General features: G+C 37.7%; 1 protein-coding gene across 2 annotated transcripts; it reads left to right on the top strand.

Annotated features, from left to right (window-relative positions):
- The first annotated feature begins 16,249 nt into the window (after window positions 1–16,249).
- LOC150095819 (uncharacterized) lies at window positions 16,250–194,996 on the top strand. 2 transcript variants are annotated; one of them, XM_090409107.1, is made up of 37 exons: window positions 16,250–17,251; window positions 37,126–37,267; window positions 41,759–41,902; window positions 47,969–48,089; window positions 51,082–51,236; window positions 57,226–57,324; window positions 66,363–66,494; window positions 73,512–73,577; window positions 77,811–77,891; window positions 81,959–82,128; window positions 89,458–89,537; window positions 91,666–91,796; window positions 96,138–96,341; window positions 103,799–103,872; window positions 104,080–104,181; window positions 105,867–106,037; window positions 106,324–106,464; window positions 109,424–109,499; window positions 110,267–110,790; window positions 114,633–114,774; window positions 131,954–132,085; window positions 140,228–140,348; window positions 142,714–142,868; window positions 144,791–144,904; window positions 160,634–160,768; window positions 164,714–164,779; window positions 165,120–165,197; window positions 171,253–171,419; window positions 172,599–172,684; window positions 174,896–175,029; window positions 175,215–175,421; window positions 177,609–177,682; window positions 181,920–182,021; window positions 187,362–187,532; window positions 188,007–188,147; window positions 189,263–189,344; window positions 194,443–194,996. In XM_090409107.1, the coding sequence occupies exons 1-37, from the start codon at window positions 16,485–16,487 to the stop codon at window positions 194,593–194,595; spliced, it is 5,640 nt and encodes a 1,879-aa protein (XP_090265233.1). In that variant the 5' UTR covers window positions 16,250–16,484; the 3' UTR covers window positions 194,596–194,996. The 2 variants fall into 2 exon arrangements, with proteins under 2 accessions (XP_090265233.1, XP_090265232.1); XM_090409106.1 differs by having other exon boundaries at window positions 109,418–109,499.
- Window positions 194,997–214,471: the final 19,475 nt, after the last annotated feature.

The raw sequence follows: 214,471 nt of genomic DNA, 5'->3' as shown, positions 1-214,471 counted from the left end.
AATCATCACCCATAATTCCATACGTGAACAAAACAAACAATGTGACATCACACATACAGATGGTCCCCAGAAAAATTACAAACAATCCAAACGCATGACGTCACACACACGATGACGTCATCATCTGAACAACCAATCACACCACGACTCCTTATCTTGATTTTGATCTGGTCAGAAGTCCCATCCATACTATTTTAGTGTAGGGAAATTAAAAACAGAAGTCATAGAAAATAACAGAATTGTTGTTTTGTGAATAAAGTACAAATGAAGTGAAAAGTGACAATTTTGTTACTATATCTGTAGACACCTTCACCATACTAGAAGAAAACAGTCGTAACAAATTCTGACAGCACGACTGTTATAATTTCATTATTTTACAGGGAGACAGTATATATTTTAACTCATCACATTACTAAAACTCTTAAAAAGTTTGCTACATAAAATAAAAGGGTATTGTACTGTGTGCAGAAAGCAAAAATACAAATTTTGGGGAGTGAGAAAACAGGATAAAATATACTGAAAACATTTATGCTCTTTTCAAAAATAAAGAGAAGGTACATTTCTCTTTTCTTTTCACACAACTGTAGATGATAAAAGCTAAAATCAAGTGACTTGAGTGCGAGTCCAAACTTATTTCACAACTTTACCACCCATACATTCTAGTGATGGGGAAATTAAAAACAGAAACCAAAGCAAATAACAGAATTGTAGTTTTGTGAATACAGTACAAATGAACTGAAAAGTGACAATTTTTTTCCTATATCTGTAGAAAAAAATTCTACCAGACTAGAAGAAAACACTTGTACCAAATTCTAACAGCACGAGTGTTAGAATTTGGTTATTTTACAGAGAGACAGCTGATCTTTTAACCCATCTCGTTACTAAAACTTCTCAATTCCACAAATATAAATTTTGGGGAGTGAGAAGAAATAGAAAACGTTTATGCTGCTTTCAAAAATAAAGAGAAGGTATATTTTTCTTTTCTTTTCACACAACTGTAGATGATAAAAGTTAACATCAAGTGACTTGAGTGCAGATTCCTTATCTTATCTTGATCTTGTTCAAAGTGCCCTATCAATCACAACACGATTCCTTATTGCCAACTATCATCCAAAATTCCATATGCGAACAAAACAAAAAAAATGACATAGCACACACGCAGATGGTCCCCAGAAAAATTCCAAACATTTCGATCCCAGGACGTCACGATTACTTATCTTATCTTAATCTTGATCAGAGTGGCCGGTATAGTACTGGACTCGAGCATACCTTCGCATTACTTTCTCTTCATTGTGGTGTTTGGTTTATCGCAGAGCAAAGGAAAGTCTCTTCCAATGCAGGTTTCATGCAACCTGTCGGCATCATCTTCCTTTTTCATTTTATGTCTTTAGCATGACTGCCAACCGTTTTGTTGATATTTGGCTTCATCTAAGGTTCCCTGATCCTCCCTGTTTTAAGAAGAGACTGATTATTCTCATAGATTCTTTCATTTTGATGAGAATAATCAGGTGTTTTATTCTTCTTAAAACAGGGTGGTGTAAAACTCGATGTAACTTGGAAATACCAAAGAGCGTTACATGGAATTTTACAGAGGTCAAGTTTCATGAGATTGTTACAAAAATAACTGTTGTATGGCTGTCTATATTTTATGCTAAATATTAATGTAAATAACCCTCTGGGAATTGACTGTACTTACTGCTCTAACAAAAATTTCTAGAATGTAAAAAACAAAGGCAATCCTTTGCCACCGGAACTTTGTATAATAGCTCTATGTAAGGCATAAGAAAGTTGTTTACGATTTAAGTGCATGAGAAAGTTGTTTGTGAGCTCTGCATATAAACACCTTCAAAGGTTAGTGTCAAAGAGATTGTCAAGTTTCAGACAAGTTTTTCGCTGCCTGACAAGATAGCATTAAAGGAGTGTACAGAGGAGAAGAGAGAATAGGTTGGTCTTAACAGAAGATCAAGGAGTCGTGCTGAATTCTTCAGGGGTTACAACGCTTCATGCAAGTTCACGGAGAACGTGAAATAAAAAGGGACTGAGCCGAACATCGTGGTTGGTAGAGAAACAGGGAGTTAGCAGTTAGAGTTATTAGAGTCGGCAGTTTAAGGCAAAAATATCGGAAGTTAGAGGTAGAAGTTCCAGAAGTAGGATCCAGAGGACCGGATGTTAGGGCAAGCTCATGCCAGAGGAAAAAAGAATTGGAGTGATGAGAGAACAGTCGATGTAAATACCCGAGGCAGTGTCGGTCGGATGTCTTTTGCTGCGGGAGGTCAACCAAAGCCAAAAGCCACAGAGCGATCTTCAAGTAGTGGGAAAATTGCAGTCAAAATATCCCAATGAGACACCTCCTGAAGCAAGACTATCCAGACGGAAGCCTAAGGCCTGAGATGAAAGGAAACGCATAGACTTTAGTGCAGGACCTTTGAATGAGTGTGCGACACAGAGCCTCTTTAAGTTTTTTCCATCTTTTGTTGTACTGTATATTCCTTTTATAATCTAGGAGATACATTATAGACGCACTGATAAGAAATAGCAAAAAGAAGTGTCTATAGGAGAGTCCACTGATTTGCTCTTAATTGTAATATAATTTGTAAGATAACTTGGCATAGCTAGCTAACCTCTTTTAGAGTAAATTAGTTTCAATAATTTGATTTAATAAGCAGAGAAGTAATTGAGCAATTATATTGAATAGTCATTTGGTATTGAAAAGGGAAAGTTTGTTTCTTTATGCTAAAAGTCTAATGGATAGATAGAAAGAGAGAGTAACCTCCCTATAGTTTAATTAATGTATTTGTTATTAATGTAAATAAATGTGTTTTAATTATATGTCAATAGAGTGCTGCCTGATGTTTTATTTTACAAAGCACTGTTCCTAAAGAAAGTCTGATCTGTGAGCGGGAAACAACTAAGGCTTTAAAAGTGTAGTTTAAGTACTTCAGAACCACGACTGTTTATGAAACTTTATTCAATGAATATATGCTAGTAAGAAAGAGAGAGAGAGATCCACTGGACGTATTATGAGTCTTATGCCGATATAAAAATACTGGTGGTGCAGTCTTAAGAAATAAATTTTCCAGTGTTCATAGGCACACGACTAGTAAATACGAAAGGTGGATAAACATAGTACACAACAGAATAAGAAATGGTAATAAGAATAATTAAGAAAGATTACGAAAGCAAAAGCCACTGCTAATTATAATAACGAGTTAATACCCCTCCCCCCCGTCTACAAAATAGCATTAGACATCATTCGTTACAGAGGATCAGGGAAATATTTCGCTGTCTACGATCAGTGCTAACATTTACTTGCAGCAACTATTCAAATAAATGGTTTGCTGCAAGTTACGTAGAAACACAACAGGTTTCAAAAATATTTTCTCCCTTGATTTTTTAAGGATCTTTGCATTCTTTTATCGTATTACCGCGCAAATTCTCATTAAATTAAAGTCATAAAAACTCTTCTTTCCAAGCTAAGCCACGCGACATTAAAAAATGAAAACGCAGCTTTATCTTTGTTGTTGTGCTTTCACTGCGCAATGTGACGATTGAATCCCAGCATTTTGTACAAAAATAAAGTCATAAGATAATCATGGACATTGGAAATATAACGTGATTCTAAATACTATTAGATTTGATAATTTTTTATGCGTTTTAAATTTTACACATCGTCGCTATTTTGACCGAATTAAGCACCCTGTTTTATTATAACTGTCTTCGAATTTCTGGCTTCGATGTGGCACAGAAATAATCCTTAAAGAAATGCTTATCGTTCCATTTTGCCTGTGAATAACTTGCATGCTGATGGTGGTTTAATTGTTAATTGCAGCACTGGAAGAAATAAATTCCTCATCGTTACTAATACGAGTGACATTAATACTCATCGTGACTCATCCTTACTAATACGAGTGGCGTTGGTATAGTTGCGGTCAGCTGGTGGAAACAGAGTTGTAGAGCAGGTGCCATCCCTCGATGAGTCTATGGACTCCCTGGAAGTGTCAAATAATAATAATAATAATAATAATAATAATAATAATAATAATAATAATAATTAAGGCAGGGAACTGTTTGGCTTTTTAATTGGATATTCTTTAATTGTTGCAAAACATTATTCAAATGAATTCAGTTTATTAAACAAAAGGAGGTGTTTTCGCAATAACACTCTGCTGTTCATAAGATTTGTAACCAACACTCTGGCTGAAAAAAAAACACGAACCAAATTGATCTTTTTTGCAGAGTTTTGGTGCAGCAGTTAATCACATAATCTTGGGAATGTTTCACGTAATGGAATGCTTGACTTTATCTGTTATGAAGACAACAATAATTTCCTTATTCTATTGTAGGTTTTCCTTGTTGTTTCTTTTCTTCCCACTAACTATCTGTTCACCACGTGCTTAATTGACTGCCACCAAAGAGAGAGAGAGAAAGAGAGAGACACACACAATATCCTTGTATACGTCATCGCAGCTATTGCAAAAACTTGTCTTTTCATATTTAATCTGGTTTCTCGGAAAGCATTTTCCTCACTCCTGTGAGGCTTATTATTTGTTTGAGATTAAGTCAATGTTGATGGTTTGGAATAAAGCCGGTTTTTGGACCAACAACATGCACTGTTCTACCACTACGGGGCTCGCGAAGTTGTTTTTCGAGAGTAGGTTAGCAAATTTTCTGATAAATGAAACACACACACACACACACAGAGAAAGAGAGAGAGAGAGAGAGAGAGAGATTCGCACTATAATTTTGAAGGACGTTTTGCTTGCAACAACATCTGCAATTCCCGTACTATCTTTTTTTTTTTTTTTTAATTTTGCATCGTCTTTCAAGTCCAAGGTTAATTTCGAAGTGAATATTCAGCCTGAAGCAAAATTCTTAATTTAATACGACTCCATGAAAGGAGAAGTGCTTTATGGTGCTGATTCAAAGAAGAAGAAATAGAAAGGCAAAGAATAGCAAATTCATTACGACGAAGAACTCTGTCGTAAAACACAATAGCGTAATGGTTTCCAAGCACTGCGCTGTGAAGCGGCGTTGTTCACGTATTGATGCGGAATCTTGAAAGCTCTGGGGAGGCAACGCAACATTTCAAGGGATCGTACAAACATCTACGTGCTGCTTGGAATAGGGATAATACAACCGATGTAGTCGAGGATCGTCAGTATTCATTCATTCATTCTGTAATGGGCGTTTCTCATTGCAGGTATGAATATCCGAATTTCATTTTTGGATTAAACTATATAAAATGTACAAATTAATGTTTATGTAAATAATAATCTTAATAAGTAATTAATGTGAAACTTCGGAGAATTAAAACTATCGATTTTGCATTACTTCAGTTACCTGAAAATTTTGCGTGGGTTGTGTGGTTAGAATTCAGAACTCCGTTCAAGTTTCGAAAACCTCACAAAGCTGAAATTCACACCAGCGATTCCTGGTGGTCTTTATTGTTATTACTTATCTTTCTAACAGGAGACATTAATCCACCCAGAGAAGCGAGAAAGAGGAAGAGAGAAAGAGCATTTTTTTTTCTTTTTGTAGGATATTTGGAATTTCGAAATAAAGTAGTCCGAAATGGATTTGTAGTTTCTTCCCCTCATCCCCCTCATAACCTTCGTGTTTCAAAAAACTAGCGTTTGGCTCGTCGATGCCTGATTCTGATGCCTGAAAAGACAACTCTCTCAGCACCCAGCAGTATCACAAGAAGTGAGCATTTTCAAATAACTCAGAAAAATCTTCACAACCTCAAAAACCCGAAAATGTTTTTGCTGAAGGCGAGTTAGCCGATTTCATACGGAGGTGGGCGGGTTTCCCTCGAATTTTTCTTCCCTCAAACTAGTTAGAACAGCGCCCACACTTTACAGACACAAGCCTTATAACCTTCGTTATTTTGAGTGTAATTCAAAGAGCACCCTTAAAGATGTTTCAAACTGAAGCAGATGAAACACAGAAGACGAAAGGAGCAGAACAATTGTCAAAACACTTTCTTTTTATTAGGCGCTTTTAAAGGAACCTTCCTGTTTACTAATACAGAAGTAAAATTTAAAATGTATTCGTATATTCTAAAGCGTATTTCGAAATATAAATACAAAAAATAGTACTATGAAAGATTCTTTATAAAATGCAAAAACGCAATCTAAGATAACGAATAGAACGAAACAAAATCGCGGGAGTTGTTTACAGTAAGGGATGGTCGCGCGAGGTATTAATTTCTGTTGTAATTTAATCAAACTTGTGCGAGCTGTTATGAATTTTACAGGATGGAATCCTCGCGCGAACTACGTTGCTCCGACTGCAAATTCATCTCCTTACAACATCTCCATGCACGCTGACAATTAAATCCACAATTAATCCACTTAGAAGAGGAGAGCATTGAACAGGTGATTTGCAAAGTGACTTCCACATCTCCGCCCTTCACAGAGGAAATAAGTCGGATTGCGTGTCCCAGCACGCACTGAAGATTATCAAAGTTAATGAATTTCGTCGTAATAGTTCGGGTTTCAGCAACTGAGTCAAGTCGTGAATTGAAATTATTTGAGTTGCTTCTCAAAGAAGGGCGCTGATTCTGTCAGCAATTCAAAGAATAGCGTTTTATTTATCTCTCTCTCTCTCTTGGCCAAAATATTTAGATATTTTTCCAACACTTACGGAAGAATGACTTAATCCACCCCTCATAAACATACGGTGATATGTAAATTTACTATCCACACACGAAAGCAATTGTTAAGACACAAAAAACTAATTGTTCCTAAGAATAGCAATGGGAAATTTGGAATGCGACTATCAAACAATTCCAAATTGTAAACTCACGATCAGCCACCAAGAAATAAATAAAGAAATTTGTGCTGAATGCAAGCATTATTTAAAATGCAATATCTATAAATAAAGGCAAGAATATAAAAAGGAGACAAAATGAGAAATTATATCTGCCAATGAAAATACACTCTTCCTTATAGAAACAAATTCACAAGCAATATAAGTTCTGTCCCAAAAAAGTATAATATCAGCAAATGTTCACAGCCGGAACAGTTTGATAAAATATGCGGAGGAAACGAGGATGGGCAGAAAAAGCAAAGAGCGGTGGAAAAGATCTGATATTCTTCCACCACTACGGTTAGGCTTAGTTGTTTATCCGATGTTCAAGCACCACTCGTAAAATTATCATCATACACCGGACATCGCCGTGTAGCTCCCCCAAGTTGGACGGATGCTACGAGTGCCTGAAAGGTATCGTTGAGGCATGTTGAAGATGCTTCGGTAACAATAAGGAGTCTTCGGGTTCCTCAATGTAGAAACATGTTGCGCATTCACATTTCAGTTGTTTTAAGACGTTTTCAGTCTAGTTACGATCGGCATGACCAGGAAAGAAAACTGTTTGCAAGGCAGATACCCTCGAATCATTGACAAATAAATCCCGATCGATGTTTAGATATATTTATCACCCTGAAAGAAAGGAGCAATGGTGTTCGGAACAGAAATTAAATATCGAGGATGCACGTGATCTAAAATAGCGTTTATGTTATGTACTTTAACACTTAAATTTGTCGGCGCCTCAGAAATTGAAGCATCACTGGAGCGAATGATTCAGCTTGATTTACTTACAGAACTATTTTTCCAACCCTCAACGCTCAATGAAGTCATCTTTGTCTCCACTTTTCTTTGCTTCATTTTCAATTCGTTCTTTAACTCGAGTGTCACCTCCGAGGATAGTCGCCGTGCTTCTCTCTTTTATAGTTCCGGTTCCTTGGTTTTCCAACAGATCACGTTTCTGCGGTGAACATTAATGGGGAATAGATATGACAAGTTATTTGTCGTATTCTTGAATTCCTTCTGAATTTTCTATTTTTAGTAAATTTATTTTATAATAAGAAAGACTGTTTCGGTTATCTTATTTTTTTCTTGGTCCAACGTTCCATCTCAAGTGATCAGACTTCTCAGTTGAAGCGGCCTCTGAAAAGTATGTTGAGGTTTTATTCATCCCTTCAATTATCTTTCTAGACGTTTATTTTTAGACCAAATTTGTCAGAGTCCTCTGTCAGTGATGAAATACACCTGGCAAATCGTCTGAATTCCTAGTGATCACTACCATGACGTATATCTTAGATTATGGTGAGAGCACACATTCTTGTCGTTATCCTCTCTCTCTCTCTCTCTCTCTCTCTCTCTCTCTCTCTCCCTCTCTCTCTCTCTCCACTGTGAGAGAATGTTGTTTAATTTTTATTGTACATTGTTCATTCCCATGTATGTATGCTTTTTTATTCATTATCTTTAATTCATTTGAATCCGGATCCAATGTATTCTGAGATCCATATAAGTTTATCGTGAGAATGCGAGTCAAATTTTCAAGTCTGTTAAGCAAGAGAAGACTTCTTTTGTACGTCAGAATGTCGGGCGAAAGATGGACTGCAGTCCATTTTTCTCCCATCATTCTGACGTTTATTTTGCTTCGCTTATCTTTGCATTTCTGAATGCTTTTTTAAGTGCATTCCTTTTGCACTTCTGACTCCATGTGTTATTCAGCCATTATTTTTTTTTTAAAATCAGATTTTGGAATTCTTAGAATAATTATTTCTATCTTTTAAATACCTCCAAATAATAAAGCGGCCACACACAATTTGGCCGTTTTTTTGGAGACACCCACTTAATATCGTGCTCTAACACCATGAGGCTTAAGAACAGTTAACGAATCCCAAAAGATCAATTTTCCACGATGTTCAAAAGGCCATTCACAGGAATCTTACCCCAAACAGACATGATAAATTCCAGCTGTTCCATACGGTTTGCTGGTTGTGGGTGTTCCTGTCAAGGACTTCTCGTTAGACAGCATCGCAAAGATGCGAATAGGATTGATATCCGTTAACTGAAGAGGAGGGAAAATACATTAATGCGAAGTCGTGCTTCAAGCAGTGAATAGTTCAAGCAGAATGCGCTCTTTTATTGGACGACATCTGCTCACACATGCTCGCTGAGACGCTTTATCCTGTTGGAAGAGTTCATCAATTCATCTTCTTCTTGCTCGGTTTCCTCATGTCTGAGGAATCGTGACCCGAGCCCCAATGTCTTCCCATTTCTTTCTGCCTTTTGTTGCAGCAGTGGCCAACTCCAAAGTAAGTCCGGTATATTTTTAATCTTGTCCAAAACCATCTTGGTGTTGGACGTCCTCTTTTTCTTTGTCCTTCCACTTTTCCCTGGACTATAAGTTTTTCCAAGTTATAATTTTCGCCTCTTCAAATATGACCGAAATATTTGAGAATTTTTTCTTTACGATGCCACATGGCTGCCTCTTGATTTTCAGTTTACTTATAATTTCATTAGACGTTTTGTCCATCCAGGAGACTCAACATCCTTCTCCAGCAACACATCTCGAAGCTATCGTGTCCATATTTGTTTTGCTGAGTGTCCAAGATTCAGCACCCCCACATGAAAATCGAAAACACCAAGCTGTCTTGATTTAGTGGTGAAAGAAATGTTTCTGTCTTTCCATATTTTCTGCAATTGGACCATTCTTAACCTCTCCATGGTAATTCTTCTTTTAATTGCTGGTTGACATCCACTCTTGATGCTTATTAGAGCTCCAAGGTAAATGAATTCATTCACCTTCTCGAAGTCAACGTTGTGGGCGAAATTGTCGTTTCGTCTATGGCATGTATTTTGTTTTATCGCGATTAATTCTTAAACCATATTTCAGGCTTTCTTATTCAACTCTTTTAATGAGGGACTCCAGTTCTCCATTGCTGCTGGCAATAAGAACAGTATCGTCAGAATACCTAAGATTATTTAACTTTTTGTCCTCAACTGAGAACATGAATTCATTACGTGAGCATGAAGAAACTGCTCGGTCTGCAACTTGATAGTGAGGCAGATTGGACTGTTCGAACACTTCCCATCAAAGGACTTAAGGGAAGTCAGTGAAATACATCCCAAGCATCTTCACTGCCATTTCTTTAAATCATTTTTGGACGAAGTATTATGGATACACGTCTTGTTATTGTCGTTGGCACACCGTTATCATTCCTTCCTCAAGAAATAACAGAAATCGGATTCACTATTACAGTCCCCAATGCCGATATTCTTTTGCCCACTTCGCTTTTCCTTGAACAGACAGGTGTACGATCCGCAAAATTCGTTTGCTAGCATTGCAAAGAAAAGGCGGGGGGAGGGGGGGCTGAGGTGAGCGAAGAAATAAACAACTTGGCTTTTCTTTCACTTGGTTACGATAAGGTTTTTAATCCCGTTTTTAAAGTTTGCTATGTTTGTTATTATTTGCTTTCGCTAGCCAGTCTTTGGCTTCATAAGAAAACCAATTTTCCCAAAAGAAACGCCGCCTTCCGAATGAGACTTATTAAATCACCTTAAGCAGGTGTATAAAGGTAACTCGGATGGGATTGAAATCCGGATCTTCCACTCGTTTGCTATGCTCTCGCAAGCGATACACGAATGTTGAATTACAGAGATCAATTTTTTTTGTGTTATTTGATATTTCGTGGTTGAATAAGGCAGCAATAAACGTTCAACTTGTATTAATAATTATCAATAGAACTTATCCTGCGAAATGTCTCATTTTGTCCTCATTTTGTGTTTTCCCAACTTACCTAATGACAATACAATAATACCTTTAACACTAATGGCAAAAAAAAAATCCCTGGTCTCCTCGTTACTGGTTGACGTTTGCGCTTTACATTCATTTTGTTATACTGAGATTTGTATATTTTGACAAAGGTTTACAAAAGTCTTGAAACAGGACCTGTTATTTTGCTACACCTTTCGAGTTACATGATACGTTCCCCGTAGTCATAGTAACCGCGATTTATGCAGCATGTATTCTTCACAGGTCCGAAACGCACATGCTAGAAACGGGCTATAGGCTCTCATCCCGTAGACGTGCCTCGAAGAATGTACGGCCACCCCCTTATTAGTATAAAGAGGTGGTTCGCTGTGTGTGTGTGTGAGAGAGAGAGAGAGAGAGAGAGGTGGGTGACGGCATCCTAAAGCTCATTTTTCTCCGTGGTTTTAAGGATAACAAAAGCTGGACCCGAGAGTGGGAATTTGTGATCTGAATATTACTTTTGCAGAGCAGCTCACGTTTCGCTTTTATTCCGAGTCACAATTTTTAACCCCTTTGTGCGTGTGTAATGGAAACAAGTTATAAATTCTTTCTATCGTTTCATCGATTGGAATAAAACTTCTCGTGAAATAAAAGCTATTTAGTAAGTTGTAATTCAGAGAAATAAACGTAGATAATTTCTCTTCTTCCTTCTCACACTTTAGACGAGTGTAAAATCCGTTTAATAGGTTAATTATTCAAATTGAAATGAGAAAGAATGCAATTTCTTGAGGTTTTTCCGATGCCTGTTGTTCAATGACGCGTTGTAAATAATAAACAAACAAAACACCATCAAGGATCCAAGTTGACATCTAATTGCACATTAAAAACAAAAACACGTTCTGGCACAAGGTGTATATGTCAGCTCTGCCCCACTAATAAAATCCTTGTATTTCACGGTTGCTTCTGACCTTCAGTGCGATGTGGATTGATAAGCCAGTTTGCCGGAGGAGAGCACCGAAGCCCATCGTTCCTGAACGACATTTCTTTGAATATGTCGAGACAGCGAGAAGATCGAAACTGGGATTCGTATCTTTTCTGTCTTGTAGTCATCGGCAATCCCAGATTTATAATTTATATCGTAGGGAATTACGCGAAGGGAATGAGGGGGGGGAGAAACTGAAGCTTTAGAGTTTCCTGGAAATTTCAAAAGGATGATGAAATAACTTTCTTACAGTATTGATATTTCGTTATTTAAATTTTCTACCCTGAGAAAATCAGGAAATTTTTATTCGGTGTAAACAGTGATTGGTACATGCGACACCTTCAGCCAATTCTCGTCACTTCAAGGCGTCGCAGAAATGATATTTCGTTGCTGCACTTCATAAGACTACCGAATGAATAAAGGTTGAGAGTGTTGATGCCGAGTAATTCCTTATAATAATACACCAACAAGAAGCACAATTCATGCATAAAGTGCAGCGCAACATTTGACGCGAATTTAATGGAATGAATTTTATTTCTCTGTCGCATTCGTTCAGTTAATTTGATGAAGGAACTTCTGTTCATGAATTATTGAAGAAATTTACGGCACTCACCAAAAATGATATTTTATGGAAAGTTTGCAATTATATCTTCTGAATGCCGCCGGTCTCCACTTCAGATGAAAACATCTCGAGTGGGAGTAATGGCGATTGCATTCGATTTGGAAACACTAAAGTAGGCAGACTACTGCGCACCAAGGAAGTTAAATGGGAAAGAGAGAAAGTTTTATTCCTACTCAGGACTTCAATTTCATTTCCAACCCAGACTATTTTTTCTGTTGCGCCACAAAATCGAAAATGGAAATAAGCAATCCGAAAATGTTGAGGTTACCGTAAAAATATTGCATTACGTGTGACTGCTGATAATAGTTTGCAAAACACTTGAATTTCTCTTTGGTTTGTCAGACATTTTGCAAATGGTTGTGTTTTTCTGTTATTTACGGAAAAGCGAACAGATCCAATGCGGATGCGGTTAATTGTATATCGCCAGTGGACTTCCTTCAGTTTCAAAATTTGATCATTTTGGGTAAAATGTGAAGTTAATTGGGGGGGGGGGGATCAATACCACCTCTCATCTTCCGTTCTTCTTCGACCAATGAAGACATTTTACAATTCCTGAATATGAAACCAATTAACTAAGCAAATATAAACAAAATTGATTAGAACATCTGAATCGAATGGACAATAGCAGACTCCAAAAATACCATACGGATATAAAATAAATGAAAAGAGATATCCCAACATAAGAGGCTTCTACTCAAATAAACGTGTTGAGAGTAGAAACTCCAATTATTTAGGATTTAACCCATGGTGGGGGAGGGGTTGAAATCAGAAGCTAATCTCCAAAATGATTGTTTACATTGTTAAGGCCAATTTAAAGAATCCTTTAGAGATGTCCTCTGGGTTTAGACCACAGTTACATCCAAGGAACCTCTAAAAAAGGTGTTCTTCGTATGAGCAATAATTTAGCTACGCGAGTGTTATCAACCTCAATTCCACCAGTAAAGGCGCCCATTATATGAACTCTTACACGCTTCATAGCGCTCAGAATGGAGTTCGTAGTCCTCACTGTTGCAGCATTCAATAGAGAGCCTTTACCTAAGGAACGCTGTGCAACAAACATAAACACTTCATTCGCCACCAAAGCCAGTCTCTGCAGTGGTATATGCGGGGCCCAATTGGGATTATTTTGATGGGCCCACATTTAAGATAATTGGGTATCAGGAAAATATTAAACAATATTAAAAATTAAATAATTCGTTTAATTTTTTATATTAATTTTTATAGAAATTTATAGAAATTAAAATTTTAATTTCTATTAATGTATTCAGTTTTTAAAAAAGTTACAAAGACATCTCTGCTTCTTAAGTAAAAGTTTTTAAAATTTTATGAAATTTTAAAGTTCTTGTTTCTTACTCGACTGGGTCCAGCTGGTTATCAGTTCGTTGGATACCCAATGGCGGCTAAAACGCATATAATCTTCTAAATAAACTAATTTTTGTGTGTGTAAACCATTATTCCTTCCAGTGATTTTTATTTATGAGTAAGATGTTCGAGGAATTCCTCAAGCATCTTACTCAGACTGGATCTCCTCATCTAGGAAGAAACAGCCATCATCATCAGCGCTAGATGGCTGCTAGTTCATAAGCGGTGACGCCATCTTCTTGTTGGCAGGATGACAGAATTCTGATTTTCTACTTTCCTACTACATTACTACTTTCCGAAGGAGAGGAGTAGACATGAACCTGAGAGAGAGAGAGAGAGAGAGAGAGAGAAAGAAAAGTTGCTGGCAAATGTTCCAACTCACCATTATCTGACGCAGCTTCACTGCGTAATTTAAAACGACTCACGAGCACCGACTTTAACAGGATCTTGAAATGTCGAACTGCATCTTCTCCCAAACTTGGAACTCAGTTGGTTGGGATCATTCGTGATGTCATTTTCTCATAAAAGGCTTTTTGCATTCGCATTTACAATTCCAAGCTGACAATTCGGTCAGTCAACTTCGCTTGTCTCTTTGATGATGTCATTTGTTGAAATTTCGAACTTGTTCATCGAAACCAGTAACGAACCGGTAAGGTTGGTGTATGTGTGTGGGTGGGTGGATGGTGTGGGGAAACAGAATGGATGAGAGCGTGACCTTTTTTTTAAAGAAGGACGGGATCGAGAAAATTGGAAAAATCAATATAAGTAGTTAATTCCATATATTTGTTATTTTGAAATGTCTTTTATGGTTTTAATTTTTTTTTCACATCTTGCCAATAAAAACTGGATACAATTACTACATACATAACGTATATTGTATATGAATCATTCATCTAAATTAATATTCAGTTTGAGAAGACTCGCTAATTGTTATTTTATGTGAAATTTTGTTTCCGTAAATAAGAGTTCCGAACGCACAGAATTTTATAGACTGCGTTAATATTTGCGAATGCATCATATATTATTTTCTAAGTCACTTTCGATTGCTAACAGCTTTTTTAATACACTTTTGTAATAATGGAGAGACCATTTGCGGAGAGTTTCAATATAAAGTGCTAGAAAGCCCCCCCCCCCCTGACCAGTGGAAAAGGCTTACTGGCTGATGCACTAAGGTCTGTTTAGCTCGCATCAAATAACATTCACACTCGGAGTTGTGCGAGTGTCAAGAATTAGAAACCTCGCGATATCCAAATAAATACGATCCAGTCGTCGTTGATCTTTGGAACGCACAGAGTTGCTGCTGTCCTCGTGAGGAACTTGTACTGTGAACTGGATTTGAGACGTGCTCAAATACTCTGCGCTAGCATGCCGGCAATCACGTGCTTCCAGAAAAATCAGTTGTTGCTTTCAGCTTTTCATTAATCCTTTTTTGTTGTCCTTCAGATGACACAACTGACGCTGTCTTTAATGCACCGAATTCACTTTACTGGATTGCAAATTCAAAAGATTCTAGATTGTAAGCAATACATCGACTTGGAACAAAATATTTTGAAATAAATGCAAAAAAAAAACACAAAGAAAAACATTGTAGGCTACACATGTGCGTATGATCCTAAACATTTACTGTCTTTTTATTTAATTTTTGAAACTTTTTTAACGATTTGGAACTGAAAATTTTATTGCGCTTGAAAAAAAAATTCGAGTATAAAGTCAAGTGATTCTCCTGGTGCTCCACTGAACCGGTTTCTCTTAATTTTACAGACCAGAGCATCTATATTCCTGCCAAATGTATATAATGTTAATAATGTGTTGATTATTTTATTTTGAATTTTTTATTATTATTTGCAGTTCTTGAAAGTCGCCTTCATCACTTTTTCTACTTCCTTCTCTCGTATGTGAATTGTCTGTTTGTTGCATCACCGATTCTCTGAATAATTAACATCATTCTCACAAAATAGCAGCAGCAATCGAACTAACGCACGCACGTGAAGTGTGTGAATCAGTTTGCACCTGCCTTGAAACAATAAGTATGGTATTTGCAGAAACAACAGGATCATATTAATTAAAACGTTTCTCTACATATCATAATACAAACCGTCCTTCGAGATTATCTGGAAAAAAATCTGAATCCTGATTGAAATCAATTTATTACACGCATGGAACTGCGTTCCATTGATTGATGAATTGAGTGTTGATTTCGCCCAGAAATAACTGAAAGAAGGCCATGCTTAATGAAAAAGATTAAAATCGGTGTAATTAGGTAGTCGTTGCAGGTAAATATCACACGAGACCCATCAGAACCACAAATGATCCGAGGCTATCTCGAACACTTCATAAATTGAGAGCAAAACCACTTTCGGAAAGCTTTAACTGACCTTCTTCATTGGGGCAGTTCGGCGTATCCTTCGCGAGAACCTGATTATCCCACTCTGCTCATTCGGGCTGATTGTTATTCCGAGTCAGGCTCGTTGAGTAAGAGCCTAATCTACTTTGACGTCATAAAATCGTTTTTATAAGGAAATAAAAGAAAAAAAATTGCGTTTATTGGTTTGCTATTCCGTTAACGTTATCTGATTGCTGCTACTTTGCCCAAGTCTTCGCGAACCCCGCTCCGTCCGTACTGGAGGCAACGACAGCCTTGCTGCTCCCACCTTGTTTCGGAGCTCTCTCAGGTAAACGACGCATGACAGGTAACCGGTACCGCACAACTTCTCAACTCGTGCATGCTGCTGACCGGAAGCGGTCCACGTTTTCCGCAAAAGGAGCCGCGGTGACTTGCCGTCATGTGCCGCGTGTTTTGCGCTCGCTAGGGAAAGAGAACGGTGCAGTTCACTTTCCTTTGCTTCTCTTCTTTTTGTGTGCCGCAGTAGATTCTTTTGTTTGTGGAAAACTGGCCTCGACACGTGCTGCAGGCCGGTTTTGGTTTCCGCACGCTCTCCAAGCTGCTGCTGCATTGTGTGGGTCAGGCCGCTGATATGCCCAACATGTTGGAACGCAAGTCGAATGCTCTCTTTTCGGTTGTTATTATCCTCCTGATGGCGATATGCGTTGGTCTGCTGGTGGCGGTAATGAAGGGGACGATGAAGCAGGAACTGGCGATCGCAGAAAATGCGGAAGGCAATTCTCTCTCAGACTTTCCTACGGCTATGCCAGAGGCAGCGCCGAATACCAGCTTCGATCACCCAAAACTGTGGCACAACAGGACGGACAACAGGACGTATTACCACGTCAACGACACCCCTAATAGCAATCATGCGAACAACAGCCGAATTGCAACTAGCACTGATCGGAGGACCCACGCTAAGTATGTCGACAATAATACGACCGCCACCACCATCCCCGCACCTGTCCAGATAGCGGCATGGGAGAACCGGCGTCTTCCCTCGTACATCATTCCGATTCACTACGACGTTGTCCTGCACCCCAACCTCACCACCGCTCTGTTTCGAGGACTGGTTAACATTTCTGTCACTTTAACCGAGCCCACGGACTTTTTCCTAGTTCACGCGGTCGCTCTGAACATCACACAAAGTAAGGTTGTCCGAAAGCGGGATGACTCAGAGGTCATTATCCGAGATGCGTTTGCCTACGCTCCCAACGAGTTCTGGGTGGTGTTGACGGAAACAGAGCTATCGACAAAAGACACGTATGTGCTGTGCTTTGAATTTGAGGGTGTTTTCATGGAAAATGCTGTTGGATTGTATCGAAGTGCTTCTGTGAATCGGATTACGAACCACACAAGGTGAGTTGCCTTCGATAAGTTGCGCTTGCAATCTTAGAAAACATTCTGAGTATCCCTCCTTGTTTTAAACTAATAAGTTTATCCCGTTGTATATAATGATTATGCATTTTATTGCTTAGTAATCGGTAAACTAGTAAAATTATTTGTAAGCTTCCTATAATAGTACAAAATGTTTAACAATCATCTGTGTAACTAAGAGCAACAGCTCTTAGATGAAGATTATTATTGCTGATTATTGTAGTTTTATTTTTTTAATACAGAAAGAAAATAATCCACATTTTTGATTTTCATTGGTTAAAAGTGAGTCCAGTCATTAAAAGTTTTGATGTTCAAAAAAAAAAAAAAAAAAAAAAGGTGGGGGGAGGGTAAATGAGGTCAAGCAAAAGTAATGTTAAGGTTCACCACACTCCCCCTCTGTTGTTGCGAAATACTTGGCGTTCTCAGAATGTTGACATTGATCTCATTATTTGAAGGTCAAGGTAATGAGTCCCATTTCTGCTGCCATTTATTCATGTTTTAATGTCCCGTCTGTTTTTCTTTTTTCTGGTATCCACCTTCTGCGCCATGGCATTTTTAAATGGTAAAATTAGCAATAATAGCACCAGCAGACGTTCATGCAAATATCATTTCATCAGCGCCCTCTGCTAGACATTTTTTTTTAAATTTAACGAATAAAATTTTTGTGACTTTAATCATCTGGTTCAGTGAAGAAACCGAGACAAGTTTATAATAACTAACATAAATTTAGATTTTTTTTTTTTTTCCACAGGAAGGCATTCAAAGGATGGTTTTATTTTTGTTAACATCCGCTTACTTTGCATGAACACGACATGCTTATTCTTTTTCCGGTTATTACGTTTCTTTATTGAAAGTTACTTTTTTTTTGTCATTCAACCCCCCCCCCCCTCCAGACTAGCAACAGAACTGTGAAATATTAATATTGCATTTCTTAGTGACGTAAGTTAGCCTCAAACGAACATAGCGTCGCGAATGACTACTTTAGTAGTCATTCGAGCGAAACCTATTGTTGCCATGGGTGCATTACGCCACATCCATCAGCTATCTCCATTTTTTTTTTATTCATTACTATATGATTATTCTCAAGGGAAATACATCTAAATCGTATTTTGATTATTGCGTAGTAATATTACTTGTACCGCATATTAATTATTACATATATTTTTACAGATTTGGAAAATGAAATAGCTAGAAACCCAATATTTAATAAAAAATAAATTAAATTAAAATAATAACCGATTAAATAAGCCTAAAACTACTTAAGATGCGTGTATATTAATTCAAACGTTCTTCGTCGATTCTCTTAAAAGCATTCGTTGTGTAATCGCTCATTTCGTTTTTATGAAATGAGCGATTACACAAATTGCGCTCGTTTGAGGGAGAAAAACCGCGTGAGGTAGTCGCCATTTGATGTGTTTCGGTGTCTTATTAGGCAGCCGTCTGACCTTTATTACCGATAATGGATTACATGCATTTTTACGGAAAAAAGAGGTGTAGCGTTGCGCGTGTGCTTCAAGTGCACCGGGATTTAAAACGTATCGGGACACAAAGGGAAATTCACACGAATGAATACATTTGCAATCTTGATATTTCGTAGGGACTTGAACCATCAGCGTAATCAGTAATCAACCTCCCTATTCACACGTTTGGATGGAAATGCTTGGCGATTCCTCTTTTAATGCAGCATGACAGTAAAGATGGTTCCATAATTTCTCAGAAGTCCTTCCTCTTTTCCTCACAAGGATTCATTTAGATTACGATCGGGCTCGTCCATCTGCACGACGCTTTTTCTGTTGTTATGCACGCAAAAGTTCATTTGTTCGGTCTCTCCAGCAGACCTTTCAGACCAGCTAAGCAATAACTAAAAACACAGAAAAGTATAAAAAATAATAAAAGCATAAAAAAAACTTATCCGCACTACAGGCTTACAACCTTTCGTGGGTGGCAGACATAAAACAAATGAAGATTCCATGGACTAAACTAAGACCCTGAAGCATTGGCGCACCCAGGGAGGGGACCAAGGCCCCCCCCCCAAAAAAAGACTAGAAAAATTCCCCAAAATCTTTTCCTAATTAAAATTCTTTTTTTTTTTATATATTTTTTTATTTATGTTGCGTCGTGTCTTCTATTTCTATACTACTTATAAATTAGCGGTCACATAAGGTGGGAATACCCTCTGGCTCTCGGGAATCACGGCCGATGCGAACGCAAGGCGGCGAACGAAGTAGTGCTCGGGCGATACTTTGTTTGCCCGAGCCGGAGAGATCACGAGTATCATGTATTGGTGATCACTACAGATGCTCAATCATAGGTCGTATGCAATGCGTAGTGTGTATTCTCAAATCGTCTACTCAACTCGCCCCCCCCCCTTAAGATTAAATCTTGAGTGCGCTACTGCCCTGAAGGAAGAATGTGTTCATTTTGTCGATTAGCTTATAAGCACTTATGAATAAATTACCACTGAAATAATTATTAAAAAAATAGATGAATTAATAGTAAAACTTTTGATACGATAAAGTCAAAGGTGTGCTATTCTCAGTTTTTTTTTTTTTTTAATATTTTTCCCTCTTCAGTCTGAGCGGTTAGCTTAGTGGCTGTGCGCTTCCCCTGGGGAAGGAGTGTCCTAGGTTAGATTCCCGTCGGTGACGTGAGGAGCTGAAGGATTTTCCTCATCCGTAGCCAAGTTAGCCGGTCTTGGGCGTGGACAGCAGGGTCAGCCCTACACCAGGGCGTAGGTCTGACCACCTTATCCTCTGAACGGTTTGAAGTCCGATGATAAACCCTCGACACCGCAAGGTAAATTAAGGTAAAAAGGAAGATGAGATGAGATGAGCGATTTTCCCCTCTTCAAACGTACTTTGTTTCGTTTTCTTTCTTAGAAGACTTTTCTCTCTCTCACACACACTGGTACGTCTGACTTGATCAGAGACATTTACAAATTTCGTGGCACTCGTCGTCCACTTCTCTTGGTGGGAAGACTTCCCGATGTTTTACTGCAGTGCAAACTGACCGTCCAACATGCCATTCGCGTGCTTCTCAATAAATAGTGAACATTTCTGGAGTAATTTAAAGTCGTGCAGGGCGATGTCCATAGGGATGATTCTGCAGGGATCCGAGTTGTAAAATTATTTTTATGGAACCATCTAAAGTGTCAGAATTCAATCAGTGTGAGTCGAATTGAGAGGGCGGCTTAATTGTAGAAAGTCATAAAATGAAATCCTGTTAACTTACTAATCCGACTTTTTTTACAATTAAATCCAATCATTTTTCACATAAATTGCCGTTTTTCATCTTCTTTACTGTGAAGTTATTTTCCCCTATAATAGTGCAATGCTTTAATGACATTTACTATCATTTAATTATTTTCTAACTTTAGACCCATTTACCAATCAACTTCAATTTACTTTTTTCCGACATATAATGAAGGAGGAAGAAGAAATTTTGTCAAAAGCAACCGATTCGCTTTCCTAAACAGATTGAGGCATTCTCTTTGGAAACTCTGCAGAGCATTTTGTTGTCTGCTAACCAAAAGCTTAAACTTCCGGATTGGCGCACTCTTCGATAGCCGGAAGAATAAAACGTTCCCATCATCTCTAAAAGCCGGGGTTCGTATTCTGTCAGGGCACGATGAATATTTATTGGTTAGGCTCAGGTCACTGTGTTCACCGGTTGATCAATACACCCACTTAATAGTTACAATAATTCGCGTGCATGCCTTACTTTCAAACACGTCACCAACACTGGGAGGAGGAGCAAACACGGGCCCAAAGCTCGAGGGCTTTTGTCTACTTCAAACGCGGACTTTTTATCTCTCAACATAGGAAACACTGGCCTCGTAGCCTCACATGCTTTGGTCCAAAACAACCAACTCAACAAACATACTCTGCAGCTTACGTTTGGGACAAAGAACACTTTACATTTGTGAAATGTGGAGCGGTGGATGTGTTCGTCAAGGGTTCCCCTCAATACGGAGGGTTCATTTTCCACCAGAATCCATCTTGTTCTATGTAATGTCTTCTATATCATTGTGATCGGACTGCAAACTGTTTATGAAATTGACTCTCTCTAACTCCGTTTTCTTTCAGACCACGCGTTTAGAGCTCAACCATAGTGTCACCTTTGATCTCTCGTCTGTGTATAGCACCGTTCAATAGTCACTCGAGAGTTATCACTGAGATCTGCACTTTGTTCATTTGTACTCAAAACACAACTAAAATGCCACGAGCAAGAAGAGTTCGCTGACTACTGCTCGTGCAGTTTTGCGTACAAACGAACAAGATGCTCGGAAGCATCGTTCATACCCATGTATCCAGAACTCACTTTGTAAGGGCCATCCGCGATCGAGATTAAGGAACAGTCGAATGTCTGAAGCACTTCTGATATTTTGCAAATAAAAGCGAAATCATTCGTCCAATAATTTAGATATTCGAACTTAAGTGAAATGTTGAGTGAAATAATGAACGAAAGAGAAATCATTTGTGCTTAAGGACGAAAACTAATAAATTCATCATCACTAAATAATCTCGCATAAACTAAATCCCGTTATAAGAATTCTCTCATTAAAACAAGGGCACGCATTTAATCCCTAAATGACTCAAGGTCGTGATTATCTTAAAGAGGATCGGACTGCTCCACGAGTGTCTCGTTTATAAATAAAACAGACACCGAAGAATGACGTTTTCGTTTCTTTCCCGTGAACAGTGAATTGCGTTTGTGTAAATTGTGCTAGTGGAGACTGTCGCATCAAAGATCGGTTACAGAATGAGCAAGGAAACTTTAGTTTATTTATTTATTTATTTTTTTAACCTTCAGAACTTCTTTTCTATTATTTATGACTTGTAACACGAAGCTTTCTTAAATTTTAAAAATGGCTCCGAAGAGAAGAAGAGTAAAATAATCTTGCGAAAATTTTCTTACAGACGAGTTTAAAGTTATTCACGAGTTTGTCGTATCCCCGGTACGACCCGATGGTTAATATATAATCGGGACAAGCCGCTGATAGCTAATTGACGAAATATTCCTTTGTGAGTAGTGAGCAATGTCGTAATAAAGACTGGAAATATCCCGCAGTTAACCCACTTAATGCAAACTGGTTTCAGTGGAAGAGAAATCGCTCTTATAATGGCGAGGAGGAAAAGAAAAAAAGAAAAAATATCCCGCTAAAGCCAGAGGGAAGGTATTTTCGATATTAAATGCAATTTATCGGTTACAACCACACACAGAAAAGCCGCACCTTTCAAAATTCCAAGTTTTCTTTCAATGCGACAAGAAGTAAACCTCTTTCTTCACGCTTTCTTAAAAAGTCCCTTTTTTATCCGCTTCCCACGCAACGGATCGTGTTCTCATTCGGATTTTTCAACCACACTCCGGGTCCGGTATCAAGAATATTTGCGTTTTTAAGGGATTTTTAAATAAAAACGGTGCGTATTTATTTAATTACCGAAACAAAATTACACTCCTTCAATTGCATTGAATGATGCAATTATTATGAAGAAATAGGTCTGCCTTTAAAAGTGCAGAATAAACATCCACAAAAGCGGTCTGTTGCGTCGCAAGATGTGGGACCATTGTACGGAACTCTGGGAACTCTGGGAACTACATCTGTTTGTTATCCAGTTTGCCTGTTTTGGTACATGACAAACCCGAATTTCCGGGCTGGATCAACACTTCTACCACCGCACGAGATCGGCTAACTCAGCTTCAGTTGAAAAGCTCTTATAAAGGTCGTCCCAAAAGACATCGTGGCGTTGTCATACCCACTAAGCTGTGGAGCTTCCCATCTGCGAGAGCGCAAGAAGTGGAGATAGCCACATGCTCATCTTAAAAATTGTGCAGGCAGGCCGTTCCTTTTACACTGATAACCACCCAAAACGATGCTCTTTTATCTTTTCATTTTGTAAGCAAAAAAAAAAAAAACTTGTAGTTTCGGAATAATTCCAAAACCACGTGGATATTAAAAAACAGTTCTGGGATCCAATGGAATTGATAAAAAAGCTAATAGCTATATTAAAAGATGCTTATCAGAATGCAGTTGCAGCAGTTAGAATAGGTGACGATTTGGGGAAATGGTTTAAAACAAGCAGAGGTACTAGACAGGGAGACCCAATATCACCAAGCATATTCATCGCACATTTAGAAAGAGCAATGGACAAACCGAAGGAAGATGCCAAAGGAATATCTGTACACGGAATGAGAATTAACAATCTGAGATTTGCAGATGACATTGTTTTTATTGAAGAAGACGAACTACAAAAAACATTGAAACTGTTAAATGAGGAAGGGAAGAGATTTGGACTTGTTATGAACTTGGAAAAAACAAAGACAATGGTATTTGGTGAGAAGAACATAAAGCAAAAGATACAAGTGGATGGAACTGATATAGAAAATGTAGAACAATTCACATGTTTGGGAAGTGAACTGACATATGACTTGAACTCTAAAAAAGAAATAAAGATCAGGATTGCAAAGGGAAGAACAAATCTCAAGGCCATGGATAACATCTGGAAAAGTAAAGTGATCAGTCTGTAAACAAAACTAATAGCACTGGAAACATGCATCTTCAACGGTGTACTGTACGGATCTGAAACGTGGGTAATAAATAAAGAATCAAGAAAAAGAATTCTGTCATTTGAAAGAACTTGTTACAGGACGATTCTAAGAATAGGATGGGTACAGAAAATCACCAATGAAGAGCTCTATCAGAAGATACAACCAAAACAGAATCTAATGCATAAGATTATAAAACGGAAGCTGCAATTATTTGGACACATCTGTAGAATGAGTGAGGACCGGAAGATAAAGACATTTATGTTTGGTATTTTGGATGGTTTAAACAGAAGAGGTAGACCATACAGAGAATGGATAGACGATATAGAAGACTGGTGTGGAATGGGTGTACAAAAACTGCGACACTGTGCACTGGACAAAGAAAAGTGAAAGAAGATAGTGAAACAGGCATCAGACATCAAGGCAGTGAGCCCGTGATTCGTGATGATCCCTCGAAGAAGTCGAAGAATTCCTCACGCTGGGAAGCTCCGCTCGATCTTCATTACGGGTCTTCCACACGCATATGCATAGCCACATATACACAAATACGCAAACACAACGGCTCTATCCACTATCTACACAGCGTCCTCTACCTTCCACCAGTAGTATTTTGTGCGTATGTTCTCTGGTCGAATCATGTATGCAAAATAAAAAATTAAAATTTTCAGGAGAAAAAACCGTTCCTATTAGTTTTGCCGTGTAAAGATTCCGCTCGTCACGACGAGAATCGAGTCTTATCTTTTCCAACCGAAAGACGCAATATCTTGTCGTTCTTCCAGTTGCACCATGGAGTCGCTATTCTGGGGAGCATATTAGCATAGCTGTAAGCATCTCTTAAAGATGATAACAGTTATCTGCGCTCCCTTTTTTGAGAAACAACTATTGAATCCCGAGGAAAGTTAAAGCATTGTGGTGTTGTGTGTATAACAAAATTAATGGGTTCTTATAAATCTCTGTATTTCAATTCCATTGGAATTTTCAATATTGGAAATAAATATTCTGTTCCTACAGAAAGAGTGACAACTGAAAAACATGGCAATATGTTGGGGACTGAAGGGTTGCAAAATTCTTTGCACAAAAATCAGAAGGACGAGTAATTTGCGAAACCGGAAGTAAAGCTGCAGATGATGTGCACATTCACTCTTTCGTCAGTCTCATATCAGTGAAAAATGCAGCGCTCCCTACTTGATATTATCAGGACGAATTGTGCAAATTATCTTCTTGTGTCATCTGAGAACAAACTGTGATGGACGCAGCTACCATGCGCGAACAAAATTAACTATATTGTTCGTTACCATTATTCACTGACATGATGATGCCGTACCTTCGACGTTTTCATGGGAACAATAGGCGATGTTTATATCCCCTAAGCGAGTTGCTGTAGCTCAGTGGTAAGATGCTAGTCACTGTTTCCCGACCATTCTGCTTTCGAGTTCCTAAACAAATTAGGGTTTTATGACTGTGGCGGATCAAAAAATTTCAAACATACATGAGTCCAGTGAAATGTCGAATTCTTAACGGAAAAAGAAGAACGAAATAGAAGATATTATCGCAATTCGCGAGCCGAAGCTTTAGTTTATAGTTTATTTCTCAACTGCGTCACACAACTGCGACCCTGTTGTTCCTTGCAAATGAAATAAGTCACAGGCAAAAAATGGAAAGGATCCCGTCCTCGTTTTATGACACACGGTTGACATTTACTTTCCTCAACCTTTGCCATTCGCTCAACTTCTCCGTGTGATACTTTAATGTGCATTTCGTAATATGGCGCAGCAGTGCCTGGCCTTTACTAGTCACAGATCTGGAACACGGCATTTGTTCCGCATCGAGAACATTTACTAAGCAGGAGCGGCACATAAATGGCTGCTCAGAAGTGCGGTTTCGCTGCAGCCGGGTCTAATTTATGGGGGAACTGTATTTCTGGGCAAGGTTGAAAACGAAGGTTTGCGTGCCATCCCGTAAATACAAAGAGAGCTTGATTTTATTCATAATGATCGAGACGATATTGCTAATGATTTAAAGAAGGATGATGATAATGAATATGTGGGTCACGTGCATTAATAATAAATGCATAAACGTGAAAAATATAAATGTAGTGAATATTAGTTAAACATTCCGTCGCAAAATCGGTTTAAATGATTAAAATAAAAACGAAGAAAGTCTTCGATCGTATTGCTGCCCTTGCCCTTGACTCAAGTTTCGGAAAATGAAATGAGGTGGACTCGGTTGACCCAAAGTCTGTGGATCAACATCCGCCTGCAGCACGCAACACCGCCAACCTACGCGCACCTTCCTGTCTGCATGATTCTACGCGTAATGAATTATCCCTCTGTGGGTGTCATCGTAAAAAGTTGGCATCTCTTTTGAGAAATTTCCTTTTTCATTCTTTCTCTCTCTCTCTCTCTCTCTCTCTGCAATTTCACGTGTAGCAAACGTGTTGTATAAGAAGTTATTCTAGTATGCTTTTGGTACATCCCAACCTGCAGATTCATGGCATATTTTAATCTTTTTCATAATATTATCCCCTGTTTTTTTAGATAATTAACCAATCCACCCATTGCTTGACTCGATACAACACGCAAACGTTAAATTTCGGCACACGACACATTTATTATGGTTGTGAGGTGTTTTCTTTCTCTTCCTCGACATGGTCATATTGCAGTGCATAGTTTTTATTATACTATTTACAGGAAATAACCGAATGCAAAATAAGAATAATTAAAACCCAAATAGTTATACTTTCCAGGTACGCTGAATGTTTCGCCTGAAGGCACTCGGAATGGGCTTGTAAATTACATCGAGTTAAGTGCAGCTCGTGACGGCGTATCCGCTTAGTTAAAGACTTCAGTCATGATACCAGTATCACAAGAGCGCTGGCAGATCGTTTCGAAAAGTGTGTTTTCTTTGGCGTCTGGAAGAACAATATAATTAAGTCATTCAGCGAAGCACTCGCTGTTTTGTTTATTATATTATTTCTCGATACTTTGTATAAGTATACAGTTTGTAGCGCAGTTAAGTTTAATTATCAAGCTTCCAGTCCGCACGTGCGCACATACACACACACACGCACATTTTCATTTAAATAATGTTTTCAATTAAGTTAAATTAACCTGAAATAAAGCATTAATGTAAAATTAAAATAAATTCAAATAAAAATAGGCTAAAATAATATTATTTTACTATCTGGGGTAACGAACAGTCTCGCTCTCGTCACAGCGGGGTTGACACTTACACTACACATCCTTTATTCCGCCACTCTCTCCGCTAGTTCCATTCAAAACTACGGAAATATGCGAAGTCATCATTGGGCTCAACTAGTTAGGCTTTGTTTCCCGATGAACAAACCCTACTGAATTTCGCACAATTATATATAATAAATATATATTATTATATTGGGGCACGTGTGGGTTGGTGGGTGTGCTTTAACTCAGTTCGTATCCCATTTAGGTCGCGAATATTTTTTTCTTAACTGAAGGTGAGTTAGCCGGCCTCATAAGTAGATAGAATGTTTGTTTTTTTTTTCCCCCTTCCGGGAATTGCTAGTTTTTCATCGCGCAAAGCAGACAAACCGACTCGAAAAACACACGCAGAGTGCAAACATAAACGCTGTTCTCTTTAGCTTACTTTTCTTCGGTAGTAAATCGAAAACAATAAATAAAGAAATAAATAAACAAATCAAAACAAGAAATTGGCTCCGAAGGCTTTCTCTCGTTTTGTGGGTCCACATCTGAAATCACTTCTTTGCAAGCAGTTAGTCCTTTGGTCATGGGTGTAGTGCGATGACATAGTTCACTTCGTGTAGGGCGGCCATTCCCGAACATGATGGTGATAAGTGAGAGGGAGCTCACTTGGGGTTTCTAAAAGAGATTTCTGTTGCTTTATACGTATTATTCATAAACGTTAACTGATATTCCAGTATTACTTTATAATTCAGTACGTCAAAAAAAGATAATTTATATCTCCAGTTTCTGATGTATTTCTCAAAATGCGCATGCCCTTACTACGATTTGCTTAGTTCGTTCGTCCGTCCGTTCGTACTCAGATTATTCCTGGACTCTCGCTTGTTCTGTTTCCCAAAATTAGGCATCGCAAAACAAGTCAAGGGTCTGGCTTAAATTGTAATAATGATCGGCGTCTCGCCGCTGCCACAACAACAACAACAAAAAAAAAACGAAACGAAACGAAATGTGTTTTTTTAATCATCATTAGGAAGATAAAATTATGACTCTCATTTCATAACTTGTTATGTAATATTCTCCGTAAAGAATACTACAAGAACTCAAATTTAAAGGCATCTCAGTTACATTAGGTTTATAAATCCTGCGAAACAAGTCATGATTTTTCAAAAAGGTGATACCAAAATGGCCCAATTTATTACAGATCAGTTTAAAATCCTGATCGGTACTAATTAGACGTAGATGTGGAACAGCTGTCTCGAAATGAAAAAAAAAATCGGTTAAATCTGAAATATATAATCCAGACTAGTATAATCAAAGTGTACTGCGCCGACTTCATTTGTTGCATCTTCACATCCTTTTGTACACCTAATTACTTATTAAATTTTCAGTCATATATCTAAAGCTAAGTTAAGCATCCCTCAACTATTAGACAGTGAGAGGGAAAACCCTCGACCATTTAAATACATTAAGATATCCTAAGTAAACACACAATTTAATTGTGTCAATTCATAATACTGGGTCTCTCTCTCTCCCTCCCTCCCCTCTATAATAAGCATATATATATATAGAGAGAGAGGGGGTAATTATTTTATTCATTTTATTTTATTCCATGGGGCAGCAAAAACGTGGTACCATGCCCCAAGCAGGTCATTACTGTAGCAGATTACAGTTTTATCTTATTATTTTTTTGGATTTTTAGTGCCGTTCTACTCTTTTACGATCTGTCGTTTTTTATTCGTGTGCTAGTAGGAGGTTAAGAAGATAGAAAAAACGTATAGACGTTTCCGTTTGAATAGCTGGTAGTTGTAGTCCATTGGGGGCAGGGGAGGATGAGAAATATGGAAGTAATGAACAAGAAGGAGAAGGAATGAGCAAGTTCGGATTGCATTGTTAACGGATGCTGCTCCTGTGTTTTTCTGCTTACAGGAAAGTGGAAGAACTTTGGAAGTAGAACTGAAAAACGATGGAATGTATAGAAAGGTCGACTGCTGAACAAACGGCTACGAGAAAGTGATTGGAATGAACCTATGAAAGGAGGTAATAAAGCGGATTCCCACCTGCCCCTTTGAACGGTATCAAAAAGTGAGAAAATTTCTTGATACTGTAAATCTCACTACCCGAAATGCGAGATCGGTATTTTAAGGGAGAATCTGGAATTTGTGCAGAGTTAGCAGTTGTAAAATAAGAAATAACACGAACACAGAGATCACCACTAGAAGATTTTTTCATTGTAATAAGAATGGTAAATAAGATGGAAACATCTTAGAGTCGTTTTTACGTAAAATAAGAAAGTAGGAATTTTAATTTTATTTGTAGAAAAATATGAAACAAGAAAAGACAAAACGATGCATTGCAATACTACACCCCATGCCATTACAAGGACGTGCCGGGTCCTATCTTGAACAGCTTAACTATTTTGAAATGAACTGGGAAATTCCAACTTTCCAACAAGAATCCTGCTCAACTTGCTCATTTCAACAGTAACCGTTGTCTCATCACGCTGGAAACCAACTAATAAGGAAAATACGCGTGTGATGAGCAGAGTCAAATTTACCACAGCTCTTCTCTGAAATACAATTTTAAGCGACGCATCTTCCCTCGAATTTCCAGTCTTTAAATATCCTGTTTGGTTTTACATTATTCTGTTTTAGGGACATTTTCGAGTTGGGGTCACGGCAGGGATATAAATAGCTTATGTTTTTTAAGATTTTTTTTTTAGTAAATTTTCGCAAATTTTCGCTCCAGGAATAGAAATCCGTATTATATTTTCCGTGGGATTTTACGGAGATTTAATACTCGCCAACTAAGCTTCTAATTCCGCTGTTATTACGCAAACTGCGTAGCACGAACATCTGCAAGAATATGAGAAGTATTTCTTCTTTCTTGCTATCACTGATGCAATGCTAATGTGAGCATTGAGGGGGGGGGGAGGCTTTTGTAATATTCAATACTTTTTCATTTTCGATACACTAAAGTATTTAACAGATATTTAGAACTCAATTAATCATTATGTCATTTATTATTGGCAAACGAGGAATATATTTAAAAAAACGAACAATTTCTAAGAACTGGACGGCAACAGAATAGCTCTGACAGTCATGCATGTAAAGTTTTAGCTTTGATTTTTCTTATGTTATTTGAGACAGCCAACTTCGCAAGTTCTTCGTGTTTATTTCAACTAATTTAATGAATTTATTCCGCTAATAGTTTTTCTTTTAGCTGATCTTAGCCTTTCGGAGTTTGAATGAAAAACATCCAGATTGTAAGGTGAGTGTAGCTGCTTACGCACCACTGCGAAGCCACCAAGGGAAGCATTCCTTGTTTTTGCATTACGCAGCTGCAAATGTCTCCGCATTAGTATCACTAAGTACACATGCAAAGAATCCTTTCGCCTGTTAATTCCGAATGAAGTCACGTGATTGTGCCTTACTCTCATGAGATGTGAGATTTGCTTATGATAATAAATTTTAGGTTCTAGAAAAATTTAACCCTCGGATAAGAATGCGATGAGAAAAGCATTGTAATGACGACTCTTCAATTTCTCTTCATTCGTAAGTAGTTAAGATCACGAAGTACGTTTGAATTCTCAGAGACTGAAATGTTATTCAAGACAATCGTCTCTCCTTGATCGTTGAAATTTTGATTCCAAGAAGTTCCAGGAGCTTCTCCAATTCGTGTTATCGACTCCCTGCTATCGAGTGATCTCCTTGACATTCTTAAGATAGTAAACATCACAAGTCTTTGTGTCATGACGTCTTAATAAAATGATAAAATGCGTGGAAACACCTTTATGACAATGTTTCTATCAGACACAAACACCAATCCCTGGAATAACATTTACATAAACCTCTAAAATGAAATCAGTGCCAATTTGGATTCGTCTTTGCCCGTTTGTTCTTCTCATTTGCTTCGATAAAAGACGGAAGTGTGTGGAGACAAAAACATCTGCCTCGTATCATCGCTACTTCTGACATTTGCCTCGCCTTCTGTTTCAGAGAACTGTTCTGCTGTTTTCGTATTCACAATATGTTACTGACGTCAACAGTTTATTGATGCAATCGGACAGCGGCAGCTGCAGCTTCATTGAACCGGATGCAAAATGCAAGCAGTTACGAAGGAACTCTTCAGTCCTTCTCTTTTGTCGTCGTTATTCATTAGGGATGTTCCTTGACGGTCGAAGTTTTCCATTAAGCATGCTCTAACCGGTCAAATTCAGGATTTCCGAGGGAGGACGTGTTGTCAAAAGACGGCATGCTTGGCGTCAGATTCAAAATGATAACCTTTGGGTCATTGCATGCAGCGTATAATGCAATCTTCATTGGAATTCTTACTTCGATTTCCCTTATGTTGAGAAAGTGTTTAGTTTGAAAGTCACCTACTCGCCAATGCAATGAAGCTATTTTAACCTTTTTTTTCCTTTTTCAAAAAAGACAGGAATACGCTCGTGTATTAAGTTACTTTCGCACTGTAATACGACAAGTTAGAAAAACAACGAATTAATAAAATAAACGTCGCATAGATCGATGACAGTAGCTAATAGGCTATGAAAACGATAACTATTTCCCCTTATCATGTACAAATTTTTATCAAGATATTCAGAATATCGCAAACTCTTTTTCTATATTCAAATAAACTTAAAATAATATTTTGTTCTATCTGTTTTTAGTACATTCGAGGCAAAAGAATTATTTAGACTTAACGGTAAGTAAAATCGACGTTCGGTGGCGTGATTATCGAAATGGAGTTTCACAAGGATGTGTTAACAGGAGAATTGCTTTGTCTTTAAGCACATAATCATCATCATCATCACGAACCATGGGGTCCCTGCCCGTTGATGTCTGATGCCTGTTTCACTATCTTCTTTCACTTTTCTTTGTCCAGTGCACAGTGTCGCAGTTTTTGTACACCCATTCCACACCAGTCTTCTATATCGTCTATCCATTCTCTGTATGGTCTACCTCTTCTGTTTAAACCATCCAAAATACCAAACATAAATGTCTTTATCTTCCGGTCCTCACTCATTCTACAGATGTGTCCAAATAATTGCAGCTTCCGTTTTATAATCTTATGCATTAGATTCTGTTTTGGTTGTATCTTCTGATAGAGCTCTTCATTGGTGATTTTCTGTACCCATCCTATTCTTAGAATCGTCCTGTAACAAGTTCTTTCAAATGCCAAAATTCTTTTTCTTGATTCTTTATTTATTACCCACGTTTCAGATCCGTACAGTACACCGCTGAAGATGAATGTTTCCAGTGCTCTTAGTTTCGTTTGCAGACGGATCACTTTACTTTTCTAGATATTATCCATGGCCTTGAGATTTGTTCTTCCCTTTGCAATCCTGATATTTATTTCTTTTTTAGAGTTCAAGTCATATGTCAGTTCACTTCCCAAACATGTGAATTGTTCTACATTTTCTATATCAGTTCCATCCACTTGTATCTTTTGCTTTATGTTCTTCTCACCAAATACCATTGTCTTTGTTTTTTCCAAGTTCATAACAAGTCCAAATCTCTCCCCTTCCTCATTTAACAGTTTCAATGTTTTTTGTAGTTCGTCTTCTTCAATAAAAACAATGTCATCTGCAAATCTCAGATTGTTAATTCTCATTCCGTGTACAGATATTCCTTGCATCTTCCTTCGGTTTGTCCATTGCTCTTTCTAAATGTGCGATGAATATGCTTAGTGATATTGGGTTCTCCCTGTCTAGTACCTCTGCTTGTTTTAAACCATTTCGCCAAATCGTCACCTATTCTAACTGCTGCAACTGCATTCTGATAAGCATCTTTTAATATAGCTATTAGCATTTTTATCAATTCCATAGGATTCCAGAACTGTTAATGTCACTTTCTGATCAACACTGTCAAATGCTTTCTGAAAATCAACAAAGCAATATATATGTTTTTGTTTTTTCTCCTAGCTTTCTCTGCTATTAACCTCATTGTCAAAACCTGTCGAATTGTAGTTCTATCCTTTCTAAATCCTGCTTGCTCGTCTGCAAGGTATGCTTCCAACTGTGTTCTCAATCTTTCTGTCAAATTCATCATAATCACTTTACCAAGGTGACTTATCAAGGCAATTGTTCTATAATTTTTACATTCTAGCTTATTTTCTTTCTTGTATAATGTTACTAATATTGATTTCAAACACTCCTCTGGCATTTTCCCTTTTTTCCATATCGCATTACATAGTTGGTGCATTTCTGTAACCATACTTTCACCACCATATTTAATCATTTTTCCAGTAATGTTATCGTTATTTTCTTGTTGTGTTTTAGCTATCCTATTACTTTTTCTACCTCTCCTCTTAAAATGTCCATATCGTGTTCATTACCTGGTGGTGATATCTGCTTCAATTCTTCAGTCAGTTTCCCAGTGCTATCTGAATCTAGTTTTTCTTCATATAACTCACAACAGTATCTTGTCCACCGCTCTACAAGTTTTCTTTATTCATCAATACTTTTCCTTTTTCATCTTTAATTGTGGTCTGTTTTGGTTTCCACTTTCTATTAATGGTTCTAATAATTTTGTATACCTCCCTTGTTTTATGCTCTCCATAGTACTGTTCTATATTGTTGCATTGGGCTTCTAGCCATTTCATCTTATCCATTCTGACTGCTTTTTTCTCCTCATTACACTTTCTTCTATATTGCTCTTCTATTTGTTCTGATGTATCCCTTCTTATCTTCAACATTCTTTTCTCCTGTACTAACTTCAGTGTTTCTTGTGTAACCCATTTCTTCTTGATTTTCTCTTCTTCTGGTACTGTTTCTTCAACTGCATCTTCTATCGCCTTCATTACTCTTTTCACTCTTAAATTCGAGTTTTTTTCTTTCTGCACACTTTTAAGTGTCTCTTCTAACACTGTTCTGTACCTTCTTCCTATTTCTGCTTCACTTATTCGTGCTGTATCTCTTCTATTCTGATGTTGGGGTTGATATTTCTTTTTTAATTTCAACTTGATGTTTGCAATCACTAAACTATGGTCCGAGTCTATATCCGCTCTTTGAAAAGTTCGACATTGCTGTACTGATGTTATCCATCTTCTTTTAATCATAATCATATCAATCATGTTTTTGGTTTTCCCATCATTTGATCGCCACGCCCATTTTCTACACTCCTTTTGTTGGAATCTTGTGTTACAGATCATCATCTCGTGGTCCACAGCAAATTCTAACAATTTTTCAACTCGTTCATTTCTTTCTCCGAAACCATATTTTCCCATAACTCTTTCCCAACCATCATTATCTATTCCATCTTTGGAATTCCAATCTCCTTCAATGATTAGCACATCTTGTTTTGGTATTGTTTCTATTGTCTCTGTCAGATCTTTGTAGAATAAGTCAATCTCCTCATCTGTGCTGTTAGATGTTGGTGCATAATCTGGACTATTGATATGTTGAATGGTTTTGCCTGAAATCTTGCCACTATGATTTGTTCATTGACCGATTTGTAGCCTAACAGTGTCTCTCGAGCTCCTTTGCTAAGAAGGAAGCCAACTCTTGCTTCGTGCATGGTGTCATGTCCTGACCATATTACTTCGCATCCATTGATCTCTCCAGATGATGTCCATCTCATCTCTGCCAATTCTAATATATCCCACTCATATCTCTTCATTTTCTCACGAAGTAGTTCTAATTTTCCTGACATCCAGAGTGTCCGCACATTCCACGTTCCTACTAATAACAGTTCTGTTAATTTCAGTTTCTGTTTCTTTTCGGTATCCCACTTTTCGATCCAACCCAGATCGCTCGCTTGGTATCGCGGGCCTTGTTTATCCGGGCGACGCCCGAGCAGGCATGTTGTCGCTGTTGATTGTATAGGCATCAGATAACAATCGTGTTTTTTCTTTACGGTCAGAGCATCGACACTCATCTTACTGACCCTCCTCCTTTATCCAGGCTTGGGACTGGCATGATACCCCTAAGGATCCCATGGCGGAGTTAAGCACATCGCCTCTGATTAATTTGGTCTCCTTTCAGTTTCTCATTTTGGTAACCTGAATTTGTCAATTGGAAGCCTGCATTCGACAATTTTTCGATCTTTAAGTAAGAGGATTTAAATCTATTAATCTGAGTTTATCATTTTTCTTTCATTTTAATTGCATTAAATAATTCGCCGTTTTACAGTTATATGGTAGACAGACGCACACAAACAAAGAAAGAGAGAGATAACAACACTATTGTAAATGTATATTCAAGATGCAAATTTTGAAAGGTAACTTTTTTGTTTTTTTGATAGTCTGTTTGGGTGTTTGGGTGTTTGGGTGTTTGTTGCGTTTCACTTAAAGCATCGCAGGAAGTTTTCTATGTAGGAAGATAAAAGATGGAGTGAGATCTCTTTTGCACAGTTCAGTGGTGTGATTCTGAAGAAATCTTTAAATAATATTTTTAGCCTATGGACAGACGAAGGCATTTTCTGTTCTCACAATTAAAAGACTGGAGGCTTTCTAGAGGTGAAGACGATTTGAAATCATGAATAAGACTTTTTATTCCACCTCTTTTCGAGGAACTTGAGAATGCGCATATGCTGACCCAAGGAGAATCTCAGGTTAGTGGGGCGTGGTTTAGGGTATTGCGAAATACAGAATTTTCACTTGTCTTTTTGGGGGGAGATAGTAAAAATCTTCGAGCTAAGAGAGATAATGAAATTTATAAACGAATCACAGCCACTAAACATCTGAACAAAATCTAGAGAAAATATTAAGAAAATTCCAGTATTAGCGGAAAAGCCATCAGCTTTTTTTCAGCAGATTTTTAAGGCTGTACCACTTCTTTATCGAGAATTATTAGATATAAAGGAAAATATTTCTGTCGAGTGGTAAAACTACAAAAAGTGTGAAACATTTTCAAAGCACTTGATTATGCTTTATGTAAGCGGCGGAAATATCAACCATTTGGCTTCTTGGATGGCTTTTACTGTATAAATTCGTCTCGTCCTTTCATCTGAGCTAAGGACAGTGACTAAACATTGATTCTCCTTCAAGCAAGTGTCTACTCTGCCCTTGGACCTACAACACTTGTCGGACGACATTCAGTTAATCAGGGCACAGCATTTTCTTTCTCCCTTCTGATTTTTTTAAGCAGGAAATGGGTGAGCGCTCATGCGGGCTACATTTAAACCATTCCTTCAAAAACAAACTAACGGCGGAGACAACAGAATGAGCAATTCTAGTGTGAAAGGAGGAATTTAAGAAAACAAATCTGGCAATAAGCGATCGACGGAGATTTTTCTAAATTGTAAGAGTGGCAAATAAATAGGTTAAAATGCCGAAGTAATTCGCCATCGTGATCTTATTTAACCTTGAGTATCGTGCACTGCTCGCAGAGAGAAACTGCGGATTGGAGTTTTGTTGTTTTTTTCTGAAAACGTCTCAAGGATAAATAAGCAAAGTCTGAATTGTATCGACTTACAGAACACGCATGCTTGATCGAGAACTGAATGGCCTGTGGCCGAACTCTCCGCTCTCTCTCACTCACGCATGAGTTCACTTATAATGACAACAAAGGAAAGCTTCAAAATAGAATTCATTTTCGAATTAAATACCGTTTTAAGGAATGGAAGTCAACAGGCCGGTGGACCATTTAAGAACTGTCGCGATAAAGCGAACCTCTTTAAAATTAGGTCTTGTTTAGTACAGCTTAGCTTATTTCAAGATTTGGTTTCCAAGAAATCCTGAAACAGGTTTCCTTCTTAGGACCAAGAGAGCGCATGCGTATTTAGGATTTTATGTGACCATAATATTTCTCTAATGAATAAAAGCGCTAGCACTGAAAAACATTAACAAAAATATAAAGAAAAGTCTAACCGAAGCGAATTGGTGACCCAGGTAATAAAGAAAGAGAAATGGGGTCATTCAAAATGAAGAGCGAACACCGTACAAATAGCCAATCGTGAATCAATATCGCTGCGGAACTACTCCTCACATTTCGCTGTCGACTTCGTTTGGAAAAATTCCTGTCGTGTTCTAACACTTGTCGATTGCAGTTCTTAAATAAAACATTCGTCAGCCACTCCCCCCGTTCGGCCGATTCAATATTATTGACGATCGTCATAAAAAATTGTCGGGATTGTTCGTTCTTTCTTCGCGATACCCTCATTATGCTTCTGATACCTTTTCTTTATCAAACAGGTACACAGCGTCGACCAACTTCCAACCTACTTTCGCCCGAAGGACGCTTCCTTGTTTCGATGAACCCGGCTTGAAATCCAGTTTTAAACTCTCTCTTATTCACGAGCCTAAATATGTTGCCCTGTCCATTATGCCTGTTGAGGTAAGTACCTTTCGTATAAATGTGTGTCATTGGACCGACGGTTGCACTGATTACAAATAGACGCATTAATAGCAGTAAGCAAAATTACTTCAGGGAAAAGAAAGTTCTGCTAGGGATTATCCTTGGAAATAGTCAGCGACAGGGTGTGGAATGTAAATTTATTATGCAACCAAGTTGTTTATCTTTCATTAAATACAGTCTAAATTTAGAAATCATATTATAATAATTGTACTTTTGTACCTGTTAAGACTATAATGAGCTATTTATGTAGAGGCATTATGATAGATACCGAAAAATAGGTTTCTTGTAGGCTGATAGTGTTTTGAATTTATTCCTCTGTCAACGAAGTTGTCTCTTCATAATGCATAACACATAGAGAATATGTATTATGAGAGAATATGTAATAGTGTTATGGTTGTGGAGATGCTTCTTCCTTGAAGTACGAACACATGGTGCAATCTCCAGAAAAAAGGAATACGAAAAGTTATTTTGACAGTTATACGTGTTGTCTACGCTATGATTCTACCCTGGAAACAAATCCGATGTTATCAACATATAATCGTTCACACATATTACTTTTATAGCTATCACACACATTTACCACAGGATGTCAAAAATATCCTGGACACTCCATGCCAAATGAAATCCATTACTAACACAGACTACCGATTTGGGACAAACGCCGCCTTATAAAATTCTAGACGACTGCCTACAGGACGCATTTCAGATGATTAATGATGGAGAAGTTCGTGACCTGAATGACTTCGAATAGAGTTGGCATTTGGAGCAAGACTGCCTAAGAGCACAACAGAAACCGGAGTCTTGATAGGATGACCGTTTACAGAAGCAACTTGGGATTACAGTCTGATAAGCAGAGCTCACCGGGAAACGTAGGATATGTAACTAGAAACAATGCTCGATGTGAGCCGTAAACAAAGAATCGACAGGATCGAAAAGTGCCATAACTTGTCAAACGATTGCTCTGTTCATCTACAGATGAAGTATATGTAATCTACAGTGTCCCCGATGGAATCTAACAGCGAACAACCAGTAAAGGAGATACCCCAAGAAGAAAAAAGTTAGTTTTAAGGTGGGCGAAGAAATAGGAGAATCGGAAGCTAGAATGAATCCTAGTTATTTCGTGGGGAAAGAAAGAACCAGAGAATGGAGACAGCATAACGAAGCCATGAACTCCATCGTGCTTGGTCACACAGATGCAAAGTGATAGTGGAGTGATGGTTTGGAGCATGTTTTCCTGGCATTTCTGGAGCACCTCAGTGGGACAAGAGCGGATGATGCGATCTATCTGAACATCACGCTAATTAACCACACCCTTCCACGTGAACCACTTACAGTGTATTAGATGGACATTTTCAAGCTAGTAACAAGCATAGTGCGGAGCTGTGTCGTCCAGGAACAGTTATAAATACCTGGGAGGGAATTTTCTTTTATGGATTGATGTCCTCAGTCATCACATATTAATACGATTGAGCATTTTTTTATGTGGAGGAATGAAATGTGTTGTAACAGGATTCAGAGAATATTATGGAGCTGCAGGAATTCATCCGCATGGGATAAGATGCATACGGTCTGTTTACTAAACTTTAAGACGATCCCCTGATATTCGAGGTTGTCATAAAGGCCTACGATGGTTCGACACCCCATTAAGGTGAGTTTCTCTAATACATTATCTCTTAGTGTGTGCATCCGTGCATGCTTTATATTATGTAACGCGCCAATATATTAATGAATATGAAATTTCCGTGTGTTAAGGCTTAAGTGCCAGAGAAACTCATGTTAAAAATATAATGGAGTAAAGCAGCACAGAGAAAATATTAAAATATTATTTAATTCTTCCAATATTGCGTCTCAGTCATTGAGACATTGTCACGGAGTACAATATGAGATTTGCAACAAACATAGGCACAAGGCAACACAAAATTAAATGAAAAACTTGGGAAAAACTAACTAGGTGGGATGCCCTCTGTGGGTACATGTTTGTGGCTTACGATGTAAACTGGGATCTCGAAATACTGTATTAGTATTTCCCATATTTTAGGAAGTTTAATGCAATCATATTTATTTAAGTATATATACACAACGTTGACAAAAGTATTTCGACACCTTATGTTCTATGCAAATTTCCGATTCTACCACATGCAAATATTCAGGAAGTGTCTGCAAGTCTGGTAATAAAAAGTGAGATGTGCTGCATGTTTTGCACTGCACTCGATGTCAAGATGCCACGTTCAGCTGAACTGACAGACTTCCAATGTGGGGCGGTAGTTGGGTGTCATATAACTAGTCTTTCTGTCCGTGACGCTGCAATCCGTCTCAGTATACCGAAATCCGCCGTTGCTTGGGCCACCACCACAACAGGAAAATGCCCTCGGAGGCTACCGACAATCACTGACTGCGATGAACGATCTCTATCTCGGAATGTTCTAGCATCCCCCCACGTCATCAGCGGCAGACCTCGCAGTCAATCTGGAAAACTCTGCAGGGACATCTGTCAGAACTACATCTGGCCGCAGAGAGTTGTATACCTTAGGCTACCACGGCAAAGCTGCTGAGATCAAGCCACACTCACCACCAAACGATGTTGCGATCAAGCTGCACTCACCATCAAACAATGTTTGGACTGGTGTCTTTCGTCGTTCCTGGACCGCAGATGATTTGAAAAGCGTTCTGTGAAGCGACGATTCACGCTTCCAAATGTTTCACTCTGTTGGTTGTGTTTGTTGGATCTGGAGATTACACGGGGAGAGTTTCTGGCTGGACTGCATCATTCCAACTGTCAAGTTTGATGGAAGCCGGGCTTGGTTCATTGGTGGAGGTGGTACAAAACCATGACGACTGATGACTATCTCGATATCCTAAACAACTTCATGCTTCCGATGCTGTGGAAGCACATGTGCTTCAGCAGTGACCCTTGCATGTTTCAGCAACAATGCTCCATGTCCCACTGTAAAAACCTGTCCGAGACTGGTTTCTACAAAACAACGTAGAAGTGTTGGCTGGCCGATTCCACAACTCAACCACATCGAACATTTCTAGGACGAATTCGAACGCGGAATTCGCTCCTCGCCAAGGTGACCGTCATCAGCATCAGCAATGGGGTAGCTTTGCGCTGGGAATGGAAGAAGATTCCTGTAGAAATTGGTTGGAAGCATGCCTCGAAGAGTAGTTGCAATCATTCAGGCCAAAGATGGTCTCACTCGGTATTTATTATATATATATATATATATATATATAATAGTTTGAAGTTTAAACAGGCTGTAAAACGCACGAAAGTGTTGACAAAGATACGGACAGACGTAAACGGCTTTGAGTTATGCATACACTTGAATGATAAATCTTGATAAATGATAAATCGCGATAAAGGTTCCTTAAGTTGTAAACGTGATTAGAATCTTTTTTTTTTTAAGAGGGCTCGTCTGTATCAGGTGTGTGTGCTATGGAAGTTCCGTATCGTAGAGCACATTAATTATAGCATCTTGGAATATTGGCATTTTTCGGTTATCTTCGGTACACTACCCACTCGGGCAACCAGGATAGAAACTGCAATGGCATTGAACCATGTCCTTTTCACAGCGTTTGATGTAATAGCATTGAGGGGTGCCTGAGAATCACGAAGTTTCCCAGTCCTTCTACTGAAGATGTTTCTACTCCTCCTATTTACAGCAATTGAACTTCTTTAACGAATCCCATCTTTTTTAACATATTACCTTCAATGGGATGTTTGAGGACAAGTAATTTGGCTTTTTGTAAACGTATTGGTAACGACAAGGGAGTTAAGCCTGCAGTCCAACTCTATGTTATATCTGTGTTGTATGGCTGGTTTGTTGGTTAATTTGAAGGAAATACAAACGGAATTTTGTGTCACTTGAGTGCTACAGAAGCGCTACATCAAGCCATAATTTAAGTAATAATAATATAAGTATATTTTCTATTCCCAATTAAACAACATATTTTGTTTTAAAAAAGTGTCAGAAATCAAACTACAATCCTTAAAAATAAATTCATGCTTATAATAAACCCAAAGAAACAAGAAACCGAGAATGTGTTTTTGTTGTGTGGGTGGAAAATATCTTCGAGAATAGGAAGCGAACAACGTTTCGAAGCGACGAACTCTATTGAAGGTGTGTTCTTCTGGCCTGTTTTTTTTTTGGGGGGGGGGGGGGTTGATTTCACTTGAAATCAAAGGGGGTTTTGATTTCACTTGAAAACGATCATGGACGGATTTAAACCAATTGCTGCACTTGACAGTTGGCACAATGAAAGCTGACACGATGTTCGACGAATTCGAGGTGGAGTTGAATGGACAGAACAAAGAGTGGCAGTTTTAAATTGCCGCATTCAATTATTTCCACTGCTTAGTGATACTTTTTTAAAATTATGTTTGCACTTTTAAAGAAATGTCTCTAAATATTATTTGATCTTCGTATTGGCTTAATAAATCTAAACTAAATATTTCCTCTGTCTGTTTAGGAGACGAGAAAGGTCGAAAACTCAGAGGCGACCCGTTTGTTAATAACCACGTTTGCAGAATCGATGCCGATTGCGCCTTCTTTCATTGGATTCGTCATCTGCGATTTCAATTACACGAGTACCAAGTCTTCGAAAGGAACGGAGGTAAACATTATAATTAGATTCGCTAGAAACGATACTTATTTACCTTCCAGGTTGACAGAACTTGAACTGCCGTGAAGGAAACCTTCATCGAAGTTTTTAACAAGCGAAAAACTAACACCGAAGGAAGCTTATAGAGAGATCCAAAGTGAATTTGCAAAACGAAGCATTCGAAGGAAGAGCGAGCAGAAGTTAAGACAGATTTTGAAGTGAATAATTGAAATCAATCCTATTAACGTAACGTAATCCTATTAATCGCACTCCTTATCACAGCATTTGACGTAATAGCATTGAGGGGGTGCCTGAGAATCACGAAGTTTCCCAGTTCTTCCACTGAAGATGCTTCTACTCCTCCTTGAAAGAGGTACTCATAAAAGGAATGACGTTTAAAGTGGATAAATTAAAGGTTTCGATCTTTTCAGATCAAACGAAGGCAACGTTTCGTAATCTTTTAAATCGACACACTTTAAAATTACTCTTAAAGAGTTGTTTAAACGGGGATCAAAATATTAGCTCTTATTTCCTTGAGCGCTTTGTTGCAATGTTTCCGGTTTTCACAAAGCGAGGTCTACTTTCGGCCAATAAAATTCATTCAAACTGGATAAGCATTCTAATCTCATCTCATCTCAGTGGTGTCAATGCAATTTAACGTAACTGAACATTCGTTATTGTTCATCCACCGCTATAAACCCACTTTTGTGATCTGCACCACACTAAGCATCAATCTACAATATTCTGGGGATACTCTTTTATCCCCAGAAATGCTCTTAGTATCTTATATCACTTTTTGTATTCTTGTTTACCTGATTTTCAAAAGATAAAAAGGATATTTTGTATTCCTCATGCTTGAATTGACATGCAACAGTGCAGTACAATATCCAAATGATATAATAACGAAAGACATAAAATGCACTTTCGACATCGAACATTAATCTCATCTTCCTTATACCTCTTTTACCTTGCGGTGTCGAGGGTTTATTAATCATCGCACCTCAAACTGTTCACAGGATAAGGTGGTCAGCCCTACCCCAGGTGTATCCTATGTCTGTAGTGTTGAGTTCTCAAGGTCGGTTTGCCTGCTTTGCGGGATGAAAAACCCCAGGATAAACCAGGGAAAAACCCTATTGTCCACGCCCAAGACCGGCTAACTTGCCTATGGCTGAGGAAGATCCTTCAGCTCTTCACGTCACCGACGGGAATCGAACCTAGGACACTCCTTCCCCAGGCATATGGTTGCGAAGCGCACAGCCACTAGGCTAACCGCGAGGACTCGAACGTTAATTAAACAGACAAATTACTTATGCGAAAATTATAAATGCTTGCAGAATGTCCAAATAGGTTTTACGATATTCGGTGTTTTCCAATTAAAGCTCTTGAATAATTGTAAAGATCTTTTTGTATAAATGCGAGGCAAGAATCCCATTGTGAACGCAATAAATCGGTACGCAGAATCAGTGGCGCACTCAATATTTAATTTGGGGGAGGGGATTTGAGTAGACGATTTACGAATAGACACTGCGCATTGCATCCGACCTATGACTGAGGATCTGCAGTGACCGCCAATACATGATACCCGTGTTCTCCTCTGGCCCGGCTCGTGCAAAAGAAGTAACTCTCGGTCCGCCACAGCACTATCTCGCTCGCCTTGCGTTTACAACGGCCGTGATTCACGAGGGCTATAGGGTATTCCCACCTGACGTAACCGCTAATTTATAAGTAGTAGAAATAGAAGACACGACACAACATAAATAAAAAAAGAAAATTAACTCCTTAACCTACAAAGACGTCTGTGACACGTCTTTTGTTTATTGCACCAAAATTGATTTTGAATTTTGGTTTCACATATAAATACAACCGAATAGAGACGCTAGACAATCTTGTGCCTATTTCCTTTCAGCCGAGAAAAGTTGCCAACGGTGTATCGGCTATTTTGTTTGCGTTTGCACAAATTCATCGTTATTTGAAAAATAACGATGAATTTGATCCAGCAAATCACCCTCGCCCAAAAAATTGGCAGAAAAACGACCGCTTTCTGATTTTTAATTGATACGTTAAGGGGAAAAGAGATTTGGAAAATTTTCTACTGTTTTTTTTTATTTTTTCCTATTTTTTTTGGGGGGGGCTCCTGGGGTTCCGGTCCCGCCCCCCTGGATGCACCAATGCACAGAAACAGGCCTAATATCTCTTGAATTTTTTAGATTATCACGTGCAAACATAGGTTATTATTATCTCACTTATACAGTCAGGAAGTGAATGTTTAATTGAAGTACTGCGAACATTGAAATGTAATGTTATTAAGAGTTATTATACATGACTCCTTAAAAATTGCAACTTCACTTTTATAGTCCTCATCTACTCCATGACGTCAGTTTTTTTTCTTCCTTAAAACGATAATGATCATCAAAGATGGCTGAAGTTTCAGCTAAAACTGTTCCAAATATATTTTATTGAAACATCACTGTGTTCTTATTTGTTTCAAGTTCCTTGTACAGTTTAAAATATCGAGAAAGTGGAATTATATAAATATTCTTCAAAGGCTGCATAATGAAATATAATTGCGTACTTTCCAAATAGAAACAAAAGTTTCTGCTCATGAAAATACATAAATAAAATCAACGAGGCTTGTCATTTGCATTTTATATACAGTTCTTATTTATTCCTTAACTGGCAAACTACTGGAATTTTCCCATAAATGAAAGATTAGTTCCTGGTGTCTTCCGCATATTGTTCGGTGTAGATTAGTTCGTCATTTCTGCAAACCTTATTCTGTATTTCAGTTAGCATGCAGTATTTCAGCAACCTTTAATATACGAATTTATTACCAGAGCTTTATGATCCTAATCATCAAGTTAACGGTGAACTCTCGCATCAGAAAGTGTTAGATGGGGGAATGCCAAACTCATAACAACATCAAGACCAAGCGGTCTCGACATGCTGAAAGCAAGCTAATGAAACGCGATAACAACGAACATAAATATTAATAGACTTGGGTGTCCTCTCTCTCAATAGTCTCAATTTGCAAGCAATATATGCAAAGAAGTGCCAATCTTCATAAAAATTATACTGTATTAAATTCTATACTGTTCGTTTGTTCCCCCCCCCCACCAATTATGTTAATCGGTTTGAATTTTCCGGCGTGCAATTAAATTTAGATTAATTTGGAGTTTGGTCGGTTTCATGCTGTGTCTGCTTTCGATGCACAGGAGGTGCAATTAAAAGCGACGATGCTCCTGTTTGCTTGCTTTTTCTTACATTATCTTATTTTATTAATAAGACACGTGAAGCATATTAGAAGTGAAGACATATTTTGCATTTTTAGAAATCATCGCTTCAGAAAATTCGTTAATAACAAGTAGATATTTTAATTTGAAATCCAGCTGATTGGCAGTTAGAGGTTTGTGTTGTCTCTGAACGAGACAATAAGCAGTCAACTTACGCTCTCTCAGTTTGCCTTTTCACCATCGAATTAATTCGAGTTTGTGAGGGGATGCGCTCCTGTTTCAATCCTGCCGTTCACCACGTTTTCTGCGCTTGTATTAAAGGGCTCTTATTGGTTGCACGTGAACACAAAATACAAATGCTCATTTTCCACTGCGCAAATATTTTTTTATTCATCCTATTCAATCTTCATTACCACCCCGTGTTTGGACACTGGGATTTCACGTTAAGTTCGGTTTCTCGGTGCACTTCCGGCAACACAAAACCCACCAATGAGCATTCTGACAGCATTCATTCGTGATGTCATTCGGGTCAAAGGTAGCCACAGGGGAAAAGAAAACAAAAACAAAGATGTTGCATGCAAATATTAATATGTTGCCTAAGCAGTCGCTCGTGACACGGACTCAAGGACACGTGATTCATCTTCATCTCTCTCCTTTTAAGATGTCATTGCGTATATGCTGCTTGCACTGATGCACGCTTATCCCATCTCACGGAAAATGTATTGCTACGCATCTCTGAAGAAAAAATCCCAACACACAGGAACAATATTTTTATTCATCTTCCGCATTATTGCAAAAGTACCCCCCCCACACACACACACAGTGAGTATTGAGCAGAAACGTGTCATGAGCCAGAATGAACGTGTACATCGTCTAACATTTTAGGACCTTTTCTTCCACAAATTTTGCTTTAGTATTCTAACATCTTTTTTCATTCGCAAGTAAAGAATGCGACTGCAATAATATCCTATGCTTTAAATGTGACCTCTTTAAGAACTGTTTTTCTCTCTTTCCCTCCTTTGCCCACTCTTTACAAGACGTCAAAAAATACCCGCTTTTCCTATTCCGTGTGGCAATACAAATAAGAAAAATACGCCAACACATTTCCCTTTAAAAATATAAATAAATTAATCCTGTCTTTTATATCGTCTTGAATAAACCGATTTTCCTGGTATATCAGCAGTTATCCGGTGAAATTCGGAACACTGCTTGCATGTTTAATGGTTTTAAGATCGAGATCGTTGCACTATGTTAAGATGCCGTGTGTATAATCTGACACATTCAAAAATCTGAAAAATAAAACCTAACCTCTTCGACCTCTTTTATTATGTGAATCAGTCATTCCAGACATTCCATTCATTGTCACCGCAGGGTGTCTCGCTTTCCCGAATCCTTATCCCTAAGAGTGCGTGAGCGTGACGCCATTTAATAATGCAAATGGAGTGACAATTATAGAGTCACATATCAACAAAGGTAAGCGGGCTTAGAAAAACTTCGCTGGCTTACTGCACCGCATCTTAATAAAGTTATTCCGTTTCTATTTAAATCTGTCCTCATCACAAATCTAGGGGCACAAGAAAACGATATCAAAACGTACTTCAGCAGCTCAAGACACCTTGACCCCACCAACCCTTTTCCTGCAAACACTCCGCAAAACAAGTTTGCTTCGGGTATTGTTATAGCGACTAATTGCTACGTTACAAACTTACAAGGTTGTACAGTCCAGCATAAAATCGCGTTGCAAATATGAGATCTGGCCATGTTTTGCTGCTCAAGCTCTAACAGTACGGACAGTTTGGGCAAAACTCGAATCTGATGTAGAAATGTTTATTCGGGTTCTTCGCAAACTGGAAATGCGGATATTACACAAAAGTTGTATCAAATCCTGTAACTGGGAGATTATTAAATTTAAAATAAAAGTATTATGAGATAAAATAATCAGCTTTTAATAAAGAAATATTCGCTATTAACCACCTTACCGGCTATTATGGATCAAATACGCATCCTCATACGCTTCGTATCCATCATATATTTCAATGTAATATCAACGGTATTACAATTTTAATATGCACTTCGCATCCACGGTAACTTGGACGTATATATACGTCCTGGCCGGTAGCGTGATTTTTAACGTATATTTAATTATTAACAGTTCTTGTTATCCGAGAGTGCTCACTTTCCAAATATTGGTATCACAATCGAAATCATTAATTTCTCCCAATCAGGCGTGAGTTCAGATGGAAGTCGTAAATGCGTGATCGTAAACGAAGCCTTAGACAAACATCGAAAGAGAGCACATGTTTCTTTTTATATTACAATTAATCCAAGCCACTTCGGGCCTCCAGTACATGGGGAGGTGGTCTGGCACCGGGCAATGAAATCCTCTGAACTCCTAACACACGCTCACCAACGCGTTGTCAGACGGTGATATTTAAACCTAAGGACGAACACTTTTTTCCGAACATTACAACCCCAAATTCAGACGAATCAGCTTTTGGAAACTTGTATAACTGAAGTAACCGTATGGTTTTACAGGTGGGAATTACTGATAACGAAGGGGAAGGAGTTCAACATTAATGACGGTAGAAATAAATATTTCGTCCATGAGTTGGCTATTTAACTCAATATGCAGAGTACCAACCGAACTTAATGTATGATGTCTTCAAGTGAAAAAATATTATAGAAAAATGTTTTTGTCTATACGAAACAATTTTGACGACTTTCTTTTATTTTAATCTTCTTCACTTAATGCAATCATAAAAAGTTGAACATTCTCTACAATAATTTCTCATTGTGATGTTCAAATTTTTAATTCCTTTCTAATCTCAAACGTTTGTTTAAATTCCAGGTCCGTGTTTATACAAGCACAGAGCAATTGCACAAGACAAAATACGCGCTTCAGACGTCTGAAAAATTGTTGGAATTCCTTGAACAATATTTGAACGTTTCTTCCGGCATGACCAAAGTAGGTAAGTAAATTGCGCTTTGAGTTATCGCCAGTTCATTTATAATTTCAAACTGAATTCTTAGATTTTCGGGCTACAGTGGTAATATTTCAAAATGTGCACAATTAATTAGAAAATTATGGCATTTATCAAATTGCAAAAGATAAATTGACATCCAGGTCTTGTGCACTGTTACATGTGGTAGAGCGCTGGCAGTTTATCCTTTACAAACTACACACAACGGAAGAAAAAAAAATATAAACATGGACGTATAAGGAGCTAACCCCTTTTAAACCTACCCTCGGAGCCCAATTTAGGATAAAGTTAATCTTAGCCGTACACGGAAATATTTCCCGAAAATCCAAGATCATTATAAACTGCTGGTATTTATCGAGCAAGCATTCGAGACGAAAACCTTTGGACCATTAACCCCATTTAGATTGTTTAGCTATTGAATAAAAAGGGACATATTTATATCACTATTGCTGTTACAGTAAATTATTCTTGTTATTTATCGTCAATCTTCTCCCAGAAGTCAATAAATTCGTCTAAGGGAGCGGAGGCTTAATTCTGAGAAATAAAACCCCTTTTCTGTACAAGCCTAAACATGCTGCTGCTGCAAAGAGATGTTCAAATTGGTGCGTTTTGTGTTTCTGAAAAATAAACCAAAGCTCCCTCCCACTTGAAGTTGTTTCTATCATTACTGCGATACGACAAAAATGTACGCGTGGCACATGAACTCTACCCGCTCCACGCACACACACATTACTTTATGTACTGTAAATGGAAGACTGTATGTAGGCCTCCAATAAATGGGAGGTGGTCTGGCACCGGGCGATGAAATCCTCTGAACTCCTAACAAGCTCGTGTGTGTTTTTGAGGCTATTTACGTGAATATTCAAGCTTAGTTATTGCTAAGTGCAAATATGCAAACGATTATTTAGTGATTGTACACCTGCTGAGAGCAACAGAAAGCTTGTGTGATCTTCATGGCATGTCACCCCCAACAGAATAAACTTAACAGATTATTATTTAAAAAATGTCATTACGATCAAACCTGTCTAGTATATCTGCTGTATTAAAATAGAAATTATCGAAACTCACTTAGTTTCAAAAAGTATTCACCCTTCCTATTCTAAAGTGCTGAACCAATCCGTTATTCTTATAATGCACACTGAACACAGTGAAATCCTCAAGGAGGGTTGATCTTCCGTGTTAATCTAAGCAGGCACCTGAGCAGGTCAACAGGATTGGAAGAAATTCGGAATACACGAGACGCTTCTAAACTTGCTTAAGAGAAGTCAAAAACTGAGTCTGTCAGAAAGAAATTCAGTCCAATCGGATTAAAATAAAGTGGGGCGGTTGGGGGAGGGGACAGGATTTGCTGCAGTCTCTTATTCCGAAGGAGCTAATGCAATCTCGTCATTCAACAGTTGACGAGTAAATCCGGAATTTGGTTGTCCTTACATTGTTTAAGGTTTCCCGACAGTTCCCACACAGGGGAACTAAACTGGAGAAGGGGTTGCAAACGAACGAGAAGAGAGGGAAATGCAGTAACTGCCCTACATATTGCATCCTTGAACCGATTTAAACCAGTTATTTATCAACTCATTGATCTACTTCATCCAAACAATAAATTAAAAAAAATCTCCGATGTTAGAAAATCATGCAAAGGGGATTCGATGCAGTTTAGAAGTGGCTACTTGGGAGGCATTGTTGCTTTGATCGTTGAGAATGTAAATCCCCCCCGCTCCGGCTCTGAAATTCGCGCAACAGCATCATAACACGGACAACAAAGCAATGATTTCACTGATTACTGAAATCGATGAAAATAAAATCATCACTTTTAAATTGCAACCAACTTTCAACTTCCTAGAACTTGTCCTCTTTCTAACAAATGCGTTTCATTATTCTTATTCGATCCCTCTTTTCCGCAAGGTCAATGTCAGTTGAATGTCACAAGTCTGGAACTGCTGTTCTGACTACGAATGCGACATTAAAGGGAAGAAACGGTGTTGTGCTGCGCGGGATTGTTCTAATTCCCCGTCAGGCTCGGCCTTTCGATCACGAGCATTCGCTTTCAAAAAGTGAAAGTAGCTTCATCAATTACACATTCATCAACGTGTTATTGACGAAAGCTCTTCGTGTTTTATTTTCGTGAGCAATTAGTGGCGGGGATGCTTTCTACAGAATAGCAAAAAAATTAAAGAAACCGAGCTCTTCGCCCGCTACCTCCCACATGCTAAATTTGCTCCGCTCTCGTGTCCCTTTTATGGATAATTTTCTAATCCTTTCGCTCTGCAAAGAGAAATGTGAAACAACTCCTAAAATAACTGGTTAAGAACATCGCTTCTCGACAAGGTTTCTGTTACTGGTGGGCATCACAAAGGAATTATGTTTCTAGCGACGAAACAGAGAGGGCAAGGCGATGCCTCTTCGCCTGACAATAGATCACGATACTGTTGTTTGCGATCGGAACTTGTTTATCAGACATGTATGGTGGATAGAAACCAATTTGCATAATGAATGGTAGTATTGCTAACCTGCAAAGCTTCCGCGAGTAATTAGACTTTTTTAGCTCATAAGTATTAATCCTTCCTCCCACATCCATCGTTGCTTGAGTAATTCTTCTCAACACACCCACGTGTTTCAGTATGTGGCGGCGAGAGTTTTATTCCCTTGTTTATACAAGGAGTAGCAGCTAACCAAGTCGCTTATCGTGCCAATTTTGCATGATGCATTCTGAACAGAAGAATGCTTCAAGAGAGAATTTAAAAGAAGTTATCACGAACTGCGTGGCGTCTACAATAAAATTAAATTTTCAATTGAAGACATGGCAAGTTTGATGCAAGAATGTTTGTGTGCGATGTGGCTTGAAGATGAAGCCTTTACTTAATCTGTATGATGAATAAAATTAGTCTGGTGCTTGGATTTCATGAAGCCTTTGATATCTCAATCACTCACCTTTTAACAACGACTATGTATATATATATTTTTTTTTTTCGTATTTTTCCAGATATTATAGCAGCTCCCAATTTCGAGGCAGCAGCATTAGGACACTGGGGTCTGCTGATCCTTGCAGAGAATTTCGTTCTATTCGATGAATCCGAGTCTAGTCAGCAGAATCAGCAGAGCATTGCGGAGCTGTTAGCTCACGAATTAGCAAATGCGGTAAGATGAATTATATCGCTTTCTCTCATTACTAGTACTTTTGCATTAATTCTTTACTATTTTAATAGAAATTCCACTCACAAAAGCTTAATAAACTCTATGCTCGTATTGCAGACGGACAATGGGAGGACTGATGAGAGAATATAAATGCTCTTCTTGAATTATTCGGGGTTGCACTTTGAGAAACAAAGTTCAGTGAATATCAACAGAAGCAGCAGGGAATTATGAATAGGAAGAAGCGTTAGCGGGGTGAGACGGATTCAATGTTGGATCGAAAACTGATGGTGCTGGCTGTTGCTCGAAATTTTTCTGGAGAGTGAAAGAACTATAAATATGAGCTGACATGAACAGCGTCCAGAACAATCGAAAGAAAATTTCTCAAATTACAGACATAACATGCATACGGGAACTCTGCATCGGGAATTGGGCTAGAAAATTTACGTCACCGACTACTTGGTAAGAAATTAAAATACTCCAAAAATAAAAAAAAAACGGTTTAGAAAACACCTTCAGAAAGTAACGATATGGTTTCTGGCTAACAAAACCGCATGGTTGGCCCGAAACATGCCGGTGATGGTGGGAGTAGCGTAATCTTGGCGTGGAGATTGCTCTCATGGACCGATTCATACATGGGAATTGCCCTCCATAGTGGCAATTTGGTGTGATGGATTTTTGACTCTTCCAACAAGACTGCGCCCTGGTCACCAAGGGCTCATTTTACAAGCATGGTACGAAGAACATATTCAAGCGTTGCGTGTGCTCCCTGGCTGCCTAACAATCCTGATTTGAATCCCATCGGACATTTGTGGGATTATGCTGAACGCAGCATCCGCCGGTCGACTACAGGGTCTCGTTTAGTCGCTGACTTCCAGGACGTTATTCTGTCTGGTTGGTCCAGAATTCTTCCCCGCAACTTCCCTGGTCAAACGGAGTCAATGCCAAGACAGATGCAAACGGTAATCTGACCAAAGGAGGCCCAGCACGCTACTACATCGGTGTCAATAATGTTTTGGCTCATGAGTTTGTTTCTAAGTGGACCTCAGAATGGGTGCTGTTCCCTTAGAACTCGTACATTCTTCCCAGTGGCTCTCATTTTATTAATATTCACAACGGACACTTGCTAAAATATTTAAACATTAATAATTTTATCATTGCAAGTTACCATGAAATGCACTCGCAGCAGAATTGTGTTGGTGTTTGCTGATTTCCAGAGTCAGTTCGCAGAATGCACAGTTTTTAATTACAGCCTTTTATTGCTTGACGTTTCCCTTGTTTTATTTCTTCGCAGTTGGAGTAAACAGAGACCTACCACTTAGCACACAATGGTATCCGAGATATTTGACAAGATAATTTATACATTTTGAACATTAACAGAACCGGTTCTGTAAAGCTACTGCGCATGCTAAACTTGCATCGTAATACCGGTCGTTTTTACGTGTGCCAAGCACGCTACATGACAGTTTCTTTTCATTACTTACTGCGGTGAGAAGAATAACTGGGACGCTTTTAACGCTCATAACAATCCAATGAGTGGCGATTCTTCAAATCTTCAACTTGTTTAATTAGCTGCATCCATACACACGCGCGATATTCATTTCCACGCTTGTTCCTCGTTCGTATAAGTGCATTTCAATGCACAGCCATGATTTGTTTTCCTGCATTTTCGACTGCAGTTTCCTTAAGTGACCAACATGCGGGTGAGAAGCGCTTTGTGTGTCAGCGTGAGAATGGTTGCCGCACTGTTTTAAATAAAAAACTGCGTTCTTTATGTCGTAATAAAATAGTCTGCATGCAGGAAGGGAGATTTGAAATGAACATTAGTGTTAAGGCGTTTCCTTATTAACTCAGTTTTTATTATTTTTTATTTTTTTTTCTGTTATCTTCATTACGACAAGGACTAAGAATCTATTAAAATTTCTTGACCTCCCCCAAACATATACTTGGAAATATTAAGCGATAATAAAACTTTGCATCTAAGAAAGTTTTTTTGCTTGTTTAGCCATCTAATATTTATTTGTTAGGAGTGAAGGCAGTTTCGTTACGTGAATCGAGAAATGGAAATTTTACTAAGGCTACACCATAATAGTTAAATGCAGCGCCTTCTTAGCCGTCACGTGGACAACGCGATATTTGCACTCGGATCTTAGACGGAATTCGAACCTAGGCTCGAATCCCGTCTAGGAGAGTACCCATTTAACTTTTAATAAGACATGTGTTCTTTACTGCGCTCAAAACGGGGATGTCATTCTACAAAACGTAGCAACACGACTCTCTGCATCCTGTGCTTTATGGTCTCGCACTAAGGTGACGATGTTTAGGGTTATGGACGGAAATTAGTTATTTCCTCGGAATCCTTTTTGTGACACCATAATCGAAATTTAGTGTTGGTTAGATTTTAAGGGATTCTGCCAGCGTTTTTAAGATGTACTCAAATATTTACTTCATTCATGGTATCTTTTCTCTAGAGACCATTAATTTCAATACGATCAGGCTTATTAAGTAAGGCTTTTGCAACAGATTAAAAGAAATCGGTTTCGTCATCGGAAGAGAAAATTCCTCCCCTCAGCTAAAATGTACTGATTAACTGTCCACCCAGCAGTACAGTGTACAGATCGGAGCGCCATCACCTATATTATGTAGTTCAATGACAACGAAGCCGACAAGACAAAATTTCTTGACAGTGTGACCTTGGGCGAGTTTGTCTGTTCACAGAGGATAAAGCGAATCTTTTTTCTGACTAAACTCCTTGGCAACTTTGTCTGGAATCAATAAACAATCTCCTTGATATCGTTAAAGAAAAGCAGCAAAATTATGGAACAGATTTCTTCCCGCAGCGAAGAACATTTCTTTTTCTTTGATGCTGCATCATCATCATAGTAATCACGTTCATCTCCCGTACATGACAACCTTCACACTTAAAGTCTGTCAAGCGTGTTGATACTTATACACAGCGGTAGAATCCTGGATGTAGTTATGATGACTGGCATGTCTACTTACTAGATCGGGAATTATCCTTCTGACAAGGCCAAGTGTCAGAATGACGATATCATAAATCGCATGTGTGCGTGTGTGTGTGGAGGTGGGAGGAAATGGAAGGGATCTTTAGTTTCATTCCGCAGCCTATTACATCAAGGAAACTGATTTATTGTCAGTCGACAACGGTCATTTCGAATATGAAGACGCATATTAATAATTCCCTTGTTGAATGGGAATTATTAATTCCCAGTTTTAACCTTACTTTGCAGTTGTGCACGCAAATCTCAGAACTGGAATCGCATTCATTCTCCAGCGATCTCGGTGGTCCAGTCCAATGGTCACCTGTTTCAGTTTACCTTACTTGCAGAATCGCATCTTATGAATTATTTTATGTGTTCTCATTCTGCAACAGAAGAGGCATCTTAAATCGGCTGAGAGACGGCGTGTTCTGTTAATTCTTTAGAGAAGGAAGACATTCATCAGACTAATTCCAAGGCATTCTCACAAAGGAAAAATACGCATTGCGATGCTCGTGATATAATGCCGCGTTATTAGTCACGCTAGCATCTTTTGTCCTTTCCAAATAAATTATATTTCCCCCCGAAAACGTTATTTCATATTTTAGAGGACAAATTTCATGATCAGAAAGTCACGCAAAGCAATAAAGTCACAACACGGTGGTGACGTATTCCAAATGCGGTCTGAGGTCAATTGGCGAAGATGAATGCGGTTCATTCTGAAGAATTCCACAAAGAAATGATTGTTTTCTTATGGTCGAAAGAATTACCGAATGAACGACTACAGAAATCAATACTTTGAATGGGGATTGTTGATTATAAAGAATTCCATAACTTTTCTTTATTTATAAAGTATTATTTTTTATCGATGGAATCAGTATCGAAAATTTGAAAAAAAATGCTAATGTACAACACTCGTCTTTTTCAACCAATTCAACCGCAAGTGTTTCCTAAAATAAACTGCATTCATTGAAATATAAATTTTAAAAGAAATGTTTAAGGAAACTATCAAAATATTTGACACTCAGGTGGAAATTTTTTTCTGATTGAAATTGAAGAAGTTAACAAACGCCCAAATTTCACTGCTTTAAGAGCGCTCGCATGAACTTCGTCAGCGCTTATTGCAGAATTTGACCAACTTGCATTCTGGTCATGTTCAGTTCGGAGAAATTGGACTGTCAACACGCCCGAAAAAGAAGTCAACACTTACGGTGCGAATGCCCGCATTAATGTGCTTAACTATTTTCACCTTCTGTCTATTCGGCAGAGCACAGTCACAAGGAAAATATAACGCGCAACGTCAATGACTTCCCCCCACATTTCCGGCGAATAATTTCTTTTCAAGAAACAGCTAATCACTTAATTCACGACTTATTTTCATGACGATGACAAATCCTTAAGACGGCAGCTTTCATTTTCGCAATCAGCATCTGTTATGATAAGAGCGACACATTACGGACTGTAGAATGCTCAACAGAGCAAAGAATGCCGATCTAATTCCGTTTTTCATGGCGCGTATTAACTTAATCGAGTGCAATTTTGTACACAAACAAACGCACTCGACTAGCGAAAAGCAATCATCCGAGAAAGATCGGTGACTAATCTGAAACGCACAAGCGGTGCATGTTTTTACAAACCAGAGCACCTCATAATGACACCTAGCCTTTATTTCTTTTTTTTTTCCAAATATTATATACACCCCAATTGCTTACATTCTACCAGAACTTTTAAGGGCCTCCAGTAAGCAGAGTGGTTCTCTGACACAAGAAATGAAGTCATTTGTCACCTAAAGATGCACATTCATTCTACGATGAGTTTCTAGCCGCAGTCTGTTGGCTCCGCAAGCGCCTTTTCATCATCTTTCGTTTAATTGCTTTCAATTCCAAGATGCAGAAATAAGCTGTTTTCTTTTCCTTTTCCGATGCAAATACTTTTATATCTGCCAATCAACTTACGACCATGATCTTAACAACAAGTTCTCGTATGCGTTAAGAAAGCCTTTCAGTTGTGTAATTCCAAATAAATCCACGTGTTCTGACAGACTATATGAAAAATCGCTTTTCTGCTGAAACATTTCCAGCGCGTAAGCGTGACACGGCAGACAAAGAAGTTGTCGTCATTCGTTCTTAACAAAGGAGAAAATGAACACCTTAATCAAAATTGCAGCAACAAACTCCTTCTCCAAGTTATTAGGAAAACATTTCAATGCATTCCCTCCAATTGTGTCATTAGTAACGGACAAGGGACCGGTTGATGAAGAGGTGCTCTTGATTATACCCGGGCTTGTTCACAATCTTCCACGCCGAAATTTGTTGCAAAACAGAAAAAGAAGAAATTGAAATTAGTCGAATTTGATTAATTTCATTCCCTTAACAAGGCGGGCTGCATAATTGTGTTTGGACCGTAAATAAATCTTCCAAAACAGTGATGAATTGTTGTGGTCTCCAACATCTTTTATTTTGCGGTTTAGAAATAAGAAGAAACGATGAATCTTCATTCATATTGTAATTGAGACTCTAACAAAAGTAAACCCGTTCCTCTGCAAAGGTGAGTTCCATGACTTGCTTTTAAATGAAGCCGCTTGTCTTCATTGATACGCACAGAGTTTATTCACTCAATGCATGAACGGTTTCAGAGAATCGAGACCTCCCAGTTAGATAAATATGTTTATTGTATTATAATGTAGCAGAAAACTCCATTATTGGAGACAAGCCAGTTTGTCTCCAGCAGGCTTTAAACTCTTAGGAAAGAAAGCATTTATTGCGCACATCTTGTGAAATATTCTCTCATTGGAACCTTTCTGATGACATCAGTAAAAGATGTTTGAATGAATAAATGAAATAGAAATAGAATCTTTTCCACCATCAAGGTTAATTTTAATACAGGAATGTCACCCACCCACTGTTTCCTAAAGAAAGTGCGTACGTTAAAAACAATTTTAAGTTTCTATTGATATATTTTATTTATTATTCTTAAGTTCTTGTTCTTCTTCGTAGGCTATTCTGGGGTCGCAGAAGTACCACTGGCTTCTCGAGGGATTAACAACGCACATGCAGTATGAGGGAGTCGCATCTGTTGAACCTCGCTGGAACGTGGTAAGTGCAGTCAGTCACGGAATTTAGCGAATTCATTAAAGGCTGTGAAATCGCACTCTTTTTTAGTGAATTAATAAAAGCAAATATTTCTCAAACAAAATTTGCCGGGGAAAATCAAATACAGTAATCATAAAACTCAGCGGTACTCAGTTGTTACCCAAATGAAAATCACGTTCTTCTTCTTATTATTATTGTGTGACACCTTCAGAGAGTCCAAAGACTCATCGAGGAAGGGCTCTCTCTCCACCACTCAATCTACCAACTACAACGAACCACAACTATATCAACGCCATTTACTGCTCACCACCACCACTATTATTTTCACAGACAATCACAAACATCCATGCCCAAGGCGGGATTCGAACCCGCAGCCTTTTGGCTGCAGAGCGGAAACGCTAACCAGTCGACCAACCAGACCGGAATTCGTTCTCATTACGAAATATTGCGAGAGAAGTACCCTTGTAACGTTTATTGCAATTCCAATGTCCCTCAATGGGACAATATTATAGATTAAACTTTTTTTTTCAATTATGACTCATTTTCGGCATTTACGAATTATCCCACCGTTTTTGTTGTTGTTTATCGCGACAGTGTGTTGTCAGAATTCAAAGTAAACAAATGTAGACCCCGAATGTCAAAAATGCACCTTTGAGAAGCAAGTGCTACGTTACAATTTGTTTTATTCACATTTACCAACTTACTAGGATGAAACTGTATTTTTTTTAAATTATCAGCTATCTTTTTGTACTTTTTTTTTCATGTGGTTCTGCAGCCAACATGTGTGAGTTGGCCATGGATAATTTATTCTAAGAAAACCCCTCCTAGTTGCCGACATCCTTGACCTAAATCTTTATGAGCTCTCAATGTTGGATAAAAGGGTTTCTCTCTCTCTCTCTCTCTCTCTCTCCGTCTGTGTGTGAGGGGGGGGGGGAAGCTACTAGAAAGCACTTCATTTGGAACACATGGTGAAGTAACCGATCCGCTTCTTCAGAACCGGAAAAGAAATTTATGCCGTACTGAAAGTTTTGTTGAAAAGCAACGTACTATTTATAAATAGATTTTCCGATTTGACTTTTTACGTGCCTCTTGCGTGCTATAATTACACAGGGAGAATTCGAAGAGTTTGATAAGCAGTAGAGGAATTACAGCTTGAATGATATGTAGGACGGATTAAACCGGAACGCATGGTTTCGTAAGATTACAGATTACCATCACCACTCCTCATTTGCATTTACACTTCGCTTGTTAATGTGTCAAACCGGCTTTCTCGAATTGGGTACTTTGCGGATATCCATAAATTTCAGGTTGCCAGGATTAAGAAAAGAAAGCTCGATGTAGATAAAATAAGATAACAATCCTAACAATAACGGCATGGATAGGGGCCCCAGAGATCAGCGGCTCTGCTCAAGAACTGGTGTTTCGAACTCCGCGGGGATCTGGGCGAGAGTGGCGTTTAGGTGACAGATGGTGTTTACCGAATCTACTGCGACACCACCATCCTTCTATCACAGGAACTTGAAAAAGAAGCACGTCGGGTTTCTTGATAGGGTTTCCGGAGTATCTAGCCCTTCGCTCACCCACTGTACTAGAGAACGATTTACAGCCCTTCATGGGTAGGATTAGTATTAAAAAAAACAAAAAACATTTTGTGTTCAAGGAAACAAGTTTCTTTAGATGGGGATTTTCTTAAATCTGTCGACTATTCAAACCGTTTTAATGCAAATGAGAAAATGCGAGTTAATAAAAGTTTATTAGGGAGGAACATTACAGAGGAGTGTGAAGAAAGTTCACCATCCTCTACGGAAGCCTGAAAATGCAGTGGCAAGATGCAGCGAAAACAGCGATATGTTGTCCCACATTTGGCGACTGCAATTTAAAGAATTTAAAAAAACATTTCTTGTCGAATAAGACAGCATTTCCTCCTCCTACTGCCCATATACTGTGAAGTGTGTCACTTTCTCAACCCGATCAGTGGATTGCTCAAAAGTGCATCGTTAAAAGCCGTGTTCGCGTTCTTCCCGATGTCCGGTGCTATTGATGAGCTCTGCGAAAGATGATTCATTCACTTGTACACGGGAAGAAATCGCTTACCATTAGTAGATATACTGAGCCACCCAAGCTGCTCACATTGAACTCTTTCAAGTAAGTTTTCTGTTTCACTGTTTGGTAACACGAATGTTTGAACATTTAATGATAATTTGTGAAAACATTGCGAAATCAAAGCAATTGTAAAGGGGGTCAGAATGATTGATTCGTGAGTTTATTTGATGCGCAAACACTGAGGTGCGCAATCCTTTATTTCGCTGTATATCCGATTTTTAATCGTGTTTCTTGTTCATCTACAATCCGTTATTGAAAGAACGGCAGAACAATGATCTTTATTCGTTTGTACAGAAGCTTCACGAAGAAGATCAGTACAGAAGATTTCCTTCTAGAAAAAGCCTCATCCTTACCAAATGAGGTCTGCAGGAAGTCAAATGTCTTTTAAAATCGCAAACAAGCCGTTAATTTTCAAAAGTCTAAAATAAAACAAACACTGTTTTTGAGATGCTGACCTTACGTGCTAGAAGCCGACGCTGCAAAATCTTGTAAGCCGTTCTTGTAATTGAAAGAAACCGCCATCGTTTAACCATAAGAAATGATGTATTGGCAAGTAAAACCCGAACGAAGTAATTCGCATGGAGGACGCCAAAGTCACGTTCCGTGAATGAGCATACAAAATGAATTTTTATAGGATGATGACAAAGGAAGGTTGCGATTGGCAAACGATGTTTATTTATCGGAGATTTGTTGCAGCACTCTTGGGCTAATACTTAATCTCCGAGATACGTTCGCAACAGCAATGCGATGGCCTGAATAAGAGTTAATCGCATGCAAATCAGTGAAAACACTTCGGCAGTTGAGAATGGCAGCGAATTTCAAATAGACTGATATCGGGCGCAATTTTTCGCGCGTGCTTCAATTTATTAATTCATTGCCTCTTGCTTTTGGATTTATTTAGAGATCGTTTCTTCATAAATAAACATCAATCTCCCCCCCCGCCGGCTTTTTGTTTGTTTTATTTCTACATTCACCGCTGTGCGTTGTGATCGCAATGAGTACCCCTTCTGTTCCACCCTGGATACGCAGGCGTCGGAATAAATAGCCAAGAACCTTCCTTTCGAGTAGGATATTTGTCACCTTCAGGAATGGCCTCGAGGTTTCTAACAGAGCAGTTAATTCCAGTCAGACATTCAGAGGACTTAAAAAAAATAAAGCAAAACTACGGTTCAGAATGGCTAAAATCGCAACTTCATTAAGTTCAGTTCACTAGATGTCTTTTTTCGCCTCCAAAGTAAACCAATAGAAAGGAGAAAATAAACCTAATTAAATGATAAAAGTACGCCGGATATAAAGAGAATAATTCAGCGCATAGTCAGGGAATTTTTATAAAAGATTGCGTTTGAATAACTTAAAAGATATTAATTACATCGCAAAAAACAACTGTCGTTCCACTTCATAGTTGACGATAACCACTGGTTCGGTTGCATTGCGTATCTCACTTACATATTAAAGTGTTTCTCGCTTTAGGAAGCTTCCACTGCTCTGCGAAAACACGGTTATTTTTTAGTACATTTTTAATACATAAAGTGTTTGTATTGTCGTCTTGTCCTTTGAAGAGTCCTAGATCCCTCCGTGTGCTCCCCGCACTGCCCTGGCCATGTCTATGATTCTGCTTGTTCAGGATTAAGATCCATTTCTTGCAATTGCTGGACAGGCAAAGATGTGAGTGGGTGTCAGTTCAGTACTGGGGCAGTTGACTCTTCATTAGAAAATTGGATGCCGTTGCCACGTTAGTCACCTTGAAATCGGACCCTACGAAATTTGGTCAAGAGCTTCAAGGGTCCGGGGGAGGGGGACGAGGAGGTGTGGTCGGACTTATCTCAACCGACCTTTGTATTGTATTGCCAGTTATTCTCATGCGAATGCCAAATCATTCAACTTTCAGTTTGCTGCGAAACGATTATCGCCATTCAATAATGGCGTGTTAAACACCAGATGTCACTGGTGATCAACATCATACATTGAAGTAAATAAAAAAGCATTCTTTTATAATCCAAATGAAATTAAATATGATCCAAATGTGAAGGATATTACGGATCCATCCATATTTTATAGCCAAAGATCGAAAAAAACTTAAAGATTTGGAAATTTACAAAACACTGGATTTACCAGTTTGTCCTGAAACTCCGATGCCGAAAGTTTTCTTCCCATCAGCTCTTGGGAACTTTCTTTCTATGTTTATATGAGGGGGTTCAAAACATCCGTCGCTTTAATGTCATCCAAATTGATTTGCCGCAAAAGAACAATCTTTTTTTTTTTTCATCAGACAGTAAATTTCCAGGAGCTTATTATTTTTTTCATTATACTTTTAGAAATAAAAATCTACTTTAAACTTACGCAAATTGTCCGCATTTAGACTATCGACGCGAATTTTGAATTTATTGACACTTTGTTTAAATTACATTCGGAGATTTTGGTAACAATTCTCCAGACAGTTGAACAAAAATGTAATACAAGAGCCAGATTGGCAAACAAGAACTTTAAGCCAATTAGTTTCAAATCTAACAACAAATGAATGACCGGAAGTCCTCGCATATCACTTAATACTAACTGCATTATTAGCTGTATTAATAAGTACCGTAAATACTAACAAATGTGCGATCTCTTCAGAAGAACTGGGTTTACGAACGGCGTAGCGACATTTCTCAAGCCAATGATGGAATTCCAAAGGCTCAGAACAAAACATTGGAATCGCTTGGGGTATCGAATTTATACGAAAGTTATACTACAATAAATTTAGTTTAATCCTTTATCCAAGTGGGAGCAAACAAGGTTTGCGCCTGAAAGTATCTTCAGGACTGGGGTAAGGTGGTGCAACACCAGGCGACTCCTTGCAAAGGTGGTGCAAGATACTATCAGTCCTCTCTCAGTATTTCCCATAATGCAAAACACATCTCCTTGCGGATATGTCTAATGTTATGCATTAAGGGGGAGGGCACTACCCAGACTAGTTTGTTTGGAACAAAATGTTCCCGAAATAGCACATCGTCTAACGCATTTATATTTTTATCGCTCAAACACAAACTCGCTAACGTATTCCATCGTGCACTAATGTATACACTGAGTTTGCTCTTCGCCGCCTATTAGCTAGCGCACTGTTTTTCCTTCAGAACAGCCTCGTCTCATAAGGGCATAAATTCCGCTTGGTGGCGTAAACGCCACCCAGACACGCTGCCTTATGCGGATGAGGCCAAATAACGCCTCAGACTCGAGGCTTCTGCATAAACCCTTTCTCTGAAATTTCGTTTTGAGATCCGGTGGGCGACTTAAGAATACTCCTCGTTAAGTCACTTACGTGTTCCTGAACTTCTCTCAGTGACCTGAGCATCATTGCACCGGGATAATCTGCTATGACGCGGCGCGTTATCCTCTTATAAGCTGCTATCACCAGATGGATAAACTGAGCACGGGGTAGGCGGTGGCATTCGACTTTCTTCTGCAAATATCAGAAGGGTGCTGTATCAGGATTACGGTGTGCTGAAATCCGACACTAATTGGTCCACTGATGCAATCGCCTCACCCTTGCGTTAAATCGCGATTCGTGTAAGGACACAGGAACACCGCGTAACTCTGCCGACTAACATTTTAAAAACTTTTTAACTTTTAAACAAACTGTGTTTCTGTAGCTAACTTGAACACGAACGGATTTTCCCATATTACGAGATGAGATTTTTCAGGACGTCTTTTATTTCAATGCTAATGAGCGAAGCACACCTCCTTACGAAGCCCAGACAGCGAGACATCTTTTAACCCAACCACGTAAGGACACCACTACCATTTTCGTAGAAAGTTGGGTGGCCGGAAAGAGCTTGCCGACAGCCCCTCTCGGCTGAATGAATGAATGCGATAGAAAGAGACTGCGCTGTTGCAGGGTCGGGTCTTCTCTAATACAGCGGACATTTTCTGGAATGAGGGCGGACTAGAGGCGGATTCGAGTTCACTTCTTCGTGAAAAATGTTGGCGAAAGATTATAATTTTATTTTCGCGGATAATTAATGATGACGAACGTAATTTTATCGGCGCACAAGTCTTACGTAAACATTGGTCATTAATCTTCGAACAACCTATTATCATCGCAGACTATTGTGACGTAACTGCCACGCCGGATGCGACACGACGAGGATTAATAATTCCCGCAAATAACAAGAAAAGTTAAATAAGATGAACCGATTATGTTAATGAAGCGAATGTTCGTGCCGCGAAGCTCATCGCAATGCGAATTACTCGGACATGTTCTCGCAAAGCATTAACCTTGTGTCCGCCTGGAATTAGGGCAACCGAGAGACAAACATTGCGAAAGTTACGTCACTAAATGCAATGTTACGGCACTGGAGAATAAAGTTAGTATGCCGATACAAAGGGACTTCGTTGTGACCGAGCGAAACAACTTTTTCTTTCAACTGGCCTCAACATTTAAATAAAATGACGCCGATGGTATCGCAGCTGGCGGGGAAGGCGTAACGCGACTGGCAATGAGTTTTGTCAGTGTATCGCAATAGTGTGATAAAATAATAATAAAAAAGATATTTGAAATAATCTGCGCAATCGTTCTTCCGTTACGACATACATTTTAAGTGAATTTGCTTATTTCGTAGGTGAACGGCTTTCGTTATATTCTTCGCTCCTCCTCCTTTATTCTTTCAGGTTTCCGCTAAATAATCGCTTCTTAATTTCTAACATGAAAGCACCGCCATGTATTTGCAGAAAATTTTCATTTAGTGCTGCCGAGTTCTTTGGATTGAAAAGGAAAATATTCACAGGAGAAATTCCAACTAGACTGTTTGAACTGATTGGAATTTGGACTCAGTGAAATTGTGCTATGGCAACTACTGGGTTGGCTTTGGGGGGGGGGGGTGATTTTTTGGAGGAAACCCTTCTACTCCAGGAAAAACATGCGAGAAAGATTGTTCAGAGGGGTCTGTGTGTGTGTGTGTGTGTGTGTGTGTGTGTGTGTGTGTGTGTGTGTGTGTGTGTGTGTGTGTGTGTGTGTGTGTGTGAGAGAGAGAGAGAGAGAGAGAGAGAGAGAGAGAGAGAGAACGAAAGAGGATTGCGAATGGATGTTGACCAGCTTCTGTGCTTTCACACAATTACAGGTGAATGGATGACAGCGAGTTGGGTGGAAGAGCCCTTCGGAAACAACTGTGAAGCGAAACAGAATGCGCTGACTGCAGAGGCTATGAGAAAGGAGTCAGCAAATCGGCCTTTCTAAGGAGTGTCATGGAGCATTTTTTAGAGTTTTTGCAGCATCGCCATAAATGTGAGAAGAGAATTCTCGAGTTTTCCACAGAAACGGACGCCAAATGCTTTGGGAAGATCATGGATTTGTATCAGGAAAGGATAGGAGTTTAAGTCAATCCGATAAAAGAAATCTGCTCTTGTCCACAGAGCGAGTATTAATCAAGGTAAGGGGAAGTGAACGGGATCTCTTTCTTGAGAATTAAGAAGGAACTGTTCTTTGGTAGTATTAAGGTGACGAACCTTTCAGTTGCAATGCCGCATGCAAGTCTGTTAAAAGAAAGGATGATTTGCTTTATAATTTTATTTAATAGTTTGCGATTAAGCCTTTTTCACCCACTTTCTTCTTCAATAATTACAATTTAGCCACCCATTACGAGTTCACTTTCAAATGAAACAGGAGCTGCCCTGAAGAAGTACTCGAAGGACTTCTAAGACGAGAACCATCTGCTCAAAAGAGTTGTCAGCTCAGTCATTGGTTCCTTTAATTCAAGAAGACGAATATATGTAATGTCGTTTAAATTGTGCACCTCATGCAGAACTTTTCTTAAATCATTTCGCGAGCGCCTACAGGGCAAACACTGATTTTCTCACATGGCAATAAAATAATAAGAGGTTTGTTAAAGAACTGCAACGGATCTCTTGCAGTTTAGCACTGCTTTAAGTTTCGCAATAAAAATAAAAAAAAAGCGGAATGTTCATTTTTGTGTGTTTATTTATCACGTGACAAGTAAGAGAAGCAAATGAAGTAGTATTTACAGGCGCTCTTCATTGGATGGGATCGCAGTTTTGCAAACGGTTCGTTGATTTGCACGTGTAACACTTCGAGAAAATTCCTGTTGCATTAATAAGATCGCGAAAATATTCCATTTTTATTTTAAAATAAGAAAGTCATTTTGATTAATACAATAAGAAAGGGAGGAATCACACAAGGTGGAACAGTTTCTAAGAGGAGGGGGGAAGCTGTTTACTTAAAAATGTCCTAAAAGCTGTTTCGTTCTTCTCTTTGCTTCTTTCTCATCACTCAGATTCCTGCTTGATCGGAGGCTTTCAGTTAAGGTGTTTCGAATTATGGCCCTAAAAACTATTCTACGATTCCAGTGTCTGTGAACTGCGCGAGTTCTTCCGGCCGATTAAGCTGTTTAGCGAGTGAAAAACAAACCCCTCCATTTAAGATCGATTAACTCGCCTTCAGCTGAAAATCCCTTATAAAGGTTTACCGCATCCTATTGCGGGTTCGAACCCACTTTTTTCCAACCAGACGATCGATGGAAATCTTGATGCAGCTCTGCTACACATTCAATTTTTGCCGTCTTTCCTAGCGATCGCTACACATTAGACTCAGATTTTTTTCACTACGTTGCAATTTTATTGATAAAAGCACTATCAACGTTAAGACATCGTCCTAATCCAGAACATCTTTATAACCCAAACGCGAGTATAATAAGCGCGATAATGTGATATGACAGCGAAATTCTAAATGAATTTCATTGGAGGCGAAGCATCGAAGCGTAATTCACGGAAATGTTTGAATTCTGTGTGTTTGTTGGTTAATTTGTTTTGTGGTTGAAAATTTAATAAATAAAAAATAAATATAAATAAAAAAACCAACCCCTGATTTTGCATCTGAATAATTTTAGACTTCGCTTACCAAGTTTATACCGACTTATACGATTCTAATATTATTTCAATTTTCTTAGCTAGATCAGTTCATTCCGAACACCCTCCAACCCGTTCTCCACGTGGATGCTGCAATGAGTTCCCATCCTCTCGAGCGGGCAACATGCGACAAATTTCCAGACGACTCTTTTCATACTTTTGACCAGAACAAGGTAAGATTTTGATCAATATGTTTTGCTTTCCGTTTATCACACGATCTTGCTCATCTGTACTGTTCAACGCATAATCATGGACGTTCGAAAATTCTCAGAACATTTATAGATTTATTTTATTAATAATCGAAATCGGTTCTCGTGCAGTTTCTCTGAAAGCGACGAGGTCAACTTCAAAACCGATTTCACGCGAAACACCAAGTTATAATCTCACTGTGTTGCTCGCGTGACTTCATGTGCGAAGCGCTACCTATTTGTCACGAGCGAAAAGTATCGTTTTAAAAGCATTCTTTATGCTACTGTTGATTTTACGTGAAATGCAGTTATCGTAAAAGCGTGAATTTCTTTCCCAGGAGTGCCAATTATCGTCATGATTTTAAATGCACATATTAGAATACTTTACTTCAAATTAAATACATTGACCGTATTATTATCGTGTAAAGTACAATAATATGCGCGAGTATTCTGTGGTTTCTAGTACGAATAAATATTTTTGTTTGATATTTAATGCAAGACAGTCAATGCCTTATTACATTAATGAAGCGAGGGAGTTACGTTTTCTTTTCAAAGCGCACATTATCTGTGTTTGGTCAGGTTAAGTGGCGTCATTTAGTAGGGAACTTGGCCATTACTGCGTTAAATGGGTTGGGGCATTCACGTGCTTCCAATGCATCCAATTTGCTATTCGTGCGTGCATCGGATCGGGAAGCAACAGTGAAAACTTTGGCGCAAATTAAAGTCCTCGCTTACTTCATTATCAGATCGAGAATATTTCCCCCTTTTCGAATTTTTTTACTGTAGAAAATGTATGTAGTGGGGGGGGGGGCATATCCAAAAATAATTTTGAACTCTTCTGCATTAAAGAATTTGATGACAAAACCGGTGGCAATGAATACCTGTCCTTCTCGTTTCAAATCATCTGAGTTAGTCGATCTGAGGCTGCGCATTCAAGTGGATGCGCGTTCTTCTCTGATATTTTGCTCATTCGCAAAGTGTGGCCATCGCACTTGTAGAATTCACGGCTTGGTTTTATTTGCTTCCAATCACGTTTCGGTTGAATTTATAATAAAAAAAAAGTCTGAATATTTAATGCATGCGGATTGCATCTGTCCAGAACAGCAATCTGACCAAATAAGCGCCCGCGCAGAGACAGCGTTAATCTCGTAGCAAAAACACGCACGAAATATTTCATTCTCAGATGAGAAAAAAGCCTTCCTTGCCGCGGTGTGAACATCGTTAACGAAGGACACCTCTCTTTAGGACGCATAGAAGCAATTTTATTTTCCAAAATAAATGACGCAGTCACTTTCCGCAACACCGAAAGGCTGATTAAATTGAAGGACTTTGCAGCAAGAAATAATCTTGAACCTCGTTAATTCACCCGCTATCTCTAAATCTGCACGGATCGGTCACATTTCGATTCTGACAAAACCAATGTCAGCGCAAAGATTCGGGTTGCAGCTGTCCTACTTTACACTTGACGTGTTTTTTGTATGTAGGGCGGACGAAGACATTGAAAGTTAATTGAGGTTCTGATATCAGCGTGTGTCATTGAAACGACGAGGTATGGGAAGCAATTTTAGTTCTCTGTATTTAATAAAGAATGAAAATCTCACCAGGAACACCTCAGGAAATGTTCGCCGGGATCATTATGAAAGCCATCAGGAGTGCATTAACCTAAATGGATTGCCACGTGACAGACGTCTACCATTCACGCCGGCACTAATTATCGGTGAAGAAAAACACGGGATTTTTTTTTGGGGGGGGGGGGCGTAACTAAATCTACTACGGACATGGCTCCGCAGCACTTATCCTTCCAAGAATATCTCGATATTTGTTCCAGCTGACCCTTTTAATGGAGCCATTCTAGAAAGAGAGAAAGAAGAAACAGACAGAATCGATGCTTCCAGTGAGATCTCTTTTACGTGGCCATTTTCCTAGCATTACGATAACCGTTTCTTGAAGCTTTAAGCCACGTAAAAATTGATTTTTTTGTAGTCCATTTACGTGGTTTACATTTTCGTTAGGCAGGCACTCACTGCCGGATGTTAAGGTAGAACAATCATCCGTAATCCTCACTGCCGCAGAGGAGGCAAGAGTTCAAAAAAGAAAGAAGTCCATTCGCGGATTTTGACTGAAATCTCCAACGAGAATTTACCGTCGCCAGGAGAGATGCAGATGTGGTTTCTTAAAAGTTTATTAAGCATACTGTCGCTTAACCTTCCCCCATTCGGAAGGACAAATTGAAGTTTTCGATAACTTACGTTTCGCATTCAAACAGACGTCGAACGAAGGGATGTTTCAATCATAGATTATTCGTCCGTAACATCAAACCTTTTAAACAATTCATTCCGAGTAAATATTTGCGCCTAAGATGACTGCTTCGCAACTTCCCACATTAAATTACAATCTGTTCTGTACTTGGCAATATCCTACGGTTGAAACGTATCCTTGCAATGAATTCAGAACGGCTAATGTACCGTAATAATCTGAACCGTGACTACACGGTCCAGATTATCACCGTACATTAGCCGTTCGTTCGTATGCAGCTGTATTTGAAAGCAGGTGTGGAACAAGCAATCCCAAAACGAAACACTACAGAATCGTCTGCTCCCAAAAATCTATAATTGCCTGTCCTACTTATTATTGTTATTAATAAAGAAGCCAACATAACGTGTACGAAACCTGATCAGGGAGCACTCGAACTTCTATAAGAAGAATGATTCAGAAATAAGTGGCGTTCCTTCGAAAAAGTTCTGCATTCGAACCAATATTCATTTTTTCATGTTGTTAGAATGCGGTCAAAGCAACTGTGCCTTCACCACCAAAGTTTTAACGTCTTAATTCTATTAAGTGTGTGTGCTCTCTCACTGGCCGCTTGTCTGTTTAGCCAGATGTAATGCCGGTAGTTTTCGGGAAGAAATCCTTCTCCCCTCCGTAAACATAGACGGATGGCTAGCTTACTCTCCTTGAGAAGATCTTGATAAAGAAGATCTGTCACGTTGTACATGGGATTTGAACCGAGAGTTTCAGTGACATATGTGCGGGTCTTTATCGTGGTAATGCATGCATATTTACATATTTGTTTATTTTTTGTCTCATGTTTCGCTAAAGCCATTCTCCAAACTGGTCTGTTTTGCTGAAAGCATTAACGTGTGTAATATTACATATTTTTGGCACTAGCGGGCTGTTCTTGGGTTACACACGTTTCCTCTTACATGATTTCAGGTTATATTTTATCTGAAAAAAAAGTTTAAATATATACATTTTGGAGTTATTTCATTAGACCGATGTGTGTGTCCGAACATTTAACTCTGAAATACAGCAGAAAAAAATGGACAAACACCGCCTATTTCATAAGAGAAAGCTGCTTGACGAAAATTCATAAATAAGAAGTTATTCTGTGGGTATTTCCACCGAGGCTGCTCCGCTGAACTGGCGACCCCCATTTCTCCTTTCGCCCCTAATCATGTAAGAACTCGCGTACCTGCTGCATTCCTGCATCTCCAAACTCAACAAACTAACTCTCGTCCTCTTCTTTCATTCCGTATTCTTCCGTTCTCTGGAACAGTTCATCCCTACACCTTTCTTCGTAATAAATACAACCCCTAACTCTTCAAAAACACAATAACAAATTACTTTCCTCTCTCTCTCTGTTTGTTTTCACACACAGAGCACCATCGTATTGTAAGTCTTGAGAGCTCCCCCTACGTTGGGGTTGATATCAAATAAAAAAAAGTTTTGTTGCGTGTCTATTTCGAAATATTTGCAATTCTTTCGTAATAGCTCCCTTCTTAGAAATACAATTGAGGCAGAGTTTTAATTTAAAAATCCTGAAGATTATCTTCAGAAATATTTTATAGACTTTATTTAATTTTCATCGTTATGTTAACAGGGAACCTAACTTCAAAGGTGCATTATCTCCACCACTCCTCGATCAAAACACGTGAGGGAATAAAACTGTTTATAATTGGCTCATTTCGTTCTCATGATGTACTCAAAACTCGCACATTTCCTTCACTTTAACCCAGTTGAATATTCATGAGAAATTTAATATGGAAAACATCGTATCGGAATCCGGGCGACACAAGCAGCAACACGGCCTGCAGAATCGACAACACAAGTTCGCCCAAATGCCCGAGAATACATCGGCGCGGTTGGATGACGAGGTTCCCTACAAGCTCATATTACACACGTCTCATGAAGGAGATAATTAAGACATGCAGCCTTATAAGATGGTCGCTAAACTTTCTTTTGACACACAGTTATGAACGATGCTCCTAATCAACCGTTAGCTGCGCGTCGCCACGTTTTTAAATTTCATATTTTGAAACCGTGAAAGGGAAAGCGCGCTTCGTATTAACGAGCGTCCTTCTCTGAATGAGAATGAAGTTCAAACATTCCAAGGTCAGTTATTGGATGCCGATCAGGTTTTGCTTTGGCGCAATCGAGCAACGAACTGAAAAATGAAAGGGAATGCGTCGTTGCTCGTGACAAATTATGATCGATTCCGACTTTTGCTCTTCTTCGCATACTGGAGACACTTCGGCTATTAATTCAACGTTTTCTTCAATTCAAAGGACAACTGGGAAAAGAATTGGCTAACATTTTGAAATTCTCAAAGTTCTAACCGAAACGAGTGTGGAAATTATTATTAATAAGATTTGTACAGAGTCAAATCGCTTCCAAGTAGAAGCTATCCGATATCGGACAGGTCTGTTGGAGTCATTGAAGATTAATGATTAGCATGAAAGATTATCTGCATTTAGTACAGAAAGAAAGAAAGAAATAGTTGACGTTTGTAGCAGTGGGAGGTAAAGTTTGTGACGTTTGTAGCCGAGAAGGAATAACACAAAGCAGGAAGTTTTTTTGTTTTTTTTCCATTATACTGAGCAAATCTAAGCGATTTAAAATATCTCACTTCCCCATGGATGATTGCTAACTGCTGCTTCTTGCATCACTCAAGGCGCCTTTCTCTTCTCTGCACTCATTCTCAGCATCCCTACTTGCGGAATCTGCTGCAGGTGGCTTGAACCATTCCGTGTTTATTCTCCAAAGCAGCGTATCCGACTGTATCGTGCCTACGATGCTATTATCAAAGTGCCTTCCTTGGGTAGGACTGATATGAAACGATTCAAACTAAGTTATTAAAAATTTCTGACTTTTTCAAACCATCCTCTTATAACTTCAGCCTTTTCTCTACATCTAACAAATTCTTTTATCTCTAAGAATCCGAAATGTATCTCGTTAATAGCGCCAAATACTGCACAGTTCCTTCTTCAGAATAATTACGGGCTGAGACAACAGGCGTGCAGTTTTTCTTCTTCCATTCAATAAGTGAATAAATGAAGAAGCTACTGAAGAAATTAAAAGCAATCGAGATGCCATGAGAAAAAAAAAAAACGCGCAGTAACCTCTAGTCACTCTCCTCAATACACGCGCATGCATCTTCTCGTTACGGAAGCTCGCACTATTAGAAATCATCTAAAATCCATCAATATTCGGGGGTCCGACAATAATGCCCTTCTTTGTGAACCTAAGAAGTGAATCGCAGCCATCCACCCCACCCCCTTTCCCCCTGACCTACTTATTCCACACTGTTATCGAAATTATTAAAAACCCCGAAAAGCTCTTTCACTAGAACTCATTCGCACTTTAAATGCATTCGAGTTCAGTGCATTATCGTAAAGTAGGAATCTTCCAAATCGTTGCTGCCCGATATCCCACATCTCTTCTGCAAACGGTTTCTCCTTTCATCCCCTGGCTCAGCCTGTCCGTCCAAGAAACGAACTTCCATATTTACTGAGAAAGGCTCCATTTGGAGATCCATTTTTATGCTGATCGAACTTCTACGCCATTCCTATTGCGTGCCAATTCCCTCGCCAGCATACGTCCCATCAACTTTTTTTACCTTTGAGCCGTTTTGTTTCTTGCGCACGCACGCACACACACACACCGAGTCCCTACAAGCACGAGTCACATCGACTCCAGAAAGTCCAAATTACTTTGTATCTTCTGCTGCGCTGTTTAGATTGAAGGAACCGTTTCATTTCCAGCTGGTAGGGAAACCATTTTGGAAAGATCTTTCCCATTAAAGCAAACTGAAATAAGCAACTTTAACACCTTTGCGAGATACTAAATTACACGAAAATTCTCTGTCCAGATTATTTCCGTCTTGTGCGTGACGGATAACGCAGTCGTAGAAGCGACAAGATTAAAATAATTATCTCGTTTTTATCAAAACGATTCTGTGAATTTTAGTAGAAGTTCGAATAAAATTTCCAAGTCGGAGCGGTTTTGAATATGCAGACAGAATGCTTCCAATGAACTCGCTTGTAGGGGCGCTCAAACGATGCCTTTTAAAGAAGGAGAAAAGGAAGGATGATGCGCAGGTGTAGTTTGACATCACTAACGGAACCTTCCTGTTTGTAGTTCGCTGATGTCCACCTGTGCAGTTGTGTATAATCGATGAACCTGCTGTCACGAGACATCAATTCAAAAGTCCTAATTTCGGAAATGCTGTGTGCGTGGGTCATCAGTCAAAATATTGTTTTGTTTCGTTAGCGAATTAGGATGAAGGCGAGAACACTCATGGGTGAGTTCCAGTAGGATGGTTTTATAGTCCATTTGTTTTTATTTATTTATTTTTGAATGCCATCGTTTAATCCAGTGAATGTTTTACTTGTTTTTTACTTTATTTTTATATTGGCAGCTGAAAGGTGAAACATAAAACTAAAATATAAGTTTGGATATCACATAGTTTAATAATATTTTCATATTGTAGCCGTAAAAAAGTTTAATACCGTTCGGTTACTTATGCGAAACGATTGCTTTATTAGAAAGTCCTTTCACAGTCGAAGCGCAAATACTGAAAATATTTTTAGTATTCGGAGAAATTGAATTCTTGAACTGGATTGATTTAGAATTCGGAGAGACCAAAGAACAAAAGTCTGAATATATTCAAATCTTAGGAATCCCGAAACGATATGAATTAAAGAAATGAATTTTCTCCAACAGGGCGCTTCGCTTTTGAGGATGCTGCAATTCTTTGATGGAGATAACAACCTCAGAAGAGGAATATCGGTAAGAATGTTATTACTTTGTCTTGTTTAAGGTATTTTCTCCTAGTTTCATTGATTTCGTGAAAAGAAATTTAATTGGTGCAAATATCGCGCAACTGTGTAAATTCGACGAGATATTTTCTTTTACTTAGTTTTACTAGCTTTAAGTACTTTCGGATAGCTTCAATTAAAGGAATTCATTAAAACGGGTAGGAATAAAGCGCCACACGTTAATTAGAACGGCTCCGCGCTTCTCATCTCACGTGTGTTCAACTGAAAGGCTGAATTTGTATTTTAAGTGAGTTACTTCTTATTTTCTGAATCAGCTCATTTTCCGAGTAAGAAAATATTTTCAGATGTTTCGGAATCATCGGATAAAACTGGAAGAATTCTACGAAGCTTTCTTCTTTTTCTGAACACGAGGTGGTTCCACATACTAAACCACCGTGTGTTCAGAAAAAGTGGTTCAGTAGACTAAACCTGAACGCTCGGATTCCAAACCTTAATTCACTACCTGAAGACGAACACAAACGGAAACATTTTGCCGCAGTGTTATCCCCTGTGAGAAGCCTTGTTCAGTGAATAAACTCTAAACGGGTGGCTCTGGTCAAGCTCTCAAATTTGAAGGAAATAAATATTAAGTATTTTTTGACGATGAATTCGTCCTCATGAAAAGGATATAAAGTTAAAATAGCACAGTACTTCTCCATGTATAATTAACATACAGGTGATAATCTAAAGTTAGGGTCGCAATTAGACTCTTTGTATTTATTTTTTATAATTCTAGAAAAATATTCTTCCATTTTGATTACTCAAAATACTCACATTATCGGTTGACTCACATTATGGGAGAGAGAGTAAAAACAATAATTTACAACCTGCACGTGATAGCGTACTCTGTGTATTTCAATCTTATTCTAAAAGCGAAGTTTAATTTAGTTATATTTTTCGAAGCGAATTCCATCCACAAAAGGTTGCAAACCCACTCATGAATTAGCAACGTGGTTGGGCTAGGAGTCAGATGATCCGGAAAAATTGCACGGAAATTTTTCAAGCCACTTCAGAACTTAGTAAGGAAAGTTGTGGTTTCACACCGGGTAAAGAAAATCAACGTAAAATTGATTGTAGTCTATCTATTAGATATTGGCTAACAGATGTTGTATCTGTTTATAATATCTATTAAGTGTAGATACTGTAAGCAGATAAATGAAATTTTTATTTTAAGCAAGAAAAATAATAAAAATAATAACAACAAACCAGAACCCTCAAAATGTGAATCTCAGTTCCATGAAGGCTAGCAGGAGGCTCTGTGTGTGTGTGTGTGTGTGTGTGTGTGTGTGTGTGTGTGTGTGTGTGTGTGTGTGTGTGTGTGTGTGTGTGTGTGTGTGTGTGTGTGTGTGTGTGTGAAGAACAAGAATAAGTGGAGCGGGTCAGAAGAATTAGAGAAATACTAAACACCAACATAATCAGTGTTACTAAGACAAAAAAGGGGCAATATTTTAATAGTAATTATAAATGCTATATTCAGAAAATAAGAAAGGAGTACCTATGGTTAATTGTTTAACATTAAATTTCTTGAAATGCAACCAGCTTAAAGTGGGATGACTCGGTAAGTTTCGAAATGAGAAATGGAACAAAGAGTTCCGTGTGTCAGTTGGGAAGAAGTGCAGGAATTTTATAAACAGCAGCTGATGCATGGTGGAAAATCGGGAATATATCAGAGAAACCTAAAAATAGTAAAATAGGAAATAATTCCAGGCAAATGGAAATATTTTGGGAAAAATTAGAGCACACGCTAATGATAATGTTCCAACATAAATATGTACATAAATTCACATGCGGGGAATAAACAAAACAAAACAAAAAAAAAAAAAACCCGTCCTACTATGCCATCACTGATGGCTGTCATTCTGGCTCAGCATATAACAGTCAACAGAGATTTAAGAGAAAAAGCGATTGTCATTAATTTTGACAAGGAAAATGAATTTCACATAAACAACAATATATAAATAAATAAATATATATATATATATATATATATATATATATATATTACAAAGAATCAAAGTGGAGCAGTTTTCAGAGGTGAATTGTAGACTCGAATGAGCAATTATTACAAAAGAAATGATAAAGAATAATATATATATAAGCAAAAGTTACTGGACTACGTAAATATGTAGAACATCAAATATGAAGGTGATTATGAAAGAATAGAAATGGAGGAAAGAGTATCCGTAAAAGAAATAGAGATTATTAAAGTGACATAAAATTACAGATATTCGGAAAGTCGGGAGTAATTGTATTGAAAGTTTATTGAATGAGATTATAACAGTCATGAAAGTAAGATGGAAGAAGTCAGTCGCGAGTGAATTGCAATATTGAGTGAAGCCAGGAATAACGCCTCTGAAACGTAAAAAGGTAGGCAGACGACTCTATGTTTCACTAGAAATGCTCAGATACAGAAGAATAGAGTTCTTTTATTATTCAGATAGCCTGCATAAAGATCAAATAGCGAAGGTCTTGCTAAAAACGGGGTAAATAAAACTGAGACTTTCAGAGGAATTTCCCTACTGAGTGTTACAGGTAAGATTCACGCCCGCGTATTTGAGAATACTTTTTACTTTAAGACAAATAAGAGAAAATAATAAGATTAGTCGTTAATAATTGCCGATGCAGATAAAAGGGTACGAGATGTACTGAGAAAATCTTCAAAACCCACAATTGTATGGTGTGAGTGAGTGAGAGCTACGCACGAGTAGCCTATATTTCAGTTCTAACTCAGTAGTTAAAACTGAAGGAGGCACAAAAAAGATGGCTTCATGTTAAATCAAGTGTAAGACAAAGTTTTACACTGTCTTCCCTCTTATCTCCTCTTAATAAATAAATAATCCTGTAGAAGTCTTTCTTTGCTGTAACAAATTTGTTATGAAAAATCAGCAATATGAAGATAGAAACTATGAAAATAGACAGAACATAAAAAACCTGCATTCTCAACGTGGAACCAACCTTCATTTTCGACAATTAAGAAATGGACTGCCGAGTTGAAACGTGGCCGTACAAGCCTTGAAGATGATCCACGTGAAGGGCATCCAAAAAGTGTAACACCACCAGAAATCAAGAAACCATTTCAGCTATTTAGGTACAGTTTTTAGTGAAGACGGCAAATTAAATTTGGAAATAGATAACCGAATAAATGAAACTGGTATGGTGGGGAGCCAGTTGAATGAAGTGATATGCAGTAAGAATAAGAAAGAAATCAGCCAAAACAAACTGGCAGCACAGAAGACGGAGTGCAAGAGAATGTTAACATATGGAGATGTGGTAAAACATTTGATCGAAGACTAGAAGCTGCAAATATGAGAATTCGGAGGAAACACAGGAGAGCGAAAATATGGCATCCAATTAAGAATGGAGAGGGTAAAGGAACTTGGCATCGTTAGCATTCAAAACGTGTGAGCAGAGCTGATCTAAGGTGGCTTGAACATAACAGAAGAAAAAAGATCAGAAAACAATATTTTATGACGGAGTCGCAGAAAAAAAGACTCCTCGGTGTCCTTTTTTCTGCCACCCACTTTGCTCCTCTAAGGAGCTAATTGTATCGCTCCACGTAGACCAACACTCGGATGGCTTCATGCAATTAGTAGCGCCTTAGAAGGCCGAAACATAAGGCACGACGGTATTTTTGGACCTGGCGAAGTAACAGTGGAAGAAAAAAGAATTACGTAGTACTTTCATACCTTTGAGGCTTCATAGGAAGAAATGATGATGAAACTCAGGAAGTGGCTGGAAAAAGGCGCTAAGGAATGCTGCTGCTAATCGGCTACCAGCATCGAACTTATAAATTATTTCTTGTGAGGAAGGGTTAACCAGATTTCATAGCTCAATGGAGAGGAACTCATTCAGGGTGTAATAATGTTGACCTGCATGAAATCGAAACGTTCATTTTTATGCTCATTTATAGGTAATGCAGAAAATTATAACACATTTCCAGCTTCCTCAAATGAAATTCTTTTATAAGTAGTGAAATACACTGAATATTGTGAATAATTTCTAACGAAAATCTCGTATGGCGTCGATAAAAGGGCGCTACAGTAGCACGTCGTTAGATGATGATGTGTAAATAATAATACGCAAATACACGCCGTATGAATATGTGAATCTAATTTTATTGTTGTGACATTTCGGCTATATTCTTAAGTTTTTCTTAATATTCGTTTGTAAACACCAATGAAAATTCTAAAAAATATTTTTCCAGGAATTTCTCCAAGGATACAACTGGGAAAACACGAAGGCAACGAACTTGTGGGAAGCAGTGCCAAACATCGTATACAGCACGGTAAGAAGGAGAGATACGATTAGCGAATTTCGACTTATAAGAAATCATTGCCTTTTTTACACGCATATATTGGTTTAATACTACATTTTAAACATTACTAAATATGCGCAACTGACGTAAATAAAGAATTTTTATTTTCGTCAGTTGCTCAAACGAAATTAGTCAGTGCAGCGTTTTTCACTTTTGTTTTTAGCAGTGCGGGGTAAGCTTGGAATCTCAGTGTTCGATGCACGATCGTCACTAAATGGAATCATTTTAATGTTAGTATGTAACAGGTTTATGCACATTATTTTCGAAGGAAGCAACAGCAACCTTTGATTTTTATCTGCCATTATTAACGAAAATGGAATGAAATGAAATTATTCGTAGCGAAACACATCGATATCGCGAACGACGACGTGTTTCGCCACGAAAACTGCGTCAGAGTTAATTAAGCAGCGTGAGGTCGCAAAATCCATTGTATGAAGAAATATGGCGTCGTATGTATACGTGGGTATTGCTCATAACAGAAAACCGTCTTATGAGCTGATCGCTGCAAGGTTGGTAGGGGGGGGGGGGGAGGTGGGACTGTCATGAATTTCAAAGGCTGGCTTTTATCAAGAATTTAACTGGCTAGATCGCAGAGCCCTACTCGTCCTTCGTTCTTTGCATGCCAATGAATGTTGAATATATATTTGATTCAGTTATTCTTATACATAAATAAATGCATCCTTTTTGGACTTTCCTTAATAAATCTATTCCTGAATAAATATATAATGCAATGTTTAACATATCATAAAACGTATAAGAAATAAATCAATACATTCCTGTTGTCCTAACGTAAATGAGAGGAATGCATTTATTTTCAGCAGATGTTTAGATTTTCATTTCTGATTTTAATGGTTTCTAGACTAATAAAAAGCCGATGGAGGAAGTTGTATTGAAAGGTGGTACACAGGGATATTGAAGGCTACCGTGATTCTATCATGTGTGTTAATCACATGTCAATCCCCCCCCCCCCAAAAAAAAAGAAGTGCAAAAAAATGCGAGGAGGGAAAGCGAATTGACTAATACAACTGTAATCGAGTTATGCTTATTTCTTCGACCTGACCTCTACAAACACCAAGAAAGGAGCGGTGGTGTAATCCCGCCATATAAGATTATACATCGTAAATTAATTCGCCTGACTCCGTTAGTCAGTTGGAAAAAGCCGAAAAGGCTTCTGATTTCAATCCGCGTAACTTAAACAGCCTTGCGCTGAACGAGCTTCAGTAAATACTTCCGTAAGCACTCCATTCCCATAAAAATGGGATGTCAATAAATATCAATAAAGCATGAAAATATGCAGTTTTTAGAGCTGCAATTTACTGCCGTTTGAGCATCGCCTTATTTAAGTTTATTTGTCGCTCAATTTCATTGATGACGCACACAGTAATTTTCAAGTTCAAAAACCACTGAAATTTCATTTTAGTGGATACCGAGAATACATCTTCTTACCGTTCCTTTAATAGATTGAAGCTACACAATTAGAGAAGTTTTCTTTTGTAAACACTACTTTGTAAAATACAATTAAAGGCAGAGCAAGTGCGCTCGCCTCCATGAATCAACGCAACTCATCGCCATCCCAGCTGTGAAACGTCACGCAATGCGCGCATATTCGAATAGCTCATCGGAGAAGAAAACGTGATGTGAAGTGGAAAACAGGATGGCAGTCTGAAAGAGTCTACATAAAAATCGAACTTCCCGAATATTGTTTTAAAAGACTAAATCAAACTTTTATCAGTTTCACTTCTGTTCAATGAAAGGAAGCTATTTCTATTCAGTAAACAGACTATTAAGATGACGTAACTCAAAGTGGAAACACTTTTATTGTGTAAGCAAACTCACTGGAGAGAAAAAGGAAAAATACCTTCTCAAACACAGCGGTGCTCACGTGGCATTTTGCAGATTTTAAGGCCTACAACTATAGTGCAGGCGAGAAGGAAATAGTATCTTGAGATAGAACTCCGCATAGTTTGTTAAATGAAGGAGCTTCCAGACCACAACAAAGTTTAATTCGATAACTTTCCAAAGGAGAGAAAATTTTTATAAGACTTTCACACTGAAAATCTCTTGAGACAAGTCGTTTTTCGATTTTTTCATCCTAAAAAAAGATAGAAAAGAAGGAAAAGAACAAAAACACGCTTGGGATTTCTTTTTTACTTCATGTAAATTTGAAATGCTACTGAGACTGATTGAAAAACAGCCCCAAATGGTGTTGATAATTACTTTAGATGAAGTAGTCTCATTTAGAGGTTTTAGTGGGTTGGGTTATGTTTATATTTTTCTATGGGGCTCCGGCCCCTGACGCCTACGCCCCCCCCCCCCCCCCGAGTTCGGGACTGGTAGGCCAGTTCTCCTTGAATTCCGATGACTCGAATTTTGAAGACTCGACACTCAGGGTCGCCTTGAGTTTCAAAACGTTTCAAATAACTTGACAAAAACGTTACAGCCTACATCACATCCGTTTCCAATTTGAGCTTATCATTTTATAGTATAGAGTAGATTTAGGAAAATCGCAGTTGTAAAACTCTCGAGAAGTTTAACAGAATGCTCTTTTTCTCTGTCAGATCTTAGCCCTCACCTCTCCAAAGATTAATAAAGCTGTGGGGGGGGGGGGCACAGTATATCTCAATGTTTTTTTTTTTAAGTTACGTAAATAGATAATATATGAATGCGCATAATTAGACAATTATTATTTTATCTTATTTTACTTTATCTTAAAAATATCTAAACTAAGGCAAACGTTAGAAGAAAAAGATCACTCAGTACGGACTTTAGTTAGTTGCATTTAATATTTTGGTATTACTCATTTTTCTTTAGCAAAGACAAACTCTCGATTTTCCGAGATCCCTAAGGAAAAGGGAGTTTTTCACTCTCTTTTATATCAGCTGAATATTATTTTGGTGATCAAAACAGTGCATTTAAAAAAAAATACAAGAAACGCTCATAATAAATTTCCAATTAATTTAAACCCTCCTTGTAATTTTTCATTTTTTGGAGTAAGTTCTAACGTAACCATTTTTGTAATGCAGTAACATTAACTGGGATGGGGCGACGCCTTCATGCCATCTGCACGTCGTGTACGATAAGAATTTTGAGAACCATATTTAAACTGCTGTCAATAAAAAAAACACAATTAAAATAGATAAAAATATTCTTGACAATCTAAGATTCTCTCATTTAAAGACCATCTTAACTAATAAAAAACATTGAAGGCAGAATATGGCACATAATTTTACTAAAAATGTATAAATGCGCGTAGCATAAAATTAAATGTCCGCGCGGTTAGCCTAGTGGCTGTGCGCTTCGCAACCATATGACTGGGGAAGGAATGTCCCCAGGTTCGATTGCCGTCGAAGACGTGAGGAATTTGAGGATCTTCCTCAGCCATATCCAAGTTAGCCGGTCTTGGGCACGGGCAATAGGGTTTTTTCCGCCAGTTTATCTGGCGTTTTTTATCCCGCAAACCGGCCCCGTGAACATACACGGATCTACAGCCATAAATACTTAACCCCCATGAGAGGGGTTAAGTATTTATGGCTGTAGATCCGTTCCTATTGGGGAGAGGCTGAACTCTCCCCAATAGGAACGGGGAAGAAAAGGGAGGACTCTCCATACGAATAAAAAAATACACTAAAATTAAATAATTGAATGAGCTTATTAAATTATATTAACATATTACTGTATTCGAGGGGCTCCCTTGGGGCAAGAAGTTCTGATGCTCCACTTCGCAGGTGAACTGAACCTGTTCACCGGAGCAGAGTGACTCAAGTGGAAACAAGTGATTCGTTGCAGTGTCCGAATCGTATTTGAATCTTGATTTGGAAGACAGAGCAAGAACGCTCTAAAATTTATGAACTTAATCTAAATGGCACGTAGAAAGACAGAATGAATGAAATGCTATGAAAAGGTTTGGACGGGAGGGGGGGAAGGTGAAGTAAAAAAAAAACTTAACCTTTATTGAAAATTCTAAACTTATATAGGAAATATTTGTGGACAATAAATAATTTAAAAAGAACTTATATTTGTGAACATTATTCTTACAGACAGGAAAATCCATTTCGCAAATTATGGACAAGTGGACTCATCAGGCTGGCTTCCCGCTCATTACAATAAGGAGAGATCTCGACAACTGCTCGAAGGTGATCGTCAAACAGGAAAGATTTTTACGTGGTCTTGACAGGCTGAAAAAGCTCTCCGATCACACCAGAAACGCGTAAGTTTCGAAAAACTACCAAAATGCAGTCGTTATTAGTGTCGTTAAAAAGTTGGCAAAATACAACCAAATGAATGCGAATCTTCTTTTTTGTTTCTTAGAAATTTGTTTTCTTAATAACTGACAGGGTGACCTCTCCGATTATGCTCCGAATTCCATGGAGAAATAAAGTAATAATGATGATGATGATGAATGCTATCATTTGTCATCTCTTGTTGAGCTCCCAGCACATGCCGCAATAAATAACAAGAAACGTTGCATTCGATAATAAAAATGCCTTTCGTGCTATACCTAACCTTGCTGGGATGTTAGTTCGCGGAAAACCTTTCCAATGGAACTTCTTCGAGTGTTTCTAGCACCCCCCCCCCCCCCCGCTTCCGTCCAGTACACAGGACGGTGATTGCACTTTAGTTGAATAGTCAAATAAAAGTCATTTGCTGGTATTCTGATTTCTGGAATTTCCAATAATGCAATAATATCATTTCAGTGGGCAGCTGAGTGGCTGCAGTACATTAACGAAACAGGCTCATTTTTAATACGCCGATCCCGCTGAATGTTACGAAGGAGAATAGATTCAACTAAAACTCTGAACTCTTCTTAGGATTCCACCTACGAAAGGTCAACCTCTATTTATTCAGGAGTACTATATGCTGAGTGGTGTTAGATAATTGAGAACTCTGTACTAAAGATTTTTGTGGGTTTTTCCAAGCTACTTTCTGATCTAGTAAGCAAAAGTGGTCTCACATTGCATGGTTGTGATGCTGAGTACTTCACTCTTAACATCTACGTCTCTTAGACAATCCTAAAATTCTCACTCACTCAATTAATTACACCTAACATTGGTGTGTTGATTACGCTGCAATTATGCGCAAAGCATATAAAAACATTTTTCCTGCATGTTTGTCTTCATGTGTTTATAAAATAATATTTAGTTTCGGATCGGCTTTTATTACGAAAAGAACTAGAAGACTAACAGAAAGAATGAATAGAAGACACGAGGAAAATTAAAAGCGGATCATATTTTCATTTACTGTTCACAGTTCCTTTTTTGCATATGTATTTCGAATGATTTAAACAGACCTTGACCAATAAGCGGCATTAAGTTTGTTGATACCAAAAACGCAACTCGGGAACCTCCAATCAATCGATTTTCTAATCAATCTAAGAGCAATCTCATAACACATTAACGCATCCATGAAACTGCGAGTTAGTGGGTTGGTCTGTCCAGTGTCATCGGAACGCCAAAGGCAATGAAATTACTTCATATGATTTCATTAAGCAGTTGTTAATGCGTCACCACAGTCGCATGCTGCACAGACGTGAAGTGCAAATGCGATACAATAACATAAACGATTGCTAACGTCGTATCGGGAAAGGTTTGGAGTCGACATAAATTAGCTCAGGGAAATAAATCAACATCGATTTATTAGCAGCTCTGTTGCATGCTGTGTTAGTTCATAATTGTTGGAGTAGCCGAGTGGGATTTGGGTCGCTCGGAAACCAAACAGTTGGCAACCGAGCCTAAGGGGAACCCACCAGGCTCGGATGCGATAGCGAGGAGATGCATCGCTATGTGCGTAATTATCGTGCGCACATTCTCTATTCTGTGATTGCTTGTTAATAAGCTAAAGTTGCGACTCCTGTTAAACACGGCGTCAAATAAAAAGAAATGGAAATACAGAAAAGAAAGGTGATGCTTGAAATATGAACGGAATGAGAGATTTCCACTTTCTGATGAAGTCCGCAAAACTTCGTTCTTTATCCAACGCATCGCTTTTCACTGCTACCTTAAAATGTGTCTGAGGGAAAGATGGTGAATAAGCACTAAATATAGTTTCCCATCAGAACAACTGAGACAAACAGAAGTTTAATGCTTTAAAATCTGGAAGTCAACAGACTACGTCAGAAGAGGGTCGTTCAAATCATTCAAAGGAAGACGAAAATAACTTTAGCGGAGGTGAGTTTCAGCTTTGACGAATCCCCAGATATTCATGGCACGTATCATTCCCCAAATTAAAAAAGAATACCTTAATGAGTCACCATTAGTGGCGTTTTTTCTTAATACTTTCGCCGATCTCACTTCGAAGATTGTTGACTTTCCAGAAACCCCTAAAGGCGTTGAAGTAAAAGACCCAACGGGCGAAACTCAGACGAATGCTCCAAATAGCAGAACATAGGACAGTTCCAGCGTCATCGGAAAACACAACGGAACAAAATAATGTTATGATCTCGAGTTGGTTTGTGATTTTTTTCCTCGTTTTTTTCTGATTTATTAAATATGCAATTCTTAGTGAAAATGTAGCACAGAATGTCGTCGTGCAGTACGACATGCAGTTCACAGCAATCTTGGTTGATGACACTCAGTTGGAGCTCTTGAACTTCTCAAGATATGCGTCTCACCTACTCAGAAATCCCTGAAACATAAAATAAAATTTTAGTTCGTGCCTCAAATGACAAGACAGCTACCCGAAGTCTAACGCGGTGTTTTCATTTCTGGTAAGGCGTGTCCATTACCAAATGAAAGACGTGCGTAACGAGCTCAAAAAGAATGAAAGAAAAATAGAAACCAATATCAAATTAAGTAACGACAGAATGTGCGTTAAGATGTCAGAGATCAGCATGAACAATCTGTGTTTAGAATTATGTAAGACGTTTTCTGGTTTCGGAAGTTATGAAAAGTACGAAAAACACAGTTATTCGGACCGTAATGTCAAGAAAAGCAATACGTAAGGAAAGTAACCTTTAAACTTCCTCATAATTTGCATAAAACGTTCATATAATACGATAGCAAGATTGGTGACCTGGTGGCGATATTATCTTCCACCTTTTTGTTTTTTTAAAATAAATTGTTCCAACACTCACGTTGGCCGAGGTCAGTCTGTATCCGCAACGTTTATTATGAGTCTGACAAGGCACAATGACATAGCGCACCGAACGTCAATAAGGGGCCTATTCCATGGCTCGTTTATTTACTTGTGAGGAGAACAACGTATGCAAGTTGAGGTGCAGTACTCTCCGTTTAGATAATTGACAGCTGAAATATTTTCTATAACGAGTGGATGAATCGTGTGGTCCTTTGAAGGAACCTGGTGGTCCCTGATAAGATTTTTTTTTATTTCAAAGCCGTCTGCTGCTGAATTTGTCAGTTCTTGCCGCCTTAATTACGCTGGTTATCTTAGTCAAGCTAAAGGCTAATGAGGAACTGCTGAACAGTTGAAAGTTAAATTTATTTTGCCTAATAATAAATTTATTTAGTGAAGTTTTATGAAAACAGATTTAGCATTGAACTCTTAGCATACGCGACCACTAGCAACACAAGTAGTCACGTGTGTCTAAATATTGAACGGTAAAATTATAATCTGTTGACAAAGAATCTACTTCCACACAATTGCGTACAGATTTTTTTTATATTCATAAGAATCCATTATGCATATGAATGTGAATAATTGATTCTTATTATCAAGCTAATAATGATGTCAGAAAGACACATTTTGGACTGGATGTGCGGTCGCCTTTTTTCTTTTATTTATTTTTTGCAACTACCTGAAGAGGAACCAGCCGATTACTAATATGGGCAAACGGCTGGCCCGTCTTTATTTTAGCATATGGTAAGCCGAAATCACGGCGGAAGTTCAGCCAGAGTGCTATAAAGAGCTGCAATTGCTCGCACTATAACAGGTAACATCGCAATTTGATAGATGACGAACGCCACCGTTTGGTGCCCTTCTAATCAGTTGTTCCGCATTAAAGACGTTGAAAATATGGCCTTATGATGAAGCTATTATTCCTCTGCATAACATAAAGTGCAGTTTGTTGTGAGAGCCGCTTAACATAAATCAGGTGTCCGAAGCAGACACTTTTCTGTCGCGAGAGTTCCTCCCACCCCACTTGTTCTTAACTGAACAACAGGGCTACACGCGATCTTTGAAGAATTGCGAACACGATTGGCTCTAAAGTACTGAATTAAAGGCTGGCTTTCGAATTGCCGGAGAGTGACCGAATGCGGTCCGAAACGTGCGAGAGTTGAAATTAACAAAACGATTATTTGGTTCAAACCCCACTAAAAATAAAAGTGCTGTAGAGAACCATGCGGTCAACGTTTCCTCCCTCAGTTATATGAGGGAAGATTATCACAAAAGAATCGGCCAATCCAGCTTTTAAAAGTACTTATCGTTTGATAAGCCGCAGGTGTCTATGAGTAGGTCAATTATTCAAATTTGACCCTACGTTTATTTCTGGAAATCTTAACCACGCATCGCAGAAGGTCCACAGCTTACAATGGTACACCAATGTTGTACAGGGGAAAGTGAATCGAGAATAAAATAGTGTTATGCCTGCAGTAGTATGACTGTGGCATTCAACCAAGTAATAAAAAATTATCTTCCACCTGTTTTTTTTTTATTTTTTTAACAAAGATTTTAGTAATGCAAATTAAAATGTCACGTCTTTTGATGCATTTTTACTTGTGATCGTCCAGGGGAACGTTTTCATAATAAGAAGCAATTATAAGAAATTCTCTGAATCTGTAATTCGAAAGTTGTGCTTATCAAAGCTGCATTTTTATCCCGCACTGCTCCTTGCCCTTTCCGTGATACACTCACAGTGTAAAGATGCTTTCCTCCGTCCAAACTATTCGTTGCTTGTCACGATTTGCGAAGTAGCAGCAGAAATACACGCACTTGCACGCACGAGTAAGTTGGATGATTCCAACACAATACTGTAGTGCAAGGTTTCTCAAGCTGTATTCCGCGGAACAATAGTGTTCCGCGGAAGGTGAATACGTCTTCCGCGAGAAGTTCTGGAATTTGTCAGTTTAGTTTTCTAAGCATTTTTCATGAATAAATATTTATAGTGGAAATATTCTGAGGAGAATAATATTCGTGAATATGTCGAAAAGCTCAGACCCAGAAAGCCTAATAATATCCGCATGTCGTTAACTTTCACACATCGAAACCTTTCAACATTTGGGAAAGGGAATACCGCTGTTTATAACGGGTTATAAAAATTGCCTGCAAGCCGATTACAACAATAGGTGCCATATCCTCTGTTCTCAAAACTGAAGGAAATGGCATCTGTGTAGCAAATGTCAGTGACCAATCAGCAAGGGAGTATAAAGAAAATTTTTCCACTGAAATTTAAGATCTTATAAATAACCAATTATCAATTAATAATTATCAATTGATAATTAATTAATAATTAATAAAAACAGCTAAATTGCCAATTAATTATTAATTAATATATTACAAAATAACCAAGGTGTTCCGTGAAAATTTCAGGATTTGTGAAGTGTTCTGTCGTAGAAAAAGTTTAAGAAACCTGCTGTAGTGCATGTTGTTTGTCCCTGACCATCCAACTCTCTAGATATCGTAATGTATGCTGTTTGTCTCCAATGCGCGAGGTCAGAGATCGACAGTTCCGAAGTAAATACCAAAAATAATACTTAACGAAAAACAAACGAATAAAATAGAAATGTTATTTTATTATTAATTTAAGCAACGAATAAAATAGAAAAGTTATTTTATTATTAATTTAAGCAACGAATAAAATAGAAATGTTATTTTATTATTAATTTAAGCAACGAATAAAATAGAAATGTTATTTTATTATTAATTTAAGCAACGAATAAAATAGAAATGTTATTTTATTATTAATTTAAGCAACGAATAAAATAGAAATGTTATTTTATTATTAATTTAAGCAATCCAATTTACTTATTTAACTGCACTACTTTTAGCACAGAACACTCGCTATCAAGAACGATGGTCTGGTGTGGCACTCGCTGTAATCAGAGACCTAACTATGAACGGCACTGTTTACCGGACTGCAGGCTTCGGGTAGGGAAGCTTTGACAGAAGTGTGGGATCTCTGCTAGTGCTGAACAAGAACCCACCACCCACACGAAGCATAAGCCGCTGTCTGTTCTTCGTCTTCTGCAAAGCATTAATAAAGCCGTTACGCTTCGGATATTAAGCAGTTAATTACTAAATAATTCAATTTATTTAGTCATTTATTTTCCATTTTTATGTGTGCAATTATGTATTAATTATTAGCAATCGCTTTAGCATCGCTCTGTCATATTATGCTAGTGCTTTATGGTTAGTGTATGCGATTCCATTGCTCAGCAATCTTTCACATTTCGGAGAAAATCGTCTACTTATCCCCGATCAGCAGGTGCTTTTGCACTTTTGTGTGTTTCGCGACAGTTAGCTGTGCCAACAATCTCTTGCTCTCGCCTGTCAAATATGTGGACCGCATACGTCTCGTGAACATCTGTCTTCAGTTTAAAAAGTTTAATTTAATTCTAAACCAGAAAAGGTTATATAAAAAAACAAGGTGTTTTGTTTGTTTTTGATATTCTAGACATTCGACTGAGTAGAATGCCGTCAGTAGCATGAAAGAACCCGTCGAAATTGAAATATTTGCCTGAAAGCGAACATCAGAAAACCAGAATGGGCGGCAAATTTTCGAATGCATCACACTGACATGCATCATTAACCCCACCCCTGTTCTACACAGGGTGGGAGGTATTATACCTGGAATGGCACTCGCGATTCCAACCAAATGAGCAGTGCGGATATACTTTCGCTCACTTGTAAGCATCACAACTTTACAATAATCCGATTTTCCTGATATATCTTCCTTAATCACCCCGTCATGCTCACTAATAATTATTTGGGCATCCAGCTGTAGTGGGACCATCTTCAAATGTCAAGCCCGAGAAGTATTACGCATCAGACGAGCTGCAAACTCATTTTTGTTACTTGTAGAGCGCAGACTCTAGAGATGCGTGACCCCAAGCAACCATTTGTCCTAAGTCAGGGCGTTATCGAACTCGTTCTTGTTCGGCTTTGAGAGAATCCTGTAGTTGATAATGATCTTGGCTGATCTGAAAGTCATAAGATATCACTTTCTTAAGATAAAAAGTAAATCTCATAATTGCATACTGTTTAGATATGCACGTGCAGCATTATTAACTCTTAAAGAAGGTGCTTATGTTTAGATGGTTGGGAAGGCGATTAGGAGCCCCTCGTGTAAAATTTGTCCCACGGTAGTTTGCCAAAAATTTATTTAATTTTTAGGTTATTTAAAAAGAATATAAATTTTAACAAAAGTTGCGATTAAAATATTTTAGCTTTTTCATAAATATATAACAGTTTATTTATAAATATAAAAAGATGAGTTGGAAATTATTCCACTTTTTAAAAATTACCCATTCATAAAATTAAATGAAATTTATTTTGTAACTCACTCACATATTTATTATGTTGGAATAGCATTAGTTTGTGATTGCTGTAAACATCTTTTAATGAGAATCCCGAACAATTTCAGTGTCTCGTGGAGCGCACCTTTAAGTTATTTGACCTCAGCCGGAGAGTTTGGAATCGAGTGGATTCACGGCAACGATGAACGTAAGTAACGAAGGAGGAGGTTTGTATAGCAAAATTCATTAAAGGGGTGTTGGCTTTGGCTGGATTAATATATTTTGAAAGACGTTGTGCTTTATGCTTATGACATAAAGCACAACGATTAATAAACCAAATAAACAATTTCCACTTTTTTACTAAATACACTACGTTCAAATAAATATTGGAACATCCAGAATGAAATACGCGGATGTACGCATTCCTGTCGCTACTGCTGCACGAGACAAATACACACTGTGTTTGTCCTATGCCGAGTCAAGCGTATATCTATCAGGCGATGGTGCCTGGAGAAGTACTTAGTAACTCCGAAAGGATTGTTACCGTATAATACAACGCTCTTAGTGAAAGGAAATGTGAATAATCACCTCGGTCAAGAAATGCACAGGAAGACTTGGAAGCCACTGGTGATGGACCAAGCGGTGCTCTGAAGAGTGGTATGGGAATGTTGCAGACAGATCGGTAAACGATCAACCAAGAATTTAGATGGCCTCCAACGATTCAGGTTAGCAGTAGGAACAAGATGCTCTGGTTTACACGGAAGAACAGATGCCATGTCTATTACGGCAATCAACAGTGAATAACACGCTGGTTTTTTTAAGAGCACTGTGACTGGTCAGTACAGCCTTTACGAAAGTAAAAGCTATAAGAGATCTTATGACCTGACTCCGTGATATGACCAGGCTCCTCAAATCACTTTGCGCTCTTTTCCGACTGACTGGGTAATTGCGGATGTGACGATCTGCAGAATGCCTTACGACCGATTGTATCTTCCTAACTGCAAGTTTGGTGCTTTGTTTAATGGTCCTCATCGGTGCTGCTTGTAATTGATTATACCTCATGGAAAGGCAATGCATTACTTCTCAATATTGTAGTACTTCCTACATCGCAGTTTTATAGAACACACTTGTGTTATCGTTCAACAGAACAACGCACCATGTCGTGATACAGGTGGGGTGCTGGTTGTAACAAGATTTGAGGGAAAATTACGTGCAGTTATGTCTCAACTCAGAAGTCGTCTTCTAGGAAGAAACCAATAAAAAATCTAAACTCATTCCGAATACGCAACTCGTATCGTCACAGACTGGTGAAGAACATGATTAGGAGCAAAGCAGTAAGAGACACGCGCTGTCAAGATATACTTCATTTATATTTCTTTGACCTGCAGCGTTGTCCCGATGCTTATTTCAACGCAGCGTATTGAGCACTCATGGGAGTATCACAAAGAGAATTTTAAATGATCCTTTGAATTTTCTTGTTAAAATCGGAATACAAGGTCTGTTCAGAAAATATCCAAATGATTGACAGGATTCAGAGTTTAGTTTCTAATCAAAAGTGGGTTCAACAACGCCTTTATCCGTCATTTTTCTGACTACTTCGTAAAAGTTTGTTGATTCACTTTGGCGTCATAAAATTCAGGAGAAAGCTCTTCTGAATTTTGTGACGCCAAAGTCCAAAATGGTGCACGAGTTAAGAGGCTCTCAACTTTCCTCCAACGCAATACTACACGTAAATCAGCCAAATGACGTATTCAATTAATACCTATAATTCACTGGCCTCTTGGCTTTGTGCAATTTAGCCAATTCCAATGACAATTTAAAAATAAAAACAATATTGAACATGTTGCTCCGTACCCTCAAACATTGCAAAAATCACCAACAAACAAAGCACGTTCATCTGTCTTGGTTTCCTCAGTAAACGACGTTACGCAGACTTATGGGTTAAATCATCCAAACCTCATCAAGATCTTCTGCAGTGTCATCATGATCAGCGCGTTTTTAAAATCGAAAGACACATCCAAAACGGATAATTTTTGAACAGACTCTGTATTCTATAATAGTGAAGCCCAGCCCTTTTTTTTAAACTCGAGACGTAAACTGGTTTGGCAATAATATCCTAACGATTTACCTGAGCATATTGGAGGAGGACTAATCGCTTGAATCGATAAAAACAGTTTGAGAATCTGATCATTAAAACAAAAAGAAAAAGCGGATTTCCTCTTTTTATTCCATTACAGTAAGCACATTGAAAAATTATTCTAGAATAAATCTATATATAATACTCTTCCTGTTAGTAAGAAATCTCGTTATACACGTGAATTTAATTCTGGTTACAGAAGAGATCGCAGTCCCGATATCCCGTTCGGACTGGATAAAGTTTAATGTTAATCAGACTGGATACTACTCAGTGAACTACGACCCTCAGGATTGGAACAGAATGATTGAAATCCTGATCAACAACCACCAGGTATGTTTATCTCTCTATGTATTAAGAAAACATGAGAAGAACTTAAGTATTCTTAAAGGCAACAGTTAAAATAAAACTTGTTTGTAAGAAAGTTTAAATACATAAAATATTTTCTCGTGTTTCCAAGTTTCATATGAGTTATTTTTTCATCGAAATACTGAAACATCCTCGATCGAAAACCCAGATCGAAATATTTACTTTTTAGTAAAGTGCAAATTTGTATGTCTGACAGTATCTGCTTCGCATACCTTCCACACACACACACAGGACAGATTTCATGGAAATTAGCCTCCATACTTGAAGCAGAACTCTCTTCACTGTGCAGAGATTTTGGCCTCCAGAGACAATTTTTCACCCGAGGTTTTACTTCTTTCCAGAAGACTTGAATATTATTACGATCGATCTCTGAGGTGTCTAAAAACTCCGTTATAGACACCTTCTTTTTCTCTCGAACCAAGTCACATTGAATTTGGTATATCGACAAGGGGTTAGAGGAAGTATGGCAGTTTACGAATGAATTCCAACACTACAGCGTTAGTGAGAATGTGTAAATGCAATTTACGGCACGACATCAATAGAAACCAGCGAATCAGTTTTAACAACAAATATTCTAAACCACTCCTTTACAGTTCCACCACAGTGGTGTACACCTTTAGGAAATGCAGTTTTGCTCGAAAAGTTCGTCGTACTGCTGTCAGATCCAAGTTCTTTGATCCGATGAACCCAAATTATAATGACATTTATCTCTCCAACATCTGTTTCTAACCATGCAGTGTCCCGTATAAACACTGCTGCAATCTCGGCCAAACAAACCCAAGAGACGGTGGGCAATGGCTCATTCAAGGATATCACCAAAGGAATAACGAGCAGGATGTTGCACTGCATGCAACATCCTGCTCGTTATTCTCATATTGGCACTCAATCCTACACATGCTTGAATTCCGGAGGGGGGATATTCCCCAGCTATTCTTGCAAATCCTGTTGACAACGAATGCGACAGTCTTCAGGTAAATTTCTCTGTCAGGACCAGGTTCCCCACTGGCATTCCTTCCATTGTTCCATGTTACGCACAAACGGAATGTGACACTCAACAGAGGGTACCATTCGTAGTGGGTAAGCCCCTCTTCTCCTCAGAAGCCATTTCCTTCACACTGAGAGTGGTGCTTACTTACTTCTCTCTCTTTCTTGCGTATATTCGTAGCATGGTGTTTGAATCATTTGCAAAATGTTCACTTTCGCTGAGCTGTTTCAGTAGCTTTGGCAATTACAGTCTTAATGTTATATAAAATTTCCGACCGTTGCGTATTCTAATTTGACTGTAATTTGACAAAACTAATGAAACAGCTCAGCAAACGTGTAGGTCATGCAAATGATTCAGAGAACGTTCTAGGAATATTCGCAAGAAAGACAGAAGTCATCGAAATGAACTTTTCAGTTTTGGATTCCAAAACAGAATTATTTTTCATCGTTGTTTTTTTTCCTCCAAGTTTTTCTTTATCCATGAACAACACAGGTACGCTCTAACTTGCTTCTTAAAAAGAAACAACCCCTTTACCTGTTTTCACAGTGTCTCCCTTCCATCAATGATTCGAGCGGCGTGTTGCAGGCTGTCCAGAATATAGAAGCCTTCCTCTCCTGTGTTTCTGAGATTGAAACAATTTCTTTACAATTGCTCCTGGCTGCACATCAACGTCCCTGCGAGTACCTCCTAGGGTTGTTAGGCCAAGGAGACTTCTGTCTCCCGTTTTCTTCACTTGTATCATTGACAGTTATCCTTCATCTCTTCCAAGCTATTCTGTTCACACAACCGGTGTTTAGTACTCCAACTGGGTTCTGGAGGAGTGGAGACCCCATGCTGTTTTGCATGTGACAACAGCGTTGCTTTCCAAACAACTCCAGGATCATTTTCTCTTCACTTCGGAATGCGTTATGTAATCATCATTACCCCCGATGTTCATTCTTAATTAATTTCTTCTTTCTAGATTAGCATAGGTTAGTCGAAAACAAAGTTTGTTTCATAACTGTCGTGGATGGATGCAGCTGCTCTCTCATCAGTCCATTCTTGGTTGTCTTCCTCACTATGTGCTATTTGCATTGTTCCTTATCACTGTAAACGATGTTGATTTTTTGATTCCTTCATTGTAACGATTATTACAATGAAGGAATTACATGTCTGTTCGGATTACACTTTCTTTCTCCATTTCAGAATTATGTCCTACTGGGCTTCATGTATTAAAGATTACTAGCACCCATCCTGAGGTATTTGATGGACCGACACCGATTACAAGTGTATTGGCTAAACAAAGGAAATTTTGACAAACCTGCATTACAATAACTTCCCTCTCGACATCAGTAAATCAAAGGTGGGACTGACTGTCCTCCTGCCTGATTTGAATACACAGTTTAAATGAAGATGAGAATTACTGCTCTACTGACTCAAACTTGCACGAGTCGGGTAAGAACTTGCAGAGCAGACTGTCAGAATACAGAACTTTAGCTGATGCTTGGCGGTGTTGTTAGCGCATACACAGGGAGTACTTGTCAGAAGAAACAATTCAAACAGTGAAGGTTAAAGAATAGCAGTGTAACCCCTCCCCTGTCAGACTAAAATCAGATTGAGGAAGCTTGATCACGGAGAGAGGAGATGAACTGGTTGTTATCAGGATAGCAGTTGTGAGTGTTGGGTAACCACTACTCTCTCCTGCTCTGCTGAAAATCAAGAGTGCGTATTTTTACTTCAGACAGAATACCCATCGTACCAAAATTTACCTCAGAAACTATAATTTAGAGTTGCAGAAGAGGTGAATTTAAACGAATGCAAAAGGGCGGCTTTATCTTCCGAAAATGCACTAATTACAGAAGATTACCACAGGAACGTAACTCGTGCATCCATCAGTTATGTAACTATATATTTCTTACTTATTATGTACGAATTTAGATTTCTGTCTTCGTTGAGGTTTTTTTTTTCAGGTAAATATATCGTTATTAATTATTTATTTCATTCCCTGTTCCATGTAGATAATAATTCTTCCAGAAATCTTCGACATGAGTATTATACGCACCCTTTAAACATTCCGTAGTAACTCAAAATGGCTTTTGCAATTTGCTTTAAGTGGTAGACGAATTTCTTTATCCTAAAGGCATAAACTACCAAGAAACTGCTTGAGTTCCATGTTTGGTTTCTAAGGTTTCAAAATAGGAACACATTTGTTCATGGCTCGTTTCATGTCTCGAAGTGCACAAAACTGTCTAAAGAAGCAAATGCCATCGTATAATTCTGTAAGCGTAATTTGGAACGTCGTCATGATCCATCATTAGTGCCTTATGATAATAAGGTTTTAATTCATAAGTTATGAACAAGAAATTAAGCAGTTATAGATTGGAATTACATCTGCGGAATCTAAAGTAGTGTATCGTATCTGTCAGTTGTGTGTGTGTGTGTTCTCCGACAGGATTGCATATTGTAAAGGACGAAGACGTTACATCAGTCGTATGAGACAGACTAAAAAGTGCTGCGATCAAAGTTTTTGCTCCTAGACAGGATTCAAACCTGTCTTCTTTTACAACAGAAAAGAAAGCTCTACTAGGTTCCAGCAGCAGTAGTGGGGAATTGGTTCACTGGTATTACGAAGAGGGAACAAAATCTTCGAAGAAAGTATATTATTTTCTGTTAGTGGAGTGCATTCGCCCGCCGCTTACCCCTATTTTAGAAGATGAAAAAAAAACCCTCTCAGCCACTTGGGAGAGCGACTAACTGAAATTTAGCTGATGTGCCTTATGACGGTTCTGCGCACCAGGTGTTTGAAGAGCAAATGCCGAATAGCCTACAGAATTACCGAGTCAGAAAGATAAAACAGCGGATGCTCCTAAGTTTTTGTGGATTCTGTAGGATTTATCAAATTTCAAAATATAAGTTAAACCGCAATAATACATTTATTATTACCTAATTAAAATAGAAAAAAAGTGTTTTTAATACTCAGTACGCTGTTCATTATTAGAAGCACAGTTGACACAGGATTCGCAGTCCTCGCATTCTGGATGACAAGCCAAAGCATCGATCAGATGGCTTCGCAACCGCTTTAACACGATGTTACCCTGCTATAATTCTCATTAATCGTAATGGGAAATTATAATTAGTGAAATGAGCGGAATTCACATCCGTTCATGTGAAGCCCAATTATTTCTGTGTGTTCTCAAGTTTTAAGTGTGTGGAGATTATCCGCCAAGGAGTAGCGTAAGTCAATAAAAATGAGGTTGGTTCATTGCGCGTTCTTTCTCACAGTTCGATCAGTTTTATCCGGAACAGAATAATGAGATTATTTTTTTTATCTATTTATTTAGCTACTAAGTCCAGCCGACAGATCTAATTTGCTATACGACGCTTTCCACTTGGCTGCGGCTGGCTACATAGATTACGACATCCCACTCAGCATCACTCTCTACTTGAAGAACGAGCGGGATCTTCTCCCTTGGAAAACTGCATTTCGAGCTCTTGCGTTTTTGAGCAGACTTCTGGAATTCACCGAAGCAAACCCGTTAATTAGAGTAGGTGGAACCATTTGCATTTTGAATATTACTTTTCTACTTTAAAACAATATTTTTTATGATAATTTTTGTGTTTGAGATCATCGATTGAATCCTTTTGTCTGCCTCGATGCTGATCAAATCTCCGATGTCTAAAATAAACGGAATTAAAGTAATTGGCTTGACATAAAAGGAACAAATAAGATTGCTGATCAAAGTGGTGCTCCGAAGGAAACCATCTTATTAAATCTAATACTGTAATTGATTTGTGATAGAAGAAATGCCGGAATGTGTGTCGCATCTGTTAGGATTATTATTAAAGTGAAAAACGTCTCTGCGAAACTTTTAATTGATGAGATTGTTTTTCAGTAATGACAGACCAGCATTACAATGGTGTTGGGCAGAAAGCATATGCCAGATATCGCTTTTTAATACTCACCAAATAATACTCTAACCATTCTTAAAAACCGATTCGATGCTGTTTGGTAAGGCTGCACCTTCTCAAACTCATTAAATGGCTAAACCTACAGCTTCTGATCGCGAATGTTAAATAAAGTACTGCAACTTTCTCACGTTCTACTTTAATCATCAGTTGGCCGAGTGGATAAAGTCTCTGATTTCCTACCAAGAGGTTATCGCTTCGAATCTTATCGCGAAATGTCTGTGAAAGGTGGTAAACGATTTTTATCGTACGGTGCGAGGTAACCCCCACTCTGCTTATTGGAAGTGGCCTAAAGTGGGTTCCGATGAAGTGCTACGTTACATTGTTAATTAAGTTTAGTTAAACCACGGATGCCATCGAGTATCTTTAGGTGGGCTACATTTAAATAATACGATAGTTTATCGTATTTACATAGAATGTGAGCTTAACAACCCTTTTTGGATGAGTTTTATATTAAAAACAACCGCAGTTTTATAATTTTTTCATTGCATCATAAGAGAAATGTTTGAAGCACACTTCATCCAAATATATTAAATAATGAATAGGAAAATGAACAACTTTACACGGCGTTTTTGAACACAGATGTTCCGCTACATGAATAAATAATACACGCAAAAATCAGAGTTTAAAATTCACCTTGTTATTGGAATATGTTCACTGTTTTTTGAGAATCATCGAAAACATAAAATAACCAACTCTTTCGCTTACGGACTTCCAATGGGGTAGCAGTAAACGTCACAGATCCATCAATCCGTTCAATTCTCGTCCGCTCTTAAACGTTTTGAGACCCTTAATTAGTAGCTTTTAGACAATTTAATGCAGTCTATGTTTGCCATTCCTCTGTTGCGTCCCTCTAAGGATAAGTATTTTCTCTCTGCAGAACTGTGTGTTCACTGAGATGGTTTGCCTGTTTGAGGGACGAAAACGCCGATTTTCCAAGAGAGAGAGAGAGAGAGAGAGAGAGAGCCCTCCCGTTAGTTAGGAGGATTGATAAATATGCTCACTCATGTGATGTTACATCATAATCTCGACTTGGACGGACGGATGGTTGAATGGACAGCATCTCGTTCAGCCTTATGAATTTAAACCACTGCTTGATGGGATTCAGGTGGCAGAACTTTTATCACTGATGAGAGGGACTAACTTACTTTTTTCTACTTTTATATTTACGCCAATGTTTTTAGTTAGTGTAGCCGTCTGTTTTAGATATTACAAAAGAAGTGGATATTATTAATACTCAAGAATCTAGAAGAATTAGAAGAATACTCAAGAATTAGTTTAAGAAAGAGAAGAATATAATATCTTCACTTAAACGGAATAAGAAATGAAAGATAAGGCAGAGAGAAGTGTTTATTATTATTATTATTATTATTATCATCATCATCTGAGACCTCCAGGGAGTCAAGGGCTCATCGAGGGAGGCTGTAAATTACCCAACCCAGCTATCATGCCTTCCCTTAAATTCATTTACACTACATGCACTCACTTCCCCTAAGGGCAAATTATTCCACTCACTCACTGCTCTCTGAGAAAAACCTAGCTCTTAAGCTCTTACCCCTTTCTTGACTGAGAACAACCTTAACTTCCATGGGTGCCCCCGTGTTCTTTCCCCGCCTTCCATATGACGAAAAATTTCATCATTTGAAATGCTATAACACCCATTCAAAAGTTTATAGACCTCTGTCATATCACCCCCGCTTTCTCCTGTTAACCAGAGTCTGCAATTTATATCAAAAAAAAAAGACAAGAAGACCCAGCGGGGGACAGAGATTCAGCCAAGTTCATGCAGTTTGTTCTGGGAATTATGAAACGTAAGATGGGATCTAATCAGAATGCTGACAAACAACAAACCACTTTAAAAGAAAACGTTTGCAAAACCTGAAGCGCGTTGGATTTTATGTGATTCTCGCACATCCACTTCAAAGGGATGTGCGTACCAAATATTCATTGCTCCAAAATATGCCACATACGCTATTTAATTTTAGAAAATATTAATTTGTTATTACACGAAAGAAAGTATCGCTTGCTTTTCTAGATCTTTTAATGCAATTATTAAGATACCCCGGGAAGTATCTCGAACAGCATCAAGGTTAAGATTTCATCTAAGGCATCTTCTTTTCCATTTTGAAGAATTTAATCGTTTCCATCAACTGCAGTCGAAAGTTGAATTTCTTTTGAAACTTGGAAGTACGAGGACGTGTTTGTCATAAGGCACTTCTGAATATGAGACTTCTCCAACTTCCGGTAGCAATTATGTTGCGCAACCGTCACGGATATCTGTTTGCGTGTTCTACCCGATGGCTGTGCGTCTTCTATTTACATTCATCAGTACATTTTCATCAGTACATTCAAAGAGTAAAAGGGAGTCGTCTTTTAATCCAAATGTAGCAACGAATTACATTTCTCCGTGAATGCACTGATGCTTTCTATCAAGGGCATCTCTTCGCTGACGAAATTCGGTGCGGAGACGTCACGCGAAATATCATTAACCTTTTTGATTTCAGCATTTCCTTGAAATAATGAAAAAATCTTAAAAATAAAGCAAAGAAAAAGGTTCAATTTTCAAGCAATCAAAAAGTAGGGGGGGATTTTTATGTGGAAAAATTTCACTTTCGTAAGAACTCTTCTCTTTAGGGCGAGCAAAATACCATTAATTTCACATTAGTCACTCTGAAGGGTGGTGGGGTGGGAGAGGGTATGTCAATATTCTTCGACTTCAAGAGAGCTCCGTATTAGCTTCTGCAAAACGAGCAGTTAAATTACTGAAGGGAGAAGTAAAATCTAGAAAATTCTTTCTAAATATCCTCCCGGTTCGTTAAAACGCTTTTCTGAATTTGAGCTATTTGTGACACGTTTCTTTCTAATTCCCGTAATGCAGAACTTAATCTATAATTAAGGACATTCTCAGGGAGATAAATCCGCACTGATAACCTTTGCCCTAATGAGAGAACAATTTTCATATACGAAGATCAAAATGGGGTATAATCATATTTTACTATCATCTGGATTTAAGATAACTGCAGCAAATTAATAATATAATGTGCACTATATTTAGAGAATAGGCAGCTGCTTATTCTTTAAATATAGTGCACATTTATAGTGACTTTGAATATCTCTTTTCAGTTAAGTATTGCATTATTTAAAAATGTATATAATAATTTAATTAAATATAGCCTTTCAAGTGAATATTATTCCCAAATAACGTGTGGTAATTATACTTCTAGAAGAGAACAAAAAAGGACTAAAAACTGTTTATTTTTACATGATCTTAAATCCAGCAGTGAAGTAAAATCGCCAGTAGGAAATCTTGATGTAACTTTCTTCAGTTATGACGACAATAAATGCACTGTTCACTATTTTGCTACTTGTAGATGCGTAACATGACTTCTAAATAACCTTCCACTATGCCCGCTTTTGTATTTTGTTATCCACAGCGAGAACTCAGTAAAAGTCTGGACAGGCCTGAAAGAGAGTTTTGCCATTATGTTAACGATATGTGTGTGTGTACGAGGGGTTTCCGAAAAGTAAAAGCAACACTTTTTTCTTCTTAATAATGGCGAAAGGAAATGAGATAAAACACGATGCACAAGTAGACCCGTTAGCAACGTTCAAAAACACCGCCTTTGCAGTGTGGCGCTAATGTTGCCTCACAGCTAATTCCAGTTGTAGGATGGCGCCACCGTGCGAGTGTGGTCCAAAATAGTCTTCTGTGAAGTTATTCTTTTTTGCAAACACAAGGGGCTTCCCCAAGTGACATTCATCGTGAACTGTTCTTGTGTATGGCGAAAGGGTGATGCCAAAGAAGCAGGCGTGTTTTGGTGCAATGAATTTAAGACTGGCTGTGATGACATTTAAGATCGGTATTGAGCTGACATACCTCATCGAGCAAGACAGAAGATCATATTTCGCGCATGAAGGAAATCGTTCTTGAAGATCGGAGGGTGAAACTACACAAGTGGCGAACTTGAGTAAGTCCACCGTTTGGGAAATTGTTCACGAGGTCCTTGGCTTGGTGTGCCTCCGCCAGGTGCCCCGACAATTGTCAGAGGAGCACAAGGCAACACACATAGGAATGTGTCTGGAGAATTTGTTACGATACAGGTGAGGAAATTCTCACTCGCCTAGTTACAAGAGGCGAAACGTGAGTTCATCACTTTACCTCGGAGAGCAAGCAAGACTCCATGACTTGAAAACATCCACAATCTCATGTGCGCAAGAAATTCAAAACTCTTCTCACTAGTCGTATTTCTGCACCATGCGGTGGTGATACGAGGAAAGAAAAAAGAACTCGGCGACTGACTGTACCAGCTACCTCGTAGCTGGAATCTCGAGCTACGAGGTTTCAGCATTTTGAAGTCTTCAAAAATTCTAAAAAACCCTTTAGTTGTGGATTGTTTTTAAGAGATAATACAGGAACAAGCGTAGACTGTTTTGTTGAATCGGAAAAGTTAACAGGAATGGTCTGAAGGCTTCTATTGAGACACCAAAGAGAAAAGTCAGGCAGAGGGAGATCATTAAGTCTGAAAAAGAAGACTTTTCATTGGAGAACGGTCTGAACAAAAGGAGAAGATAAAAAGCGATTCGCTTGATGCCAAACAAAAGAAAATTGGTGAAGAAAGGAAATGATCTCAATCAGAAGCCAAGGCTCGCTTTTCTCTACGAGCAGCTGTAAGGTTGCTTCAAGAGATTCGCCATAAATCACAGCGGCTCTACTGATTGGATACTTCAAAGTGCTGATAAAACCGGGGTCGGTGAGTTCCGAGATTAGATTCTACGATTGAATCAATCCGGCTGGAAGCAGAAAAGTGACAAAATTTGTTTCAAACATGTGACGGATGAAAGACGATCGGGCAGACTGCATGCTTTCTTGAACTTGCCGAAACAATAATCGTGGCTCAAGAGGAAAATCTTCTCGTCCAGTTTTGAAAGAGAAAGAGCCCTCTTTTTTATAGGGAGGGAGGGAGGTTTCTATTATCCAACCTTCCACTAACACTGTTAATTAGTAACACGAATGCGATGTTACCCGACGAGTGGCAAACCTTTCGTCGTGGGTGATTCTCAAAGGGAATTCGTGTGGCCGCGCTCATCAACTTTTGCTTGTACAATGAGACACGCTGAGATTTAGAGTGCGTGAACTCACACTGTGTGTGTGTGCGTGAGCGCGCTGCGAACTAACTATTTGCGGTGCGGCAACATTTAGTGTGCGCAACGAAATATAAATGAACACGGGAACAGAATTCCTTGTCAGAAATTGGATTTTATCAAACTTTAATCGCAAAGAAGTTGCAGGTGGTGTATTACTTTGGCGTTTGCAGTTGTCGCTTCGTTCTTCCGTTTCTGACACTGCGATTCAGTTGAATAAAATTAAGTACTTAATGTAACGAACATTCGTTCCGGTCGTCACCAGAATCATCTTTGATTTTCAACATCGCTGATGTTCACTAGCAACATGCACAGTAAGAGAAAGCCAGAACTCTTTATCAACCCTTCACAGACTTCACACCTATTCGTGATATAAGTTATTGATTCGAACAGAGAAATACGTCACTAGGTTATGCATTCGATTGCGGGGGAAAAAGATGATATGATGAAGAATGTGTATATATCAAGGAGCTGAAGGATCTTCCTCAGCCATAGCCAAGTTAGCCGGTCTTGGGAGTGGACAATAGGGTTTTTTCCCTGGTTTATCCTGGGGTTTTTCATCTCAAGCAAACCGGCCTTGAGAATACCACACTACAGGACATAGGATACACCGGGGCGTAGGGCTGACCACCTTATCCTGTGAACGGTTTGAGGTCCGATGATTAATAAACCCTCGACACCGCAAGGTAAAAGAGGGGAATAGGAAGATGGGATGAGATATAATGCTCTTCAAACTGGCTCTTTTTAAACTGACGGAAAACTCCGCTTGCAGTTAACTTTGCACATCGTCGTGTCTCGTTAATTAATGATTGCCAGTCAATGTACACAGAATTTCCTGCGTATATCAGCAAACAGCCTTTTGTCAAATGCCACGAAGTGCTGCTGCTGTAAAGGAAGGCATTTTGCAAGGCATTTTATTCGGAGCGATGTACAGTGGGCTCCCATTTAGCAGAGAGACTGTGTTTCTGGGGGTCTCTTTGTCCTTTAGCAGAGTGAAATGTTGAATAGCTCTTTAATCTTAGACATGTTTCTTTCTCCTGCTCTTTTCTTTAAAATCTTATAGCATTGACTCCAAATCTATCAGTGCTCTCACTAGAAGATGAGAATACTCTACGCACACCAAGCAATATTTGAAATCTGTCTATCAGATAAATGACGTCATCCATAGTATTCTTCCGTGGAAGGAGACCACGTGGCTAATTTCGGTGTCATTACACTCAATAACGAACAGAACACAGTGGAAATGTAATGAATTAAGTTGATGCGATATTTTTTCCAAACAGTCGTGAAAAAAAGACAAAACTTTCCATTATAGCCAAAAAGTACAACTCTATGGCTCGAGAGACATGATCACATTGTTTAAGACTAAAATAAGTGAGCAGCTGTAAATATTTAGGATTAGTTTTTACTTAAAAAAAATAAAATCTAAAATAAAAGATAAAACAAATGAAGACGTTTACAAATATAAAAACAAATCCAGGAAACACAGCGCTCCGATGGTTAGGATTTGTTTACAGAATGGAAAATGAGAGATAAGCATCAAGAACGCTTGGCCAAAAGACCAGGAAGACCACAGTAAACGGGAGAAAACACACACACACACACACACACACAGAGAGAGAGAGAGAGAGAGAGAAAATGGAAAGAAGGGACGGACGTGCTCTTTGTAGTATCTCTACACCGTCAATCAGAATAGGATCGACTAAGTAAATAAGTAGAATAGTGTAACGCATGCCTTATTTCAACATTCTCAATCAAGTTCCACATTTTTTTTTTTTTTTTTTGCACAGACAAATAAACAAACGGATATAAGATATTTTATAATTCTCGCTAAGACATATTTTATGTCTATGATTATTACTTGTATTAATCTATGTTATCGTTTATTCTACAGAATTATATCCGAGAACTCACAGCTCCAATATATCAAGAACAGGGATGGCTGCAACCAGAAGGACATGTCGACAAGTAGGTAAATTTGAATTTAACGAACGGGAATTAGAAAATGTTAATTTAAGAAGCCTCTAATGAGAAGCGTTGTGGCATAAGGTGCAGAATTACAGTAGTTATTGATATTCATTTTAACATACACGGTGTAGGAGGGAGGTAGAGAATTTTATAATAACAAATGAAGTTCATTTCTGTTTGCCCAAATTGTGTATTCTTTTCTTTCAGACTTTTGCAGGGCACAATCTTGGATCTCGCGTGCCAAAGTGGCAACACGGACTGCCTGGACGAGGCAGTGAAGCTACTGGAAGAGTGGATGTACGAAGAAACGTAAGCCTTTCTCTATTCCCATTTGATTCGTATGAATGACTAGCTGAATGCATAACAAAATGCCCACAACACCACTTGAAGCTGCAATGGAAGGAAGAAGTGGAATAAAAACGTCGAAATTTGCGTCTTGTCTTGAAACATTCCGCACGAAAAATTGTAATTTGACGTTAAAATGACCGAAAATTAATTTGATTTATTCATTTCGTCTGTACATCAACCCCGTTTGTCGGTGCATTATCACTTAAATTTAATTAAACGCTTGTATGCAATGCTTTTGAGTTTTGTTTTTCAGAAATTAAAAGCAAAATATACATTAAACAACTGGAATATGTTGATTACACAAAACCAGTGTATAGAACTGACGCTAAAAACGAACGAAAATAATAGAAAACCGTAGTATAAAGTACACATGCAATGAATTTCTGAACGAGCAGAACTCTTTAAAAGTTTCGTTCATTAATTTTTAATTACAGAATCAAAAGAATTACAGAATTCAGTGGGAATATTTCATCCGGTCAGTTTTTATCGAATTTATTGAAACTTCCTCTTATTAGAAGAATATTCATAATAAAAATGCTGTCTGTTCATAACGAACATGAATCCTGGGTTTTATGCTCCCAGGATTTAGGGTCGTCTTATCCAGAGGATTAGAGACATTTAGTTTGGTTAGATTTACGGCCGAAGCAACTCAGGCTACGCTCTTCCAGTATGTGCTAATGATGATGTGTTCCAATGCCAGTTTTCTTGTTCTGAGGGAAGAAGAACTCGAGTTTCCAGGAGAAAAAAACCCTCTGCTATGAGATCGGCTAATTATTTACTAAGCGACTGAAAAAGGCGGGCCTGATTGTCCGAGTGGACAGCAAACCCGCTCTCCAACCAACAAGTGGTGGGTTCGAATCCCACCTGGGACCTGGATGAGTCTAAAAGCCTGCTCTAGATGAGCTTGACAGCGCTTTGAATTTATATGGCTTGTCTTGTTTAAATAGCACTAAAACTGCCTTCTTTAAATTGTATCCTGCCTCTTTCAAGTATACTTTTCGCTGATCTCTTTTAGTTTGAGAGTCTCCGTAGTTCAGCCGGAAAGAACTAAGTTCGAACTACTTCTGGATTATTTGGTTGTTTGGAATCAAAGCGGAGGCAGGTTACGTTATAAGGTCACTTTATTATATACAATTGCGTGTGTTCTTCTGTGCAGTTAGCCTGTTTGCGGGACAAAAGAAACTCAAATTTCTATATGAGACAGGCTAATTCTCCATTTTCATTTGAAAGGTGCTTTGCATTATAGAGAGAATTCAAATCCAAGTCTATCCAACCGAACGGAATCGTCAATGCCGTCTAGGATGTGAAGAATCCTTAGGATGTTTCACTTACAAGTGAATTCGCAGGTCTCATATTCGGATGAGAGAGTTTTTCGTCCAGAAAGGCGAGCTGACTGGCCAGAAGAGGAGACACGCGATTAACAAACTCCGGTCTCATAGCCTTAGATGTTAATTAAAAATAATCCCCAGGTCATGAAAAATTCTAATCTCATATGAAATATTAATATGAGGTTAGAATTTCTAATGATCTGATGCAAATTTTTTATTTTTATTTTTTCAAATTTTCAAAACTTGAAAACACTTTATTAAAAATTTATAAAACTTTTTCACGGAGAAAACAATATTTGTCTTTTGCAAATGTTTTAGAATTCCCGTCAGCATAAGAGACCTAGTGTACCGATACGGCATGGCTCAGAGCGGAAAGGAGCACCACTGGACCCAAATGTGGAACCGATATCAGCTGGAAGAATCGGCTCAGGAAAGAGAGCGACTGCTGGTCGGACTTGCACACGTGAAAGAGCCCTGGCTGCTGAACAGGTTGGTCCCAACAACCTCACGATCGACTCATCGTCGCATTAAATTAATGTTAACGTCAATTGCTCTTAATGAGTAAGCAATAAAAGGCGACTTCTAATTTGAAGAACTTTTCCCCCCCTAAAATACACGATGTTAATTAAGCCTCACTTTTCTAAGATACTATTCTTTAAAATTACAGGATCTTAATAGTTTTCTTTTACACACACACACTTTATTATTGTTGTGATAGTAAATATCACTGACAAAGACATGCGGGTAAGGTATTTTCTTTTCTGTTCCGAGCAAGGCTCCTTGAATACAGCGTGGACGAAGCGAAGATTCAAAGATCTGATGCGCCGTTGGTGTTCCTTTCGTTAGTGGAAAATCCCGTCGGGAGATCGCAGCTGTGGACTTTCCTCCGACACAAGTGGCCTCTGCTGGTAAACAGGTAAAATCATCCTCTAGATTTACAGAAACCAATTTCTCTTCAATGTTAACGAAAGTAACATCAGAGAACTTACATTAATTATGTTGAATTGAATAAATGTTAAACTACGCATTACGATTGAGGGTTCAACTTTGTTGTCAGCAACCTCCGGATTATAATTAAAAGAAATTATATCATGCAAGAAACCCAACGCCATCTAATGGTGAAGTGATGTTCTGTCACTCATTATAGAATGTAACCTTACCAGGTTAACTCTAATACTAAAATGGAACTTCCCGTCATTCCCACGTACTTTTATTATTATTATTATTATTATTATTATTAAGAGATACCTCCAGAAAGTCAACGACTCATCTAGGAAGGCCACATACTACACGCACCAGCTCTCATACTTATTCTTGAATTCATTCACACTGCTTGCACTCACAGCATCCAATGGTAATCCATTCCAATCACGTACCACCCTCTGAGAGAAAAATCTAGGCCCTCATCCCTTCTTAGCAGCATTCATTCTCAGCTTCCAAGGATGCCCTCTCGTCCTTTCTCCACCCTCCATAAAATTAAAAATTCAATCAACCAAAATCCTGTATGACCCTTTCAAAAGTTTGTAAGTCTCAATCATATCTCCCCTCTTTCTCCTGTCTGCTAGTGTCTGCACTCTACAAATTCTCAATCTGTCTTCACAATCAGTATTCCACAATCCTGATATCATTTTAACACTCTCCTTTGCTCTCTCTCTCTCTCTCTCTCTCTCTCCACTTTATCAGAATCACAACGGAAACCAGAAGACCGCACCTGTGTGCAATAGTCCAAGTGAGGACTTATCAAGGCCTAGTAAAGAGAAAAAATGACATCCTTATCTTCACGTGTCAAGGTTCGTTTCACCATTGCAATTATTCTCTCAGTTGTATTTATAATTTTTGCTATGTGACTCTTGAACTGTAACTTCCTATCTACTAACATACCGTGATCCCTAGTCTCATCAGTTTCTTCTAGCATAATCCCACCAATATAATACGACATTGGATATATATTCACGCCAAAGTGCATGACTTTACATTTACTGACATTGAACGGACATCAATTTTCCAATACCAACAATTCGAGCCTATTCAAATCATTCTGCAAGTACTGCATATCAGCAGCATTCCTGATTACTCAGCCTATCTTTGATTCATCAGCAAATAGTTCTACGTCGTATGTCAAATCCTTCGCAATATCATTAATGTACAGATTGAATAACAGTGGACCAATCATTGATCCTTGAATGTTATAGATTCACATCCTCCATATACCACTTTTTGATATTCGTCAGTCAGCCGTCCTCTTATCCATGCTGATATTCTATAACCCAAATCCATATTCTCCAATTTATGCACTAGATTACCATGCTGTATTCTGTGAAAAGCCTGAGCAAAATCCAAGTATTTATTCTCCTTGTCTAGTTCTATGGTAACATTATTATAGAATGTGAGCAAGGTGCTAATAAATGGCTTTCCCCTTAGGAACCCCACTTGCCATGGAAAAACTCTTCACGAGTCGTATTTCTGGACCATGGGGTGGTGATACGAGGAAAGAAAAAAAAAAAAAACTCGGCGACTGACTGTACCAGTGGTTCTGGAATCTCGAGCTACGAGGTTTCTGTATTTTGAAGTCTTCGAAAATTCTAAAAAAAACCCTTCAGTTGAGGAATGTTTTTAAGAGAAAATACAGAAACAAGTCCGAAATTACGAGTTGCAGGTAAACTGCAAAACTTTTATTTAATAATGTGCGTCTCAGCCGGCAAGCGCAGAGGGCTTCGTTCTTGGGTTACGTGCGTTATTGTATCGTCGTGTTTCACTCGTTCAGCTGTTTTCTTCTCCAACCGGATTTTAAGGAAGAAGCAAAGACTCTTCGTAAATTTTGCTTATTTTTTGTTGTTGGTACAACCGTTTCAAGGACGCCCAGAAGCACAATACCGGAAGACACCACAAAACTACGCGAGGTGATCCTTGCTGATTATTTGCGAGATCGTAGGGCTGTTGTACGGAACCGTTCAACGCGTTTTGTCGGATTGAGCATGAGACGCAGCATTCATGCAAAATGCCGTCCACGCGTTGTTCCTGGCTACCAAACACAGAACCGTCGTTCTCCATCCCTCCTCTTCGTCTGACTTTCCGAGATGAAATTCCAGCTGAAAGGACTTCGTTTTGACGATTAGAGATTCAGGCAGAATCGCATCAGATGCTCAACACAGTGGCACTCGAGGAATTCCAGGGGCGATCGAAAACCCGCTGAGATATCACCGTGCATGCCGAAGGGGACCGCTGCCAAGGAGACGGGTAGAAACAAGGAGTTAGGGGACTTTTGTTTAATGGTCAAGTTCCCCGAACTTTTGAGTGCATCTTTTCAACAAGTTTCTTATTCCATTTTATTTATTTATTTTTTCGTTACATTTTTGAAGTCGAGTGTGGCTTTAGTGATAAAACTTGTATTTATAAAAACAACGTGTTGAAACACTTTGGACAAGGATGACACGTGGCTGGAACGTGGGTGTTTTATTACACACACAACTCGAACATGACACTTTTTAAAGTTTCTGAGTAAACGTCAAAATTCAGTTTTGTGTGTGTGAGGGGGGGGGGAGGATTGCAGAAGTTACACTGCGTGATGATATACAATAGCGGATGGAACCATTAATCTGATAATCAGCAGTGATTTATTGCAAAGAAATTTTACGACCTTTGAGATCACAGTATTTGAATATTCTGTTTACGATAAATACAACTTTTAAGTAATAAATAATAATAATGTAATAAATGCGAGGAGCATGAACATTATAAACATTCAGACACACATTTAAGCCGCTGGACATTCTTAAAATGAAGTATCACCAATCTATTTAAAGAGACTTGAATTTTTTTTTTTAAACAGACAATTTCTTTAATGTTAAGTAATTGTTTTTTCTTGAAAGGTTCAGAACTAGGAAGAGATTTCTGGACGACCTTCTCCTGGTACTCAGCACCTATTTCACCAACAGCTTTCAGCTCCACGAGGTAATTTTTATAATCGACAATAACTTATTCCTCCTGATTCGGTTTCATTGTTAATAATCTTATTTGACATTAGAAAGACCTTTTCAAGTTAACTCTCTCTCTCTCTCTCTGTGTGTGTGTGTGTGTGTGTGTGTGCGCGCGCACATCAGCGCAGTTAGCAGAAATATAACCATTTCTGCAGAAGCAGTGTCTTCGTACAGACTTTACAGAGAGCGTCATAAATTATTAATCTTTTGATCGTTTGAGATGGATTAATTAAATTAAATCTTTTGTTTTACCACAAACTTATTTCTGTCTAAAATTTCCCGAGCCACCCTCTCTTTTCTAGTACCGTTAAGATTATTTTTTCAAGTGTTTGTATCTTTTAGCAGAAATCTTCCTTTAAACTGCCGTTTTTATTTCACGTTCTTACTCCTGTTATAGCGCACCCAAATAAGTTACGATCCCATTGAGTTGTGTTTGTACGATAATTGTTAGATCTACGAGACTTCTCGTCACGTCAAATTTTAAATATTAAAACACCAATCAGGATGCTTTGAAAAAAAAAACTCAGCTGTTTAACTTTTTATAATTTATTTTATAATTTTGCATTATACATTCTAATGCTATTCATTGTGTCTTTCCATTAATACAGTTAATTAGTTCAGCTACTCAAAGTTTATGGTAGTTATCTGTTTGATTTATGTTCGTTTACAATTTCTTTCATCACTTTCTTGTACCTAATTGTGGCATTAAAAGAACTCTAAAAATTATTTCTGCAATTCTAGATGGAAGAATTTTATCGACGATACCACGAAGATGTCGTCAATATATCTAAGCGGTCTATTGAAACTGTTGCCGATAATATTCACTGGATGGAAAGCTATAAATCGACTATTCACAACTGGTTTACCGTAGAGGGATTCAAACAATGGCTAAACACGCGCCTACCCACACACGTGGAGCCTCTTCATTATGATCTTCTGCTGCATCCCAACATCAACAATAGCACCTTTATCGGTCAGGTGATGATTACTGCGATTGTTAGAGAGGAAACAGACAGCCTGATACTGCACGCCAGCGAGTTAGACATCACGCATCTGGAAATTAGGGAAATACGGGAGGACGAGTTTCTGCAACACAGGAGAATATTCGCTTACTACCCTCATGAATATCTAGTAATTCAGTTGGAAGACACGATTGCTTCTGATACGGAGCTGAAGTTGCGTTTGGATTTCACTGGAACCCTCTCGGACTCATTAACTGGACTGTACAAGACTTTTTATTTCGATGAAGGAAGTCGGGAGAAAAGGTGAGTGGGATGGTCAACAATAGCTTATTTCGGTTAGAGATGAATATGTATCAGTCAAAACTGTATGCAATGTGCATTTTTTAGAGGAATTCTTAAGGACTACACTGTAGCATATAATTGCACGGAATACACACCTAAATTGATAACTTAAAAGAAAACTGTCTTTCAATCACTCTGTTGTATTTGCTGACTGGATTACTGTCCAGAAGAAGTTAAATATGATTATTCAAAGATGCGCGCGCGCTATCTAGACGCAGTCGGAATGAGAAAGCCTCATCGGAATAAAATTAATATAAATTAGCTGAAATATGCGGTATGGAGGTATTCATCAATGTCTTCAAAAAGCATTATTTTATTACTATTATTCTTTTGTCTGTTAACCTCCGTTATAAAAGTCATCGGACGTTTATAACGGGGTTAAAAGACAGGCCCAGAGAATTTCTGGTCCTGTCTTTTAACCTGTAATTTAGTTTCACTGCTGATGAGGGAAACGACCTTTGATCTGACTGCAGCCGGTAGAGAGACACCACCACCAGCATTTGTGAGAAGTGTCTTATCCAATCACTGGAAGATTGAAACAGAAGTTGTTGATTTTGCGAGAGTGGATGAATCTCAAAAGAGAGTCATCTTCAGCAGAAAACAGTTTTTTCAACTTTCATCATTCAATCGGAAGAAACAGTCCGCACAGCTCAGTAGGTTCCGATGATACTTTTCAAGAAGGTGAGTTGGCCTGTCTCGTAAGGAGCTTCCTGGCGTTTTTCTCCTTCCTGAAGTTCGGATTTTTCATCCCTCAAAACAGGCAAACCCGACAGGACAGGATGACACACGACAAGGAATAAACCCAAAGATGCTTGAAAGGTTAGGAGTGTTTAAGGGCCTACCAAAATCATAGGAAGAACAGAAGAAAACAGCCTGGTGTAAAGCTCTTGATCTTAAGATCACAACGTTAAGTTTAAAGAGTCGTTCCTTATTTAAAAGGAAGAGAAAATTAAGAAAACGTTCGGTTGGAAGACGCCATTTGATGTGTTTGGTTTAGAAGACTGACTTATTTTTAAAGCTCGTGAGCTGATTTATTATTTATTCAATAGTTAGTAGATTTCCTGAGATTCCCAAATATTTTCCGCAAGGCACTTCTAATTGGTGCGTCACACATTCCTTATCCCCCTTCTCAGCGATCCCATTTTCGTATGACGATGTGCCTTGACCACCATTAACTACGTCACGACGTATCAGCACATTCGCAAAGTTTTTCTCTCTTCTTTTCCAGAACTGTAATGAATTTCAGAAGCCACAAACTTCATTATTTAAATCGAAAGGGGTGAAGAAAACGCCTCAGAGGAGCTTTTACAAGTAGGAGGTATTCTCGACAAGTATATGCGAGTCTACAGGGAATCGATAGGAGCAGATTCCAAATTAATCTCATTGAGAATGCGCCCTCTTGAAGGAGCACCTACATAGTGCAGCCATGAGGACCACGCGAAGTTCACCCTTTTGTTTGAGACCCCTCTGTTAGAATCCGCCACAGATGCGACATCTTCCTAGGGGATTTTCACAGTACAGCGAGTTTGCATATGGAGTTGGCAAGGTTTTAATCTCGCAAATCGGGCAGAAAGTACACGTGGTTTATAAACGAATTTACTGAGGTTATTTGGCCTTCTTTGCTTCTTTCGCATTTACAACGAAACCCTCGAGTAGCGATTATCCTGTTTATTGAAAACAATCGGGTTAGATCCTCCCGCCGCTCTCAATCCTATAAGAGGTGAAACACGTATTTACAGAGACGGTAGGATTTTCATCTTTCAGAAAGTCGCTGGAACCAAAATATGTAAGAAAATTCCGACCACCCTTCTATCCTCCTTTAAGACACGCTTTCAATGAGACGAACGTGCTGCACATTGATCGACTCGAGTCTCTTTTTTAAGATTATGTTGCCATGCAAATCCATCGATTAATGGCTTCAAAATCCATCTCCACATTACAAACGCGGGTGGGCAACCGGGGAGCCTGCAGCTAGAGACCAAACACGGAACTTCCTGAAGCTACTTCAGGCCTCCAATAAGGGAGAAGGGCCTCGCACTTGCTGAGGAAATTCGTCGGCCACGTAAAACACATTCACAAACATTCATTCTCACGGCGGGATTAGAAACTGCGATCTGTTGGCGGGAGAGCGTGGCGCTAAGCACTCTTCATTCTATCGGCCAGTGAGGTCGATCAAATGAAGGGGAAATGATTACCGTCGAAGCTGTGGAGGCGGTATTATTATGTGAGTAAATTGAGTGTATTCTTTGCGTGGCTGCTTCGTTTCTTTTGCGATATGAAAAACCCGCCACCTCCTTATGAGACCGGCTATCTAACCTTCAGTGACAAAGTCGTTAGACTTTGTCACTGAAGATTCTTCACATTCTAGACGGAATTAGAACTCAGGCAGTCAATCAAAGGGCATCGTCGAGTTTCGGAGGCTGTATATAATAGAACAAACCCGTTCAAATGGTCCTTGTCACCCATACGAAAAAGTCTTCCCTAATTGTTCCACTTCTGTCAACCTCAATAGAAAACTTTTCCTACGGCTGAAAAGTCCGCGGCTTTTTGAAAGAATGCGAAATGGTTTGGGCAGATTTATCTCCTTTCTATTTGAGTAATGTTCCGTTTGATTAGTATCATTTGTAAATGTAATAAAATGTATTTAGTTGAGTTTGTAATAACCATTTTTGTTCTAGTTTAGCCAAATTAAATCGTCAACTATCGTAATCATTTTAATAATTCCATTTTTTCTGGTTAAAGCGATGTCCTTTTACATGAGTATAAGCATCTGTGACACGTTCGCTATGGCGAAACACCTTCGAGCTTTTAAAACTCTCGGCGGATTAAGGTGCAAACAATCATGTGACTCATTTGGAACACAGCGAATTAAGCGAAAGGATATTTCTGAAGTTATTCAGTTGTGAAATTACTTAGGACAAGATCTCTCTTGCGTTATTAGAACGTTAAAATCTCCTTGGAGAAGCGAATACGGATGTGCTGATCTTAATCGACTAATACTGACCTGAAAATCCATACTGACATCAAATAATAAACGAACAGTATCTCTCTCTCTCTCTCTCTCTCTCTCTCTCTCTCTATATATATATATATATATATATATATATATATATATATATATATATATAATTGGTATATAGATATATAGATAATGCAACAATTACGCTTCAAAATTTTCAATTCGTTTACGTCTCAGCTGTTTCCAAATGATCCTTGACCCCCTCTCATACTTCCTGGGCGTTACCTTTCACTCACGTTCACTCAATGAAAATAAGCACTGAAGAAGGCAGATGCGAAATGAAGAAATTCCGTTGTGAACGAAAGAAGAAAAAAGTGCGAGCTGCCAGCCAAAGATTTTTTCCAATTTTTTAAAATTTAAGTTAAACAAGATAATCTCGCGAAAAGGGTCAAGTTTTTTATGGTGCTCTCACCCACGAAAGAAAGCAAACTTGTAACGTCGTTGGCGGACTCGAATTATCTAACCGGAGTTAAATCCCTGCTCCAGAAAGGGGATTTGTGTTCTCTTGATGTTGATTAATGGGAGTTCTGTCTACTCGGCGATCAGCAGGCTGGCAATTGTTTGCATTGTGGCATCCATTCGGTATTTAACAACCTCCTGCAAAAAATTATTTTTTTTGATTATAGTTTACACGGCAATGTGCTCAGCTATATGTTTTGATTATTGTAAACAAAGTTAGCTCTATCGATATTTTTCTTAAATATAATCCGTAACCTGAAGTTAATCTGTGGCTTAGCAGAACTACAAAATGTGATTTTTTTTTAATCCCTTTGTTGCTCGATAGGTATCTCGTGGCGACCCAGTTTCAGCCTACGTATGCCAGACGAGTATTTCCGTGTTTCGATGAGCCCAGCTTCAAAGCAACCTTCACCATCACAGTGGTACACGAACCGCAGTTTGTCGTCTTGTCCAACATGCCTGAGGAGGTGAGTTCCGTTCTCTCTTTTTCTCTTCTGCACTGCGCCGCACCTGTCGCACTGGTTTTCCCGAAATGAGGATCAGATTTCTCACGAGCAATACATCATGTTTCATCCCACGAGCCTTTCTTCCGCGGCACTGAATTATGCAATCCCCGACAGAAAGTAGTTCATACGCGAATTGAGAGCTTTGCGTTTATTCGAAATCGTCAGCAGGGTTTATTTCGATCACGTTCAGCATGTCACAGTTTTATAAATAAAGACGCCCCTTACTATTTTAATCCCATCCCTCTGATTATGAGATGCTCGTTTCAAGGGTTTAAAATTTTCTTTCCATTTATAAGAGGAGGGTTATTAACGACTCCTGACAAAGGAAAATGATGTATGTGAATGCAACTCTTAGTGACACTGCTAGGCAAAAAAAAAAATCTGTCAACTTTGAATAAGTGCTAGGAAATGAGTAACGCACGAGTTTGAGAAGTGGACTAGCTAAGTTAGATTAAAGAATTATCAAGGAAAGTGAAGAGTAAATGCCCTAAAATACATACGTTTTAAGAAATAAGAGAAACTTAGCTCTAAAAATCTAAATGACATCAGCGATATTTTATGTCTGATTATCGTTCAGAACAATCTGCAAAGTTTTTTTACATAACACCTTTATGGACTACCGGGACTCATCACGGATCCCTCTTTACACTATACGATCTTCTGTCTACTAAACACAAGTTTTCGGCTTTAAAAATCTCTTTACCGTGGTTATTCGGGAATTTTCGTCATTAAAAGCGCTTCGGAAGGATTATGTTCAAACGTGTTGACCTGCACATAGGAAGGGTAAAGCTTGTCGTGACACAAAAATTAACTTCGAAAACTAAGCATGTGGCGCGGCACATCATGTTCATGGCGTTTGAATTTTATTTCTATTAGCTGAATGCGTTCTTCTGCCGGTTTTCCTATTTTGAGAAAGAAAATCCGTACTTTGTACCTTGCTTCATATCAAACAATTTATGAACTGACTGAAAATAACAGAAATCCTCTAGACACTAATTAGAATCGAAATTCCTCTACGGATGTACCACCACGGAAGTTACAAGTAGGCTGTGCAGGTAACTTGGTAACCCCTCTGTTGAAGTGACCCTACTCTTGGGTATCCGCGTTGAATATTTGAAAGCAATCTACAAAGGCCATCAAGGCCAGCGAAACTTTAAAATGCATCGTAAGAAAGAACAAAACACGCTCGTCAACGGAGTCGCGCCTTTCAAGTTTACAACTGTAGCGAAGGCCCAAAATGCTTTTCCCGCATATGAAAACTCGAACCATTTCGATCAAGGTTCGTAACGTTCCAAGAGCTAATGTTATTAAAAGACAGCGAAGGTAGAATTCCAGTAATGACTGATTGCTACTATTTCCTGTCCAGCAAACATGACAAATGTTTTCTATTCACTTCTACTCGATTTTTGTTTGTTTATTTATTTTTTCCTCCTTCCATCTCATTACTGCCATTCTTTCGCTTTCATCCATCTTATTTTCTGGCTTTCATTGCTCCTCGCTTGATAGCCTTAATTGTTTCGGCTGTAATTCCAATCAACCCCCTTGCTTCTTCCCCCCATCTCCTTTTGGTGTTATCCATTCTGCTGTCCGTCTGTCGTCATTCCGTCTGTGCACGTGACCACCCCAACTCCGTTTCCTATTTTATATTATTTTTTAACACATATTGCTTAACTGCGTTGGTTTGGTTCTTGATCCACGTGTCCGATCGCGCTTCGTTTCATGAAACATAAAATTTATGCTTCATATGTTGTAGTCTGTCGTTTCAGCTATTTTTTTTTACTCGCAGGTTTTAGTCGATATGAAGTAACGGCGTTTACAAAAGGGATTCAATGTACACTCATCAGATTTTTTCTTTAAATGTATCTCTTTATTTACAGATTTACCACCATAATTATTATTTTATTTACTTCTGTTGACATTCTATGACCTGTGCTCAATATGCATATTTTTGTACGTCTTCTGGGTTATACTTTTATTGCCTTATTAAACGTCAGTTTTGTTTGGAAACCTGCGTTTAACATTTCTTAGTTCCTCTAGATTCTTATTAATTGCACTTCAGTCATCTGCATGTCTTAAATTATTTAAATGTTCGCATCGTATTTTTACTGTTATGCTGTTCGGAATGTTTGAAGATTGCTTTCAAAGATACTGTGAAGAATTCTGGAGAGAGAGGCGCACAGACATGTATTCATCCCGTATTTTTGTTCCTTTAGATGTTTGCTGTTGTTGTATTTCTTTATCTCCAATACCTAATTATATATTTATGAATATTGTGTCGCGACTTCTCGTATTTCGTTTCTTCATTTGTTTTCAAGCTAATGAAATGTCGAGTGAGTATTTTTGATTCCTCATAGTTCCGGATTTCATTTAATCGGACTGTTTCTTTCTTTCTTTCTTTCTTTCTTTCTTTCTTTAGTGCTGTGCAGTTATTCGTAGGATTCTTTGTTTGGATCGCGCTGTGCTTTCGTTTCATCAGCACTTTTCTTGCTTTCTTAAAAGAGTTATAATTCTTTCTTTCTATTGTAGTTTTGAATGATTTCGTGTTACACAAACAAACAGGCGATTTGCTTTGCTAATTTTTTTCCTCTCATTTCGTATTGTCCGTTGTTTTATTTTTATGCTGTTTTTTCTCATCTCATCGAATGAAATATTTCATTTCCTAACTGATGAGACAATTTTAATTCATTGTGGAATTTTTTCCCTTTTTGTTGTTTTAATTTTCGCACATTTTTGCTAGTATATTAATTTTGCCTTTTCTTTATTTGCATTTATATTTACGATGTTTTCGCAGTGTTGATCCGTTCTAATTGCAATCGTTTTTATTAATTCGATGTCAATAACTGTTTTCCATCTATCTGTTAGTAAAAATCACTTATTTACTTCTCCTTTTCCTTGCTTCGATTTCTAGAAAAAATGTAGTCATTATTCTCATGCCACTAGAGCAGAAAACTGTACCTCTCTCTCTCTCTCTCTCTCTCTCTCTCTCTCCTTAACTTGGCATTAAACTTATTTACAATGATGTCAAAGGAGTTTTAAATTATGTCAATAATTTAATTCTTGTCTCCCTCGAAGTCTTCCTGTGCTGTTTTCTAGACGCATAAATGTCTCTTTATTTAGTTATTTTCATTATTAAAGGAGGCGCCACTCTCGGTGATTTACATCTGAATAAAATATAAACCCGGATTTTTTTTGTTTTATTAAATCCAACAATTCTCAAACCTCTTAATTCATCTTACTGTACGAGAATCTCTTTAGGCACCTTGTGCACCTTGCACCTGCATATTCAATTTTTTTCGCGTTCCTTTCCCAGTCCTCCCTCGGCATTGTCTCTGCTCCTACCGTTGTAGTAGAACTGATGTCATTCGTTTTTTTTTTTACTTTTATCTTTCATCCTGTCGCCATACTTTGTCACTCTTGCGAGTTGACAAACATGATGGAATTTCCTTCATCATAAGTTGCAGTTACGCATCAATCCTCGGTGGCCCATCCCTTTGTAGCAGATCGCTCTATTTGCAGGTGCGGTTGACGTTTCACATGAGAGGCTTTTGCATTACTCATTGGCAACTCGTTAATAACCTAATGAGCTGCTGATCGATGTTGATTGATTGTTTTGAGACGCTAACGGAATGAACGCTAGCGTGATCAGAAAAGTGGTGAAAATTTGTTTGATGTTTGTGAACTCGTATTTTCCATTTAATCAACCGTTTTCTGACCTGAGCTTTATATATTTCATAACTCCTCTCACTCTTATTCTCATGATATTCTTTCCACATCTTCTTCTTCTTATGGATTTCTTGCTTAATAAGGCTGCATATCCATTTCACTCCCAACCTATTTACTCTTCGAACATTAGGGATACATTCAGATACCCCCTCATTTAAGCACTTTTTCAAAGATTCCCATGCATTGCTGACATTTTTCCCATCCGGTAACTGATACCATGGGACCAAAGATAGTGTTCTCCTATGCTGATCATAATTTCCAGCTTTGTACTTCAGAATGTAACCTGTTTTAATCGGAGCATCAACGCAATTAGATATTTTCCAAGAAAGCACAGCATGATGATCGTTTTCACCGATTGGTGGTAAAATAGCCATATTCTTAACAGAGACCCCTTCTGGCGCTGGCATTTCTTCGTCCTCTGCAACTCAGCCGCCAGGGCTGTAGCAACACTTCACCATATATTTTAATTCTGTTAACCTACACTTCACACCAGATAGACTGAAACTCATCGCAACATGGGACATTGTTACCATCATTGTTTCCTTGTGTTTCTACCCTAACTGGACTGAAGTCATCTAATATCATTAGTAGCACTCCTCCTTCTCCTCTCCTATCTCTTCTGTCATTCCTAAAAATAGTACATCCGTTACGCTCAATCCCACTTACCATGTTTGATTCTGATAGCAGGTTTCACTAATGCCAGCAATTTTAGGCCACATCGTATTAAATAAATCAACGAACTAACCACTTTATTTCTAATGCTCCTGGCACCTAGCCTATTATAATTAGATAATCTATTTGATCTTATTCTAGAATTTTCTCTTTTCCCTCCTCAGACATGCTTAAAAGGTCCAAACCTAAAGCAAATTTTTCCACCCCTTCGCCACATACATAACCATGTTCGAAGACATTCATATCTTTATGACGTTTGCATACCATAGCTGAACTTTCACACGTTTTTACCATTCCTCCCTTCATTCTTTAGGTTCCCTGTCTCTCTACATTAGGTCTCATACCAAGTAATTTCTCCAGGCTTCTGATCAGGCTTCTGATGCCAAATGAATTCAAGTTCAGGTCACTCTTATACAAGTATTTTCTGCCATCATATACACTCCGCACATCCAAAACCTCTCGCAACCCTACACAGCCTGCGCGTGAAATTATTTGCTATCATTGTCCTCCTTAACTCGGGACAGTCATATCTGGGTAGTAATCCAACAATTTTTACTCTCTCACATTTCTTTCTCGCTTCTTCCAACAGACCTTTCATATCTTCTCTCATACTATGTTTGTCGCTACTTAAATTATTAGTACCTCCCAGCACTGTCATTTCTTTTACATTTCTTTTTTGGTTTTCAATTACTTTTGTCATATTTTTAATTTTCGTTCCCGGGAAACTAGAAGTGGTGACTCCCTCGGCAAGCGTTAATTTTAAAATCCAGTCACTATACCATACCATATCACCATGCTTAGATTTTACCTGACTTACCTTGTTGTTATTAATATTTTGATTACCAGGTTCAGTACTTTCCTGCCTGTTCTTGTTCTAATCCTGTTTCTTATCTGTCTAAATTTAGTCAAAGGTTTTTCCACCTTTTCCAATTCCCTGGTCGATTTTCTAATAATTTCTTTTAATCAAGATATTTCTAATGTTACTTATCCTCATCACTGCAGCAGTGCTTTTGTTCATCAGGATGAACGCTCTCCTCGGTAGTAAGAACTTGTGCTTTAGACACTGCCTTGTTGCGACGAGTTTTTAGCGCCATTCTTAAGAGTAGTAAAAACTAATAATATTTCTGCACTTATGTTATAATTATATTCCTAAGATATATTATATCTTGGAACGTTTCGATTAAAAACAATAATGTATTTGGAAATTTAAAAAAAATTACTTTTCTTCCGGATCGTTGTTATCTCTTTCGCACTGAAAGCTACCTTCTGCAAAATTTCGGCTTTCTGGTTCAAGGAGAAAATGATTCAGTCACTTTGCGGCATGCCCACACACACGTGTGCCTTCGACTAGTGGCTTGGCATTTAATTCATGAGCGAATGCAAATTAAAGCAGGTTGAATACATCCGGTAGTTGAGTGCGAAGACAGAAAGGATGATGAGTTTTCTATAATTAATCTTCTTAATAGTGCTCGCAAGTCAGAAGAAACAGTTCGTTAAGATTTCGTATCTGTAAGCATGAATTTTAAGGTGTCAAGAACGTCTGTCTATAATCACAGATCCAAGATTGCTGTCATTACAGCTGCGACAGACGTTACACACACGTTGGCCACTTCGTCACTCTGTTAGCTTCTGGACTGCGCAGTGAAGAGTATTGAATCTGCATCACATCCGTACAGATTTTGCCGCAAAATTTGCACACAGTACTCCGCGCTATCTAATTTGACCAGTGATTATATATTGGGGTGGGATGTGAAAACGCATCAAAAATATGCCTCTTTTCTAATTGTATTGGACAACACTTCATTTAAATTACTACGAAATAAAACACACAAGTTGATCATGGTACACCAGAAATCAGATTAATTCATTTTTAAGTGAAATACAAACCGGTTTGCCAATGTGAATCGGTCTTTTCTGCCATTTTCCTACATACCGAAATGAAAACTGGCTCACAGATCTTTTTAAGTAAAGTGAAGACCTTCCACGTGGAGAGAGAAAAGTGGGAGACATCATATCGTAACGAAATGCTTGTTTATTGATTATATTTTACAAGCTTCTTTCCTAAGAAAAATTCATGTATAAGTTTGTGAAAGATTAAAAGGCAATCTTATAAGTTATCGTAATATATGTAAATGGCATTAATAACCTTGAAATAACCGGTGGGAATGGAAAGATGCGGGAGAACGAAGACTTGTTTGTGGGAATAGCTTAAAATAACGATTCTCTGCTAAAACTCAACAATAAGGTCATTTTGACGTAGTATTAAAAACTAGATTACACGTTACGTTCAACGAGATATTCCAGTAGTTTGTGAGTAGCATTTCTACGGTCTCACATTCGAAACGACTTCTAACATTAACAATAGATGTAGGGGATTCGCTTTATGTATTGTCAAAAGATCAGCTTCAGTCTTCATGCGATGAATAAGATTGCCATCGTCTTCATTCCTGCTTTAGTACGATTATGGACCAGTCATTTGTCCAAAATTGGTCTTCTTGCTAAATATTTTATTCATTCAGTTCGCTTAAGAAAAAATCAATACTGAAAATAGTATTAACAGATATAAACTGGGAGATGATTAGGACAGAATTTTCCACTGGTCCTAGATTACGGTAGAGGACTAATTCTATGTGGGCTATAACTACAGCAGTAACTCACATTAAGGCTAAATTTCGTTAATTAAAAGTCGAAATTAAACGCTATGTGCATTGTTTTACCGTAAGTAGCTGGATTTAGTTGAACCCACTGACCAGCGGGCGAGAGCTAATCCAATCCAGTAAAAGTGTACCTCCTGAAATCCTGTATTTGTAACACCTACGTGATCAAAGATCGCCGTTTGTATCTGCCTGCCGAGGTTTGGATCAGCCAATATCGTCCAAAACATTAAGCTAGAATTCTACGATTGTAGCTTAATTACAGGAAAGTAGTAGTCTAGAACATGGAAGTGTTTTATTATGTTTAGACTTACTTCAATTAGATTATTAATATGCTTAAATTACACTAAAACTGTTTTTTTTTTAATTCTTTAAAATAAACGAATAATGTCACTATCTGTGCGAGTTTATTGCCCTGTCGCGGCTTGTTTATTTTTTTAAGAACGAAAAACCATGTGAAGTGCTAATAATTAAAAAAAATAAATAAATAAAATCATTTGACGGAATTCATTTGCGAGGGATGGTTTCAAAATGTACTCCGGTTATTTTATAAAATCTATGGGGCACTTACGCCTTTCTCAACAGCCTGCCAAAGTCATAAAAGATCTTTGATTAAGCAGAGATGAGGAAGTTGTATTATTCAGTAGTTTAAATTCCTCGGACGGATTGAAGGGGTCGTCTGTGATTGGAATCAAATTCCATAACCGCGAAGGTTATGAATTCGGATACGAATTGGAAAGGATGCGACGTCGCAGAGGCAGTATCGTAATTTGTTATTTATATGCAACTGAAATACTTGTGCTTGTCTGATCTCGCAGTCAAAACTGCACGTGAACAGCTAGTCTGCGTATGTGATGCGGGAACGTGAAACAGACAGCTTATAAATATAAATACCGCAGAAGTGGATATCGTCATACCTCCCTTCCTCTTCGCTAAGTGGAGAAAATCGCATTCAGAGTTACGGCTGTTCGTATTTCTTAAAGATATTTTTATTCCTGTTGAGATAAATCGCTACCTCGTTGTTATCCACGGTTAGTACGAGAATCATAAAGACCATCAAGATTACGAAAGGCCAACAACGCCTTTAAAAGAAAGACGTCGTTTCTTAGGAGTAAGTCATGCGATCGAAAATTTTGTTCGACTACTGCAATGAACACGGATGCTTGCCATTGGCTTTTAGGTTGAATTTCATCGCACCGCTTGAGAACACCTCCACTCTTTGGAGCCTTGAAGTGCAAAGGCTCCTTGCTGCTTCGCTTCAAATCTCTATAGCAAAGTTATTCATTTCACGCATAATATTTAATTATTACCAGTTCGTAACATTTTCATCTCCGAAAGGTTATAGTTACAATATAGCACGTATACGTTTGTCCTGTTTGAGGCACCCTTTGTTGTTTCTTAATAACAACCCCACAACCCAGAGGTTACTGAACTGATAACACAGAAGCGTCTTGTACGGATAAAAGAGAAAGAAGCACTTGAGAGAATGAAAGATGATGAGAGAAAACTGGTTCAGTAAGTTTAAATCCGAGTTGTGTTGACCATCAGGTGCTAATAGTTTTAGAGGTTTGAAAGCGAAGGAATGATGGTGGCCAATTAGGCTGAATAGCACCACAATAATCTCTAACGAAGATAGATTACGAAAGAACAGGCTTTCATGGAAAACCGGTAAGTTTACGAGGGAGGACGGGGGTGGGATGATCATTAAACCTTGTCCCTTTCTGGTAAGTTTCAAAAATTTTAGGAAGATTTTTGAATCATCATCACCCCAAATTTGAGAGCAGGATTTTAAAGTTCAGCGAATTTGAGGGAAAAGGACAGCGTTTTTGAAGGCGAAAATGACAACGGATGCGAATGTATTTTAGAGGCGTAAGAAACGTTCGATCAGCTTATGTCTGAAACACATCATGAAAGCCTTAGAGAACGCTAATGCTGGAGAAATCTGAAAAGACAAAGCCGTTTCACCCTCCTTATAGTGAACCATAAGAAAGGAAACTGGCGATCTTTTGCAAAAGGTAGGAGGCGATACTTTGTAGTGAGCCTGCCTGAGTTGACCAAATACTCTCGAAATGTCAAAGGGCAATCACATTTGAAGCCTGGTTGGTTGAGTAGACAGCGTATCTGTTCTCCAATTAATAGACTGTTGGTTCATATCCCACTGTGGCATCGATATTCTGGGAATATCTTTACGAAGGTAGGCGAATTTTATTGCTTAGTACGAGACTACTAACCTGATAATTGGAGGCCTGAAGTGATTTGAAAATAGTTCCAATTTTGATCATAAAAAAGAAGATTTTATATTATATAACTCCTAGTTCACCCACAGTAGTAGTATTAAATGTGTCCTTCTGTAGAAAAGTGGATAACGTTGGCTAAGCGATCTGCTGTGGAGCGAAAGTAGTGGATCCTTATTGGTTATCAGTAACTAATTTCTGGGTCTCCGAGAAGCGAAGGAGTTGGAATTAATGACCTTCTCTGTTGTTTTCGAGAGTACTGAAGCGAGAGCAAGCAATAGTTTGATGCTAACTTTTATCTCTCTTTTTTTAGAAAGAGGGATAAAAGCCTGACTCCCGATCTGTGCTGTTTAGAGAAGACAGATGAGTATTATACAGAAGACCTAAAGTGGATGGAATTAATTCTGGAGCACAAACTTTGACCACAATCTTGGGGGAGGGGGGAGTTCCAAAGACGAAACTTGTTGTCAAGCTGTTTACTATTCTAACAAAATATCACAGTAAGTAGGCAGTGAGCTGCTCTTGGTATTACAGGGATAATTTGATTTTTTTTTTTTTTTTCATTCAGGAAAGTCGAGTTTTTCGTTTCGCAAATGAGCCACACGGCTGCAGATGATGCTTAACGAACACAAATCAGGCTCATCGCCTCTCCCTCGATTAATTCCAAACAATCCAAAGTAACTCGACAGGTTTCCAAAGCTCTAAACACGCTCGTTTCAGGTATTTTATTAACAAGCGTAGCAATCGAGCATCCCACGGATGGTCTGCACCGATTGCTCTGGTGAACGTATGTCGCTCTAAAACTTTTCCTAGAAAGTGAGGACACGAACTCTTTGAACTTCTGGTCAATCGTTTTCAATATTATTTGAAACCGTTATTTGGGGTTCTTAATTCTCTTGATCTTAGTTTTTTGGGTATGTCTATACGTTTTGGGCCTGACGTTTCCTTAGAATATGCTTCACCCCCTCCCCCTTGATTTTCAGAGGTGCTTTTTTTTTTTTTTTTTTTTTACTAGTTTCATTTTTGTAACGTAGAATAGCTTCCAGACAGTGGCGAATTCTCCATGTTTGCTATGCTTTCTGATCAAGCTCATTAATTGACAAAGAAGTAATATTTATTTGTTAATAAATGCACGCATTTATAAGCATTCCATTTAGGCTTTTATTTTTGTAGGCAGAAGACGTTTTAAGTTTGCGCGGCAATAATTGAGTTTTGCGTCGTGTATCGAAGGCCGACGCTAGTCAAGCTGCCTTGGCTTGCTCGGTTGTGGGAGCATCCAGGTCCTCGCTTCAGCACTGTGATTTCATGAGCGCGCATAGTCATTTCCGCTCACTCCACCTCATCTCACCCTGTTGCTTAAACACGGGCCATACGCAGTCAAAGTAGCTCTAGCCAGTGAGCTTCAGCCTGCCTTTACAAGTGCGCGTGTTGCTTGGGAAAATTAAGTTACAACCAGCTTTTTATGACGATGTTATTGACCAGTTCATAAAGAAGAACCGGAGGGTAGAATTTGGATTCAAGTTGCTAAATTGAAAAAGATAGAATATCACTTGTAAAATAAATGTATTTGTATGATTAAATGTACATAAATTTCTAAATACAGGTAACCCTCGTATAACGCGGTACTTATACAACGCGGTTTCGATAAAAACATGTTTTGCAAATTGTAGTACCCTTTATCTTTTCATATGTTTTTCACCGCGCGACTTAAAAATCAAATTTTATCTTCGTTAAATTTGTGTCTGCCTGTATCCTGCATGTAATTATAAGTAGCGAATTTATATTAGGGGAAATACCCTTTAGCACGCATGTAAATCAATTGATTACCTTACAAAATGTTTATTGTTGAAAATTGTCCTCGTTTCTGCCAGGAAAGCGTATTAAAAATCATAAGTGTGTTCATCTCAAGCTGAGCACTTTATTTTCTTGTGAGTTACATACAATATGTAATTCTGCTTTTTTGTGTAAAAATTATTTTTATAGTAATGGCCACAAACTGCAACGAAAGGGGAAAACCAACATTGAAAACAAAATTAATTTATCTCGAAGAAAAATATTCAAAATCTTGGATCGGTTGAAAAATGGAGAAAAACCAGGAGTTTGTGCAGGAACTTTGAATTTAAATGAATCAACAATTCGAACAATCAAACAAAATGAACATAAAATTCGAGGAAGTGTTTATTACTCGATCAACGATAAGTGCAAAGCGCGTTGCTCGTGTACGCGATATTCTAATGAAAAAATGGAGAAATCACTAATGATTTGGATAGAAGATTGCACTCAAAAGAAAATTCCTTTGGATGGAAATGTTATTAAACTAAACGCGCTCAAAGTTTATAAACATTTATAGTGCAGACCAGGTGTTCAACGGATGAATCCTGGTTGTATTGGAAAAAATGCCAAAACGCACCTATATTTCGAAAAATGAAAGATCAGCTCCTGGATTCAAAGTTTCCAAAGATAGAATTACTCTACTGTTTTGTAGTAATGCGTCAGGTGATTACATGACAAAACCAGTGTTTATTAACCGATCCTCAAATCCTCGTGCTATGAAAGATTAAAATATGCGCTTTATTTTATTTTGTCTAACACATTTATGCATTCTGTGCAATGAAGTTTAAGTACAATTTGTAATTTTTATACTTTTATAAAATGTATTTGTTTCATAGTTTATATGTTTTCTTAACTTGCGTTAATTACCTGAATTAAATAAAAATATATTTTTGTTGGATATATCATTGTTGTTTATATAATTTAAAAAAAAACGATTTCGGAACATAACCCTACTTTTTCTATGTGATCTGGGTCTCGCATAACGCGCTTTATATAACGCGGCATTTCTGCGGAACCTAACATCCGCGTTATACGAGGGTTACCTGTACATATTTTTAAATGGTCAGTAATTCATTATTCCGCTAATCAGACTTCAATCTCACCTCTCACTCGCTGAATGATAACAAGAGCAAGCGTGAATTTCAAGACCAGCATTCACTCTTGCTTCGAGAATATAGTTTGTATGTCCAAATAGAGATGGTGCATTAACATCAAAATTACCGGAATATTTTTAAGCATCCAAACTTAACCAGACGTAATCAAATACTGTGGTACGATATTTTACGTGATTCCCACAAAAGGTTATGCACCCAGTGGATTAGTACTGTGGATTGGCCATGGCACTGTGCAGTTTTCATGCTGTTATTCATTCTTTATTTAATCCGAAAACTGCACCCGTGAGATCAAAATCAAAGTAATTCAAGATATTTCAGGACTGTAGTAAGGTGGATGGTTTTACGGGCAATAAAATTCGAACCCTAACTAAAGCCATTCACAAAACGCCCATGCAAACATGGAATTCGAATCGGGGTCGTACTGTTTGGAGAGAGGAGTAAGCTACCTATTCGGCTGTCCAGGCCAGAATACACTTCTCAAATGGACTTAAATTTTTACAAAGATGGCTTCCCTTAATTTGTCATTTCCAAAAATTAAAATTTAAAATTAAAATGCATACATATTAAAAATTTTTGAGACAGAACAATTATTCGACGCTGCTCGGGTATCCAGATATAAATTATGCCCATCTATAATTTTTAAAATAAATAAATAAAACCAAAATAGCTACGGAGAAAACCTCAACTTCCCCTGAGGATCAAGCTGCAAAGTCGCAAATTTCCTATCTCCATTCATAAAAAGATTCGACCAAACGCTAAAACCAGAAAAATGAGTCGAGTTACAGTTGATTTTCGCAACTCTTTAAAAAAAGTAAACATTTTGATTATTAGGCACTAAAAAGCAGAATTTTATAATATTAACATAATATTTCTAAATAACTTTCATCTGTAATTGATAAAATGCCATCTTTCCATATTTGGTAATATTTCTTTTCAACATCTCAGTGGCGACTTTCGCTCTACTACTTCAAATGTTCTTCCGAGTCCAAGGATGGTTTTCAGTAGGAAGAGGGAGAAACGCGTGTTGTTTCAATGCGCTGAACAGCGAGCACACTCGTAATATTTACATAAAGCACGATGTCCACAGAACAAGAAGTACTGAAAAGGACTAACGCGTGACAATGAGAAATACTGTGAATGACAACATGGGGTTCAAAATATGTTATATCCGGTGAACAAGAGCAGTGCGAGCTCCGTATGCAGCTGGGATTGGATGATCAAATCGCGTGAACTCGTTTCTGTGGCTGTTGTGGATGGTCCGTGTTTCGAGTATGTGTGGCTGCTTCATCTGCACTTGCGTTAGTCCCTTTCTTTTTGGGGCCCACTTTTCACGTACATTTTGCCGTTTATAGATCCCTCATACAAAATAAATAAATAAATAAATAATGAATTTAAGAGTATTCAGGGAATGACCACGACGTGTAATGCGAATATTTTCTAGCTAATCGCTTATTTGAAAGGTGATCACACAACGGTTTCAGACGCAATTTTTTCTTTTTCCAAGATTACCTGACTTGCAAGACATTTATTACCTGATAACAAGACAACATGACTGCCTCGAAACGTTCTTTTCGACTTATTAGAATGGGATGGCACCCATCTTGGAGTAAGTGAAAAATTATCTTAAGAACGGGTGACGATAAATACTGGGTTCGAAAAATATTTGTACTTAAAGCTTTCTTTTGCGGATTCCTTGTTGACTTTCTTAAAGAAGGCAGATGTTGGACTTCCATTTTCCTAAGTGGTATTTCGAAGTTATTTCAAGTTGATTTTTATACTGTATCTGTATATACTATTTTCGTACTATATTATGCATCATTATATGCTATTTTTCACGAATGTGTTCATCAAAACGATGGTGGGTCAAGAAGATGGCGTCTCCGCTCTGCAGGTTGTAAGTTTTCGGATCTTGCTGCAGTTATAATTTTTAGCGAATGGCTTCGGCGGAACAAAACGTTTGTCACCTGGAAACCACCACCAGCACTTATTAAAGCATAAAGTGGCGTGAAAAACGTCTGTATTCTCTCCAGCAAGGTTTAGATTATCCAGTCGTTAGCCTTTTTATCGTTTGATTGTAAGTGGAAAAATATGCTCAGTAACTGCCCTTTTTTTGCAATGGTGGCTAACGTATTGCTACTGAACGACATTTACATCACACACACCACAAACATTTATATTTTTTTCGATAGCTTCACCGGATAGCTAGAAAATTAAATTCTGGGTGGGGGAGGGTGCGCGAAAAGAAAAATCAGAAGATAGTTAACTTTTAAAATACACCCTATATAAAAAAAAATGAATGAAACCTACAAAACTAAGCGCGAAATAAAGCCTGACCAAAGTACAATTTCTGCAGTAGTACTTTCACAACGTCTAGTCGATCCTCTCCGACCAATAAAAGCTAAAAAAAAATGCTTGAATAAACGAAAACGAAACTCCCAGAACGCATCTTTCCAGTTTATGTCAATTAAATGGCGCATAAACTGTGGGGGGGGGGGTATAGAAAACGCAATAGTGAGTGGGACGTCACCATTGTGTTTAATAAACATGTGTGTGGCGTTCACACGTGTCATGTCTTCGGCTTTTAAATCAATTTTATGGAAGGACGCGGATTCTTCTCTCGCCCGTTTGTATAAATTTAAACCTCAGCCTCAGTGCTCGCAGAACAACGCATGACGATGGTTGCCCCTAAAACAGTACAAAAACTGCGGCACAGTAAAATATTTATAGATCTATCTTTATTTATTACGATTTTAAATGTGTAATTATTAAATATTAACACGAAGTTTATTATTATCACCATCGTCGTCACTATTAAAATTATTATTATTATTACTTAACAGAAGAGAGAAGTTGGCATTTCTTAGGTTCAAGTGAGAACTGTCTTCCCGTCATAGCAGGTAACGTAGGGAAAAACGGACCCCCATTAAAAATTTAGCTACATTTCTATTAAAGATCAGTGGAAGAAAGAGGAAAAGGCATTCAAGAAAGCTAATAAAAAGTAAGTTTTAGACTGAAAACGAAACGCTTGGCATTTCACGATGCACGTCAGACTATGTTCAACAGAATTAAACAGAGTGGCGCAAATTGCAAATTATGTTTTCCGCAACCCCGCATTCAAAGTTGTGTTCCTTTAAAAACTAGAACGCTTACAAATAAGGAAGCGATCGAAAACAAACCATAAAAAAATGCCATCGCATTCTTACGGTGACGTCATTGATTATCATGACAATTGAATCCGGAGCTGTTTTGGACTTTGAATGCACTTTGAGGCAGTTTATTTATTCACATTTTGAATGTTATGCACACAAGGAAGAAACAACTATAATAGAAGTTAATAGCGATTTAAGAAAAGCGTCTTAACAGCTAACAGAACATCCAGCAAAATATTTACTGTGCCCACACTTGAATATAATCACAGAGAGAGGGGGGGGGGATTAGCACAGATAATATAGAATTTACAGAAATGTTACTAAAGTTAGAAAAGAAATCCCAAACAGCATCAGAAATATGAAAACAGTTCAAAACATCTTGAAGAAACTTCGCCGAAAATGATCAAATAAGGTTACATAAAACACAAAAATGGATCCCAAAACTGAAAATAAGCAAGAAGTAAAGCGTAATAGAGGATAAAACACTTCATAATATGGAAATTTTTATGGGAACGACTCAAACCCTTAATAAATTTGGATTAGGTTGACATTAAACCACTGAGTTAGAAGTGCTGAAGAAGATGGAATATTAGAAAGCAACTTAAAGTCGGAGGGTCATAAGGTCATACTGGATATATTCAATGGTATTTAACTACAAAAACAGAAACAAAAATTCCACTGCAGTGGCATAAATCCATGATTATCCAATGATTGTATACAAAGGACAGCAGAGAGGATACCAATAACTGCAGACAAATCACTTGATTATCTCGAAAGTACAAAATTTTATTTATTTCAAATAGAATCATAAGATTTTTGGATGATCCGTAGCATATGACCAAGCAGGCTTCACTGCATACTTCTCTAATCAAGTAATAGAAAATATTTCTATGTGACTCTCGCCCAAAAACGATTGTAAGCCAAAGTACATGACTCCATGAGTGGGATAAGGACTTTTATTGACATTTTTGGTATTTTTAATTAATCCTTAAACCTTTCTCTAGAGACAGAACTTGGAAATTTTCAAAACAACGTCAGTTCTCCAGTAAGCTGGGAGGGAGTTCCACATCGAGTCTTACCCCCTCCCCCTGATCACAAACATCCATGCCCTTGGCGGGTTTCGAACCTGCAGCCTCTTGTTTAGAGAGTGGATACGCTAATCAGTTGGGCAACCAGGCCGCACATAATACTCATAATTGGGTTTTCTTTCTGCAAAACAGGCAAACTGGCCGGAGAACACACGCCAATTAACGAAAATAAAAAACGTGTAATGCGTAGAATAAGATAAAAGCAGTACAATAGATCTCGTAATGTCAAGTAGCGTATGAGGGCCTCATCGAGATGTAATAAGAATTTCATTACTCAGTGAGAGGGTTCTACACATTTTCGTATTTCAATAAAGTCTGTCAAGCTGTAGGAGGAATGCATGCGTATACGACGAACAAGTCGAACCCGTTAGGTCCTTATTTATTCTGTTCGACTGGTCTCATAACGGAATTAAACGAATAAACAATTAAACGGAAGCTCCGACAACATGAAAACGACTTTCTTCCAAAAACGAGAATTTTTAATGGTAATCTCACACCGAAAGTTAAAGCCTCTCGTGAGTGTGCGATGGACCAAAAGTTCAGGAGCAGAAAAAAAATGTCTAACATTACGCACTTTTATACACATTGAATGACTTGAACTAGGAATTTAGAAAAGCGATTATTTTAAATTTATGCCTTCTTTTTTTCTTCATTTCTTTTCCAACGTTACAGGGAACAGATCAAAGAGAAGACGGATTACTGGAAACAAAATTTCGACGTTCTGCACCGATGGCAACGTACATGTTGGGGGTTACTCTCTGCGAATTTGAGTACAAAGGAGCGTACACAGAAGGTGGGACCAGAGTAAGTAATTCCTTCATTTTTGCATTAATATATCTCGACGCTAGTAGTAGGATAGGCGCATCGGACCAGATCCAGATCAAGATAAAATAAGGAATTGTGACGTGATTGGTTATTCATTTGATGACGTCATTGTGTATGTGACGTCATGGGTTTGGAATGTTAGGAATTTCCCTGGGGGCATATGTGTCAATGGCTTCAGTTTTTGTGTTTTGGTTCGCGTATGGAATTATGGGTGATGGTAGAGATAAGGATTCGTGTCGTGATTAGAGGGACACTTCTGACCAGATCAAGATAAGATAAGGAATCGTGGCGTGGGTGTGCGTTGTTTTCAGATGTAAATAAGTGACGTCATTTATTGTTGTCAATAAGTGACATAATTTGTTAGTTGTAAATAAGTGACATTATTGTTTTGAATGGAAAAGGGAGATATATTGGAGATAAGAAATCGTGTCGTGATTCGTGGGACACTTCTGACCAGATTAAGATCAAGATAAGATAAGGAATCGTGACGTGGATGTGTTGTTATCAGATGAATATAAGTGATCATTTGTTAGTTGTAAATAAGTAAAATAGGGGTATGGTGAATGGAGGGAAGTGAATATACTTGTAAATAGTATTTCAGCAAAATAAAATCTGCATTTGTAAACTTAAATGAACAAAGGTGTGTGTGCTTTTGTTGTTGTGTTATTCCACAGTGAATTTTTTACTCAGTTATTCTGATCAGAAATCGATATTTAAATCCACCACTTTATACCTTAATGCAATTCTGTTTATTTATTGTAAAAAAAATCACTACTCTGAAATTAATGCCAGGAATGGGGGAAAGTGTTGAAAACTGATATCCATGTAATTGATTATTTTAGAAATCGTCTAATGCTACCTATTGACATTGTTTGAGTTATCTGAAAACATTTCGTTCACATAATCGAAAATCCGAACTGTTAGAATTTGGTGGTTTTACAGAGAGACAGCAGATAATTTAACCCAAAAACGTGACTTAAACTCTTAAAGTTTGGTATAGAAAAAATGTTTGTACTCTCCATATAACAGAAATACAAATTTTACCTTTCCCCAAAGTAAGATAAAAACACACCAACAGTATATATCCAACAGCATGTGAAAACATGTCGTTGAGTCGTGCGCAAAAGGTTCATTTTTGAAGGAACAGTCAGGGTAGGGCATAGTAAGGGTAAAAAGTACTATAAGAAAAAACCATAAGTCGAGTGACTCTGGACTTATGGTAGTCGTTCATCCACTTCAGCTGCTATATTGTGTTGTGGTGTTTTGTGTTCGATAATGTGAAAATAATGGGTGAGCCACAAATTTCTTTGAAAGGTTCTTGGTGAAAGATTCTTTGTGAAAGATTCTAATTGTTTAGAATTTTGTAACAGAAAGTTAACATAAAATATAAGATCAGAGCTAATAATCAGTGAAATAATAATAATAATAATAATTAAATAACTATTTATTTGTGGTGCCATATAAAGTAATCTAAGAAGAAGAGTGAAGGAAAACGAATATGAAAAATCGACAGTGGGTGAAAAATACGAATTTTCAGTTCTCGTTGGTATAACTGATGGTCAATTTCCTTTTAATAAGACTTCAAATTTATTTCCTAAAGAAATTTGTATTTCTGATGGAATTATTATAAGATATGCATTGACAAAATCACTTTGTACTTGGAAAGAATTACCTGAAAGAGTTAAAAAAACAGAATTCTTGGTTAATAAAATATAACCATCAGCTGAAGTGGGAAATTGGTTCACTATCTCTGGACAAACTAAGAAATTGGATGATAGAATTAGCATGGAAATATCAAATATTACTCACCAAAGGAAGAGAAAAATCAAAAACATTAACAAGGTTGTTAGAGAGACCTGCCCTTGATTTAATTGAAATTGGATACCCGAAACGTGAAAACATAAGGTGTACTTTTAAATGCTTTTGGAAACAGAGTGAATGTTTGTGTGCTTTTAATAATTCTCAGAAGTATATGTATTGGTTTCAAAAATATAAAAATGTGACCGTTAATTTTACTGCAGTAAAAAATTCCCAACGATCACAAACGAAGAAACTTTCAGATGAGAGGCACATTGTCAAAAACCACATGATGGCAATTCTGCAACCATGGGAAGAACTTTTGAACAACAGCACAAAATTAACAATAAGCAGATTAAGGTCCAAAAAATAAGATGGTATTTTTCACTTTATTTATTTTCTGTTATGTTACATTCAGTAAATACATTGTAAATAAAATTTTCACTCAAGTATAATGTGTAAATTAGAATGAACAAATTGGGTGTTGTTGATGTGTTATACAAATTTAAGTAAGACCATTTTTTTTGTGAAATTTCATGCCACAAACTAACCAGAGACTTTTTTTTTTGAAAATCCACTCAGTGAATTAAAAGTCTTATTTTTTCATGCAAGCCCTCAAATATTTCAAGAAACTGTCAACTCTTGGAAGCAAAAGGAATAATCAGGTATTAAATTAACAGCCAGAATTTTAGTGCAGAAGATTTCACCTGAAAAGTCACACTTTTGTTATTATAGCTGTAGATACCTCCGACAGAGTAGAAAAACAGTCGTACTGAAAGTATGACTGTTAGAATTTCGTTATTTTACAGAGAGAGACATTAGATATTTTAAACCAACACGTTACTAAAACTCTTAAAAATATTGATTGAAAAGGTATCGTAGTGTGTAGATAACAGCAAGTCAATCAACATGCATATAATCAAATAACACTCATCATTGGAAGAGAAAAAAAACATTAATGAACTTAATAGCCAGATCCGTTCTTCATTTAAATGATACCAAATGATGAAAACAATATTTGCATGAATTTCAAACCTTAGAAAAAGCTGATGAATTTCTTTTTTGCTGTGATCATAAATATTTATTTGAGGGTAAACGTTTTTTTCTTTCTTTCTTTCTGATATAATTTTAATTTGAAATAAGAATAAATAATTATTTATTTGTATTCGAAAGAATATCTAATATAATAATTGTGGTAAAATATATATATAAATATCCGTACTGTTAAATAAATGCCAGGCTGAGAGGACAACAGTCAACTGGGACTAACGGAAATGAGTTTTACATATTTGAACTATGTAAAAACCATTTCAACTTGTTTTGAAATGTCACATGGTGAATAATCACGTGAATTACATGCAAGCACCAGTGGCAAATCATACACTATCAGTGCAAATGTTAAATCAGAAGAATAAAAATAAAAAAATAAAATACTGTCTTTTTCACTTTATTTAATTTCTGTATGTTAGATTCAGTAAATACAATTTGTTAATAATATTACAGTCAAATAAAAGGTAACAGAAATTAACAAAGTATATATATTACAGAGCTAATATTCATTTGAAATAAATTCCAGTTTCCTAGCTACACAAAACGTAACCAAACAAACAATCCATCTACTTGAAAACAATAAGTGTATAAAATCCTTAATCAGGAATGAATAAGTTTAGGATATGTGTCATCACAATCATGTGAATGCTAATCTCTTAGTCATGTATAAGTGTTTGAGATACAACCAAACATTGGAAAATGATACCTTTTGAACAATACCGTAACTCATATATTACAGGATGTGATTAATACAAACATATTAAGCTACAGTGCCATAGTCTTTTTTGTGCTGTGAATGTATGTTAGCACCAGTAACCTATAATGAAAAAGTCAACTGCATTTTCAGACTTGTTTGTGTTCTGTGCTGTGATTTTAATATATGTTAAATTGTGATTTTTAATATATGTTAAAAATCAACGATTTGGAATATTCAGAGAACCTAGATAGTACCAAGATGTTCCCATTCTGGAAAGAAATGTAAGTTAATTTTTTAACTTAAACATAAACAATTGATAATTGTAATTTCAGTAATCATTGCTCGTATGTTTTGGTAAGTGTAATTCTAATACTGAATAGTTTTTTTTATTTTTCATAGGAATAATCATAGGGTATATATTAGAGTATCAACATGGATACATTAGCGACTTTTCATGTCTAATGTGTCTGTGTGTCTGTGTTTGAGGGACACCAGCATATAATTAAATTATTCAGAAAAGCCTAATCAATGCCGCCATCACGACTCTACTCTAAGAATTCCCACCCATTAACAGGAAAGAAATACCCCAAAATGTATTGGAAAATTAGTACTGCAATCTATAGACATCCAAAGACGAAACTTGATGATAATGACGGATGTGTGTCACTCTAGGAAAATTTCACGATATCTTATCTCAAAAACATCGCCCACAATTCCATGGGCAAACCATAACACTATGTGATATCACAGAGAGACATATGTTCCCCAGAAATTTCCAAACACATAACCTCACGATTGCTTATCTCTAAAATTCACCCACAAAATCCAATGCGAACCCAGCACACCACGTGATGTCCCTTACAGAAGGGGGGGGGGGCCGAGCGAAATTCAAAACATTCCAAAATTTATCTTATCACTATCCATCACCCATAAAGCCATACACAAACCATTTACTTATCTACAACTCATAACAATACACATCCAAGACATTGACGTCGCTTCCCCCCATTCACCATACCCCTATTTTGTTCATAGTGTCCCACCAATCACGAAACGAATACTTATCCACTAATATATCTCCCTTTTCCATTCAAAACAATAACGTCACTTATTTACAACTAACAAATGATCACTTATATTCATCTGATAACAACACATCCACGTCACGATTCCTTATCTTATCTTGATCTTGATCTGGTCAGAAGTGTCCCACGAATCACGACACGATTTCTTATCTCTAATATATCTCCCTTTTCCATTCAAAACAATAATGTCACTTATTTACAACTAACAAATTATGTCACTTATTGACAACTAACAAATTATGTCACTTATTGACAACAACAAATGACGTCACTTATTTACATCTGAAAACAACACACACCCACGCCACGATTCCTTATCTTATCTTGATCTGGTCAGAAGTGTCCCTCTAATCACGACACAAATCCTTATCTCTACCATCACCCATAATTCCATACGCGAACCAAAACACAAAAACTGAAGCCATTGGCACATATACTCCAGAGAAATTCCTAACATTCCAAACCCATGACGTCACATACACAATGACGTCACCAAATGAATAACCAATCACGTCACGATTCCTTATTTTATCTTGATCTTGAACTGGTCAGAAGTGACTACACTACTACTGACGCTTAACACCAGTCGTTAATATTCCAGCTAGAAACTGACGTTACTTCTTTCCTGATAGGGAGTAACCTCTGTTAGTGCACAGTCGTGTGACGACGCTCTAGTCTAGTTCTCCGTGTTTATTTTAACTCGTGATTTCTCTTTTCATTATTGCGACAACTTTCAGACCAGGAAGTCTTTGGTGAACGTTCACGGAGGAATGAAATGGACAGAGGAATGTCGACGAAGACCAGTTGAAGAAAATGCGAAACAGGATTACTGTATCGAGCGCGAGATTTACTTATTTTTATCTTATAATTACTTAGGTATGGGTTCAAATCCCATCGACGACGCGAAGAACCTTTATCGGGATTTTTCAATTGAAAGTCGGTCTCATGTGGAGTTGGAAGGATTTATTCTCTCGGAAGCTTCGCTTTTCTTCCTGAAGAACATGAAACCCGAGCGAAAAGTACACGCCGTTTATGCACACGAGAACGTATGGGAATAAGCAACCGACTTATTCCTTCAGATCTGGTTTCAGAAGCCTTCAATGTCGACGCATAAAACAGGAAGGAAAGAAGCGGATAGAAGGTTTAATAAAATTATTTCATCAGCTATTGAAGGTTTATAATAACTGAAAAATCATCGAGCATTAAAATATATTTAATATTATTACACGAAGTTAAACTGTGTAACTCTGACTCCTGAACTGACAAGGGAGTTATGTGTCGTGATCCGTGTGATTCATCCAATTTCAATTGTTTTGTTGTATGTGTGCGTGCATATTTTCTCAGGAGAACGAAAGATCAATCTCTTCTTTTTTTTCTTGTAAGAATTGGTTATTTTCTAAAATAAAGAGTCAAAAGGCTTCACTTCGGCGATGTAAAAATTATAAAAATCAAGTAGGTATTAAATGCAGCATTATTTCAAAACCGAATACAGAAACTATGAAAGTTTCGTATGAAATTTGACCGGAGAGTTTACGGGAATACACCCGCCAGCATTTACGAGTTGCCCTAGCCGGACCCGGTCATTTCCTTATTAAGTTTGTTTCCAAATTTTTGCTGTTCATACTTTCAAAATGATGCGAAAAAAAAATAACCGAACGTCAAAAATATTTAAATATTCAAAAACGATTTCCACACTTTACGAGTAGTGGAGTTGCTTGAAATGATCAGTGTGCTGTTCCGGTTGACGCTGCCTTTCGCCTCTCCCTTTTCGGGACTTGCGCATCCAAAAGCAGACAAAGAACGTTCGCATAATATTTAAGGAAAAGTATTCTGCGTCTCCTTGTGCTACGAACTGCACCCATTTTCCTCTACTTTGTGCCATTGTTTGCGCAGGGTTTTTCTACTAAGACTTTCAAGGTCAAGGTTGAACGGTGCTTCTCTTATTGCATAGTTCACAGCGGGATTCCGTAGCAGAATTCTTTGTTTAATCGGTTTAGCGGAATGTCTGATAGCACTATTTTGAAAGATAATGCAACTTCAGGATCGTGCCTGAATCAACAGTATTACACAGGGCACCGAGTTTGTCGATGTAACTGCTTTAACAACGCTCAAGGGGAAAAAAAAAAAAAAACGCTGTTCCCAATGAAGTGTGCGAATACGTGTTTCTCCCGTAGTCAAATATTAAGGGTAAAATTAAATTCCTCCATTAATAGGAAATTAATTTAATACTGCAATAAGTGCAATGCAATGCAGTCAAACCCACATTCAAAGTTGTGTTCCTTTAAAAACTAGAACGCTTCCAAATAAAGAAGAGATCGAAAACAAACCATAAAAACAATGCGATCGCATTCTTGTACGTGACGTCATTGATTATCATGACAACTGAATCCGGTAATTTAGACAGCGGATACGCTAATCAGTTGGGCAACCAGGCCGGCACATAATACTTATAATTGGGTTTTCTTTCCGCAAAACGGGCAAACCGGCCGGAGAACACACACCAACTGACGATTAAATAAAAACGTGTAATAATGCGTAGAATAAGATAAAAGCAGTACAATAGATCTCGCAATGTCAAGTAGGGTATAAGGACCTCATAGGTGGCGTGTTTATCTTGTGTCAATTGACAAGCATTTCACAATCAATTTACAGCAGTGTAATGACTCCGGGGTTCATACTTTCCACGTGTCGACTCTAGGCATTTAAAACAAACGTGGGTGAACCAGGAAAGTATAAAACGGAATGGAAAGAACACTCATAAATGATTCACGAATGTAATTAGTCGGTCCTGACTAAGGGTCATTTCGTGCTAACTTCAACTGACAGTCTTGTTGCAAATGACATCGTCGCCTTGGCAGATGATGCGTTCTTCATGCGACTAACTCCTTTCTTCCTTCACTTGCCCACGCACGGCGCTCTCTGCCATTGATCTTTGCGCCGCTCGTGTGAAGGACTCATTTCCGAGAAACTGTCGTTTAACCATTATTATTAATAACTGCGCTATTAACCACACCCGCTTTATCTTTTGTGCGAAGTTTGAATCGTCAGAATTGACATCAGATGGGTTATTCGCATCATGTGACAGAACTGCTCAACGCGATTGATTTTTTAGAGAAAATTTCGTTTTTCCATTTTATCTGAGCGGCGGTCTCGGTTTCGAAGTGCTAATAATAAGCATTGGCCGCAGTTTCTTTCTTTCCACTCGATCACAATTACTTGTCATAAGCGATGTAAGAAGATGAAATTCCGCACTCACCAATTCACTTCCCTTGAGCAAACTCCTAAAGCTGCTCACAAATAAAAATACATTAATACAAAAAAAAGTTTTAGTTTTATCTTATATGAAGTTTATTCTACTTTCCAAAAAAAGTAAAACATAAAATAACACGTTGCGTGGCTATTACACGCTTATTTTCTGTTGTGTGCGTGATTTTAGCTTTATCTGCGTGATAAAGATGCTTGCTGACTAAAATAACTTTTCTCCTCCCTCAGTTTCGAGTGTACGGACCTTCTGACAGCATGAACTACACTCAGTATGCACTGGATGTGGGGATGAAGGTTCTGACATTCTACGAGAAGTATTTTGACATCAGGTATCCTCTACCGAAACAGGGTAAGTGGCTGTCATTTCTTTTATGCGTTAGTTATACAGACGGTAGCCAATCAGAGTTTTTTTTTCCTAACTGAGATGTGATTTATTGTTTCTTGTATTACTAAGATATAGTGCAGTGGGGGGGGGGGAGGGAAGGCGGAGAGGGAGATGCACTAGTCAAGTTAAGCCAAGTAGTAGTAGACTTAACAAATTTAAAATATGTTTTCAACCGAAACTGTGTTTGGCTTGCTGTAGCTCAGCTGTGGAATTGTGATCTGCTTCCAACTGAATTCAAAACAGATTTCGAAAATTCTCCCACTTTTCAACTGTGAAATATTTATTCAGCTGTTGGGAAAATCAACAGTTGGACAGGAATCCTTTGAATAGGTGAAATGGAAAAGAAGATCGCGTAACCAAATAGAGGCTTTTCACAAGCTTCTAAATAGTAGCATCTGTTGATCACTAAATGGAACGATTTGTAGTTTCCGTCCCCCCCCACCCCCGACTAACGAATGAATTTGCTATTCCTCCCTTCTCCCTGAAGAGCTGGGACCAAACAATGAAAAGTAATAGAATCACGTGGTCACAATACTCGGAAATTTCTTTCTGAATCCACTGAGCGAGATTTTTTCTGGCGCCTTTTGATGCGACGATTTCTTTTCATCTGAGACAGAACAGAAAACCTACTACTTTACATAAGAGTGTTTTCTTTAGGGCTGCCGGGAGGCGAGATGCTTCCTTCTGTACGTTTCCAATTAAGCGAGAATCGCATTTCGTCTTATTTTTGGATATAAACAGTTTTTTATCCGCTATGGAGGAAGCCTCATTTTATTAAAACGCGAATTCGCTCGCCTCACTAAAGAACTCGGAGATAGCGGGCTGTAACTTACAGAAGCGCGAAAGAAAACAAAAAAAAAAATGAAAAAACGTGTTGCTTTCTTGATTGCAAGCCAGGAAAAGTTTCAGGGGACGTAATTCGGTCCAAGAAGATATGATGGGAGGAAACAAAAGGGGAGAAAGGTCTGAATTAATGTTTGCGTTTCTTTGGACCACCTTTCTGTTGTCACGTGATACGCAGCCATTTCTTTGTGTTCCTTTCACGCGACCTTTTGCTGGATCGGAAAAAGCGTCCACGCGCGAACTGCATAACCTCTTGAAAGCAAATTTATTTTTCTAATTATCTTTCGGTAATTTTAAATAACCAATAAACGATTTATATCATTTATACCCCATAAATGATATAAATCGGAATTTCCGATAGAAATGATTGGAATTTGCTTTTTTCTTAAAATCATGAAATGAAGGAGGTTTTGCTGCCTCGGGGGAAAAAAAAACTTTTTTATTCTGGAGGAATTTCATTTCCTGAAGTTTCTTTGCAACCGTGGATGCCTTTTGCTTTAACTGTTTGTTTAATAACATTGAACTGTGCTAAATAGTTGAATTAAGAAACTAATTAAGCAATTTAATTAATTTCAGAGTTCCCAATATCTCCTCAGACTCCCTATTTGGGGGGAGGGGAGAAATGAGCGAATTTAACACTAACACTGCATCCAAGAAGACTTTGTTTGGATCATTTATCACATTTAGTGATGATCCTTCAGCTCATCATGATAATAAGCCGTTCCAAAAAAAAAAAAAAAAATCTAAAGATTCGTTTAGTCGCCACACTCGATCAACTCACTGGCAATGGAACCACCGATAGGATAATATATTCCTATAATACATACAAAACCTACATTCCCGGATTCCCCATAGTAAAGCATGAGAAACATGCTAATCAGTCCGCTACCCGATCTAGCAGTGTGAGGTTCGCACGCAAGTAAACGTCAGAGAGCTCAGCTGAACTAGCGCGTGCACACAAGTTAATCGCTTCACAAATTTGGGTTGATTAAATGTAGCCCCCCCCCCTACACACACACAAGATTATAAACCTACAGTACGCCGCGAGTGGGATAAGGACTTTTTTATGTTGTTTTTATTAATCTTCTTACATGTTCAAGAAACCCTGCTCTAGCAGCCACACGCGGAACTCTTTCAAGCTACTTGGAGTATACTCGTAGGTCGATGATCGTAGGCCAGGAGATGGAATTCATCTCCTCTCTACGAGACGATCAGGAACATCCTACGGCACGATTCGAACCGCCGCCTGTTGGTTGGAGAGTGGATCAACGTGGCCAGCGAGGCCGTTTTATTTACTTGCCAACAGAAACATCTTTGCGAGTTTACAATGGGGACGGGGCAAATGCACGGAGACGAAAGCTCTCCAGTTGGTGCAAGAAACAATACCCTTATATCCCTTAGGGAATATTCAAATTGGGACATTCATGAGCAGTTAGTTACATGAATATTGTCAAGTAACCGATGTTTTTCTCATCTTCTTCTTCAGACATGGTTGCCGTCCCTGACCTGCCTGCAGCTTCCTTGGAGAACTGGGGAATAACAACTTACAGAGATTCGTATCTCCTGTACGACAGCACGGAATGCAGCTCATCGGATAGGTTGAGAACCGCCTCCATTATTGCTCATCAGTTATCCCATATGGTAAGATATCGCGCCATCTACCGGTTGTAATGTAAAACGCTCAGCCTTTTTTATCTCGTATTTTTTCTCGTATTCCTTTTTTACTTTCTCTTCGAATGGCGAATGATTTTAATTCTACAAGTTTTGGCTCCGATCTCATGTTTTATTATTTAAACAAACATTTGCCATTTTAATGTTGCTTTTATTTAATTTTTCATTTATTTATTTTAATTAAAGGTAGTTAAATTATTTAATTTAAATATTTATAATCTATTACTTTTCGTTGTTTTTATTAATTTTATATCGCATCTATTGTATTGTTTGCTGCTCAGATATATTTTGCTACTCTGATTTATTTTAGGACATAATTTATATATTCGGGACCCTCCCCCTTCTTTTCTGAAATCGATTCGAACAATTTACGTTTCATATTAATTATTTAGAAGATGTGTGTTTTGAGATCGGTGTTATTAAGAAACCAAGCACAGAAGAATGCTTCTATTCCTTCCTCAGAATCAAAACGAACCGCTTTTGTATGTTTTTATTCCGAGAGAGGTGGGGGAGAACACCATAAAAGACGCTCCCAAAATACACAACTTCAATAAAAATCGTAGAACTGTAGTTTCTTCTCTTGATCTGTTATTTTATCTTTGTCTTTTCTTTTCCACTCTTCTACACACACACACACACACACACACACACACACACACACACACACACACACACACACACACAGAATTGAAAGACTTAGTGCCCTCATTTATTTGCCCTCAAATTCATTAAATCTCGAGGCCACTCCTAAACGAAAGCAGGCTATATAGCCATAACAAAATAATAGTTTATTTAGAGGAGTAACGCGCGAATTTCCCAGAAATAATACCTATATTAAATCTCGAGATCTCTTTAATAGAATCGAAGTAAATGGTACTATTCAACGTGTCTATAATGATTATTAGCATTATCCACCATGTCAACCGCATGTTATTTTCAATTTAATTAAAAAATGAACAAAATTATGCTCGTAACAGGCCTTTCTTTAAGTTATGACGCTTTTCGTTCAAAAACGAAAACACACAAGAAAAACAAGCAGAAGCTCAGAAGAACATCCTTCATGTTCAGATCCAAAATTCATTTCAAAATCGAATTTGCTTTATTGCTTAGACATTGTAAAATAATATGCATAGATATTTAACTTGTTTTATATCACCCCACACAGGAGAAGTCCCAAGCCCTATGAGGCGACACAGAAATTAACAATTAATAATTTTAAAACTATCCCAACTTGGTTTTTAATCGCTTGTGGTGTGTTTTATTTCGTGTACACCCTCGTCTTCCTACTTCAAATTTTTTATTCTTGTTCCCAACTACAATTTACCCCGTTTCCACTCATTAATCTAAAACACAATCGAAAAAGACCCTTGATATTCGGAAGTGAGCCTCAATGCCTAGTCTGTCCATTCCTACCTCAAATTTAAAGCTAAAATATTCTGTTTGTTGTGATCAAATCAGTTGGAGAAGTTACACTAGGGGATTTGTACTATACGATATAAGTAGTACATAGACGGGAGGAATAACACAAAGAATATAACAGGAAGCTAACCGCTCTGGGGTAACACCAATTTCGAAACACACTTCGCTGCAGTTACTCTCCTTTCTTCTCTTCGCTATTGTCAAAGAACCCCACAGTTTGCTTCAGTTTCCCTTGAGGCTGTTGGTCAAAAGCGACTCGAACAATACTAAAAGAAAGTAAATTGCATCCGAAGGTAGACAAATAAAACACTCGAATCCGCAGTTTCATAACTTGTCAACATCCCCGAAACATCGGTGGAAAATTTCATTTTTTGTGTTCTGAAAATTTTTCTGAAGCAGCAGCAACATTATATGCGTTGCGAAAAACAAGAACATGCGTGTGGGTCTCATCATAGATGTTTCTTTATTTTTAGTGGGGTGGCAACCTCGTTACAATGAAATGGTGGGACGACGCCTGGCTCAATGAGGGCTTCTCCACTTTCATAGAATACAAAGGATTGGAAGCAATGGAGCCAACGTGGGATGCGGTAAGTGAAATAACTCTTTTCCCAATCTATTCCCTGAAACTCTATTGTTAAAATGCAAACGTCTCATCTTTCTCTTAACCATGAATTTAGAATATTTGTGCTATTTTAGAAAAACAGAAACTAGATATAAACTATAAGGCAACTTACCTTAAAAGTTGCTCTATAGTTAAGAAATTGGCTAAGAAAAACTCTATAGTTAAAAAACTGGCTAAGAAATTAAAACCTTTATCTTGTGTAATTGTAGTTAATTTTGGTTGTGAATCCAAGGGATATTTTATCACGAATTAAACAGCAATAAAAAGTATAGCCCTGTAAAAATGCCGATTTTGCATCCACACCGCACAGGCGGGCCCGGGTTCTTTTCCCTCCAGGAAACTCGGAGTTTTTCAGCCCGTAAACTCAAGAAAATCAATCGAAGAACTCTCTCAGCTTCAGACAATTATGTATAGTGTTAGAGAGTACAGGATGGCGACAGTTGTCTGTCATACTCTCCTCCCGGATGCCAATTAAAATCACAAATTCTCTTGGGCCAGGTATTCTGTGACTCGCTAAGGGTGTCTACTACTGTGAATGGCTGTCTACTAGTTAGGGCCAAATGGCCTCGCCTAATCGCTTCGGGGATAAAAGACAGTACAGGATTTCTATTTTTATTATTGCTTGTAGCTGTGGTGAGTCTCAAGACGGTCACTTGCGAATGAATGAAGCATTGTTTAAACATGTCTGAACCTTTCTTGCACGAACGAACGAACACAAATATCATTCTGTTAGAGTTCTCACCCGCATACTTTTCGTTTTCTTTAATTTATTGTCATCAGGTTGTCAAATAAGCGCAGACTAGTGTTGAGTGTGAGACTACTTTTTTATTTTATCAGATCCACGCACACGAATGATCACAATACATTACATGCACATTCCTTCTTCCCTCCTCCACTCTTGCCTACATCCGGCAGGATGTAGGCAAGAGTGGAGGAGGGAAGAAGGAATCTGAATCTGTTGATATGTTTCTTGAGCTGCTGAATGTGTGAGGAAGACAGAGTGAACTAGGCTGTTCCGAAGAACAGAAGTAGATGGAATGAAAGAGTAGGGAGCGAAGCTGGTTTGGTAAGTTTGAAGCCGAACAGAAAATTGATGTTCACCAGCAGGTGCTATTGAATTTACAGTTTACGGATAAACATGATGAATGAATGATGATGGTCGATTTCAATGTTTCAGCGGAACACTCTCCGTCAGAAGAACTGTAGAAAAGATATAAAACTTTCACAAGCTTGCTTAAGCAGAATACAACATACCTCAATCGATAAGGACATTCCTAGCATTAGTTCGAGTGTAAAACAGGGAAGACCAACGTACAACTTGAGCTCCTGATTATTCGAATGAATGGTTTCGGGGGAATCTATAAACATTTCGGATATCAATTGCTTGAAGGAGGCAAAAGATCGCTTAACAGACTCCTGTGGAAACAAATATTTGATCGTCCCAACTTTATCAGCCATACGACCAGCGCTTCACTCTCTCTACTGTAATGTGAAGTTATCCGCTCCACTGATACTGCAGGACTGATGAATCGTGCATTTTCTGTCCGGTGTTGCTAGAAATTCATCGCCAGGGTTTATGAGGTCATCAATAAGTTTCGTCTGACTGCGCAGGAGGAACGTTGAATGATTGTGTTAGAAAATTGAATTTATTTAAGCAGAACACTTTCGTGCAATGTTAGGATATTGCAGTAATGGAACTAATTTGCTCTATAAAAGAAATAGAAAATCTTAAACATCCATATTTTGAGCAGCCAAAGGATATTTTTATTGCTATGACGAGGCCTTTTGTGAGAAACGAATGAAATTCACGAGTAGAAAGTTTGAAGCTTGTGGACACTTTCAAAACAAGCTTAAAAAGCAGTAACGAGAAGCCTTCCGGACTTCTCCCACACTCAGTAAGTTTAAAGGAAACGTTTGAAAATAAATTCAATAAGTTGCCGACCTGGTTGGCCAAGTGGTTAACACATCGGCTCTTCAATCTGCGGTTCGAATCCCGCCTTGGGCATGGATGTTTGTGAACGTCTTCAGGTGGGAGATGAATTTCATCTCCCGGTGTGAGACCACCGCCCTGCTTATTGGAGACCTGAAGTGGCTTGAAAAAGTACCACGCTTGGTCTCTAGAGCAGGGTAATAAAATATTACTAAATAAAATATTTCTAAATAAAACATACAAAAAAATATATATATATTTATTTATTTATTTATAAAGAAGTTTCGGCTTGTAACAGCTAGTTTCGGCTTGTAACAGCCTTAATCAGGTGACATTATAAAAAGAAAGAAAAAAGAAAAAAAAACACTAAAACACTGAAGCTTAAATAAACTATGAACATCATAGAGAGTCTCTATAGATAATTGAAACTAAATCGTTGTGGTTGTATTTAAAGCTGTTCTTTCGTTTGTTGCATTGTTGGGGAAGTGCGTGCTAGTAGCATCTCATGAACGCCAGTACATGATTACAGCTGAATCTGGGTTCAGAATCTGGGAGATTGTAGCTCAAGTTATTATTTAGATGAACAGGATTGAAGATGATTTCTCTAGATTCCAATTTTTCTCTCTAGTTCATCATTGCAACGGAAGATGTTAGTAGATTTTTCCCAGCAGACTTTGTGACTTTGGTTATCATCATTAAGATTAGCCGAGAAAAGGATATGACTTGATAATGCACTCGCTCGCTGTCTCTTATAAGTAATGTCCCTCATGTGTTCTTCCATACGCAATTCGACAGATTTGTCTGTCTGCTCAAAATAAGGAATATACACCAGGGTATTTGAGTTGATGATGACAAGGTTTTGGGTGGCTTATTAAGAAACGGATCTTTGGAAGTGGAGTGAACAAGGTTCTGATATTGTATTTTCTTAGAACTTTTGCTAATTTATGTGAAACTGTACTTATGTAAGGAATAGATATATTGCCTTTGAATCTATTTGTTTCTTCTGAGTGATGTCTAGGAGGATTAAGAAGGAATTTTCAATGATTCTCTTGGAATATCCATTAACTTCGAAAGAAGTTTTCAGATGGTTTATTTCTGTAAGAAGTTCATCCAGAAGAGAACGGGCTCTATGTCCCAAGGTGGAAATTATTCCAAGCTTATGAGAAGGGAAGTGATGGGACCGACTATATAGATATATGTTGGTATGTGTGGGCTTTCTATATATAGATATTTTGAGTTTACCAGAAGAGCGATTCAGTTTGACATCAAGAAAAGGCAAGGAATTATCCGTTTCAAGCTCGGCAGTAAATTTAATACTTTGATGTCGGCTATTGAGATTGTCGAGGAAAACCATTAGGGAATCATCTTCATGGCTCCAAATAATGAAGACATCATCTACATAGCGTTTCCAAACTTTAGGTGTTAAAATAAAGGAAGAGATAGCCTTGGTTTCAAAATCCTCTAAGTAAATATTTGCGAGTACAGGGGATAAAGGATTACCCATAGCCAGTCCATGATTTGGTTTGTAAATATTATCTTGAAATTTGAAGTAACCGGACGTGATGCAATGTGTAAGCAAGGCTAACATTTTTTTGGATAACTTGTCCTTGAGTAATGTTAGGACTTCATCTGTTGGGACATTAGTGAGCAAAGAAGTTATGTCCAAGCTAGGCATTATGTCATCTTCATTAACTGTAATATCCTTGATGTATGTAACAAATTCTGTAGTGTTCTTGATAAAGGATGGTGACTTGCCTGAAAAACGTTTTAGGTATTTGGCAAGTTTTTTGAAAGGTTGTACGTCGGAGAATTGATACCTTCTACAATGGGGCGTAATGGGGGTGTTCTCTTTATGGATTTTAGGAACACCATATATGCGAGGAATTAACTGATGAAGAGAGCGTAGAGATAAGCGAACGTTTCGGGATAATTCAGTTGTTGTTTTTAACAAGTTGTTTGTATGATTTTGAAGCTCACGAGTTGGATCTCTTTCGAGTATTGAGTAGGTATCATTATGTAGTAATTCAAGCATTTTATTCTGATAATCTTCAGAGTTGAGGATGACTGTTGCATTGCCTTTATCTGCAGGAAGGATAATTATATCTCTGTTGTTTTTTAAACTTTTAATAGCTTTGCGTTCTGTTGAAGTAATGTTATCGGCAGGTGGTTTTGAGTTATTGATAATAAAGATTGATTCAATACGTAGAAGTTTTGCATCTTGTGGAGGAAGAAAATAAGTAGCTTTTTCTATTTTTGTATTTTACCTCCCAGATTGTCATTCAGCTGTAATCATGTACTGGCGTTCATGAGATGCTACTAGCACGCACTTTCCCAACAATACAACAAACGAAAGAACAGCTCTAAATACAAAACGATTTAGTATCAATTATGTATAGAGACTCTCTATGATGTTCATAGTTTATTTAAGCTTCACTGTTTTAGTGTTTTTTTCTTTTTTCTTTCTTTTATAATATCACCTGATGAAGGTTGTTACAAGCCGAAACTAGTCGTGTTTTTATATTAAAACCTTTTTACTTAAATCACGGTTCTACTCATTCACTTCTTTATAAAAATATTTTTGTTAATCGAGTTAATGATCATTCTTTCATATATATATAAAACAAAAAATCCTTAACCCGGGTATGGGTTAAGAACCTATAGTACGAATGTACTATAGGTTCACAAATAAACCTTTCATGAGTGGGAGTGACATAATAAATGGAAGTAATAAGACACAAGAGTGGAAGCTTGACAATAAATGGGATGATTTAAATATCATTGCTTTAATGCTGTGCGTGCAAAAATGGGTTTTTATGCGAATTCCAACATGTTATAAGCGGATTAATATTTTAGAAGATAACGCAAAACTTTGCCTTAGCATTAATTAGTGTTTAGAACCAGAAACCGTGAGCTTACGGCTAAATAACCAACGTCAGACCAACAACAAGTAGGGTGGGTGTCTTTCACTAGATGATGAAATTCATCTGGTATCTTAAAAAAAAATTACGAAACATTGCTTGATAACAGCAAAACAATAACAGAAGATTATCGCTAGGAAATCTGGTCTTCTCGAAAATATTTTACACCCGAAAGAGAGAACGTAAAACAGGCTTGAGTCGATTCTAAGGAAATATTTTTTCTTCCTCATTTCATAATTAAAGTGGATCTCGTGTAAAACTGGATTTAAACTTTTTTTTTATCAACATGGTCCTTCTTTCTTCTATTTAATTAGCTGAAATATATTTAAACATTTCAGAAGAAAAACTTAGAATAAATTTGTTGGACACCAAATTGACGAATTATTAAAATATGAGTTCCTAAAGAGACGCACTAAAACAGAACTTAAAACCTGAAAAATCATTTCAAAGAGTTCAGAGGTCACAAAATAGGTTGAAATTATGCAGAACGAGTTGATCAAGATATTACACAAACGTTGGAAGGTCGACATGTGTCTGACGATTCGCGCTTCCTTTCATTCTCTCCTGAGTTTTCTTCCTTGATAATCTTGGTACAGCGAGCGACGAATGAGAGCGGGGGGGGGGGGGAGTTCCACCTGGACATCGCAGCGATGAAGCAACGACATCAAAGAAAATAGAATGCTTGTTATGACGGATTAGTGATGCTATTCAAAGAGAGGGAGAGAACGAGAGAGAGAGAGATGTTTTTATAAGAGGAAAGAAAATGCTTGTAACATTTTTAAAAATTCACATGGATTTCAATGCGTTTTACGCATATTTTATCATTTGCCGCATTTAAGTAAAATATACAGACTTGAATTTTGCTGGTTTGTATCCATTTTACAAAATAGATTTTTTTCTTAATTATAGTTACTTTTTTATTTATCATTGAATAATAAATAATACTTAATTAAGTTTTAGAATAAAAGATAAACTCCATATAGTCTTTAAAGGGCTTTTCTATATTCTGCATTCTTTAAAAGAATACACAGAACCGACCTGCACTTTTGCTGTAATGTTGAGTCATCACCTTATTGTGGTGCGCCCGTTAGTAGATATCGCCTTGGACACTGAACGAATGAGGATGAACTGGCAGTTTGGGATTTAGTCAATCAAATTGTATTCTGCATTGAGCTTAAATCAAAATACTATGCTGGTACAGCAAGATGAAATACCGTGCTAGCTGGGACATCACCAGGCCAGCGCCGTTTTCGTTACAGAACTAAGGCGAACATCAGCGGCTGGAACATACTTAAAACTCGATGTCAGCAGAGTTCAAGTTAGTCACACGAAAAAAAAAAAGTATCATCGGAAATGACGTCGAACTAGCACGAGAACTATAGGAGTACTAAGTCTACATAATTGCTAACCGAAATAAAGAAGACAAAAACAGGCGCGATTCTTCTAAATAACAAATATGAGATGCTACATTTCCGTAATAACGATGATAAGGATAGCAAGGAGTAGCTAAAGTCTTCAAAACCAAACATGTCTGATTGATATTGCCTTGAATGACAGGCAGGGCAACTTGGGGAAACAACCAAAAATGGAGAATTGAATTCATTTGCGCATCTGCCCTCACAGAAGGTTCTTCTAAGGAAACATTTTGAGTAATCAGAGATGGCTGTTGACATAAAGAAAAAGAAACAGAAAAAGCTGATTTTTGTTGGAGATCTAATCAGAGAAATTGGAAACGAATACCAGATATATAGAAATGTTTTGGAAAAATCGGAGGCAACAGTGAAGCTAATAATAATGGTAAGCACAAGATGCATTTCTATTAAGACACGGACTAGTTGTTACTAACACAATGTTCCAACATAGAGATGTTCACAAAAATACGTGGAGAGAAGAGAAGAAAAAAACTAGTCTCACTAACGATATCATTGGGGATAGCAATATCTTTATGCCAGGTCGGGCCACACGAGTACACAGAGGATTTAAAATAGGAAGCGATCAGCATTGATTATTAAAAAAAAAAAAAACGAATCAGAGGAGAGCTGTAAACTACTCTTCTTCTTCACGCATTCGATGTAGTATCTGTTGCGACCAAGACCTCATCTTCTTTAATAGTATCTTTTAATCTTTTTCTAGGTCTTCCTGTTCTTCTCTTATTCTTTGGTTTCCGACTATAGACTTGTTTTATTATTTTATCTTCACTTCTTTCCACGTGTTCAACCATTTTATTCTTCGTGTTGCTACCCAATTGTTTATTGCTTGTATTTCACACAGTTTTCTTATATCTGTATTTTTTATTTTATCTAATCTCGTTTTATTTACTATTTTTATTCAATTTCACCTGTGTTTCATATTTGTCTTGTTTTCCCAGTGTCTGGTCTTGTTTCCTGCATTTATGTCATAATAGGCCTGATTACTGCTTTATAAATTCTGGTTTTCTTCTCTACTCTAAGACGTTTATTTTTCCATATTGTTTCGTTCAAGCATTCAGATATTCTTGAAGCTTTTGCGACTTGTTCTCTGACTTCTAGACGTGGCCTTCCTTCCCAGTTCAGCTGTATACCGAAATAGTTGTAATTCGTTTTTTGTTCAATAATAGTACCTTCGAATTCTGATTTGCATCTTTGTGGTTCTTGTGATATTGTCATACATTTTGTTTTAGTTTCTGATATCTTCATATTATACAATTTTGCTGCTTTATTAAATGTATGTAGTAATATTTGTACGTGAGTTTCATTTTCTGCAATTAATGTTACACCATCTGCACAACATATAGTTCTTATTATTCTATTGTTTATTTTCGCTCCTGTATTTTATTAACTTTTTGTATTATTTCATCCGTTATTATATTGAATATTGTTGGACTTAAAGAGTCTCCTTTTCTGATGCCATTACTAATTTGTGTCTCTTATTTTTCCTTGTGTTTTTATTACACAGCTATTATTATCATATATTTCTTTAATTATTTGTATTATGTTATCTGCTGCTGTGAAATGCTTTTCCCAGGTCTATAAAGCATATAAATAGTTTCTTATCGTATTCTGTTGTTTTCTCTATCAATTGTCTGATTACGAGTATTGCACCTGTACATCTTCTCTGAAACCTTGTTGTTCATCTAACAGATTACTTTCCTTTGTTATTTTATTATTTAGGATTCTTGTTCGTACTTTTAATGAGGTATTTAATAAATTTATCCCTCTATAATTTTCTGGGCTTTTAATCTCCTTTTTTAAATATTGGTATTGTTATACTTTTTCTTCCATTCTACCGGTATGTTTTTTGTATTTATTATTTCATTGTACAATTATTTAACCTCTGAACTATAATTTCTTTACTATTTTTAATAATTCATTATCGATGTTATCTAGACCTGGTGATTTCCTATTTTTCAATTGCATTTTCAATTTCTCTTATTTCAATTTGCGTTTCTGTTGTATTTATTTCTTCTTCTTGGTCTGTTTGTTTACCTAGTTCTACTTTGGTTTCAGCTGTTTGGTTCTAAAGGTTTCTAAAATAATTTTCTAATTCCTCTATTTCTACTTTTAATACTGAGATGTATTCTACTTCTTCCTTCTTTTGTGTATTAAGAAATCTCCACATTTGTTTCTGTTTACCATGGAAATCATGTTCAAGTTCTTTTGTGCATGATTCCCAAAATTGATTTTTGCTTTCTATTTTCCTTTGATGAACTTTATTTCTCATTTCTTTATATTCTTTTGTCTGTTGTTTTCATTTGTAGATATTTTTGATATTTTTCTTTCTTTTGTTAATATTTTATGTCTTCATTAAACCACGGAGTCCATCTTCTTGATTTTGCTATTCTTTTTTTTTACCCCAAATACTTCTGTTGCTATTTCAGTTAAATTGGTTTTAAAATTTTTCCAGTTATCTTCTACATGTTTATTGTCCGCTGCTTAATGGGTTATCTTGAAACTTTAGTTTTAATCTCTTGTCGTATAATGTTTTTATGCTTCCTTCTTTTAATAATTCCACTTTAAATTTTATTTCGGCATTGTGTTGGTTTTCTTTAGGTTTTATTTTCACTCATCTCTTGCAAAGTCTTAGTTTACATATGAACAGATTATGATCACGTCCAATTATTTCTGCTGATGCTAACGCTCTAACATCTATTATTTCTGATGGGTGTATTACTTTGTTACATATAATATAGTCTGTTATTGATTCCTGACCTCTTGTGTTTTCAAAAGTTATTTTATGCTGTTTTCTTATGCTGATAAAACTTATTATTTGCACAGAATTGTATCAATGTTTTTCCATTATTGTTTCTTCATTAAATCTTTGCATGATTCCATTTATTGGTATATTCGCTATTCTTGCATTTAAGTTTCCCATTATAATTAAATTTTCATTTGGTTTTATTTCTTGTATTATTTGTTGTAAGTTCTCATAAAAAGCTTCTGTTTTTTCTTTTCTTCCTTCTTCTGGGGCATATACTGTGATTATATTTATTTTACCTCTATCCGTTTTTATAGTGTTAACATATTAATATTCTTTCATTTATATATTTATATTATTCTATATTTTCATTTAACTCTTTACGTATTACTATCCCTACTCCGGCTTCAGCTCTGTTTTGCTTTAGCTTTTTTACTCCACTGTAAACTTAAATATACAAATATCATTCAAGAAAAAAAAAAGTTTAATAAGACGAACCAAACCTTGGAACTCATTGGCAGACTCTGACCGAGCCAATGAAGTACAAGGAAGCGTTGTCTGAGTGCAAGTCAGATATCAAAGAACTGAGTGTTGGGCTCAGAAAATAAATAGTCGTGGAAAAGAAGAAAATGTATTGGAAGTTCTTATCCAGTAAAAAGTCACAGCACATTGTGACTAAACAAAAGTCAGAGGAAGTGTTTAGAAAAAATATAGAATGTGAATATAAGAAAGGTAGCAAAAAGTTCTAGACTCAACTGAAAAAAAAAATAGATATCGGGAAAGAGCAATGAAAAAAGAATCGGAGATAACAAAAGACTGAAATGGCATAAAAACGGAAGATATGGATATCTGGAATTATTACTTTGAATGATTGATGAATGCTACAAAAAAGTGACAGCAGAGAGGTAGAAATGTTCAAGAAGAATGCAATCAGGAGCACATTCAATACCTGAGATTAAAAAAAAAAAGCCATAAAAACTAGAAATATGGAAAGAAAACTGGAGTAGATGATATTCGAACAGAAGTGTTCAAATATGGAAGCATAAAAGCTTTGCAGCGGAAACACTGCATATTCAGAAGGCCAAATTCCGGATGATTGGAGCAGAGCTCTCATAGTTCGCATCCCTACTAAGTGTTCGAATTGAGATTTATGCAAGCATACTTGAGAAGAGGCTAAGAAAAATTGTCGAAATAAAACTTGGAGAAGAACATGCAAAATAGAAGTCTGAGGATCCGATTTTCAGTTTCAGATTTCTCAATAAATTGTTCAGAAATCATGGGAATGCAACAAAGATCTGTATTAAAGGGTGCGATGATAAAATGTGTTCAAAACGGCCACGCTTATATGGTGTAAACTGTGTACTATATCGAGCAGTCTACATTTCAAGTTGGAATTCAATAGTATAAAGATGGTTCTCAAACCATCTCAGATGTTCAGAGGGTGCACATTATCCCTACTGTGTTCATTATTTTATATGCATCACATCGTGAAGGAAAGTCGCAGTACAGTGCAACCCTGATATCAAACTTAGCGTTTTACTTTATACAGATACCCTAAACAGCCATTTTAGTTGCCCGAGTGGTTAGCGTACTCGCTCTGCGCCATCACAGGTTTGAATTCCGCTATGAGCATGGATTGTCTTTAGGTGAGAGTTGAACATCATCACCAGGTATGATAGCACCGCCCCACTTATTGGAGGCCAGAAGTGGCTTGAAAAAGTTTTATGTTTGGTCTCTAGAGGTGGGTTTCCGGATTTTATATATATATATATATATATATATATATAAAATCCGGAAATATATGTATAAAATTGATAAAAATGGGTAAAGAATCCTAAGCCCTTCGACGTTATCATTGTTTGCATTCTGAAATGTATGTACAATGATAACTTAGTTGGTCACTTCAACAAAATGGGAAAGGTTAGTAATAAAGTTTTCTTGTTGTTTTCATGTTGTTGTTAGAATACCAGGAAAAAGAGAAGACAAAAATCTAGAAAATCTAAGTTTACCGATGCAATTAGAAGTGCCTTAGAAATAGAATATAAGATCTGACAAGTGCTGAAAGATAAATCTGTAGGAAAAGTGAAGTTGATAAGAGAAAAATGTAACGTTTCATGTAGTATCCTATAACACCACTGCTCGCCCCTTCCACGTACAAATCAGGAATCTAGTGATGACTTTTTCACGTGGTTCCCACCCACGAAAGGTTATTAGTAAACCTACAGTACATTTGTACCATGGGTGGGCTAAGGATTTTTTCCTCATTTCCATCAATTTTTTTTATTGATTTTTGCTTTGAATTTTGAATTCTGTGCTTTAGAATTCGAGATTTTTTCATCCACCTTAGTTACAAAATCCTCGATGTTATCGATTCAATCGCTGGTTGTAGGATCGACATCATTTTTGCTTTTCTACCGAATTCATTGATTCTACTGCATATTCACTCATCTATGGCTGTGCTCAATATAAAAGTCTGATTATTTATGATTACCCAGTTTCTCGTATTCTGTGTCCACATTCCGTGAATTTTCCACAGTAATGAGAAGCACCGAAAATGTCAATCTATGAGCGTTTTATGAACAAAAATATTGTGTCGAATTTTCTTCACTTTATTTATGAAGAAAAATGAAATTAAGGCCTTCGTCTTAACTGTTCATACGAACAAAGTAAAATAATCAGCATTATGATATTAATTACTAAGTGAGGTTGTTCAGCGTCAGTCAGCAGCAGAATGAATCACAAAACAAACGAAAAGTGAGCTGGTCTGTTGATGATGCAAAAAGCGCACTGTTTATATTTCAGCTAGTCGGCGTATTTTAAATCTAGGTTTCACATATTGTTCTTAATTGAACGAACGGGCTTCAAACAATTCCGAGAAAGAAAGAAATGCGATTTTTTTCAGCTAAGATGGAATTTGATGGAGCAACCTTACTCGTATACCTGGCAAGTAACGAGTTTTTACTCTGCAAAGTAGAAGAACCAGTCCTTAAAGCCCATGTATTAGCATACTGATTAATTTCATGTGACAAATGGCCTTCTATTGGAGAAAAAATATCCAAGCTTGCAGCTTGCCTTCAATACCAAGCTGGTTTTTTTTTCCGGTAAAGGCTTTTGCCATTCGAAATTAAGGAATGAAAAAGCTCAACATTTTAATGTGTTGTGTACAATTCAAATCCAATATTTGATTGGGATATTTAATGTTATAAAACACAAGAACGCGCGTAAAAGTCATTCACTCATTCCACAATGAAATTTCCTCCTTTTTTTTAATTGTTTTGTAATCCTACACAATGAACACAACATCTTATAAAATTTGTTCACAAAATATCACAAAGAATTTAAATAAATTTCGGTACAACAGTAAAGTCGAGTATAAATTCTGTTTAGAGCTCTTCATGGAAGAAAGCGAAGGGTAGTGGTGGGGGGCTGGGGAGTTCCAGTATCCGACTGAGATATGTTCCTGAAAAAGACTTTGATTGAATCTTTGGGGCAGTTTTCCCATGTTATAATGGGGGGAGGGAGACTTTCTTCCCCATCTCCCTCCCCCAAAACCGAATAAGAAACTCAAAGATCGGAATCAAAGAGTTTCATGCCGAATACAGTAAACTATAAAAGTATCGGCGGATACTAGCGTAAGCCAAAGCACGTAGTACAAACTAGGACAACTCGTAACAAAGGTGAGTTCTGATCACTATTCTTAGTATTTCCCATAATGTAAAAACACATCTCCTTGGAGATGTATGATGTTGTACATTATGGTGGAAGGTCACTACCCAGACCGGTTTCGACCTTTGTTGAGGTCTCATCAGTGAGTAGGTAGACCAAATTAATATGAGGGTATAGCGAAAAGAACTTATATACTCTGCTATATACTCCATCTCAATTTATCCCACTATTAAAATATTATTATTTAAGAATAATATAGTTCACGAACAATATACATGGTTAGTAATATATTTTTTGAAAGATAAATACATAAAAGAGAAGGAAGACTTTAGTGGATTTATTATTTTTTAAAATTATTTTTAACTATTGTAAGAATTTCACAATACAATAGTCATCCAATATCTTCTTCAGCTCCGCTGCCCCGTAGGACATACATTATCAAATGAAATGAAAAATTCTATTTATTGGAAGAAAAGACCGGTGGTGAGAGGGGGGGGATTATTGGAGGTAAAGTTTGAAGTAGTTCACATAAGTCGAAATGGTCGAAGTCTTTGCTTCTATCTCGATCGATTTTATTAGTATTTGTGTTTTAAACTCATTCTTAAATATCGATGTCATCGAGACTGTAAATTCGCTTAATCATTTGAAATTATTGAATAAAACTCTAGATAAGAGTAACAGCAGGAGGTATAATGACAGTGAAGGAATTCCGCTCACATCCAACTGATTACAATGTCTTCGAAAACTCCTCGAGTGCAGTCCCTAACGTTCTGTACACAAAGACTAGAAATGGCAGCACCTCCTACATCTGTAATCGCAGGGTGCACATCACGCTGCGTATTAACTAATATTCAGATTCGAAAAAAAAAAAAAAGACCTAAGATCTCTCTTGTCTTCTCTCTCTATCAATGAAGAAAGCAGCAACAGAACAAAGACAACAGAAGGTACCTTCGTGATGGAGACATTATTGCAATTGAATTAAATTCTTAAAATGATTATTGTTATGAAATGAGACTTACACTGTTTCAACGTCTGCTGTTTTATAAAAGAGCTTTACAAAACAAACCCCTTGGCACAATCTCTTTATACTCTGATTTAATGAGTGACTCGGTCGCGAGAACGTTTGTCTTCGACTGAAAATTTCTGTTCCCTTTCAGGATGGAAGAAAAACTTACTAAGAGCTTTTCGGGAAGAAGAGTCGCGTGATTATTTACATCATTTTTATGTGATTTCCATCGATGAACGACTAGAAATCTATTATACATTAATGTTAGTGCTGCGGGAGACTCGTGTGACCGCTTCAGACACCCAAGAAGTAAGGTGGAGGTCTCATTGCCGAGCAACGAAAATCTCCTGCCGTATGAAGACTTCAGAAGCGTCCATGCGGAATTCGAACTTCGAGCTTCACTCGCCCTAAACAGCCAGTCGATAATCGCTTTCAAAAAGGAAAGATCGAAATTCATCTACAAAAAAATCGACGGAAATTGGATATCCGAACATTAAATTACTCAATTTATTTCCAGACACTTTCTTAGCATTTCAAAATGTACCAGACAGGGCTTTGCGCACTCTCTCTCTCTCTCTCTCTCTCTCTCTCTCTCTCTCTCTTAAATTTTCTAGCATTGGTGGCAGCGGCAGTTTCCTAATCAAACGAGGAATTTCATTTTTTATTCCTCATCTTCTCCTGATGTGACTCTCTCTGATTCCTGACGCATTTCACAGACAAGAAATTGAAAGAAATTTCAAACGATATCCACCTTCTCTTCTTAGAGTTGGGCATTTAGAAAACGCGACGATAGATCCGTTAATCGCAAATTCCGGAAAGAAGGACGGGCTTCACGCCGTATCGGAGGCCAATGGCATTAAACATTTCGTTAAGGCGTTTATTGATGATGCGAGGATTTTCACTCCCCTATACTCGACCGTTTTGTGTTCAACATTCTGTTGGAAGGTTGTTTCCTCATCACTAAAACAAATCCCGTAACTTGCACTTTGTTATCTGGTGTGAATGTGCGACAACACTTGACATTTTGTAGGGACAGATTTATTTTATTCAAATTAAGTGGATGTTGAATCGAACATTATTTCAAAGCCGAATAGAGAAACTACAAGAGTTTCGTGCCGAATATAGAAACTTTAAACTTTCGGCGGATCCAAGCGTAGGCAAACCTACAGAGGCAACTCGTGGTAAAGGATCCTGTTTGCAACTCCTCTGATAAAATATAACTTCTGCATCACTTCGACCTGAGTATTTACATCTGGGTCTACCTATCCACTGATGAGACCTCAACAAAAGTCGAAACCGGTCTGGGTAGTGACCCCCCCCCCCCATAATGTATAACATCTTACATGTCCGCAAGGAGATGTGTTTTACATTATGGGAAATACTAAGGAAAGTGATCAGAACTTACTCCACGAGTTTCCCCTGTCATGAAAGGTTTGCTTACGCTTGAACCCGCCGAAACTTTTATAGTTTCTATATATTCGGCACGAAACTCTTGTAGTTTCTATATTCGGCTATGGAATAATGTTGGATTCAATATCCACTTAATTTGAATAATTTTGCATCGCCGAAGTGAAGCCTTTTGGCTCTTTATTTTCAGCAAATTTATTTCTTTTTAATAACCTTCCACGCCGTTGACATATTTCACAGCGTGTTATCATTTTTCTTACCGATTTCTCACCGAATTGGCATTTTATGGAATCTCGTGCAAAATTTCTGTCATCCGGGTTTTGTGGAATGGAGCTTTGGTACAGGAAGTCGTTTTCAGGTTCAGTCCTAACAGCGGTGGCCACCATTTTACGAACACAAACTTGTTTTTTGAAGTTCTCAGTATACTGATGTACATTTCGTTTCTATATTCATTTCTTTTATTTGAAACCGAGCAGAGTACTTATGTATATTAAATTAAACACAACGACCAAGGAGATAAACTACAGCAAGTCACCAGATTTCATTAAAAAATCTAAGTTTTCTTTTCTCAAATACCTTTCTTATTTTTTTCAGATGGATCTTTTCCTCGCTGAAAAGATGTACCACGTACTCGAACTTGATGCAAAGTTGTCGTCGCACCCACTGATTCAGCAAGTGGATGACCCCTCATTAGTAACAGAAATGTTTGATTTTATTTCCTACAGCAAGGTAAGTCATTGAGGATGTCAAATTCATAAGCTTTAAAATAAAATATTTTTCCTAAGCAAAAGCATAAGTGAATGCATTTGGCGAGTGTACACTGTTTTCATTTCGAAATGAGTAAGGACCGCCTTGCTTATGGGTCCTCGTTAGATTGGGGGAAGGGAAGATGTACTCATAAACCTATAAGGACTGCAAAACCCAACTTAGACGTCTAACTGTTCTAATATATAGCACTGAGTTTCACGTCATGCATCCAGTTATTAGTTATCCGCCAGGATTCTGAACGAACAAGAATGGCACCTCGTGCAAAATTTTCTGCAATTTGGGACAAGCAAACTCCTGTGCAACTATAAAAACAGGCAGTAAAAACAAGAAACGAGTGCATTCTCACACAATGTTTAGTGAAGGCAGCAATGTATAGTAATAGATAACAAGGCTGGTCTGTCGGAAATTTGCAGAAACCTGAAATTAATAGTGTACTTGAGACCGGGTTCCGTACTGAAGGTTTTAGAACTAAAAGAGTTGATCAAATGGTTTCTGACCACAGATATCAGCGTTCTCATAAATATTAGTGAAGCGAGCAGATGGCGTGCATCATATTGAAAAGGAACTTGACAATGTTAGCAGTCATTAAAATGTGGGAGAAGAACTAATCTAAGGCCACTTCATATTAATTGAGGACACTTAAACAAAACAGAGGATGAAATATTAACAAAAGAGGTGTTTGAAACAAAAATCGAAGGGAAAAAACCAGGTGAGGAAGGTCAAGATATAGGGGCCTGTTGCACTTCGGAGAGTGAACTTTGGGACCTGGTAAACACCACACCAATTTGGATGAAAATGTTAGCAGGATTAGTCATGAAGTATAAATTTCTTGTACACCCTTCAGGTTATACATCAAAACACTCACAATGACAACTAGGATATTAAATCCATAAGCTTAAAAGTTGACCAGTATTCGTCAGTAAAAAGTGAATGCAATAAGCGAATCCACTTTACATTTAAAAGGTGTAATGGAAAAAGAAGAGAGAGAGAAAAACTTTATTAAAGAGTGGATGCGAAATCTGTTCTTGTAAGGCTTTCTTTGACTGCATCGACAACGGAATTTTCGTGTCATAATTCTTTTATTTAAGATAACTGTTTTTCCTTCTAGAATTCCGAGTTGTTGGCGTTGCGAACTATCTTCCCAAACAAACTGTGCCGACACAAAACTTCCCGTTTGCATTCGTGACAATTCTCTTACTGCGTCTACACTGCCTCCTCTCGTGTCTGTTGTCAATGACATATATCCGTTAGCCGCTGTATATTGTACCGGGGCGTGTATGCGAGTGCACGAGGCGTTAAATGAGCTCACAATGGATCAGTTTTATTACTTTTTCCCGCCGAACTTCTCTAATATTTCCGACACTGTTGTAATGTGGTAATAATTCAGGCTTGAACTTCGAGTGCTTAACGATGAAAGAAGTGGAGCATAACAGAGGTAATCTCCGAGAGGTAATTGCTAGTAAAAGCTCGCATTCTGATGTCACCAACACACAATTACAGTTCTGGTTAATGAAACTACGGCAAATGAGTCTAAAGAGAAAAATCCGCATTTGACCAATTTTTTTTTTTAAATGTTGTTCTGCTTCTTACATTTATTTCTGCGTTCCCACTTTCGCAGAAATTTTTCCAAGCTGAGAGCTGGTCGAACATTTATTACAGCCTTCAACTTCGTGACGAAGGAACACCAAATTGGATACATCGCTGCACTTTTAGATAAAAAGAACAAATAAAGAAAGAATTCGCGGATAATAAATAAAGGAAAAAACTGTTATTAATAATAAACTATTAAAAGTAAGTAATACTTGAATAAAACCAATAAATTAAAAAATTCATTTTAAGCCAATAAATAAATTAGATTCTTCTCTAGTATAAATAACCCACGACCAGACATAAAAACAAAATAAACGCGCAAAAGCACAACCCGTTAGTAGTAAAATATGATATTAGTTCCATGGAAGTAATCTGGTACTGATAACCACATTGAAAGGTTTTCTGGACTACTTGACCTCTCGTCAGAGACGTGCGAGTTGCTTGATGGAGAAAAGCCTCTGCTAACAGTGTAAATATAGGCTTATAAATTGCACTGCTTGGGTATGAGAATAATTTATTTCTAATTTATGAATAAGGAAAAAATCTCCCTGGCTGTAGGGTTAGTAAAAATAAATAAACATCCGTCTTATGACATTAGAAAAAAAAGCAGCTTAAAGATGTGTTTGATGAAGGACATGCAGGTCGCATTTCGAGAGATCGAACGCTAATAAAGCAGAGAAAATGGAAACAAAGCACATCCCCTCTTCGCGTTATGCAGGGCCACTTTTGAATTAGATTAACAAAACAGAAAAATATTGTACTTTCTTCATCTCTTGGTATAAACGCACACTAAGATTCTTAGAAATTATTTTCTGTTTGTTAGTTCTTACTACCAAACAGCCGCTAATCAATGTGGCGCAAAAGTCAGCGCTCCAAAATCACTCATAAAAACAAATCAGAATATGAAACCGTAACATTTAGCACCTCTTCACGTGCTCTTTCTGCATCTTAGGAATCCTCTATAATCCACTATACAGTAAAAAATAATTCTTCATTTGTGTGCAATATTATATAAAAATTTCACTTATCTTGGCATCTTTATTGATAACATCAGAGGTCAAAACAGGCGCCTTGGGCTTCGCACTCCAGTTAAAAAAAAAAAAAAAAACTCAGCACACAATTCAGCCATCCACAATTAGCCCCAGTTGCTTTGGTGTAAACTGACGTTGAATAAACCAATAGCACCTGCGTCACGCTTAACTTCAGAACTTGTTTCTGAAGGTACATTGAATTACTAAAGGACAAAGCGACTTGTTCGCTAAACAAGTCTATATTTCATGCGCGAAAGAGAGAGTGAGTGAGAGAGAGAGAGAGAGAGAGAGAAAATGGAGCATTTAAAGAAGAAAGGAAAGGCTATAAAGAGAAAAAAGTTATTCAACCAAAAACTCAATATCGAACAATATTTACACTTTAGCATGCGGTGGGTACAATAAAATACTAGGGATGGAATGAATTTCTCTCTCTTCCCATTCAAGGATTAAATCTTCGGTTAGGACTTTACAAGGATGTTTAATGCAATTACCATCGAGCAATGAAATGAATCAGGAGGGGTTATAACGGTCTCTCTGTGTGTTAACAGGGCGATTTCGCTTGCACCGGGAAACAGTTATCGGAAGAGGATAACATCGAATCACCCAACATCAGTGAAAAAGGCATTCATTCTTCGCATCGTAGATGAAAATCGAAGGAGATGTTACTAACGGAAGGGCATCGTCGTTACTCCGACCCTAAAAATACAGCAACTGTGAATTACTTATTCATGTGTGACGAGTAAAAGACGAGCAAAGCTTATCAAGAAAGATCATTCACTGTGGGAAAAGTAAGATAAAAGAAATGTCAGTGTATCTTCATAGATAAGGAATGATCAGGGGGAGAAAGAAATCCAACCATCCTCATTGGTCGAGTGGTTAACGTGTCTGCTCTCCAACCGACTGTGGGTTCAAATCCTACCGTGGATGTTTGCGAAAGCCTTAAAGTAGGGCATGCATTTTATTCCCCGCTCAAAGTCGATTAAGTGAAAACGTTTGGTCTCTAGAGAAGGATTGATCCCCAGATTATCTTAGCGACTACTCGTTGTATTTATTATGCTGCGTTTCCTCTTACAATCTGCATTCGATATGGCAGCGAAGAGAAATGACAGATCAAGAATTTAACCAATTTCGGCGAATATTGAGAGGGGAGGGAGAGTAAGCAGGCAGCGTATGAAATCGTAAAGAGACAACTGCAATATCTGTAAGTGCGAAGTCCTTTTTTTCTTTCCTTTCAATACTTTCTGATTTCGTTGGAGTTGATTACTAAACGGCTTTTCAATTACAGGGGGCGGCTGTCTTAAGAATGCTGGAATTTGTCGTTGGAAAGGAAGACTTTCGAAAATCCATATCGGTAAGTGGCTTTGAACTTCTTACAAGAGTTTTCTGCTGTCTCTCTCTCTCTATCAGGATGGGAGAGGAAAACTATGGTAAATGAAACTAAGGTTTCTATAAAATGAAAAACGTGCTACACACTTAAGCTTTTATCCTTCATATTTATTTATTTGTTTTCGAATTTTAAAGAAGCGCGAATTAGCAAAACATGTTATTTAAATTTCGTAATGCAATGCACTTCAACTTTTAGGAACTTTAGTCTTCGCACTTTGCTAATTTCGCACTTCAAAGTTTTGGTTTGATTTCCTATTCTAAAACACTTCGAATAAAAAAGAAACTGCTTTTCGTTTACTTTGCAGAATTACCTGAAGTCGTATCACCACAGAAACGCAGAAACAAATGATTTGTGGCACGAAATCTCCAGCGTATTCGGAGAGGTAAACGTTTGCTTTTTTTTATTTTAAATGGCACCAGCCGATTATTAAATAATTATTTTTGTGGATTTTTAATTTTATGTTCTTATTCAACTTTTAAGTGGAAAGGTCAATCCGGAAAGTGACCGCCACAGAGTGGACATCAACTAGCCGCTTCAATTACGGCAGTAATTGCCCATGTTAGCTTCGAAATCCAAGCTAGTATCACGCATAGGTAATGATCCAACTTATTTCCAGTTGGACTTCCCACAGAATCCAGAATGGCTTCACAACTGCCATCTGAGCTTTTATTGCGTTTTCGCTTAAAACTAGCGACATTTGTTAAAGGAATGGGATGAACTCCATTTCAATTATCGCTTACTTCTATTCCATATATGATTTAATGGTTGTTAAGGAGAAATATTGATCCTCACTAGTCTGATTGCTCCGCATGTCAGACATATTAAATGTCTAAAGATATTCCCATTCCAGTATTTTAAGTAAGAACAGAAGGAAGTCATATGAGATGAGCCCTTCTCAGTGCAGTAATTTCCCTGGAAACAGCGGTATTTTTAGAACACCTTTTGAAGGAAATAAAAACAATTATGATTAAGATTGCTTCTGTAAGACGGAGCAAACAAAATACAAAACTCGTTCTGAGATTACTTTGGTGTCGTCTTCAGAACAGTATGCTTTAGAGTCACCTCCTATTGCAATAATTCGTGAGATCCAAAGCTAACCTTCTGCGCCATCAGTGAGAGCTATCAGGTTCCATTACTTTTCATCAATTTTGATTCTGCACCGTAACTTAGTTGGGACAGACGAGTCCTTCAGTCGGAAAGCCCGGAGTTCGAATCCCGTCCATGACGTGAGGAACCTTTATCGGATCTTTTCAAAACCCTGCCAGCTCCGGTCTCATATGGTGCTAACTGGGTTTTTTCCCTCCAGGAAACTCGGGTTTTTATCCTTCAAAACAGGCAAATTATCCCCCCCCCCGAACATGCATATTTTTATATCTAGAGATATAAAGTGCTTATTCTCAGAGGGATTGTAGCAGAGCTCTGACAAGCCGGTTGCATTAAAATTGCGTAAAAATAATCCTCATTAGGGGATTCAACCCGTATAAGGATGGATGAGAATTGAATGATTAAAGCACTGCGGAGAAAAATACGATAAACAATCAAGAATACTAGCAATACTGTAAGATGTGTATACTTGCTGCATCTAGTTTAATGTGGTAGCTCTATATCTTGTCCACTAAAATTTTCCTTAAGTTCTATTCACCTCTCATATACGTGGCCACTTTACCTGAAATCTTCACTTTATTCTGCTTAACAATAATCTGCTCATCTTACGCCTCGAAATTAATCCCTTCTACAACAGGTTACCAACTGCCACTCTGAATAATGTAGAAAAATGTATTTGTTTTAAGACTGCGCTATTCTAAATTATGTGTACAGCATGAGTAATTAGGTTTGAACATATGCAAGATCTGAATATTAATATGCTCAATTCTAAAAAAAAGCTAGTCGTGGCAATTCATACTTTAATAGGCTCGCAGGTTCGATATTTATTTGGAAATAGTGCATTGGCGGATAGATCAAGCAAGAGATTTACATAAACAAAACATATTTATTTTTAACTAAATCAATTGTTAATTTTTAACAATTATTGATTTAACTAAATCAATTGTAAATCGATTGTATGCATGTGCATGCTCATGTATACAATCGATTGGACATAACATATACAATTCTAAATCAACTTGTTTACAACACTTAGCTATCTAGAGCTGCCTCTTACGCTACTTAGTTAAGTATTCTATCTAGGCATACATAAGTTAATATTTTCCTTCTCTCTCTATTCCTGCAATTTTTTTTAAACTAACTAATCACAATTTAACTTCAGTAAGCATACACACAATTCTCAAGTGCAGCTGCTTCAACATTAACAGAGCAGAGCTTACTCACATTTGCATTTCACATACAGTCCTAACAACTTGGGTGAAACTTCCTAAATTTCTACTTTCTTCCTGGGTGATGACTATAATCTGGACGGCTCCTGGCGGATCTGCTGCGGCAGTTTTCCCAGGAAAGTGTAGATTGATTCTCCGTCGATAAACTAGAACCACTGTGGACGCCGTGAACTCCCCACGATCGCAGCACGTCCTGCAACTATTGGAAAATATCTCAGACGGTAACGGCCTCTCCTGGACCCCCCTTCCCCCCGGGCTTGGGGTCATGCAACTGGAGCCAAAGTCTCGACACGAGCAAAACTAAGAGAACTCCAAGAACCCTTTTATATTTCTGTTTATTCTTTTTTCTTTAGCTGTAACTCCCCGAATCATCTGCGAACATGATGATGTCACTTGGGCTACCTCTGTTTTGGCGTCAAATTTCTACATTTCATGACCTTTGAAACTTACTGGGGCAAATATAATCCGGGCTAATCCCTTAATTTTCGTTGCACATAGACTTTCAATAGATACAACTTAACAGTAGAATCATTGCTCTAGTTTTTAAAATTTTCTGATTTCTATACGATTTAAAACCCATGTAAAAGCCATCGCGGAAATTCGTATAAAATTTCACAGCGAGAAATTTTTTCACCTCTGACCGCTGTGAAAATATCTTCCGAATGACTTTTTTTTTTAACACTCAGATAAAGAAATCGGAACGCCTGAAAATCCTCTTCCTTAACTTTCATCAAGAATCACGATTAATCCTCTTATGCTGACGAAACTAAATCGTTTTGTCTGTGGGGGGCAAGAAACATTGGACGATGCTCTCTCACTCATAAATTCCATCGTAACACAAAAAAGACAACTCAACGTGAAGCAATATTCCGAGTGAAAGCTATCACAAGCAGCGCGATTCTGCACCTCATTCTTCTGGAAATATGATCAATATAAAACTGCACTACCAATAACGAAGCATAAAGAAAGGTTGTAGGAAGGAGAAATACAACAGACAGACTGCAATATTTCCAAGCATTCGCACATCAGCCCTGGTTTTAACGTATTGTCTTGGAAAGAAATACAAGCCTGTGATGAAAAGATATTGTGTAGCATACATGAACTATGCTACAAACACGTATCCACAATAAAAAATGTTTACCAAATTATAATTCATTACGGATATTTCGCTAAACCGAAATATCTAATTAATTGTGTAATCAAGCAATTAATCGCGTGCGTCGATTAATTGCAATGGTTTAAATGGTTACAATGGTTTAACGAAAACTACTCGCTTTGGTTCAAGACTACTTGAATAAAGATTTCTCCTTCTATATTTATTCATTCATTTATTTTTACTTTTTATTGGCAAAACCATTTGAAATGCTTTTTTTTTTTCTATTTTCGTTTTAACTGAACTACGTTAATGGCAGAATTAAGTAAAGAAAAAAAAAGGATGATGCAGTGCGTATGCGAAAAAACGTACAGGACCGACATGGTATAGATGACTTGGGGTGGGTTCCTGGCAGAGTCATTGGATCCACATTAAGCAAACATCCCATCGAAAAGCGGAGAACGTTCTGTGGTGGAGAGATCTGGTCTGAGTTAGACTTCCTCCTGACGATACCCAGGCACGAGCATTCCATTCAACCCCATCACAAAGATGTTCAGTGTCAGTTGGAATTCGGGAACGAAGGATTAATCCATGAAGTCAAAGACATTATGATGTTACTGCAGCCTTTCGGGACAACACGAGCTTTGTGACATTATCCTTTTGGAAATGCCTATCACATCCGCCACAAGTAATCGGAAGAGAAATGTCAATCTTCAACTTCGTGACAACAGAAAATTATCAAAAACTGAAATTTCAATTTTGTAGTAATTTCAAAATGGAAACATAAATAATAATGCACAGAGGCGTGGGCAGCTAATGCTGGGCCCGGGAAAGAGCACGTTCCCTCTGAAGTCAGAAAAAAGCGGAAAAAAAATTACGCCTGGGTGCAGGGAATCTTCCCTACCCCTTTCTCGCTGGGGCTGTTAATGCACTACGAGATAATCTTTCAATAACTCTTTTAATAATTAACGATATTATTCGCCGCGGTGTAAGAATTCACTTGTATTGACGTCGATTTTCGTGAAGTTCTTTAATGTCTGATACTTGGTAGATAATTCGATTTTATTAGAATTTATCCCAACTAGTTATGAATGCTGCAATGCGTTTATTAATTACATTTCTTCGACTTATTTTACTGAGATAAGTTAGTGTGTCTTCAATCTCCCCTACCTGTACGAGATTTTGAAATTTTAGTTCTTTCTTCCAAAGTAAACGCGGCCCCTGTCTTCGTTTGATTAAAGTTGTTTTCCTTCTTTAAAAAATAATAAAAAGAAATGGGCGTGTTTGAGAAGTTGCAACAACCCGAGAAAAGACATCCGCTGGGAATTGGAAAGCGCACGTGAAATGCTGGTCCATAAAGCTTCCTCTGAAAAGATAATTACACTAATTAGTTACACAACGCTCTGATTTGATTTAATGCGTTCCACTAAACTTAATAATTTCCGACTTCGGAGTATTCTCAGTCGTCTTTGTGGAATGTTTTCCAGGGTTATTGACGTAAACCGAAAGAGAAAATCTCTGGACTTTTTGTTGTGATGTGCAATTTGTCAACTTCTAATCCTTTTTTCAAAACATTAAGACGCTTTTTTAGATCTGATTAGTTCAGCGGGCATTTTTTTATAATTTGTTTTTTAAATCTTGGCTTCTAAAACTGTGAAATGTTGCGCAGATTGTGTTACGTTCTTTCACAGATGAAGTTTCGGTCTTTAAATATCGCACCAAAAAAGCCAGTGACGCAGGATATGTTTTCAGATAAAAAAACACCTGTGATGGAAATATAATAACACAAAGGGAAAAAATTATTTCGCATTTAAAATAACATATTAGAATATTAATTAGTACTCTCGATCTATATCGGAGAGGATTACTGAAAGAGAGTTGTTTACTTTACACAAACACACTATACGCCAGCAAGTCAAAATATTTGTTTAACAAAACAAAGAAATACACCTTTAATTTATTAAAATAGTTTTTGCATTGCCCACTACAGGAAGAAAAGGGAGGCTTGATGACATAAGAGGGCGCTGTGATCGACTGTGATAAAATGTCAGCATTTTGAAGACGTAATATCGAATGCAATACTTATGATTAACAGAACTATGAGTGCAATAATATTTAAAACTATCTTTTTAGCTGTCTGTAATACAGTTTTTATCTCTTGCACTGCTGAGGATACGTTTGAAACAATTCTACTGACTGCTTGTATTTCTAAATGTGTTCAAGGTAATCTTACAGAGCTTTTTAGTAAATTAAGCTTACAAAAGCTGCGAAATGATTTAGAAAAAATGACTTCAAATCAATCCGTATTGATTTTAAACGACTTATTCCGAGAAAGAATCTTCTCGTAGCCTCGCTATAGTTTGTGAATGCAGAGAAATTTCCTGCGTTAAACTTGAGGTATAAACTGTGTGACCCAATACTACCGGAAAGCGATGCGGAACTGGAAGTGCGTCCTCAACAGCAAGAACTGAATCGTGGAAATCGCCTCGGGGAGCTATAAAAAGAAGTAACAGAATGACAAATCAAGTGGCATAAGGTAGTTATTTTACTTTTGACATCGGAAAAGGGACGTTAAAATCAATACCGTTTTATGGTTGCTCCGTTGAGAGTTCACAAATGCGTTCGCTGATCTAAAAATGGAAGATTTCCTTAAATACGTTTCTTCCCAAGATTTGAAACTATCTCCCTTCTTCTTTTTGCGTTTTGCTTACTAAAAAATACAGCAAAAAGATTTGTGTGTGCGGGGGAGGGTGCAATTTCTTTCGCTTTTAATAAATATCGTGTTACCCTTGACGGCATAAATCACGAAAAGCGGAGTCTGGTTAAAACAAACACAGTCTCTTAAGTACTGGAAATCGCCTTAGTATCTCACCAGAGATCGCAATTCCAACATCGATAGATGACAAAGTATCTTCTGAAAATTCTAAGATCATAATATTTTATATTCTGCTGAGCAATCACAGACTTTGTTATTTTAAGCGTTTCTTCACATCTCTGTTTCACGAATGCAGGTACCAGATATCGCCGACATCATGGACACGTGGTCTCGTTACCCGGGTTACCCTGTTATTTCTGTCAGAAGAGATGCTGCGGATGAAACCGTATTCTATGCCCAGCAACAGCGGTTTTTCCTCGATGCCAGTTCGGAACTCGATTCCATCCCGATGGCCTCAAATGAGTAAGTCGCTGCCATCACACCTCCTTTTACTTTCTTCCCCATTAAGTCTAATTTCCATGTTTCACGTTCACTATAAATTAGAGTTTTATTATACATAATGTTATAGCGCGTGTATATATATATATATATATATATATATATATATATATATATATATATATATATATATATATGATAGTGCTATTATTAAAAATGATCGTGTTTAATATATTATTTTAAAAAAGGCTTACTGGAAATCAATAATTTGTATTTCTTTTTGATTCATTATACATCACGAATTCCTTCGAAATATTCATATTTGGGCACTTCACATTTCTATTGAGATGCTTTTTGGCATTCACCTGAATAAATGCAGCTCGCCTTCCTCTTTTCGGCATCTTTCGACTTACTTTTTCTCTAATTTGCACTGAAGAGGAGGGGATGTATTATCATCACCGCTGAAACCAATCGCAGAGCGTGCTTCTCAGTTGAAGAAGACTTCAATGACGCGAACTCTTGCCCACTTAGAAGGGGAGCAAGTACACAATAACAAATAAACACTCTTATCTCCCAGATTAAAATTCAATCCCGAAAAAACTATACTACCATCTCGTATAAATAAGTTATGGTACATCCTCAAAAGATGGAAAGAAATGATTGCTAACCGGGGCTTCAGAATATGCGGTTCAAACGCATGTGATGAATGCTCGATTCGGAAATTCAAGTTCATAACAACGCCCGCGCGCCAATTATTTTTCTAAAAGATGCTCATTCTTATAATTAATTCCGAGTCATTCTACTTTTGTTAATCACGAAACGATGCAAGGGCAAATCCTCACTCATCCGTTTTCACTTCGAATACTCTCAGCGGAACTAATCCAGAGGGTTCCTTCTAATTGAAAAATAAAGAGGAAATACTTTTTTAAAGTTGCAACCCACGCTTGCTAGATTTCCTCATAAGCGACTGATGTTTACTTCTGAAAGGAGCAGAAAAATGCAAACTTCCTTCGAATCAATCTTGCCGATTAGTTTTAAAGAAGCCCTCGGCGACATTCGCCCCCGCTGATTTGCACTTTTTCTCAGAAGGAAATTCATAAAGAATAATTTCTCAAAAGTATTTGTTAAAGCACTCTTTGTTGAAAATTTTCAGTGAAACTCGAAGTGTTCCAATTAATTCTGAACTGCGTTTTTTTTTTTCAGAAATGCCTGGATGGTCCCTCTCAGTTACAACACGCCCAACAGCCCCGCTGCTGCGTCAATAAGATGGCTCTTGACGTCTGATGAAGGTAGGGTATTTTACTTTATTATGCTTACATGCATCGCTTTTGTCGTGGGGAAATGCATACGCTAGATTACGACGCGCTACGCAAGCATTTATTCTCCAGAGCGCCATCTACACTCAGTAATGGGTGCGGGTATTAATTGAACTAAAAGCGACCCTCGTTTCGAAAGGACACCGCTAGAAATGCGGGCACTCGTTAATAGTATAATCCTCCAGAAGAAAATAACCGAAATTATTTAACTTACTTGCAAACTTCCAGTAGAAAATAGCTAAACAATCCTGCGCGATTAAGACTTTATTCTTAGTAATTTAATTTCTTCATTCATTCGTTCGTTACTATAATTTCACTTTCAGTTCAGTTTTTCTCTACTAATTTCAGCCGCGTAATCTTTACTGAGAAAAACAAAAACGAGCAATAAATTAAAAACAAACAAACAGTGCGACTATTCCTACACAAAGAAAAGTGTTCTGGAATCTTCGGAACAAGCGCGTGCTGAAGCAGGTTCACCAATCACATCGTACAATGAAGGAGCTTCATTCTGGTGCGTACGATGTTTGAAAATGTTGCAGTCCTATTTTGTATAGTAATCCTGCCCAGAAAACAGTTTCAAACCTTCAGAACGTCATTATTGTTGGGGGGGGGTTAATATGTCAATGGTTGCAAAATCGAGTGAACCCTGGTCTAGAATACGATTTTTTCATGCCACTCGAAGCCTTCATAAATAAGGTGGGCAGGGGTTTACACATGGAGATGATTTTACGGACATTCAAACCACGATGTGATTCGAACGTATTGATTTCGGTGGAGAGCAGACGATTTATCTGCTCAAACATCAAGACAAACAAAAGAGCGAAACCTTAATAGAAAAACGCACAAATTTAATTGAACAGGTTTCAGTTAAGGTCATTCAACAGTGAAGACCCTCGGCAACGAGAATGTTAATACGATGCATGTTGTGTGGATCCCAAATGTATCGCACATTAGATGGGTAGGCGAAGGATTAGCCAGTTGGGGAACCCTGCTGTTGAAACCAAGCATTCGAACTAATAGCCTGTGGGTTGGAGAGCAACGTACCCAATCCAATGAGCCAACCAGGCTTGCATACCGAAGAAGAAATATTTAAATAGCATCGCTACTTGTAGTGCTGGTTTATGAACCAGCACTACAAGTGCTGGTTCATAAACTGTGGAATTTCTATAAAAAAATTTCTATGAATAACTATGGAATTCATAAACTATGGAATTCAAACAAGAACTAAAATATTTCCCAAATCTTTCTCTTCTTTATTTTGGAAAATGAGGAACCAAGCTGACCGTTCTTCCGTATCAAGTGGCGCTACAAATGAAAGAAATGTGGACGTGCTCTGTTTACAAAGGGCCGCCACCTCTTTCACAGGTTGGAGGAGAACCAACCCCTCCCATTTCTGTGATGAGTTCCGAATTGAAGAAAGCATAAATATTCCCTTATGGCCTTAAGAGTATAATTTACCCTTCGAGTGGTGCACTTCAGCAATAAATGTCCAATTTGTTAATTTCGTTCTGATCACGAGAGAGATAATGATCGGTATTAGCAATTATTATTTATTAACAAACAAGCAATTTAGATTAACAAATAACTTTATTAACAAGTTGCTATTGACAGCAACTTGTTAATACTGCAGAACTAATGCTAGCGATTACCTGTAAAGTACTGCAGCGAATAAATCCATTTTTCAAATCCTTCCTTCCTTCACCGCACGAGGCCATCTAACTCCTTCGTGTGAAAATCCAATGTAAAGGCTTCTGATGTCGTGAACGGGATTCGAAGAGGACTTTCCAAAGTCACGTAACTTCCGACTGTGCTAAGGAGGTGCATCTCTTGTTGTCTGGATGAAGTGGTGTTTTTATTTTGGCAGGATCTGCGCAAGAAGCGTTTAAAAGGGAAATCTCCGCTGTCCCCACATTTATTTATTTAGAAATTAGCTGTTTTTAAGCCAATTTTATATAAAAAATCGTACGATATAGTGTACTTTCAATTCTTAATGATCTATTTATACAGTTTTCAGCATACCATTGTATACATGTAAAATTTAATCCATAAAGGATACTGCCATGATATAATTTAATATATTAAATACAAAATCCCCATTCCTTCCTTCTAACTGTATGCTGCTCTTACTGCATTCGTTCTTCAGTAAAGCTATTTTTTATTTGTTTCATCCACTCTTTTCTGCAGTAAGTTTCCAGATGAATCTGCCTGACCCTTCAAGCTGGGTAAAGTTTAATGTCAACAGCACGGGTTATTACTTGGTGAACTACACTCGGGAAGACTGGTACCGCCTAGTAGATGTTCTGCTTCAAGATCATAAGGTAAGCAACGCCCACGTGCACTAACGTATCCTCAATCAAATATAAAATCAATACTTACACTACCAGAAGCGACAGAATAAGGTGTATTTCTGTTAACAAATAAAGTTAACAGCATTTTATTTTTAGAATAACCAAAAACACGAACTCAAAATAAAATAATTTCCTTTTTTTTTTCTGAATTTCAGATTTTAAGTCCCGCTGACAGAGCAAACCTCATAAATGATGCATTCTTGTTGGCTAGAGCAGGTTACATCAGCTATGATATTCCCCTTGACATGACGGGCTACTTAAGACAAGAGCGCCACCTAGTCCCATGGAGAAGGGCTCAAAAATCTTTGCATTACATCAACAGGCTGCTGCTGGAAAGTACTGAAGCTCACGAACTAATGCAGGTATTTGCGAAAGAGGAATATCGAGGATTTTGCCCATCCGTTATTCGTAATTTAACGTTAATCCACTATCTTACTGTCTAAATATATTTCACTATAGCTGAAGCATTTATGAGTATAAAATTAGAAATGAGAAAAACTTAACAGCAGCTCTCTACTTATATTATGTTTTGATAGTACTTTAAAACATCTCCTGCGGCATTCGAGAGCGTTCGCATTTCACAGGAGAATATTTCCCTTTCAAGCCGCGAAGATGAAAACACGAAATAAGGTGTCCCTATTTCATTTTATTTTTTCTGAGGGGAATAACAAAGTATATAGATAGAGAGTAGTAACCATTGTCTATCACAATACTGGATCATATGACACATTGTGAGGGACGAATGTCCCTAATAATATTCAGATTTGATGCGAAATTTTTCCGCTTGGGGACAACTTCGCATTTTCTACAATAATGGACACCAAATGATAATTAACGACCTACATACGAGTATATTTGGGTTGCTTTATTGATTAGTCCCGTGTTTAGCGCAAAAATAAACTGAAATTGTAAGAAAGAAAAGTTTGTAATAAATTGTGAAAATAATCCTTAATACTGCATAATTTTTATGTCTTAAAAGTTTTACGACGAGCTCTACTTCGCTTGACAATTGTCGCGTTGGTTTGTCAGTTACTCTTGGAATCAGAACCGATTTATTATTTGGTGGCCTAACGATGACAGGAGGGGAAAAGGAGTTGCAAACCATTGAACCTATTAAAATTACTATTTTCTGTTAATTAAACTTTTGATATGCTCATAATATATTTATTACTTGGACTGCCCGTGCATACACTTAGCGAGAGAGTCAAGGCTTGGACAATGTTTGTCGACTTTCAGTGGAATGGAGGATGTGATTCCATTTGTAATCAGAAATTGCTTGGATCGGAACGGAAACAATAAGCATACTTCTGAACCTCGTGGAAATGAGATGTAGAAGTCCTAGTAGTCTGTCATGCCGTTTGGCGCCGATGCGTGTCAAAGGACACGATAAGGAGACTGGTCGAGTGACGGACGTTTCACAGAAAATATGGATGCGATTATGGTCCAAGAAAAGAGCCGACATCTGCGATATACGTTGAAAAACTGATTAAGAAAGAGTCATCGAGGTCATCATATAACTGTGATGATGGCGAGCATCATCACAGTTATAATAATATTTTTTAAGTAGATGGATAATTTGTGAAAAGCAAGTAATACCTCGTCATATCTTCGCTGGATCAGAGAAGTTCGATTTGTAGACAGAAAAGTCCCCCCCCAGGGGGGGAACTCTTCACTGTTTGAATGTTTCGTGTGCAGAAATTCAAAATTCAAAGATGAACGAAGAAAAAGGTCGAATCAGAATGTGGAGGGTAATAAAGACCGAAATGAAATCTTAGAAAATGGAGTACAGAAATTTACTCTTGCTACTTCGCTGGTAACCTTAATTATTTGTCTGTACTCTGTAATTAAACTCGATATCACACGCATCTGTGCGCGCAGTGTCAAATTAGTATAACGATCAAGTGACGTGTGGATCCAAATTCGCACAACAAACATGTCGTTTGATACACGTCATCTGAATTCGAATGAACCTTCACATCTGGTGGAGTTTGGCTGCATTCTTAGAATTTTGCTAATAGCAAAACATTCTTAGAATTTTGCTAATAGCAAAATTCTAAGAATGTGTGCTGTTTTAGCGAGCACTTAAAATTGCAAAGCAACGAAAAGCGCTGTTCTAACATTCGAAATAAAGAACGAATCAGTTTATTCAAAGTGAGTTTTATGCATATTTTCCCAACACGTTTGAAATCCTTCCAAATCGCATTACGGATATCACTAATTAGTTCTGTCAATACGATAGGAGAGTAGTTATCATTTACCGTTGGACCATAGGGGGGAGTGAATCAAGATGGCTTACTGAGAATTATCAAATCCCTACAAAAAAAAAAAAAAAAAAAAAATCCGCCTTTCCTTTTTCACTATTAAACGAATATAATTTGTGGTCGTTGATGTCTCCTAACTGCATAACATCAAATGCCTATTATTACTTAAAATAAATAAAAAAAGTCTGTAAATCCTTTCCTTTTATTTATTTAATGTGAAGAAAGAACGTCTCATTCTAACATTTGAAATTATTCCACATTTTTAAAATGTGGTTGATGTTTTTTCAGAAATACGTGAAATCGCTCACCGAAGAAATATACTTCAACCTGACTTGGAACGACGAGGGGGATTTTCTGAAAAGGTGAGGACACTTTCTTCGAAGGTATTTTAGTCACACGTTTTTTGTTTTACACATGAAAAATAAAAAGTGAAGAATAACTAAAATAAATCCTCCATGTTTTTCCATGGATGGAAGTTAGCTCCTACGAGGAAAGCGCTAAACTAGTTAAGAACATCGTAATAACCATATATCAATCCAAAGTATAAATTGAGAAGAAGTAGGATCCAACGCTGTTTATGCAAAATGTAACGCGCATTTCATCGCCTCTTTTGTTGTTTTCGGAGTAATTTCTTTGTGTAATTAAAAAAAAAAAAAGCTGCAAATATTTTCATCTGTTATTAATATTATTCCAATATTCGTATTTGAAATTTTAATTGATTAATAATAAAGTTAATTATTATTAGTTTAATATAAATTGAATTACTTTAATTAGTTTAATATAAATACAAATCGAATATTGATTCTTCGTATTGATTTACATTTTTAAAACCACTGGATCTCTCACAAAAATGCCCCACGGTGTTTTCTACCATTTAAACAGCTTGTCTTTGTTGCATCGTTTTTTGTCTATTTCATCTCTCTCTCTCTCTCGGAGGGCTAATGCCCTCTATAATTCAATAATTGGAATTATATGAAGAGATTAAAGTATACCACTGTAAAATAGAAGAAGATAATCACTGTAATGAATTCAGCAGGGGTGAACAGCACATCCTCCACTGCCATAAATGAAGCCAAATACGCTCCTCAAGGAAGGCATTTTTCTATTGGAGCCCTCATAGCCTGAATGCTGATTTTCCCTTTCAGTCGTTTCCAGCCGTAGGTGACTTTGTAGGCATTTTCCCACAAAGTATTCCTGGCGAGATTTTTACAGGGTAGTTCACCATTGCTTTCCCAAACCCCAATTTTATCCGGGCTCAGGACCGGCGTATGGCTGGGGCGTATTCATGACTGTAATCCATGTGTGTCACGAGGCCGGTTTGCCTGTTCTGGGGGACGAAAAACCCAGGTTTCCGGGGAAAAACCCTACCTCCTTATTAGATCGGCTAACTCACCTTTGGTCGAAAGAGACCAGATAAAGATTTCTCGCGTCACTGACGGGAATCAAACTCAGGTCTTTCCAAACAAAGGGCTTCGTCTATACCGACTGAGCTACGGAGGCTCTTCTCATAGCCTTACCAACTGTTTTTTTTTTTTTTTGATATCATTTCTGGGAAAAATCCCATGTTACTCCTCTTAACAAACTATTATATTTACGGCTATTTGCCTGCTTCTGTTTAGCAGTGCCCCAGTTTAAATGCCATTGGCTCTTTTCTCACGGATTCTTAGGGCATTGTAGATGTAGATTTATCAATAAATATATGTTGCATACAGGACAAGAAATTTGCACATACCTTTTTCTGGGTGTTGTGGCTCTTCTTCTTTCGCGTTGTCCAAACTACTGTGTGTGTGGGAGGGGGGATTTGAAATAACACATGGAAAAAACCCGGGTTTTTTTGAATAACATATATATAATAAGGGATGGGCGGAGCGTGTTTTATATATTTATATGAGGTGGGAAAGGGTGAAAGGGGGTTGAAAACAGCAACTGATTTTTGGAGGGGGGGGGGAGGGGTTTGACGGGGTGCGGTCCGTTTCGACTATTCGTGGTCGTCGTCTGAACACATTGCGGAAGTGGATGCTATGTCAGCTCGGGTAGGTGCTTCAGCTTTTGAAGTGTTTGTGTTATCGCCTATTGGTCGGGGTTGTGACCTCAATTTTATGTTGTGTAGCTTCCAAACCTCGGAGATTATGTAGGGCCTGTGGACGTTGATAGAGTTCGCGTCACAATGCTTAGAATATCGGAAACAATAGCCATAAAGTGTGACGCGAACTCTATCAACGTACACAGGCCCTACATAATCTCCGAGGTTTGGAAGCTACACAACATAAAATTGAGGTCACAACCCCGACCAATAGGCGATAACACAAACACTTCAAAAGCTGAAGCACCTACCCGAGCTGACATAGCATCCACTTCCGCAATGTGTTCAGACGACGACCACGAATAGTCGAAACGGACCGCACCCCGTCAAACCCCTCCCCCCCCTCCAAAAATCAGTTGCTGTTTTCAACCCCCTTTCACCCTTTCCCACCTCATATAAATATATAAAAAACGCTCCGCCCATCCCTTATTATATATATGTTATTCAAAAAAACCCGGGTTTTTTCCATGTGTTATTTCAAATCCCCCCTCCCACACACACACAGTAGTTTGGACAACGCGAAAGAAGAAGAGCCACAACACCCAGAAAAAGGTATGTGCAAATTTCTTGTCCTGTATGCAACATATATTTATTGATAAATCTACATCTACAATGCCCTAAGAATCCGTGAGAAAAGAGCCAATGGCATTTAAACTGGGGCACTCCTAAACAGAAGCAGGCAAATAGCCGTAAATATAAATGTTTTTTTTTCCTTTCATTTCTTATGAAATGGAAATAACATTTACGTGCTGTATCTTTAGCAGTTTCAGAGCAGAAAAAACTTATCAGCAGATAGCACATATACTATAAAGAGGGAGAGTGCACACCGTAATCTCGATCAGGGCGCAATTCAAACTTCGTCCATCAATAAACAGCAAACCTATCTAAACCACCTCTAGAAGAGAACGTAAGCTGTAAGGGCATTAACAGAATAGTAAAATAGATTTAAACAGCACAACATAACAGTAGGGTGAGTGCTCATGAAAACAGGAAATGAGAAGAATTCTCGCATTAAAAAAAATTGAGAAGAGGACAGACTGGGGGGGGGATAAGAAGCTCTCTGAGTGAAGTCTGAAGACAGTTTACCTAATTTTGGACGAGTAGAATTTAAGAGGAGTTCGGTGCAAAATATTTAATTATGCATCGAACTACAATATCAATAATAGTAAATCCACGCTTTTGATACTTCATCGCAGATTTGTCGTATTCCAACAAATTAACTGCAGCTACTTCACTCCAGGAGAATTAGGTCATGAATTATTCACCCATTTTTATTACTTTATGTTTAATTCAGATCTTACTTTTTAAGTGAAACTCAAATAACACTAACTGGAATAAATTCCCAGTTTAAAATTTCTTTCATTTAATGAATAGTTAATTAATTCGCTGACTTAAATACCAACGTGTAACGAAAAACGCCACGAGAAACTGAGCAGAGGCTTTGCAGGACAACGCACCCGTTTCACTGGTCACGAAACCTAACAGACAATACACAACTTGGGCTTTCAATAGTGCCTTACTCACCCACCCTATTCGCCATCTGACCTGCCCCATCTGACTATTTCCTATTCCGAAATTGAAAGGAACGGAATTTATCACAGATGATGACGTCATATCTGCAACGGAGGACTGGCTTGTGCAGCAAGGGAAATGATTTTTTTCTCAAAGGATTGCAAACGATGCAGCAGCGTCGTAACAATGCATAACACTTCGTAGGGAATATGTAGAATGTGTAATGGTTCGACTTCAATTCCTTTGTGATGATTATCACAAATTTGCAGCACACCCTCGTTCATATTATACAGAAACAATAAAACTAAACATCTTAAGAGCACCTGCAGTGTGACACTTCATTGAAAGAGATGTGGGTTCCGTATATTTAGCGTTTGTTCCGCTTATGTGCCTGAATTTTTTTATCAATATCCTAAACAGATAGGCCGTTGACAGAGCATTCGACGCCATCGACTCTAGAGGTAAATCTGTCGCCTTCAGCAGTAGTAGATTGCCACATGTAATGACAAGAATACCCATATCAGAATGCTTCGTTCTTCAAAGGCCCAATATTCAATTCAGCAGGGTGTCCGCCTGGTTTGAATAGATCAACAAAGAGAATCATTATTAATAGAAAATTGGTTTATTGTTATGTTACTTCGTTCTGGCGGGAGCTAATAAAGACCACAACTGTTTAGACGAAGTTTCTAATTCATCTTATTTAAATTTAAAATAACTCCGTTCATAAAAGCATGCAGACGTAAGCTGTACTAACAAATTTAGTAAAATGAGGTAGAACTACGTGGAGAGAGAGAGAGAGAGAGAATAGTCTAAATTTTCGGACGCAGTTGATTAGTTTAGAAGCGGCTAATCTTCTTTTTGGTATGCTTTCAAAAGGATGGGCGCGATTGTAGTAGTAGTCACAAAACATTACGTCAAAGCTTTCTTAAAATTAAAGGATGCAATTCTAGAAAGTAAATCTTCAGCGAAGTTAATTTTAGTGTTTGTTTTGTTTACTTTTCTAGACAACTGAGAGTTACCATAATAGAGTTGGCGTGCGCTAATAAAGACAACAACTGTCTGGACGAAGTTTCTGATTATCTCACAAGATGGATGGAAGGAGAAACGTAAGTCATCCATATTTTTAAGTTAATTTATTTCGTTTCTTGCAAGAAGATGAAACTTAAATTCTTTGAAAGTCACCACTAAACTTGCTTAAAGTTTAGTGGTGACTTTCACTAAACTTACTGCTTAAAGTCATTGGATAAAAATGTACATAAAGTTGTTTATATTGAGAGAAATTAATTTCTGGTCTGTTGTCAGCAATAAGAGTTTTATTATGTCGGGGAAGACTTTCTGCTCATTTGTGGTAGAAGCGGGCACTACCCTGCTACACTGTCCATTTCAAGATAATTTAGTAAGCTCCAGCTTGGAACGGGGCTACCTTGGCTACGCTCTAAAGCTACGTTCCACTTAACCACATATTTTCTATTGGGGTTTAGGTCGGAACTCTGTTTTGATGTTCTTTTCTTCAAACGATGTACTCCACAATCATTGCTTTGTAGAGTATGGTTCCGACTAACACGATAAGGCACAAACTCTCATCACAACGCAGAGCAAGCACACTTGTCTAGAACAGCAGTTTCATGCACTACGACTCCACGAAAAGCAATCCCGCATCATTGCGGTTCTATCTGCAAACTTCATTCTTAGGAAATCCAGTCATGTTAAGAGTTCACCAAACATTGTGCATATCCAAACAGAACCGTTTTGTGAAAATGTGACAGTATAAAGACTGGTCCAGTGATCTACAGGACCGATTTACTTTGCTTCCGTCTGTTTTGTTCCATGCCAATCCATGAACGGTACTCGATGTTATTAACAGATGCGTATGGGCAACAGTGCTTCTGTAAAAAAAAAAAAAAAAAAGGGTAGCACCCAGCCCTAGATGTGTCGTGGAATTGAGAATCCGTGCTTTCTCGAGACGTATCGTCTCGTCTTTTGGCATTGAAGTATTTCTTACGTACCACTGGTAGAATATTGCATGTATAAGGATATTCAGATATTAACGTGGACGAGCTTAATTGCTGTGCAATATTTTTACTGCACGATGGCAGTCATTTTACCGCCTACAATATCCACGATCCTTAAATACCATCTAAATATCTCCCCCTCTGAAATACTGTAAACCTAAATACGAACGAACTGCTCACCTCTAAAGTCTTTTGGATTCACGTTAAGTTCGCTGAATAGTATTATGGCATTCAACCATAATGCTCTTGAAACGAAGCTGTTAATATAAGAGGATATACATACGGGCCACTAAATTAGAAAATTTTATTTAATACCGTGTTGGACCTCCTTAGCGACTGCCAACACCGATCCTCATCAATTCCCTGCGCAAAGTTCGGTGAGATATGGGTCGGAAACAGCCTTCATTAAATGCTTCTGTCAATTGCTTCACACAGAAAGTTCTGTTTGTCTGTACAAATATTCTCAGAAGATGGCAATCTCATTCCTGACAGACTGTCTTAGGACCACATTTACGTGCCTCTGAGATGAGTAAGTGGTTTATTTTTCGACTGATTAAAACACGGGATATCTCACCTTTTGAGAAACCAATCAGCTCTGCTGTTTTCAAATTGATGGCTCGAACCAGACGGGCATCCACAATAAGCCCGTTATCGAATTCCCAAAGATTCCTTATTTTTTCCCGTTGGGATCAACCGTACTGACGATTACTGCCCATCAGCATTCTTATATAGTTGCCTAGAAGAACACGTGTGAAGCACGTGACCAAGTATTTTGCATATACGCTGCGTAAATGAAGTTTACAAACATCTGGTATGACCACATACCAAATGTTTGTAAAATGTTTCTAATGTGTAGAAAGTGCAATTCGTATTTGGAAAATGATTTCTCTAAACTTTTGAGACAGAGGTTTGGCACTGCTGTTTGATTCTAAACTTTTTGCTTGGTCACGGAATTTTCGGCGTTTCAGAATACCTAAAGAGATTCCTGCATTTCGTTATGATCTATTGTTCTTGCGCAAACTTCAACCGATTTCACTTTCCTCTCTGCGTGGGAGCATATACAATTCTGTGAAACTCAAGGGACAATGCAATTTCCTTCATAATGATCTTAATTTAACACACACCCATTTGCCTATTGTGTAAAAGTATAAGATGCGTGAAAAAATGCAGGTTGTGATCAGAAATAGATTTCATGGTTTCAAGTTTTGGTTCTCCCGTGAATTGGATCGTTGCATGTAATAACTGAATATGTCCTCAATTTGCTTTTCTCAAGTTGGTTAGATCCGAGTAATCAGAATGGAGGCAGCCTCTTCCTGATTAATGAAAGCGCAGGTGTAATTGTGCTCAGTTGATGCATCTTTAAATTTATGCTTCTTTTCGCTGTAAATTTTAAAGACGAGCATTCTTAAACGAGCCATTAATTCGGGAACACAATACTGATCACAATTAAATATAAAGTATATCGTAATTACTGCATAATTATCTCTCGTGACGCAGTCTCGAGTCTCCTACTGATACCATGATCGGACTAAATGACACTTCGTTAAAATCGGATTAGTGTCACTGGAGAAGAGATTTCACTTACAAGAATTCTTTCATTCACACCGCAGCTATTTTACTACGCTGCCGAAATTCGATTACCTGAGTGTCCCAATGCCATTCAACGCAATTAGTTGCTCTCCGAGAATCAACAAATAGCTTTCTGAAACGAAAACACACACACACTGGATGTGTCTCAACTCTACTGTCCCTTAATTGAAGACCGAGATTTTTGCATTCTGAAATGACCGACAGCAGAGCAATGAGACGATTCTAATCACATCAGTTGACTCCCCTTAAAGGCAAACCATCCGATATATTAAAGCCAGAATATCCGTAATTTAATGCGCAGAAATTGTATAACGGACAGAAATCAAATTACGCCCTTTCTGAGGCTTCTCTTTCTGCAGGCATTTTATGGCTTCGCGTAAAATTGCAATTTGTCTCTTGCAGCTTAATTGAATAAAGTTGATTTGTATGAAATGAAAATCTCTTATCTAGTGATTCTTTCATTTTAGAGCAGAAATCAACTTCAGGAAGAGTGCGACTAATTGAACTTTGACTGGATGAAGATTCTTTGCCTCATTTTTGAACTTAAAGCAACACCTACCAAAAAGGATTTTGCGTCCTCATCCAAATTAAAATTTATTATCGTTGATATTGTACTAAATATCAGATATTTGCATTTCAAATAATCTTTTCTGCCTTTTTTGTTTATGATGCAGTTACCGTGGGGGCAACCAGGGTTCAGTAATGTCTGCAAGTTGCATTTCGTCTCTAGCCGAATTAAGATTCTGTAAGGAAACATCCGAGTTTCTTCAAGTTAAAACCTTCGCCACTTCCGTATGGGACTTGTTAATCTATAACGGACAGAAATTTTCACCTTCAGCTGAAAATTAGTTAAAATGGTCCCTCTCGAACCATTTTAACAGGAGGATCCAATTACAAGTCAGATGTCGGTCAATCCACGTGAATGCACTCGTAACAGTATCCATTTATGTCTTCCTACTATATAAGATGTACGATACTCGTATATATTCTAGAATAAAGTGACCACGCAGTTTTATTTAATATATCGAAGTGTATTGAACGGCAAAATATAAAATTGAAAGTTTCAATACTTAACGTTCAAACTTATTGAGATGTTTTTAAATATTCTGTTGGTTATAGAAGGCAACCGCCGGGCTGCACACGCCAGTCTAGTAATTGTGAATAATTTCCAAAGCAGATGTGCACGAAATGTGAAGATCACATTGAACAATTGATCATGTGTTTCCTTTGCTTTGATTCGAATAGAGGCACCCACTGCAGCAATGTGAGTGGGAATAAAAATATTTTAAAAAAACGTGGGCGAACTGGCATTTATGATCATAAATCGCAGACTGTGGATTCTTTTTTTCTTTTTTTAATTTTTATTGCTTTGTATCGAGAAGTTCGAAAACAACGAAATTGACGAGTAGATAAATTCCATGAATGTGTTGATTAGCATTAATGGTTGCAATATTTGATGTAATCATGGGAAGATATGCAGATGCTTTAGAAATTAAATACGCCTCACGACTAGTAGTAAATCTAACGAAAAGGGAATACAGAAATGTCTCTTCATGATTTCAGGCTCTAAATCGACCGCCAACTAAAGCATCGTCTCTTTCTTTCGCAGATTCTTTTTATTCGTTCAGACATGTTCTACAAAAAGACGTCATATTTGGAATATGTTTTTGATCTTTATTATCGCATCTCTTTCCGCCCGGAATGAGAATTTAAAGATGGCGGATCTTTGCCATTTTCAAAGCCAAAGAATTTTGATAGGTGGTATTTGTTATTTATCACTGAAGAAAGTTACTGCGTTGCAAAATAAAGTACCGTGTAGGGAGAACTGCCCGACACGAATTAGGATTTATTAAGTTTTTATGTAGAAATCGGGAAGTTTAGGTTTATGTACTGTATACAAAAAAATAGTTTAGTTTGACTTAAAGCATTTAATATACGTACTATAGAGCTATCTAACACTTTAGAACAAGTCCTGGCATCAAACACAATGCAGCTAAAGTTGCCTCATTTTTTTTTAATGCACACAACTTAATAAAATAAAATTGGGTGTTTTTAAACGAAAGTAGAAACCGGTTAGATAAAAGGAAAATAACCCGAAGGGGTAGGGGGGGTAGGAGTAGACAAAGAGTGGAAGGAAGAAATAAGCAGATTAGCCTAAAAGTGTTTTACCAGATAATATCGAGGCATTTTTTATTTTTAAGTACACTAAATCCATTTATATCACATTATGATTAATATGATCCTATTCTCATTTGAATGGCGTTTCCAAATAGTCAACTTCGTTAAATTCGCTCCAAAGTTTTCCACTCTTGCGAAGGCTTGAATAGTAGAAACTGTTCTTCCAACTGAAAGAATGGTTTCCTTTTCTTACATTCTGTTAGTATCACTGCAAATATTCACCATTAGGCGAGTTAAAATGCTGAAGCTCCGCATACGACTGAACCGTTTCAAAAACCAAGACATCGCGTTACCCAAGTACGCTGCAGCAGTGGAGAAACTCAATAAGTTCGATCATTCTCGAATATTCAGTAATTACACGTAACAGGTTAAAAGAGAAAATAATACAGAACATATTTTCTCTTATTATGCTCTTTAATTTGAAATAGCGCTTCAGTTATAAAAATTGTCCACCCGCATTAATATGAATGTAAAGTGCAAACCCATTTACCAGCCATTCGCTATAAATTCAGATTACGGCCGAGCGTGAATATGCGATCATAATCTCCGCAGAGTAACCGGCTCGGATTCATCAGACACGATATACTCTCCTCCAGGGAAAAAAAAAAAAAAAAACACTGTCCTACCCGCTTGCATCCACTGATGAAGATCCCTTGTTTATTCCAGAATCCCCGCTAATTTAAGAAGCATCGTTTACCGATACGGGATGCTTAACGGGGGAAATGAAACCTGTTGGAATTACATGTGGAGTCGCTACCAACAAGAGTCGTGGCCTCAGGAGAAAAGACGGCTTCTGTCTGGTCTTTCTTTCACTTCTAGTGAAACCATCATAAACAGGTATGTAATAACATGATACACGTGCACCGAGAGAGAGAGAGAGAGAGAGAGTCGTATGAAACGCTCATAAAATAAAAGTTTAATTTGTTTATGGAATAACAATTTTCATTATAATTTTGTAGTTTCCTTCTTTCTCAGGTAATCTTCTTTAAAGTAGGTTAGACGCACATTGAGGTTAAATGGTGCAGCGTAACATTTTAGTCGCCTCACTCATTACAGAGGAGTAAAGTAATGAGGGAGGCGACTAAAATGTTAAATTGAGTTTGCATTCATCACAATGTAGCAGGAAAATGCAATATTTAGCCTTATTTTTTTATGAAAATACAAATTATGATTACTCCCGTTTTCAAAAATGTATTCCAGTAGTTCACTGGTCTAAGTCGGAGAGTTATTTCATTTACAAACCAGTGCGAACTACTAATCCCATTCCACACCTCAACACGCATAACCACATCGTGATTTTTTCCTTCTTAGGTATCTGGAGTATCTTTTGGATGGAGACAAGATTAGGCGAGAAGACTTCTTCCCAGCTCTGAATTCTGCGGCGAGTAATCCTGTGGCCCGCCCACTCGTGTGGAAGTACATCAAGTCAAAGTGGCCTCAGCTATTAGGAAGGTACGGAAGTCACTTACTGTGTTTCTTAGCTGCTTTAATGAAAACGCCGAGTGGTCATTCAATGACTGCTCTTCGGGAAACACTTCGAATTGTTCGTAATTCAACAACAAATAGAATAAAAACGAAATAGGCTTTTTGCGATGCTGAGTCCTCTGATACACGCTGGGAATACCGAACGTACTCTCTATTTCCTTAGGAAAAGAGAGGCCGTGGCTGCAGTTTTAAATTTCTCTGAACCCCCAGTCGGGCACCACATCTCGGCTTTTATTTTAAATATTAGAATAATGAAGAAAGTTTAAATGACCTGTTCACCCACTGCCACCTCTCTTATGCCTATTGTGTGACATTCGTTTTCACCTAAAGAAACGAAGACCTGGAAATTTCTGAGAATTTCTTCCGTCCGGCAATCGTTCGCCAGCTGACACTTTCACTCTGAAGGATGAGAGACCCTCACGAAACGTCGGTCATATTCTCGCAGTTTTCTTAGCGATTAAACATTCCATGCCATTAATTTCTCACTTGGGCTTTGGCATTTCTCTGGTTTTAAGACGGTAAACAAGTTTTCGAGACGTATTCAAGCGCTGCAGGATTTGCAATGTTTTGCGATGACACCTGAAATAAGTTGCTCCGCGATGTTTCGCGTCTTTTTAAGTCTGAGAAAGGCTGTTTCCAAATGATAAAATGTCCTTCGCGTCTTAGACAATATTTCACTACTACGCGTCACATATTTCTTTATGATTGCACGAGGCTTGACGCAAGCGCAACGTCCATTGTGTTATCGTTGTTTCCTATTTTAGCTCCTGAGAACTGCGTCACTAAATCAACGCGGCTCTACTCGGCCTCCATTCACAGTCAAGCAAAGAAATTAACTTCGTCATTAGTTTTTAGCGTCAGTCACAAGTTATGCTATTGAAAAACTATTTCTTTTTCAGCAAAAGCTTATTTGTGCTAAAATTTGATATTAAATATCAAAAAATTCTATTTCCTGATGGGTAGTTCATCTCCTATCGATGCATTCGTAAACAGTTTAAAGGTGCACTTACATGAAGTTAGCTTCATTTAAAAAAATTGAATTTCTTTAAAACATCCTTCAGGTGTTTCTCTTTTTTTCGCAGGTATCCTACTTATTACAGGCAGCAAAGGCAACTTATTAAGACCGTCTGCAGCTACTTTGACACAGATGAAATGCTAAACGAGGTAGGTAACTCCATTCTAAAACTGGAACTGTCCTTGAATTATACTTACTTTTCGCAGATGCTTCCTGAGTCACTGACCAAAACAGTCTTTTCCCAAGATTATTAAGAAATACTTTAGATATTGAAGAGGTCACATCCTTTGACCGTATAAGTACTCGAGCTCATTCCACAGCTCACGAAGACGTAATAATTATGAAGAGAGCGCGATTGTGAAGCGCCGACTGTAGTGCTCGTTACCCGTAAAACTCCTTCAAAATGATCTGAAGAAGTTCCTTCTCAGGAAGAGGGTAGCGGAAACTTCGGCTCAGCTTAATGCAGCCGCCATTGGTAGTTCGCCGTCTCTTTTCTCTCATTTAACACAACCGTAAAGCGCGCTTCGCTCCTCTGTGTGTTCAGGAGAAAACTGCCATTAAAGTTTCCCGGTTGGAAGAAGAGAACTGCCAGGTCAGCATCACTTCTTGAAGAGATCTTTCGCTGACCAAAAGTTAAAAGGGGTCCTCTGCTATTTATAATTTTAAGGAGCTAAGGAAGAATCTTTGAAAGACACACACCTGCAGAAAATCAATAGTTATTTTCAGGATGAAAATGTATGCAACAAATCCTCAAAGCCCTCTGAAAGTATAAAAGACGCGAGCAGATACAACATTGTTTAAAACAAAAAGAGTAATCCTACTAGTTTTATACTTTGTTACGCAGCGTGCAGAATACCAAGCCGTGAGTGAAAGTAGTTTTAGTTTAGTTTCAAATAAAAATTCTTTCCAACGTAAAAAAAGAAAATAACTCCAAAATATTGGAATTTGTAATCTTCCCAAAATTGCAAATCTTGAAGCAGTACTCAAATGACTCAATTCTCTACGTGGTCATGGGATGTACTGAACATTAAACGCACAACAACGACAACAACACAGATATTACTGATAGATGTGTCTCTGCACCAAAGTGCTGTTTTTCTTTCTTTCTTTCTTTTGCCTTCATTTTTTTTTCTATCCTTGCATGTGGAAGAGTAAACGCATATCAGTACCGAAGTTTCTTTCTTTCTTGGTGTTTTCCATCTCTGCAGGTATTTTAATATATAAAACAGGGGAATGTTGATCAAAATGTTAGCAGAGATGCGAAAATAATCTGTATTTTAAGTCGATAATCATTAGAAGTATAAAAGAACCTCCTAACTCGATGCACTTGTGCATCCTGAAATACGCAATTTTGAAATCCATCGAACTGTTGTTCAGTTGCGGATGGCAGCGCCCTTCCTTTCAGGATGTCAACAGAGCAATGAGCTTCGAATATTTCTTGAAGGAAATGTATTTCACCACCCGTTTATTCGAAACGGAAAACCAAACTCTTTGAGAAGAAGGAAATTTGATCCTTCCAATAGACTTTGTGAATTACTTCTTGGTCCGTTTGATGTACTGATTTTCACCTGAAACTGCTGAGTACTTTAAACTTTGATTTATTTGAGAAACAAAAAGTAATGTTCCAATGCTGAATTCCAGTTAGCAAGTTCCTTTTCCGAGTTTTCGCATGCATCGCGCATATTTCTATCACAAAATTCTCCCTAGACTCCAGGCTGTGGAAAATGGCTTAAGCCTGATAACAAAGCTTTGACTCCCGTGCCAACTGGAATGTAGGCACGGGAGTCAAAGCCATTCAGCTACATCATATGAACAGAGAGGTTTTGTGGTAATAACAGACTTTGTTGGTCTGATTTACAAAACGGGAAGGCTCTCCAATTGTGGATTTGATTCTCTCTGCAGCATGGACCTTTGTAAGCGTCTTTAAGTGGGATATAATTTCAGTGCTCAGATGTGAGACTATCATCTTGCTTACTGGAGGCCTGAAACGGTTTGTAAAGCACCACGGTCTCTGGAGCAGGGATTCCAGAGTATCTAACCTTCAGCCCATTCTGAGGTAATTCTGATGTATCACAAGCTCGCAGCTTTTCGTGGGTAAGCAGCCTGCGTAATTCACTAGGTCTCAACGATGCCCTTCGGTCGGAAAGAACTCCGTTCGAGTCCATCTAGGACGAAAATTCTGGATACAGTGACCTGACCTACCTCTTAGCCTGATTTGCTTCGGCAGGAAATGAAAATAAGCATTCGACCTTTCGCAGGTAGAATTTGCATTAAAATTCGCGATCCTGCTTCTCCTTAGATTTCCGCTTCCGAGCTTACTTCTCCATATTTCTGTTGAATGACAAGAATACTTTTTTTGCTAAATATCGTGTTGATGGTGCAGTCTTACTCGCAGTAATCTTAATGATGTAAGGTCGGTGTGTATGAAGAAGTCAAGTATTAGTCATGAGACATCGTCTGTTGTTTTCTGTTATGGATGCATTCAAGCTAATTTACTCATTTTTCCAGTGTTTTTCATTATTACAGAATATGATAAACGTACTGCATTCTCTCCATGATCCAGTTTTCTCTATTCTTTCTCCTTACGTATTTCATTCATTTCTGATAATAAAATGACGGAAATACACAAAAAAAAAAATCGTCAAACAAAGTGACTGAAACAAAAGTCAAAAGTTAGCTTATTCGCTCTCCAATCCACAAACCGTGGGTTCGGATCCCACTCTGCTCTAGAGATTTATCACTGGACCAGAGTTTCCAGATTATAAATTTTAATTTCATAAATACAAGCGTGCAAAGTAAGTTGACGAAATGTAGAAAAAATCCTCAGCCCATCCATGGTACTAATGTAGCATAGGTTTACAATTATTACGTACCAGAGCAGAGCCAGATTAAAAGAAAAATAGGTACCCTCCTACAACATTTCAGCATCTTCAAAGCGTGCGTTTTTGAAGAGAGACATAATTTGTGTAAGGCCGAGATGTTTCCTAAAATACTTTCTTAAGAAAGACTTGTAGAAATATCGATCCATTCCTATAACGATCTTCGTTTACATCAGCTTTTCGCCATCTAGAGAAACATGTTTACGCACACTGAAACTGGAAATCGTGGTAGTTTACTCAGAATTCTTCTCTGTTGATTTACTGGAGTTCTTTCATTATAATTATCTTGCAGTGTCGGGCTTAGCTTTATTTAAAAAGTTACTGACATTTCAGCATGACGAGTAAAAGGCGATGCGATCGCTGAAGAAATTGGAATCCTTAGGCGAGAAAAATGCGACGTGAAGGGCAGCACATGACACCGAACACATTGCAATGATCTCACTCACAATACCTGTTGCTCTTGCAATCCGTCAGTGTGGCGCCAGAACTGTAACTAACACTAACGGGTGAACTGTTCTCTGGATAACCTCACGGAGGAAGAGTTAATCCTTTGATCGCCCTTCAGTTTGACTTCTGTTCTTTGCGCTTTGATGACGCTAGCACAGTAAATGCTACCAGCTGTAAACCCACCCGCAAGCATTGTTGACAACTCAAAAGATGTCATAACATAAACCGATGGCTTCGCTGCAGCCTATGTAAACAGAACTTGAACTCGAGTCTTATTTTACAGAAATAAACAAACAACATTTCTGAGTCTACTTCGCAGTTTCTTCATTTCCTGTTAATCATGCAATGACTTAACGGTCGACCATTTCAAAAATGGAAAAAAAAAGTGTTTTTTTTTCCATTTTTCAAATGTGTTGCAACATACAGAGCAGAGCACTTCTACTAGTAAGAAGATGAGAAATTTACCGATTTTTTAATACGTTGAATGCTATTCTAACATTCAACGTATTAAAGCTGAAAAGCGCGTTTGTCTTTTTTCTGTATTCCCAGTTCCAGTGACATTCATCCGAAATGCCAAAAATGCATAGCATCTCTTTATAAGTATAATAAAACTGTTTCTTTGGGGCGTGATTGCTGTGACATCATATTTCCATAACAACAGTTAGTTCTGCTCATGTAACACATTATTTTCTGTCTCCAAAATGAAATGGGTCGAACTCGGGGATCTAATGCGCGTTACCTCTTTCAAACGTTTTGCTTTCAAGCCCAAAATATTAATTGAATTGCGAGAAAAAAGAGAAGAACGAAGAAAGAAATATTTCAGAGTGGCACTCGCCGCTATAAACTTTTATAAACGCCAAGAGCCAGTCCCGCAGCATTTCAAGATAGGAGTTTCTCGTAACAGTGTTTTCCTCAAAAAAGAAAAGGTCAAAACCTTTCTAACAGAAGTCGCATTCATTTGTGGTTCGTGGTTGCAGAGATATACAATTTTCAAATCTGGACATTCTTTTTGAAACGCCCTGTATAACTGAAGCAGGTTTAGTGACACGCACACAAAGTTATTGATTTTTTTGCTTTTTATTTCGCTCCATATTTAATGTAAATCAGATATAGGAATGGAAGGGACACTTAGGTTCTGTCTAAAAGGTTCTGTATTTGGACTTACGACTAAAACAAGTAAGGATATAAGCCAATAGATGTCTGTTATTTGCGTTTGTTCTTCTGGCTGGTTTGCCCGTTTTGAAAAGAAAAACTTTGCCACATCCCTATCAGACCCACTAACTCACTTCTCAAGCTACAAGACAAGCAGAAAGTTGTCGCAGACAAAAGTGCTATTTGGAAAGTAACTGTGCGGAAATAGTCATTTAAAATGTACGGTTCAGAAAAGAAAAAAAATGCTTGCAATAGTTAATCACGAAGGGACGATTAATCCTTCACTTTGGTGTTTAATAAGGAATAACTTCAGTTGGAAAGAAATGACTAAGATATCTTCCTCATGTTTCTTCTAAACGTGGCGAGTTTGTATGTTTTGTCTTCGAAGACCTTTGCTAACAAGAGCCGCTCATCTCGCCTCTTTACCTGCCTCCCCTTGAATCCTAAACAACAACAACACGGATGCCGCTCCATTTTCGCCTCTCGGGAAAAGATTAATGGTGTTTCTGAGCAGGAGAAGGTAAGTGCTCGTTTTTTTTTTTAATGGTAGCCGCTGCGCAGCCTTCTTTGGCTTCCGAAAGTCCCTTTAATATCCGTAAAGGCAACCGTTTTGATCTGTGATCCGCAGTCGTCATTTCGTTTGCTCAATAAAATCTTAGAAGTTTAAGCTAGTGTGGTAAATCTTTTAATTTATGCCTTGAAAGCAAGCGGTATTACTCCGGATGTATGTTGAGAATGAACGAATACACCTTTCTCTCCTTCTTTACAGGTTACGAAGTTCTTTTCTGAAAATTCATTCCACAGAGGAGGAAGGAAGTTCAGAGAAGAAGTGTTGGATCGAGTGAAGGACAACATTCAATGGCTGGAGCTTTACAAAGCAGCAGTTACAGACTGGTTAAGAAGAAAAGTCAATCATTCCTGAAATAAATAATAAAAAATCAGCTCTTTTGTTCCTTCTCGATAATGCTGACGAGTAAAAAGTAATACCAAGATGCTACAAGAAAAGTAGAGGAAATGAACACTAGACAGCACAACAGAAAATGCTTGTCTCCAGCTGTAATATAAAGGAATCCCCGGCTTGTATATAGCTTCTGTCCGTGAAGTATTTTATTATTTAATGTGATACTTTGTTGCTCTTATCGATTACAGAAAACCTGAACCGTTTGTACAAATTCAGATGAATACCAGAGATTTACCTATTTGAAGATATAATGATTTATCTCCCATCGGAACAATCTTTAAATACTTTTTAAAGAAGTATAAATCGTTGATATGATTAAATTATTTGGTGAAAAGACCCATGTACTCAACTCAAATTCTAGATAAAAAAGAATGCCATAGAGAATGTGTACATCTATGAACGAACGGTTGAATTAATCGCTGAATAATTTTCATGTTTCCTTAATTGTCACAGACGAAACACTGAGTAGTGGATTTGCAAAACAAAATGCCAAATTTCAAACATTTACTGATACAATACTCCGCGCTTATATTTCGAAAGTTTACACCATCCATATCGAGCAGGTGAGTTACTGAAATGTAATTTCGAAATGGATAACGCAGACTGTTGTCTGTTATGCCAAGCCTGTTATGGCTTGGCATAACAGACAACATTTCGAATGAGGTTTGTGATGTCATCAATGTCATCGTTGAAATATGAACTCGCTAGCAAATAGTTCTCATACTTTTATCATACTTTTGATGATACAGATATCTCATTAGCTTTATGTGTCCTAATTAAGTCTGCATAGCGACACATTAAATACCCCAACGAAAGAATTCGACAGCTATGTGATGTGCTTGCATCATTCACATCGCGTGTTTGTCAGGAGACGAAATACGAACAAAATCCAAGCAACAATCTCAGAATGAATAAATTGTTACCTCTTTTTAAAAGCTTTGAAAACAAATTTGCAACCAAAGACTAAGAAAAAAAAAGAGCTACCGAAATCCATTGTATTCTAAAATGATGTAGACGGGAATACTTCGCAGCTTAATTATAGTTTCTTGAAATCGGAATTTCTTGAATGCGATTCTCGAAGAAAATTCATTTGCATATTAAAATAGTAAAAGAAATAAAATCAAATAAACAAATTAAGGAAGTAATGAATAAAGCAAGAAATAAAATACTGCACAAAACAGAGAGAGAGAGAGAGAAAATAGAGCGAATTTACATACTTAAATTTGAATATAAAATAATATTCTTGCCAACAACAGACGTCCAGCACCGATCGAAATTTCCTTAACTTCACAAATTCACTAATTTTACGAGATTTATGGAATATGTCTGAGAAAGTTTTAACACAAGAAAAAGAAAACTAGAAAATTAGTGCGTGACGGGGCTGAGTTATGTATCGTAAAACTGTAAAAGTAAATAATATCTAAAGCCGCTTCCTTAAGTTCATGATGGTTATCTTCAGGGTTCTTTGTATATCAAAGACTTCTGTGATCTACAGCTATTAAGAGAAAATAACCATAATCGGTGATGCTGAATTAGTTTTCGCTTCGGAGATGAACCGCAAGCAACGGTAAATGCAGATCCGAATGAGCAGAAAACTGCGTGCACTCTTAACTCGAAGTAAACAAATGAATTGCAGAACATGTTTCGTTTAAATAGTTAGCGTTGCACGGTGTTCGTTTCATGCTAAACAAATAAAAAATAAAGAGATCTGAAGTAAGGGATTCAATATTTTCATAAATAAGGAATAAATGTTGAGAACGATAAAAAAAAAACTGTTTGCAGATGGCAGTAAGTGTTACACAAGTTAATATCGTTGGCATCGTTCACACTACGCTTGCTTTAGTAAAATATTGCCGAAGTATTCAAGCTCCCTAATGTTCTGGTGGAATACTCGTTTCTAATTAAATGAAGAGTAACTCTAGAAGTAAACTGAGCAATAAATACGATACGGAAAGAGGAAAGCCACCGACATCGGAGTTAGAAGATTCCGCTTGTTAGAGTGGCTTTTCTGTCGAAAAGATTTATTGGAACGGGAAAAGCAGCATCAGCGGGGGCATCGGAGGAACGAAGACGTTGAGTTGCATAAACAGACCGGTCTGGGGCTTAAGAATATAATCTCAAATTCATTTATGGAGCGATTTTAATTTATTAAATAGATGAATTAGTTTGATTAACAAAAATAATCAAATTAACAAAACTCTTTCGAAGTCATAATTAGATGGCGTCGAAGCGAGTGCACATCGGAGGCATCTAAACTGTTTCAACAGTTGTCAAAATAAATGACCTCATCGTGTAATCACAGCTTATAGCCGTCCGAAGGAACTATTTAGATTTGGTCATTAAGCATAGGGTGTTGTATAATAATTTCAGTTTTTTTAATTTCGAAACTGAGTTATGAATATTATTTTGGCTATCATCGAATCGTTTCTGAAACAATGATAACTCCCTCTCTCTCTCTCTCTCTCAGCGCGTGACCTAACTGGCATTACGAGAAGTGGTGCTCGAAAGCGAAATTCCCCTTTATCACGACCTTGGATCATTTTTATACTTGTTATTATTAGTTTAAAATTATTATTATTAGTTTAAAATTATTATTATTAGTTTAAAACCTCCTAACAAATTAGCTGAAATATAACGAGAGAGAGAATTTCGCTACATCCAGGAAGGCCAAGATATAAGATGCGTTTGGCGGAAGCTAAACATCACGACTGCTGCACTTGTGAGGGGAAATTCTTCAGATGACCCGTCTTTAATGACTGTCGGATCTCTTGTTGTACTCTTTAATTAAAAGTCTCGGGATATAATAAAAAGATTCGTCCGGGGTTCCTTTCCGCCTTGTTTCTTATGTTTTTCAGGCAATTCTGCTTTATACACTACAAGTTGCAGAGCACTGTAGTGATCTTAGTAGTAGGGAGCAGAGTTATAACAGAAAGCAGTCATCACATCACGTCTACGCTACTTCTCTATGTATTTTCTCTCATGCAGCGCAAAGTCTTTCCTGTAGACCAGATTATGGGCTGTGAGATTATTTCCCGCTGCCCTTTCATCTTTTAAGCGGATAATCTGTTACGTTTATTGAGAACTCATCGATGTTATCTGACCGTATGGCCGCTACACGAGGGATCATTTTAAATCTCATGGAAACTGCATTTGCTCACTTCGATGGATTTGCCGATCGATATGGAACCTGAAAATATCCAATGCAAACTGTTTCCACACGGGATTTCGTAGTTTAAGCAACATAGTTTGCAAAACATGATAAGCACTGAGTATTAATATTTGGAATCGTTTGAATAACAGATACGTTTATGGCGAAAGCGTGCAGACCAGTACTAAACATGCTATTGATATTCACAAAGCGAACAAACTGAAGAATGAACATTGACCGTGGCTTAAAAAGGGACCTGACCTGCTTGTGTGCATATTATTAAAGCAGAACGTCCGTGGGGGATCATCAGCATGGATTGCTTTTTCTTTTTGTGACTGAGAAGAAAGAATTAAATAAATAAATAAAAATGTTGTTGTTTCTTGTGTGAACTTTTAATTTTTTCGTTGTTACTGTACATTCTACGGAATCGATATTTAATATTGGCATGTTTTCAGAACATTTGTATTCCAGTTAAAAAGCGTTGCAAATTTTAACTTCATCAGTTTTTTTTTTCTCTCTCTCTCCAGTGATTTTACATTCTTTATTTCAGAAACCGAACTCACTGGGAATTACCGTAGCATTTTTCATCAAAACACGCTAGTGTTTAATTAGCTCAAGTACAGAGAACAGCAGGACTAGATGTGCCCTTTCAGAAAAGTATCAAGTGAAATAAACTGTTTTTATTTTAATTTTTTGTTCTCAGTAGAAAGATTCAAAGCTGATATTTCAAATAGTAATTTTTCTAACTCCTCATAAGAAAACAGAAAACTCCATTGGAAAACGATGAAAAAAGAAAAGATCTTTCTGGTGATTTATTTCTTACGTAATTTCATTAACTAAGCAGGTAAATAAATCGATTAGTTTCTGATTCTTTAACACTAGGTCTCATTCATTTTGTTTCGCAACGCCAGCCTGAGTGACCACATAGCTAACATCTTCCGTTTCAGCCAACGCAATGTTGGTTCGAATTCTGCTGTGCGATGTTTACTTTTCTATTGAAGAAAGAGCGTGAAATACAGCGTTTGATACGTGCAGCAGATTCTTAGCACACGGCCACAATATCGCTGTTTAAGTGTACAGCCATGCTTGGCTGGCATTTCTAAAAAATCCTTAAATCATCCTGCGTAAAAGAAAACATTACTCACAGAAACTACAGCGATGCTATCTGATGATTTTTCCCATTTTCAGTACAAATCGTAAGAAGAGGTAAACAAAAAACGATCATTTTTAAGTTACGGATGACAATTTAGTAGCACGATTCATTATTATAGCAATTGAACTTAGAGTCATGTTTTGGACATCTTTTATAGAAGTACAAAATTCTTAATGTTACCGCTGACCATAACCCATGTGAAATAAAAAAGTTGAATTCACTCAAAGCATTTTAACATTTAAAATGCGAGTTCTATCAAGAGAAAGAAAGAGAGAGAGAGAGTTATCATTGTTTCAGAAACGATTCAATGATAGCCAAAATAATATTCATAACTCAGTTTCGAAATTAAAAAAAACTGAAATTATTATACAACACCATATGCGTAATGACCAAATCTAAATAGTCCCTTCGGACGGCTGTGCTGAGAATATATATCTTCTTTCTTCTCTTCTCTTTGATTCCCGACGACGCCTTAAGCCTCTATATATGGCGTCGCTGGACCCCCAAAAGGCCTTTGATAGCATCTCCCTTCCTGCTCTCCTTCGAGCGCTGTCTATCGCTGGATGGCGAGAACCTTTTCTTTCCTATGTTATGGATCTATACTTGGGTAGCTCCATCACTATCACTACAGGGTCCCGTGCAACTTCTATTCCCGCAGTGCGGGGTGTTCGCCAGGGTGATCCTCTATCTCCCCTTTTCTTTAACTGCGTCATAGATGAGTTTCTTCATTCTCTTCCTAGCCATATAGGCTACTCTCTAGGCGCTTCTTCCTTTAATGCTATGGCCTTTGCGGACGATCTTATTCTCGTAGCCTCTACTGAGATAGGCTTGCAGGAACTCCTTGACCGGGCAGTTGACTTCTTCTCTATTCGAGGCCTCTCTGTTAATGTAGAGAAGTCTTGCTCTTTAGCTCTTGTCCCTTCTGGTCGTGAAAAGAAGCTTAAGGTCGAGACTATAGAGTTTTCCCTGCACGGGACGCTGTTGCATGCATTGACCATACTGGAAGAGTGGAGAAACCTCGGTATCATGTTCACCCCAAAGGGAAGGTCTTCTGTCCCTTCTATCGTAGAAGCTGGGATCGCTTCTTTGAGGAAAGCTCCTCTCAAGCCCCAGCAAAGACTGTTTCTCCTTTCCTACTATCTCCTACCTCGCTTTTACTACAAGTTGGTAGGACATATATCTCGGTAATGTCCCGAATGGACAGGGCTATCCATTCAGCCATGAGATCATGGCTCCCGTTGCCGCCTGATACTCCTACTACATATTTCCATGCGAGGGTGAAGGATGGTGGGATTGGGGTTCCATCACTTAGATGGTTGATCCCACGCCTGCGGCTGTCACGAATCGCGCAGTTAGAACTATCTTCTTCCCCCATCTGCAGAGAGGCTTTCTATAGCCCGTTAATACAAGAAGACTTTAGGCGGGCTAAAGGCTGGTCCCATTATCAAGGTACTTTAATCGAGTCAGCACCCACAGAACACAAGAGATGGGCATCTCTGTTGCACTGTTCTGTAGATGGTGCTCCTTTAAAAGAGTCATATCTGGTGCCTCCCCAGCCTGATTGGGTAAGGGATGGCACTAGACTCCTCCCTGGGTTCGAGTATATTGACCTTATCAGGACGAGGATTAAGGCCCTGCCTACTCGATCCCGCACAGCTCAGTGGGGTAGTGATGACTCCAACTGTAGGGCTGGCTGCCACTACAGTGAGACATTGTCTCATATAACCCAGTGTTGCTTCCGCATCCATGGGATCCGCGTGAGGAGGCATGATGCTGTGGTCTCCATTTTGAACAACCGCTTCAAGAACAAAGGTTAGGAGATTGCGGTGGAACCACATTATAGGACCTCCGCGGGTTTGCGTAAGCCAGGCTTAGTGATTAAAAGAGATGGTGACATTTGGAAAGCTGATGCCTAGGTGGTGGGAACAGGGCACCCTCTAGCCTATAGCCATAATAATAAAGTGAACTACTATAAAAATAACGAAGATCTAGTTAGTAAGATACGGGAAGAGCATGGGGCAACTCCGAGGTTTACCAGCGCCACTATCTCTTTACATGGCGTATGGAGTGCAGATAGTTATAAGGACTTGAAACAGCTAGGGGCTTACGCATAAGATTATAAAAGTTCTTTCCTTGAGGGTCCTACAGGGCACACTGGTGAAACACTTGGAAAGGCTTAGGCCTGTATCAAGTCTGGACGAAATGTCTGGACGTGATGTAAGGGTAGTACTGCCCAGAACCAGTACAAAGATTAATAAAAAAATATAAAAAAAAATTTAAAAATGAGTTCTATCAAGAGAGAGGGAGGGAGTTATCATTGTTTCAGAAACGATTCAATGATAGCCAGAATAATATTTCATAACTCAGTTTTGAACTTAAAAAAACTGAAATTATTATACAACACCACATGCATAATGACCAAATTTAAATAGTCTTTGCAAGCTCTTGCAACTGCAGGCATGCAGCTTGCAATTTTCACAGTTGCATTTTCGATATTTCGGTAGTTCAAACCATCTGAAACATTCAATACGCAGGTTGATAGTCTCGTACCGGTAAGGAAATTCTTCCCTAAGCTAAAGATGTTCATAAACACCCATGCCAGGAAGGACTGAACCTATCCTGTTGGTTACAGAGAAAATGTGTTAACCACCGGCTAACCAGGCAGGCCAAAAATATCACAAATACGGAATTTCGATCTAATCACTGCAGAATCTCATTTTACTAATAAATTTGATAAGATCGAAACCAAAGCTGAACAACATTTGATATATTCTGATTCATAGATGCTCAATTTCAGTTTAAATTAAGTTTCACTCAGACACAGTTTATTTTTAGCTCCCAAACGGAGTGACTGAACCTAAAACGTTAAACTAAAGGCTCAAAAATTGTTAGAATTCAAAATACTGAAAAATTTATATTAAACTCGTCCAGCCACAAAGACCAGGAAAAACTCTTGCACAGAAGAATAGGCAATTCTTACCTCAGTGGTGCAAACACAATTTGAGAAAATATTCTTTGTGGAGAGCGCTTCACAATGAGAGAAGTCCTTCAGTGCGTACCACGAATAAGATGAATAGTGGAAAGTTGAGAAGAAACTGCATAATGATACGTTTGAAACTCTGAAGAATATGCTCTTTAGAGGCTGTTGATAGCAGCAGACGGAATGAATGCCGAAATCTATTTAAGAATTTTGAGATGCGTTACTGTAAAAGAGTGTCGAATTTGTGGGCAGTTTGATGAGATTTAAACGAGTGGAGAAATGATGTGGGCCAATTCTTCTGCAAATGGATGTTCCAAGGTGACTATATGAACAGGGAATATCGAATTCGATATCAGTAACGCTACAATTGCTAGAATATTGGTTGCAGAAGTAGCCTTTCTCGAAGTCTGGTCCTTCGGTTACATTATTATGGATCACAAACAACTGTCCGCTGGACTTACCCAGCGACTGATTAGTAACCTGCCCTGGGGAAATTCAAAATACTTTCAAGTCTCATCCAAAGAAAAGCCGGACGGACTATCATGGAAAAGACCACAATTCAGGAAGCGGTAAACGAAATTGGAAAAAGGAATACATAATGAAGATTGCATCATGGAATGTGAGAAGCATTGCACACAAAGAAGAACTTGGTAAACAACTAAACCAAGCTAAGATAAAGATGTGCATATTAACAGAAACAAATAAAAAACAAAAAGGTACAAAAGAAACAAACAAACAACTACATACAAAGCTACAGTGAGGTAAAAAAAATAAGAAAGAGCAAAAGCAGGTATAATGATTATGGTACATAAATATGTAAAGAACAACATTACAACTATTTGAACGAAAGACTAATAGAAATTAGACTCAAGACATTAAGAGGCCACATAACAATAATTGGTGCTTGTGCATTTAGAAGATGGAAAAGAAGAAGACAGTAATATATATTATAAAGAATTACAGAATGCTATAGATAAAACAAACCCAACTGACTATTTTCTACTAGTAGTAGATTTAAATGTCAGAATGGGAAAGAAAGGAATATAAAAGAAACAAAGTAAATTTGTCAAAGATACATATAATCAAAATGATCCCAGATTGCGCGATTTTGTCATTTATAATAATATGAGAATAATGAATTCAATGTTTAAACACAAGGAAATACATAAATATACTTGGTCAGCCAGAGGATACAAATCAGTAATTGACTAAGTTATCGCAAATTTTAATTTAGCGGAGTTAATTTTAGACGTAAGAGCATATCGAGGAGGCTTTGAATTAAACTGATCATTATATGCAAAAATTCGATTTAAACCAAAGTGACTAAAAAGACATAAAATTGAAAATTCTTATAACCAAGCAACAAAATTTTCTTCATTACAGGATCTTCAAGTTAGACAACAATATCAAAAATGCACAAACTTAAAAACAGAAACCACACATGAATCAAGTGACATAGAAGATGAATGGGAAAATTTCAAACAAATTCTCCCAAAGGAAGCAACAGAAACCTTTCGAATAAAGTGCAAATGGATTAGAAAAAGGGGATTAACGAGACTGGAAGATATAAATCAGCTAACGCATATAATAATAACAAAAAAGGACAGTTACCAGAAATGGCTAAATTCCAAAACAATGGAAACAGAAGTTGAGTATAAAAGAAACAGTGCAATTGCAAAACGAGAAGTAAGAAAAAAACAGAGAGAGATGGAACAATTTCATAACAGAACTAAAAAATGATTTATTTAAGCCACAACCCAAAACCTATAAAGTAATAAAGTACATGAATAAAGAAATCAAAGAAAAGATAAAAATACAAATAATAGATTTAGAAAAATGGGTGACCTATTTCCAAAATCTCTGGACAGATGAGAACAATGAAATAACATTTTATAAAACAAAGAATGACGTGATAGAAAATATTACAATGTTAGAAATGAAAAATACAATAAGAAAGATGAAAAATAGGAAAATACCAGGAGGAGAAAATATAAGTATAGAACTATACAAAAGTGCAGGTGAAAAATTTAATGAAAGACCTGAAATTTTTAATATGGTTTGGGTGTCTGGAAAAACTCCTAACTCTTGGAAAAAATCACTGGTTATCCCAATCTATAAAAAAAATAGGAAATAAAGAAGATTGGGGAATTAGTCTGCTGAATACAGGATATAAAATATATGCAGGAATATTAAAAGAGAAGCTAAGCAGTATTGTAAAGGAAAAACTACTAGAAGAAAAAAACGGTTTCCAAAAAGGCCGATCCTGCAATGATCCAATTTTTGCTGTAAAATTATTGATACAAAAGAGAAGAGAATTTCAGAAAGAAACACACGTGGCATTTATTGATTATAAAAAAGCCTTTGCTAAAATTAATTGACAAAAATTGTTTAAAATATTAACCGATTTCAATATACCAAACCAACTTTTACAATCAATTCAAGAAATATATACAAGAAATAAAATAGCAGTTAAATTAGAACACATCTCAGAATGGAAAGATATATCAAGAGGAGTACGACAGGGATGTACCCTCTCACCTCTACTTTTCAATATATAAAATTATAACAATCTGGAAACAGCATAACCCATTTGGTATACAAATAACCCCGCAAATGGAGATAGATATACTACTATTGCAGATGATCAAATAGTATTAGCTACATTAGAAGATGACTTACAAAGATCATTAAAATCATTAAATGATATCTCAAAGCAATATAATATGACAATATCCAAAGAAAAAACAAAAATAATGGCATTCAAAGGAGAAAACCCAATAAGAAGTAAAATAGTGATAGATAATAAAATACTAGAACAAGTAAATACTTTCAGATACCTGGGATGTGATTTATCATACGAAGAAGAAAAAGACATAGACGCCAAAATATCAAACTTGGATTTGATATTTTGGCGTCTTTTATTTCTATTTTGGACAAAGTAAATGGCATAATAAATAATACATTTAAGCCATTCCTAATACAAAAACACATTACAATCAGACTATATAATGTCTTGTCAAAACCAACTCGACTATACGGAAGCGAAACACGGACCATAAAAAAGAAAGATGAATTCAAACAGCAGAAACGAAATCTGTCGGAAAAACAGCTGGATATACCAGGTGGGACCATAAAACAAATGAGGACATTTTACAATCCCTGAATATAAAGCCAATTAATCACTACATAAGACAGTATAAACAAAACTGGATAGAACATTCAAATCGAATGGACAACAGCAGACTACCGAAAATATTATACAGATTTAAAATAAGCGGTAAAAGAAGAATCGGAAGACCATGAAAGAGTAGCATGAGACCTGAACAGGCCACCTGGCTTAAGAAAAAGAAGACATGCAACTGTCAGCAGAAACAGGGTAGATTAGATTTGTAGGCAGTTGGAGAAGATCGTTGAAAGAAAAGAACGAACGAGTGATCGGACTGCTCTTTAACATTAGCTGCAACAACGTGTGACGAAAAGGAGCGAGCAGTTGCGAAATACAGAACCACGAGGCTATTAAGACCTTTGAAATTCGAAAATATTTCATGGAGATATCAAAAGGAATGACTTCAGTTTCTTCAAAATATGCTGGAACATTTATTCAACGAAGGACAATAGGATTGTTTTTATTGTATGGGGGAGGGGAACAACGAAAAAAAAATGAAGATTCATTTCACGAAATTTGATGAATCTTTGTTTTCAAAGTAGAGAAAAATTGCAGGACTTGGTGTTTTTTAATGGCTTGGCGAAAGAAGTCCAGATAATTATAACTACGACAAAATCTTGTTCGACCTTAATCCCAATAAAAACCTTCTTCAAAACATCACGCTTGTTAATTCGAATCCCAATGGAAAAACACGAAACCTGAGCTACATTCAGAATGCATATTTTTTCTATTTTTGCTTGTCATGTCATAATTAAAAAAGATAAATAATTATTCAGTCACTTCATTTACCCAATTCGTTTTAAGCAAAAGCTTTTTTATACACATAATCCTCTTTGTTCATGGAGGATTTACATATTTATCTTTTATCTGTTGACTATGTATAACAGTAATACCTAAAAATAGAGAATTTTCCACGAAATATCTTCCTTTAAAAAAACCTAAAATTTTGGATTAATTATACGATAGTTGGATAATTTCCGGAAGGATACTTTTACCTAAAGAAGCAATTTAATATTCGCTGCTATCGGTATATCAGTATTGATTATTTTCTGCAGAAATCTTCGCTTTAATTTTTGTTTTGCCTCGAACTGTTGCGAAATGTTGTCTCGAGAGTGATGGAGTCAGCCTAATCTCGTTTTAGTAAAAGATCGTCATTTATAGCTCTTCTAAGGGAGAGTTTCATCTGTACAACAGGACAGTAGCAAATTTGCATTCAGACATTCGCTTAATGACACGTTAAGTAAGGGTTTTAATATTTGATTAATACGCGATATTATTAATTACTTGACTCTACTCATATGCGACATGCGCAAGACCACACATTGAATGCAGTTTATTAATCAGACGACAACAAAGCGCTAGAATAATTCGGATTTACATTTCAAATAAATCATGTTGTATAAGAGGAGCGGTTATCCAACTCTACACATAATTAGATTATTCTAACTAGTTTAGCCTCGGAAATATATCCATCATGCACATTTCCTGCTCGGACCTCTTCGTAAAAACAAATGAAAACGCAGCGAGTTCATTCCATTTAATTAAAACAACGTATGGCTTATTAATTTGACTTAATTGCTGAAAGCGAAGATCCAGCGGATAGACCGCAACACAGAATACAACAGTCATTAAGGAGAACTTGGCCAACTTGCACTCAAACGACTCAGTTATTGACTGAGTAAAGAACGACATCAAGCAGTGGGGGAGACGCTGTAGTCTCATTTTGTTACCAATGAAGAGAAATGACAGAATAAGGATAATATCAGTAAAATATGCAACGTGGATAAGTCAGCTGGGGATATGCGATCCCCTAAGCTAGCCCACGTTATATTTGCAAAACAGAAGATTACATTTTACAAAATTGCAAAAGTAAGATGGGAGGTTATCCCAGAGGGCACTGGTAGAGGCAATGAGTGGTGAAGAAGAAGAAGGAAAATTTGTTCCTACAGGTTTGAAGCTGAGCTGATCTGAGTTAAGAATGCCCTCTTTAAAGTTACATTGCCTCTAAGCAACCGTTAGGAGAGCGGGGAAGATCACCGATGCGAAAGGAGTTCTGTGGAGATGGCTGAAGAAAAGCAAGCCCCGTTCAGAAAAACGAATGATCTACGAAAGAGGAGATCTTTGGTTGAGAAATAGACAGTAATCAACCTAATTGCTCTCATCTTACGTTTGCTAAAGATTTTTATGGAACTCTTGGAAGCAGTGATTGAACAGTGAGTGATTCGTGTATTTCCTACAAGGAAATATCAAGAATAAAACGTCTCGAGTGAATATCGTTGCGGTCCCTTTTATTCGGGAAGATTTTCGTTCGAGTGGTTCAGAGATATTTTTCATTGCTTAAGCAGTTAGCGTGGGTGACTGCAACTGAGCTGAAATGCATTCGACGAGCGTTTTTATTATTCCCATTTTAACACGGTTTTCAAACGGCGGAATAATTATCGTTATTACGAAGGAAGCAGCATAAAAAAGTATACCGAGTGTTGAGTGAGTAACCGTCTATTCTTTCTTCGTGCAGCCTCAATGATATCAGGATTCTTTATTACCTTATTCTGGATCGCGTTTAGCTAAAGAATCCGAGATGCTGGAATTCTAGATTCTAACTCTCCAAACATCACTGCGTTTGAATTGATGCTTACGAAATTCCTAGATCCCTATTATCAGTAATTTTTGACTAACACCGTCATGCCACGTGTTCTTTCCTCTGTGAAAAACGCATCCCATGAAGAACACCGGAAGCGAGCACTGGCAGACAAAAGAGACCAACTCACTTCCTTGCCGCTGTTTCAATCGCATATTTTTAAATCATATTTTGTGTCGATCGATTGGGTGGATCGATCTATTCGTGGTTTCTTATTCTTGAATTTGGAGAACACGGAAACATTTAAAAAAAAACATCTGGAGACAGCGTTCGTGTCTTTTAAGTATTGCAAGCGAAGGCAGTTCCGTTGCCGTGGGTAGTAGTATTATCGTAAGCTTTATGGTCCATTTTCGAAACTGTCGAAGTTTCTATACTTATTCAGCTATGAAAGGTAGATCTTTCTTCTTCTTCTTTCTCATGAATAAGAAATCTTGCCTATCTGGCTCTATCTCTGGCGATTTCTGTCATCACTCTCTGTTTCTCTCTATGTGAAGCTCACAGACCTTTAATATCTCCAATTGCTATTCATTAAAAACATCTGTTAATATCGGAATTAATATTAAAGCGAATTTGTTGATGGCATGCCCTTCAAGCTGACTGTTTCATGCATTGAAAAAAAGCATCTTAAAAGTCAAAAAATAAATTAGCCCAGTTAAATATATCTTCAGTTTCTTAGAGAAAAACACTGACCCTCCCCAAAAAAATATCGCAAGAGGTCCATAATATTTCACCTTTTTCTTGTTTATCACTGTTTGAAATAATCTTAAAATTTCAAAGCACATTAGACAAAATAGCAGATAGGACGTAATCTCTCCTCATTCTAAATGACTAAGCATAAATGAGCAATAATTTTCTTTTTTCTTGAGGCACCCAAGCACATTTTGAGTGCTAGCCAATTAGGAGAAGACGATATATTTCAGCGGCAACCATCTAAATTGTGAGCACATTTTTTCAATGTCTAAGCATGCGTCTTGTCATGTCATAATTGCACTCATCGCACAATGTTTTCTATTAACTGATTTTAATTGTTCGTTTTGCACAGGACGAAATCTCATCGAAATGTCAAGACGATTCTGCGAATGTACTTTAAGAATTATGTAAAATGTTCTCAATTTGCATAGTTACGATTAGCGCTTTTCGATACAGCAACATCTTAAATAAACGGATTCTTATTTACTGTAATTAATAATTCATTGATATCCGCTGTAAATCCAGCAAGATTTGTTTTCAAGAAACCAAACTATTTAGTACTAGTTAACAGAAGTTTGAAGACTGCGGTAGCCATTTTACTTGGTCAATCTTACTTGAGCAGCACTGAGAAAAACAAAAATGAATTAATTTTCTATCTTCCGATGGTATTCTGCTCATTTTGAAATGATTGACTATTTGTTGTGCTAATTTCTTTATGGATGAATGGAAAGAAGTATCTACCCAAGGGCATTTGAAACTGCAGCCTTCGACCGCAAACTCCTCGCAGCCAAGAACTGCAGCGAGTCACCCAATTACAAGAAGCATCACCGTTAAACCTCGACCTGCTGTAATTTTGGTTCTAAGCTAAATACCACGTTCGCTACTTTTATTCCTCTTGATTTATTCAACGAGGCGCATGTTAAATGTAACATTAAATCCCACTGATGAGGTTGAATCAATCCCAAATTTGGCATTTTTTATTCTCCTCCTCCTTCCAAGAATTAGAGGTCGCATCGCTCAACCAATTTCGACCAAGTCTGGAAATATGTTGTCGCTTATATTATTTGGGGAATTGCGTTTCATTGCTCTGTGAAATTGGAGCAAACCCGCAACTAAATTGAAGGGGGGAATTATGGAGCAGAGGATAGCTTCCACTTAGTTATGTTTTATGCTGTTTCAGTTCACCCTGATCATTTCAGCACACGTGGGCTAAAAAAATAAAAATAAAAAATGTCGCAGAAATCTCTAGATATCGCATTATTGAACCAATTTCGCCAGTTCTTCATCGACTATTTTATAAAAAAAAAAGGTAAGCAGGAAAAGGAGATCGAAGTCTGTTCTTGGCTGACATTAATCGGTGTTCTTCTTTCAGTTGAACCTTCTACTTATTAAAAATAAATGCAACCCATCTAATACTTTCTTGACTTACTTTATCCCGTAGCTGATTGTCTCGACAGCACACTACTCTGAAGTAATGCACATCGAGGAGAGATGAAAAGGCCTAGAAATTTTCTTAAATTATGTCAATTCAAATGTGTATTTTCAAGGCAAAAATGTTTGCACATTTTTAGATCCTCCTCCTAATTTGTTCTTGTGTTGCCAGTGAGAGTGGAATGCCATAATGTCAGACCCCTTCTAAACTTTATTTGTCCGAGTCGGAACAACCCGCAACTGAAGAAGAAATTAACCTCTGCTTCCCAACGGTTACGAAAGGATGATTTCTTCTTCAGCTGGGTTTTTCTGACTCGAACAAACAAAGTTTAGAAGGGGTCTGATGTTATGATGTTCTTAGAAAAGGCTTGTTATCGATAGAAAAAATTGTAGAATTCGGTGATAGAAATTTTAGAACATAAACAGAAGACACTGAGAGCAGCAGAAAGAAATTTAAAATTTAATAACGATACAGATTTTAATTTCGAAGTTGCAATGGTAACAGTAGAGGCTCCGAAATGTAAAAAAAGCCTGGAATTCATTTCTCTCTGCGAGGGATTGTAGGGTTTTAGATTTTTCAAATACTTTTAACTCTTTCTAAATTTCGCAACAAAGAAAACATTTAAGTCATAAGCTTTAATAATTTTTGAAATAATTTATTTTAACTCAAATAAATGCTTCAAAGTAACAGGCGTCCATTGACCTGACGGTGGTCAGTAGTCAAAAATAAAGCGAGAGTGACTCCGATTCTCAATTATTACTAAGCTATCTCTTTCTATCAGAATTGTTGTATCAGAGCAAGAACGAATGTTGGAAAAGGTAAACGGTGTTGTAAAAGCGACGTGATTAAGACATTCTGTTGTAAGAAAGTAGCGCTGAGGTTGGGCAAGGAGAAAAACATTCGCACCTCAGTCTACGTGAAGAAGTTCCGATCCCCCGCCGCGCATTACACTATGCGAGAAGATCCACGAAGAAGAATCGCATCTAACCAATGAATTCATCTTGAACTCGGGGAGAGGGGGAAGCTGATTGAAATTCTGTTTAACACACCCCACGCCTGCATGCACCTTTCTTACCCGACGAGGCACAACTTGGTGTCTCGCGACGGAGTGCACAGCAACAGAAATTTTATTCTCGAACAGCATAACACTTTCTGACATTTTTCTGCAAACGTTGTGATTAGCTGATTCGACTATCACGCGATATTTACGCTAAACGAGCTGCTGGCCGTATTTACAGAACACTCGTGTGCAAATACAAATCAAATTGCGCTCTTCATCAGCGAATAAAAGGGTGCAATTATTTGCCAAACTGTAGTGTTCGTCCGCTGGAATTAGCGGAATGAGATCCAATCAGTCAACGAAATTCAGTCCTCTCGATTTCCATGTTACGATCGTGTAGTTCTCTCCGATCTGATTACGACCTTTTATGCAATGTTATTTTATTCTACAATAAATGTTAACATAATAAACAATCGTGCGAGGGCAAGACCACTTTTAAATTAACCGTAAACGATAATCGACCAGTGGTCGTGAAATGTTTCTCTGACTGGGAATGGTCTAGCGATGAGGTTACGAGATATTAAAATATTAAGCAAGATATTCTCTATGCTGGTAAAACTCAGAGATCTTTCTTTTTTCTTGCTCTTGGAAAAAATTCATTTTAGGCACAGAAACCATATTATGCATAGTTTTTGAGTTTATTTTATAACAATGTAGATAAAGTTTATTTTTAATCTTCCTTTTCAAATGTTAGTTGTTTTTCTGTGCGTTAATATCCGAAGTACGAGGATTTAACAAAATACAGTTTCTTTAAGGCTGTTAAATATGTCGTTACTTGTGTATTATTATTGGGCATTTAATGGAATAAACTTCCTTTCGGATTTTCCATTCAACGTACGTTGTTGTCAGGTGGAAAACGCTTTAAAATGCAAAAGAAAGCCGTCTTTGTGGATTAAGAAATCTTCGCAGACGTGGAAAACAAAAAAAGATGTAATTATTGTCAGAATGAAATGGTTTTCCTAAAGCCAAATGAAAACGACGGAAGCGCTCATGTGACACGTGAACAAAAGACCATTTTACATCTTTCACAATTCTTTGTCTGAATTTCCGCTTTTTGCAAACTCATTTCCGGATCGCCGGTAAACTTTTAAATACGATGTTTAAGCCTCTTTACCTTGGTGAAAACAGATGGATTGGGAAATAAAATTATACTTCCAAAGGATAGACAAAATGAGAAATGCATGGTGTGTAATTTGATCAGTTTGTCCATTTGCACAAAATTTCCTCTCACTGCGATAGGAACAAGATTTTCTTAAGAAGCTGATGCAGTAAGGATAATTATATAATAGAAACAGCACGTTTACTTAGAATTGGCCTGAAATGGAAAAAATGTGTTTTTAAAACTCAATTCTCCCATTCCATTTACTTTATTATTAATCATTAGAAATACATTGAAAACATTGAAAGACATTTCGTTCTTCGCAATGCATCAACATACATGCACGCACGCACGCACGCACACAAAACCAATAACCATTCCTAAATGCAATGTTGTAAAGCCAAACTATATCCACCTTTATACGTCAGAAAGGTGTGTTACTGAAGCAGGTGCATTTCTTTATGAATCAAACAGAGAAATCTCGAGGTGGAAATTCCATTTGGAAATGAGGCAACTGTGGTCATTTGCAAACTCGTATTAAACCGCTCTTCCATAAAATCGGACACACACATACAAACACGCAGGAACACTGAAGATCGTAAAATGTATTAAATCTACGCCCCGGGATTTTACGCGAATGGGAAAGATGCTGCTGTGAAGTCTCCTTGTCAAGTGATGATTCGAGGAGCGCAAGAAACGTTCTACTCTTTGAACACTTCAGTAAGACGCATCTTATGAAGTCTTAATATGTTTTCCTTCAGTTCCCACCAGTGAGAGCTCATTCAGAAGAACTTGAGCCATTAAATGTAAAGTATTTAGGAATTAGCAATGGAAAATATAAGCGCATAAACAACGACAAAAAAAAACTGATAGGTGTGCAAAGTTAGGGTAACAAAATGCAGAAAGCAGGGACCTTCGGTTTTAACGATTTCACGAGACTGATGATCCCCTTAGGATAGTCGATACACATTCGACATCTCTCATAGATCTGGTTAACAAAACTATTGCATCTCGTCATCCCCAAGAAACTTGGTATCTACCATGGTGGTTTAGAATGTTCCCAAGCTTTATTCTACTAACATTCTAACTCCTAGAGCGTCGGTCCGTGGACCCCTTGGGATCCGCAATTTTTTTTTGAGAACAGATATTTTATGTTATGGACAGCTTTGATGTGCCACCACAGACCGACAGCTAATTGCGACGTCTCGATGTGCATTCAGCGTGTATATCGTTGTATCTTTACGGTTTACCGCTCGAATGCATTTCTGTTTTTTCGTTGTAAACACGGGAGAGCATATTGAACGTATGTCGCGAGGTGTCACACTATGTTGTCGGTATGTAGAGGGAATAAATCCAAACATGAAGATTAGTAAATATAGCGACGATTATTAGTCTATTGGTTTTACTTTTATTGCTCCGTATGAATGCATGAAACAAACCAGTGAAGTTGCGGAGACTTTGGTAGACAAAGCGTGAATACGCTAAGCCTGTTGAATTTTTTGCACTAGTAAAATATATATATATTATAAATATTGCAACTGGTAGCAAGAACGAAAAGCTGTGATACTTCGGACCAAGCGTCCTTACGTTTACTGAAAAAAAGAGAAAACATCGCACAATATAGTAGATAAACCGATTCTTTCCGTGATGGCATCGGTTATGTCGGGGGGGGGGGGAATCAAACAATTCGAATACGATTCTGTTGTCAAACAACATTTAGTCCAAGAATTCAAAACGGCACAAAATATGAAAGGACAACCAATTATCTGAATACGTCATATAGTCGATATTATTCTCTACAGTTGGACGAAAGTGTAGATGCTGCGAACTGCATTATTTGCATAATTTAAGATAAAATTAGTCTACTTCAAATTAAAATAGGGCCGAACGCTTTGGTAGTCGAACATACAGCAATAAACCTGCTCTTCTATTAGATAATGTGGGACTTGTGAGATACCTTAGAGATCCGAGAAGACACTTTACCTTGGATTTCACTTTGGCATTTGCTATTTTCTCCGTGACCTTCTTATAAAAATGTGGGGTTTTACCTAGAGGATTTCTAGAGAATTGCCTTTAGTTTCGAAGAAGCATTGCATTCTTAACCTTGCATGGAAGCATCCACTGATTTATCCACCACACGCTGCTGGAAAAACAGGCAATTCTTTTCCCATCTTCAGTGCATAGCGAAGAAATCTTAAATTTGTTTATTCCCACCGCTCCTACTACGTCTGGTGTAAGCGCACATCGAGGTGATGTTACATTAAAACATTCTTTATCATTAAGGAGAAAAACTTAGGCAGGCCTTTACTTGTTACAAACTGCTTGATATTGAAGATATTTCTGAGATTCCATCCTTATTCCTATTTTCATTTCATCGAATCTTTACTTTCTAACTCCGCAAAAGATCCATTAGATGCCAACACGCAACCGTGGCTAAATATGTTATGCCAGGAATAATCAGGACATTTGAC

Source organism: Typopeltis vanoorti, chromosome 19 (genome assembly GCF_054136105.1).
Source record: "Typopeltis vanoorti isolate ZY-2024b chromosome 19, IOZ_Tvanoo_1.0, whole genome shotgun sequence".
NCBI lineage: Eukaryota > Metazoa > Arthropoda > Arachnida > Uropygi > Thelyphonidae > Typopeltis > Typopeltis vanoorti.
Note: the sequence above shows the minus strand (reverse complement) of the source record. Positions and strands in the feature narration are given on the sequence as shown.

Excerpts from the sequence above, each read along its gene's own strand:
- LOC150095819 (XM_090409106.1), top strand. The coding sequence starts at position 16,485 with ATGCCCAACATGTTGGAACGCAAGTCGAATGCTCTCTTTTCGGTTGTT. Across the intron at positions 165,198-171,252 it reads TCTCCAGCGTATTCGGAGAG|GTACCAGATATCGCCGACAT; the intron begins GTAAACGTTTGC and ends TCACGAATGCAG. Across the intron at positions 189,345-194,442 it reads CAGATGAAATGCTAAACGAG|GTTACGAAGTTCTTTTCTGA; the intron begins GTAGGTAACTCC and ends CCTTCTTTACAG.